Raw genomic sequence first — 288,358 nt, forward strand, 5'->3', positions numbered from 1 at the left:
AATAATATCACATATAAAGTTCATTCTAAAGTAGGCTACATGCTAAATTGTCAATATGACAGTTAACTAGTAAAGCGCATGATATGCTATGTAGCCTACTGTTTCCATAACTTATTATTTCCAAACTAATAAATTCGTCAAGGTGAATTACGCGCAACCACAAGATAACGTGGAGCGGGTGACTTTTTGAAAAGCCGTTTCACTATCTACAATTACATTCAAACCTAATAATCCAATCTTTCCTGACCCCTTATATATTTAAAGATGCTCCTCCTGTCTTCAATTTGCCTTTGGTGTCATAATTAAACGACACTCGAGCATTAACTCTGATTTATTTCGCCTCGTCAGGGAACGCACTTGATGGAGCTGTCCGTGGTTATTTCTTCATATCCATCCTAGGAATCTGTTCTGACCCAGTCACAGTACCGCACACCTCAAATGATTTCCGTATTTTTAAATGAACTTCATTTGTCCATTTTTAGATAAAAAGGACATATGAATCAGTTGGAGTTGGACACATATCGTTCGTTTTCGTTTCAAAGTGGATCCAAAATCACAGAGATGGAAAGGGATACAATAGTGGCTGGAGCCATTTGAAATGAATGCCTTGTCGCAGACTGCCCATGCGCAGAGTCCCCAGCGGCGCAGTGGCTAATGAAGAATAATAAATCATGAAAGGTTTTTCAGGTACAGCCGAGTGTGAGAGGAGAGGGAGTGAGTAAGAGAACGCGAGAGGGGGGAGAGAACGAAAGAGCGAGTAAAAGAGAGAGAGGGAGAACAAGAGGCGGAGTGAGAGAGAGAGAGACACACTGCCTGCCCTTCGCCACAGAGCAGAGGCAGAACGAGTCCCCGCAGCATTGAACGTAGTCGAGGTATTGAGACTGTCACCGTTATCTCTTAATTACCAACAATTTTATGACGGAAACTTTGCAGAAAGATAATCGAGCGCGACAATCTTTTGCAGGGTTACATTTGGGAAATCCTTACAAAAGGAGAGAAAAAAAACTTTTTTACTAATAGTTTTTTTGTGGCATCAACAAAGAGGAGCTTTCCAAAACATCCACGGCGAAAACATTAATACTCTCAACTGGCGAAATTTAGAGTTAAAAAAAAAAGGCTATTTTTGAGATCATTTTTGAGTCATCGCGCCACAGCCCTAACGGAAGAGGTAACCGGGGGCGGAGGCGACGCTCAATTGCATGGCTTATTGGCGTGAACGACATCTCTTGCAAAACGACGCCAAGTAATATTAGAGGTACTAGAAAAACTGGAGGATCGTTGTTACTTAAGTAGCACCAAGTTAATCGACAGTGACTTCAGATTCCAGCAAAGAAATTGGGCTTGTTCTCAAAATCGAGGAGGCGGAGTCTTAACTTATTAAAAGGAACTTGCCGAGGCTTGGACACCCGCAAATATGATGATGATGTCTCTCAACAGCAAGCAGGCATTCGCCATGGCCCACTCCAGCTTGCCCGAACACAAATATTCTTTGCATTCCTCCTCATCCTCCACCATGACTTCGAATGCGCCCTCGTCCTGCTCGTCCTCCAGACACAGTAACACCATCATCAGCAGCAGCGGCTCCAACTCGGAGGCGATGCGCCGAGCATGTCTCCCAACCCCACCGGTACGTATTCTGCATAATTACCGCTTAAAGGCACATTTTGACAGCCCACTTTTTTTGCTTGATGTTTTTTTCATGTCTGCACAGCAAATCACCCAACACCTCCATTTTCCCCCTCTCTCCAACTTATGTATTCAGTAGGGTTTGCTTTTCTATTAATTTTTATGACCTGGGATGTTGCATGTGTCTTGTATTGTGTGTTCCTTTTTTCGGATTTCTTTTTTTCACGTTCTGGAAATGTTTTAAACCGAGGAGTGGATAGATAATTCCCAGCTGACAGTTATGTGTGCATTCTATTTGCAATTGCAGAGCAATATATTCGGAGGCTTGGATGAGAGTTTGTTGGCCCGTGCTGAAGCTCTGGCGGCGGTGGATATAGCCTCGCAGAACAAGAGCCACCACCACCCTCCACATCACAGTCCCTTCAAGCCGGACGCGACCTACCACACCATGAACACTCACCCCTGCACCTCCTCTTCGTCCTCCGCGTCTTCGGTGCCTATTTCTCACCCATCCGCCCTGTCTGGCCACCACCACCACCACCACCATCACCACCACCACCAGCCACACCAGGGGCTAGAGGGGGACCTACTGGACCACATCACCCCAGGACTGGCACTCGGGGCCATGGCAGGACCGGATGGTTCGGTCGGTACACCTGCGCATCCTGCACACATGGCGGGCATGAACCACATGCACCAGGCAGCCATCAACATGGCTCATGCCCATGGGCTACAATCACACATGGGCTGCATGAGCGACGTGGACGCCGATCCAAGGGACTTGGAAGCCTTCGCGGAGAGGTTTAAGCAGAGACGGATCAAACTTGGTGTAACCCAGGCGGATGTAGGGTCAGCCTTGGCGAACCTGAAGATTCCCGGCGTGGGTTCTCTTAGCCAAAGCACCATCTGCCGATTCGAGTCCCTCACTCTCTCTCACAACAACATGATAGCTTTGAAGCCCATTCTACAAGCGTGGCTGGAAGAAGCCGAGAAATCACACAGGGAGAAACTGAACAAACCAGAGCTCTTCAATGGCGCAGAGAAAAAGAGAAAGCGTACGTCGATAGCTGCACCGGAAAAGAGATCCCTGGAAGCCTACTTCGCCATTCAGCCGCGTCCCTCCTCAGAGAAAATTGCTGCTATAGCAGAAAAGCTGGACCTCAAAAAGAACGTGGTGCGGGTCTGGTTTTGCAACCAACGACAGAAACAAAAACGAATGAAATACTCTGCATGCGTCTAGCTCGACCATTCGCTCTAAAAACACCGTCAACAAATGTTGAGAGACTGAAAACTGTACAGAGACGATTTGTAACATATTTCTTATCACACAATTTTTCAATCATCAATGACTTGTGCTTTGAACTCGAATAATTCATAACATTCAAAATGACTGAATACTCTAACCACTGTCAAGTCTGGCGGAAGGGGATGTGGAATCAAGCAAAGGAGCGTTTGACAGAGCAAGTAAGACCACTGGTTTTCCACACTTACTACTTCACCTTTTTATGTCAATGAAGTAGGCTACGACTCATAGGCTTTAATCACACGTATTTATGTTCAATTTCGGTTAATTTAAAGACTATTAGCCTATTTAAGAGTGAAAAATATTGAAAACATTTAATAATTATTGACCATGGAAACATTTTTCAACTGGAAGCACTTGGTTGGTGTTCATATATTTTTCATACATTTTCCCTCTGATTTGACAATGCAGTTTGGCATTTGTTCAGGGTCCACGAGGGGGTAATATGGCAACACAGTAGTCACTGCTTGGTATTGAAAGCTATTATTAGATTACTGCCAAACTACCCCGTGTAAATTATTAATTTAGCTGTCACTTTGTTGTTTGTCCCGTGTAATTAATTAAACCTATTGGATTTTAGGTGTGTTGAAGAAACAGGCAAGGGTGGGCCTAGGATAGCCTAGGCTACTTGTTACTAATAGGCTGAATTAAGGTTGAAACCACTGGTCATGAAATGTAGCCGGTTTCTGGGCGTTTTGTACTGTAGGCCTATTTCAGAAACATCTCTGTAGATAAAGAAAAAATTAATCAAATGTATGGATTTGATGGGATTTACGATTGCCAAATATTATTTATACCGGTTGCAATACAACTTTGCAATCCAACGTGGGTCGCTGTCTTATGAACTATTTATTAAGTGAGGTCATGTTTACTTCATTACATATTTATCGGGATTCCCCCCTCCTCGTTTTGCTGGAGAAAATCAAATTCTGACATCAAGTAAAACATGATGTTGCCAGAAAGCAGAATTGTCAAGAAATTTCTTTCAAATTCCTTTAAATTTTTGAGATGGTACAATCGAGAGATATATGAGATAGTATGCTCTTTTACAATTATTTTTATGTATGTTTTCTGGTATTTATTTGTATAAATATACGCGCATCATTATGAAGTCGTTGCTTGTTAAAATCACCTTGTTTAGTAATGTTTTCTTAAAGAGAAAGTAATCGTTTCATGGAAGTATGTGTACAATGTAAATATTTCATTGGAACCAGTCGATGCACATAAATATATCCGTACAGGTTTTGCTGTATTGCTGTTTTAGCGGAGTTTTTTCTTTATGTAATGTCTGTTGCTTTTGGTTCCTGGTTGAATGATACTATTAATTTATGACATTCATGTATATTTAAGTTATTTGATTATTGAATTGCAATGTGTTTCATTAAAGAACAAATTTTAACATTTTATTGGACGTTTTCGATTAGTGCATCAGTGCAGGCCTAATTCTTGAAAAGTTGGAAATATTCAATTTAATCAACTTACACAACCTCCTGGAGAGTCATCAAATGCAATTTGACAACAATTGTTATATTAGGCTACTCAATTTTAGTCTAGACCCTTTCAGTAAAGAATTATAGCCAGTTTGTCTTTAAACTGTTACTAGGTAGTCTACTTTTCGCATCCCTATATTATTATTATGCAGTCTTCACTTTCTTGAAAATTGTACTGTTCCACCAATTTAAAAGAGAGCACGTGCTTTTCTGACTGACTTGCTGCCAGTTCGTGCAGCTCGCGCTAGCCTACCTGAGAGCAAATGCTAATATTCTATTAGAGTCTAATCAGGGAGTCTATAGAGAGCTGGATGGGTCCCTGGAGCGCCGCTCTGCCAGATGTCAGCCCGCCAGAAAAACAGCCCGCCTGCCAATGTGCCCGTCTCTATTTAAATACACAGGCAGCAACACTACTTGTTCTTTTCTCCACCCGTCGCAGGCGAAAGGGCCTTTGAAGCACACAGCTTGGTTTGTGGGTCTCGTATAGGCTAGATAAAAAATAAACATTTTGAGTGGAGTGTCAGTTCCAAAGCGCCTGTTCATGTCAGGGCGATCTAGCGGGTGACTGGGTTGGTGGAACGCCAGCGTATTCAGATGCGTTTCAGAACCATGGATAGCTACCTGAGGGAAAGGGGAGAGAGGCGCCTGCAATTAGCACTTCTGAAATCTGTCCTCCACATTTTAAACAGATTATTTATAGCATCGGAATGTATTTGCATGCAATTATGTGGATACAGTTTTGATACATCCAGTTTGATTAAAGGCTGTAATAGGCTGTAGTCTATCTGGGAGTGAGTGTAATAAATGCAAACCTTTTCAACTAACTCTATGGTAAACTACAATTATTTTGGTGAATTGTGCAATTGCTCTTCAATACAGCAATTAAGTAGGCGAGCACAAGCACACAATTTATTCAATCAATAGCTAAAGTGCGATAAAGTAATATCTGGGCTGCATAATCAGCCCTGAACAGGTGGGCTTGATCAAAACATTGCACAATATACAACCATTTAGGGGCCCATTGAAAACTCAAAAAGTGGGCTTGTCTGTTTTGAATCAAACACTGATACATGGGTTATGACGTCAGAGCTAGCAGCTTTGGCTGGAGTGGTTATCTATTGATCATCAGACCCCATGTTCATACATATAACGTCCATTTGCACATTTGGAACAACATCTAGTTATTTTAATAATCATTCAGTTCAGTAAATTGGCTCTAAATTCAACAATGTGTAGACCTAATAATAGTCAGATAATTCCTGACCTACCTTTAACAACATGAAATTAGAAAACCTAATGTACTGTAAGTTGGCGATTTCATTGTCATGTAATTTTAGCCTAACAATACGATTTTCAGAAGTTCTAAGATAACTAGACAGCCGCGATGTTTCATCAATTAAAAGATGCTCCTGGTGAACGGTTATAATTTCCCCTAAACGAGTCAATCACTTAATACGTTAATATGAGCGAATTATTAAATTACACATCGAATTATGAAAAGCAGATAATTATGAGGAGCGAGTAAGTAGTCATTAGCCAGCCCTGTTAATTACCGTTGGTCAGAGAGGGCGGCGGAGTCTCATCGGGATTTGAAATTTACTTTATTTAGTCTCACTGCTTGACACTCGTACAGATATGGAGGTCTCCCTAGACAGTTGCCCATTTCACTTTCAGAAAGGTGCGAGAAAATCTATTGGGATCCTTTGATAGCGAATCAATCTATCTCACGTTGAAATACACGATCACACATATACCGCACGCACACCTATGCGCACGCGCACACACAGCATGTGGACCTTCATACCATCGCCAAAGAAAATCGAATATTTTCTTGCTTGAAATATCCCAACCAAAGCATTTTACCTGGGAGTAACACACATCATTGATGTACATCTTGCTGCATTTGTTCCTAACATTGAGACGTAGAGCTAGCCTACACATCATGGTGGCTCTGCTGCTCAAAAAGAAAAGGGCATGGCTGTTTCCCTTTGTTATAATTAGGCCCTCTGTTTTATTTTTCTCTTTCCCCTGAACATTTCCCCCCTTTCACAGGGATACTGATGCAATTTTAATGAAGCTAGGGACCGTCGGAGCTCCGCCTGGGGACTTGCGAATAGAATATTTTAACTGTACATTTACACCAAGTGTCTGCCTTCAAAGACGAGACTGCACTCGAATTAGAGGAACTACAAGCCAGAAATTGAATGCTTTACATTATAACCCTTTATTTAGGCCTCGGTGCTCCGCCAAAATATGTCACGTTGCATCGCCAGCAGTCTCTGGTTTTGCTAAAAGAACGCCAGACATTGTCGCCAGTCACAGTGAGATTCTAGATTTGTTGTTGCTGAAATATTAATCACCATTAGGCTATAGTCTTTGTTTTGTTTTTAACAAGAAACGAATCAATAGATTTTCATTTTGAGGTTAAAAATAGGAAATTCATTTCACACGTAAATTCTGTCATTGGCTTTGCTGTTGCGATTCATATATCCATGCGTAGGGTAATCATCGTATTGAAGAACAAGTGTGCAGTCTCTCTCCCTAAAACCCCCACCTTCTCTCTCTCTCTCTCTCTCTCTCTCTCTCTCTCTAGTTTTCACACACACAAACACTCATACTGTAGACACGCGCACACGCGATGGCACTTGCTCTTTGCGCATGAACCATATAAATGAACACATAGGAACGTACACTTGCACACGTGGACATAACCATACGCTGTATATGATAACAAACGATTGACAATGTAGTCAACACTTTTAAGGGAGTACAGTTACTGTAGCTATACGTGACTATCAGTACCTTTCCCTATGCAATTGGTGCCAAATGAAACAATTGCAGAGAGTGCAGTGAAAACGCAATTATGATTCGCGTTAATCGCATTAGATCGGCTATCTTGAACACTGATTCTGAGCAACCTTTAACTGTAATGTCACATCTGTCAGTTGCATTAATAACCAGAAGAGACTGTGCTCCCTTTTGTTGAATCAAAAAGTAATCTAATTTGTATGTAAAACCTCCATATAGTTACAGTTCTGTTATGGTCCTGTATAGAACCTTAAAAGGTGTGCACAGTTTAACACACATTTTTTTAAGGAAGACAATTTAAAAGACTAATTTGAGTGCTTGAATACATTTATATTAGGCTACTTCCATAGAAGGCCTATGGACGTTTCAGACTTTGCATCGCCATTTTGTCATGAAATATTTATCCTATTGATTCAGTTCAACTGCATAGGGTATCTTTGCAAGCTTTGACTATGATGATTTTAACGCGTTTAACGTCAACTAAAAATGAGAACATAGCATCAATGACATGAGCAGGCCATAAAATTAAACGCAGTGCTTTTGGTGTAATCGTCAATAGACACTTATGTTCCATAGCCTTAAACTAGTTGAACTCTGTGTGATGGCAATCTGTAATTAAGGCCTGCGTTTGTTCTTAATGATGCACTTAATGGGCGTAATGCTTTATTAATAGAACCAGAATGGCTCAAATTACCAGGCCTTAAACTGTAGGAATATGCATACGCATGTTCGTTGATAAAGCAAACAATTACTTATGAACATCGAGGTTAACAACGACGTAATAAATGTTGGCTCAATTTTAGTTGAAAGCAATTCATACACATTCGTACAAATAAATATTGTTGGATAGGCCTATTGGATATTGTTTAAGCTTTTGAATACTGTGTAGCCTATAAATGACAGGTCTACAACGCATTCATGTTCTTCTAATGAGCTACATAGTTAGAGATTTGAGTATATTCCTACACAAACATTCAAACTGACATGTTATTTTCCATATCTTGAATATCTTGATGTTCTGATCAAAAGTCTTTGACTTTTCCCCAACTCATTGTCGCACCATTCTCCTTAAGATAATGACCTATTGTTTAAATATATCTAGGTACTGGCCCACTGTCATTAAATATTAAACAAGGCAGGATGGTCCTGGACATTTATGTGCCTAAAAGTCTCCTTTGAACATCCTGTTCATTTCCCCAATAGTAGCCTATCTGCAAAAGTCATTTAACGCAGTGAGCGTTAGATTCATTCTTAGAGGCCGCATGGGCCGCATCGAGTGAGTAAGTTGTAGTAGCCTAAAGATTGGGCATTCGGTAATGAAAGGTATAGCTGTTTCGTGGATGTGTGTTCATTGGGCTTTGACAGCCGTGCTCTGTTGCAGATCTATTAATCATATCCACAAAGAGTGCCAGTCTCTCTCTCCATCTCTCCCCCTCTCTTTCTCCAGCTTTCAGTTTATACAGAACAGAATCATTTACATAAAGTCCTTAAGGCAAATAACTGTTGGGGGCTCTAATTTATATCTGATCGAAAATTAGCCGTCATTATGCGCGCCATTAGCCGCGTCTTTAATGTGCTTCTAAGCACCATTTGTCAAGCAGCTTGTTAATATCCTTCAAGTCTTTAAAGTTGAGAGCTCATTAAAGACTGTGCCCTGCTATTGATGCTATTTTATAAAATTCTGCATAGGGGACAGAGCAGTTAAAGCATTTTTTTTTTCTCTGACAAAAATGCATTTGTTTTATAAAGATGGGCCAACAATGCTGCTGGTTGCACTGTAAGCGAATTTGCATAAACGGAATTTGGCCTTTAAAACAAAATGCTGTCCAGTCTATAATCTGAGTAAAAAATTGAACACAATATAAGAAATCAAATCATTAGATAAACATGATGATAATATAAAAAAATAAAATAAAAAATAAATAAATATATTAGTCATACAAAGCCTACAAGGACTTGTTACTATAGGCAATTGATAAAGAAACCATACTGGAGTGAGATACATATTCCTCCTCTGATATCACACGTGAAGCAAGTGAGGGGTCCTGTAGTGGTCACGCTCTCCAGCCCCCAGCCCATAATTAGGCAGCCACGCTTTTCCCATCGCCTGTGGGTGAGAGCTATGGTAGTTTATTATTGGTTAAAAACTCCGGTGTCCTTATAGTTCTCTTTTTCACGAGCACGGGTTCCTCCAGGCGAAAGCAATAAAGAGAGTAATTAGAATGCTAAAGACAGATGTAAATAAAGGGAATGAGACAGTGGTGAGAGATGAGGGGTCTAGGTCACACTCTCATCAAAAAACCCAGTTGGTAGCAAATGACACCACGCACGGTGCCAGGGGCTACGGCTGCTCACCAGAGGCTCAATGGACTGAATTACCGTCTCAATGGCGATGCATAGCAAGCACCGATGAGGATAACACATATATGTGGATTACCCCAAACATAATATAGTATATTATGCATGTACATAATATAGTGCGTTAAAAAGCATGTGCCTTCATTAAACAATACGCTGTAGAAATAACGAGTGCATTCAGTGATATAGGATTCCCACGTTATATCTCCCATCATAATTTACCCATGTGTGAGTGAGTGAGTGGTATGGGTGAGGCTCCTGCCAAGTTATATTTTGCCTTTGCCTCATTCCCACAGCCAACTGAGGCTCTGATTAAACAAGAGGTTCTTCAAACAGATGTTGATTGAAAAAAAATGGGTACCAATAATTTAATATTTTATGAAATTTCATTGCATCAACACAGGCAACAAAGGACAGGTAAGGCAGAGAAGTCGAGGAATACAGTGGCTGATATGAGCATAATACACAATTCACTTGAGATTACAGGCGTGGATGGGGGTGCGCTAATTAAAATATTAGCATTATTAAAAATACATTAACTACAGGCACGCTATCATATTTAACGAGCACATGAACCATTACATAATTGTTTGTGAACTTTTTTTGTGCTGTGATGAATCATGTAAAAGGCTAGGCCAGGAACTGAAAGGGTACTAAAACGTTTAGGAGGCAGGGATCATTGAAATATGGCCTTTAGCCTAATAAAATGCATGTCTGTCTGCGAATCAATTTTCTAAATAAAAGACCTTGGTTTGAATGATGGGTTTCAATGGTGTCCTTTTCACAAGGTTAAGGTCAACTTCATTTTGTTTCCGTCAATTTCGCAGATAAATTAAAATTCTATTCATACATTCAGAAAATAATACATTATGGCTTCAAAGATTCCCCCATTACCTTTCATGAAGTCCTTTGTGATACAATAGATAAATGCTAGATCATGTTCAAATTAGGTATCCAAAATGAACAGCCAGATCTTACAAAACGACTATGCATCACTGAGATGTGGCTTGTACAGTTACTGTCGGTGTACACACAGACATTCACACCTCTACATTTTATATTTAAAACTCCTATATGTTTACGATATGCACCTTCCTGCCATAGTAAATTCCTTGTTTGTGCAAACTTAGTTGGCAAATAAATCCGATTCAGACACGCTTCAGAGTGGTAGCAAGGTTATAATTGCCCTGAAGAAGTCAGCTTAACCTATTTCAGATATCGCGGCCTACCCTCAGAGTTCAGTATCGCCAAGGTCTACATTTCAAACAAAAGTAAAGACCAAAAAAAAAAAAAAAACAGCATCATATATGTTGAAACCTGACTCCTCAGAGGGTGCTGCAATGATGCAAACCTCAATTGGAAGGTACAGAACACAAGAGGCAGGTGCAGTAGCCCATTAGAGCTGCTTTGCAGGATTCTCTCTGATCTTCCTCTGTTAATGAGGTGCTCTGTAGAGGTTTGCTTGGCTTCCTGCTCTCCGTGCTTTCTTCCTACCTCTCCTTCTACCCTTCATCTCTTCTCCTGAACCTGGAAGGAACTCCAATAGCTGCTTCTGCTGCTGTGACTGCTGACTACAGAGGCTGGTGAGGAAGCCATTGTTCACTTGCCACTTCGTTTAGCCAGGAGGTACAGATCAGTGTGCATGAGCCCTATGATGTACAAGATAAAACAAAGACAAAAGGCTATGGTGACCTGTCATGAAATCTGCATGTTTTTATTACCTGTAACCAAACTGTCTTAGTGATCCTATTTACATACGAATGCTCTACTGAAAGTTTCAGCTCGGAAGAAAAAAAAGTGCTGGTGTTGTTGTTTTTTTCCTTTCTCCCCCCCCCCCCCCCCTCCCATTTTTTTTTTATTGGATTACACTTCACTGTTGAAACCTGTACTTCCGAGGTGTCTTTGCAAAAGGTTGATTGCTATTGGATATATTCCTGCCCTGGCTGCTCCAGGCCATTATTGCTGTGGATGCAGACTACTGTCGGAGCCCTGATGGAGTGACTGGGAATGGGTGAGGTTTCTGGCAAACCATAGAATGTGATTCATGCGGACATAAAGAAATGTTAACGGTCACAACAGACCTTTGTGTTGGGTTGGATGGCCTTCCCTGACGTTGGACGGCCCTCTCTAAGATGATGCTCGGCTGCTGTCCTCGTCCATCCTCTCCTTCAGAACCAGCAGGAGAGCAGCAATGAATACAACACTGCACTACTGTTTGAAAGAAACACTGTCGCGAGAGAAATACAAAAACAGGCTCCTGAATCGGAGACAGAATTGCTCACGTCGCTTATCCAGAGTACATGTACGAACACAAACTGTAGGTGCAGGCATACCGTCTGCAAACATGGAATGTCTTCAGCATCGGTGCTATTTCCCTCTATGACTTTCATTACGTACAAAAATGTCACGATGGCTGAACAGCTGTCATCATTATACAGTATCCCAGTGTCTCAACTAAGAGGTAGACGTGTGTGTCCTTTGGTAATTGTACAGACACATGTAGCACACACAATTATCATAATGACACATTTACATAGAAACTCGATTCCACAGGGTCCGCAGCTGCCCGTTCCCTGGTGTGTACGTTGCCTGTGCTGTAGGATGCTGAGTCTTGGGCTGTAGTGAAATGCCACAGACATAGTTTCTGACCTCTATATAGCGGCGCTGAAGGACCCAGACAGCTGTAAACAACACTGCGATCAGTCCCATCTGCTCCCATGTCCCACTTGTGTGGATACATTTTGCCATTTCTTTCACCCACTGCCAAGTGGCTGCCTCAGGGCATCTAACTCAGAGAAAAGAGCTCATTTACCAAGGAGGAAAGAAGCAAACTAGTTCTCGCTCTCTCTCCACCCCTCGCTCGCTCTCTCTCTCTCTTTCTCTCTCTCTGTGTGTGTGTGTATGTGCGTGTTGGCTTGGAAACTTGGTCATGGCACTCGGTTAAGTTAGAAAGATGGGTCACACACATGATAATTTTGGACTGCATTGTGACACTAAATCATGACACTGAATAATAATACACCACCATCTAAATGTCAGGGACAGTGGATTAAATGCTGATATTTTACGTTCAAGAATGTAGCTGTAATGCAGCATGCTGTGTTGACATAGCCTCTCACCCCTCTCCAGGTTAATGCCAGCAAAACACATTGAAGGATTAGCTGAAGAGGCCTCTTGAGCTGGATCTCAATCAACTCTCAATTGAGAGCGAGTGGGGAGGGGGGGGCAGGGGGTTCTCAAGGGCTCCTCCACTGGAATGACAAATACATCGACAACTAACAGCCAACTGAGTGTTGTAACATTCAGGCAGAGACAGAGGCCTTGGGACGGTTTAAACGTGCATTTAATAAAGGAAACAAAGGCGTTCAAACTAAAGATAAGAAGGGGGGGCGTCTTCTCTTCTGGGAGACCGGTGACTTTTCCTAAGCCTGGACGGGTTGCAAGAGAGACGACGGTTAGTTGAATCACCAATTTAAGTTGCCGGAGACCGGCGCTCGTCCACTGCTCCCTCTCGTTCCCTCGTCCTCCCTCCTCAGTGCTCCGACCGCTCCAGGTTTGCGGCCCGGCGCACTGAGGGCTGACAGGACACAGACGTGCAGCCTGTCAGTGGCAGTGAGACGAGTGCACGCTCTGCCCGTGGGCTGTCCGTGTGGAGCCTCGCGTTGCGGGCATGGGAAAGACCTGTACTCTCCACAGATAGTAGTGTCTACACTCTTTACCAACAGCTATGCGTGTTTCCCCTGTAATTACTCTACAGTGGTCCAGGTCCAATGCCATGCCACAGCGAACCGCCTGGTCTCCCTGTAACAATAGGAATGATCGTCCTCCTTGTTAAACCCAAGTAAACACATCCTTGCATATCAAGGTTTAAGAAGGTGGGTTGGGAAGGGGAGGGGGGGGGGGGCATCTAAGTGAACTCTCCAGTCTGTATGCATAATCCGTGTTTAAATATGCCTACCCGAGCCCTGTGTGTTGGGTGACTTGAGCAGGGGTCAAAACCGCTTGTATTCCTACGGGTGGGATTTTGGGATTGCAGGAGATTTGAGCGGGGCATTATCTCTACACGAGGGCCCTCCCAGACTGCAGTCTGTTGTTCCCCCCTCTCATTTACTTTATCAGTGCACCGCTGTAATATGCATAATTCAGACGACCAGGGAATGTCTTTGGGCTCTGAACCACCTGCTGGCTTTTATTAGCTAATTAATGGTGATTTATCGGAGTTGCTAATTTGAGTGGGGCCGCTCGCCTTCAGGAGTCTCGGTACGCCGTATGAATTCTGATAGTAATTATACTTGTGTGATGGGCAGTCTGCTAAAACAAAAAGTTCTGTCTTTTGTAGCCCACAGCTATGAAATGTAGTCTCTTACGGAACACGACCTTGTGTGATTTGTTTTATTTTTCATGTCTCATTAAGGCTTCCCACACGGTTTCATATCCATAACTACATTTGAGGCAGAAATCTCATTGGCTAAATAAGTATCTCTTCTTCTTGAGTCCTTGGGTAAAGGATTCCAATATCTTCATATTGCAAGCACATTTAAATCAAGTCCTTGGGATTCAAATTTCGTAGTCGAAAACCGTGAACTCTAATCAAGATTTTCGGACCATGCGCTCCATCCGTGATACCAGGTCATGGTCTTTTCTATAAGATGGTCGGTGTTTGAAATATTAAAGAACATGTTACAAACGCCATTCATATGTTTTCTGACCATTACAGGAAAGCCACTTTACCTGAACGCAATAACTATAATTTTTATGCTTCCTTCCTACATTTCAGATTCTTGAGCAGCAAATGAGCAAATGTATATGCCTGGTTGTAAATACACCCTATATTTGTAGGAGAAAAGATGTACGACTCCAAAGCGCCATTCCATGGAATCAGATCTGATTCTGAAAACGATCTCCTGCATTTCGTGACTCACATCTGGCTTTGTTTCTCTGAAAGATCAAACGGTAATAAAGCAATAACAACAGCAGACCCAGACACTTCATCTCGACTTTTGCTCCTCAGAAAGCAATGCTCCCAGACACATTGCTCAAGCAAAGAACTACTGGAGGACTGTGCATATTCTGTTCAAACAAGATAGTAATATCCCCGGGCTAGCTCGACAAGTCCCTTTGTTGTCTCTGAGAGGCTGACATGTAATCTGTAGAGATATCTTTCCAAAGATCTCTCCCTACACAAGTTTACAAGCTGCAGTCTTCATGTTCCAGGAGAGCCAGGTCTAGCGATGAGGCATGTATAGAAGGCCTGAAGGCCAGCAAGCGCTGTCCTTCTCCCGTGAAGCACAATTAGACAACGGCAAAACACCAAATGTTTCTGCAAAGATGCGACAGCGATGCAAGTAAACATCTGAGACATCAGCATAAACAATACATTACCAAGTACTGTAGTTGATGTCATTGTTTGTAGTGGGGGGGGAAAAACATTGATTAGTTACATTTACATTTAGTCATATAGCAGATGCTCTTATCCAGAGCGACTTACAGTAAGTACAGGGACATTCCCCCTGAGGCAAGTAGGGTGAAGTGCCTTGCCCAAGGACACAACGTCAATTGACACAGCCAGGAATCGAACTGGCAACCTTCAGATTACTAGCCCGATTCCCTAACCGCTCAGCAACCTGACATCAATAAAAAAATAGGCTACTTGAAAGGAGTATTGACAACTGAAACACGTTTAGTTTGAGGTAGACAAACTTAAACAAACTTGTGTGGATTCGATCAGGATCACATGACAGTCCTTTACAGATGTACAAAGAGCTAACGATGTGAGGCATGGCAAGGTTGTTCCTCATATCCTTGGGGAAATTGCTTTTCTTCCCCTGCTCCCAGCTCAGGTTGAATCCCACAAGGCTTCGATGGAACTCCAGAACACTACGTCAAGTCACCTGACACCTTTTAAATTAGAGTATTGCAACAAACAAAAAAACACAGGGGTTAACCTGCTATATGTCTGGCAGTAAACGCTAAACCTTCAAAACATCTAGAAGAGCGTCAGTATCACACGGGCGCGCCACTGCGCCTCCAGCGATACGCTGTGTTAAAAGAAGCTTTTCCTTACAAGGTGCTTCAGCTGTTTCCACACAACCTGAGCTCTGTTTGCACACAGGGAATTGAATTTGCTCTAATGTTAAACACTTGAAAACATCCTCTCCATTTCAGTGTTTTTGCGCTACTGTTAAAATGTAAGAGCAAGCACATTATGTTTCTGTCAAGGTGAAAGACAATCAGTTACACCTTCACGTGATGGATTTCATCAAAGCATGGAGGATAACAAACCGCCTGCCTCCATCAAATAGAAACTGGGAAGATCTTTGGTGAAGGGCCACTGACTGACTTATGGTGATGTTGTTCATTTAACAAGACTTTGAAAGTCAATTAAGATACCAGTGCAATTCTCAACATCAAAGGTATGTCTATATTATTTCAACCCTGGGAGGTCACTGCACGTGTGTGTATTTGTGTGGGTGTGTATTTGTGTGGGTGTGTATTTGTGTATGTGTGTGTGTGGTGTGCATGTCGGTGCACAATAAAGGCTCCATCAGAGAAGTGCTGCCCAGCCCCCTCTGGGGAGAAAACCCAGAGTAAACACCATACTATTCATTGGGCTAACATCAGCAATTGTACCACATGGAAAAGGTGCAAGCACCAACACGCACACTATCTCACACACACACACACACACACACACACACACACACACAGAATAACTGTACACAAACATACACACACACTGAGCTCCCTCCCCCGACTGTAAGAGGGGAACCTTGGTGTCAGAGTGAGCAGTTATCACTTCCTTATCCCCCGTTCTGAATGCTCCAGGGATCCCACAGAACCAATAGGAGCCCTACGTTCACTTTGCTGAATTAATGCAGTAATTCTTTATCGGGGAGAGAGGGCCTGGGCAGTACCTTGGACAGGGCTGGTTTTATGCAGAACGGTTTGAAGCCTAGTTTTTTTTAATGATGGCCCTAATTTGTTAGCTCACTCTAAATTATTAATCTCTTTTATATTCAAGTGGTTATTACATGTCATAACTGTGTATCTATGGGGTGAAATTTAATAGCATCTGCTGGACCTTAGGAGAGGAGCCAGAGTGGAAAACGCCATTAAATATTGATAATTAGCTAAATATTTGCCTTGGCACCTGCACTGGGCTAACTTGCTAATTGGCATGAGAGCAGCTGCTGTGGTCATTGAAGACTTAAAATAAGGTATTTGCTAAGAAATATGGTCAAAAAGGACTTACAATCTAAGTAAGAGACAGGTTTTGATACTTTAAACATGAGGACTGAACATTCTGAGTGGCAAAAAAAAAATAAAAAATCTTATTAGCCTCCATAAAATAATGACACAACTATCAACTAAACTACACTAAATGCTGTGCATAGGTGCAAGTATGATTGGTAAGAGTTCTCTAAAACAGGATGTGCACAGTTCCCACCACCTTGCTGAAAGGAGAAGACAGCAGATAGGAGAGAAGAGAGAGAGATGGCACTGCGACTAAATGTCAAACGAGGTGACGTGTTAACTCACTGGAGAGGCGGTGACCCTTGATGTGCCACATAGTGTGTGTGTGTGTGCATGTGGGTGTGTGTGGGTGGGTGTGCGTGTTGTTAGGAGAACAGTGAGAGAGAGTGTGTGTGTGTGTGTGTGTGCAGTGAGTCAGCCCCAACAGTCAGTCAGTCAGACACATCACTGAACCATCTGCCAAGCCATGCAGCCTGCCTCCAGCCCCTCCTCTCCACTGCCTCCAGCCTCCAGCCACCAGCCAGGAGGAGACCTCCCCACCCCCCAGGGCCTAATGTGCTAATGTGGTCCACTGTGCTGAGGTAAGTGGATGACTAGGTGACTAGACGAGGGCTAGGGCAGTTTAGTGGCACACCGTCACAACATCAACTACTGCCTGACTTGGATAGCTAGAAAGTGAGATGTCTTTTCCTATCTTCCTAACACTGCATATGCATTTTTAAACACTTTAAATCATTAAACGTATGCCATACCTGTAACAATTTGGGGTTGAGAGTTTTTGATTTGTTTGCAAGACTATTCACATAATTTTAATTAAAAAAATATATATTTAATTATTTCAATCGTTTAAAATCTGTGTGGCCTCTTGTAACCAAAATTCAATTAGCAGTGGTGTTGCACTGCAATCTATTCATTTGAGCACCCAGTGAGGCAGCCAGTCGGACTGTATTGATTGGTGTGTGTCATGTGTGGAAGCGAGAGAGGGGTGGCCATTGTTTTCTGCTTAATGGACTGAAATAAAAGAGGTGGGAATGGCCTTTAATTAGGGAGCAGAGGCAACTGTTACCCTCACACTACCGAGCCCCCCCCTACAAGGGGGGGGAAACAAGGGCTGAAAAAAGTGTGCGTGTGAGACAGAAAGAGAGGGAAGCGAGAGGGAGAGAGATGGAGGAAAGGGAGGTGAGAGAGAGAGCGAGCGAGAGAGCGAGCGAGCGAGAGAGAGAGCGAGAGAGCGAGAGAGAGAGAGAGAGAGAGAGCTGCCGGCCTCCCAGTGTCTGGGCTGCTGACTTGCCTGCCTTCTCCTTCGCTACGCGTCGCAACTGTCAGTTTATATTATCTCCGGCTTTTCATCATCTCACACAGAACCGGTGGGTCGGAGTAAGCCACCTGAGAGTCCTAGGAATTTGTTGGCTACGAGTCATTAGCAAAGACTGCTGAGACACTGTGGGGCACAGCCAGTGATGTGTGTGGAGTGGGAGGAGGGGGGGGAGCAGACAAAGTGCATCTCCTTAACCCTTGGTAGTATGATTGGCACAGCAGTGTGGTCGGATGGTTGGGACAATCAGATGCAAAGTAGATGAGGGGCTGGGTAGAGTGTCAGGGCTACAGGAGCGGGTCAAGGAAAGATCTGAGACTACTCGGAAGGTAGAGAGAGAAGAGATCCAGAGAAGGAATATCTAAAACCAGGCTGCTGTTTCCTAGAAAGGCTAGACTCCTCTGTTGATCTGTCATTTTCCGACAGGTTTCGCCCAGTTGCACAATCCGTCACGGTTAAAGAAGAGGTGGCTCAATACCGTATTGCTGGTCAATCACTGAGCGTCACAGAAGAGGGAGGGGGAATGGTCTGATTCCACTTGACATGGCCCATGTTGATGATGGACATGACAGTCAACATATGGGAGATAGAGAGGAAGTTATCAGAGGAAGAGAGGAGGACGCACAACTCAAAGAGTGCTGCAGTGGAATCAAATATGACAGCCACAGGAAAACAAAAACATCTGAGTATTGATATCCTGAGTTGGATATCAATATAGTTTGTGTAATTGTTTTATGAACATAGGAATAAAGTAGCATGGTAGGTTTCATGCCAACACTCTTAATAATTGTCCGGAAAACTCCAAACTGGTCTCTCAGTGTTGGCATGAAACCCGACTTCCCTGCAAAAGTACTGACATTCATCGCGAGGGAAGAGTTAAGAATGACTGCTATAGCTTCCGCCATACTACAAAAACAGTAGTTTTTTCCGTTTGGCCAAAACACTGTATCTACCAGAACAAGCTCTTCATTAGTTTAGACAGCCTCAGTGTGCTGGTGGGTAAGACAGGCGACTCAGGCCCGGCCATTAAGTCGTGAGCGCACTAATGTGTTCCCTGACCGCTGACTTCCTGCCGAGCTTGGATCGCTGAACATGTCATTTCCACTCTGCGTCCGTGCCGCCGGGCGGCCGCGTATCGACATGTCCGGCCCCGTCCGTGTGACCGCTCCGTGTCCGCTATCGACTGGACTCATCTCGTCTTATCCATGCAGCCTCGGTCACAGGCCAGAGGCCCCAGCTAGGCCGCTATGTGAGGCAGCGTCTCGTCTCCCGTGATCCAAAACCATCGAGTGACGCTTTACCAGATAAGCTCGCTGCCCACGAGTATTCTTTTGCTTCTCTCGTCGCGTTGACCCCCGGTTAAACACGAATTGAAGTGGAAAGATAGCATTAGGTATGGATTCTCTTTTTTGAGGGTGGGGTGGTGGTGGGTGGGGGGGGGGGGGTTGCACTTCAATGCACCGTCCCCTCTCTTTCAACTCACACCCCTCTTCCGACCATCCAAGTCTGACCCCTTGTCAATGACAAGAGCCATGGAGTGTTTGCATTGCGCAACAGGAGCAAGTCAAAGCAACTGGATTAAATTTTTTTATTTTATGTGAAAGCCCTTGAGTAGAGCACAGGGTTACCGTGGAGATCCTGTTCGATTAGCCCGCTAACCAATCCAGAGGGTGTGACCCCACGCATGCTAGGTGAGGAGAGAGGGACTTGGGGTGGGGGTGGGGGTCTTTGAAATGAAAGGGAAAAGAGAGAGAGAATAGGGGTGATGTGAAATTCCAGGTTGTGTCTCTTTGTGTGCCTGATGCCATGTCAACACAAGGACGTGAGTTTGATAGAGTTATTACACCTTTCAGGACCAGCTTCGGTCCTCCATTTGTGTGTGGCTGAATCTATTACTGGGGGATAGACGAGGCTAAGCTGATGTTCTCTGAACATCTCATCACCAATGTGTCGCAGGGGTCAAGCCATTTCAGGGGTTGCTGTTTGCTTTTCATTACTAAAATACAAACTTTAAGGTTCTTTTTTGTTTTTCTTATTAGCTGAACATTGTTTACTCTGGGGGTGATTACAGCGTCATGATTTCTGCTGTGCCTCCGAGAACCATAGAAGCTGGGACGGAGAGGTGTGAGTGTGTGTTTGTGTGTGTGTTTGTGTGTGTTCTGGCCTTACACGACAACTACTTGCTCCAACAATAGCTTTGCCAGACTTATGAGGATTCTGTGTGATAAATGGTCATGTTTAGTGTATTTCTTTAACATTCCACGTGATAAAGATAGAATTCTCTTTTGAAAAGCAAATTTTGGTGTTATATTTGAATAAGCTCAGCTTATAGGTCAGAATGCTATCACATTTCAATTTCCTGTTTTAGCATTTGAGATATGCTTAAGTAAGGACCAGTTCAATGCAATGTATATATTGGTTTTGGGGGGTGAGTGGGGGGAGAGACCATGTTTAATCATGTTGACTATCAGCTATCCGATTTATGCATCTTCTACCCACTAGGACAGGGCTAGGTGATTTGTGTTTCCAGGTGTCTCCTATTTCCAATTGGTGGTGAGGGGGACCGGATGGTTAACACCCGTCTCCCCCGACAACTGTCCAATTATGTATATCACACTCGCCCTAGTGTTTGCACTGGAAGTAATCAATAGAGGCCGTGGTTGAGTGCACATACATTTTGGTTGAACCAATGCATGAAAACTTAATCATTTGCTCAGGGTGGAGGGGAATCAAATGGGAAATGCGTAGGCTGGGTTTTCTCGGCGGTGGTTGGGGAGCAGGGGTGTGTTAGTGATTGTGACTCGAAGTTTGAGGGGGTGGGGTTGGGGGTGTTTCTCTCCTGACGCGGCAAATGGAATGGGTGACAGGTGGAAGTGGGGATGGAAACGCGGCCCTGCGTTTCATGAATTAATGTAAACACAACCCCGAGCAATTACTCCCGACTGGTCATCTTTTTTTGGTTGGGGGTGGAAGCGTGTGTTGGGGGGGACTGGTACCCCCGCAGGTCCAATCTAATGAAAATGCGCAGGTTACTGGGGCGTTTAATTGTATATATTCTGTAAAGCTTCGTGTTAGGGAGTAGGGACTGCCAAGGCGGTTGTAGAAGGTGGGTCGGGGGGTCGGGGTGGGTAGTAGCTGTTTTGGATGAAACCAAGAGGAACCTACAAGTGGAAAATTGTATTCAGTTTAAACATTGAGCTTTCGTTTATTGATCCGATGCAGAGGAGGAAGCCCGAACAGAACAAGCTGAGCAGATGGGTTCATCTGTCCCAGGAACACATGGGTCTGGGTGCTACAGATGACACCCACTCATAAAGCACAAGGAGGGAAAGGGAGAGGGGGGGGGGGGTGTACAAGCACAAAATAAATTCTACGGAGGATAAGATACTGTTGAATAGGGAGGTTTAGCGTTTAGCTGATATTCCATGTCCTTTTCTTTTGTGAATTGATAAGGTCAACGGCCCTCTCCGGTGATTTGATTCCTCAAATCATGAAGACAGAAATGTAAATTATATTAAACTCGGGCAGCGGAGGACAGCACATTTGCTTTCCAGCAGACATACAGTAATCGTCCTCAGGCTCGGGCAGACAGACATATGCATATCTATTTGGTATTTACAGATGGTTTTTGCCTGTATGATGGCAAGAGGCTGGGGAGCGTGTGGCATGCCATAGTTATACATTTTATATCATCAAACTCAATCAATAATTCATATGTCACAACAGCACAGTCTGAGCTGTTGAGGATCCCCTCCCATGCCCCCCCGAACAGGAACAGGAAATAGAAATCAGACACACAATGCCACTGAGCAGGGAAACAGCACACACAGACAAACAGACAGACAAACAGATAGACAAACACACAAACACAACACACAGTACTTTAGCCAAACACGGAGGCCTTCGGCCCTATTCGTTCTCATCACACTCCTGACATTCAGACGCTGCTGAAACATTCCTCCGTGAGGCGATAACCTTCTATCTCCCGGTCCTCCCCTGCCGCAGGTCCCTGAGTGCTATTCACACAATCACTTAGAGCATTAATCTAAGATTGTCTCCTAATGGCTCCTGACAGGCAGCCGCGTAATGGGGCTGCGTCCAAACCCCCCCCTCCTCCTCCCCGCACGCATCTGGTAATGCTAACGCTAGCAGGCCGGCGCGGGGCTAGCGGATGGGCTCGCTGCAGCACTAATGGAGGCGAGCGTGACGCGGGCTCCCATAAAGCACTTAGGGCCCCCAGACGTTGCCGTATGATGCACGAAGAAAGCTTTTTGATAGTATGCTAATCCGGGGCATTATCCCCGTATGATTTACAGCGGCCTAAACAACAGACTCTGATCGTTCCCGGTGAAGATATGACCCGGCTGGATGAACCAATAAGACACTGCCTCACATTGGTGTAGAAAGGTGTGCGTGAACTGCATGCGAGAGTCATTTGGCTTAATTAGGAAGGCATGCGCTTTACTTGAAAGGCAAATACGGAGAAAAGGAAGGATTGGAGTTTTGATCCTTCATTGACCATCATCATCATAACAGGCTGATTAAAACTGACAAGACACAACAGACAGTAGTAGTAGTTTCTATGGAGCGGCATATACTGTATAACAAAGTCTAGTTAACAGTGAGATATTCCAACTACCGGGTAATTGTCGACATGGCTCAAGGTCAAACACATTGAGTAATTCATCCTACATGGCTAAGTAAACAGTCCACCTACCTGTTCAACAAACCTACACTTTCAACACCTTCTTGTTTGTATCTTCAGGAACATATCTTGTTTCTAGTTTATGCTTTCATTAAATATCCACCAAGGACAGTGCCATTAACAAGTAAAATATTTCAAGTATTAAAATAACATATATTAAGAGAGTAACACTGTGATATCTAAAATTTTTATATATAATAAGTTGAGAAGAAAACATACTCAATGCAAGATTTAACATGACATCATTGATTGATAGGGTTACATTTTTCATTTGTAGTAGACATACTGTAGCATCACAACTTATTGGCCTACAAAGGTTACTTGGCAGTTTGTTAGGACCATCAAATTGTTTCAACTTTAGTTTAGACAACCTGTGGAAAACGGGAGATATTAGAACTTCTTTGCAGATCACATGGTTCCTCTGCAGGCCCACGTTACCATCAAAATCAACATGTGTCACAGCTACAAACATGTTTGCAGACAGTTTTTTTTGTACCAACCCAGTGACAAGACAAGCCGTCCCTCCTTGCCGGCAAACAACCTGGTTTTCAACCTCACTTTTGCCACGTGTAGCTGCGAAATTGCATCAATATTTCATTCCGGGCGGCATCTTCTTGCGAGCGGATTCCATGGGCGAGGAGATAAACAGTGGGGGTATTAATAATGCAGCTCGGTGACACTGACCTTATTTTGCGCCTTTCAACCTGCGCTGGTATTTTGATGCTAGGTGCCCCGCTGTTCTGAAGCACATGGGAGGTTTCATCCTCATTGTTCAAAGCCTAGCGAGAAAAAAAGACAGTTCCTGTTTGACAGAGGTTACATCACTGCCTAAACCCATCCAAAGACATTAATGAAAATGCATTTTTTTCGGAGGCGCCGTAGAAATAGCGCATCTTCATTTCTCTCGGTGAAACGCGGTGATCCGGTGCTCAGTGTCGGTTTCTCAACTGCCGTTGACAGCGGAGCAGGTGCCTTGAAGGTGAACGGTGAGAGGCTTTGACAAGAGAACACTCACATGGCAGCTAACAGCCTCCGTGCACCTGCGCGAGAACATCTATGATACACACATTTTGAGTTTGTCTGGGAAACAGATTTTAAGCAATTATTTGAAAATACTATTGACGTATCATTGTCTTTCCCATCACAACAAAAATGATTAGGCCAACGTTAAAGGGTGGTGGTGATGGTGTGATGGTTCAAGGGTCGCTTCAAGGGTCACTTCATGAGTCCACCACATTAACGTATTCACAAGGCCGTCAGTGTTCCGTATCAGGAACAACAGTTGATGAGACTCTTTCAGCGTCGATCACTAAAAAGTATTAAATGTTTGTGTCTAAAATGCAAACAAACTAATCAGGCGGTAGAGTCCTTGTGTTCAAACTGGATCACAACAACTGGGATTAACATAGTAGAGACTCCCCCTCCAAGTCAAAAGGAACTTAGCTGTTAACTCTTAAAATTAACATTGCGTGCATTTGCTATCTGTGTACACAGGGCTGTCCTGTTTGTGAGAAATTTGTGACATTTGAGAAATTGTGAAATTTGAGTACAAAGCTGCCTGAAGACCCCTCTAATGGATTTATCCCACAGTCCCAAAGCTTGACATGTAGTTTAGCAGATGAGGGGGAAACAGCTTCAGGGGGTGACAAGGCAAGGCAATGACAAGGCAAATTAGCCTCTCATTCACCTAGCAGAATCATCCTTTTATCCAATAAAAAGTACAGTCAAATGTTACTGAGAGTGAAAACACAGGAGGTTCCAGATTTCATATGACACTGTGTTGAATTTTAGAAATGACTGTGTAGAGTGTCATTACAGTAAATTTACATCTTGTTTCTCACAGGAGCACCAAAACGATTTGTCGAGGGGGATTGAAGGAGGGGTTTCCTCAAACACCCTAAAAATGTTTGAGTGTAATGAAATTGAAAACAAAATGACTCCACTCAATCACATGATAATTATCATGTCCCTGGTTGAGTCAGGCAGTCACTGGTGCATTCCTCCGAGTGGGCGACTACAAACAGCCAGGAAATTATGATAATCAGATTTTTGTGTGTGTGTTTCTTATTATCTAAAAATGGAGTGATGTAGGAGGCTTACATGCTGATTAATTCTGTTAAATAATGCAAAAACGCACCAGGGGATAATACACTGTGTCTGTATTGAGCTATGTTTAGTGCTGAACAGTGTTGCATAGATTACCCTATTACACTCTAATTACTGAGGCGCTTTGAGTTGAGGAGACAAGCTCCAAAAGGCCAAAATACAGTGAAAAATAACTGATTACCATGTTCAGGGTAATAGACATCATGGAGTGCGGTAATGTCTACTGTAATTATAATGACACGTTTAAAGAGACTGGGGCCAACTGAAAATTACCAGACCTACCACAAAGATTTAAAACGACCACCAAAACTATTTGAATTTCCTGAATGAAGATCCCTTTTAGGCCAAATTATTATATTTTACCCCAAAATTTGACCTAAATCAGGTAAATCACATACTTTCATTTCTTTAAACTCTAATTGGATCCACCTTAAGGTCATACTGTATGTATATATCTCACCATCACTGATCAGGGAACAAGACTGCATCCCCCCATTTTTCCATGCTGGCCGATTCCTTAATTTGATGCCAGTGCTACATATTCAGCCAAGAGAAGAAAAAAAAAAAAGAAGGAACTTATTTTTACATCTATAATTCTATTTTTCAACATTTGATTTGGCATGTTTAGAAATAAATAACCTTAAAGTGTTTTTTAATATATATATATATATCTCACTGCCCCCTGTGAGTGTGTGTGTGGGTCTGTGTGTGTACAGTATGTGTGTGTGTATTCTGGATCATTAGTGGCCAGCTTAGTGGTGGTCCTTTCTCTGTGTAGTGTGGTGAATCATTTCCCTGAAGTCACTTTTGGGAATCAAAATTCTGACATTTCCATGTGTTCCCTTTAGCAGGTATGATAAGAAAGTATGTGTGGGTGTCTGTGCCCCCTCTCCAGTTGATACATTTTCCAACGTGACAAACAACGACTAAACGCCCTGCCTGCCAGGAGCCTTCGCCACGTGTGTTATAACAACCAGTAATAAGTGTAAATAATACATGGCCGACATCTTTCGGAGAGGACGGGAAGGGGGTGGGACTCGGCGGTACTGCTAAACAATTTAAGGTGCGCTTGCTGCTGGGGAGTTTTTGCTGGGGGGTTGTAGGAATTCCCTCCTGGCTTCCCAGTAGAGTTTTGGCCTGACAATAAACAACAGTTTAATACTTTATCTAATCCCTGCCAGGAGGTGAGTCCAACAGCAAGCTCTTGCAGATGTTCACATCCAATAATCTATCCATAATTGATGAAACAGGGAGGTCAGATGTAATGGCTGCCGCCATTCCAGCAACAAATAAATGGTTATTGACAAAACAAGCCAGTGTGGCACGGAGCGGGGCTGGGAAATGACAGGCACAGAGCAGAGTGGAGGGAGAGAAAGAGAGAGAGAGAGGGGTGGGAGTGGAGTGGTGGAGAGGAGCCGAGAGAGGAGAGGAGTGGAGAAGAAGGGAACCCAACGAGGGAGGTTCACTACCCCGGACCGTGTCTCGTCGGATGGGGGGGCGAGGAGCTGGAAGGAGGAGCCAGAGGACAGGGCAACCCCCTAGTCGGAGGGGCCAGAGAGAGACCCCCCCCGGGATGAAGAAGGGGAAGAGGGGGGGGGAGTCGAAGGAGGAGAGTGAGGAGGGGGGAGGAAGAGGAGGGATGAGCGGCAGGCGAGGTGAGTGCAACCGCATGGAGTGCAGTGGGCCAGCTGTCCGCTCTGCTTTCATCTCTGGTCTTTATGTCAGATACAATCTTCCTGGCTGTCAAGCCACGGCAGTCTCCTCAGAGCCCTCTTGCGCTCTCTCTCTCTCTCTCTCTCTCTACCCTTCTACCTCTCTCCCTCTTTGCTCTTTACCTTTCTACCTGCCTCTCTCTTTACCTAGCTGTCTTGCTTTACTTTGGTAACTCTCTCTCTTTATACTCTCTCTCTCTCTCTCTCTCTCTCTCCCACTCTCTGTCTCTCTCTTGGGACTAGTATGCCTCTATGTCCTCTGGCTCTTTTTGGCTAAATCTCTATGAATGGATCTGCTGCACCTTTTTTCCCCATTACTTCAAAGCAACAGTTTTTTCCTATTGCGATGCGGAAACCCTTGTAATATCCGCATATGACCTCAAACTTGCAAAGCCATGGCAAGCTTAAGAGAGAATCTTAGAGATAGTACCTCAGGACTAAACACGCTAAAACAACATGTTTTGAAAGTCTACTACAAACAGGAAACAGGTCTAAAGTACTAAGGTAATTCACTAAGACAAATTGTGTGATTTGATTAACTGCTGTAAGCTCATACAGTATCTGGTCTTGATACCGTACATCGTTTCTGAGCTATTTCCATACAATGTGGATATGAAACATTCAACACGTATGCTGTAGTATGTAGTGGTGGTGATTGACGTGTGAGGAGGAGAAAGTCCTGTCTGAATTGTTTCACAGTACCGAGTGTCTGCATAGCATGGCTGCAAAAATATTGCTTTGCTAGCTAAATAAAATTGCACTCTATAGGTTGGTTAGTCAGTCAGAGGAAAATCTGTTGCTTAAATTGGGAACAAAAGTCAAAAGTCAAGTAGTTACAGTGTAGGTTTATTGATTAATGAGTTTAAAATATGTTTTTCATTTTAGAAGGCAATATGTGCATAATTTGTGCAATGAGCTTCACCAAGGAAGCGAGGAAATATTATTCAAAATGCCAGTATGCACTGGCAGTTTGTGTCATTTAACTTGGCTGCACATCAAAAAAACATTCTGTAGCACTGCACTATTCTAGAGGAAACAGTGTACAAGTGCAATTAACTTCCTCTCAAGCCACTCCTACTGAACAGTCTACTGTACCACAGTCTGCCACCCCAGTAACTACTTTTTGTTGCAAAACCACAAATACAAGGCTTCTAAGAATTCCTCGAGAAACAGGCAACGTTTTTATATATAAAAAATACAATTAGGATAGGGGGAAAAAAGAATGCCCATTATTTTACCCCTACAGAGGGATAAGGATGGAGACTCTCCCTAACAGTCACTTGCTCTACCGCTTAGGCCTAATTACCGCACAGGATCATGAATATTTCAGACATATGCTTTCTCACTTTGTCATTGGAGTTCAGAACTAAGAGAAACAAGTTCATATGCATATTAATAGCGAGTTTGGAGGGGGGTGAAGGGAGAATGGGGGTAAGGGGGGGCTGGGTTGCCAGTGTGGTGGTGACAGCAGGAGGAAATGGCACTCGTTCACCAGCAGCTGCTCTTTTTAGATCCCCCTCGGAGGGGACTGCCCGAGGAGGGCCTCAGCCACAAAGGGGATAAAGGAGATGAGGACTCTTGATGGAAAACAGGCAAACAACCGCTGGGACCTCTTCCTAACCACCTCCCCCTGAACCCCCCACTCCTCCATCGCTCCCTTTCAAACCCCTAATCAGAATCTCTCTCTCTCTCACACACACACACACACACACACACACACAAACATACACACACACACACACACACACACACACACGAGACCCCTGGGAGTCCCCTGTCGCGTGTGGGGGCCTCTTTAGCATACTTTGCTGCGTCCGCTAAACTGAGCGTTAGCACCCGCGCTAACGGGAGCCTCTAATGACACAGACTGGAGCGAGGAGGGCTTCCCAGCTATGTGTAATGGCAAACGAGGGAGCGTCCTGGGGGAGGGAGGGAGGAATGGGGGAGTGTGGGGATGGTGACTGGAGTCCTGTGAGCATCTGAGGCTTCAAATCGGTCAAGTAGGAGGAGGTGGGGCATTAAAATAATAAAATGTTAATCCTCAGTGATAATTCTTAAAAATTCCTTATGTGCAGAACCCCTTCCCCCACCACCTTGTGCACCAATGTGCATGTCGCTGAATAACGCTGTCCAGGGGCAGGATTAAACATTGTCTAATTGAATTTATGGACCTTTAAACTAACCACTTACAAACCCGCCAGAGCGTAATGATATGCTTTGTTTAACATATCTAAACAAAAGACCATTAGGACATGTAATGGCGCGCAAAGTGTGGGCTCTTCACTTGATAAAGAGGCCTGTTTGGACATGGTAATGTGTCACAGAGCTTCCCATTTAAAGGCAGGTGGTTGGAATTACCTCAGGTTCAGTGACCAGCTAATAGAGCATCGCCTCATAATGAGCATTTGAGTGGTGTGTAGGCTACAACATCTCATTATCCTGAAATGTGTTAACTTTCTGAAAATTGGGCAAAGGCCCACATCTTTAATTGTGTATGAAACATCACTGTGTGTGAGATATCTGGGGCTGGTGATGGATTTGAACTCTGTCTGCCCTGAGAGTGTGACTCGGAAACGAGCAGAAAGGGTTCAAAGGGAGAGCTAATTAGTTTGACCTTTCCTGTCAAGATTAGCATGCACGTGCCCACTCAACCTCCGCAACAATTTACCACAGACAGAAACAGAGAGAAAAGGAGGTCATATTCAAGCCGAGTTACCGAATAGGAAGCACTCTCAATTGTTTCTTTAACACAGTGCACAGCAAACGGAAAATGGCTAGTTTTGAAATACCCCTACTTGATTTACACTTCGCCTCTAAACAAGCGGTTCTCAGAAAAACGGAGAACACTGCCTAGAGTGTAAACGCCTAGAAAATGTGAGCCAGGACAACTAATAGGTACCCAGGACAAGGCAATTAGAATATCACCCACTATATTAGTTCTCCCAACATGCCAGAGGTACTAAATGTGATTTATTGTGCGAGGCCATGCTGTGCACTCACTCTGTTAAAGGGGAAGCTAGCGCTGAGAGACACTCAAGAGAGGGCACGAGGGGGGGGGGGGGGGGGGGGGGGGGGGGGTCACAACTGCCTGGCTAATCTTTCCATTTTGAGGGGGTGGGGGGGGGGGGGGCGGTACTAACGCCTTGTCTTATTGTCAAAGTATGGTTATACACAACACAACGCTGATAATTATTTTATAGTCCATCGGCTTAACATGATTCCTAGAATAAGCCTACTCTATGTGTAAGCATCCTTATCCATTTACCCACCGCCACCCAATGAGATAGCCGGTGGATAGGATTAGGACAACGACCCTAATGCTCCTATCAACGCATCAGAACGACAAGCACACGGCTATACTAAATCCTGACGATCTGTCAGATCTCCTTCCATTCCCCTCCCTCCTCATCACAGAGCCCCAAATTCCCTCTCTTATCTTTTTTTTCCTTCTTCTTCTTGTCCGATTAAAGACAAAGAGACAGGACTGAGACTGGTGGCTCTTGTTTTTGACACCAGAATGGCAGCAGTGGCGTCTTAACCCCCCCCCCTCTCTCTCCCTCTCTGTCTCCCACTCTCCCTCTCTGTCTCCCACTCCCTCTCTCCCCCTCTGTCTCCCACTCTCTCTTCTTCTTTCTGTGGGCTCTGGTGTGATTATTACACTTTCAGTGGAGGATTTAACCACGGGGCAGTTGGGCCATCGCCTCAGGGAGGCCCCTGTTCAATGTGCGCGTGCTACTTCTTTCCCCCGGTTTATTGCCTTGCCTTTTATTCTGCCAGGCAGTCCCTCTGACATCAGGGGGCTCTTAGAATAACTTGCCCGAGGCGATCAGATCCCCAAAACCCTTAAATCAGCCACACTATATGGTGGGGTATTCTGGAGGTCTGAAATGAGTTAGTTGTTAGATATAACTCACAATGTAGAAATGAAAGCTAATGTCAAGCGCATTGTTGGTGCAGGGAAGCTGGGGTGAAAGCTGGCGAGGTTGTTTGGTTTTGATGACGTTTCTGTGGTTTAATGATTTGTCTTTATGAGGGATAATTAGCTCATGGGGGGAGGAGGGGTTCAACAGACACCAGCTGGGATGTGCATTCATATTATCCCTCCCTCCTTCAGCCAATTGAAACTTCGTAGATCAATGTGATTGGTCAAGAACTGGCCAAGCTATTGCGCAATTTTCATATTAACCATAAAGGACACATTAGAATCAGCATACCGAAACGGCACAAGCAAATGCTGAGTGACCTCAGACTGACCTAGAAAATATTCTTTAATATCTAAAAAAGGACAGCTGCACAAACAAAAATATTTACTGCACAAACCAGCACAAACAATTGAGACTATTTTGCAGATTTTTTGTGTTGGGTGGGGGGTGCCAACTTCTTGCAGGTCTTTAAAAACATTACTTTAACCAGACTTTCAGTTACTTTTGAGCCAAATCTCAAAAACAGGTAATACATTTGTCTGAAACCCATTCCAAACACTAGTTCTCAACATTTGGTACTGAAGATCAGAAAAGCCCATCCAGTCCCACTGCCTAAACCCGTATCTGGGCTGTGTTACGAGCATGAGGCCCACTGGCCGTTTCCCTCAGAGGAACACAAAAGGGTTTCTCATTTAAAGTGTGAAATCCTCGATCTGAGGTACCCACCATTTTATGGCTCCAGCAGCAACGAATGGGACTTTTATTGAAGCTGGCGAGAGCCGTTGGTCCTGGTCCTTTTTTATTTGAAAGCGGCGCTGTGTCTGGGTGTAATGTCTTAATCCTCGGGGGGGGGCCCCCTGCTCGTCTCCAACGACCCTGCCAGGCCCATAATAGAATGACTCATAACGTCCTCGGGCAGTTTCTTCCACCTGCAACATACACACATATGCACACATGTTCAGTGGACACACACACAAATGCACATTTGATACTCCATTCCAAATACTTTCCTTAGTAGAGTTATACAAACACATTTTCATTCCGCTATAAAGATATAAGCAAATATGATGTGCTGCTTAGAACATGCACACAAGACCTGGTAGTGTTACAACTAAGATCTAAGGATAAAGGTCACTGAAGGAAAACATACTTTAAGGGAAATATTTATGTGAAACATTCCTAAACATCTTACACCACTTAATAACCATCCAATCTTTTATTCATTGAATTCTGTTTGGAAGTTTAAAAGGACCACATTTGTACATCGGCATCATTCAATATGATTGGTTGAATGCGACTTCCACACATTTCCAGTCTCACTCTCTCTCTCCCTTTCTCTATGTTAGTGAGTGACAGATAGAAGGCCCATGTAGTGGGTAAATATTGTAGAAGGCCAAAATCTCTGGAGTGAGCAGTGTGGATTTGTGATCTCTCTGAGAGAGCACAGCAGGACACTTAACACTGATTCCAGCCCCAGACACTACACAATCTCAAATTTGCTTCACTACAAGTGCCTGCTACTACTAGGGCTTTGTCTGTCAGAAAGCAACACAAGTGCTTCCCCACATAGCACCACATCATGCGTCAGAGCCTTAATAATAGGCTGTTTTGCCCTCCAGGTAAAGTGGACCAATAGAATCCAAGGCAGAATCGCGCAGAATTATGGGAGTTGAAGTTTCTCTACATTTCTCTACAGGCGTAGCCATTTCTTTGTCTTATAAACTTGACAGGGATTACATATACATTTGTTTTCCAGGTCTCGTCTTGCAGGGTAGGCAAGACAAACGACAATCTCCGAGCAAAACCAAAAAGTTTGACACACTACAAAGTACTTTGTGAGGTACAGCCCAATCAATTTTCTGTTAATCTGCTAACCATAGGCTATAAGGCAAAGGGCCCTTTGCCGAGTTGGCTGTGCTTTGAGAAAATGGAAAAGAGCAAATACTGAATCCTTGTATAAAGGATGTTAAGCTAAACTCATTAATATTGAATTGTAAGCTTCATTGAGACGGTTTCAAGTCAGATTGTATCAACCGGTGCTCTTTAAGATTTCATATGCAGTTTATGCAAGCAAAATGCGCCATTGCCACATTGAGGGCCTGCTTCTCTCTTCACTGCAAAAGCGATAAAAGCCAAGGGCATCTTTAAGAATTGACACTCTTTAAAACATACATTTCATGAAAAATACTTTTAAGGGGGCCAGCTGCAATTTTAATATAACTTGGGGGATTGGGGGGGGGGGGGGGGGGGGTGTAGTGAAATACCATCAGTTGGCAAACGGAGGCTGTTCAGAGAGTAACTGCCATGTGTGACTGAGAGAATAGCATGCTCTCTTATCTAGCTGACAAAAACACAGTTAGGAAGAGGCGAGGCTGGGGAGAGACAGGCCAGCCTGATGAAGAGTGAGGTGGAGTGGCAGGCTCAATTGAGCTGCGCAGCTATACCCCTATTTCACCTTTTTGCATCACTTGCTTTTGTGTGCCCATTTAAGCGGAGGCCTTTATAGCATGAAAGCAAGAAACTGAGGCGTCCGTCTAAGTAAATAAGCCAAAGAATGGGCTGAAAGAGATTTGCCCGCCTACATCTTTGCCACAAAAACATAAAAAAGCAAAAAAAATTGAGAAACCTTGACAACACAAGTACAGATTTTTATCTCTTCTTAACGGCGAGATGGAACACGAGGAGGAGAGCTTGACAGACGAGAAAACATAAATGTAATTCTCTCCGCTGCTATTTTGATGCACGTTTTTTGATCCCATGAATATTTGATGAAATGGGCCCAAGCCCGAGCCATATAACACGGCTGCATAACTGATTCTCGCACCCGTGAGCCATCAACATTAGAGACGTGATTGAGCGCATTCAAATGAACTCATTCAAACAGCACATTGATTACTTGATGGAAGAAAAGGACCGCTGCCCCCCCCCCCACACACACACACACAGAGGCCCCCTCACCTACTCCCTCTCCATAAAGTACACATGCAATACATGCTGTACTATACCAAGAATATCAGTATTCTTTCAAATACTGGCGAAGAAAGGGGAGGGAAGGGGGGGATAAGGGAGGGCCCTTGTGCCTGCTCTTGTCTTTCCCGTATCTATCTTTTTAAATGATGTGTACATTTGGACTCAGAGGGAAGTTAATTAGGTGCAAAGATTGCTTCAGGTATTGTTCAGGTAATTCTGGATGTCAGTATTGGCAAGATGCTTCGGCTGACCTTGCCCCCCTGCGCCATACACCCATGCCATATTGGGATTAGCTAATTATTTTACGGTGTCTGCTCTGTGGAATTTTGCCTGGTAGATGGAGGGCAAAAAAGAATAATAATTGGACAAATTAATGAGATGAGGCATGTTAGACACAAAGGGCTGTTACTTCAGCTACGTAGGAAAAAAAGAGAACACAATTGACAAGAATGGTTGCAATAACAACATCAATGCTTTACCATCATGACTGCGACGACGCCACTTTCTTCCCCTTCACCTCGTTAACCAACAACACCTCGTAATTCCGTCTCGTAATTAATGGGACGGATGTTTAGTTTTTTCTATCTATCTACTATTAATTTCTATGGTTTCTAGGTCTGTGATCATTAACATCACTTCAGCCCATACTTGCCTATCTGGAAAGCAAAGGAGTCACTGGGACTGCCATTAGCGAAGTGCACATGAGCACGCCCATCTCCCTAGTGCCAACGCCACCAGTAACAGAGCACTAGCTCCAGGACGAGCCTTAGGCACATCCCCAACTGTCAAAGTTGGGGCCTGTGGAGAATACACGAGCAGGCCTCTCGTTTTCAGACAGAACATCTTGTTTAACTGCGAGAAAGTATGGAGACTGAAGGGTTTTTCCACAAACTGGCAGTCTGGATTCCGGGCAAGGCAAAGGCAGGCGCTTGTATCAGGGCCTTCGGTTGGCATTAATTCTGCTGTCAACATTTCACTTCGGCCAATTTTCTCCATCAGTGTGATCCCTCCATCAATTTGCTCCCTTCTATCTCAGTGGATTAGTCACCTTTAAGGGGAGAAAAATCCAACACTGACATATTGATAAATAAATGAATAACTCCTCCAATAACTCGGCTACTCCTACCTCTGTTAAATCATATTTAATTCAAGCCAAGATTCAGGTGCTTCAACCTTGCTTAAAAGCATATTTTATTTAAAACAAAAGGCATCAATTTCTGAATGAGAAATGAGTGGGCCGTGTCTCTCCAATCGTTTTGAGATGTTAAGCTATAACTAATGCCTGATAATGATGCTGATCCGGGGAGAGCAAGGTCAAAAGTAAAAATCATTTTGGAGTTTTCAATGTACAACATGGCTCTCAGACAGTGGCGTAATTAACTCCAATACATCAATTCTTTAACGTGCTCCTTATTGAATTATACATCCTCGATTTGCCTTTGACTGTATATTGAGTGATGATACTGGACGTGTGGCCCTAAAGATACGACCTGTGGCATATATTGAGCCCTGAAGAATGAATTATTAGGCTCAATTGAGTCAAAACTATGTTTTCGATCGGTTAAGGGCAATAAGGATACCCAGTTGAATATTTTCCAGAAAATGCGGTAATAGCTATTTCTTAGAAGATTTGTTTGTAAAACATGACGTGTCATTGTCAAAACTGAGAACACTTCATATTTCACAGACCAAGGCAAATTTCAACAATTTTGGATATTTCGTAGCTTATCCCTGAGATAAACAAAATAAAAAAATTGCCACATACAGTAATTTGATTTAAGCAGATTTTTTGCTCTGCATGTTTACCTATAGGCCACTCTGCTTCATCTTGCCTTGATGTTTTCTATGGTGTTACAGGCAATAGTAGCCTATGAATCAGTATGACAGACAAAGACAACAGTGTAGCCTATAGTGGTTCACTTTCCCATTGTCTTGTCACTCACACCAGAAGAGTAACACAGACACGTAACGCTCCCACACTAACTTTTGATCCAGGGGAGAAAAAAAAGGCAAAGATTCTTTTATATTCAAATGAGAACATTAACATTAGACATCCGGCATCAGGAAGTCCCTCTCCGTTAACACATCATTTGAATATCTCATATCTTCAAGACACAGCTCAGTTAGAATCATTTGGGCTTTTGTCCCCAGCACGGGACAACTCAGTCGAGTCAGAGAGGTGTCACACATCCAGCCTCGTAATATGCCATGAAAGAGACCCTGTCCCTAGATGAAGGCAACTAGCTGTCATAGCGATAATGGTTGGCATAAACATAGCACATTAATTAGACACCAGGTTAGATAAGGTGAGTCCCCATCCTCTGGCGAATTCATAATTAGCGAATATGTTAGGTATATTTCTCGTCATACGTTGTAAACCAGAGAGATGTACTTGTAGACAAAAGGTCTGCTAAGATAAGAAGCCTGGAAGTGGCATCTCCAATCGTCTCTGAGAGAACATGTATTATGAATACAAAAGACAAGACATTGTCGATTAGAGATGAAGACCAAATGGTGCTCAGACAATAATATGTCAGCATCTCTTAATATGTGCATCAAATCTCTCAGTCATCTCCGAAATGCCAAGCAAAACCGAAATGACAAGCTGCATGCTTGGGAAACTTAGAAGGAGTAAAATATTTGAAAACTTGAGTCTCAACACAACCGCTGTTCTCCTGGGACCAGTATCTTTCTTCTCTGTCTTTTACAGTGAATAACAATTAACCTTCCTGTCTGTCTCAACCCCCTTCACTTGAAAAGCTAACCTCTTAATTTACTGAAGCCTAATTTCTTCATGATTTTAATATAGAATCTACAATTACTGTACATAAATGGACTCTATCCCCCACTGCAGTTCATGCTGTATTTATGTGGCAAATAAAACGAAAGGAGAGGTTCGTAGTTGGCTGGACAATGTACAAACTTGTTAGATAGTTCACCTACTCTGTTGGTTGGTAGGTTGATTTCACTAGTTTCAGCCAGTTTAGGCCTACTGTTTTACCAATTACCTTGCCTATAGGCCTACTTAAAGTGGTGGTGTAATTAGATAACCATGATAGTCTTACCTTTATGAATGTGATTTTAACGTTGTTAGACTCGATTGGAATTTGTTTTCTCTTGCGCTGCTGTTCCGGTCAGGCTAGCTAGTAAGCGCGCGCGTTTGTTTGTTTGTTTCAATGAATAGACCACCACCGCTCCACGCTGATATTTCGTGTCATAAGCGATCATCTAACATCCCATTCGCTATTCAGTTTGCTATTTTTTTTTATTTTGATTGCAGTCTTTCTGGAGTGATATACGGAGTTGGTTAACGTCCAAGGAGATGAGTTGTCACCCTTGACAGTGAATGCGAGAATTGAGTTTGGTCTTTCTGTTGAAAACAAGAACTTACTTATTATCATTGGTTGTTATTGGGGAAGTTATATATACATAGGCTAAGGTCAAACCGAGTTTGAACTTTTGGAAGAATTAATTAAAACTCGAGTAAGTCACTGAAATTTGTTGATGACAAGAAAGCTCCTAAGTTGCTCTAAGTTAATATGCCTCATTAGCTTACAAAATATGTTAATGGGGGACTTTTCTTTCTTTACTGAACAAAAAATCTGTTAAGGATGCATTTTGTTACCATCGAAGTCGTGATTGCGAGTTACTATGCTTCTGCTGTTGCGTTCAGCCGTGACAAGTTGACAACCTGAAGTAATAAAGTTGATGGTCTTTGAATGCATTTACTTCATCCTGTCCATTTCTTCTTCCCTGTGTGAGGTTCTTCAAAGATGCTCCTGGCTACACATCCCTATGGTGTCTTTTACATTCACTGCTTAGTGGAAAATCATTCAACCCAGGTTCAAGTGTGAGTAACACATAGAGGAAGGCCTCCCAGACAATGATGTTTGAGAGACAGCGGATTTCAAGAGGGACCTAGACACAATAGCACTCTCATTCAGACAAGGTGCAACAAGGCCGTAATCATAATACACCCCCCCCCCCCCCCCCGACCAATATTCAAATCTAGTTAAAATGTCCCCCCCCCAATATATTGATATACAAATATAAATGTGCTACGCTACTACAGGCAACCACGCACGTTGTCCGAAATTATCATTCAAAATGTAATTCGTCCCCCCCAAAGTTGACTCCCTGGCTACGGCCCTGTGGTGCAACTTTCATTATTAACCACAAACGTAGTTCCCTCATTGACATCTTTTGAAGTATTTAGCGGTTTACTTTGATTTATAATTGTAACTGAATGACCGCAAAATCCATATCCTTGAACAGAATTTGACACGATGGAGGCTACAGGTAGGCTGTGGTACATTAACCCACAGTGGCATGTCTAATCGACTGGAAAATTAAATGATACTTTTAAGTTGTCAGCCACCTGTGAGCCAGTATTGTGCATATCTCATTTGACCTATCTAAGAGCTGTCCTGTTCCTCTACCTAGTTCTGAAATCAAGACTGTCTGGCTCAGGAAATGGTGCAGTCCCTTTTGGACCCCTGGATCAGAGAATGGTACAGCCCGTTTGGTCAGTGGAGAATAGTGTACCTGCAGGTAGCATGTAGCAGACAAATGGGCTGTCTATTTCTATGTAATGGAGGCACATTCTGGAGATCCTGAGGGCCTCAGGTTTTGTTGCACTGGACACCTAAACCAATGGCCTGATGAAAGTCTCCTGTAAAAACTATTCAGGTTTCACCAATGGGTTGTCAAAAGTTTTGCGACTGCAAATGAATGGGTTGAAACTGATTTATCAAACCATCAACTTCAAATGATACACTATGCATTGTAAACCTACAGTAGGATCAAACAAAAAGGGGAATTTAATTCACACAACCGTGACATTAAAACGTGTTTTAAAGAAAACAAATATTTTTTTAAACTAAACTGTAATCCCCTTTAAGAAAAACTCAAATGTTGTTGTCTTTCGTCTATCACTTCGTAACAATGAAGATATCACCAACAATACCTCCCATGTGACAATCTTAATACTGTGACTTGAGTCTGTGAAGTATACATGTACACTTGACTACGTTCTATATTTGCTTAGAAGGTGTGTAGAGTTCAGGCAACTGCAGCCATCTTTCCTATGTAATGTAAACATTAACCACAGGCTAGATAGCTCATAAATATGAGACACAAAGGAGTGGATCCCCTTAGGGATCACCTCAGATGTGACCTCAGTGCACCTCCATTTACTGTTTGTTAATGGAAAACGAATAGAGGGTGCCTGAGAGTAAACCTGGCACACAGTTACTCTTGTATAAAATAAATAAATAATTAAATCAAATGAGGGTAAAGATTCAATAAGTACACTTTGTTTAATGTTCTATCACAGAGACTCAGAAGATTTACTGTAAATTGTCAAAGGGCCTCAACTGTATGATTTCCCTTAGTGTTGCTGATACCATGGATGAAACCATTTCCATTCTTGCCCTCAGGGTCCTGTCGCTGCTGCCGCTGCTCCAGTTCCCGCTGCACAGAATGCCCACCATCACCCTCGCCCCCCATGTTTACCTGCTCAATGGTGCAGCCCGAGCCTTGGTCAGGAAGTACTGAAGCTGATCCAGCTTATCAGGGCTGCCCTCTCCAGGGGTTTCTGTCGCCATATGGCTGACCCAGGCCCCGAGGCCTCCCTAGGGGCGACCCGTGCCTGGATCAGAGAGAGGGAGCTTCGAAGAAAAAGAATGTCCTCGTGGCTCCCTCCATTTTTCCTCAGCATGACTACACAGATGTTGTGTTTCAGCAAATTCCTGAAAGTGGGGGATATATTTGAAGGAAGGACAAGATGGGGGAGACATACCGGAACCATGCAAGGAGGTTTATTTGGAAGCACTGACCCTTTAACATACCTCATGTCTGATGATTAAGTCAGTTTTTCTGTGCCTGCGCAGAAGATCAACATAACAATCGCATAGCTTGTTTAGTGAAAGGATGACAGATACTCTACCTGTGGCAATATGCATCACAACGCTCTGCCCCTTGTGGGAGATGCACTGTCCAGCTGTTTAGGTTTCTGGGAAAAACATTGGTGGTAAATAATCGCCTTGACATTTTGAATATGCTTTTTTTTAACCCTTGCTTTGAATGCTGGTTTGCTAATATTTGCATGCCCTTGTCTCCAAAGGAAACAAAAGAGGGCAAGGGAGAGGAGGGGGAAAAAGAAAAGAGTTTTCCACCAGCGAAAGAAGTATCTAAATGTGCCTCACATCTCTGCACCCTGCCAGGTCCTTTCTCCTCTCATCCCTCGTTTCCCTCACCTCCTGGAGGGCAGAGGGATTGAGAGACTCTACCCCTGCCTTTTATCCTGGGAGAGAAGGTCTGCCTCTCTCCTTTCCACAGTCACAGCCACCAGCACCAGTGGTAGACTGAGGAGGGGAGGTAAGAGGAGGGGGAGGGACATGAGGTGTCATAGATCCCCCCCTAAGCACTGAGGCTTAAGCAGGTTGGATGTAAGGATATGGAGTCATTATTTGTAGGCCTAAGGGAAGGGTCCTAACATGGGCCAGATGGTACACCGACAAGAGACGAAAAAAGGTCCAAATAATTTGAATACTCTGTGGTATAACGGTTCGCTATCAAAGACCTGCAAAGGGCGTCCTTCTGACTACCTTGTTAACTAATTTGTGTATGTTTATTTTATGTTGCTTGTGCATTCCTTGCCTGTGGGATTCTGACTGGTTCTTTTGCATATTTGAGTGCACGAGGGGAGCCTATAGAATGCAAGGAGATTTTACATGTGTACAAACATGTGCATCACCAAGGGCAAAGAAATTATAATTCACAACCCAAAACTTAACAATTACTTAGCTTCTATTGCACGCTAAAGGTTTTTTGGGATCTGATCCTCAATTATCAAGGTATTGAGACTTATCTAATCAATATCCATTTGATTTATAAATCATCATTGAATGAGTACTGTATCAACACAGATAAAGCATTGTGTACATCCAGAATATTACATACATTCCGCATTTAGATTAATAAATATTGGTAAATAAATATTGCACAGCAAAAAAAATAGGAATAAGACAAAAGTTATTAACTAACAGGGTCAGTTACGGACTGTTATTTAAGGTCATAGTGAACACTAAGTTGAGGTGATGGTTGTAAGTGGTAAGTAAGAGTAGATGTGGGCTCATTTTTTACAAGATTTTAGTCCCGGCAGCATTGGTGAACTAGATTTACATGGTTTGTAGGGACACCTATTGGTCATATTTGTAAACTGCACATTCTGCATTTACTTACTTGTACATACAGTATGTATATGATGTCCCAGATATGAAGTGCATGTGTTTTCATTAACTGTGTTCATTAGTATTGCACAACAAACAAGTTAGCTGTACATGATAAATCATAAGGCATGTTCTATCTCATCCTCTCAACAAAGAAAGGAGTTCTTTTTTACTTTTAATGTAGAAAATGTCCACATACTGTAGTGTAGTGAGCAATCAAGTCAGCTTGTACAGAGTGCTACCTTAGGACATGCTAATGAATCATGTATAAAAGATAATTATTATTGGTTTATAAACAGCAGTGTTTCAGAAGCCACAAGCATACTATTCATTCCCAGGATATGCAACTTTGGGTAATATTGCAATTAAAAGTCGAAATCTAAAATGTACAGAACTACAGGGATTTTCTTTTCTATTAAAATCTAATTAGACACACACATTATTAAAACTCTTGTTGATCTCACTTTTTGGCCCATTCAAAGACAGATAAAATGAAGTTCTACAATAATCCTAGTTTCACTGTATTTCTGACTAGACTTCAAACGTATGTGAAAATAAACCGTGGTTGTGGATGACATGAGGCATATGCTCTGACCTAATAAAGTGTACCATGTTACCGAACCAAGTGTTTATGTAGTATTCAATTTTTTGGGGTTGTATTATCAGACTACGCACAGTGTGTGGTATCACTAAAATAGTGTTTAAATGTTACAAAGTCTTACTGTAAATCTGTAGTTCTGTAGAGTCCACATGCAGTCAGTGCATTATTATTGAGTTTATAGTGTCCCTGTTTACAAGTGAGAGTGGGACAAGCAGTGCTTGCCTTTTGTTTTTCTTGTAATATCTTGTCTTTTTCCATGAGAACCACAAGTGTGGGAGTGTGAGAGAAAGGAATCGAAAAACAAGAGTAGAAAGAAGGAATAAGTATCATGCACCAATACAAAGCAGCCCTTTAAAGTTCCACTCAACGCTTTATCCTCCCTTCATTTTTATGGTGCTCAACAGGTGTCGTTTGCCACAGTAAGTCCTACTTAATGGCAAAAAAAGAGTCTCTTCAAGATTCAGCTTCACCTTTCATGGTCCAGCTACCTTTGAAAGAGCGGGTGTATACAAGAAATGGAATAATTCATGGTTTGTCATTAAAAATGAAAAGTTTCTTTTCCACAGACTTGGGATGTGTTTTGAAATTATACATAATGGACCGGAGATGTTCAGAAGTTTTCCAAACCTCCTCTAGCTACGTTGGGAGATGGTAATCCCTCTTGCCTTTCGCAGAAGAGGGAAAGAGAAAGCGGAGAAGGAGGGTATCACGGGGCTTTAATTATACGTGCGGAACCCCACATCATTAGCATGGATGTGGGCGCGTCCTCCTCGTCCCCCGTCCCCAAGCCAACACACACACTTTGCCCCATGTCAAGCCCCGCACCCCGAGCCCCCGCCCCCCTCTTTCAGTCCCCTTCCTCCCTCTCTCCCATGTCACAAACGAGCCCCTGCTTTGTTTCAACTGCACAGGTTAACTAGGGCAGACAAATGCCACTTCATGACAGCAAAGTGATTACGTGAAGCACAATTAATGTGAATTTAATGACCAACATGAATAGGCATAAACATGTTCATTGCACTAATGAGTAGGTATACATTAGACAACAGTTTCTAAGATTTGAGATGAATCTGTCACAGTAAATCTTTTTTTCTTCAACCAGGACCTCAGTGAATCTATTTGTCGGCCCAAGTTAGATTTCGAACGAAATCTGAACCTGTAAGAGCATTGTATATGTTTTTTTTCCGAAGAAATGTCATAGCTTGACCATTAGATCAATCCATTCTGATATAGAGAACAAGCTAATTGAAATCCCGGGTCCTAAGGGTTCTGGCCATGAGTGATGTTAGAAACAGTGAGGTTTAGCACGACAGTTAGAACTCTCCCACAGTCAGCCCCTCTTTCACTTCTCAACTTTCTCAATTATTCATTAATATGAAATTGTGTTTGTCTCAAGTGGAACTGTGTGATTTCCTTCTAAGACACACATGCACGTGGACACACACTCACACACGCACACACACACACACACACACACACACACACAAATTGTTCAGCCCTCTCTGGGGTCTCTGTCCCTTTTGTGCCAATTTCTCTGCAGACCAATATTTTTCAGGAATCCATGCTCCTCATGGTGGTTTGGAAAACCGTGATTTGTCCTCATTCTAAGACCATTTGTATTACAGAGTATTGGGATAAATAATAAATTGTGTATGGCAGAGCTAAAGGAAAAAAAGACACAAAAAAACAGGCACACTGTTCAAACCAATAGTTTTTTTGTGTATGAGACAAAACTATTTTTTATATAAGAATAGATTTGTGAATAATAATGAGAAAAATATGGACAAAATATGGAAATCAAGAACAAATGGCACAATGTCTTAGTAGGCTTAGTTTAGGCCCCAAAAATTGGTTGACTCCACTGTGGTTTTGAACTGAAAAGATACATTAATTTTACAATTTATTATTAAAGACATACTATTATAAAGACACGTTGTCAACCTGATACCAGTCACATACAGAATACTGTACATGATGGTAGCATGTACTGTTGTAAATTCCCTTAAAGACATGAAAATGGGTTAAGTATGTACGTCCCTAGATGATGTCTGAGCATTGATAATTTGTTGCAAATCAGTTGAAAAAAATCAAAGACTGTAGTTAATTATTGGTGCTGAATCTAACATGCTCTGAATTTGAAACCTTGAGCTAGGAAGAAGAAATTATGATGTAAAATATAATTCATGCAAGGTTCAATTAATTAAATAAAAGGGGTGTAAGGTCTGCAAATGATCTGCAGTAGACACGATTTTTCCTTATGTTCTAACCTTTCAATTAAGCAGGAAGCCTTGATGTACTTATTTGGTGTTTGACACGAAAGATGACTTTACCTCAGTACATTTTGAATGAGGAAATCATGTCTAAATTAGTAAAAAGAAATTCAAAGATGAGGGGAAGTTTTCAGTGACAAGTACACATTTTCTGATTTCTTAGATGCAAAGGATAACAGACGGTACATTTGCATGAACTCTTCGTAAATGTAATTTACATAAAAATAAGAGTACATTTTAGTTCAAGGGAGATGTTTAATTTGGTTTCGATAGTATCCTTTAAGACTGGGATAACAATCTACCAGTCAATAAATCTAGAGAAGATTACTATTATTTGACGTTAAAACATGGGTTTTGGTGGCAATGTCAATGCCACCAAAACATCCATAGAGCAAGCAACATTTCTATTCCCTTTTCACAATATTTCATTAAAAGGTTTTTAGTTTTGTTTCAATAGGTCTGAAATTAAAGATTCCATGGATGGCTTGGCACAGAGTCAGTTGAGTTTTACATGGTCAAGTAATAGAAGACTAAATATGTGAGTGACCTCTCAATGGTTTCTGCTTGCTTTTTTTGTTCTGTGAATGCTTGCACAGTGTGATATCATACATAATTTGGGCAAGCGTCTGTCGTGTGATCTTCAGTAAATGCTGTTCCTTTGTAAAGCTGCAAAGGCTAGTAGATAAATCGAATAACAAATCTACAGTACCTCACTGTATGACTCGTGAAATAACAGTCATCCATTTTAATGCAAGAACATTTCCATTTTCTTTTTCCTTTGTAATTGAGATTCATTTTACAAAAGCTAAATTAGTTTGAATAGTATAATTTGTAAATATATGTTAATTAACCCCATTTCTACAGCTCGTGTGTTATGAAAGAGAGCAGAGCCAAATGAAATTCAAACTTACCTGTAAGGCAGATAGACTTAGGACCTTGAGTCTGAACTAAACCAAATAAAAACACTCCCACAGAGTTGACTTTTTTGCCAACTCAGTTGTTCTGAGTAAGGCTAAGTTCTTAATTGCATTGTCGTTAGTGGTTCTAATAACTGCCTAGGGAGATATGAGCTTAGCAACCTACCATGGGCAAACACTAACCATGTGAGTGTATAAAACCTGCAGTAAGAAAACCACAGGAAAAGGATGCCCACCACTGCTAGCTAATTTAAGAGGAGATTAATAAAGTAGTTGCTAGACTTGCAGTTTGTCCTCCCTAAGGGTTGTATTTTAATAATCTTCGAGACACAGAGTTCATCTGTGGAAATTCGCCCTAGTGGAAGACCCACAAAACTTAAAAGACTTGTCTTAAAAGATCCCGGAATCGGTGCAGTTACTTGTCTTCTATAATTTACTCTTAATTTTATGTAGATTAAATGTTAAAAGAAAAACCATATCTTTGCTGTGTGAAACACTGTGGTGATCCACTAAATTCAAATGGTCACAAATTAGTGGGAATCAAATATACCCCCACATCAAGATGTACATAGGTACAGGAAACATATGGCAATTACAGGACTGATACCTTAATGAGATCCATTATATCAAGTATTTGACAGTATTTGGAGTGTAACCTGTCTTCCCTCCTTTCTTTAAGGTAGCTAGATGTGAGTCCTGGGAAATCTTATAATTGCTTTAACAACATTCAGAAAACCAGAAGACAACTTGGTTCATTTAGCTGAACTACAACCTAGCATGATTAAAAATGCTACGGTCAACTTCTCATATGATTCAATGACCCGTGGATGTTACAGGCCTGCATATTATTTAAGCTAAATCAAGAGATAAAAAGGGGGGAAAAGACAGGTTTTCTTTTAACTGCTCAAAGTTATTTTTTTGTCTTGCATCAGCAGCTTCTGTAGGGAAGTGGGGGAAGACTTTTAGAGAACTAGGATAAGTTTTCTCTTGGTCCGATAGTTGATTAAATGTAGATGAAAGGGGCCATAATCCTATTCCAGTGTATTTAAAAAAATACCCTCAACAACCAGCAGCTGGCAATGCTGGTCCCAGATGTTAATCAATTATTACTCATCTATGAGAATTCCAATCCCATTCATCAGATCAGATTCAGTTTCATGCATCCCAATTTTCAAACCCACGTACTGCCCAATGGGGCCGCCTTCCCCGAGGCAATGTCTTGGAAAGAATTGTTTCTCTGCCCCCCCTCCCCAAATCCTCCCATTGGACAACAGAGTTTATATTGAGCCGATCAAACCCCTCCTCCAAAGAGAGAGGTGATGGCTGTCCACCAGGAAATGCAATCCAGGTAAATCAAGATCAACATGACAGAACCATCATGCCAATATGTTTCCTGAATACCCTCTATAATATTATGCCTTCTTTGAGACATCTGGATGTTAAAAATGAATTTTCTAATAGCATCCAATGGTTACCATGACTCTGTTTAGATAATAGTGGTAACAGAATGTATTGCCAATGCAAACCACATAATCAGATGTATAGTTCCAAAAGAAATGTGAAAGCCTCAGTTTGCTGTCCCGTCTCTAAAATGTAATGTGAGAAATGTAGGTGCATTTGTTCAGAGAAATCAGGAATTCAAACAATATTCTTATTGAAATAAATCCAAAAGCACGCCTCCCCTCTACGCACACGTAAAGATCTGAAACCCAAGTCATTTATCAGTGATTAAATCTCCCTCTTTAAAATTAACCTAATTGTCATATAATTACACCCGCACGAACACATTAATTTTGTAATTTTTTGTTGGATACAGATCTCCTTTCTTTTTCAATTAGTGGAAAACGAAACGTGTATTTACATAAGTCTAACCCTCATGAATTAGTCATTGTAATTAAACCATAGCCTTGCATTGCACTCTTGACCACCTGTTGGTCCCTCATGCTAAATATTTAACGTCTTTTCTCTCTTTTTTCCCCCTTCTTCTTTTTCCTCTTTGATGTTTTTGTTCCACATTCTTCCCTTTTTTGCCCTCTGTGGAATAGCTACAGAATAATCCTTCGGTTTTTGCCTTTCATGCTCGAAACTTTGCATTTTAACAGTTGTCTGGAGATCCCCCTTTCCTTCTGTGTGAAATATCATCTTTAATAAAAGTGGAAGGCTGAGAAATGCTGTAAATCTGTACTAACCACACAGTGCTGAGGTCTCTTGGAGACTGATTAGCATCCTGAGCTAGCGCGTGGCTGTTCAATAATGAGGGGATGTGCTGGTTGGCTGCCATGTGACTGACTAGGCCTTGAAGCCATTTCCCAGGGCAGACGGCAATTATTACAGCCCACAGTTCTTCTTTAGCGTTCTTCTGGGCCTCCAGCCACTCAAAGATCTTTTCACTTGAAAGGTCGATTAATTTCTTGCAATCTTGTCACCAGAGTGGACTGGCTAAGATGTGGCGGTAGGGTGCCCCTGAAGGTTTACAGTGGCATTCTGGGCTCCACTCTGTGTCGCCATGTCTCATCACCATTGTTGGTTTGTAAGAAGGAGTTCTTAACTCAGGAAGTTTAATTCAATTACGAATTCAAGTTTGACACATCCGGTTGACATTAATTGATGGTGTTTGAGATTCTAACGTGGCTCAAGACTCAAGGTTTCCATGTGGCCATCTCATCAAATGATTATCAAGTTCCATGTGCAAAAAATCTACTGGGAGAACAACATACAGCACAGCCAAGGGTTCATGTCGACCTTGGACAGTGAGAGCAGGAGGGACTGCACCTGCATATATAAATTGCACATACTGTGGATTAAATGACAAAAGAATATGGACACCTATAGGCATACAACATGTGTAGTAAAATAGTTTGAGAGTTGGTCATCTCAATTGCTGTGGAACCAGGAAAAACCTCACAAAAGTAATGTATTCATTGAAAGTAGTGCTTTGTTTTTCATTTAACCCTGTAACATCTTTATTTTTGACTGCTCTTGATGAAACAAAAATGTATATTGCATTCAAAATAACAACATCATATTTAATCAACATTATGGCAATTAAAGCAGCAATAATTCCTATTACATTTCTAACCTAAAGGCAGTTGCGTGGAGTTTTTCATTCGTTTTTTAACTCATTACTCGTGCACCTCAGGCCTTAATTTAATCATGATTACAGTGCTCATGTTAAAATGATATTGTTGCTAAGCAATTTACTGTATAACGGCCATTCAAAACCACTTCCTTTCAATGCTGATAATCATTAGATCCTCATGAGCATGAAATTGATCATTCCTATCAAGGTTATCTTTTGTGTGTGTCCGTGTGTCTGTGTATAAATAGAAACCATTGATCCCTCTGGATGATAGCTTTGATTCTTATTACTGAGTTTTCCTTCACCTTCGGCTTGGGAATCAGCTGTGAAATGTCACAGTGACAGCTTCAATTTGCATCAGAAGCCCACTGCGGCCCTGCCAGGGTTGCAAAGTCAGCTGGTCTGTGCCATCGCCATGCCGACCAGGTCCTTTGTGACGTGGCTAATGGACCTTCCCAGGTAAAAGGGGTGGCCGTGTCATTGTCTGACAGATCTCCCTGAATTGCTGCCTGTCTTTTTTTTCAGGTCAACTCCAATGGAAAAACAGCTCAGTCAACCTAATGGAGAGCACTGTCATGTGAACTGAGCATTAGTTGTGTAAACATACAAAAGTAAGGATTTCATACAACAACATTTAGCTTAGCTACATCTAGTTCGGACCAATATAACAATGGTTAAGGGAAAGAATGTATTATGAGATCATGAATATGACCTTAGATAATCTTCACAAGGAATCATGTACCTCCAACAGTAATTAGCCCCCTACCAGTCCTTGTCAATGTCTCCCAACCAAACTACATCATACTGGGGACCATTATTAATCATTATAATCATCAATTATGGAGTTTCTATTCACTTAATCCTCGCTGAGACCCCACAGAGGTGTCATTGATTAACAGGATGACCAAGGAACAGGGCCCCCTGTTGTATCCTTCCAATTAGAGAGATATAAAAGGGAGAGAGGTGGAGAGAAGGGGAAGATGTAGAAAAAGTGGGAGATAAAAAGAGAGAGAGGAAGATACTGTCAGATAGAGAGAGAGAAAACCGTCCCTCCACGAGAAGCCGAGCCCAAGGCCGAAACGCGATTCAATTGAGAAGCGTAAGGCATTAGGGTTCTGTCAGGAATAATTATCTATCAAACATTGCACAGTCAGTCGGTGAACAAGTTTAAGAAAGCTTTATTGCTTGCGGCCGGCCCACAAGGAGACAAAAACATCACACGCCATTGTGCTACAAAGTTTGTCTGCTAGCATGTTGTGCTAGCTAGCTATTTAAACAGAACCGCTCTTGACAGTCATTGGTTAAAACAAAGGCATGCAAATGTCTCATGGCTCTTCTTCATTGGCTCCCTTGCATAGACCTGGCGCGCGTGTGCCTGCGTTTTTACGTGTGTGCGTGTTTACGACATCAACCCTGATTCACATAAGTGCCAACAAATGGTCACCAGACCTTGCGTCTCCACCTATAGACCTTGTCAGACAGTATCTCCTTAAAACAACCAAACCAACCCCCTTCTTCCTAGTCCTCAGCCCCAAGATTAGGGTCTTGTATGCTTACCCAGAGTTCAGATTTGGGGGTAGGCCTCTTTGCACCCAAGGAATGCTGAACACAGAATCATTCTGATACAGGATAAATGTGTTACATCTTCAATTTTTCCAACAGGTTCAGAGTTTGTCCCTGCTGTATGCAGTAGCTGATCAATCACAGGTCCAAGGTGAAGGAGGTTTGACTATCCCTCCTGTGTTGAACAGGATCATGTTGCGCTTCAGCGCAGAAGACAAGGTTCCTTGTGCTCAACAAAACCATAGATGTCTGCCTCTACTGCTGACAAGTCGGGTCTAGGAGACCAGAAACATAATACTACAGTGGGCCATGAAATGGTATGGGACGAGCTGATGGTGAAGCGTATTACTTATAAGGTCTGTCTGTGTTTGGCTCAACACCTAGTTAGACCTTGTGTTGGAACTTTGAAATAATTAGCAAATAGAGTTTAACTTATGTGATTAGGTTTTCATCAGAGTGGAAAAGTATTACTTGAGGCGCATCTTCAAAATTGCCTTCCTCTTCCCTCACGATCACCCTGTGTACGGTAATGGAAGTATTATCACACTGTCTCTGAATGTTAATTGCCTGAACAACTAATTAACACAACAATGGCGGTTTGAGAGCCTTGTGTCTAGGCTGTCAAATCCTTGACTTATCTGCCCCGGTGTCAGGTTTGACTCTGTAATATGGCATATCCACCATTTTATCTCTTTTCTATTCCCTGAGCAAAAAAAGAAAAGATCTAAAACCTTTTCTTTTCGACTGAATTTACATCTTTCCCCCTCATTTCTCCAGCTTTCTTACCAAGAGAATTCTAATGAAGGGCAGAGCTGGGGATCTGCAGGGATAGTGAGAACCTGGAGACAGGAGAGAATGCAACCATTGATGGTGAGAAATTTCCATAAAAGTACAATCAGGTTGAAATTTTAAAAGTGAATGTTTAAGTAGCCTAAGAGATAGTCTTTGATTCATACCATGATCAAGCCCAAGACATCTCATTCAGAGAATAATGATTTTTTCTCTGGTAATTTTCACCATGTTTCTCCCCTTCTCATCTCTGAGCTTACAGGTAGTGCAAAGCCCCATGGTATTGTTTTCCCCCAGTACATGAGCACAGTACTCCTTCTTCTGTTATTTTAGAAATGGGTAAAAAAGAATGGTAAATGCAGATACGCCGAGTCATTAGAGGTTGGGCCGGGACCGTACGATAGCATTTCATGTCCTCCTCACGGCTGCATTGGATGTAAATAAATATGCATATTTTATCATTTCTGTTAGAAATTTCCAGTTGAAAGAAAACAATATTCTTTTGAGCATATTCACCATTGCATATGTAACTGAATTTTTTGTTGACTCTCCTGTCGGAGGGATGGACAACAATACGTGAACAGAAGTTTGTGGAAAAGATATACAACAATGGAGAACATGCCATTCCACTGAAGTGAGTTCCTTTTATTTATATAATGTTGACATAGTCAACAGTATTCTGTAAAAAAAAGAAGCAATTTTTATCTTCTGTTGGCAAACTTATTACATGCAACATATTTATCTTTAATTTCATATCTCTCAATGATCTACCAGCCATGCAAGCACAAAAACAACCCAACTGTTGACTTAGCTATGGGAAACTTTTGAAAAGTTGCCATATTTTCTACTACAACACACGCTATACATTTTCTGTTTCAAATGTGGTCTGTCAGACCTGTGCGTTTTTGCTGCTAGCTATTACTCTTTCATGGCCCCTTTTTGGGGAGAAGGTGCCTGACCAATTATTTTCAGACAGATGCAGGGATGCAGAATGACTCCAAGCATCAGTTTTTTTTCCAGATGATGCCTAAGGTAAGGGGAGAATGGCCAGAGGCTACGGCAGCCCTCCTGGGACAAACAGGGCTCATAAACTGTGAAACTGACATCTCTCATCTATTACCTTTGCTAACTAGACCTTTAAAAACCTTGACAGTCCTCTGCGTGTTTCTCCCATCTCTGTATGTTTCTACTGCATTTTTATGAATTTGAAGCAATATTTTAAAGTATTGACCCGCATATAATTGTGTGCATAATCACTTATCAAGGATAAATAAAAGTGTTTTTTCTTTCCAACATCTCCTTCTGCACTTGTGCTCATATTTCTTTTAACACTTGCAACCAATGTTACTTTTACACAACTTTCCACAATCGATACAAAACATCCTTTTCCTGCGGTAAAATGTTTTATCATATCAGAATGCTTTTCTTTCAACAGCAGGGCCAGTCTCTCTTCATCCATCACCACCAGACCTCAGTTCTAGTGTGTGGGGGAGTGTTGTTGTTGAAGGACTCTGAGAAGTCTGCCGTTGGCATTGCGCGAAAGCCCGTCATCCCAGTCACCATGGTGCCCGTTCCCCTGACAACAGATCCTGGGGGCTCGACAAGCCTTGCAGGGTGCCTCCAGGAATGTTCCTTCAATCACAGGGTGGCTCGTCATGCGTCCCGGCAACAAGGTCACCTGTTAGAACCCTGTCACCTCCACTTAGATGAAAACATGGCAACTGGCATCGTCTTTGTTAATCTTATAACTTCCAATGACGCCCCGACAGACAAGGCAATTCTCTAAACTCCTTCATATTTATGTATGTATGAAGAACAGACATGAAACAAGCCCCTTGTACGCAGCCTGTTCAAGGGGGGAATGCTGAGCCTTTATGCTGTCTCACAGTTATACGTAAAAGGTACATGAAATGAAGGGTCATTGTTTTACCAGCGTAAAGCCAGCAGCCGAGGTAGTCACAGAGCCGAATTGTCATCTGTGTAAAGGATAGCTGGTGTCTCATCATGTTTTACTAACCATCAGAATGCACACAGCAAGGTCAAGGTTAGGATTAAGGTTAGGATTAAGGTTAGGATTAAGGTTAGGGTTAGGCCCATATTTTTGCAAGTAGCAAAAGCTGGTATGGCGGGACAACGGGAACGCAAGGTCAAACCTTGCGTTCTGGAATCAACATGCTATTTAAAATCACACACACAGCGGCATTCAGCCGCCACTGTTTGATTCAGTGTAAACAAACACAGCCACCACGAAGACGGGAACACCTCTGTGTCAGACTCAAGTATTCCCTTTGCCTTTTAGGAAACCTAAAATTTACATCACTTCCAACAAGTCCCAACAGGGTCACTATATATGTAGAAGAAGTATGCATAAAGAACACCTTTTAAATGTTAGAAAATAGCAACCAATTTGTGATACCTGGTTTTGTTATTTGTATTAACAGAAATAATTGTGTTTTGTGGCAGGTTTTTAAGAGCAACACTTTCAGGACTAAGAACATGGATGCTTGTGAAATCTTAGAAAAAAAACAGGCCTGGCTAGGAACAGTTACGATGAACTTGATCATAGTTAGGCTACTGAAGCGCTTCTGATGCGTTGTCTGCACCAGTTCTGTAACTCAAACTGTGGCAAGAAATCAATTGGCTCGAGCTCAAGTGAAAAACACAAAATAATAATAATTGGCTTTTGATCGATAGCGGTTTGAATATAAGGCTTCCTTTAGCCGTGTCAAGAGCGTCCAAATGAGAGTTTATTGGTTGTCAACGGAAATCAATGTTTACAAGGTCACAATCGTATCTGGGACTATTGCTGTCATTAGGACAGTCTAAATTATTCATAGTCCCCCGAGGTAAATGCAACATATTTCAAGAAAGAACTCATACTCAAAAACGGGACAATGCCCATTCCCCCAAAGACATATAAAAGGACTAAAACCCACTTGCCAACACTCCTATTTTGGAAAACGATCAAGGACTGAAACGGATGGACATTTGCTTGCCCTTGTCAATCAAACGGTTGCAGTTTGTTTTTTGTTTGTTTGTGTATGTGTCTTGTGTTGCCGGTAAACCACAGAAGTGAGAGTAGTTATTATAAACCAAGCAGAGGTAAATAGACTGCAGCCTCCAGTACACAGGAGACGACCTCTCCTCTTTATGATCAATATAGCCACAGCCAGTGCCTTTGGAACGCCCTGAGGGTCAAATAGGCATCATCATTATCTAGGAGGATTAGAAGCACACTGGGACAAAACACGTTAGAAATGTAAAAGATATCGTGCTGCATTTATTTGAAGTTTCAAAGGTATCTCAAAGACTTCAAAACAATTTGGGCGAAATTTATTCAGATTTACCTGATTCATTAGAAAAATTGATGGCATCTTTTTGGTTAGAGCAAAAAAAAATGTCAATGAACTACTTATTTCCATGGGCCAATAATTGAAGTGCAGTTGATGCACCGGAGCAGTAAAATACAGAAAGGTTTTGAAAGGATCACTGGATTATAGCAGAACCTTAATGATGGGTTATAAATAAAGAAATAGGTTGTGATTGAACGTAAGAACTTAATTATACAGTAACAGTGAGGTTTATTGATAAAAGACTGAATTATTTAGCAAGAGAAGGAACTTCACCAAGACAGTACAGTGACAAAAGACAAAATGGGAAAAGAGAATAGATCTCCTTCATTTTCCTATTACTTTGTATTCTCCCTCATTGCAAAGTTAACATTGGCTGCCTGGGAACACATTGCTGTAATATCTAGGATCATACAACACAGTAGTCAAGGCTAAGCTGGACACAATTCTCAAAACTCCTCGTAGTTCCAACAGTATAGTACGCCAGTCTGCTTCAATATTGTCCTACAATACGTTTCTCTCATACACACACACACACACACACACACTGAAATATTAATTGTTGAGCAATTGCAAATTGTACGATTTTTGTGTCTGTAATGGGTGTTCGGCACTAGCTGTGGAAATAACAACTTGACATTTTAGTTCCATTCCATAGCAAGTGACATTAAGTCATATATTGGGACAGTCAACGTAATTTTTCAATTGGCTCTCTAGTCAGTAGGTCCTATTAGCGCGGTAATTGGTATGTAATTAGACTCTTTTGGGGGAGAGAGAGAGGGATAGAAAGAGAGGTTGGGAGTGGAGATAAAGCTGGAGCTGTGGAAGAACACACCAGAGACCAGACTACAGTTCCCTGGTGACATGTATACTCTGCAGAAATGTCTTAATTTATTATACAGGCTCAAAAATCTACAACTCTAATTAGGTATTATGTAAACAGATTGTAATCCTACTGGGTTATATTGTCTTGATTGTAATGGAATTATAGAGTGGATTGTCGTGAAGGCCCTTTTTCTTTGAGAAATGGATGCATCTGGTAGAGTAACAAATCACATTAGCATTAAACACTTGTGATAAGAGGAACCAAATCTATACCAAATCTTACCTAGGCTTACTCATTTATCTAAAAGGTTTCGAGAGTTCTTAAAGTTTTGGTAGCATTGTTAGCAATGCTTGTGAAAGTGATGGTCCTCTGAACCATGTTCATGTTTGAATTTAGATTCAACATTTTATTTCAATCCAGAGTGATATTTTTTCATTATGTTACCAATCGTATACATTTGGTATCCCACACAGAAAATTACAAACAGATCTTCAGTCTATCAACCCCAGAATATTCTGCATTGTAACGCCACTGACCTCTCTTGCTCTGAAGGTAGGCTACACAAGAGAACGAGAAAAGAAAGATCGCTATCCAACTGACGCTACAAAGCTGGACTTTGTGTTTTGAGTTTCACAGAACGTGAGCAAAGCTATCAATATTTAGGACTCCACCTTTTTCCGTGGCAGATAAAAGAACGTTGACTGGAGTACAAGAAGACGCCACCTCTCCCACTGTTGGTAATTATCCATGTTTGCTTTGTGGGCAGCTCCCAGCCTTTCTTCTGATTGGGTTTTCTTGACAAAATAAATAAATGATTCGTCATAAAAGCATAATGGCCACCTCCCCGACCTTCTCCCGTGCTTGGGCCGACGTGTTGGTAAAGTTGTGGGGGAGCAACGTAGTATCCTTTTGTTCTCCCTTTTATGTGTATTCTAACTCCTAGGTCGGCTCTGGTACCAGGGTGCAAGGGGATGCTTGTACGTTTTCTACATACAGGTCTCTCTCAACAAGTTCCTGACCGAGTGCATGATTGAAGAAACTTGTGTATAGACTCTTACTTTCTTGTTATGATGGTTGGCAGCTATCTAGCTCTGGGATAACTGGATGGGTCCTTCAGAAAGATATCAATGCCTCCTAGAGCCGTACATTTGGTTTTGAAATTAGACTTTTTGTTTATCTATTCTGAGCCTTACTATCTCTATACTGATGACTAATCAGAGCTACCACTCAGAGTTAGCCCTGTATGTCCTGTACTAGCAATGAGGACACAGTTTCTCCCTTTTGGCTTGGAAAATAAGAAACTGTGTGTACAGTTGGGGCTGTAAGGCTACATGGCTGCCTAGCCCTCAAACAGCCCCCACAAACCGCCTGCCTGCCTGCCTGCCTGCTTGCCTGCTTGCCTGTTTGCCTGCTTGCCTGCCTGCCTGCCTGCCTGCCTGCCTGCCTGCCTGTCTGTCTGTCTGTCTGTCTGTCTGTCTGTCTGTCTGTCTGCCTGTCACTCATGGCCTCTTGCTCAGAGACCTGCTTTATTGTCCCTATCAGTTGTGAGCCGGCGGTTAGCCCCCGCTCACAGTCACCCCTCTGTCAGGCCTGACCGCTAATGCTAGCGTCAACGCCAATCTCTCCCCTCCTTCGACTCTGCACTCGCCCCCGCCCCCACCTCCACCCCCTCCCATCCTGGACTCCTGGATCCCGTTCCACCGCTAATTAGCTCTTTGGAGACTTCTCCTCGTGGAAGTGGTGGTGGAGGAGATGGGAAAGGAGGGGTGAGGGGGGGTGAGGAGAGAGAGTAGATGGTGTTGTCGAGGGTCACAGTAGCAGTGCTAGTGCTGGAGATGGTGTCAGTCGTGCTGGACCAGTGAATAACTTTTTTTTCTCTCTCTCACTGTTTTATTCTACACAGAGTGGTCCTCCCCCTCGTTCACCTGGCTCCATCTCTAACAAACCAAAGGGTTTAATATTTGATTAACAGGGTAAGATAGTTGAAGATGAGACAGCCAAAGTATGGACGCCGTCGGCTTCCTCTCCTAAGTTTTCCACTCCGACTCTCTTCTTTCCCTCGCCAGAGAGCAAGGGACCAGCGTCCACCTGACCCTCACCAACGCGACCAGGTGATAAGGAGTCTTCAGGTGATTAACATGACGGCAACAGGCCCCCCAACATGAAAGCCCCCCCCCTTTTTTTCTTTGTCTTCTGGTGTGTAAATATTGTGCTAGTGGAATATGAAAGTAGTGCAACTATAAGGTACAAAAACATAGGGAAAAAAGATCAAGAGTGGGTCTCACATCAAGGAGGACCCCGAGGATGTCTTTGTTGTCAACTTCAGAAGGGGGAAGAGAGGAGCTGTGGAGGAAACTGGCAGAAGAGGAAAGATGCCAGAGAGAGCTCAAAGGATTCGGTCTGGCCAAGGTGATCGGTATTCCTCGGCAGTCTGCCTTCTGGCTCAGATCATCGGGAGTAAGCTGGCAGCCAAGCCAGAGGGCATAACAGCACAAACACACCTTCAGCAGCGCACTGCTAGAGGCTCGGCCCCACAATCTGGAGGGGCGGGGGTGGAGGGGAAGAGAGTGAGAGAGGGAGGGAGATGGAGAGGAAATTAAATATGCGGTAATTAACGTTGCACAATCACCACTGACATCCCTTTGTGTTGACAGGGGTCTGTGTTTGTGTATGCGTGTGTTTGTTTGTGGACGTGTGAGTGAGTTGGCATATAAAAGTGTGAGAGCTATGGCGAATGCATCCCCCCGATCCATATCCTGGCACACATTTAATGGGTTTGTTTGTGGGACTTTGCCTCAGGCTGGGTTTGTGGAGGTGAGGGGGTTAAAGGTTACCTCTCAGACTACCTCTTCCTTCGGAAGCCGGTTCCCGGCAGATCCATCACTTCACAACCCCAGGTATGAACTTTGAGTACTCTCCCTCACACTGACGACTAGATAGCCTTGGCCATTCATGTGATGATTAGAATTCCTACCTTGACCGTCAAACACCAGTTTGACACCATCTTGTTTTAAAATCCCATTTGGGCCAATGTGTTCAGTACCGACACATTGCAAGCAGGTGCTCAGTGGGCCAGGGCAGGCAGTGTTCTTGATAAAGACCTCACGGGCAGCCGTGGCATGTCGTGACATGCAGCAGATGTCCTGGCATAGGGTTTCTGTCCCCGCGGTAACGACTCGTCCTTACATCTGGCCAGTCAGCGTGTGCGACACAAACAGCCACCGTCTGACACACCTGTGGTCGGATTCTCTGGCACTGCGTTAGGCCTTCTTAAGTTTCCTAATTAAGCCTTATATGTTGAGCTAATTACATCACAGAGGAAACGTCTGCCAGTTATCCAATAGTTATCCAGTAATGTCCATTAACAGGGGTAACATTGCTCCTAATTGAAATAGATATGGACTATTAATTTATTAGATATTCAATTAGGCAATGGATCAATAACTAAAGTAGACCTACCACCCGTTACTTTGTTTTTACCAAGAAAGAGACTATATTTCAAGTTTAAATGTATCACTGAAGAGACGCTTTTGATTGGAACCATTTAACATATAGACAACTTGTTTTTATACAGTAAGCTATCAATACACAGAACGATGTGTTTCTTTTGGAGCAATCGTTCCAAATCATATGTTTATTCTTCCTGACTTTGACTTGATGTGGGGCCCAATAGAATCAATAAAACAAATGAAAGTGAAATCTGAATGCATATTTGATGCATTAAATCCGATGCCTGCTTTAATGCTGAATACGTTTCATTAGTATTCCATATCTCAGATAATGTTGTTTTGTAACTGATCGATGTGCAAACGTACTACAGTTTCAATTAGCTCCACTGAGGACAACCCCACCAATGTTCAAGACTGAAGTTCAACCGCAAGTACAGAATCATTCGATTATATCTGGTTTGGCCCAAATCGGCATTCTGGGCTCGCAGAACATCACATGACCATGATCGGTCCATAAAGTGAAAAAAACGTCACGTCAAGTGAAGATTTTAAGTGGAATTATAATTGATGTTTTCCCCCTTGTGGGTGTCCTTCCTCCTTCAACGAACCAAGGTTAACATATTCACATTTGGTTGGAAAATGGATGAAATAAATAAGCTTGAGAAACAATTAGTGATGCATCGATGAACGGATCGATAGTGTTGTTGGTAATGATCACTTTTGGGATAAGGGAGATGGCCTTTCCGTATCGATTCTGTCTAATTCACTGGTGATCTGTAACCACGGGGCTAGGAGAACACATCAAAACACAGCAAGGGATACAAATAAAATACAATTCAGATATATTTTTTGGGGTATTACTGCCTTCATTTTTTCATTGACAGACAGTAATTATGGAGAGGACAGGAAACATGGGAGAGAGAGAGGGAGAGAGGGAGAGAGAGAGTGATAGATGGAGAGACAGAGAGAGAGAGAGAGAGAGAGAGAGAGAGAGAGAGAGAGAGAGAGAGAGAGAGAGAGAGAGAGAGAGAGAGAGAGAGAGAGAGAGAGAGAGAGAGAGAGAGAGAGAGAGAGAGAGAGAGAGAGAGAGAGAGAGAGAGAGAGAGAGAGAGAGAGAGAGGGAACATCGTGTTAAATGGCTGGACTGAGGCCTCAGCTTCCATGTGACATTATATGCCATTTTATTTATTTGTATATGAATCTAAAGACTGCATGCACGTATAAAAAATGTGAATATCTTTGTAAAATGAGAATTGCCACACTGAAGTTGTACTCGGGATAACTATCAAATCCTTCGGCCTAACATGCTATTACCTTTATCAAGCTAATTGAAAAGTAATGGGCACCGTGCTATTCTGTACGAGCCATGTATTGAAATCCCTGAGCATTTAGCCATTCACTTACTTTGGACCCAATTGATGGTTTGCTTTCATTACACGACTGGAAGGTACATAAGAAAATAACTGTAATGTTTAATCACTTTTCCCATGCTAGAAATTCCCAATTGAAATTCAAATTGATAAGGCTATGCTAATGATTCAGAAATCATATTTATTAGAATTTTGGAATTAAGCCTTTTTCAATAAATCAACGGTTTGAGCTTTGCTGGTTAATAGCTCCTCTGAGAAAATCACTTCCTTCCTCTCCTAGCTCCTCTTCTATGAAATTCTATCTCTTTTGTTTCCTGACAGTTGTTCATCGTCCCTTGTACCTGCAGAGAACCATTGAAAGAGAGGGTTTGGTGGCTGTCAAACCAAAGGAGCTGTGAAGCAGCCCTCAATTATTAAAGTGTCAATATGTACTGGCCCCTCTTTCTGTCTCCCTCTCCTCCTCCCTCCCTCCTTCCCTCCCCCTCTCTTCTGCTCTCTGTCTCACTCAGCTTCTTGGAGATCTTGGGCAGGTGTGCTGTGGGCCAGCTGCTCTGTATTCTCCTGGGAGACGCTGGTGCATTCGTTGTCAATTCAGGACAGCCTTGCCGCCTTCGCCAGCGCTCTGCTCTGTGTTCTTCATCCTAACCCTCCTGGAGGCTTCATTCAGGGCCTTTATCGTCTTTGCAAACCCAGTACCTCTTCTTTCTTACACTACCAGGCACACAGAACATTCGAAGCCTGTTCACCATCTGAGCCTGGGCCCCCAGGCTTGATCAATAATGCAGTAATGAACACACTGATGGGAGAAGGCAACCGGTATTTAGAAGGCGCTAACCCAAAAGACAGCCTTTTTCGTTTCTTTTGCACCGGTTAGCCTTGTTTCCCTGTCAGGGAAGGCTGATAAAGATGTACTAGAATAATGCGATGATTGCTCGACCCAGCACAAAAGCCTTGCGTAGTCACCACGGCACATGCGTACACACACACATACACAAACTGCAAAATTAGTACGCACACAGCATCAACGTTGGTCTTTGCAGGTGCATCCATTGATTTTTGCAAGCCCCTACTTTTTTTGGGCCTTTGATTATTAATTCACAGAGGCAAAAGACAACTGGCTGGAGCCTAACTGCTCATATGGTTTGTGTGTGTGTGTGGCAGTGGGGGCACCTGGACACATACTAAATTGATGCAATTTGATCATTTTACAATATGTTCACACTTCCGTTTTCTTACTCTTGATGCTAGCTATAGTGTAATAACTAATACAGACACTGAGTGAAAATCGCACTTTAAAAATTAAAAGCAGATTTTTGATTAAATACAACTGCAAGAAGGCAGATCAATGCTTGGTGATGGTCCTATGGACTGTGATCCAGTAAGATTGTCCTCTTATCTGTCTTCAATATCTACAAAATGGTTGTTTACCCTCTTTTGTACAAAAGCATGTGTATTCATGTATTCTTGATGGCTAAAGACTCAATTCTGGGGGGTTTGTCTGAAATAATAGTAAGGATTTTTATGTACCTTTGAAAGTACAAGTAATTCTTAGATTGTACTGTTTAAAGTGGTTCCTTTCCCACCAAAAATGTACATTCACCAATCAGTCACTAGAGGGCGCAAACATGAAGAAAAACAGGCCTGGACTTTTCTGTACAATAGTTTGAAAGCTCTTTAGTCCCTAAGTGCATCAATCTAATCATGTTTTGGAGAGTCAAACACAGTATATTACTTGTCAATAGTAATACTAGAAAAGAATGAGTCACACCAAGTCATCAGTCGCACCGAGGAGGATCTAGAGTCTTAGAGTGTTAAACTGAACAACTAACAGACCTATACATTATTTTTACTCTTCAAATTGTTGTTCATGTCTCGACTGAATATCTTTGAAAAACTTTTCATTTTCGATGAAGAACATTCGCAAATTGCAGGGGGTAACAAGATCCGTGAGAATCAACTAGTAGGCCGTGCCTCCCAAAGACAGGTTCATTTGGGGAATCTGTGGAAAATTGTCAAGGACAGCGTGTCGGGGCCTCGTTTTGATCAGTTGACTTTTTTGGTGTTTGTTTGTCCCATGCTGTGATGGTGATTAGTCCATGTGGATAAATGAATCATAAAAACATTTTAAAAGTGGCCTCTCCATGGGAGCCCTGCATTCATCTTCACACACTCACACTAATCCATTTTTCAACCCTCTCTGCGTAATTAGATAACACCGATGAATATTAACAATTAAGCCTTTCAAAAGCGTCGTATCTTATCCAACGCCAGCTAAAGACCGCCACACTTGGCGGGGGTGAACTCTGGAGACTTGCTCTGTGCTTGGAAAGATCTGAAGAGATCACCCAGAAGGATCTCGTCGGCTTCCTCCTTGCTTGTTGCGCTCGATTCCCAAATCTCTCCCCCCCGCCCCCCACCCCTACCCCTTCTCTCTCTCTCTCTCTCTCTCTCTCCCCGCCCCCACCCCTACCCCTTCTCTCTCTCTCCCACTTGTTTGATATTTTTCTTTTTTCTCCCCCACCACCATATTCAAAGACTTATACAATATACATGCTCCATCTGGTCAAACTTGGTGAACTTAAATATACCTGTCAAGTGCAACTTTAAAGTTTTTCTCTCGCAATCTCTACTGGGTCTCTCGCCCAATACACCAAGGCTTTAATTAAAAAGAAGCCTGGGTTTCCGGGCTGGGGTTCTAAATGAGGGGGCTTAGCGCTGGCAGCAAAGGGGCTGGGGTCTTGCAGTGGGACCCGGCTTGTGGCTTTCATCACTTTCACTCCACTGTGAAGTTCCGGAGAGGCATCTGTCTTACTTGCCTGTGAAAATGGAAAGACGGAGACCACTGTGGCACACAGAAAGAAAGAAAGAGAGGGAGAACGAGACTGTGTGTGTGTGTGTGTGAGAGAGAGAGAGACCTACCTATTGTTCCAGAAGTGCAGAGGGTACCTAGAAATGGTGACCTTAATACAGGATATATATATCATATATTATATGTAAAGGGCATAATAACCCCAAAATAACCCTAATATATTTCATCCAAGGCATTGTATTATGGTGGATGTTTCTGTAACTTTTTTGTGGCACACTGCTTTTGTCTAAACTAGAGGTCTGCCATCTTTCATCCCCCATGATATTAAGATCAAATGAAATAATGAAGCAATGGTGAAATATCAGAATGTAAGAAAATATGAAACTGTTTGGCCTAGAACAAAAAATTATATATTAGAAAATGTTCACATTGCACAATGGAGGAACAGTGATGATTAAAAACTAAGCAACCATGCCATCTACTGGGTATATAACCAAAATACAACAACTGCAACCCAACTCTACACGTGATTTAAATTATTGGTGAAGAAGCATAGGCTGTCAAAAACCCAGATTTAGATTTCATTAAATAGGTACAATATTGAAGTTTTGTTATAATGCTATTATGACTTATTTCTCTGCCTTTAACAAACTCAAATCATTACACTCTCTAGACCAGTCATAAAACCAATCGGACCATTTGATCAAATCAAAGTTCTCACCATCTAATAATCATCATCCTCTATCATGGCGCTCAAAGTGTTTTCTTATCGTTTTCAGACTAATAACAGCCAAATAATTTATAGGGGCCTGTGAACACAGTAAAGTTCTTCTAGTGAATCTAGGCAAAGGGCCAAAGAAAAAAAAGACTGCGCTGAACCTTGGAAAAGGTTAAGGTTTTCACATGCAAGTCTCCAGCCACACTCTAAAGTAAAGCCAATCTCATAGTAAACTGTATTGGAATTTTAGAGGCAATGCAAATGGAAGAGAGTTTCCATTTATATAATTGATTTAAGTATTTACAGTTTTTAATTGAAGCCAGTTACATTATCCCTCACAAACACTTATTTAAATTACTTGTATAGATGACAAACAGATCCAAAATCATGTGATTTAGGGTCTGTTTGTCATCTAAAGTTTTGATGGTTTTCACAGAAAATAGTAAACGTTTTGGCCATCATCTTATGGACTGTCAAGAACACAATAACCTATAAATACTCATATTTGACATTCCCTAACATGTTTGTCTAACATTGTTGTCAACACCTAGACAACTGTGCTGCCGCCGCCCCCTTCGCACGTCTCCACTGGTCCCGTTTGTCCACTTCATCGTGTCAGCGTCACATCAGCTGTTCATCCTTGATCTAGGCTTCACAGGGGCAAGAGTTCAAACTCTAACACAACAAACAAATACTGTCAGTCTATCCTTGTCAAGGAGATTCACACTTTTCGGAAATCTGAGGTGACCCTTTGTCATTGTCAGAGATCAAGTTCAAATCACATTTATTTTGTAGGAGAAATCGGTTTACAGTGGTAACATACTCTTACGAGGTGAGCACCATTCTTTCAAAACTTCGGCCATTCGACTTTCAGCCATTCGTCGTGATAGCCTTGCACAAGTGGAAACTGAGCCCATGACCATGGCTGTGTTGTACTTCTCTTGGACAAGACCTCACGGGTCCTACTCTATGGGGGACAGAAATAAGGGCTACAACAGGCTAGAGAAGATTGATTTCAGGTGCCCTACCTTGCTCTATCCTGGCTCTCATCTCCTGGACTCTTCACTCATCACCGGTATTCTCCTCTCATCTCCTGTACTCTCCACTACTCTCCTCTCATCTGTTGTACTCTTCAATACTCTTACCTTAGTACTCTTCTTTCATCTCCCGTTCTGTCCTCTTGTAACACAAGAATGTTTACATCTCCTTCTTAAAAGTCAAATCCACATCCAAAAGTTGAGCAATGTTAACAATTCCAGTAGCCTACATATCTACAAGTAGATATCTGAAAGTAAAGACTGTGTCCAATGTACTTCAAACACAGTTTATAAAATAGTTTTCCTTGCATCCAGCCAGGTCATTGTTTGTTTTCTTGCCCTCTGATCCATGTTTGTATTTCTAAGACAGATCGCAATCCTGCCAGCTTGTCAGTCTGGGAACAGTTTTATTCTTAGTCGTCAAGCGTTTCTATTACTGATTATTAAGTATTGCCACGTGTGGTGATGGTAGTTTTTGGAAGTTGTGAGATATTCATAATAATAATCCATGAAACTGCAAGAAATGTAAAGAGATTTAAAGAACTTTTTGTTGGTTTATATGAGTTAGGAGAACAATTATTTGAAAAGTGAGGAAAAAAGTGTTTTGGGATGTTACTGTGAGACCACTAGTAGACAATAAGTGAGAGATTCTTCCAGAATTCTCTTTGAGTTTACAGTAATATTATATTATTAATGACCGTTACTTTTCAAAGAGTATGGCTATGTATTATTTTCCCACCAAATCAACACAAATTAAATTACTCCCAAATGGTGTGAACCTAATAGAAAAAGCTCCTCTTTATCATCTTAATCTCAAACCCTACCATAAAATGCATCATATTACTGAAATGAGGATTAATCCCAGGTCAAAGGTCGAGAAGTTTGTTCTAAACATGTGCACGCCAGGACGATTGAGTCCAAGATACGATAGGATTACATGACCTGTATGTCTACATAACTAAATCATACCAAAAGAGTTGGGAAGTGTGAAGAAGTAGCACACTAACTGTGCATGAGCCATCTGCTGTTTACAAACAAACTGTACAGTTCAAATGATTCATATTTGTCTCCTTGAAGTTTGTTAACATTCTGAAAAATGTTGACCCCCCCCAAACACACACACATTTGTCTGACATGAAACTTATTCTGAGGATACCTTTTGCATGATATCCTTTGTCTGCTTGTGTCATGCGGGTGTATTTGAGACTTTGGGAGACTCACAGTGTGTTTAAAAGATGAGTCACGTTATGCAATGTCTGCGTATTATACACTGACTCACATAAACAGAATGACGTATGTTCTCATTAGCTACCATTCTTGAAAAGGATGTCTAATTCACAACATCAGTTGGTTGGTTGAGGGAAATACATTTCTGTACATAAGGAAGCACATAAAACAATACGTCAGAATTATGTCACATTAACAGTACATTGGGCTCAAAGTCATTCTGTTTTGTTGGTATAAAGGACATATTAGATGGATATATTCATTATTGTCCTTTTTCAAGTACATTTGTTGCCACGGTATTAGGGACTGAAGTGATCCCTCAGATCTCAGAGGAATCCGGGGATGACAGAGCACAAGACTTACAGAGAGAGTTAGTTAACCCAGATCAAACCCTGCTCTGATCTCATCTGAGCCCTCTGTCTCCATCTCCTGTAAACACACACCAGCGACCATCCACCAGGGACGTAAACACAGACACACACGTATGTGCTCAGACATGCTCGAACACACAAACACATACACACATACTATACACACACATATACACACACACACACACCGCTTTGTCCGGTCCATATCTCCTATTTCTTTTTCTACACCAGCTGCACGCCTCCTCAGTAATTAGAAATACACATGAAAGGAACACTGGCCTGTGGCTCCAACTAGTCTTCCATACAATGGGGGCAGGTAAGCCAAGCAGGGGGCCTCAATATCAGCCCCAACACACAGACCCATAACCCCCTTGTGACTTGTGATGTTTTCTTTGTGTAATTAAATCATCCCAGCTCAGCCCCCCTAGTACCCCCCCATGGATTTGGATACCCGTTCAGACAATCCCCACAGGTCACCAGGGGACGGGTGCTGTTTTCATTGGATGGGGTTCATGGAACTGCATGTCTTCACTGGAAAAAGACTCCTTTCTAAAAACAATTCTGGGGGGTTATGATTCCCCGGATGTTGGGACAGACTATGTACACAGTCGTGACGGCCTCATGAGAGATGCCAGGAATATATATGGAACGATTTCCCCTCACCGGTCTCCTGGTTGAAGTTGGCTGGAGGTCAGGTTGGGCCAAGACCAGGCCAGGTTCCCCTGTAACAATAACCCCCTTCCTTTGTAATGTATTATTGAAGCTATTCATCCTGGGTGATCCTTCAGTTCTTCCACATCTGTCCCTGAACATGCCTCACTCTCGTCTGTGATGAGAGAACTTCTTGATGTTCTTGACTCTTCGTTTGTAGTGCAACGCGATGGGATTGTACCGGGCCTCACCGCGCTACAGAAACCTGCGTGACAAGCAGCGTCTATAGAGAAAGCCTCTCCTGGTGAATTAATTGGGTCGAAAAGGGGGTAAAGGATAAAGTGCTGAATAGAGACTTAGCCGAGCCAGTGACTTTGCTCTCTTTCATCAGGAAAACAGTGGCTAGTCTTCTTAACTCCTGCTTAAATTTGTTCTCTCCAGTCTAGAGCTACAGATATACTGGTACAGTTGTTCAAACACGTTTTGTAGCATTGGCTACCTCATTTACCTCCTGATAGAAACTGATTATTGCTAGAATGGTGGGTCATTGCACGTACACTGCAGTACATGACAGCATCTGAAAATCCAGAAGGACTCTTAACAAATAGAACTCTTCTTTATCCAAGGGCGCCATTTTCCAACTGGCTGTGCATCTTTGCTGAAAAATAGTCTGAAGAGGATCCTTTTACATGCCATTTACTTTAACCAGAAACACTATTTTACAATTATCCTAAGCCTTGGTCATGTTACAGAGCAGACTTACAACCGAGGGACTTTGGAAATGCCATCCTTCACCATGAGAAGAATATTTCCTGTTCGCCCTCCCTCCTTTATTGAATTCCCCAGGCTGATATTGAGTTCCAGCAGGTTCCCAGAGCAAGACCCAATATTTCTCTGGGTGAGAGTTGACGGGCGAAATGCCTTTGAGTGACGTACACCGGAAGTAGAAGAGGCTGATCGTTTCTCGGTGGACTTAATTCTAGATTGGACACTCCAACAGTTGCCAGACGGTCTGCTTGCACAAGAAGGAAGCATTTCTTGTTTGTAGATAATTGTTTTCATTGTTTATTAAAAATCAGCCATTACTCCAACCAACTGACCCTGACTGTGGCAATAGTTGAAGCAGTTGAGGACATAGTTTTGCCTTCCAAATAGATCTATGTTATGCAACAGAAAACACAAGGACAAGAGTTCCCTGGTATATTTTCCACTTAAGGTCATATTTCCCGATACTTCAATGCTCGATGGTTTGTTGAAATGTACACTCAGCTTGGCCAGAGATTTATGCTCCAATGGAGAGCGTCCAAGCTAAACATTGTGTCTGTATAGCCCAGTGGGCTGGAATGTATACTGATGCTAATTGGATGGAAGGCACGAAGACTGGCACATCTCACCAGTACAACCCTCCAACAAGCTAACATGGGCTCAACTGGGCATGTGTGTTTCGTAAGTGACATCTACTGTCACATGAAGAGCCGGCCCTCATGGTTTGGGGGCTCTGAACAAAGATTGTGTAGGGGGCCCATTGATTTGTTTGGGGGGGGGGTCCTCGAACCAATCGCGGGGCCTTAAACAAATGTTTCGTTGGTTTATTGGGTCAGGCCGGCCCTGGTCACATGTTACTGCTTCAATCATATACTTAAAATATTCTGTGGAATTGGATTTTACATACAGATTTTACATATATTGATGGCTACGTCTTTGACAGTGGAGACAGCTGGGTAGTCTGGGTCATTAGCAATGCCGCAAGCCGCGGCTATGCTACTGTATCAGGTGAAAGAAACCTGGTGCTGTAGGGTTCATCTGATCCTGCACTTCTAAACATCTAATCTTCTTTCTTCTGAGGGTACCTCACAGTAGGAAGCCCCACATGCTGTTCCATTGATCTCCACCTCACGGCGATGACCACTATGAACCTGAACATACCAATATGGAAATGACTGTGTATTCAGACTGTAAGTTTGGCTTGCTTTATTTCACTGTGCCAAATAGATTTGTTATGGTTAATTCAATATTCGGAGTAATACAATTATTATTGAGTTGACTATGTAACAGAAAATGCTTCCCAGTTAAGACAAGTGTATCTTTGAGATGCATGATCTTACACAATCAATGAGGAACAAATCTGAACCAATTATTATAAAGGATGCACGTAATTCAATTGGATATTACGAGATTTGGAATATAGCAAATGAACAACACACAATAAATCTAAACTCTTTACAAATGACTAAACCAGTTTTGCTGCTATTTTTCCAGCATTTCTTTAGGGCAATTTTATTTTTAAATTGTATAACATTGTATATACATGTTAATCTCACTTGAAAGCACTTTTAGGCAGGTTCCCACAGCTGTCTGTGGTTCAGCATGTGCTGTTTAGAAAGCAGACATGCCGGTTAGGCTCGTACGCATGTAGCTAAGTGTAGTGTTTAACTCTGGGCAGTCTTTAGAGAGTGTATATACAGTGCTTTCCCAAGCCTCTGTTCATCGATTCCCTAAGGGACGATTTCCTTAGTCACATAGAGTCCCTCCATCCACAGCTTCCCATAGGAACACAGCTAACACATAAATACAAATGTAGAATTGTTTTAGCTGTTAAACTTAATATTTGTCATGTCATTTGCAGCAGCCTGTTTTGTCTGTGGTTGTTAAGTGTAAACAATTACAGGGAAAGGATGAGAGGGGTTCTCACACAGTTATGTGGAAGCAGGTCTCTGTTTTGTCTGAAGCTAGTTTTATGTGAAACATAAGTTGAAACATCTCAGACATCTAGATTGCTGAGTCATCATGGCCTTTGCCAGTCAGTACATCACTTGTGACATGCTGTGGATGTCCATCGTGGCAATTCAAAACAATTAAAATACAATTTCTCAAACCCGCAGCAGCCATCTCCATAAACTTCCAGAGAAACTTTGTCTCTCTCCGGTAACTGTAAGTGGATGTCACCTACCTCCATGACACTGTGTGGAGCATGCCCAGTGTGCACAAAATGTCTTAATTTATAAGCCCAACATACAATTATGGCCACAAATGAAAATGAATGTGGTCACTCACATCAATTTAAGATATGCAGAAGGAGAATGGTTATACTCCAGTTGAGTCCAAATCTGGTTTTTGACCTCCTTATGATCTCCTTTTCTTTCTTTTTTCCCCATACTCGTAATTTCAGAGAAGAGAAGATTTATAACAGTTTGATGTCTATTTCTTGTCTTTCTACTCTTTGTTTTGTCTTGCCAAAAGGTGAATTTTCGACCCAGCTTCTGTCAAGTTCTCTCTCTCTGTCCAAGAATGGAGAAATTTATTTGTTGAGCATTCATCCTTTCTCCATTTTCTCTTCCTCCTTCCAATACAGTTTCAAATTGTCCCCGAACAACCACAAACCACTTACACATTCCTGGGTGTCATAAGTCAGGCAACAATGACAGAGACAGTTCAGGTTGAGTTCAGATCTCCTTCAGTCTTCATCAACTCTCTGGCTGGAACAGGCCTCCAAAATGGCTGCCTTAAGGGGACACGAAACATTACATTACATTTATTAATTTAGCAGACGCTTTTATCCAAAGCGACTTCCAAGAGAGAGCTTTACAAAAAGTGCATAGGTCAATGATCATAAACAACGAGATAGCCCCAAAAAACATTGCGGGAAGCCAAAACATGAGCATACATTGTGATAAGCAACCAAGTGCCAATGGGAAGAAACATAAGAGCAAGTAGTTAAACAAGTTACAAATTAAACAACATGAACCTCAGAAGTGCAAGAGTGTACCTGTAGGAAAGCAAGCAACAATTATATAATGTACAGCGAGTACAAGTTGTTAAGTCAGTTACAACTTACCAACAAGTTACAACTAACCCACCCAACATTAAGGACGCAGCGATTACAACTGCACGAGGCCTTGGCCAACAACCCGTATCTCCACGTCGGTGATTAGGAGGGCAGGGCCGCATACAAGCTCATGTCCTGCCTGCATTAACTTGGCAGTGCCCTCTGTGCCCATTTCCTTGACTTTAATCCTTCTAAACACAGGAAACACCAGTCGATATGACAGAGTTCTCTCTGTATGACTTCCTCTGCCCCTGAGACCGAGAAACAGATAAGACAAACTGCTGCCTTCTCTGAGGGGGACTTACTACTGGGATTACTCTAAAACTCTAAAACAACATTCAATAGAAAATGAACTTCAAGCAGAGTGCGTTGACAGAATCATCAATCTTACATGACCATCAACCCTTGCAGCTGTGAACATGCACTCCTGCTTGATGTCGTGGAGAGTTCACAGCTGAGTTTCCTGGTCCTAATTGTTCACACAGGTGGGCCCCTAAGCATGCTGAGGAAGTCTACTGAGCACCATAATTATGGAGGTCAAAGGACATTTCGATGCTTGAGGTTAATCGACCATAGTGTCTCTTAGTTATGCACATCCCACAATGAAGAGCAATCAGTGCTTATTTGGCAGATTAAGCAGCTGAGTAACAGTAGCACCATCAGTAAATCTCATGGTTTTGAGATTAAATTATTGCATTTATTGGTCCTCCTACCAAAATGATTTTCTAATTAATCTTTTAACCTGGCTCTCAGTCAGAATAAACATTGTTTGTCTGCAACTCATTTCTATATTAATCGAACACACACCCTTGCATGCATGCACACAAACAAGCCTCCACAAGCACACACACACACACAAGCCATCTCCCATCAGTGTCATAATCACTGCCAGACGGTGTTTGTCCTCTGCCCTGTGACCCTTGTATCTCTGACCCCTGCCGGCCTCCATCCCTCTCTCACACAAACACAGGCTGGACGATCCTGGGGAGGATAAGGTCCTGGGAGTTACCCGCACTGGCCAACAGAGCATCCTACCCCAGGAGAAGGTCATATTTTTGGGCAGCAGGGCCCAAGTAGTCCCTGTGGTCCATTAATCACCACGGAAGATAAACAAAGCCATTCCAGGAACGGTGATGCATCATGTACAAAGCTCTCTGCAAATAAGAACATTCCACAAAAGGATATCTCTTAGGGAACGGTCAATTAATGGAGATTAATTATATTCTTAATGAAACTGAATAAAATACAGTCATAAAAGTAATTGACTGGGATTAATTTTTTTGTTACAGTTCAAGCTCTGATGCTGTGTGAACCGTCCTTTTAGTGGAAACTAGTTTCATGATTTGATATTTGACTGTGAAAATGTAATATAAGGTAACATTTGCAGTCAATTCCAGGTCAATTGTACTCTGTGTGAGATTTAGGTCAGGCCTTCTCTTTGTCCTTATAAGTCCTCTATGAAGTTCTTTACAGCGATCCTTCTGAGGCTATAAAGTGTCTGTCTAGTAATCTTTTATAGATGGTCTGAGGAGAAAAAGACTTACCCTGCTTCACAAGGTAGATGAGTCATGGAAATAACATGGCACTAGAACTTTTTCTCCATGCTTGGGTAAGATGTCGAGCAGAATAAAATCAAATAACCTCCCCCAGAACTAACACCAGGTGTCTTACTGTAAAGTGGAAACATAAAGAGAGGCTGGGATGTTAACCGTTTCAGAGAACTAGTGGTCCCATCTGCACTTGTGGCTCATTAACAGTGTCTGAGGTTTCAACCAGCATACCTCCCATTCTGTGATTGTTTATTAATAGAATAATTCACAACCACACTGAATTTTAAGAATTCTCTACATCCAATTAGACTGTGCTGCATGTTCTTTTGTGACTATACTTATGTGTAAAAATAGTATAAAAAGGTATTTACATTAGCATGCCTTTATTTATTGTGTATGAACAGGTGCATCCAACACCACATGTGTATGTTTTTACAACAGTGAGAACAATGCACTTGGTGTTCAACCATTCAGATCAGACAGGATGATAGGAAGGCTTTTGTGATTACAGTAAGTGTTGTGACTGTACTCACCACTGTTCTCCCCAAGGTCTGTCCTGCCCCCAAGACATAAATATTTCCTCCGCCTTCAGTCACTGCCTGACTCCAGTCTAAAGCATTCACAACAGACTCCGGCCTTTCAAACAAGCAGGTTAACATTGATTTTACCCAGGAGTTACATAAACTGATATATAATTGTATTTTACTTGGAGCCTCAGTATTTAATCCTCATAACAATATGCTGAGTTTAAAAGCCTAACCTTCAAACAAGTGAGGCTTTCCTTCGAAGATATTTGGCTCTTATTTTCAGACATCGCTTCACCCCAGTATGCTTGACTAGGTTTTGCTACGAAGCCAAAGGACCAAAACCACAGTCTTCTACTCAAACATCTACATTCAGACTGAACGTTGACTAACTCTTTTATAAATGTTAAAGCTCAGAAATAAAAGCATAACGACAAAGATAAAGTCATCTTCCAGGGGTTTAACAACAACACAAGAGCTAACGGCGCGTTAACGTGCCCATGTGGTGGACATCAAAGTCGAGCGCAAAACTGTTTGCAATCAAGTGGAATAAGTAGAGGGTGGGGGTCGAGAATAAAACGTTCTAGAAAAACAAAGGTTGGTTTGTATGGAAAAGCAGCTGGCTATGAGATGCAGTAGGAAATTGTAATGAAAACGTCCGCCTCAGCAGTATGAGAGGTTGAGAGAGGCCACTTTGACAAATTAACATAATTAACTATTAGGCTAGCTTCTCTATGCGGTAGCTAGCAGAGATCAATGGTACGATTCGCTGCTTCGGCTTCTGGGCACTTGACGTTCGTCGGATAAGACCTGGCTCGCCATTTGCTTCCATATGCTTGGAGTTTATCTCCCTTTAACTTTGTCGTTTTATGTACAAGTATATCATTCACAGAGTTTTTCATCTCTGCATTGTTCTTCTGTCCAGTCAACTCCCTTCAAAGGCTGCATTTACCCTAGCAGATGGAGACAATTGGAGGGTAAAATGCATTCAAAGACCGCTCTTCATGATTGATATCTGTCTGACTGACCTCCATACGTGGAACGTGGGAGTTCTACCTGGTGAATCCACCATCTCTGCCTCCTGTCTTTCGGCTTCGCTGAATTTGTGATTTTTGGCGTTGGCCAGTCTGGCTTCGCAGCTGTGTTTATGACGAGCACTCCACGTTTAAATTGACTACATATGGTGACCAGACACCGATGTGAATGCTTCTGACCATAGGATCTCTCCCTAGTCCATGACTCAAAATCCTGTTTGTTTTCCACCAGAGATTCCATGAGGACATTATGAATGGTTTTCACTGTGGGTATAGGTAATGGGAGTCAGGTGGCTGAGCGGTTAGGGAATCGGGCTAGTAATCAGAAGGTTGCTGGTTCAATCCCCGGCTCTGTCAAATGACGTTGTGTCCTTGGGCAAGGCACTTCACCATACTTGCCTCGGGGGAATGTCCCTGTACTTACTGTAAGTCGCTCTGGATAATAGAGTCTGCTAAATGTAAATCTTACGATTATAATAGTATTGGTTCAACTTAACAGATGGTATTTGCCACCAATCGCAATAGGCAAGTGAGTGGGACTTTCCTGCCACCAGATAGGCATGTCATGACAGGCATCAATATATTTGAAGGTGAACAAAGTTTTTCAGTGATGAACTTAGGATGAGAAATGGAATTTAGTTTCAATCACTCCTTTAGCATTTACAAAAAAAAATCATAACCTTCATGGCCTTCTTGCTCTGCCTCCAATTCCCCATAATCCTTCTAGACACTTCATCAGTTATCTATATCCCCCTCTCCATAGTCAAGTCAGGGGCCACTGTTGAAGGCTAATATCTGTAGTGAAGCCTTCAGACGGCCTTCACCCTACGGCTTATCTGTCTGGAGAGGCCCTCTCATTTCCTGAACGCCACAGTCAAATGCTGTTTGGCGGACTGGGCTGCAAGTATGATAGATAGATAGATAGACTGTAAAAAAACGAAAGCAACGGTACATTTCAAGACAGCCAATTAAGGCCACATGTGATATCAACCATCCTAGTGATTGACTGTAAACTATTTTTTTTTTTCATGTTGTTCATTTCTAGAACCAGTGCTTTGGCAGATCCACTTATGTAGCCATGTCAAGACGTGTGTCTTGAATGTGTATCCAAACCTTTTTCTAGAGGAGATACCCGAACTACAATAGGTTCAGACTCTCTTTCTTATCAGCTATATATAGAGCATGTTTGACATGTGACAGATTAAGACATCAGGAACTTCAGGACTGGGAATGCATCTGTATCTGTAATTGCCTTGTCTAAGACACTGCTATCATACACTCTGCTGCTCCCAGACCACGCTATCATTAGAAAGAGGACCATACTTATATGGCAGTTCACTTCACTGTCTGTTTGGGCAGAGATGCACCTACCTGCAAAAGAACTGTCATTATTGCACTGGTACATGGGTAAAAGGGAGACTAAGAATTATCAGACTACTATTATTGTTATTTAGTAATATTAGTAATAATAATAATAGTAATAATAATAGTTGATCATGCATCTATATACCGGTACTTATGAGGTCAATGACAACTCCAACTATGAGATAACAAAAGAACCTTGTAATAAAACCTTTCTAATATTCCAAGTACCATGGAAACTCATGGGAGACATATTGGAGAATCAACAGCTGTCATTAAAGCTGACATAGTTTTTACATGTTGGAAGGGGGAGGCTGTTCAGGAGGAGAACCATCCCTCGTGCAGGAAACCAAATGTATTCCCAGTCTTATTAGGGAGACAGATAGGAGCCACACTTCTCATGCCCTTCGACCTTGGACTGTCCGTAACACACAGAAATAACAGACAACTTCCTGTCAAACCTAATTTAACATCACTTGTTTGGAATGGAAAGTCCAAAGGCCAAAATGTTTGAAATGACATTCTGATTGAATATTCTATTTTAAAGCACTCCCAGAGTAAATGAATATCCATGTATTTTACAACAGTCACTATTCACAGAATGCTACATAATTTCTCATCATGAATGGCTTGGGTCTCAAATACTAGAATTCAAATATTGACTACCCTGTTATCAAGATGCTTCCAAAACAGACATATTCTTGGAATCTGTTTTTCTTTCTTGCTTGAACTTTTCTTTACTTAATCTATATGCCCCAAATTTAACCACAACACTGTATGAATGTCATTATGCTGTTCTACACAATGTCACTCCTTGTCACAATAAAATTGGCCTCAAACTTTTTTTTTTTTTTCCTTTTAGAGCAAGTGCCCCAGTTAAGAAATTGCTTACATCCCACTCAGTCTTGGGCTGGGTTGAAATTTCCCACAGGGTATGTACCAATAGGCTGAGAGCACACTTCGACAGATGCCATCAGAGAACAAGCATATGAATTACTAGGCAGCCTGCCATCTTTGAGTTCAGACAGAATGGCATTAATACCTGATTAAGACCCAAACAACAACACAACAACAACATGAAAGCCAAAGCAACTGGGACCAGGTAAAGGTTTCATCATTTATATATTAATGGATTTATTAACAAAGACTCAGCCACACTCTCAAAAGTTAAAATGCCATAGAAGCTGCCAGCAACCAGGGGACTATAGAAAAAATAAAAACAATTCAGATCCTGTCAGCAAATCACATTCCAATGAATAAAATATTTGCCACTGTTGACCATAACTAATTCAGGAGCCATGATATATTTATGGATACAATTAAAGAAAACACAATCCCTTTAAATTTAAATGACAGTAAATATTAGCATTACCCAATTAAGTCACACTTTATATTAAGGAGGTAAAGTACCTCAGCAAGTGAACAGTGATTCAATGGGTAGAGGCATCCAACTTATTAAATCTGTATAATTAGAATCTTAAAAGTCAAATTTTAAACTAATGAGGGCATGCTTTGTTTGCTGTTTCAACATTGTTATATGATTAATAAATAGTCAAGAAATGGCATCAAATATCTATTATGACAAATACGAAGTGTTGTATCATTAAAAGTTTATATTTTCCTTTTGATTTTATTATTTTGACGTGGACACGCATCAGAAATGAAAACAACGTTTACTGTTCCACATAAATATTTTCATTTTACAAGGTAATATTTTCCACAGGAGTACTGATAACGGCACACACTGTTTCCATTAGAGCGAAGGTGAAATCGTCAACCTTGTATAATGAAATGATTAGTGCAACATGACCTTTGTGGAGACTGAGAAAAGCATAGGCCTGGAGCATACTGCTGTAACAGGCTACAGAGGAGGCAATGGAAACCCAGAGACGGTGTAGGAAATGAGGATTATCTCTGAGAAGGTCAAAAAGATGTCTGGATATCAGGTTTTGGCAAATAGTTTGGACGCATGCAAAGCCTGAGGGCCGCAGCTTTACTTGTGCACGCGTGAGAGTTGGTGTGCAAATTCGTTGGGGCCATGGGTGTGTTTCTTACTTGTACATGTGTGTACATGTGCGAGAACAACGTAAAGGTTGTGAAGTGGCCCCTACGTACGTGATGTATTTGAATGTTTCACATGAGATGGGGGCCATTTCGTAGCACACTACTTGACTACTTGAACACATGCACTACCAAAACACTATGTCCGGTGTGAGCAGCCAGCCTCGAGCAGCATCTGTCTAAACTCTGGAAGAGAGGGGGGAGGGTGGTCTGTATCAGCTCTCCTCCTGCTTTCAGACAACATATTGATAAAGGGCCCATTTGCTAAGTGTTCGGTTATGGAGCAGATAATGGACACTGACGTAGAGTAAAAAGTCGCAGCGCTTTGTTATTTAGCAATGCACACCTTGCCAAGTGCACCGTGTACGCCCAGGACTACAACCACAATGATTTTATTTCGTTTACGGGTGCTCTGTAAATGTAGATTCTACAGAGTCAATAGCATACCCATTGTATAGCATTATAAAATGGAAAACCAAAGACTCTCGATCTCATAGACCTTATGAGACCTTGCTCGCAGTGCTAACGGTAAATAAAAAGGAAGAGTTTACTTTTCTTCGGCCACCCACAGAGTTTTCCTTTTAGGAAGTTAATAGACGTTTATGGGGTTTTCTCCCACTCCCTTTCCTCTGCTTCCATCTCTCATTTGAAGTTTATCAGACTTCTGTCAAGAGCGCACGGACACCCAGATCCCGCCTTCCTCCCTTTCGATTAAATCTTTGTTTCCTTCAGTGTGAGGACACAGTCTTGCGTGTGTATACAAAGCACGGGATGAGAAAGGAGAGAGATGGAGAGATTTGAAAAGAGAGAGAGAAAAAGAAAGAGAGTGGAGAGGGAGAAGGGGGCATATTAGGGAGATGATGAGTTCCCAGATGCCCCTGTGCCTGAGTGCAGCGCAATGTAGGTCTTTTTTCTCTCTCCCGAGCAGTGAGTGTGTGTGTGGGGGGTGGATGAAGTTTCCTTTGGGGGGCTGGGGCTGTTACCGAGGGGAGGGGGGAAATTTACTATCCCACCCAGTCAAAGTACTGCGCTGCTGCACTGACTCACACCCACCCACATACACACACATGTAAACACACACACACACTCTGAACTCTCCGCAGGAAGAAACCCTGAGCCATAACGCAGAGGCACCTCGGAGCAGACTGACGCGTTGTGCAAACCAAGTGGGATACTCCCTGACTTTGATAGGCCGTTAATTACTCATGTGATGTGATACAGATGTCTGGGGGCTTCAGCCGAAAGTTCGCCTGACGGTTTCCAAAGGGGGGAAGGCAGGCATTTTAGAAGCGGTAGGTGAAAAACCAAAAAGGTATTTATAATTCATAAATGTATCAGCTTGTGTGCCGTCACCCGTTCCCAGTAGTGCCGTGCTGATGCTAAACTGTGATGCTACTTGAGGGCTGGCTGCTAAATAGTTCTTTGTGTACTTGGTGACAGTTGGGACTTTGAAGGGGAAGCACTCTTGGCTATAAGAGATGGTAGAGTTGTGATGGAGAAAGTGTTCAAAGTTGTAAAATGAAGACCAGAAGGGTAAACCTTTCTCACTTTTTAAAGTTTATTTTTATAGTCCTTTAAACACACTTTCAAATGTGTGGATTGAATCGTCCCACAGTAATTCTTTGAGATATTCATCACATTTTGACATTTCAAACCTGTACTACAAAACAACTTTTGTGAAAAACTGACAAGACTACAGATTTCCAATTATTTTATGCTAAAATAACTTGCTTATGTAACCACCGATTGGATAAATGAGAAACAGAAGGGGAATGCATGCTGAGGAAACCACGCTGATAAAAGCCAAGCAAGGGATGCATTGTCAAAACACCATAAAAAAACACCAAACCCTCTCTAGCCTGTAGCCACAGTCCTAACCACTCAAAGCCAGTTGCTGATTGTTACTTCCAGGAATGAGTGGAGGGAATGGCGATGACGAGTCCCTATTGTCTGACTGTAACTGATCCTGGCATATCCCATCTGTGCCTCCTTGGCCAATGTCTTCCTAAAATCTGAAGGAAGCTGTATGACTTCCTCTGAGCGGTTGGGGAACAGACAAATTATTGTTTGACAGACATATTTTGATCTGGAGTGCTTTCTGAGGCAATGCTTATGCAAAAACATATCTATGTAAAATTTATCATTTTGGAAGGAATCACATTTTGGTTCTTTGGTTTCTTGTGAAGTTTGAAATGACACTTCCCTTCTCTATTTCTCTTTTTCAGCTGTGTATATCGGGAACCCTTTCTCCTTATCTGTGAATCAAAGTGTGGAATGTGTTCTATAATGGGCTCCCCAGTCCAACATGTGTTGGCGCTAATACTCTGCATGGCAGCCAGAGCGATGTGTGAGACCAACACTACCGTGGACTCTCTCTCCGGCCTCCTCCACCACACCAGCCTCCATCCCCTGGGCTTCCACAGCACCAGTAGCCCCTTTCTGGAGCCCTTTCCCACCAGCCTCCATCAGGAGCTACTGGGGGACAAATCCGGAGCCCCAGCCTATGGACCGCATGTGAACTCCACAAAGATGAGACCGCCTAGATGCCATAAAGAAACCTCCATCAAGGACTACTTCAAGTACATCAACACTGTCATTTCCATCATTGTGTTTGTGGTGGGCATCGTGGGCAATGCCACCCTGCTAAGGATTATATACCAGAATAAGTGCATGAGAAATGGACCCAATGCCCTCATCGCCAGCCTGGCACTGGGTGACCTAATCTACATCACCATCGACATACCCATCAATGTGTACAAGGTGAGGCAGCCATTACATCCTTATATGTTGTGACAATGATGATGACACTGTGCCATTTCAATACACACTGTCTATAAGGAGACCACACCATTTGGAATGGCATTTAGGAAAGGGAGAACAAAAGATAAGGAGAGAGAACGAGAGAGAGACTTGCCCTAAAAATACACAGGAATCAGTGTGCTTGAACACACACCCCTGGGGTGACCTGCTTATCAATCAGTTGTCAAGCCTCAAGCCCTTATCTCCAATCAGGATTGACCTCTTCACTCACGCACTCAACAAAGTACATGCGTCAGTGATGATTCACATGGGTCACATGAGTCCTTTCACTCATTAAAAGACAGAGTGGTCCATTTCTCCTCATGTAATGGAGGCATGATGATATACAACGTTGTTGTAAAAACCCATGCCCACTACAGTAAATGTGTATATGCGATGGTTCTACTTAGTGTCAATGACTGGAGCAGGCATTTAAATCACACTGAATAGAGAATTAAAATAGAGGGAAATAAAAAGCTTTTTCAGCAAAAAGTCGGAAAAACCACCTGTTCGGTATTACTGCTGTGTTGTTCAGATCCCACTGTGTCAGCACATATGGTAGTACTGTGGTCCAAGGACAGAGCTTGAAGTACATGTGTGAAAAAAACCTTTCCTATTTGGTGTTTAGTTACACAGGAAAGGGTTGGGGTCACAATGTCTTTTTGTTTGGCCCTGAAAAAAGTGGCACTGAAGCATATATGTGGCTTAATTCTCTGGTGGGGTCGCACATGCACACGCACACACACACAAAACAGGTACACATCCAGTGCAGCCATTCCTTTTGTGAGGCCCCAGCTTCTTTCTGTAGAAGCTTGACGCTATTTCCAAAATTAAACTTCCCTCACACACTGACTGAAAACATTGGCGTGAGTCCGTTCCTCTTTTCCTCTGTCCCTCCACCCTCCTGCTCTTTGGACACTTTGATTAAAAGGAGTGCCCCAAGTAAACAATAGGGGTACCAGGATGCACCCGTGAAGTGCTTCCTCTGGCCTCAACTCTGAGAACATACGGTTAAACCCCCTCCCATCTATAGTTTTTTGGTTAAACCCTGTGAAATCCTGTTCAGGGAGAGTTGCCAAGACCACTTCAGACACAAAGCATTAAAGAGCAGTTTCCACACAACTGTCGTGAGTAGTTTAATTGGGTAAAGTATTATTTAAAGAGGCTATGGAAGATGTGCCTGGCAAGAAGTGCTTTGACAAAGTAAAAGAGAAAGAGTTCAGGGGATTAAACAATAAAACGGACAGGAAACAGTTATAAAACTGTTCCCAATCCCAAAACTACCATGACAGTTAATAATAAAAAAATAATTATTCATTAATGATGCTTGAAAATTATTTGTTTAGACATTATTGTACTGTGACATAAGACATAAGATAGATCCTTTGATGTCTCCTGGTATTTACCGACAGATGGAACCATCTAAGATGAATTAAAGAAGTAACCTTTGGGGCTGACTATGGTCTTTGTAGGTTCAAAGTTTGTCCGGTACCATCTGATGATGGCCACATGGGCCTACGGCTGGAGTGTTAGTCACTGACGACCATGCAACCCATCTGATGTGGTTTCCCCCTAGGTTGTTGTGAAATAGTAATTTATAGTAGCTGAAGACATTCACAAGTTGCAAAGGCATCATTTGTAAAAAGATTGCAAGGATTTGAACTTTCTTACTGATGTTTAGTAATCGTCTCTCTGTGGCTCAACTCTTCTTAGATTTTCTTGAGTGAGACCATTACTATGGTTAAATTATTTCAAAAATTCTAACTATACATGTGTACTGTACTTGAATGTAGGCCTAGAGGGAAGCACACACATTCTTACCAATCGTGCCGAATTTGAAGTAACCAACATGCTATTCCTAAGATTTTGAAGATGCTTTCAAAGAGATTGTAGAAGATTCAACTGACCGTATGTTCATGTTTTTATGGTCTCTCCCCAGCTACTGGTTTCACGATTTCCATTTGATGAAAGTGACTTTGGGGTGTGCCTATGCAAGCTGGTGCCGTTTCTGCAGAAGGCCTCTGTGGGCATTACGGTCCTTAACCTCTGTGCCCTCAGCGTGGACAGGTGAGTCTTTTTCAGGTTTGGTGAACGGTATTATCAGTGTTTTTGTTTTGTAGAAGGACTACAATATTTAGTCAATTACACTGTTCTGATGTGCATGTTCATCGGGCAAGGTCAACAGGTTAATAGTAAACATGGTTAACTCTCAGACAGTATAAGTGATTCTTCATTCCTCTGTATTCCTCAGAGACACATGAACAGCGGCAGTTCCCTGCAAAATAGTTATATGATCTTGTAAAGGCACGGGTTCTAATCTGTTCCAGACTGTACACTTGTCTGAAATGGGAAGGGGTCTCATAGCCAACTCACAGTCAAAACCTTTCATTTTGAGTGAGGTGCTTTTGCAGACGTAAAGGTTAATTCAAGTAGTTTAAAACTAATTCAAAAGAATATTCTATGGTATGGCCTCTTGTCAAAAGAAACAACTTCATTTATTCTTCATATTCATAAAGAGACCTAGAAATATTAATTCAACGATGAACAAGATGAATGACGTGCAGTGTTTTTTAAATACATTCTAACCAAATGTTTTAAATCTATTCAAAAACCAATATGTTAAGTGAGGCCGTGTATGACAAATTATAAAAGAAACGTGGCCACATTTTCTGATTTGATTCAATGGGAGCCATAGGATGGTAGTTACTAGTAAGCCCTTTATTTGAAATGGAAGCCAGTTTCACAGGGCGTTTATAAGGTCAATAGTAAAGAAACACTCCTATTGGGTAATTCTCTTCCTGTTCACTTCTTACTAGCTGAGTATGAGACACCATGCCACCTAGTAGCACACATGATTGTCTACCACATGATTATAAAGAGACCTTGGCTTCCTGAGAGATGTTTTGTTCTCAAAATAAAGATTAGTCATCCAAAGACAGGAATCTGTATGTGTCTGTCGCTCTATTATCTCGAGAACCGGGCACTGTTTAAAGTTGAAATCCCCCAGGAGTTTGAAGAAATAAATAATGTAAACGTGTTCGCTTCCAACTGCCACTGCGCTAGCGTTCACCGCCAATGGACACTGCACTAGCATGCGCCACCACTAGTTGCAAACGAATCAGAAAATATATTTTACCACCTGTGCTCTGAGAGGCACCAGTCTGTGCTTTCAGCTAGACTTGACTTGTCTATGCAGTTTGTACTCTTATCAACTAAGGGAACTTGTGTGGCTACAGTCCAGCTGTACTTTGCTCTGCGAGCCAGGAGACACAACTGAGATAAGAGATTAGGAGGCCTGTGCCGGGCCTCATGGGACAGGTGCCAAAGCTTGACGCAGGATACATATTTAACACTTCCCATCATCAGAAGAAAATTGGGCTTGTGAAAGAAAAAAACCCTGAACATTATAACTGAGTTACGTTCAAGAGCAGATGTTCTCCATTTGTTGTCAGGAAATGTGCAGCATATCTCATCTGGTCTACTTGCCTGTAACACCGTCACAGTTGTGTCTGTCTTTCTTCAGCATTTGAGGAAGAGAAAAAGGTGGATACATTACCACTTGGTGAAATATAAATGCCACCGTGTTGTTCTACAGGGATATTCAAATGTGTTATGAAAAATATATTGTTTTCGCCATAAAATCTTGATGGAGGGCTTTACTAAAACATTTCGACAAGCGGTTTCCCTTTATGAAACAAACAAGCAAACAAATATGTGGAGCTTGCAAACATAAGCCAACAGACAGCCCATGTCCCTGCCAACAAGGCTAGTTTGTTTAGAGCCATCACAAATTATAAATATTAGATTTTCAAGATAAACAATTGATCATCTCTTTTCATTAAATCTTAACATTTCAATCATTTTTTCCTGACTGCGCAGCTTATTGCGTTTGCTCTTCTGCCATGTACCAACATTAGAATATAATTGCATAATACACTTTAAAGCCCTTTGGCATTAATTAAATAAGCAAGGGAAATGCAGGATCTTATTTGTGTCCAATAACTGTGCTTCTAAAGAGAAAAAAATAAAGCTCTGCTGTTGATCTTGAACTACAGACACACAACTGTGTGTCTGTCTTACACTTTTGGTTGTGTGTGTCCCTCTGTGGCACCCGTAGGTACCGGGCGGTGGCATCGTGGAGCAGGGTTCAGGGCGTAGGCATTCCTCTACTGACCGCCATTGAGATCATCTCCATCTGGGTGCTGTCACTCATCCTGGCCGTGCCTGAGGCCATTGGCTTCAACATGATCACCTTCGAATTCAACAATATGACCATACGCACCTGCATGCTCAAACCCGAGTCGGCGTTCATTAGGGTAAGGGCACACTCTCGCCTTCCCTGCCCCTTTTCCCCTCCCATTCCCTTATTAATAATTGTTACCTGTTTCTTCCATGATTTTAAAAGGACTCATAACTGCTTATGCTGGCATGTATTACGAAATTAAATTCCATCTCCTGAACTTTTCATTGTCTAAAGAAATGCGACATGATTGTCAGGAGTAATGTTCAATGAATCCTTATTTTTCACAAAGAAATCTACCACTCTAACCCTCTCAACAACAACTGATGGAAAACACAATTCTCTATTGTCCTTTTTGTGGAAATCTGGAGATGACTTTCTTTGTTCACAAAGCCTAGGGTACATAATTGATTGCAGGACACAAGTACAATTATTCTGGACTGATACGTACTCCCCTTAAGCCGAGCCATATGTGTCTCCTCCACATATGGAGCACAGAGGGCCCTATTCAGTATGTTATCCCATATTGTGAGCTAACCATGCTAGATAGCCTTACTCTTTTCAACTTTCTGTTCAGTTTAATTAGATTGAACACAATACCATGGAACTAATTCTAGTCTTGTCTTAACTAAATAAAGTAAAAAATTCAGTGGTTCAAATTGCACGTGTTGTGGAAGGTTCAAAAGTGTTCATGTTAGTGTATTGGAGTCAGGTGACTGAGCAGTTAGGGAATCGGGCTAGTAATCAGAAGGTTGCTGGTTCAATTCCCCTGTCTTTCCCCAAAATGACGTTGTATCCTTGGGCAAGGCACTTCACCCTACTTGCCTCGGGGGAATGTCCCTGTACTTACTGTAAGTCGCTCTGGATAAGAGTGTCTGCTAAATGTAAATGTGTTGACTGTATATCATCTGTGTTTAAATCTATTGATGTGTGGTTGGGGTTCTGTTGCAGTTCTATATGAAAATAAAGGACTGGTGGCTGTTTGGGTTTTACTTCTGCGTTCCACTGACCTGCACCGCCTTGTTCTACACACTCATGACGTGCGAGATGCTGCACCGTAGGAAAGGCAGTCTGCGTATCGCCCTCAGCGAGCACCTCAAACAGGTCGGAAGAACACAATTACACTGGGGGTTCGAGTGTGTGTGCATGAGTGTGCATGACTCAGAGAGTGTGTATCGTTTGCAATTTCTGGACTTTTTCATTGCCTCAGAAGTTGACGTTACATAACCCAGACTATTTTTCTTAATCTCCCGGAGGACAGTGTGTAATGTCAGCTATTTGTGTCTGCAGAGACGGGAAGTGGCCAAGGCAGTCTTCTGTCTAGTCCTGATCTTCGCTCTATGCTGGTTCCCACTACATCTTAGCAGGATTCTCAAAAAAATGGTCTACCAACAGAATGACAAGGACCGGTGTGAACTGCTCAAGTGAGTGCAAGCTCCGACAGTATTTTCCCGATTATCTTACAGTTATACCACATTCCTTCACTGAAGTATAACCACCGCTGAAGAATGCTGTGGAAAGTTTTCTGTGAAACATCTAAGTGTCTAAGACACTTAATCGTATCAATTTTGGATTGCAAGGTGACCATGCAAAGTAACCGTGGTCGCAGAGCCTGTCTGTCATGAACAATCCTAACTGAATATGCTTGTACAAAAATACATTGGTCTAAATATAGTAACATTAATTCAGCCTAGTCCTAAAGTAAGAGAAAAGTCAATGAAGATCTCTATTACAAACGTTTTTAGTCTAGGACTAATCAGCAGATCACAATCCCTCTTGTTTCTTTCAGTTTCTTACTGGTCTTGGATTACCTCAGCATCAACCTTGCCACAGTCAACTCCTGTATAAACCCCATCATCCTCTACTTTGTCAGCAAAAAGTTCAAGAACTGCTTCAAGGTACATTACATCTCTATTCACACATTAACAGACACACACACACATACCTAAAATACACCCATACTGTATACTGAATCCTATTCCCAATGAAACCTTGTTGCCAGTAAAGCAAACATGGCCAGACCAATCTAACCACGACTGAGGGGGTGAGGTGATGGCAATGACATTCCATTAGGACAATGTAAAGACACATGGTGATTTATGAACCCATTTGTGGGTTGGGGTCGCATACTGCATATGTCTTTCAGGAGACCTGGGCTGGACAAATGCCATGACTCTGCTCTGGCTGTGCTCAAGGAGAGGGGGCCGGGGGGCATTCATGTACACTCCCGAACCCTTAACTGTGCCTCTTCCTGCTCCTCGACATAGCCAGAGGAATACTCTAGCATGCTGTAAAAGGCTAAAGCATAGTTTCCACAGTTTTAAAACCATCAAAACCATATAAAAACCTTAAATATATATGTTTTAATATATTATGTATTAGCCAACGCATTTTCACTTGTCCCCTTCCAGTCCTGCTTGTGTTGCTGGTGTCACTCGGAGAACCAGGTCACCAGCACAGGACACATGAATGGAACCAGCATCCAGTGTAAGAGCCCAGAGCCCAACAACCTCCACACTGACCGTAGCCTTCGAAAAGACAGCGACTAACTGACTAACATAGTGACTATGGCATCAGATCTCCACATGGACAGTGGTCCTACAACTGACCCCTGAAGCACTCCATATCTAAAAGGGTCAGAAGAGTCACCCCGGAGGCACTCCACATCTACAGGGGTCCAAGATGCCACCCAAGGGACATTCCATGCCGATCAACAGTCAGTTGAAAGACAGTCTGTGCCACAAACTCTGCAAGACTAAATGTAAATGACTAAATGTAAATGTAAGACCCAATTCTAATATCCATATGTTTCGTGCTCTTTCAAACATCAAGAGTAAGTGTATGAGTATATAGTCTGAGTGAAGCTATAATGTATTCTACAGCATTACCGTTTGTAAGTGTCCTACACTTTCCATACTTGCTGTTCCTGTTCCCATGGACAAGGGGAGCAAAGCTTGACTTTAAGAAAAAAGGAAAGGCAGGGGGATATGAAGAGGGGAGGGAGGGTAAAGAGGGAGTTCTAAAAGGATGCAGCTGAGCGTAGGCTATAAATTACCCCCAATCAGTAGCCAGGCGTGTTGTTCGCATAAAGGGCAGCACTGCTGGGACAGGCACAGGAAGGAAGGGCACAGTGGTCGCTGTCAGAGGGGATGATGGGAGAAGTGTGTCTCTGTGTGCGTGTGTATCCATGCGATCATACATGTGTGCAAGTTTGTGTACCTGCGTGTGTGTGTGTGTGTGAACATGTACAGAACCAGTCAAAACTTTTGACTGGTACTGTATGTGTGCGTGTGTTGTTCCCAAGAGTCAAGCTGTGGCGCTCAGAGATGTTAGAGAGAAAGAAGAGCTCACGTTATATTGTACTTTAATATTGTAGTTGCTTGCTGTGGTTTATAACCTTCTCATTGAGCTAGTCTCAAGATATCGATCTCTGTGGTATAGCTTTAAACAGTACATAACCAAAGATCATTTTCATAAATTGTAAATCTTGCTGTGTTGTAATATTCAATAATTTTTTGTTTAAATGTTTGTATTATTGGTTTGTTGTCCAGTTTTAGATTGGATAAAAGGAACAATACTTTTTGAAGAACGAAAAGGTGCAACAAATGTCACCTTGAATATCCCTGAACAGCCTTAAGCAGACCAACTTTCACAGTGTTTTCACTGTTGAGCCAGTAAAGTTAACCACTGTTCTCTTGGCCTTCCACCCAAAGGGTAATGATGACAAGCTAGCTCTCAGAACATGTCCAGATGCAAGAAACATAAAACCGCAAAGTCAAAAGTTATAATTAACTTTGAGTGCACCATAAGGGCTAGTTGTAAAAGGTCTCTTATACTTACCCCCCCAAAAAAGTTATACAACTTTTATTCCTGCTAGACTGTGAAGTTTGCAAGAAAGTGTCAGCTTTTAGAGCCAAGTGGTTTGAAACATTAATCTAATCCTCTATATCCTATATGTAAAATATAATTTTGTTTACTTTTTTTTACTTTTAGTTTATTGAACTCTGAATGTAGTTATTATTTGTCTGATACCTGAGGCAGTTAGTCTTTCAGCGATATACTGAGAGCATACCAGTTAAACATCATATCATAGTTCAAAACATATCAGCTTACTAAAGATATGCTGCAATGACAAGTAAATTAACCTGTGTATGTTAAATATGAATGTACAGTTTGTTTCTCTGTGCGAGTGTGCGAGTGCGTGGCAGGGTTTGTATGTTTATTTCCAAGTGCACATGTGCATGTGCTTGTCAGTGATTGTGTTTAATTTGATTTCTTGCACTTTTTCAGTTGGAGTGTTGAGCACTATATGGAGCAGAACAGACATCAGCTTTGAATTGTTTACAATAACAGTCATTTCAATAACATGGTATTATTTAGAAAAATAATTATGAGGATTTAAATTCTTCTATAGGAAATTGTATTGTTGAATTTTTTTATTGACAAAAATGTGTATCACTTAAAATGTTGCTCCTTACTCTAATAAAAACATATTTGTGTATGTACAAATGCCAATTATTCAGAACAAGCGTATAGTGAAGAACACTGAGATTAACATGCAATCCTCGTCTCAAAGAAAGTAGATTCCTTCAGCTGACATCTCAAGAACTACCAATATTTTTCTTAAGAGGCAGTTGATGGTTTTCTCAGTGTCTGGGAGAAAAGGAAGTATCGGTCTGGGAGTGATTTGAATGAGTGACCTCTGACCTGCTTGGCATACGGAGCCTTCAGGGTTAACCCATGTCAACAGAGAGGATGTGAAAGGCTGGGAGAGACCAGAGGGAATGTGATCCCTAAGAGAGGCTTTTTGTCAGTTGCCAAAAGAGGATCTCTTGAAGTACACAACTGGTCTCGATTTTAATCAAGTTTTGCTTCAAAACAGGTTTGATATTTGGGCTTAGTTTACAGCTCAATAATAATAGTAATAATAATTCCATAATATGGAAATAATTTACATTTCATAAGCAAAGTACTAGATAAGGTGGATTGTTCTGATATGTTTTGTATTGCATATGTTTTTCTTTCACATTTGTGTTTTTGATTGCGAGCCAAAGGAATCTATTTGCTTAATTATGGATTTCAGCTCCAAAAACAACAACAGAAATGAGGGTGTCATAGATTTCCTGGAAGCTGTTATTTGTCTGGGAGGGCTGGTGATAAGGCTGAATGGGTCATATTCTTTAAGGACCTGGTCCATGTATGAGAAACAAGTCACACTTTGTCAGTTTCCATCAAACCTGAACAAACACAGGGTTCCTCTCATCGCTATGGTTTAAGGGATACAAATGTCTGGGTTTTGTGAAATGTAGGACAAGAGAGAGAGTGAGAGGAAGAGAGACAAAGAGAGAGACAGAAAGAAAGAAAGAAAGAAAGAAAGAAAAAGAGGGAGTGCAGGGTTTTAGATTGGTGGAGTTTTGTGGGAATATTGCTTCTTGCCAGTAGTGAATTGAATAAAACTCAAAAGCAAATAACAGAGGACCTCAAAGGGCCAAACAGCCTCTCTCTATATAGAACAGTGTGCTCAGAGCCAAGTTAGGGCCATGGCCTTTGCGTTGAAACAAAATATGTTCAAGGCCGATAGACAATTCAGCAGCACAGCGCTATTGTACACGTTCCCTGTTAATGTCCTTCTTGATCCATCACATCACATCTATCCACTTAGCTGCCACTCATGCTTAAGTAAAATGCTTACAGGTCAATTAAAGAGCAGCACTGTCCATTACTTGGGTCGATGCTCTGTGAGTTTACAAAGAGAGAGCTTGCGAGACGTTTGTTGTGATATGTTGGATAGTAACAGTAAGCTACTGCTGCCTAAATGCAAAGACCAATCTGTCGTAGAGAACAGGAAATGTTGTTTACATGTGTTTCCATCCTGGTAACTGGTCATTGGTAACTCCAACTAACAATGAATTCACACATGTGAAGACAGTAAAAGAAAAATTTTGCAAAGTCACAATTCTGAAATAACATTGCTTAAGCAATGTAGGCAACAGGGGAATAGCTATTTTGAATCAAAGCCATGAATGTGGCATGCACCCCATATCTCCCTTGTCGCCCACTTGTCTCTCAACATTGCACAGATGAACTGACGCATTGCAGCAGTGTTGAGTCCAACAAGTACACCTCAGGGTGAACTCATACCATGCAGGTTAGCTAAAACCAAGACTTAGCACGATAGTTCAAGTACAAAAACTTAACCAAAAGAGAAAAACATGTTTCAAATACGTTGTGAAAGTCTTCAACTGAAGAAACTTTGATAAAACATGATTTATGAATTAATATGCTCTGGTTGATATTAAAGCTTTTGGTTCAATCTACCCAATAAGATTCTTGGGGCTATTTCAGGCAGTTTAATAATGACCTCATCTTTCATGCAACTGAGCTAAAAACCATAGAGTCAGCCTTCAAAAATATTAGTCTACACAGACTGGGTCCAAAATTTGATATAAAACAGGATGAAATATCACAAACATGTTATATCAAATATTAGTTCATGAACCATAAAGAATTCAAACAGTCTGTCTATGATTATAAATACAACACAATTGTTTTATTTCCAAGTGAAGTGTTCAGAATGGAGCTATATCTCCTAAGAATATGGTAGATACCCTACTTTGTCAGTTGTGGAAGCTGTACAACTACAATGAGCTCCCTGTGTGAATTTGAACACTTCCTAAGACACAAGCCTTGGGCAGATGTATTAAGATAAATAAATAATTGGTGAATAATTGCAGACTTGTGTATTCCCCTGACAAAGGAGGTGCACTTTGGCTGATACCGTTCCTCTTGATGCAAGTCAAGGAACAGACAAAGTGTCTCCACCTCTGCACTGAAACAGTACGGCTTCTCGCACAGAATTCCCCTCTATGCTCGTGTACGTTTTCAGGGAAGGTTTCCTGGGACCTTTGTTCCATCAGTGGGTTACTGAACCTAAAGGAGCTTATATGTTGTATCTTAAGCTGTGGTACTGCAACTTAGTGGTGTGCAATGGATGTCGAATTGTTTGTGCTGAAATATGTTGTTTTCAGATTGATCAAACAGAGCAGATGTTTATCTACCCTGTTCTTAAATAGTTGTGCTCCTTATGCCATTGTGCATGGCAGTCCTTCCAAGCTATCCGCCAAGGCACTCACTTCGACGACTGTGGCAAAGACTATCTCTAATTCATAAAAGCCAAAGGATGGATCCAAAATTCATGAACAATCTGTCCTGCAACAACCAGTAATTTCTGTGACTGTGGGGCAGTAGAAGGATGGTGCGACTCAGAGGAAAGTTCCCGCTCCCCTCATTTCATAAAGAGAGAAAGAGATAGACAAAGAAAGAGAGAAAAATGTATGTCTCTTTCACACACACACACTCAAACACTCACATGTTCACTCTCTCTCTTTTTCTCTTTCTTACTCTCTCAGTCCATCCCTTGCTCTACAAACAACAGGAGAGAAAGCTTCAAACTCATCCACAGGTTGATTTTCATGACTTTCTACATAGTACATAATGTTCAAGTATAAAATCTTGAAGCAAAATGGCAAAACAAGTGGGGAACAAATTGCTGGCAGAAGCCTGCGTTCCTTGATATCCATTCCCAGAGAAAACAATGAGAGAACATTGCCAGGCAATGATTATTTTGTTATAGGTCTCAGCATCTGACCTCATCATGGAAAAGTTCAGGCAAGGAACCTTTCGTGTGTAAAACACTGTTTGACTCCCCGTCCTCATTGTGAGAGTAATTGAGTCGGACCGTGTTGGGGGCTAAAACCTGTGGGTTGCATGTTAGCTGGGATTCTTGGTTCGTGACTGCCAGAAGTTGTATTTAAACAAAGCAGGTTTCTAATGATACAAACCAAGGCCAAGACATTGGTACAGTTCCCAGCACTGACTTCAAGTCATGCAGCACTGAAAACCATCATTTATGCAGGTTATTCTGACTAGATCTAGTGGAGGATAGACAAAACCTTTCACCCCAACTAATCGGAGAAAGACAGTATGCTGGAGAAATTAAGATGAGGAAACACTTGAAACAAGTATCACAAAAAAAGTTAAAGTTATCAACCATATATTTGGTAAAACTTTAGATCAAGGTGCTTGTAATAAGTATTAGTTATAAGTTAATAAGACTGTTTTAAGATGTTTAATATGTGTTAATAAGACTATATAAGTGTTCATAAAATTAGTGAAGGTTAGTGGATTGTAAGATGAGATAAGCATTAATTAATAGAGAAAAGGCTTATTAACATTAATATGTATTAAAGAAACGTATTACCAACACATGGATCCAAAGAGTTATCAGTTATTTTTTAAATATAATTTTCAATTGAATATGGTTACCATTTGATTCCAAATAAAATCCTATAAATGTAGTATGCTTTTATGCCTATGAATGGACTTTGTGCGAGAAGGGCAAAAAAAACACAGGCATTCTGTAAACAATCTGTGTTTGTGGTTCTTATAAACACAGTTGAATTCCGCATTCCTTGACTCTTCTGCTCCGAGGTCACAATGCTTCTGTTGTGGTTTAGCTTCTCCGGTAGGGAGCTTAAACCTTCTGATAAATGTCACAAGTGGAAATAAAGACAATCATTGGTCATTATAAGGATAGTGTGTTTTGCCATTTGGTTTTCCACAATGGACTAATGACTTCACATGTTTTACATTTTGTGTTGAGTTGCACCTTTCGAAAAGCTTTTGCAGGAATAAGATTAATAAAAAAAGAAAGAAAATAAGGCCGCTCACCATTTCTCACTTCTTAGGAATCTTAATTTGAACATTTTATTTGCAGGCATCTAATGTTTTACAGATATGCTAAGTTGAGACAGAAAGTAAGAGGGAGAGAGAGAGAAAGGAAGAGAGTGACAGAAAGAGATTTATACTCACAACTTCTATTTTATCGGAAACACAATGAGGATTGCAGTGGCCATTGTAACAAAAAAAAATGATTTACTGTTTCTAGTTATAGTAATAGTATACTCATTTTTCGATTATCTTCACAGTGCACATTTTCCTTAATTTGATGTACATTGCCATCTAGTGGAAAGAGCATGCACAAGCATATCAACCAAACTATAAAAAAGTATGTGCATGTGGAATTAGAACTTGCTGCCGTCCCTTTTAGATTGATCGTAGATCAGGACAATCAAAATTGTCTTGATTCATTGCGTGATTTTACTATCCAATCGGTTAGAAAATATGGGCGGGGCTTGGTCAGAACATCAACAGGAAGTCCAATGAACATTTATGAACTTTTAGAAATTGACCTTATCTGTTAGAATAATGATTTAATTCAAAGCCGTCATTGGGCTGAATATCAATTTCAATAATTTACGTCCTTGTTATTTTGGGGTTTAGGTTAGTGTTCAGGATTTTTCGAGACGAAAACAAACAGCGTGAGCGTGGTGTCACGGTTTGTGTACAATGAATCAGCTGACTGGCTAGCTACCAGCCAACTCAGGTAGCTAGCTACTGAAACACAAATTAAATATTAACAACTCACGACAGCTTCTTGCTTACAAGCATGTTATCAACATGTTTTCAGGCATTTGAAAGAGTTGGTTAAATTGATACATGCTGACAATCAGGACCAAGAAATAGACAGTGACGATTCGATTTGCTAGCTGGATTGCTAGCAAGCTAGCGTTGTAGGCTACTTTACTACTTTGTGAATGTAGCTATACAGCCAGCTTAGTGACTGGATAGCTTAGCATTGACAGAAATATGCCTTGCACTTGTGGGAACTGGAGGAGATGGATCCGTCCTTTGGTCGTATTATTGTATATCCTGCTACTTCTGGTCGTGCTACCCCTATGCATTTGGGAGCTACAGAAATCCGAGGTCAGTTGACGTACTGCAATTGCATAGTTTTATGTATGCCACATAAGCAATTCTTATTCCTGGCAGTCTATCAATATAACATGTTTATCTTGTTTACCAGGTCGGCACTCACAACAAAGCATGGTTCATCGCAGGGATCTTTGTGTTTATGACCATACCCATATCATTATGGGGTATCCTGCAACATTTAGTAAACTACACTCAACCTGAGCTACAGAAGCCCATTATAAGGCATGTATGCTTTCTGTTACAATTCAGACTTTACCAAATGTCTTTTACCAAGTATACTTTACAGTTGTAACAAACATTGGCTGGGTTTCCCAGATTCGTTAAGAAGCTCTTGAGATTCTTAACGAATTCTTAACGAATCTGGGAAACCCGGCCATTGTCATTGCTATACTGCTGTGGGATCATCTTTAACCCTTTTATTAACTCCAGTCCCCATGTAGGTACATAGACATAATTGGTATTTGTATATGATGGGGGAAATACTATAAGAGTAAAAACCAATGGTCACAATGTGCTTGATTGTGAATTGCTCCTTTTTTGCTTTACAGAATCTTATGGATGGTCCCAATTTACAGCTTGGACAGTGTAAGTAATTACCTACGTACTTGGACATACATGGTCCGACACAAACAAACACTGTTAGTTATCATTAATGTTACACATGAAAGCAGGCCAGATTGTCTAAATAAAGTTACTAGCTGAAGCAGCATAATGCATGACTCAGAAGCATGGTACTTCATCTTAAATTGACCTCCAACTAATTCCCATGGCACATTTCCATGTCACGAGTCAAAGTCTCCCTGTCACAAGATGCTCATTAGTCCTCTCCAGAAAACAGAATGCCTGTTCAAAACAGCCCTAATAATACCCCGACTGACCATGACAAAGTTCCCTTTAGCTTTCAATGCACAGATCCTTCGAAATACATGCACGACAACATGTTAAACATTTGAATCGAATGCTCCCCAAAATACAACGATCACAGCCACAACCGTCTTCGTTCACGCTCCTCTTCCTCCCCATTCTCTCCCATGCAGTGGATTGCATTGAAGTACCCCGGCATAGCCATCTACGTGGACACCTGCAGAGAGTGCTATGAGGCTTATGTCATCTACAACTTCATGATCTTCCTGCTCAACTACCTGGGGAATCAGTACCCCAGTCTGGCGTTAATGCTGGAGGTCCAAGAGCAGCAGAAACACCTTCCCCCACTCTGTTGCTGCCCACCATGGCCCATGGGAGAGTGAGTCCTCCCTCTATATCTCTATCTGTAGTCATGATGGTCTTGGTAGAGCAAGAGTTTTAGGGGTTAGTTGGGGTTTGTAGTTTTCTGGGCAGTAGAGAACAAAGTACTGGGTATGTATGTCTATACCCCATATATATTACACCATGTGTGTTTGATTTTGTAGACACTGATTGTCTATGTAATGTTTCACAATGGTTAAAGAAAAAAACATCAAATCCCTGACTGATTTCTGGAAGGATATAGGTTCTGGGCTGTTGTAGGCCTTCATTTGCCAGCTGTAAATGAGCTCTGGTCAGGCAACCCTAGTATTCACAACATGCCTTTCTGTAGCTAATTAAAACAAGACCTTAATTTTTTTTGTGAAAGTGGAGCAGCATTCTCACAAGAGAAAATAACAGAATAACATAATTAACCATTTACTCTATGTACTGTTATGTGTTATGTTCAGAAGCTTACTGAGGAACAAACACTTCACAGTCCTTAAGCATAGGGCCTACATGTTGGAATGCAATGCATGTGATTAGAAGATTGGGAATCAACTTTTGAGGGAGGATTTTTCATTGGTTAGCCTATGACCACTAATTTATATGATTACCTAAATAAGAAATATGTTCTTACTTTGCGGTCTTTTTGTCTTTTGGCAGGGTGCTGCTATTGAGATGCAAGCTGGGAGTGTTGCAGTACACAGTTGTGAGGCCTGTCACAACAGTTATAGCTCTGTAGGTGCATCTTGTTTCACTGGATAAGTGCTACTTTAATACAGTACCATAGCTAGGCTGCTAACAGGTTGTAATAATATTATTATTATTATGACCCATTTCACCTCACAACATCGTCTTCCAGAATCTGTCAGCTATGTGGCGTCTATGACGAAGGCAACTTCAGCTCAACCAATGCCTGGACCTACCTGGTCATTTTCAACAATCTCTCCCAGCTGGTATGACTGATTTTCCGCGTTAAGTCAGCTCATCTTGAATCAGCCTTTTCCATTGTGAATGTGTTTCTTTGCACTGGTCCCCTATGGAGTATTGGTTTTATTTTTCACTACTTATGTGCCTCTTCTGACTTCCCCTCCCTCTTTCTTTATCCTTGCTACTTGTACATCTACCTGACAATGTTTTCTTTCTCTCCCTCTTTGTCAGTTTGCCATGTACTGTCTGGTGCTTTTCTACAGAGCCCTGAGAGAAGAGTTGAGCCCTATTAAGCCAGTTGGCAAGTTCCTGTGTGTCAAACTGGTGGTGTTTGTCTCCTTCTGGTAAGTTTCAAAACTTCAGAGGACCTAGTTTTCATTTCCTGACTCTACGTCAGTGGTTTATATCCGCTGTGTTTACCATTTTAATAAATATCCTCCCATATCTGGATGTGTATTAAACAGGCCTGGGTTTGGCATCCCATCTATTCCAACCATATGTAACGATTTCCTGAGTTGCATGTGTAGAAGTTGTTTGCAAAGCAAAGTCGGTATAAGAAATACACAGTAATTAGCAAAAAGGTTTCTGTGTTGGCGGTTTGTGTTTAGAATTGATTTCCACCAGCTGGTTTTCTCTCTTTTTCTTCTTGATAGGCAAGCTGTGTTCATTGCTTTCCTGGTCAAGGTGGGGGTGATCTCAGAGAGACACACGTGGGATTGGGACAGTGTGGAAGCTGTGGCCACAGGCTTGCAGGTAAACTTGGTTCACTTGTTGTCAGTCTTGTTCGTGCTTCGCCTTCATCCAAGATGGATGGAATGCCCCTCTGGTAGATGTGGTGTGATTAGTTCGGGGAGTGACGTATTTTTTGTTATGGTGCCATTTTAAAGTATGAATGCTTGATCTACATACTACAACTCACATTTAATGGTATGTGGTTTTACAAGGGGTACGGTAGAAAAGCTCGATAAGCACACAAGTGTTGTATCCTCCATGTTCAACCGAGCTGTGCTGTCATCCGTTTTGTCAGGACTTTATCATCTGTGTGGAGATGTTCCTGGCTGCCATCGCCCACCACTACAGTTTCACCTACAAGCCCTACATCCAGGAGGCTGAGGAGGGCTCCTGCTTTGACTCCTTCATGGCTATGTGGGACATCTCCGACGTCAGGGCTGACATCTCCGAACAAGTGCGCAATGTCGGTAAGTGCCCCCCCACCTGACTATGTGGTTCAGAGATGTTTTGATATTCCTGATTTGGGGGCTCTTGGTATTGCATACTTGTATGACAGTCTCTTCCACTTCCTCCCCTGAACAGGGAGAACGGTTATGGGCCGCCCCAGGAAGACCTATTTCGGGGAGGCTGAGGAAGACGGTGAGCGCTCGGGCCTGCTGTCCGCAGGCTCCCAGGACCCCATCGCCACCGAGACCATGTCCAATCCGGCGTCCCCCAAGGGCCGCTATCAAGGCCTGGGAAGAACTCTCACTCCCCACTCACTCTCTGCCCCTGCTGGGCTCAGCTCTGCTGCCTGGGAAGAGGAGGAGGGGGTTGGGGACGAGGCTGTGACCGATCCGGAGACCGCCGACGCCAAAGAGCCAGCAGATGCAGATCTCATAGTGATCACTTAGCGTCGTATAATTGCTAAGCAAGACTCTCAACATAATCAAACCCAGATACGATTGGTGAAAAGAAACCATGTATGGCCTGTTACATCCAGACATTCTTTAACTAACCTTGTACGACCAAATTAACTGAACGATGGAAGATTGAAAAAAAAAAAGCACATCTTATCAACATATGAAGATTTCAGACGCAGATGTCGTTGGGCGATGGACCTTTCAGTCAAGGACAGCTCGAAGAATGTTCACACTCAAGGTTACTCAAGGGGCTCATGACACTACAACCATGACCTTTTAGATACTTTTGTTTAATTCTACTGTATTGAACTAAAGAGTGATTACAGTAATATATCGTAATAACATAGCTGATAAATTCCTATTGTTTTGTCTTTAATGTAACTTCCGTTTGTATGGTTGAAGACTTCATCAGTATACTCAAGTTTTATAGAACCATTTGGGTAATTCTATCACAGACTACATGTCACAGGGTTAAAAATACATACGCAAAAAAGTATTTACTCTGGCGTAAAACATATTCCCATTTGTCTGTAGAGAAAACACAGAAGATACACGGCACCCGTTTGAACATGATCTGTGTTTTTCTAGGTAGGACTTGGCATGCTACACTTACTCTGGCCACAGCTGTCAATGTGTCGTTTTTTTCCCTGTTGCCTTGTTCCACTGCACGAGCCTGACGGCTCGTGCAGTGACCCTGGCGAGTCTGGTGTCATACAGAACAACTGAAACTGTTGAAAGGATTAAAGTAGAGTTGGTTGTTGCTGTGTTTATCTGTAAAGGAGTTGGATGAGTATCTACAGAAGTGTGCAACATCTTGCGCCCATCACCAATGAATTATAGCTTTGATTGTGTACAGAATTTTGTTACAGTACGCATTACATTGGTTTGTCTAGTTGTGTGTCATATCTCTATCACTAAAGACTTCTCAAATCAGGACTGTGGATCTACAGTTGGAGCAGCTGCATTGCATTGCCATAACTGATTGTTTTCTATCACAAAACATTAAACTTCAAATAGGACCTTTGAACACCTTTCATTTCTCAGTTTTAAACTCAAGATGCCAAATATTGTCCTTCAACAAATAGTATTCCTTACATCCCCTGTGCTTATGAGTAGCAGTCTGTTCAAAGGAATCTTTAGGAGGATTTGCAAAAATGCTGACAACAATAAATTGGTTGACCTGCAAATGTTATATTTGAAACTAGTCTTGACTGGATATGTCACACCTCTGATGACTTCCCTCCCTTGAGAAAATGATACACTCCACAAGAATCCTTATTCAGTATTTGTTTACCATCTTTGACATCAATTATCATGTTTTAACAAATGTTAAATACTGCAGCCATAACCAAAGGATTCTATGACAAAATCATCATACAGAAATTCTTGACCAAAAAAACAATCACACCACAAAAACACAAACTGCAATACCTGAACATGATTCTGGAAGTGCTCTAGAAATAGCTATGGGGCCTTTAAGACTTGACATATGTAGAACCCATAGCCCAAACCCTGTCTTAACATACATCATCAATACAGGGTGGACACTCGACTAAATACTGACATTTCTCCTGAGAACACTTGACAGGAGTTGACATACTGATGCACGGTCCTCAATGTTTGACTCTGCCATCTTTCTCCTTATGGAGTCGACTCCCTGGTAGAGTCCATAGCCACAGATCTGCCCTCTCGCTCCTCTATCTGGGCAGATATAGAGATGCTGCTCTTGTGGAGCTGCACGGCCAGGCGTATCCAGTCCCCAGCCCTCACCTCCAGGGGCTGGTGGAGCACCACGGCAGCTTGTTTCCAGTGGGAGTCCCGGCTGAAGGTGCTGATGCAGATGTCCCGGTCCAGATGAATCTGGTACCAGAAGGGGACGGCCGTCACCCTTCCTGACGAGGTAGCCTGGACCTGGGAAATAAGAGGCAAACAGGCGGCCTGGGTAAATCAGTGCAACTGCAAATGGTCAGGACATGTTAGTCTAGCCGAGTGAGGAATAGGTATGTTAACGTGCTTTGAATAGGTGATTCATTGTAAGTAGATAACATACATTTGCTTAGTAATATCCAGAAGAATAAGAAGCATGTGTTTGTATTCAAGTGTCTGTATTTACACGACCTGCTTCTGACCTTGACATCTCGGTTTGTGTAGTTGGCGGTTGTGTTCATGAGATCCAGTACAAAGAGCTCCACAGACTCGCTTAGATGCCGGCACTCCAGAGTAGAAAAGTCCAGAAACACATGAACAGGGACCTAAAGAGCGTGGGAATTACATTCGGGATTCGTTACATGTTCATCCCAAGAGTCATTTTAGACATATTTAGTTGATGTCCCTTTAATGATTGAAACGAAAGGGGCTTGTTCATTCTATTTCAGTGGTTCTTTCCTACAGCAGGCAAAGTCAATCGACTCCGAGTCGACATATAAGGGATTCGATTCATTTAGGAGAGATGCAAAATTGGCACTAATATAATCCGAAAAACAAAACAACGCATGGGCATCCTGCTGCAGTTGGAAGCACAGAGGAGCAGAGTGCGAAGCATGCTTGTCACTGTCACAGCGGAGATCAAAAGCGTAGACGGCAGGAGGATCTCCAAAGCCCGCCCTTTGAAGTCACTGATGTAATCACTACTGATGGATTCAGGTAGACATGTCCTAAGACGCGGCAACTCGTTTCCCGCGTGGCAGTCGTACTATCAAGTGCCCTCGATGGAGCACTTCAAAGACAACATCTGTTAAAACAAATTGCCGTCCTCTGGGACAGCCCTGTGCCGAAATTAGAGCACAAACATGAAGCTTAAGTAAAAAAAAAGTGAAATGTCAGCAAAGACGAGATAGAAAAATAACTAAAGTTAAATAACTCAAACGTGTTTCCCCACACCTGTAACGTGCATGGAACCCCATGAACAGACATTTCCGTGAGATTTTACAGGTGAAACACGTCTGCAAACAAAAGCAAACCTTTTTATAACAATAAACAAAGTAATTGTCTCGTCACTGTATCGTGTAAGCTCTAGTGAAAATGGATTGTTCCAACTGGGTCTTCCTCTATTAAGTGGTCAAGAGACACACTTCAAGAAAGTCGTGTCCTGTGATGCAAGAGTTAAGAATTGGCTGATATTGCAGGTGTGTCCTCATCTAAAAAACTACGCAGTTTGGTCTCAGGTGTACTCCTTTGAGTTTGAATGATGTAAGGCTACAAACTGCATCTGAGTGAACTGTCAATATTGACTATTGCATCAGTCACATGAGAGGGAATGGCAGATATGAGGAAGTCTAAGGCCAGGTGAGAAGACGGTTTTGTAAGTTGAATTGCAGAGGAAACTCAAACTCCGAACTTGCACAGCATGTCAAGTGTGGGATTTGAATGACATTCATGGTGTGTGTATGAGAGAGGTTTTAGGACGTAGTCACTTACAGTGAACTGATTGATGAAGGGAGCAATGTTGAAGCCTAGTGTGGGCTCCTTGCCTTGTACAGCACTCTCCAGCAGCAGAGTGTCAGACTCCACCAACATGCCGTACACCAAGATCCGCTCTGGGAAGATCTGGCCCCCATCCTCCAATAGGCACCTATGTTTAAATAGAGCACACACAATTACACTCATTACTAACAACTGAAACACAATGATACCAAAGGCCGCGAGTATGTGAAGATAATGCTAAGATAGATCATTTTACTTATGAACACTACACTGTGAGTGACATTCATTTTCAATATTTGCATTTTTCCCAGGCACATTCGTATGGGTACTGAACTACGTTCCCAGCATCAGTTGTTGTTCTCTCCCTACCTGGCCAGGGAAGCTTTTTCCATCAGCTTCTGCCTGATGAGTCCACAGGTCTCCACACAGTCTAATATGATGGCACTCCACAGCTTCTCCCTGGAGGGCCTCTGGAGCATGGGCTGGTCTTCCTCCACATGGTTGAGCCAGAACTCGAGGGCCTTTTCAGGGACGCCGTTGGCCTGTGCAAGCCTCCCCAGAACCTTCTGGTGCTGGCTCTTCTCCACTGAGCTGAAGGCCTTCACCTGGCCCTGGCTGGCCGCCATCAGTGAGAGCAGGGAGAAGCCTTCGGACACATCGAGGACGTAGAAGGGGTCGGAGGGGTCGTTGGGTTTGACCTCTGCGCCCTGGTTCTGGGCAGCCTTCAGGCTGGATACGAGTTTGGCTAGCGCTTGGCGGAAACTGTCGTGGTAGGGCTTGTTGTTGAGGAGAGCCATCTCTGAGCTCTCAAGCATACAGGACTCTGCGGGCTGGCAGTGGTCTGTCTGGAGGCTGGCTAGGGCACTGCAGAGTTCCGCCTCAGGGTTGAAGGTTGGGCTCAAGCCCTGATCGGGATTAGGACCAGAGTGAGGCGAGTTCAGACGCTCTTCCAGGCTAAGCTCAATTCCGTCTCTCAGTACGGCGACACTGCAGAGCCTCAGGTAAGCATCGCTGCAGGAGACGTCCACGATCAGCTCATCTCCAGGCTCTAGTGTGACATCTGTTAAGAAACAAGACCATCTTTTTGGGGAAAGTCAGCAAAGTCAGCGCCACATAGATATTTGTCATTTAGGTGACACTTTATCGTCTTAATTTGTGTAATTCACATCGGATGCTAAAAAAAAAAAAAAACGTATTTCAAACATGCAAGAATTTATCCCGGTTTTAACCGATGAAGCTAACTTGCTAACTTTGCACTCATGAGGCAGTAAACAAGAACTGGCATGGTACAAGACACTTTGCCACACGTCAGAGGAAAGAGGCAGACGGGGAGGAAAGCGGAAGAGAGGGGTAGGGAGAGCTCAAGAGGGAAATGAGATTCGAAGAAGGGGGGGGGGGGGGGGGGGGGGCAGAGTGAAACGGATTCCTACAGGAATAACATCTGTTTGGGTCCTTACATCAGTGAGTGGCTGGCTTGTCAGGAGGGGGCGTTTGTGGAAAATGCATATTTATTGGGCTATAAGAATTTCATGAGCACTAAAGACTGTCACAGAGTATCCCGGTGCATATGTCAGCGGCGGCGGCCCAGGAAACGGATGCCGCTGATCACGGGGCGCAGAGGTGTCTCCCCTGACGCTGCCCCCGCCAATTAGTGTCGGCGTGTCATAGAACTTCAACTGAAAGACAAGGTGCCTTGATAGCGACTTCATTTGACTGGAAAGGGCTATAAAATATGACCCAATGAAGGAACGCAATCTCGTGAGTTGAACAACTGTTTGACAAACAGGATTTAAGTTATTTTAGACGTATTCAAATCGAGATTTTAAATCGAACAAAATTTGTTGGTGGCATCGATGCCTGTTTTCTTTCCTTACATGTCATAGCAAAGACATGACATTCTCCAATATGTACTGCCCCCATTTGACGGAATATGGAATTGCATTTGTTACATTAACATTTGACATTTTATCAATTTAGCAGATGCTTTTATCCAAAGAAACAAATAAGGCTATGTGAAGGATTAAAAAAAATATAACCAAGAAAACTTACTTTGTTCTAATGTACAAATGCCTTTTTTCCGGATGGATTTGTTAAAAAGCTTTTTCTTCTGACGATTACAAGCTCTATTTTTACAAACACTGACCAAGTATTATGATTGTATCTTACTGTGTGGGGTCTGCACTGGGTAGATGGCTTGCTCCCAACAGGTGTCTTCCTGAGGCCCTGTGGACAAGCTGCTCTCCTGGTCCAGATGGAGCTGGAACCACACAGCCAGCGCGTCCAGCAGACCCCCCTGGGTCACAGGAAGACGAACCCTCCGCACCTCTCTGGAGCTCAGACCCTCCAGCTCCTGGAGGTAGTGACAAGCGTAGCAGTTAGCATCACGGCTAAAATGCACACTGCACAGATGGTGTGAAGCAGAGTTTGCAATGGTGACTAAAATGGTGTGCTTTTATTGTCACCTGCCAGCCACCTTTTCTCACCCACTACATCACAATGGCTCAGAATCACATCATCTGAAAATGTGAGAACCGTCAAGTAGACATTACTTCTACACCTAGTGACTTACAGCCCCCATGTACAGTCAAGGTTTACAAAATAAAAAAAAGCAGCTATGCTGCTGACCTGCACATTGTTGAAGTCTATGTCCAGAGCAGTGAAAGGTTTGGTGAGGGGGGTGTACCCGCCAGGCAGCCTGCTCAGCCTCTCTGTCGTGTAGGGCTCCGTGGAGTCGTCCAAGTCGGCAGCTCCACAGCTAACTGGGCTGTGGAGCTCCCCTGCAGCTGCTATGGACAAGCCCCCCACCTCCGACACACACAGCCTACAAGGGGAGGCAGAGGGGGGCTCACATGAATCTATGTCAAATGCTGCTTAATCAATAAATGTAAATGAATACATGTATTTGAAAGACAGCCGAGCAGCCTTTACAGTATGTTGGGCCTGCGTCATACTTTGTACTGACGTTTCACCTGCCCTTTATTGTGGTTGGTTTGATAGATAAGAGTAGATAAGACTACAGGAATGCAAGAGTCATGGGTCTACCTTGGGAGGGCCTCCTTCTGTGACAAATGTTTGAATTAGGGTTTTCTGCCTTCTGCTGTTTCTAGGGCATGTTCACTTGTTATGGGATAGGGTTTCTAGACTTGAGGCCCAAACTGTCCAGCCACCCTGCTTTTGGAGTAGATTTGATACTTGTCCACCACTGCCTTGAGCCCTCCAGTTATTAAGAGTAAATTAATGTACTTCAAATACGTATTACGCAATATAATATTACTAGGAGTCCTGGTGTACTGTTCTCTTAGGTGCCTAGTATCTAATAACATATGAGTTGTTTGTTTGGACCGGTTGTTTTTTACCGGTGGTGCCGGCGGATCTCCTGAGACTGGATAGCCATGCCGAACACTGTAGCCCCAGCAGGGATTACCCGGCCTGTCAGAGAGGGGCCACTGGATTGTTCCTCAGAACTCTGGAAGAGGGTAAAAATGACAGTATTGTTTTAAATGTGTCTATACATGCAAGAACATGCATGTATACATACAAAAACATTCCTATTAATTCACATTTTTGCAAGTCAAACCTTGCCATTTAAAACACTTGCAACATGCAGTACCATGGCTGTACCCTAGATGGCTACAAATGTCTACTAGATTCAGTGTAGAACTGAATACAGGGGTTTGGTGCTGTAACCTTCAAATTATCTGGATTGATCTTTTCGACCAATACTGAACAGATAAAGACAGGATTAGAATCCTTTTATATAAGAGGATTGTAGCTCATAAATCAGGCTTTATTGTCACAGTGTCATGTTTTTTGTTGTTGTTGAAGCCTCTTTGGTGAAGATTACTTTTATATCAATTGCATTGACTGAGGAAACGGTGATATGAAACAGTGACACATGAGCACAAATGGCACTTTCCATAAAAACAACATGATTTATTCTGCAGTTGGGGCAGTCGTTCATAAAAAAAATAATCCCTCCAGTTACCTGTGGAGGCAGAAGCAGGTGGTTCCAGGCATGGATAAGGCTTTCGATGATCCCTTCTCCAAACAGCCCCGCATCAACCGTCTCGGTCACCACCAACGACACCCTGAAGTGGGTCAAACATCACGTCAAGTTTGTGTTCCTTCATCATTTCAATCACCGGGTAACCTAGACATTGACAGATGGAGAGCGTACCGCCTAGGGATGTCCTTGGGCACCTCCATCTCTAGCGACTTTATGTGGAGTATCTTGATGTGTCCGTTCATGCCATTAGCAGCGACCACCTCACAGGCCAGATCGTACATGGTCTTAGACAGCTCACAAGCATACACTTCAGAAGCCCCCGCCTTCTTAGCACACATACTGATCAGAGAAAAGGGAGTTTGGGGCAAAGATCACAATCGTGAAATAATAATTTCGATTATATTCACATATAGGCACCACTGATGTCCACCACATGAATGAACACCTTTATGTAATTGAACCAACTAGCTGCTGTAGCTGGAGGACACAGTTGTAGCTCCTAACCTTATTTAGAACGGTTTTCCAGTTTTGCTGGAACTACTTACTAGGTGTACATTATCACCTGATAATGGACACCCCTGCAGCCAGTCAGAATCAAGTATTCACCCAGACCATGGTATAAAAGATAATAAACACATATTTTCCGGCAGTGAGCAGAGCGTTACCCTAGTATTCCGGTGCCAGTGCCTATGTCCAGAATCGTGTTGCAGCCTCCCTCCACCGCCTTCTGGATGGCCTGCTGGTACTTCTGATTCCTCCTACGGTCATTCAGCATCAGGAAGTGCCAACGCTCCACCAGCCAGTTAGCCACGCGATAGAAGTTCTCCCTGGCCTCTGGGAAGTCTGGTTTGAGCTTCAAGGCTTTATGAAAATGACTGGCTGCTTCGTCCCTGAATCCCATTCTGGAAAAACAGGCAAGTTCTTCTACTTTGAATATTTTGCAGGTTATTCAAATTATGCTTTCATTATTCTTTTATATGACTTAATATACTTTTGCATAGTGTGTGACAGAAAGGTTCATCACAACAACCATGAGATAAAGCGGTAGCATACCTATACAAATAATCAATGTAATTTGATTCAAACCCCACTTGACCTCAGTCACTGCAAAAAGACTGGTGTTGCCTGGGGTCTAAATGGTACCTGAACAAGTGCTCCCCCATACTGTTGATGATGACCTCATCGACAGGAAAGAGCTCCAGGGCTTGCTCATAGCAGTCAAAGAGGTCCTGTATACGGCCCAAAGAATCCAGTTCATCAGCCCATTTGAAGAGGGTGAACCGGAAGGATTCCTGCCACCACAAGAAAAAGGCTGTTTGTTTTCTGAATGGCCAGGACGAGCTGGACAGAGTAAAAATATAGCCATAGTGTTAAGTCATATGTAGGGAGTTCAGGGCAACCCAGTGAAAATACACTTCTGAGGAGGTTAGGAAACTAAAATACACAATTCAAACTGAAACAATAAAACTGCAAAATAGTACACTGTTACCCACTCTAGCAAAGTCCTTCAGCACCGGAGCAAGATTGAGGACCAGTAGATAGTGTACAAAGGCAGTTCCGTAGTCCTGGTTGAACAGACATTGCTGTGCACTCTCTAATGACCTGGACACCAGCTCATTCCTGGCTGGGTCTTCTCTTGGCGCCCGACGGTGCCGTCTCCCCCGCTTCTGTCTTGTATTGGCATTAGGCATTTCTAACAAAAATAGAGTGAGCAATATATAGTAAACTATACATAGTAGCTTGTCGAGATAAGAATATACAAGTCATCAATTAAATCATCAGGGCATGCATTTTGGATTTTTATTTTCTAACCGCTAATTATTTTATTAAAAAAAAAGTAAATATCTGGTTTAACAATAGCACAGCTGAAACTAGCGCTGTAGAGGCAGAGTTGTTAAATGTGTGCCTGTTTCAACCTCGCTAGATTTTTTAGATTGCTATAATTATCCACTGCCTGTTTAACAAGCAGGAAGTTGCAATATTGCAAACAAGCGGTTATTTGGTTGTAATAAGCTGAACACGTCAACAGCTTATCCAGTTAGCAGGCTAGCTAAGCAACATTACTTACTGTATACTTCTTATGCTAGCTACTAGCACAGTAGCTAACGATTAGTCATAATAAATGCAGCTTATTTGGTCAAAACATCATATCCAGATAATTGTAGGTCAGGACATTGAAGTATGTGCATAAATGATACAACAAGGATAAAATTACAGCTGAAAAACTAAAAACATCTGCAACACAACTGTTTCAGACGGAGGAGGCTAGAGTGTGTGACACGTCCGTGTGTTAATTCAGCCGACACAAACAAATACAGATGGGCTTTAGTTCCGCTTATGAAATTAATATCAAGGTGGTTGATTTAATAAATAAATAAATCTAATATCGTATTGGCCAGACGACGATATATTAATTTGCATCTCATTCACAAGTCTTTTCACGTGTGAAAAAAAGCACGAAGGTGGATTTGTCTTACAACGTCTAACATCCTTGTTCTCTACTCAAAGAGAGCTAACGGGATAAACGCCTACTCAGCCTCGTGGGAGGAGTATAACTTTTTTTGCCACCACACACACCCACTGTCATCACGTCAGCGGAGTCACCGAGTTTCTCAATCTCGGCTGTCACTTTCTCGAATGTCTAGAGGACGTGGACTAAAATTAAGAATTTATTTGCTTGCTGCGTTTGTTAGTTTACAAGTTTCACTCTGAATTAGCCTGACAAATAAGCATACTGTGTCAACAACCACACAGGTTGTCACTTATGTTATGCTTTAGTTAGCTTTTAAGCTGTAGCCTAGCAAGAAAGCTAGTTAACGCGCGCTAAGATCTTGTGTGAAAACTAAAATGTTTGCCAATGATTTCTGAGCTTGAGGGAACACACTGAAACAGGCTTTGAACTAAAAGGCAAAGCCTCCTTTTCATTACAAGTTTCTTGTTATTTTGCTTTCCAGCAACTGCTTTAGACAAGTTCCTATGCTAGCTATCCCAGATAGCTAGTTCGCTCTGAAGAAATGGGATTACACCCTTTGGAATTCAGTGAGTGCTACCTGGACAGTCACATCTTCAGAGAGAAAATTAAGTCGCACGAGGCAGAGTTGGATAAAACCAACAAATTTATAAAAGACCTCTACAAAGATGGAAAAAATCTTATCAACGCAACAAAGCGTAAGTTTTTACCTTTAACTTTTTTTAAATAACGTTTTTGTTCCTTAGGATGTTTGGAAAACGTGTTTTCTGGGGTGTTGGTTTGGCGTACATCCCAGTTGACTATAATTTTAACAACTTTTAAAAACAGTTTGCATAATGACAAATTATAAAATATATAATATAAATATATAATATTATAAAACATTTATGTATTTGTTTCACCACCTTGAGGAAAGTTGACAGGTGAGGTTGGAGGCCCTAGCGTTATTTGTGCACAACGATAACCGAGTTGGTCATTAAGTGAATGTCGTTGAGCTAAAAGTCACAGTTGTGGCCAGTGAATATTGGTATTAGTTAGTTAATTCTCTATGAACTCGAGCACAGTGGGTTGGGCCCATCAGGTGCCCGGGGGATGAAAGCATTATAGTAGACAACTCCCTGTACTGTACACTGACCTCCCATGTTTGCATCGATTGTCGGGTGTGCTTGTCAGTTTCTCACCATGCTATCTGGGCCATGACAAGCCACACAGGTTTAAACAATAGGCTTGGATTAGAACGTCAACCAGAGTACTTTTTCATCTGCCACACAACAGAAAGTGTTTCTTCTCAGCGAAGCCAATGAGAGAATCTGTCTAAAAATAAAGATGTACATGTGACTTTCACAGGCCTCTGTTTTGCTGGCCATTTTGGGAGTTAACAGGAGAACCACCAGCATGCGCTCTGGGGCTCTGTTTGGAATAGACCATCCTCTGGTATTCCCATGTCCTGGGCTGGATACCAATGAGGGCCTGTGCAATACAGAGGAGTATACACAAAAGCCCACTTAACGAGAAAATGCTTTTACTGTTACTACTTGGCCTAGTCCTTCACTACCGATGCAGCTATTCACAGTGAAAGTGATGAGGTTGTTGTTTTCATTAGATTCACGCTACAGACTGTGGTATTGCCAATCACAGCACTGGTCAACCTGTTGACCTTCTGTGCAGCGGTCTTGATAGAGTAAATGGAGCCCTGGTGTTTCTTTGAGTTAAACATCATGGCCACATACACAATACATGGGAATAAGAAAAAACATCTGTTTATTTAGGGGGGGAGATGACATATGGCTGTCTGTGATTATCCCTGCAGTATTGATTTTACTAGTGTGACTACAGTCAGTGTTAGGCTAATAATTCAAGCACACCAGAGTGGTGATGTAGGTAGGCACATGGTTCATTACTCTGCCTGATTGTGTTGTGTTGAAGGATGTCTACCATGATAGCTGCTCTTTAAGACAGTATACGATCTTAGGAAGGGGGAATTCAATGTTTCTTGTAATGGCAACCCTTGGCGAATGCATGTGTCGTTCACCTTCAGCAAATCTGCCTGGAAATGTCTTAATGGATTCTGACACAACCAACTGATAGTGTCGTTGAACTAAACAAATCTTGGCTTGACATTAACCCTCACTTGTTTTTGTAGTCCATCGTTCTTAAAGATTCTATGGTGAACAATGGCTGCTCTAGATCAGGACTTGGCCTGTAAAGATTCCATTTAGACAGAAGATTCAAGACCATAAAAAAAATATTATAATTGCAAACAGAGTTGAACAAAGGGCCATCCATTATGTCTGCCAGCAGTTAGCCTGCACTGTTTATTTTAGGAGACGGGATATACTCTGTTTACCTAGTTTCCCTGGCTAGCTCAGTTAAGATAGCTATGTTCTTAACGCACTTAAAAAGCAATAGAAAGTCATAGAGATTGTAAGTTTCACCTGTGGACTGGCATTTGGTGCCTGTATTTCCGTAACTCAGTCAATGTCCTAAGATGATCACACAGTCTGATAAAATCTATAGAAGTCCTTGTTAACAACCTACTGGGTCACACTGGGTTGAGTGAAGTCAGTAGTCAAGCTCTCATTAGCCTACTTGGAGCTTTAGGCTAGCAGCTGAAATACACTCATGAGGCAGCAGTCAACAGTCCCTCCCCACTGTCTTACTGGGTGCGATCAGAGATAACATTTCAGCAAATTGACAGTATTTTCTGTTAATATCTCCCCTTCTGAAATCAAAAGGGCTTTGACTCGCATGGATGATCTTATCTCATCATTGAGCCATGTTGTTGATACGGGGGAATTGATTTGGGCAGGCTTAGCCATCTAATCCTCACTGCATGTGATCGTCACCATCCGATTTATGGCAACATCAAATGGCGTGTTTGTAAGTGGCTGATTTAGCATGATGCTAATCTTCACTTAATGTCTACAGTTGCAGTGTCACTGTCTAAACTCTTCACTTTAGGAATTCAGCCCTGTCTTTATCAACAAACTGGCTTGTCTTTATCTCTTCCGTGACCCTTCACCGGGGTTTCCATCCCAACCAGAATTCCCAGCTCATGCCTTTTCCCAGATCTCCGGCCAGCCCTCCGTCCGTCCGTCCGTCCTGATCCACCCGGCCACTCCTTCACTCCTACGCCTGGAAGGATGTCCCGCGACGGAAAGTCCTTGGTTCTGGGAGGAAGCATGTAGGCAGGGCCCCTGGCCAAAGAGCTGTGACATGGAAGTGGTCTCTCCATGAGGAACAGACCAGAGGATACGCTCCTGTTTTAGTGGGGGCTTCCTCTACACAAACTCTTGTCCTGTCTGTCTGTGCTCTGTGTCACACAAGACACATTGACTGACTGCAACATTATGAAAAATTTCAGCAAAAAGCATGATGTGCAGGGTTAAGGCCGCCTTATACTCTGCTGACGTAGTATAAGACAGTTTTTATCTGGCCGGTTCCTATCAGAGACCTATTCAAAAGTAAACATCTGAGGTCAGTTGTGTGATAACAGACAGGGTTGCTGACTGGGTTGGTCGCGGTCAGCTGTCGGAACAGCTGGACTTCCTCCGTTTTTTGGGGGGTGACACTCACAAATCAAAATGTTTAATCTTTTCCTTTCCTACATCAGTTTTCATAGTAAAAACAAACAGGGAGAAGGGCTTTGGCTCGGATGGCAGGCAGAGCGGTGCACGGCCACGATGATTTGCTCTGGGGAAGTCACCGCTGCCTCTAATCGCATTACTGATTCTGCCAAAGAGCCACATCACAATCTTTCATTAAAATCGCATTAACACAGACGTGAGGTCATGCGGGAGGAGCGTTTTTCCATCTTGAGATCTGCATGAAAACACAAGAGGTCCAGTATGAAACCGATACTGCATACCTACCAAGATGATGCTTGTGTTGTCTCCTTTTATGGTCCAGGTGCTCCTGCAGTATATGATGGCCAATTGGCAATCTTTTTATGGAAGCGGGTCTAAATCCTTGGACCTTATCTAATGTGAATAACTGATGGAAAAATATATGTAAAATAAGCCCATTTCAATCAAACTAGTGCTACCTGCTTTGAGAAATCCACTCTCCAAGCTCTACATATGCCAGAAGTTTTGATGAACACAAGGCCATCGGACTGAGCCTGTCAGACCAGTTCAACCATCCTCCAGAGGCAGGACTATTTAGTCAAACATATCATTTTAAATGGGCTGAAGTCAGAAGTTCAGGTGCTTGAAAGATTGTCCAAGTGGTTCTTGAAAAAGCCCGCACGTTGATGAGGATTTTAATGCCCGCCGTTTCCTGTGGTCTCAAAGGACCAGCTTGTTTTGATGTTAAAGCACCCGGAGAGTAAGAATGAGGTAATACCCCGGCTGTCATGAAGACTCACACCAGAGAGGATGAAGGGGGTCGAACAACGGGGCACGGAACAAACTGGTGAGCAAGAGAGAGCAAGGGAGGCCTCCGGAGAGGAAAAAGGTGGGCCTGGGATCGAAGCTTGGACTGCTCCGACTGGAAAGATGGGCGAGTGGAACAGGAAGGATTGGGGAAAGGCATGGTCATGTAAACATGGTGAACTGTGCGAAGGCCTGGGCCAGGCCAGTGCTGACCCAAAGTGGCATATCAGATAAGCCTGGAGGAATCATAATAAACATGCTGCCTAAACAGGCGCCAACACACACACCGTGGACTTGTTGATAATACAATTGAATGATTCTTCTTTGACTACGGCGCTCACAGGCCTTTTTATGGATCGTTTGTAATGTGGATGTAGGCTGTTGGCTGTTGTATTACTACTGTTGACAATACTGCTGAAAAGGATGAAGGAGACTGGTTTGACTGGTGTGTGTTTGTGTGTGTGTGTGTGTGTGTAGGGATACGTGTGCGCGTGTGTGTGCACGTTTGTGTGTGTGAGTGCGTGTGTGTGCTTGCGTAAGTATGCGTGCACGCGTGTGTGTGTGTGTGGTGCTGTGGGATTAACAAGCTCCACTGTGTCTTAACATTGGAGCTGGGAATAGATAACTCCATCGAAAAGATATGACTCCTACCAAACAAAAATGGTCCAAATTAGTTACAAACAGAAACAGAAAAAAAAGTCCAACGGACAACATTACGTCAAGACGGAAATTACCCATGATTCATTCTTGACGCTTGAGATGACGTCACTGCAATTTAGGACTCAACATTATGTTCTGCACTGTGCAATTATGCATGCTCTGTACAGCAGGATGATTCAGCCTGGACGCCACCCACAGTCCGGCTGGTTTGTCCATGACAGTCTTCTCCCTCAGAACAGCTGCACCAGGCAAAGTCACCATGAACCGCTTTTGAAAAAACACGTCCAACTGGTGTGAGCCTTGCTTCACACACCTCCATTCATGTAATGGGATCACTTGGTTACTTCGGAACAAACGGGTGTGACTTTTTCCTGTGGGGAAACGTGCCACAGTTTCAAGTCAGCACGCTGTGGTACGCAATTAAATTCTCAACACAAACATTCTCGGACCAAGATCCCCCCCCCCCCCGGATGAATAAGCAGTTGGTAAATTGCTGATGAATGGAACAGGGTGAAGCGCAAACACAGAGTCATCACAGTATTTGACCGCTCTCATGCTGGCTGCGAGGTATAATCTGGTAGCTAACACATTCCACTTCAAAGTCACGCGCAGGTGTTTTAAGTGCATCTCTGAGCTCTCTCAGAGGAGACTTGAACGGCACCTGAGATTGTCACCCCATTTCAAATCTCCTCTAGTTGGTGTCCTTGTCTTTAGCTAGCCTAAGGAAATGTCTACAATCCACCCTGCTTGGATATGGCCTCACTACTACCCAGCAGTTACCACAGAGCTGTGTGTCACAATGCCCTCCCAGGCTGTTCTCATTGTTTGCCTTCCCCCTTCTGCTTCGTAGGGGCGCCAGTATTTATGTCACACCGCTAGGCTCCTCCTTTTTTTATTTTTCCCCACCGCATGTTTTTCCTGTTAAAGGAAACTTGGCCGGCAATATCAGATTAATGGAAGGTCGTGCCTCCATGACTCACACTTACACAAGTGGCCAGGGGGTCTCTGGTTCTCTACATGCCGAGAGTCTTTAGACAGTTCCCAGGTTTTTCGCAGAAATGCCTTGCTTTAAAAGGCGAGGACTGGCTGATGCCTTCGCCTCGTTCTAGGGTAGTCCGTGTCTCGCTGTGTTTGTTCTGTGTCGGAGGATAAAGGCTATCGCTCAGATCTGTAAATGCAGACCCCTTGCCTGCCACTCTTTGTTATTGCTTCACTGATCATATCTCAATGATGGCTGCCCTTGGAATTGAATTGACATTATACAGTGACTGAAGTGTATGCCAAGGCTTACACAGTTAAATATTTTTGTGTGTGTTTTCCTGCCTTCTCTCTGAACATGGTTCAAGGTATTGCGTAATGGGATGAGCTAGCTTTAGACACTTTGCAGCGACTGATATCTTGCTTTATCAGTTGCCCTAACCCCAAGGGAGCGGAGGGAAGTGGAGAGAGAGAGAGAGAGAAAGACGGAGGGAAGTGGAGAGAGAGAGAGAGAAAGAAAGAAGGAGAGAGAGGGAAATGTAAGAAAAGATGCAGTTTCAGGGCTGAAACCAGAGTGGAGATGCAAGCCTCATCCTCATACACACATGGGGCTAATCAACTGGCTGGCAAACCTATCCTCTGACATCACTGTCTCTAGTGTGCAGTCTCACTGTAAACCATGACCTGAGCCATGACAGCATACTCCTCTACCCACTCCCCCGACACAGACCCTCATCTCTCAACCATCCCTTCATCCCTGAGGGAGAATGAGTACCCCCCCCCCCCCCCCCCCCATGCAACTCTTGCTGTCAGTGTGCACAATGGATGGAAAATTGTGGGATATAGCATAACACCAACAAAGTTATCTCTAAGTGTAATTTTGCCTTTTAATAATTGGGCTGTTATCCATATCTGGCATACATACTAAGTTTATCTGTTTGTTTTTGCTTTGCATTGGTTGCCGTGCAGTATTGCACTGACTGCCCAATTGGCAGCCTCCACATGCTTTAGCTGTCTTCCACAGAGCCCTTCAAGACATGATCCTTTAGTTAAGGAATGCGTGTTGTTTTACTAGCAGCCTTTGGACCCATTTGAAAGGAATGCCTTCATGGGAATGTTTCATACCGTACAGGGTTGGCCCCTTGGCTCCTTCATCACAACTCAGTCTTCCTTCTGTTGTGATGGTCTCTCTAATCTGACACTGTCAACAATGAAATGGTCCCCTGACTTACTCCAAGTACAGTATACAGTGTATGAGGGCTTCCTCAGTGGAATGTTGTCAAAACATGTTTTGTTGCCATGGGGAGGGGTGCATTGTGGAATTTTCCACTCCATTTGCTCACACCAGACTACGGCTATTAATGTTGTCACGAATTCCTTTATGTTTAATATTCAGATTGCAAAGTCATCAGAAGGACATTTTCTAAGGAGCCACTATTTATGAAAAAGAGAGGCGTGTGATGGACTGTGTTTGGAGCTCTCAGTTGCATCATCGATGACGTTTATCTTTCCAGAGACATCATAGGTTTGCTAACCGGAGCTGCAGCTCAAGGGCTCAAACTCAAGTAAACAGTATTCGTCACTGTTCAGCAGCGTTTTTGCAGTTTTGTTCAATGAGAAGAATGTGTCTGAACACAGGCACTGCTCAACGCCCCTCCCAAGAATATCCCCATGTCAGGCACCTGTGTGTGGGTAGGCACCTGTGTGTGTGTGTTGATCACGGATCAACCTTTACCCACAATGCCACAGGGCGGGACTGATGACCACATATTTAGCTTTGGCACCGTCCCTGGGAACAGAATCCAGCAGGCTCAGCCCTGGTGATGTGCCCTCTGAAAGAACAATGAGGATGAAGCCTGGCAGGCAGGGTGGAGGCAGGATTACCAGAGGTAATGCCTCCCAATGACTGTCTGAGAGGTTCGTCACGATAATGCAAAGTAGTATCGTCAGGTGGCTGAGCGGTTAAGGAATCGGACTAGTAATCAGAAGGTTGCCGGTTCGATTCCGGCCGTGAAAAATTACGTTGTGTCCTTGGGCAAGGCACTTCACCCTACTTTCCTCGGGGTAATGTCCCTGTACTTACTGTAAGTCGCTCTGGATAAGAGTGTCTGCTAAATGTAAATGTAATATCCTCTGTGTTCTCCAATTGGTGGTGTGGTGGAAATCACAGTGGCAAGTAAGAACATAAGGCTGTGAGCTACCTAGTACTTATCTCTCATTCAGATCTTTGCTAACAATTCGCCTGCATTCCTCGTTTTGGATGAGTTGAAGGAAATAAGAGAAGGGCATCTCCTAGGCCAGTGGTCTTCAAGCCTGGTCCTCAGGGTCCACTGTCCTGCATGTTTTAGATGTTTCCCTGCTCCAACACACCTGACTCAAATGAATGGGTTGTTATCAAGCTCTGCAGAAGCCGAATAACACCCATTCATTTGAATTATGTGTGTTGGGGCAGGGAAACATCTGAACCCTGAGGAACAGGGTTGAAGACCACTCTCCTAGACTGTTGAGATGGACCCCAAAGTGGTCAGAGTATCATGTCCTGGACTGAGTGTGCAGAGTGCCACAATCGATTCTAAGTAAATTGCCACGTTCAGCAGTTTGTGTTTGCTACCAAAATAATGACCTGGCTTGTGGTGGCCATACGGCTGTTTTGACAATACTGCAGCAAACCCATACTTAACTACTCCCACACAGTGCTGGTTTACATCATGGTGACTAGCACTTCTGAGATGCTTTTGGAGAACATGTTAAAGTCTGGAATCAGGTTACTGTTGAATGGCTGATTTTAATGGGCTTTTATATCAAGTGTAGTTTGTTATATACCAAAAACATTCATTAACTGTGGTTGTCAAGCAAGGATCAGCATGTTAGCCACCAGAATGAATTCACATTTTTCTCATCGGGGCTTCTTATGGAGTTCACTAGTCTTAACATATTGCAGCAAGTTTGTGATCTTCAGATGACAGGAAACACACCGGCTGCCATCAGTGTTGTGGTTGTCAAATGAAAAAGTAATGCTGTGCGATGCTTTGCAGCATGGGTCTTGTTATAAAGACAAACTAATGTGGTTTCACATTTGGTATTTTGTCTGAACCGTGTCTTGTCTGCAATGTGAGTGTGTGTGCACGCACGTGCGTACATGTGAGGACACGTCTCCGACAATATCTCCTCATGTATAATTTAGTCACTCACTACACCCAAGTCTGATTACACCCTGACAACCTTGAGGCATCCCATAATACCCTCCTCTGTCACATTCCAACCCGCTTTGCTTAAAGATCCAATCCATAATTTTGACAGTCAGACCTGCCGCTTAGTTGACTTTGGCTGTGGTACTGGGTTAGGGTAAGTGCAGGTTTAACTACATCATAGAGTCGAAGACTAAATCATACAGTCAAAGCATTCAGATGAAAAGAGTCAAATTCAAGGACATTCTGCAGTCTAGTCTCCTTATGAGCCTACAATCATTATCTGCATTGTTTCAAGGCATAGCGTTGCTCAGATAGTATTTAGCTGGCACTTCATGATGAGCGATTGTCAGAGTAGCCCATCTCTGGTATCGCATAACGTGACACGCTGAGATCAGGGCCTATATTTGGAGGCTGTTGTTTACCTTTCTTGTCACATTGATTCAGAGCTGCTTCTCATGCTTTAGTTTATCCTGATGGTAGCAGACTTGCTTGTGGCGCATTGTAGTCTACTTTATTTATACAGCATGGTTTTGAAGAGCACTCTTAGGATTTTTGTCATTTCTTATACATCTTCGTTTCTAAGAAAGTAGATTTCTAAAGAACAGCGATGACTTCACCAAAGCCCCCTGCTGAAACTATTTTTATAGTGCGTCTGATTCAAGGAACCGACCCTTGGTAAACGATACTCTCAGCGACATCTACAGCTTGCATCCCTGTGCTTCCTGTAGTAACGATGACTACACCATAGTTACGACACTACTACAGTCAGACCCCAGGGGCCTCATGTATAAACGTTGCGTACGCACGAAAAGCTTGCAGCACGGTGTGATGTATAAAAATTAACTTGACGTGAGAATGTGCGGGCCGTCACGGAAGCTTTTGAGCAGACGTGAGAATGTGCGGACAGTCTTTTCTGGCTCTGTAACATGGCAAATTCTAACTGAAAAGTGCAGAAACTCAAACATTACAAAATAAAGTTTTCAGTACAGTTACTGTCATACTATGAACTTGAGGGTGTCAAACGAACAACAAAATCACTCAGGAAATGCATGTCATGCTAACCCTATAGCTGCCATGCTGTTACGATGCGCCACCAATCTTTTCTTAATTTCGAGTTTTACATCGGACCATTTCTTCTTAATTTCTGCCATGGTCCGGTTCTCCCCCATCATCTACGGCCCTATAATAATAATAATAATAATACTTTTATTTGTAATGCACTTTATATTTAGCTAAATCTCAAAGTGCTACAGGTTAAAAACAAGAAAGGGTGCAAATAGTGACAGTTTTCAACTCCACCGACTTTCTTTTGTTGCTAATACCTGATGACAGGCCGTCAAACAGGACACATTTTCTCGCCTCCACCTCTGTTGTTAGAACCTCGATCTCACAGTCTGTGAAATTGTTCTTTTTTGCGTGTTTAGACATTTAAATTCAGACAAAGAAATTACCTCAGGAGCGCATTTATAGGCCATCTGCATATTCATTTATGGGAGGAGGCAAGGCGGGGTCAGTGGCTCGTTCACGTGCGGTCAATCTCACGTTGATTGTGATTTATAAAGGAAAGGTGCGCAGGACTTGGCGTACGACCGGTTTTTATACATGTGAATATTTCTGTGCGTATGGACAAGTTTTGTCCATACGCCATCTTTTGGTATGAAAGCTGCGCAATCTTTTATACATGAGGCCCCAGATGACTGCTCCTTTGACTACACAGCTGGACTGTATGTCTCAAGCCTGCTGCAGACTGGGCAGGCCAGTGCATCTCCAAACTCTCTTGGAGCTCAAGCGAGCTTGATCTGGAATGTCTGATTTTCAAAAGTCTTTCCTAGATGATTGTTGTTTTTAGATGTGTACAGCAGAACAGGGAATAACCTGTCTTTTTAAAAGGCAGTAGTAGATATTGTGTGAATAGCAGTGAGTATGGCACCCTTCTTGGACTTTTATCCCAGGTTATGTTACCATCACACGTGTCATGATGAAGGCCAGGCTCTGGGTCAGTGAGTCAGGCAGAAGCAGGCTGATGCATTGTGCCAGGGGGACATTGTCCATATGAGCTCACATGATAGAGCTTTGGCCCCCAGTATAATCCAACACACACACACACGCACACACACGCACACACACGCACACACACACACACACACACGCTGGACCCAGTTCCTAGAGGTTGAACAGACTTTTTAGGTGAGATGTGGGTGTAAGCTGCTTAACTGCCAGGGGTACGGCAGCTGCACAGGAAATTCAACATGGCCCACATTTTCTCCGATATCCAAGCCAAGGAAGCAACTGTTTAGATGCGAGGGTGTCAAACCATTCAGACAGCGAGTCTCTCCTATTGGTCAAACATTACTCACTGGAGGCAGAGCCCCGGAGTGTCAGACCTGAATTCAGACTTTGTTGACTATGTTCAAAGAAAGGTGGCAAAGAAAGTACCCTCTATGCCAGCAGAATGTACTTGGCCATGGATGGTCTTAATAACTCACTCCATCCCTCTATGCCAGCCCCGGTGTTGCCAGGTCTGTTGTGAATCTCCCTTATGCAAGAAACCCAGCTGAACTTCCCCTATAGGGACACAGCCAGCTGCCCTAGCTAACGACACTTCAGCTCAGGATACTGCTCATAGCTCCCGTCTTAAAATACCCCCTGCTACATTCTCTCACACTTCCCTATGGGAGCTCCATTGGCCCTGAGATCCTTGCTCTCTGTACTGAAATAAGAGAGGGCTGTTCCTCAGGGCTCTCTCTCCTTCAGCCATTATGTTAACATCCAGTGGTGCAGATTCAGAAGAAGTAAACGGACCATGTTGTGCTCCTGTTGTTCTCCTCCTTGTTACTTACGTGCTTGTCTTTGACATTTTCTGTTTGTCTTATTTCGCTCTGTCTTTTTTTTCTTCTTCCTTTGCCCCCACCCCCCTCTCCTCTCTCTTTTGCTCACTCTCCATCTGAGCTACCCCAACCCCCAACTGTACAGGATGTGGTTGATTTTGCCTACGTTAAATAGGTTATGCTGTAAAATACTGTGTCAGATATGAGCACCTGTTGACCAGTCTGCCTTTACTCTGAACAGACTTGTGCTCCGGGTCATGAACAAAGCTAACAGGATGTTTGCAGAGTGTGTATGTGTGTGTGTATAATAAACTATATGACTCATGGATTTAGTTTCAATGCCAAGAGTACCAGACATGAGGCACTGAAAAAACAGTGTTTTAATCTGCAAAATAATCCGCTTTTTTGCGCTCCAACAAACGAGGAGTAATGTATGAGTAGTAACTCTCTCCTCACTTGTCCGCACTAAAAGAACATCCTATTTAGTTTTTTTCAAAATATATCTGTATAATAATAACGAATATAGCCAGTAGTGTGTACATAGTCATGTATATTATATCCATATTATTAATCAAACAATTGTTATTTTATTTGTATTTGACCAGAGCTTGGGATGGCTCAGAGGAAGTTTGCCAACTGCCTGGGAGAATTTCAGTTTGAGTACATCGGAGACGCCAAGACTGACGATGAGAAGTGCATCGGTGAGTCGCTCAGCTTTGCTCTTTGCTCAGCTTTGAACACACTCCATTACAGTTGGTTACTGCTAATTCTGCCTCAGACTGACTGATGTTTGATGTTCCATTTTCTATTCTTTTAATCTACCACTAAATAAGGTATAATTTTCCCTATCTCTCTTTGTGGACACCTGCGTTAATGTATGTTTGTGTTGTGTGTGTGTGTGTGTGTGTGTGTGTGTGTGTGTGTGTGTGTATGTGTTATTGTCATTTCAGATGAATCCTTGTTGGAGTTTTCCTCCTTTCTTAAGAACCTGGAGGACCAAAGAGAGCTGATGGTGAGCACAGCTAGTCCAGGCCAGCCTCCAGACTGGGGAAGTGTGTCATGTGTGTTTTATAGTAGCCCCCCCCCCCATCTATCCAAAGGTTACTGACACTCTGCTCCAGATAACACTGGGGTTAGGAGTCTGCACAGGAAACGAACAAAACAATGTGCTAATCAACTTAATTGGTCACCACCTTAAAGGAAAAGCTTCATTTAGGGATAAAGGTGTAGTGTTGTCAGTTTAGGCGATGGCTGAGTTATAGGGCTACCTTTGCCTTTACCGCTTGTGCAAGATTTCGTGTTGAGTCATGTCGCTGTAGAAGCATGGTTGTCAGCAGACTGACTGTTTTTCTAGGAAACTCCCTCCAGGCAGCTCACTTTAAACATACTTCTTGTTTAATAGCTCCGGTCGGGTCTCTCTTCTTCTGGTTGGTAAACCTTCTCCAAGCTTCCTCTGGGAGCTTGTGACTGCGGTGTCATCATGTCTGGTCTCTGAAAGCCTTGCTTTGTGTTTTGGTGTGCGAGTCCAAGGCGAAGCTGTGAACTACTGAGGAGGATAGGTATAGCTGGACCCCCCCCCCGGACGTCACTTTGGATACATTATAAAATGCTCATTTGTCATTTTGAATATTCTCTCCCAACTGTCTGCATTCACGCAGTCCTTGTCCCCAGCCTCTCTGTCTGGCCTCGTCATGTGTCTTTGTCTGTGTCTATAGCAACTGCTGAGGTGTGTGTGACGCTGAAGGAGTTGCTTAACACAGTGGCCTGAGGTTAACTAAGGGGGCCGCAGGGCTTCTGAGCCCTAACTCAGCAGAACTCAACAATGCGTGACATCGCCCTGTGACATCACAACCTGCACCGCCTCGATGTCTGGCAGGCCCAGACATGTCCTTGAACAAGGACCTGCTCTGGGCAGAGAGAGGGGAATGGAGGGAGGGAGGGATAGATATATAGGTGGTTCAGAGATGGAGTGATAGCGACAGCCAGGAGCTGCGCTGAAGGTAGTGAAGGACAGGATAGATGGATGGTTCAGAGATGGAGTGATAGGGAGATAAATGAAGAAAGGGCTCGTAGTCCAACCTCGAGACCCCAAGAGGTGGAAAGAAACCAAAGTGTGACCTGTGGGGCCAGAGGTTCATCGTTTGTTGATGAAGAATTCAGTGAGTCACACGCAATGTTGCAACGTTAATATAATGTGATGTTAGTGAGGTTACTTTATAACCTCACTGGACCCGCTCAGTCAGCACTTCAAGTTGTCTTTTACAAACGGTTTGCCCTTTGACTCCTCCGATTCATGGAAGTGGATATTTCTTATCCTACCTATTAAAGTTCAATGTGTCAGTAAAAAAAGTTTAAGAGAACTGACCTAAGAGATATATATGTATATATATATGTATATATATATATACATATATACATACATACAGCCAGGTCAAAATGGGAGAGAGAGATAAAAATGTTTTTTTGAGAATCTGGGATTTATCGCTCTCCCCCTCTGGCTTTTGCATTCCCTCTCTCTCCCTCTTGTCCATTCTCCTCCTCTTGTCCATTCTCCTCCTCTTGTCCATTCTCCTCTTGTCCATTCTCCTCTTGTCCATTCTCCTCCTCTTGTCCATTCTCCTCCTTCTCCTCTTGTCCATTCTCCTTCTCCTCTTGTCCATTCTCCTCCTCTTGTCCATTCTCCTCCTTCTCCTCTTGTCCATTCTCCTTCTCCTCTTGTCCATTCTCCTCCTCCTCCTCTTGTCCATTCTCCTCCTCTTGTCCCAGATGAAGAACATCACGGAAACGCTGATGAAACCTCTTGAGAAGTTCAGGAAGGAGCAGCTGGGCGCAGCCAAGGTACCGTTACCACGGAAGCACTGGCAGTGCGCTGTCCATGTGCACAACCATATTGAGCCCCTAAATCCCGTTGCTTCTGAGCCCAGCAGTGGAGTTGGACAGTGTCTGCAATAAAACTTTCCAGAATGACCTTACATGTCCTGTAATGAATTTTGGACTACATGCATTATACAGTAGATCTGCGTAGGATTTTAAGATAAATTTATTTTTATTCTAAATATAGTTATAATGGTTATATACAGAGTGCGAATTATACAATGACTATCGGGGGGGTCAACTTCTTCTCCAGGGCGTGTATCGACCCCCCCTAACTGTTGTTTTTACCTCTTTTGGGGGGGTCCAAGTCTTAATTAGGGGGGCCAGACCCCCCCAAACCCCCCGCAATTCGCACCCTAAAGAGAGATGTTGTGATTTCGACGTTTGCTTCAATCCCTTTTCAGATGGAGAGAAAGAGATATGAGAAGGAAACAGAGAAGTATTACAGCTCACTGGAGAAGCTTCTGAACATGTCAGCCAAGAAGAAGGAACCGCAATTACAGGAGGTACTTTTCCTTGTGTTTCTGCTTGCTCGGAAAATGGACGGCATGCCAGAAACTGCTCCTCATCTGGAACTGAAAGGAGGATTATTTGGTTGGTGTTAGAAGTTCTCCTGGTCTTGGTTGGCTCAGATGTGCTTCTGGGTGGACGAGTGTGTGTGTGTGTGTGTGTGTGTGTGTGGAGAGGGAGAGGGCACATGTGCACGCGCATGTCTATGTGAGAGCTTGTGGTTTTGTGTGTGCTTCCATTGGCTGCTTCAACTTAATTTCACTCTGCCCCACCAAGGACCATCACAGAGCCTTTAGCCTCTCTACAAACTCTAGAAACTCCCAGCATGCAGTGTGGAACTACATTGTCCAAGGTCATCTCATTTTGAGATTAATGCAGTGACAAAATCAAATGAGGGAGACTCAAGTATGAACAACAATCCCAAAGTGTCCTCTTAAGTAAATACTATTTTAAACAAATACAATTTTCACACCGATGCACATCTCAGACTCGCATTCCCATCCCATCACCAAACAATACCAGCCATGTTGTGTAAATTGCCCCTGTGAAAACATCAGCCATTTACGGCCTTGACAGACCCACACAGACCCTGGTCCTGTATGTTGTGTATACACCAAGCAGAGGAAGCACTTTTAAAAACTGATGTTTTGTTTCTTGTGCTGCGAGGCCGTCCGGTTCCTACTCCACCCTCGTGAAGCGAGGGTCTGTGTCTCTGACACTAGATCACTATCTGAGCGCAGGATATACAGGAGAACGAGATGTTCACAGTCACGGAGGCTCTGAACCGGCTCAACTCTTGTGATAACGTTCACACTTGTAATAAACAAAGGCACGGACCGGTACATGTATATGCTGCGCTCGTGGAAAATCTTCAGCTTCAACGAGTCAAGCAACTGCTACCGTTAATGTGATTAACGGTCTATTAAGCAAGCAACTCAGTTGATCCAAATGTACAATACGGTTCAAATTCAGCTTTCATATGGTTCGTTTATATCCAGGATAAAAAGTCAGAAGTAATCTTGCTGTTTCTCTAGATTCCTCTCTCTCCTCTCTCTACTGCTGCTGTTTCTACTGTATCAAAACCGAAATGCTAAGCATGTGTCCTCTTCCTTCTCTTCTTCCTCCTCCTCTTCCTCCTCCTTTTCCTCCTCCTTTTCCTCTTCTTCTTCCTCCTCCTGTTCTTCCTCCTCTTCCTCTTCCTCCTCCTATTCCTCCGCTTCCTCCTCCTCTTCCTCCACCTCTTCCTCCTTTGCAGGCAGACAACCAGGTGGAGACGATGAGACGGCACTTCCAGGATGAGTCTCTGGAATACGTGTGTAAACTGCAGGAGATCCAGGAGAGGAAAAAGTTTGAGTGTGTTGAACCTGTGAGTACCTGAGAAAGCTGCCCCCCCCTCCCTTATGACCCCCCAACCTCTCCTTCAGCTTCTGTCCACCCTCTCACGCTCCCTGCATCTGCCCAGCATCAGGACTACTGCATGCAGGGGTCCAGTGTTGGGCTTTCAGTCAATGTCTTCATGGCTCTTTTGTTGCAATATGTGGTTGTATTTGTAAACCAATTTCACCACTGCCTGTGTTCCGTGGGTGTGCAAGTGGTGTAACAGACCCACAAAAGAAGACTGCATTTTACTGTACATGGATTCCTAACGATAAGACTTTTTAGGTGGCAATATTTTATTTTGACTGAAATGTTGTTCATGTCTCTTTAGATGGTGGCCTTCTTCCAGACTGTGTTCACCTTCTACCACCAAGGCTTTGAGCTGGCCAAGGACTTTGACCACTACAAGAAAGCCCTGCAGATAAACATCCAGAATGTGAGACCTTAAAAATGTTTTTGTGTGTGTAGGAGGAGGGGGTGTAACATCCTTCCAACGGGACTTTCCATCTCTCAGTTTAGGCTTCTCTTGTCACCGAGGCACAGTCTGGAAATTTGACTGTAGTTTTGGTTTTGACTTTAACCCCAGGAGAACTTCCACTTTTTTTAAAAGAGCCCCATGGGTCACGGGAGTTTCTCATAGGGGGGAAGTTTTCATTTCCTGTAGCTCCGCATTGTGTTTGACCTCAGGCGTTACCTTGAGCGCCAGAAGAAGGTGATTTCCTCGGGGGCGTGTCTGACCGTAACCCCCTGACCTCCTCCTTGGACACCCCTCCCTCGCCCCCTAACCCCCCCTATCCCCTTCCCCCACCCTGCAGACGCGGAGTCGTTTCGAGGGCACCCGGTCGGAGGTGTTTGAGCTGATGAAGCGGATCAGAGAAGCGCCCCAGGAGTACCGTCAGACCAGCCCAATCAGCAGCGAAGGCTACCTCTACGTCCAGGAGAAACGTAAGACGGCCGCTCCCAGAAGACCCACGAGTGCGTGGCCACTCGGGGGAGGGGGTGGGGGGGGGTCGGTAGAGAGCCTGTGTGAGCGTGTGCTGCTCCTGGGAGGGTTGAAGGGTTTGTCTTCTCCCCCGTCGCACTGAAATGTGTCCTCCTCCGTCAGGTCCACCTCCTTTTGGTTCCAGCTGGGTGAAGCGGTACTGCACGTTCGTCAAGGAGCAGAAGATCCTCCACATGGTGACCTACGACCACCGCTCCGGAGGAAAGATTGTGAGTGAGCCACCACACGCACACACGCACCTCAGCTTCGATGTGTTTTTTTTTTCAAACCGTCTTTTTGCCTTCGCAGGGCGAGACGGAATCGGTCACCCTCAAGTCTTGCGTCCGCAAAACCACAGACACGCTGGACCGTCGGTTCTGTCTAGACATAGAGATAACAGACCGGTAAACCCCCCCCCCCCTGCCCCCCCCCCCCCCCGCGCCTCACCCAACTGTCCCTCACTGCTGCTCATACACTGCACTCAGTACAGCTTTATCACACACACTGTCGTGCTTTCATCTTGTAAAGGAAGGGGGATTTTTACAGGGTGGCAACTTTTTTCACATGATTCCATCGACTCACCTCACTGCCTTTAACTCACTTCACTGTCTGCAACTACTGTTGCAGACCTGAAGTTACACTCTCCAATCATTCTTTCCATTAGCTGTAGTGTGAGGACATAGACACACAGACACACTCACACTGTGTTAAAAGTGTCTCGTCTAGAGGCCCAGTGGCTTGATAATGAAAGAGTGCTCCGCCGCGTAGCATCGGTAATGAATCCCTCAATATGTCACTCAACTCAGTTTCCACTGCAGGTCTGTCATGTTAATAGCTCCAGTTACACCCCCCACCCCCACAAGCGTAACAGTTTCAGAAATGCGAGTCGGGTCACACACACACACACACACACACACACACACACACACACACACACACACACACACACACACACCTAGTGATGTAATGTGTAACTGTCTATGCAAGCTTAAGCATTGTCTATTGTTAGGAGAGGGATGCCTAAGGAATTAAAAAAACTAGTCATGGAATCTAGTCCCATTTCAAACACCTAATCTTGATCACACAACCAAGCTCAAGCACACCAAACAACACAGGCCAAGCAGCAAGCCCTCACTCTCAGTCTTTCCCACAAACCAGCTTTTGTTTCCTTAAAACATGGATTCAAACAGTACTACCACTCTACCACTCAAACAGTTGTTTCATCGGGTTAATCGTCCTGTTGCATATACTGTATATCTGTAGCCTTGCCTTGACCCTGCATTATGGTGTGTGTGTTCCTTCCTCCCAGACCGGGGATGGTCCTCACGGTCCAGGCGCTGTCCGAGGACGACCACAAGTTCTGGATGCAGGCCATGGGCGGGAAGGAGCCAGTGAGTCACCATGACACACATCGTTTGTCTGAGTTTGCAGATTTCAAATGTGTATATTCTGATCCCTGTCCCTGCCATCCTATTACAACCCCCAGTTACGTTGAAATTCAAATCCTTTTTGAATTTTTTAAGAAAGGCTTGGGACAGATTTTACTGCTACAATTAGGAGACTCTTTATTTTGTCAGCTTTGAAACGGTTTAATCGAAGTGCAAAAGAAAAAGGAGGATTAGGATCTTGAGACGACCATAACGTCTGATGTTTTCCCCCTGACAGATTGGTCATTACCTAGGGAGGACGTACTCCAAAGAAAGAGGAAGTGAGTATCCAGGGAGCATTCTTATATTTAAATCCGGATTGGAGTCTCTTTTTGTTTGCATGGGATGCATCAGAGAACGAGTCGAAAAAAAATCACTGCCCCCCCCACCCAAAATGAATAGTGGGTTTGTATATATGTGCATATATACACAAAATCACTATGAAATTAAACAAATAAATGTTATTTATCTCCCCGCAGTCGATGCCCAGCTAGATGACATTGGCCTATCGTTCGTGAAGAACTCCATCAAAGCTATTGAGACGAGAGGTGAGTGGGAGTCAGCAAAAATAGTTTAGTCCTTGGAAACTGTGTCTCTGCTGTATTTTGTTCTCTGCGCTAGAGGGCAGGCTTGCATCAACAATGGCCAACACTTGATTTCTCTATCCCATATTAAGAGCAGCTATAAACTTGAGTCACGCATTTCTCTCCGTTCAACATAAAAGCTTTTATTTGATCAAAGCTCATGCATTTGTCCCGTTTACAGTATACTATCCAGCAAGCATTTGTCTGCCTCTTTTATTGCTTTTTTTTGCTTGTCACTTCAGCGTGCCAGAACATTTGAAGGCATTTTAAGTATGTACATGAAAAGAGTGTCATGGTCTTGCTTCTGAACAAATCCTCAACACACACTACCCCTGTTCTTCCAGACTCATGTGATGACCGTGTTGGATGTTTCTGTCACCAGGTATCAACGACCAGGGTCTGTACAGGGTTGTAGGGGTGAGCTCCAAGGTCCAGAAGCTTCTCAGCCTCATGATTGGTGAGAACTACCACCCCCCCCACACACACACACTCACCTTTCTCCCCCTCTGCGTCTGAACAAGGATGTGCTTGGTTTTGGAAAGTGTGTTATGAAAGTGACCCACCGAATCCAATTCAAATTCAGACACAGGCTCATTTTGGTTCTGTTTTCAATGTCACTGAGTCTTCTTGGGATTTCTACTTTGTTCCTACACCTACTGGTTCGCAGTTCATAAATAGCTTGTATTAATATGCCCAACATACTGTGACTTTCAGACACTGTAGCGGGCAGGCTTCCTGAGTTAGCTTAGCATAATCAGCTTCATATTCCAGAGTTCTTGATGCAACAGGTGCCTGCCTCCACCTCCTTTTCTCATTGGCATGCAGACGTGTGTGTGTGTGTGTGTCAGGCAGCAGTGACGCTACGGAGTGAGTGTGTGTGCCTGCACCGTCCCGCACACCTCGTCCGCCCTTGCAGGGAAACTGTTTGGCTCAGGGAGGAGGGGGATGGAAAATTAAATTGCCCATCCACTCCACCCCCCCTCTCTCTCTCGCTCTGTCTTTCCCTTCCTTTTTCCTCTCTTGGTTTCTCTTCAATCCTCTACCTCTCACCCACACACGTGGCCCCCTCTCCTGTATTCAGAACTCTCAATTTCTCCCTTTCCATCACTCATCCCTCTCTCTCTCTCTCTTTCTCTCTCTCTCTCTTTCTCCCTCCTCTGTTTCTCCCTCACTAGACAGCATTCACCTCTCCGGGTCTCTGTGTTCGGAATGACAACAAACTCCGGGCGGCCGCCAGACTGTCTCGGCTTCCTGTCCAAAACTCCCAACACTCCTCCTCCGCTCTTCCTCCCCCCCCCTCCACCTCACAACCTGCTGACTCACGCTTTCAAGCCCATTAACACTCCGCTACCGTTCTCCAGTCTGGCAGGCCTCTCTACCAGAGTGTGGAACTTCAGAAGGAGCTTGCAGTCTTTGGAGGGAGAGCAGGGCCGAGCCTGGTTTACTCTACCTAGTAAACTCTTGGAAGTAAATCATCTACACCCTAAATCCATGTCATACTGCTACGTGTTCTATTCAATTACTGGTATTTAAACTCCTATATTATGGGTCTGAAATCACAATTTCAGTGTTCCCCTCAGTGTTTTTATTAACACACGCACCCCACCTAGCAGAGGCATTCCAATGCGTGTTGCGTGGGTGAACACAGACCCGAGGAAAGACTTTAAAGTATCTCCCTCTCTCCCTCTTTCCTCCCTTTTCATCCTCTCGTCTTGTCACCCACCAGCATGACTTGGCTCCAGCCATAGAGGACACCAGTGATAGAGGAGTGTGTCTCGGTCCAAAAGAGTGTGACCCATGGACAGTGCATACAGAACCTATGGAGAGTGTGGGGGGGGGGGGGAGGAGGAGGGGGAGGAGGGGGAGAGACTTCAGCTCACTGGCAGAAAAGAGCAAGAAAACAAAATAACTTGATTCAAATAATAATAATAATTAAAACCTTCCGACATTCAGTGATTAACTCCCCAGCCTCACTTATGAACCCTTGCTGAGAACAAGATGTCATGGTAACACATCGACAAAGTTGTAAAACCTCACAGGTCACCGTAGTCACGAGCGAGGTGTTAAGCTTGTCTCTGATACGTATATTCTGAGGGATGGATGACTCCCCAGGTGTCTTTTCACAGTACATCGGGGAAGTCATAAATATGACTTGCTGCAAAGAAAAAATCCACACCATGTTGCATGTGTTAACAGCTTTTATCAGCTACTAACAAAGTGAAAAAGGTCATTTGTTATGCAACGCTAAATGTTTGATTTTTAAGTTCTCTACATAAACTATTAGTGGAGTCATACACACAGCCTCTCACTTACCACACACACACAAGTATGGTGACACACACACTGACCAACCACCAGACACTGTATTCCTCCCTACAATCTGTAACCACACACACACACATTTGGCTGTTAGCCTCCCGGGAAAACGTTAGCCCTGGGTTGGTTGATGTTGGACTCGCTGGTTTGTGGGCAGAGAGAGGCCAGAGAAACACACCGGCCTACTGGCAGCAGCAGCGGGATCAGATGAGATGGAATAAATACATTGCCAAACAGTAAGGAGAAGCAGGGGGAGGAAGAGAAAGAATGAGGGAAGGAGAGAGAGAGAGAGAGAGAGAGACAGAGAGCAGAAACCCTCCCAAGAAGCCGCAGTTCTCCCGGTGACCCAAAGCTTGGCCCAGAGCTCCGGTGTCTGACTCAAATGTTTAGTTCATATCCCTCCTTGCACACAAACTCTACAGTACACACACACACACACACATGCATACACTGCAGTCGGTATCTTTATGAGAAACAGGTCAGTAAAGGTGTGAATGACACCACCTCACCCTTCTCATCCACATCCACCCACGGTGTACAGTCCAGCCCCCCCAGCCCTCCTCTCCTCTGGGATGGAGCCTCGCTCTCATGTTGGCTCACTGGGCCTTGGCATCATCAAGTTCATACGTTGTTTATGTCTGAGTTTATTCTGGCCCCTTAAAACAGTTTAATTTAGGACTAGGAGTTCATATTTTTTTTATTCATTAATATTAAGGAAATGTTTGTTTTCCCCTCCCCCATGATTTGTATAAAAATAAAAGTATGTTTTTGAATTTTTATTCCAGACGAGAAAAGCAATGAGATTGATCTGTCGACGAGCGAGGATTGGGACGTCAAAACAATCACTAGTTCGTTGAAGCTGTATCTGAGGTAAGCTTCTTCATACGTCTCTAAGAGTGTTCAACTTCCATGTTGAGTCAGATGGCTAAGCGGTTAGGGAGTCGGGCTATTAATCAGAAGGTTGTTGGTTCGATTCCCGGCCGTGCAAAAATGACGTTGTGTTGGGCAAGGCACTTCACCCTACTTGCCTCGGGGAGAATGTCCCTGTACTTACTGGAAGTCACTCTGGATAAGAGCGTCTGCTAAATGACTAAATGTAAATGATAAAGCAGAGGTACTGTTCCTCAAAACCACATTTGGCATTCGCTGTATAGTGCCTTATAATCCCATCTTTATATTTATGTGGATTCTTACTATAGACACACATGTCTTGCTACACCAACTGGTACTGGACCAAGACTATGACTCCAGGCTTCTACCCTCCGAAACATAATAAATCCAGTTTATCAGCCAACCGACTTCATTATTCAGTGGTGTTATGTTTTCTTGGAAATTCATCGATGACCTGAAATGTCCCCAGTGTATGTGGGGCCCTCTTCCTTCTCCTTCTCTCCATCTCGCTTCCTCCAGGAACGAGCACACAATAGCTACTGTACATCCACAGATTGACAGCTTGGATGCGTAACTTCTCGCCTGCCGGTCGTCCCTCTGGGTTGAAACGATGAAGCATAAACACTGAAAACGAACAATAGGAAGTTCTGCAGCTGTTCTAGCCTAGGTACTAGAGAGGGGGCGAATTCCTGGAATTAGATTCAAGACTTTAGTGCGATGGCGTGTTGTGCTAATTTGTGTTAACCGATCGGATGCGTTGTGTTCTAAAGGAATCCAATAAGGAAAGACTTGGATTTAACTACCATAGTCGACAAAAAGTGCTTCGCATTTGAGGAGATTTTTTGGGGATGTTTTTAGATTTGTATTCCTTACCAGATATAGGCTATTTCCAAACATATCGACCAATCCTTGAGGCAACCTTCTGTTTATCAAATCCTAAACTTTGACTCCCTGCATTTTCCATTATTCCATTATTCAAATGGCACTAACTTACATACTGTATCTCATTACACAGTAAAAGATGGTCTGCCTCGTTATACTAAATTGGTCAATGGGGAGGGGTGGGAGTGTAAATCTTTGACCCTGTGGTTTTTCATTCTGAACTGTCCGATCAGCTCATTAGTGTGCTTCTGGTACTCTGTGTTCTGTATACTGTATGTAATGAAATTACAAAACTTGGAGATTACAAAAGGAAACATGGGGTGTTGGGTACAAACTCCTAGCCAAGTCTATTTTCCCCCCAGTGTTTTTCCACTCGCTAATTGAACAACAATAAATTGACATAAAAAAAGGAACAACAAAAGCTCTGTGGTCAAAGAGGACTCGGAAGCCTGGGAACTGGCCTGGTATCAGTCAGGGCGAGCTGTGATTGGTCTGTCGGGGCACAAGGAGGAGTCAGAGGTGTGTTGTGACTGGCCCGACGTAGATGTGACCTCTCGCGATACACTGTTTGATGTGGTCAGAGGACGGGTTCAGAGGATCCGTTTCCTGTGTGCCGTTATTTTCCGTTTTGTGGCCCTGCAGTGAGATGACTGTCCTAGCCCAGTCCAATTCCTTTGCTTCTGCTCTTTCAGATCTTGGGGCATTTTTTGTAAATGTTGAACCATATTTAGAAAAATACTTGATTAAGATTATCTGATACATATACAACATCTGTTTAGTTTAGGAGGGGAAACTCATAGAAAGCATTTTCTCACATTTCATAGTTTAATGTGGCTTGTGGGAATACAGTGTAGCCTGTGTGAACGCATTGACGCTGTCAGAAACCATTTACTGCCACTTGACTACAAGCTGTTAACACTGAGACTGTGCGGTGACTAGGCATGAAGACTCCTTGCAGCTCCTTCCTCCACACCTGTCTCTACCCCTATTGCTTCTCTCTCTCCCTCCTTCACTTCTGTCTCTATCTCCCTCCCTATCCACCCCCCCACCTCCCTCCCTTTGTCTTTCCCTCTTCGACCACTCTCACACCCTTTCGTTCCCTCTATATCAACCTCGATCTTTCCCCCTATGCCTCTTCCACTTTATTTTTTTGTTTACCCCCCCACTCCTTCCCTCCTTCCCTCTCCGGCCCGCTGCAGTCGCAGGGTCAGTCTCTTCTCCAGGTACCTCTGAAGCTAAGCACCCTTGGCCCGTGTCCAGCTGCAGTGTGAAAGTACCTTCATATGAACTTGGTTATCTCACCCGCCCGCCATCTAATTCCATCCCCCGGCCCAGCCACATTAATCATTGTTGTGTGCAGACCCTATAAAACAGTGCAGCATCTATTTCTGTCCCCTCCCTCCACCTCCACACACACACACACCTAAACATACTCTCTCTTTCTCACCCCTCCCCCTCTCTCTCTGCCTCTCTTTCTCTTCCTCCAGGAGCCTTTCCGAGCCTTTGATGACCTATGGACTGTACAAAGAGTTTATAAACCCTGCAAGTAAGTTTCCCCATCCTAAAACATGGTACACCTTCCCTGTCTCAGCTGTGTTTCAAACAGAACCTTGTGGACACAGTGATGTCAAATGATGATGTCACAGTTCTGGTTCTTGGGTATCGAGCCGTTTCCATCTGCAAGGAAGTCTAATTTTGGCATCTAAGTACGTGTTAATACTCTACAGTAAATTGGCTATGAGTTATCCTTTCCATCTTGTCTTTTTATGGGAACAGATGCCATTTGACAGGAATATAAAGTGAAGCATCTGGCACGGTCCAAACAAGATGGGCTGGATCTCAATGTAAATGTTCAATGTAAACGATTGCCGAGTGGATATGCAAGTTGTTATTTAACATCCATTCACTAAAGGAGGTACTGGAGCTATTCTTTCACAAACATCTGATTTAATTCTACATCCTGGATCATGCAGCGCAAAGTTGTCTGAACATTTCCTGGATGTGTGTTTGTGTGTGTGTGTTCATGTATGTACTAGTCCTCCAGTCATCGCCTGCTCCTTTAGGAGCTCTGTAAATACATCTGCACTGAACTAATGGGTTCTCCACCTTTAACCCTTGTGCTGCTTTCGGGTCACATGACTCAAAGGTTCATAACGAACCATCGTTTACCCAATTTTACCCAATACAAAAACAAATAAAAAGAATTTTCTTTAACCTTTGCAATGTGGGGGGTCTGAGACAGCCCAACGGTTAAAAGAAAATGCTTCACTTTGTTTTTGTAGGCGGTAAAGTTGTCGCAATACGACTGTGGGTCACAATGACTGATGGGTCAGAATGACCCGAAGATAACACAAGGGTTAAGTAGGACCCACTAAACCTTTTACTTGACTTGGGCTGCGATTTCTGTTCTCTCTCTATCGCTCTCTCTCACTCTCTTATTTATATATATATATATATATAAATTTGTGCTCTCTCACACACACACACACACACAAACATGTCTGCCATCCACGTCCATCAAAGCTACCCCTGCTATTACAAGGCATCCGTATCACCAGGTACACAAAATGGCAACTGAGACTGTCTGTTACACTTCTGTCCTCCAAGGGCCAACGCCGAGTGCAGTTTTTCGGTCCGCCGAACGTCTTTCCAATGTGACACGTCTTGAATGGCGCTCTTCATGTGAATCTCCATGTAACAAGTGTCATAATTGGATCAGGGATGAACATTTTATCAGCTTGTTGCAATGCCCTTCTAACACACAGGGGGAAAAAAAATGGATTAGCAATAGGCCTAAAAATTCTCTGACGGATGACAGCATCCTTAAGAGGCTTTTTCTGTTTTTCCGATCCTTGTAACAGACATATCCATACTGGGTTGTGTGAACACTGCATGTGTGTACATGATGCGATAACATTACTTTGGGTGCGTGGGCGGGTGGCAGTCAGATGCCCATATTTGTGAGGGCATGTTTGAGGGATGATCTCGATGGGGGGGAGGCGGAGGAGGGGAGGAACACAACTCCTATTCTCATGGCTGCTTAGCCCCCCTCTACCATGTGACAAGTCGCTTATATCAGCGTGCGTCTCATTCATCGGCATCACATGTTGCAGCCCAAATGCGTTGTTGAACTCCATGACGAAACAGCTGTGTTGTTGTAGCCTAAACACAGTACCGTGGCGGGGGCCGACAACGATTCATTCATGGATCTTTATGAATCCATCTCCCCCCCACCCGCCTCTATTGTGATCATCTGCTTATCGCCATCCCTTTAAAGCAAAGATTATAGACCACCACTGAAACCATGTACAGCAAATTGTGTAAATTACTGTTCACTTCAATTAACACAAAATAAAAAATCATTTTTGGGTTCATCCATTGATGCCATTGAGAAGATAAAACCAGGGCTGACCATGTTTTTTCTTTTGTTTGGCAACTAGAGGGCGGAAGTCCAGAGTGCCGTGTCCAAGCCATCCACTATCTGGTCCACAAGCTGCCGGAGAGGAACCGGCTGGTCCTAGGCCTGCTCATGAAGCATCTGGCTACGTAAGTCACGATGAACATCTCTCTCTCTCTGGCTCTCGATGTCTGTCTCTCTCACTGTCTGCCTTTGTCTCTCTCTCACTGTCTGTCGCTGTCTCTCTCTCACTCTCTGTCTTTGTCTCTCTCTCTCCCTGTCTGTCGCTGTCTCTTACACTCTCTGTCTCTCTCTCACACTCTTTCTTTGTTTCTCTCACACACTCTGTCTCTCTCTCACTCTCTGTATATGTCTCTGTCTCTCTCTGCCTTTTCTCTCTCACTCTCTGTCTTTGTCTCTCTCTCACACTCTCTCACTCTGTCTTTGTCTCTCTCTCTCTCACTCTGTCTTTGTCTCTCTCTCTCACTCTGTCTTTGTCTGTCTCTCTCTCACTCTATGCCTTTGTCTCTCTCTCACTCTCTGTCTCACTCTCTGTCTCTCTTTCCCTCTGTCTCTCGGTAGTTGTCTCTTGTCTCTTTGTATCTTTGTTTCTTTCTCTGGAAGCCAGACTACTCCGTCCCATTATTTAGGGTGCTTCAGCTCTGTGCTCTGGGTCAAGGGAAAAGGAAGGCTATGTGACATTTGTCAAAGTGTGTTATCAGGGGGCACTGTAGGTGGTTAAGACCGCTAGGTTGTCAGAGGATTTAGGGTTGGTGATGGTTAATTTGCTTGATTTGTGATTTTCTTTTGATGATTTTGTGATGTTTATTTGGTCTGAAATTAATTAATTGTGTCGGTGTAACGGGTGGGTAGGCTACCTCAGTTTAGACTGCCCAATAAATACTTTTTATCTCTGTACTTTTTTTCACTTTCAAACTCTCTCTTCCATCTCTCTCCTCCTCCCCCATCCTGTCTGTCTCCTCGTTCTCACTCCTCTCACGCCTTTTCTTTCTCTCCCTTTCACTCCCACTCTCGGCACTCCTCTTCCCCTGCTGTCTCTCTTTCCCTCCATCCATCTCTCTGGCTCTCCAGTGCTCAGAGCCAACACAGACTTCCACCATCGCTTTATATTATCAACCCCCCTTCTCTTAATACACACACCAATAGAATAATCAGTCGTAGGATTAGATTGTACTCCATTTGAGGAGACCCACGAGAAGGGTCAGTTTAAACAGCTGGGCATGCTAGCGCCCCCCCCCCCCCCCCCCCCCCCCCAAATGGGCCACTGTTTTGCAGCTCCATTATTCTGTGATTAAAATAAGAGATTAAAAATAAAATAAAAATGTTAGCTAACATTACAGGGTTTTACCTTGGCGAGCGTTTGGGTAAGCTAAACGGGAGCAAATTGAAGGTAAGTACATAATCCCCTCACCCCCCTTATGCACCCTCCACTCCCTCCTTCCCTCAGGCTGGCAGAGTCTGGGGGATCTTATTTCATAGAGACCTGCGGCAGGAGTGGGCTGAGGCAAAACGGCAGAGCCATTGAAATTGAATTTGGATTATCCGGCGTGAAATTCTCCAGATTGGAGAGACCTGTGTGTGTGTGTGTGTGTGTGTGTGTGTGTGTGTGTATGTGTATATGTGTGTGAGTGCATGCGTCCCTGTCTTGCAGGGAGAGAGGAAAAGCAAAATTGACACAGTTATCTGAAATGGTTGCGAAGATGTGATAAATGTGAGTTGTCATTGGCTTTTGTCTTCAAAGGCATCGTTTGAAGCTTTCAAGTATTTTCTGCTTAAGGAGCTTGCTCACTGAGTATCTGCACAATCTTGGGTTGGAAATTCGCCCATCTGTCTGAAATGACTTATTTCAAATAAAGTCTTCATTTCAGAGTTGTATGCATTAGCATTAATATGTAAATCTAAAATAAGTCAATCATTGGATTGTCGAATACTAGTTGTTATGCACAACTTTTGGTAGGCACCTGAGCACATTTCTAGCATGGTTTCCGTCTTGTCCAAGGAATTACATTTCTATTTACCCACGAAGTATTACTGGATACCGTCCATATGGCTCCTTTCATCAACCATAAATCCAGGGATTTCATCATAAATTGGAAGATTTGAACTCTGCGGTGGTGGGGACCTTAACTCAAATCTCTCTCGTCCTCCCACTGTTAAGCAAAATTTCTCCTCCCCGTGAAAGAAAGATTTAGACTCCAGTGACTGTGATTCCTTTGATAGTTTTGCTCCCGATAGTTTTGACTCCGGAGTGGTGATTAGAGGTGCTGCTACTACTGGACTCTGGTTTGTGTTCGAGGCCAGACTGCAGACTTCCAGGCATTTGGAAAGATCGGCACTGAATAGGGTCATGAAACTGTGCTCCAGCTTGTTGGAAAGGTGGACGTCAGCATAAAGACAAGCTGTCAGGCAGGTCACTTTCACCCAGCGGACAATTATGAGTGCCAAGGTCCTGATCTGATGATGTTGCTACCTTTTAGACGACGTGTGTGTGTGTGTGTGTGTGTGTGACCCGAGTGCGTGACCAGTGGTTTACTATGCGTATGTGTCTTCCACAGCGTGGCGAGTCACAGCAAACAGAACCTCATGACGGTGGCTAACCTGGGTGTGGTGTTTGGCCCCACCCTCATGAGGCCCCAGGAGGAGACGGTGGCGGCCATCATGGACCTCAAGTTCCAGAACATCGTCGTGGAGATCCTGATGGAGCAGAACGAGAAGGTGAACTGAGACTACGTGCCCCCCAAAAATGCAGAATCTCCCAAAAATTTTAGCTGCAGAATTTGGGTACACTGAGAATTGGTACTGGGCCACTTTTTGGTTTTTGCATTTTCACAGATAATTATTTATTTATTTATTATCGCTACCCCTCCAGTTTTTGCCTGGGGAGGCATCCTAGCGTCGGATCCCATGACCTGTAGGGGGAGCTCTTTGTGTGTTTCAAAACAGCACTAAGGGGAATTTTTTGATATACAGCGTTCACCTTTGTGTCGTGCTATTCTTGGAGTATATCTGCAAGGCTACAGCCCCTGTGCCTCGTAGTTTACATCAAAGCCAAGCTTCCTGTTTTAACCCTGTGGGAGCAGAGACTCCACAGTCTGCCATTAATCTTTGTCAATCCTCAAGAGGAGCTGATTCTCTTGAGTTCCAGGAGAAGAAGTCCAGATTACATTCTAATCTGGAGGCTAACTACTGTGGAGAGTTTTACGTCTCGGCTTCTGGCCATCAGCCAATGAGAAAGTACAGAACGGACAGGTCGACTCCATCCAGACTGTGTCAGAATTCTAAAAAGGTCCAGTTCAGTGTTAACCATACCATAAGCAGCACTTGGCGCAATACAGGGACGATTTTAGAATGGAGAACTTTTGAGACAAATTGAAGAGATGGGCGACTCACTCACTCACTCACTCTCTCTCTCTCTCTCTCTCTCACACACACACACACACACACACACACACACACACACACACCTGTTGACTGTCGATGCCCCCAGATGCTACCAGCAGTCTTTTGTATTTTCATACCTCCGTCTAGGTAGGAAGTCAGAGGGAAGAACAAAGCGAGAAAGATAGAAAACAGCAAGCTCTTTGCTAGATTCTCTGATGTAATAGATATCACCCTTCAATCCCTACAAGCCACAGTATATTCCCCTTTACTCTACACTTTTTATTTATTTTTATTATTATTTATTTTTTACTCTTTCTCAATATAGTTTACAACTTGGATATTCCCTTCATTTACTCACAAAATATTTCTCTCTGATTCTCTCTCTCTCTCTCTCTCTCTCTCTCTCTCTCTCTCTCAAGTCTTCCCTTTTTCTCACTCTTCTTCTCTCACTATCTCCCCACCTGCCCGCCCCCCTCCTCTACCTCCTGTGATCCTCCTCTCGTCTGCTGAGACTTTCTCCCTCGCTCTCCTAGGCAGACTCCCATTCTCTTTCAACTCCACATCTGAAGTTTCAATGTAAACACCGGGCTCCGTGTAAACAAGCCCTCCTCCCTGGCAGCCCTCCACCAAACCCTGTTTATCTTACCCCCGCGGTCCACCAAGAGTGGGTCAACCGCCCAGAGACACGTCTGGCTGCTCCCACAGCCTTGTAGCTCCAGACCGGACCAACATCCCTAATTTCTTTTAGAGGGTCGGGGGGGGGGGGGGGGGGGGGGGGGGGGGGGGGGGGTTGAGTGTATCTGGGGATAAAAGATCCTTTGATGAGGCGTTTTGCGGAAGCCCTGATGGGAGCGTGGCTCTGCGGGTTCTGTGGGCTGGCCCTGGCTGCCCTTTGCTCTCCCGCCGCGACCACAAGCCTGTGAACTGGAAAACTCCCGCTCTCTCCATGAGGTCGAGTGGGGACGCGGCAGATCGCCACTCCTCCTGTGTTTGGGGTGTGTTAGTCTCTGGAACACTGCACGCATACATACACTAGGCACCTGGATCAAATCCCCTTTTGATGTCTTTAAAATGACCTGTGGTACTTTATAAATGCCTGCAGTGTGTTGAGAATCATCCGATGTGTCATGTTGTAAGACTTAAAAATTGAGCTGACTTTCTCTTTCTGACGGACACATGGCGGTTGCAGATCTTCGGGGATGTACCGGATGTGTCCCAGTCCCCATGCACCTCAGCCTTCTCCGCCCCCACCAGGCAGTCCAAGAAGCTGGGTCGCCAGAACAGACCCCTGGCTGTCTACAACCCTCAGTCCCTGGACATCCAGACCGGTAAGAAACCAGCATTAAGGACCAAGACTTAGGTTTAGGTCTAGCAGGTTTGATGGTCTTGTGAACTCTGCCTTCATGACTCCAGTGATGTTATACTGTATGTAGTGAGTAGATTTTGTTCAAAGGTTTGAATATTATGATAATTTGTTCACATTTCTGAGGATGGCTTGAGACGTGGTACTGTAGTTCAACTTTCCACTCTAGTTGCCCTTATCCAACTTTTACATCTTAAAGAAAAAGTAAACAGCTTTGGTTGTAGGACAGGACAGTATAGTACAGCTCAACTTCAGACCTGGTCCCCTCAACAGCACCAGAGGAGAGTGAATCTGCTTCCCAGACTGCAGCACTCTCCCTCCTCCTCCCTCTGTCGCTCCAGATCTGAGCATGGTGTGTTTTAATGTCTGGGATGAAATGAGTAATCCCTTTAATTTTTTTTTACCTTTTTGACTTCTGTCTGGGCTCCGGATAATGGATTGAAAGTGAGTTGCTTCTGTGTGTGGAGGGCTAAAACGAGATTCTGTGTTTGGTGTTAGTGTGTACATTTATTTTTGAAATATATTTGAATGTGTGTGTTGTGTCCATGTGCATCTTTGTGTGAGCCAATATCCCCCAAGATATGGACACATACTATGAGTGGGCCATTTGAAAGGGTAGTGTATTAATACATGTGCATAAGGAAGCTTTCCAATATGTGTTCTGTTTCTAAGGACACTGTCTTTGGCGTGCCAGAAACATCCTACTTTCCTGGTGCAGATTCTTGCATATCGAGTTGCATGTTTTACGTTGATTCTTCAATCTTTGCCAACCCCAACAGAACCTGACCAAATGGATTGGGCACACTATAAATGTAATGTTGCCTTTTTCTGCAGGACAATGGAAACTATCCTTTTGATACAGTTTTGATTTGTTTCAGTGCAATCAAAAATGAAGTTTCTAGTGTTTCATTTACTAGCGCCGGTCTGGTCTAGTTTATGAACCAGATGTCGTTCCGTTAAATGGCCATTTTAAAGTTTAAGTTTTTTTGTTTTATTTTCGCTATGCGTTTGGTAGTAGAAGTACTGAGGTAACAATGCTCAATACCTTTAATAAGAGGGAGGGTTCTCTCTTTCAGATGATACATCCAGCTGACAAATGCTGCTCTGTCCATTTGGCTTTATATGCTGATGTACCTGTGTGAGTGAGGAGGTGGACGTCCTAAACTCTGTGATCTGACCCCACTGGACCCCCTGTGGATCCCCACCCTCCTGGGTGGAGTTTGACCCCCTGTGGGGGCCGACAGCGACAGCATTCACTTTTAAGTCGAGTTTTAAGTAGAGTCCGATGCTCGTTTACTGCCAAGCCTGCCTTTGATGTGTGTGGTGGGAGTGTTGGAGAAGTGGACTGCCTCGTCCTAACGAGACTTCGGTGTGTGTGTGTTCTCCTCCGACCCACATGAGTTTGCCGAAAACAAGAATCTTGATTTTCACCCGACATGACAATCTTGACAGCGACCAAATCGCCTTTAAACTGGGGGGTGTCTCTTATGTTCGCAATTGCGTCCACAACTGCTATTTGGGGCTTCAGAGTTGTGTAATTGTGTACTTTCTGAAAATGCTCCAATTTTGAGAGCATGTTATGCCTAGTGTTCTGTGGAAAAGCATTCTTTCATTAGATGACTTTACTAGCTGTCACCATCCCTCTGTCTCTCTCCCTTCCCCCTCTTCAGTGTCGCAGAGCGGTGGCTGTCCCAACTCGGCTCCAGACGAGGTGTCCATGGGCAGCAACGAGTCGGTGTCTTCCCAGTCGTCCGCGGCGTCGGCCTCGGAGACGCCGCCGGAGAAGGCCGACCACACCCCCCTGAGCACCACCCTCAGCTCCAGCAGCAGCCAAGGGTGAGCTCCCTCCACCCGCGTTCCAAACCCGCACCTCGCCTCGAGCCTTTCTCATCAATGTGGGACACCGTCCATGGCTCCAAACGGCCGTAGAGGCTAGGGGGGAGTGTCTGCCATGTGGTTGGGTGTGGTGCATACTTGAAATCCCCACACTTTGTACACTGTATTGTCCCCCCAGAAAGTCCTTAGGGAACACAAGGCTCCTGTTCTGAATATGGCCTCCTTCTCAGAAGCATTGCAGCCTCACAAGATGTGATAAATCAATCGTACACAAGGCCTCTAACTCAACCCTGGAGTTGACTCCAGCTCACTCAAACGTCAAGTTTTTCGTTTCTTCTTTTTCTTTTTCTTTTTCACAGTTCCACAAGTTTCTCCAAATCCCTTACATCCCACGTGTTGTCTGACTTGAAACTTCCTCAGACAGTCTAAAAGTAAAGGTAGCAGGATCTGCAGTGTGTTTATTTTTTAAATCATTTTTTTCCCATAAGATTTAGTCACCTAAGGTATTTGTCTGCTGTAGGCTCTATTAGAGCCTCTCGGTATCTCTCTAATTGAAACTCTGTCTCTGTCAACTCCGTCTAGCACAGATCCTCCTCCATCTCTTATTTTATTATGAGGGAGATTTGCACGCTGCCCTCACTCTCCCTCCCACTGTCTGGCTCTGTCTTCCTCGCTCGCTCATTCATGCATGCACTCACTCACTCACTCTTCACCTACTCACTTGCTCACTTGCTCATTCATGCATACACTCACTTCCTCACTCACTCACTATTTCTCTCCCCACCCACTCTCACTCTGGCTCTCAAATATTTTCTCTCTCTCTCCTACCCACGTACTATAAGCCTCCAAGCTGCCTGTGCAGTCCTTGGGCTTTTTTTTGTTGTTGTTGTCTCCAGTCCACAGCTCTCCCTGAATGCTGATGCCTGTGGTAATAATATTGGGTTATGCTGCAGATGTCGGGCTCTCTGCAGTGTCATGTCTGCTGAATCACCTTGAAGGAAACTTTTTTCTCTGGCTCTCGCTTTCGCTCTCTCTTTCACTCCCTGTATCCTAGCTGCAGCACAGTGGCCAAAGAGAAGGCTGCAAAATAGAATGTAATTAGCCAAGTCGGCGCTCAGGGAAACGTGAATCGTCCTCGTGCCTGCGCTCGTGTGCGGTGGCGTACGAGTGCAACAGAGTGCGTGAGCGTGTCTGTGAGCGTGTCTGTGAGCGTGTCTGTGAGCGTGTCTGTGAGCGTGTCTGTGAGCGTGTCTGTGAGCGTGTGGAAGAGAGTTACATGTCGAGCCTTGGCTCTAAATCACAGTGGCAGACAGACGGAGCTCTGGGTTACATAACGGCATCCCTCTTTCTCTCTCTCTCTCTCTCTCTCTCTCTCTCTCTCTCTCTCTCTCTCTCTCTCTCTCTCTCTCTCTCTCTCTCTCTCTCTCCATCTCTCTCTCTCTCCATCTCTCTCTCTCTCTCATTCCATCTATCTGTTTTTCCCACTTTTGTGGCATGGCTTTGGAGGACGGAAGGAGCAACCAGGAGGTGGTCGTAAATCTCGCCCTTATTTGTTTGGGAGACAGGTGGCTGCGCGTCGGCCGTGTAAATCGTATTGACATTGGGAGATATTCATCTTGTTTACCCTTATAGTCTGTGGCCCCGTCCTTTATGAAGACTTGTGCCATATGTCACTGGGTGTCGCCCTGGCTTTGTACATCAATAAATCTTGGCAGGGGCGACAAGGCAGGGACCTGTTCGCTCAGCACCTATCTGGCAAAGGATTGTGGGAAAACTTGAGTCGGAGAGGTGCCTGAATTCCTTTACATATGCAAAAAAATGCGAAAAGATTTGTCCTGAAGAAAGTTTGGCTCATCTGGGAACTTGAATATTACTCCACAGCCTGTCAGCATACTCAAAACACGGCCTGCGCACAGTACTTCAATCTCCCCCCCCCTCCTCAGAGGGATATACCGTTCATGCCACCTTCAGTGTCTCCCCTCATTTCTTCTACTCTCTCCCAATCGGGTGTGCGGGTCTCGCTGTAGCGCTGGTGAGTGAGGCTCTGTTATGGTCTCCTTCCCTCTTCCTCCTCCTCTCTTGGCAGACAGCTGTGGATCAGTATGGATGGATGGATGGATGGACTCATTTCCTGACCACCCAGATGGAGTGTAGGCTCGCGGTTTAGCTTGGCAGTCTCTCGCGCTTACTCCATAGGTAGAGATGGGAAAAGGCAACGTCTCTCCGTCCCCGTTTCCAAAAGAGCAGTAAACCTCCATGGCAAGACCCGGCTGCATGACCCTGTTCTGGATATGGGCTGAAATTCCTGGCCTAATGGGAAACAGACGTTTATATCAACTTGTATGCTATTTTCTATCACCCTATATGCTAACACTGCAGCCAATAAATTGGTGGGGACATTTCAGTGGTCTTGGTAGGGACCTGGCCCTAATCGTCCGGCCCTAAACCGAAGCGTATACATGCTGGCTTACCTTGATGTGTGGTAAGAGTTAGCCCTCTCAAAAAACACCCAAACGTGGGATTTACGAAGTGTTCCCCATATACACTCAATGTAGCGTTTGCACACAGCGACGCGTATACTCGCATCGCACCCCTGCATAGAGCGGGAAACAACGGCAGCGCCGCAAACGGCGTAAACATAGCTTCGCATGTACAGTGCATCTACACAAACGATGCTTGTACAGTACTGTAATCATGTTTACATATGGGGCTAATATGTGCTGGATGGAAAACAACTGTTGTGCACTTCAAAGCTTAATGCTATTTTGGTTGGTGAGAAAAGCGGCAAGCCATTTCCTCGGGTTTGGCTAAGCCTGTGTCGTGAATGCAATTTTTTGATAAACCCATTTTTTCCTGTGCTTCATTTGGCAGGTTTCTAGGGCAACCGTGGTATATTCAATGAATATTTTCCCAACGGTTTATCCTGTAGTCATTTATGTGTGCATTTCAACTTGACAGTTGTGTGCATGCATCTATGTAATCGCGTTTCCGCCTAGAGCGTTAGATCTTGTTAAAAGACTGGATTTGAAGATGACAAATTGGAGATTTTCCTGTCTGTGAGTGAGTTTGAGTGTGTGTATCTACTTGTTTGTTTTCCCAGTCCTGGCTTTGCGTTCGTGCTGTGTCTTTGAGATTACCTGTCTGAGTGGCCAGAGTGCTCCCGTAATCTCCCCCATCCCTGGCGGCGGGCCAGGTAGACAATACAGGCTTTTTTGGCAGTGTCCCAGTCAGACAGCGGTTGTGCCGGCGCTCAGGTTAATGAGTGGATTTGCTGCACTGCAGCGTAGCAGGCCCCCTCCCAATCTGATGTGGAGCAGCTAAGAGCCACAGTGGCCGACGTTGCAGCCGCGGACCCATAAATCACAGACACGCACCCGCTGACCGAACGGACCTGGCCAGTCCTTCAACATGGAGAACGGCGGAGGGAAAGGAACGCCATACAGTTTTCACCTTCAACTATAACGCCCCTCCCCCACTCTGCTTTTGATCCCCGGCCAGTGCGCCTTCCCGGCGAGGTCGGCATCTTTCACTGGCCTGTTCGTCCCCAAACGTCCAGCCCCATCTTTCTCCCCCTTTGTTCCCCAGGCCCCTCCCCAGCTGCTTCCTCTAATTGCCTTTATTAGCGTCTCTATGGGAGCGGTGGCTAGGAGCAATTTGGTCATTATGTTCTGTACGGAGGGCCGCGGGGCGTGCACGGAGCACAGAGGGATGCTCAGGCTCTATGCTACTGTCCACTCTCCCCAAAAAACCCCAGACACACACGCACATCAGCAGCAGGGCCCGTTACAGCTCTAGAGGTGATCCTGGACGTGTTGTGTCCCACACTGTCTCATACACACACACACACACACACACACCCATCAGCAGCAGGGCCCGTTACAGCTCTAGAGGTGATCCTGGATGTGTTGTGTCCCACACTGTCTCATACACACACACCACACACACACACACACACAGCTGTGAAGCTGCAGAGGTCAATGGGTCTGTCTCGTGATGACGCACTAGGATGCTACTAACGGTCGACACAGAGGCGAGAACAAAATGAATGGATAGCCCCGTCCATTTACAATGAACGCAAAAATCCTATGACCATAATCATATACTGTCATAGTAGGTAATGTGTATCACGGTATAATTCAGAAATACCCAAAAAAAATTAGGTTTAAAGTTTTGAAAAAGACGTTTTGAAAGGTTTAAAAAAAAATCTAAAAAAGTTTGGGAAAAAGTTTTGAAAGGTTGAAACAATATTTTCTAATAAAGGTTTCAAAAATATGTTTTGAAAGGTTGAAAAATTATTAAGATTTTTGGGGGAAGTTGTGAAAGGTTAGAACATAAATTACATGGGGGGTGCATTTCAGGGCAGGGCTGTAGAAATGAAGCAACAGAACCCTGGTTTCTTGACTTTTTCTAGATTTGTTTGTTTGGTCACCCAGTATTTAAAACATTTATTTACGTTTCTGTAAAATTGCTATGTTTGCGTAGAATGATGACGATATTTGCGTTAAAGTTCCGTACGGTAATTTTATGCCGTGCCTGGTGTGAATGGGACTGTGACAAATCAAATTTCTGAAAGGCTCTACTGCAGTTAGCACGGTATAGTCAAAATCCCTATCGTAGGCCAAATTCATACTGGTATTTTTTTTACGTTCATACTGTTACCATGGATACCATGGATCCAGTGGTAAGGAGTTTTGGTTTTCCATCAGTTGATGGCACAAGAAGAAAGTAGTGTTCATACGTTTTATCTTGGAAGCACAAAGAGCATTTTACCAGTGTACAATTATAGTGGGGTTTTAGCTGTAGTGAATTCAATTCAGTTGTCTTCAAATGTCTGTCAAGTTATGTTTGTAGTGCACACTGTTGCCTTCCCCGAAATGTGAAACAAAACACTTAGTAAAATCTGGACTGCTCTGCACTTTCACAGCTATGGATGATCCTGCTTCTGCTTACCCTGGTCAATGTTTAATTCATGTGACTTGAGTTTTCTCCTCTCTCTGTTTGACTGTCTTTCTGTAATTACTGTCTCTCCGTCTGTCTCCAATCTCTTTTTCTCAATGTATTCATTTCTGCCTCCTTCATCTCTCTCTTTCTTTCTCTCTCCCATCGCTGTGGACCAGATTTCTCTCTCCGTTTTATTCCATGTGATTCATGCTGACGTGAAAGGTAGCGGTCAAAACTTTGGCCTTGCAGCTGTGCAGGAGTGGGACAGGTGTCGATCCAAAGCCTCTCAAACACGCCCTGTACTCTGTGTTGTTGGGCTTTAGGGGATCAGAAACGCTCCTAAGGTTCCTCAAACACTATTGTGCTTAATGCCGAATATAACTGTTTAGGCTTTCTTTTCAGATCTCAGGCCCATCATCTGAAATATGTCAGAACCTTTTACCGTTCATAGTTTAGTTGCAGCCGACGAAAGTTATAAGCATTGCCACATTTACACTTGCTCCATGTTCACAAAACCTTCGGGATTCCTACAGTACAGCTTTGAAAGCCTGTCACCTCGAGCATTTTGTCGTCTGGTTCGGACATCATTTCAAACAATAATAGGGTCATTCTACTACAATACAGAAGTCAGGTACTGTGACAACGTAGGGTCGGCATGGACTTGAACTGTGAAACTACTGTGTAAACTGGGAGCAGAACCTGTGTGTCCCTGGCTGCCTTGCCTGTGTGAGACTCGGGTGGAGGAGGAATATTAATTGGCGGCGTGTGAAAGTGCTAGCTGCAGGCTTGTGGCTTCTTTCCCAGCTCTATTCCAACTTAAACCGGGGCAGACTGCTTGTTTTCTCTCTCTCTTTCCTCTCTCTTTTCTCTCTCATTCTCTTTCCCTCTGTCCCCTCTTTTTTTTTGCACGTCTCTCTCTTTGCTTGTCTTCCTCTCCCTTCCTCTTACCTTTTTTTTTCTAGCATATGACAAAGTTTGTCCACTTTACACCAGTCCCACTTTTCAGATGGGTATGGCCCACAACCACCACTTTATCCCGCTAGCTCCAAATGTATCTGGGTTTGAGACTCAAAATGGATTGACCTTGATATTGGCCGTCTTTAAGTGCTAGCAGTTGTAGAAACATGAATATTGATGTGTGCTAGCTAGAGCAAAGCATAAAGTAACACTTTAGGGGGGGGGGGGGGGCATGTAGAGAGAGAAATTACATGCCGTCGTGTAAATAAGATAAATAACATAAGGCCATTTAGTTTGTTTAGTAAGAGAGCAAGCTATTGACCTGTTTTATAGGAAAGATAAAACCTTAAATGACTTATTTTGTGATCGTGTGCTATATTAAAAAATTAAATAATAATTTACTTGACCTTCCAGGGGGGGCAGGGGGTGCCGTTGGAGGGGCAGGGTGCCCCCTTAATATAATGGTAGGGGACGCTTTATTCTACATGAGTACAAAACCATGGTTTAACGTACTTGACAGTCCTCCAGTCAACTGTCCTCTGTTATCATGCACGGTCTTATTGTGCCAAATACTAACAGCTATATCCCTGCATTACTCGGTCTTTGGGGTCATTCCGTTGTTGTCACTGGACAGCAGTCCCACACACGTCTGATCTTGTGCTGTGTGTCTTCCGTGTCCGCAGGGCGGCCGCCTCCTGGATGAACTCGGGTCTCCCCTGCGACGGCAACGCCTCCCCCACAGCAGCTGACAGGGACAAACCGGAGGACAGGTGAGCCACCTGCTTCCCTTAGACTGGCTACTGTAGCTACCTCGGAGAAGAGGTGCACACACTCACTCACACACACAAGGATTCGGCTGCCTACACCAGTAGCCGTGATTTTTTTTCAAACCTCCAGAAAAGACATTCTTTCTCTCACCAAGCCAGTCACTGTGTCTAGTCTCTGTCTCTTTGTATTTCTCTATCTTCTCCAACTCACTCAATTATTAACTTTAAATGTGGCTTCTCCCATTTTCTGCTGTTCTCAAACTTCCACTAAACAAACTGGCGCACATACACACTAACACACACTGACACACACGGATAGGTATTTGAGTAGACTCTGTGGAACTGTAGACTGCTCATTACAGTGATCTATTACTCAGCTACCCCCCAGACTAAATTATGAATTCATTTTCCATGCTTTCAAATGACAGAGGATATTGCTGACAGCCTAGCCATTTGACAAGCATTCCCTTAATGTTATTTTCACATAAATACATTTAAAAAGTTATTCTTTCTTCAAATGCAGACCTGTAAATAAATTAAATGTAAAAAAATAAAAACTTTCCATTCACAATCGTAACCAGCTGCATAGTCATAGATTATTGCATTGGCAACTCTGACCGTGAAACATTTTCATGTGAAGTATTTCATACTTTCTTCTCCGACTACCTCTACATCTTACATTGTTGTTGCTCTGCCGAAACGCGTATGAAATATTAATCAGGCCATCCTGTATTGAAGTCTGAGACGACATGGTAATACTGTCGGTTGAGATAGCTATGCAAGCAGGAGGAAAAACAACTTGGCTCAAGAAACACAGAGTTGATTTGTTTAGTCTTGTTCCTCAAAAATGGCTTTCTTTCACTTTTTCAGGCCCATACACATTGTATTTTATGAAACAATGGGGGAGAACCCTATTCACTTCCAAACTCCCTCTCAGTACGTATCTTCAAAGGGTCTCCAAACACTTTGTATTGAATGCCTCTCACTTTATTTGGAATGCCGGGAGATCCAACAGGTTTTCAATTCTGCATCCATTTTGTGCACAAAACCAGCTTTCACATTTGTAATTATCCCACTGTTGTCTGACGAGGGCCTTGACACGTGTGGTGGAACAGTCCCTGCATCTCTCAAGGAAAAGGAGGGTGTTTGTGGGTGGGGGGGGGTGAGGGGGTGTAGATTGACACTAGATAAAATCCTCTCAACAACCGCCCTTGTAACTCGCAGTCTTATTTATTTATTTATTGCTGATTTACCCTCCCCAGTGCCCCGCCACTTGGCTGTTCTGTTGTGGGCAGCGAGCTAGCGAGAGTCTAGGCCAGGACAAGGGGCCCCAGATTGAACTCTGCAGTAATCCTCTCTCCAGAGCTCCACCAGCTCACTGATTGCCTTCATTTTTCAGTGTCACCAACAGCAGGAAAGCCAAGGCGGTGTACCCGTGCGAGGCCGAGCATGACTCGGAGCTCTCCTTCCAGGTTGGCGCAATATTCAACTCCGGTAAGTGTTATCACGCCGACACCAGTCGCTCACTCAGAAGAGAAGCGGGGCTCCGGCATATTGGATTCCAAGAGGAGATGAGGAGAGAGAGAAAAAATGGATGGCCAATCTGATCTGTAATCGGGGGGGCTGGGGGGGTGAATTGTAGGGATACAGATTTGCACTCCAGTGTGTCTGAAAAGCAACTTGACTGAGCTGTAATCACTCACAAGGGAAATGAGGCTTTGAGTTGGAGTCTTTAGTTTTCTTGCGGCCTTCCTCGCTGTCATTGCGAGACAAACAAGAATCACCAGGTATGGTCTCCACAAGAGGACATTTAATCATGTCTTTGTTAAGACAGCACATTTACCCATCACCAGTTAAGAGTCACATTTTTATATATAAATGTGATTTATAAATTATTATTCTGTGACTTCATTTTACCTCTTGTCAGACTAATATTGGAACCGCCTAAGGTCCAGATTATCTATTGAGGACATTGCATCCACATCATCAAAACCCAAACTGACAGTTGGCAGTGTAGGTTGGCAGGTTCAGATGAGGAAAACCACACTAAACAACAAGGGTTAGAACAAGGGTTCATTTCCCACAGAAGACCGTCAAGAAGTGCCACCATATCTCAAAATGTACTTTTTGTAAATGATTTAGCAGTTATTAGCAGTGCTACGATTACACAATTCTACTCCTGATAGCTGACATCTAACATTCCCTCTCTGAAATCCACCTTGAAAGCACAAAGGAAGCCAATCAATCAAGTTTGCCTTAACCACACTTGTGTATCCACAAAAAAACATTCGTTTTTCCTTTTCAAGTGGCATGCCCAGTTTCGCCCAGTCAACTGACGAGCAGGTCTTTACTCTTTGTTCTTGCGTTTTGATGCCTCTCCCCTCTGTCCTCCCCCATCTCCCAACATGTGTACCCCTCTCCGCAGTCACGCTTTCCAGGGAGCCTGGGTGGCTAGAGGGGGAGCTGGAGGGCAAGAAGGGCCTGATCCCCGAAAACTATGTGGAATGGCTGTAGCGTCAACCGGGGGACCACACCGCTTTGCCCACCCCCACAAAAAAAGAACGCATAAAAACAACGGACCACATATTCATGGTATCCATGAACTTGGTTTTGACACACTCCCGTTATAAAACCAATATTCTCTCCAGCCTTTGACTCCATATGCAACTGCCAGAGACTTTGTTTTTTCAGTATTGCTGCAGAAAACCTGGCGTAAGAGTTATACTTGGATTAATAAAAAAAAGTTTATTTGTATGGACATACAAATATATATATATTTAGGTGCCTTAAACACCAAGACTGAATTGCAATGTGTATACTCTACGGGTAAGTTTCAAAATGATAAGCTGTGTCATTGTATTCTGTTCTCAAGGGGGCTGCATGTACTGTAATTTTAAGAATGTTCGTCTACTCCTCACAAACAGTGATTTATCCATATTATTTTGTTGGCACATTGATTGCATGTGATTTAGTATAACGGAAACAGTCTTTTATTTGTCTTTAGTTGTTTTTAAGAAAAGGTTTTTAACATTATCCCGTTAAAATCAAAAAGAATGTTGAAACATTATTTTAATCCAACTCTCCTACAAACAGTTGCAACTCAACCAAGCTGTAAACAAGGCACATATATTTCAATGGCTGTACTCCAGGTATTTGGCAGATTGGAATGTGTATGTGAATGTTTAAACCTGAAATCAGAAACGGGTGTTATCAAGACCCGTGTTTGACGACGTTCAAGGATTTCTGAACAGAAAACAATTGTGGATTGTTTAAAGTGAACAAACCAATTTCGCGATGAGAAATAATCATATTAACATCACAACCAAAAATGCAGTATTTCAATGCTTATGTCTGCGCTGTGTATATAGTTATTATTTTTCACTGGGACATAAATGTTGAGTCTATTTTAAAAGTTATCTATTAGTGGTCAATGGTTTTCAAATTTTTTCTTGTTTTTTTTTTGGGGGGGGGGGATTTTCAGATTTAAAGTACACACATACCAACACATGCGCATTTATTTGACTTCTGTTCACCAAGAGATGGTTTCATTTTTCTAAGAGCTTTTGTTCTGTGGTTTGTTGTTTTGTTTTGGATGGCAATTGCAGTAATTTAAGACATTGATTTATGACATTTGAAAAAGACCCTGGCATACTTTCCTTTTTGTAACATTGAATATCCTCTTGATCAACGTTAAATAAATAAAGATGTTTTTATTCATGCCCCATTATGGATTCTTACCTTCCTGCACAAACTTAATATAAAAATAAAAATATATATTTAATCATGAACTTGAATCTAAAATGACAGGGCAGTGAAAACCACGTTATTTTTCAATTAAATTGTACAAATTGTAGCTGAACCCTTGATGATCCAATCTCCATTATTGTTTTGTATGGTAATTATATTTTCCCCCCAATATATATATATTTTGGGCACAAGATGAATCTGTGTGTGTGTGTCTCACCGACATTTTAATCACCGACTGCATCATGGGCACTGTGCACTTGCGATGATGATGTACTGTCAGGGAAAGTGAAGTTTTGGACATGGGGTTGGATAACCTACAGGACTGTACAGCAGCACTCCAGGAACCAGATTGAGCAGACTGGTCCTATCTGAAGTGCTGCAACTCATTATCATGTTTTTTAATTTTAATCGACAGACCTTATTCAACACTTAGTGTAGCTCTGTGTATTCTATGTAATTCCTTTTGACTAAATAGCATGTCACCCCGCGCACCCATTTTCACACATACAGGTACATATCACAAACTGTTTAACCCCAGGGGTCACAAGCATAATAATCAACAGAAATTTCAGCCTAGATCCCTGTAGCTTACATAACAATTTGCCCAAGACATTCAGTAAGAAATGTATCTACTGTTTGCAAAAGCCATGTGTCATCCACTTACTATACGTTAGTAATGCTGGCAGTTTTGTCAGGATATGGGAGCCATGGTACAGTGCTCCGCTGCGCTCTCTTGTGATGGTGGCAGTAGTTAAATAATGCGACGAGAAAGAGCTAATGAGAGAAGTAAATTATTCTCCACTATCAGCCTTCCCAGGCCTTATATAGTCCCTGTGCCAAAACACTACTGAATCATATAGGCTTTACCACTGTCTGCATGTGTCTCTTTTTCTATTTCATTCTCCTGCTTTCTCCTTAGCTACTTTTTTTTGCTACCTCTATCAGTGTTACCTCTATCTTTATTGTTTGTCTTTATATATCTCTCTTTCTATCTGCCATCTTCTCCATGAAGTAGATCTATGCTGTGATCTTTCTCCTATATATCAGCTACTCTCGCTATCTCCCTTTGCCTTCTCTCTCTCGCTTTCCCTCTCGCTCCATCCCTCCTGCTCTGTCACTCTCCCTCTGTGTCACTCTCACTCATCATCTGTCTGCTCCACTTCTCTCCTCCCCGAGGATCTCTGGGTAATTTGTTTGGGAAATCACTGGCAATCCCATAGTCATTCAGCTGTGGTGTCTTGCCGCAAGTATGTAGACTTTATGTAGGGGAAGAAGCCCTGCATTCTAGCATTCCCAGTGTACAGAGGTTCTAATTAATCTAAAAATACATTGGGGATTGCGTCCATCCCTGTCGAGTGCTTCTTCTTACAGTGTCTGTTAGCCGCTTGCTTACGCACAACAGATGGGATCTCTCCCATTGCATGAAGGGAAACAGAGCGGATGCAGGTTGGCCTGTTTTGTCCTTCTTGTCTGTCTGAATGTTGGTGTACTCTCCTGGATCCTCTCTCTTCTCAAATCCGGTTGGATGTTTTCATTTCCTATTCCCCCAGCGCCCCTGGCTTCGTTCCAGCTGTCCTCATCATCCCACTACGCCTTGTCCCTCGGCCCTAGTTAATAGCCCCTAGTCCTCTAGACTGCTTACATCACCGCCCTGGTCGGCATTAGCAATGTAGTCTGGGAATCAGCCCATCAGCCCATGACATAACATTACACAGTCTGTGCTCACTAGAAGAAGGAAAAAACTTGTCTGGGTATTATGCTTTGATAACAATCTTGGCAAAAACTGTCCGGAGTGAGTCCGGATGTTCAAATGAAATTAAAATAACACGACTTGTCTACATTTTGAGAAAACGGTTTGATAATTAAAAAGAAAAAAGAGAAAAACATGGAGACTGACAAATCTGATGCAGAGAGAAGCACAGCAGAAAGAAAAGAAAAAGAAAAAAAGCAAAGTGGGCCATAGAAGCTGCCATGTGCTCGAGCACAGCCGTAAAATCGTCCTGATCCAATAGATTCTGTTTAACTGGCACAAATACACAGTGAACGCTATTGGAAATCTGGGGGAGATTTGGAGTGGGCTGTGGATATTTCAGAGAGATGGGGAGGAGAGGAAACCTAATGCTGTCTGGGTTGCAGTCTGGCAGATCCAGGGCGTATTTTCATATCAGGCTTAAACAAAGTTAATGTTAATTTTTCTCAAAAGAGATGTAGGAGGCACTGTGCTCCCCATCCTTTCTTTTTTTTGTGTGTGTGTTTTTTTACACAAATTTTAGCTCAATTTAACCTCTCTGATTCTGTTATGTCGGCCTACCTCTAAACTATACCTTTATAGGTCATTAGTTAAATTACATCTTCATACTGATTAACATCTTTCCATTATGACAAATTACGAAGGCATGAACAAATCTGTCTTATTGTAGCATTATCTGAACACAGAATAGCAAAATGCCCTCGCCTTCTCTCATCCAGCCTTCTCCTGGCACAGCTTTATTCCAGTTGTCTGGCCCACTCCAACTCCTTCCTGCCTCCCTCTCCAACACTCCTTGTTCTAGATCCAACCAGATAAGATTGCCCATTAGCCAACATCTTTCCATCTCTCTCCTGTATTTTAACTCATTTTGGGGTTGAGAGAGAAATTGAGATTATTTACATAAAATCCCCCATTCTTGGTAATGCACAAACCAAAAAGAAACCAGCTTAATATTTGTTACTGTTTTATTTCAATCTTCCAATAGTTTTGCAAACACAGGTATTGCAATATCTGCTTCAATATATACAGTTTGGAGGAACTAGTTGATTTTATTTCATTTATTTATTATGAAGGATATTTATGTATGGTGGATCGCTTCTTTCAAATATCATTCAAACCACTGGATAAAAAAATCATTTTGGATGTATAAAATCATCTACAGTATAGACAGGAAATGTTCTGGTCTGGTATGGGTATCTGGCTTAATTGCTCTACAGTGGATTCATCTTCATCAACACAAAATAGTGCTGTGGCTCCACTGTAGAGTAACCTTGTGAGGGTTACTCTACAGGGTCATGTTACTGTTAGTTACGGCTAGAACAAATGTTAGTCAATCGCTTGCAAAGCACTTTAAATTGCATTTGATCATTTTGAATGTTGCTATATAAATCTAAGTTTGATTGATTGATATAATAAATGTTGGTTGGTGTGCCAATGCCGTACTGACAATTCTAGGTGTATAGCAAGATAGGTGCAGACATTTTTTTCTCAAACCCATTCCATCCATCACTTCCTTCTCAAAATGTTCTCTTTTGGAATCTTTGTTGTGAACTGAAGAAGCAAGAAGGGTTTTATGTAGACATATATCAGCTTTAATAGTTTGTGATTATTTTTTTTCCGTGGTTGTGCTGCTAATCAAACAGTAGCGTTATGAGTTAGGAAATCATGTTAACAGCAACAACTCATGGATCCATAACTTTATATACTATATCTACTTTGTAAAAAAAAAAAAAAAGCTTTTTGCTAATTCTGAATGCAAAAAGAAGATTAAAGATGCAAAATCATTTAACATTTAGAAATATTGTAAAGGAAGAAATAAAGACAAAACAAATAATTTCTTTCTCTAACATTCAGGTAGCAATGTCTTTCTCACAATGTTTTGTACATTCATACAGTTACTCACTCCCCTTGCGTTCTGGCTGTTCCATCCTCATTCTTACCATGTCCAACACAAGAACCATATAACTAGAGGGAGCCACGGACTGTTGATATTCCATCAAGACGGTGAAAGTAGAAATCTTATACTGCCCAACATAGACTTGCTGTATTATTTACAATAGATCCTGTAAAATTGTAAATCAGGTGAGATAAAAAGGCACAATTTCCCTTCTTAAATACAATGTAAACATCTCATCAGAAAGCATGCATAAACATTTTTACTTTACAAAAAAAGATCTCAGGTTTTATTTTTAGACAAAGTACTTAAATATTGTTTTTTTTTTTCAGCAAAATATAATTATTTCAAAAATACTTTCCCGTTCGTCCTATGAACCTTTTTGACATCAAATCTATTTTTTAAGGGAAGGGAGGGTGAGTAAAAGGAGACAAAACTGCTTATTTTCAGTCCTTCAAAAAGTTAACACAGTAATGTATATAAGGACACGGGTTTGCAAAGTCAGTGTTTAAGCTTTAAGGAGTCCATATCCATTTGTCATATCATAATCTTGTCATTTGTTTACCCTATCTCCTTCAAACATATTTAGGTTCAATCACCAAAGAAACCTCATAAAGAGACACAAAAACATAAAGATTCTGAAGTCATCTGAAGCATTAGGGGGGTCCACCCAGAAAGACCCATCAGCAAAGAGACCTCTTTAGCGTTTATGATGGATCTACCCACTACCTATGGAATTGTGCTGAAGTCTCCCATTCTGTAAGTCACAATTGCTTGCCAGGCCAGACAATGCTTGGCACTCTAATGCCCCATTTTCACATTATAACTCTTCTGTGCAAATCCGTGTCAGGCAATAGGATATGCTTAATCCCATAGCATAAATGAACAATGCCCACACACACAAAAAGCAGATCGCTCGTGCTTGCTAGGGAAAGAAAAAAATCAAATACAACCAAAGACACACCCACTCTTACTCAAAATCACTCACAATAACAAATCAAACCCCGCCTCTTTCTTTTTTCACTCCTGAATGGTTCTATCACTCACGATTTTCAGTAGCGTCATCATAGTGTTCCACAACCGCTAAGCTCTTAGCCAAATGTGAGACAAGTACAGAATGGTCCAGATGACTAGGCATGGGCAATACCATACGTCTAGTAGTTACCATACGTTCAGTACCCAGTGACAAGATGGGAAACACACAAAAGCAGAACAGGTGGCCAAGCCGAATGCGTTAGTCCTTTATCAGTATTTATCAACATGTATTCCAAACATTTCTCTGTACAACAGTTGGGTAAAATGTGACCGTAAGCAAGTGCCATTTATACACAAGTTTGCCAGTTAAGTTAATACATTTGCTGAAAGCACTGCACCATAGAGTAATGACATTTTTAAAACTCCTCTGCCCTGACCAACCTCATACAGTTTGTGTTTGTAGGATTGCTATTGGTGTCAGTATGATGTCTAATGCTACTGTAATTGTACATGTGTAGCTACCAGAAATAATTAGCATTGAATGCATAAAAACAAGGACAAAAAACAAGCACCTTGATGTAAAATGTCAGGTTTTTTCAAAATTAAACCTTTTTGCAACACAATAATACAAAAATGCTTTATTATTATAGCTGGGAACAGTAGGTAAGAGTTGGTTGACTTCTCCACAAAGGGCTGGTTTTCAGTTTACTTTTTGTATAAATAGACAAAATAATGGGTGTTATGTCTTTCACACACACTTCATGGCAATTATGACTTGGTAGTCAGCAGTCAAACGCATTACAACAGGAAAACACTGTGGCTGAGAAGTGAAATCGTAAACGTGTGGTGTTCCGTACTCCCACACTCTTTTGGGATGGAAATAATCTTTCAGCAATGGTAGATTATAATTCTACAGCAGAAAGCCTTAAATTGCAACTCTATTTAAAGACATGACAGATTCACGTTCTCAGTACTCAAACTTCCTTTACGTCACTTCACAGAATCCTTGTCAGCTCTGAAGTTTTGCATATAAAGAGTAGGTTTTGATTGTTATACACAATTCTTAGAAAACCGAGTTAATCGATGTTGCAGTGTTGCTAATATGTTGTAGTGCACATAATTAAAAGTGGAATTAAGTTTGTTTTTAATGCAACTATCAGCTTATTAATAAGCTTGTATAGCCCTTTGAGTATGTTCAAATAGTCCTTTCCCCTCACAAATAATCTAGATTTAGTTTTTGTCAAGAAAATACTTTGCCTGTTAGTGTTTTTTTGCAATGCTTCAATAAAATGGCTGCAAAGCAACATCTACTGTAAGCATTGTTGTCTTTTTTCATATTGTCAGGGTAGTGCTGTTTGCTCTATAAAAAAAAATGCAAAAGCCAAGTTTATCATAACTTTTTTTAGGAGGGGCAAGAGAGGCTTGTGTGTCAGTGTTTGTGCGCATTAGAAGTGTTTGCTGAGAGTGTGATTGAGCCTGTGTGGTATCAGCGGACGTGTTTGTGTAGCGCAACCGAAGAAATGTATGGCTTCGAATCCATATAAAATTGTCATCGTCTTTTGGGTGGGGGGGGGGAGGGTTTGGGGTTGGTGGCTGGGTTCAAGGGGATGTTTTGTCACATTGTCTCCTTAACGTATTGTCCTTGGCTCTGAGATGCTTTCCTCACATCTCTGGCCATCAATTGGTGACATTAGCGTTTCTGTGTGTGTCTGTGTGTGTGTGTGGGTGGGGGGGGTCAACCTTCTCCCTCTCCTTCCTGCGCTTTGCTCTGTGTCACTCCCTATTGGAGGATGAGGGGTGCAGGGCGGGGGTGAGGGCCTGGGGCCGTCTAACTGACTGGCAGCCAGACGGTACAGTAGGCCACTGGTAAGGCTAGGGTCCTTCCTCGTGGGGCTGTCCTTCTTCAATTCCGTCCTCACCTCTCCCATTGCCTTCACTCGGCCGTGCGTTTCACTTCAGTCTCTCTCTTCACTGCACCCGTGAACTCAAGTCACTTCTTGTGGAAGTACAGGGTGTGCGTGAGGCCCGACTCCACCTTTGGTATCTGGTCGCTGATGATCTCCACCAGCATCTCGGGGAACTCCACCTTCAGGGCCTGTGACTCGCGGAAAGTGTAAAAACAGAAGTCCAACAGGTTCCCCACCAGCTGTACAAGAGGAAGAGAGGAATCATATTTATTATTAGAAAAGATGCAATAGTACTTCATGGCATGCAAGAGAGTTTGCGTTAAGTTTATATAAAGTGTACATTTGCCTGACAGAATGATGCAGGTGATGGTAATGTAGACTATCTGGCTGTAGCCACCGTATTCATACATAAGATGGCTACTGTATCTGACTTCTTGGTCCTAGTTACATGATTATGAACCAGTTACTGGTAAAATGACATTGTGGAGATCACTTTGAGTAACACCACTGTGGGGGTGGAGAGAGGTTGTAGTTTATGTCTCTCAGGTTTACCACTGGGGGGCGCCACCAGTTCTCCCTAGATTCTGCCTCCAACATAGTGCCTTTTAAGGACTTTGAGGTAATCAACTCTTACTCAGCGACCCTCACACCACACACGGTTTCTCCATAGAGAAGAGACGGTGAGTTGGAGCTTCTGTGTTCGCCAGCTGTATTGACCCACTGCACTGTTGGTTTGAACATTGATCCCACTGTGTTCCATTCACCGATAAAGGCTGGTCTCTGCCTGTTCCAAAATTAACCAATCCCCTCTGGCAGATCATTGGAACGCAATAATCTTTCCCCAAAGGCCATCGCATCATTGACCTCTTAAGTAAACACATTAGTCTGGCCCACTGTGTTGTGCTATTGCCTAATACATCTTCAGTGATATGAATGACATGAGTTGGTCCTGACTGACTGCTAAGGGGACTCTAGTGTGCTTGTATGTGTGTGTGTTTTGCACTGACATCATGCATGGCATCCAGTAGCTTGGTGAGCTGGAAGAAACGCTGCCAGGTCTGGCCGGAGTTGTTGGTGGCCTTGCCCACTGACCGCCGCAGCTCCTTAATGTAGTTCACCCTCATTTCCTCAAACACCGTCTGGTTCTTCAGACCCTCTTTGGGAACTTGAAGGAAAGGAGAAAACGCAGGGAAAGGAACTTAAGCTCGATCTTTCTCATCATTGGCTGCTCATGCTCGTTATCGTGACATATTCACAGTCTCACGCACTCGTTTGTGCCAGTATGTGCATATTTTGACCAAGAAGGAAAAAAAAGTATATTTAAGTGTTGACTGTTGGCAAACTAACATTGGTATAAGCGTGGGCAATGAAAGACCCATGTGGGTCTAACAGTACTGGATACGACTCATAGTAATGTCATCGCTTGTCAGGCGTCAAAGTTGCATATTGGCCACTGTCCAGACCATTAAATATAATCTTTATCAATGTCAGTTTCAGGATTCTCATCTTTGTTTCGAGGCCAAAGTCAGAGATATGGGTGCTTGCCAAATGCTCTTTATAGACATTAAGGTACCGGCTAACTGATTAAGAAACACCTCCCCTCTTAAGGAATGTCCCGGCCTACAGAAAGAGCTTTTAAGTTCGGAAATATCTAATGCATAGTAGCAACTGTTGGGAACAGTTCTAAGAGTGTCCTGTGTTGTAGAGATGTAGTAATCAAAAGTTCTACAGATAATAAGCACCCAGGTCTCTTTAGGGTCAACTTTGTTTTTGAATGCACAAAGCAATTTTGACTGGCTCAGTGCTTCTACCAAAGCGATATCCTTGAGATCAAAGTTAACAAACCCTCTGACAGCTACTGCTGAACATGAAATGTGATCCGAATGACAGTGACTGAAGCCAATTGGTGGAGCTGGATGCCATACCCTTTCAATCTTGAATGGATGGTGTACCCCCTAAGGCTTGAAAGAGCCTCTGGAGGTTGTATTCTAGCTGCAGCATGTCTCAGCATGTCAAATGTTCCCTTTTTCATACTCCACCTTAACATTCTCACCTGGTTCAACATGACATTCAAGAATCTAGATTCATCATTTATTAAATGTTCAATATGTAGGCTAAGAGTTAAAGTATACATTTATAACTTGACTGGCCTTCTGGAATCAGATGTAACTTGATGTTGCCTTGCCAACCTGTTGTTCAGCAGTACATATGACCACAGGCAAGGGGCAAGGTCCTGTCAGTTGGAATTGCATCCTTTTGAAAATAGATTGACTTTGGGTCAATGTTTGTGCACCTACACATTCTCCTTCTTTTGCTGTCTACTAGAGGAAAAGGCAGGAGAAGCAGAAAAAAACAGAGAGGATGCTGGGAAGGCTAGGGGCAGGCCTGTCTCTCTGCCTGTCTCTGTGCTTGTTTTGCAGCCGACTTGACGAGAAAGCGCTAACACCTGGGCCAGGGTTCGGACCTTTTGTTATCGTTCTAGTGACCCACATAGCCCTTTTTTAGAGCCTGGCATTTAGGGCTGCAGCCAGCCAAAAAGTGGAGCAATTATACCATGGTAATTGGTGTCGTGTCAAAAGAATGGATTTTAGCTGCAGGTACCAAGGCTTGTCAACTGAACCGTAATTCTTATTCTGTTGGAGGGGGGAGGGGTTGGTGTTTTGTGTATGTTAGCTAACCCATTTTAGAAGTCAATTTATTTGCACACAGCTCATAAGTGTGGATGTAAATCATGTATCGCAATATATATATATATATGTTTGTGTGTGTGTGTCTGGGTCTATATAGGTGTGAGGTGTTGTGACAAGGTGAGGGCCAGTAACATTTTGAGGCATGCACTTTCCTCTTGAAGCCCCATGACAGAGCATGCCTAACTGATGGGGTTCCTTCCTTGGTTCAGTGAGTGATAGATTAGAAGGAGGAAGATGGAGCGTCCGGTCAAGGAAGGAAATCTTTGGAGAAGGTCAAGATCTATTAAATAATACTCTTTACGTAAAAACAGAGTAAAATGGTCAAGGATAAATTATATCCACAACTGTGACGATACAGAAAGCACAAGAACCGGATAGTTACCCACATTCTATAACACTTAATACTGTGATAACTCCATCTGGGTTATACATGGCGGCCATCTTGTGCCAAGGTCTAAATACTCAAAACTGTTTGCAAATGGTGAATAGGGTTCTATTCAGTTCTGTGCCACTGCTGTGGAGGATGAAGAGGTACATCTGTCTTTACCAGGTCACAGCCCTGCTCCCATCCCAAACAGAGTCACATGACATGCCACAGGGCTGGTGAAACCGTAGCCAAGGTCAAAGACTAATATCAGCCACACGCACACAGTTACACAAGTTATACTCTATACGGCCTCAAAGATCTGTTGGCTCTGTTGATTAGCATGTTCAGACAGATCTGTCTGATCGACACCACAAGCACAAATAATGTCAAAATAAATTGTTTAATGCAGTCATATTTCTTTGAATTATTCTGCAAGCAAGGCAAACTATTATACTTAGTCATGGTAGGAGCCGAGAACCAAATCCAGTAGCGTTTTTCTGTGTATGTACTGTATTGTCAAAAACTCACGCAGACTTGCACATTAAGGTACATAGACACAAAATAGAGAATTTAAAATATATTCCAATTGAATGCTTTACCATAGTACAAGATTATCCAATAAACTGACAATTTCTACAATGTACAATAAATGTATAAACGGGAAGATATTGTTCTCTACTTTTCCTAGAGAGGTATACTTGGGACACAATCGACTTGATTAGTACAATTTATTTGACAATTGCCACCATGGCATCCTATAAAATACTTGCTGTATATGCCTGCTTGCTATTTTCCCTTGAAAATGCGGCCCATGTTTGAAGGAAAGGGAGAAAAACAGCAGGTCTTGGAGCATTGCCCGGCGCTTGACTGGCCTTTATTAAGTACAGCAGGGCTCTCTGGAAACCCTCCAGAGGATCAGGCAGGAGAGGAGAGCAACAACAGACGGCCGAGCTCTTCCTCTCTCTCTCTACCTCTAGCATTTCACACGTTGTTACTCCATCTCTCTTGTTCTCTTCAGCCTGTACTCTCTTTCTCCTTCAGTATTCTCACCCTTTCACACTGCCTATTTCTCTACCTTTTCTTCCTTCCTTCTCCTTTATTCCGGCCTTCCCAATCACAATTTGTATACCCCCCTATCCCCGACTCTCCCAGCCCTACTGCAAACTCAACACAGCTCCCTTGCTTTCAGATAAACACACTGACAGTGAGGCAAAACCAGGACAAAATCAACGACAACCTTCCGCTGTTAAAACACCGCTCCTTCACACATAGAAAACAAGACCTGTCTTCCCGTCTTTGAGATAGACATTACCGATATTGTTCATGTCAACTAATTGCTCCTTTTTACTGATGTCCACCGCATAAAGATCAAGCTGTCCACAAAACACAGCAATTTCATATTTTAATACAATTTGGCATGGTCCATTTGAGGTGAGAACATAAGATGTTCAATAAATATTCCCAGAGTTCTGAGTGGGGGGTCAAAGAAGGCTGAAGCCCTGGCCATCTGTAGGCTCCTCAAATAGCTGCCCCATCATGCAGGGGCAGTGCCCTCCTCTCTCTCTCTCTCTCCCTTCCTTTCCCTTTCTCTCTTATTCTCTGTCTACCCCTCACCCCAATACAGGAAGCCACGCAGATACTTTTCTTTGGTTGCCACTTGAATAACATACTGTAATTGGTCTCTCCCTAATCTCTTTTGTGTATGAGAATGTACTCCCAACCCACCACTTTGCTTTGGCATTCTTAGCTCTTGTTAGTGCTCTCTCCTTCTGAAAATATCTCTTGTTCTTGTCTCACTTATGGTTACCACATAAGTGTCATGATAAAGTTGTCATCTTACAGTTTGCCATATCAAAAGCATAGTGTCACTCAATACCACTTGATTGCTCTGACGCTACTTCAACAGTTGTAACTACACTGTTGTAGCTGTAGCATCAGAACAACTGTGATTTGAATTTAGTTCAACAGTAGCTCTGATGCTAGAAGCTCAATATCATTGTTATACAGCTGTGATTATATGTTCTTTCAGCTGTTCCTCTGTGTAAATGAACTCGGGTGACAAGTGATGTACGTGTTTACTGTGTAGAACAGTGTACAGACCCAGGTGAGTGCCAAAAAGCCCATATGGCTCACACACTCCATATTGCTGTAGAATAGCTGACTGCGGCAATGAGGAGAGCATCGCACATAACCAGAGCAGTCGGTACACACATTCCCTCAAACTAGGTTGTTTCTTCTGCAGCAGGCGAGAAACCTTCCACACACACATTCCCCATCACTTCAGCTGTTGTCGCATAGACACATGCCTACCCGCTTTCACATCCCCACACACACTCCCAACACACACACACTCCCAGGTACAATTTCTCACCCCCCCTCCCCTTCCCCCTTTTAAAGTTAAATTGCCAACACACACTTGCCAACAGCACTCACCTGTGCTGAGCAGCAGCAGCACTTTCATGGAGAGAAACTCATCATAGGTGAGCTGCAGACGCACAAACTCCTGGCTCACTTGCCTCATGCCCAGGCACAGGTCGTACATGGCCGACTGCTGCATACGGTCCCTGGGGAAAATGGAGGGGAGGTAGAGAGAGAGAGAGGGGGGGGGGGGACACAGCAGGGTCAGAACCCAAGTAATTTTTAGAGGGGCCTCTGAGAGTCTCTATAATGCCTCTGTGTATAGTCGTAATAGCCCTGCTTGTATTTTGCTATCATATGTCCTTCTAGCCTCTACTACATCCACCCACTTTCGAAAAACTGGAATTTACCCCAAAGTGGTTTAACCTTCTATGCAATGCTTACAACTTGTATGACATATTATGAAATTGTTCTGTGCCATACGCACACATACAAGTGTGGATGTATATGTGTGAATTGCCAAACCCCCTCTTTATTACAAAATAAATGCACCCAGCAATAAAACCCTGTACAAGAGTGATTTTGGGGATAGTCGTAAAAGACATACACACAACTGAATAAGACATCCTCATACGCTTGACGTCATGCGTAGAGAGGAAGAACAACAACCTGAGTAGGCGAAGCGGAGAGCCAATAAACAATGTGCTACGCAGATGTCGCGAAGATTTAGGGGCTTTGGAAGTCCCTTTGGCTGCTTTAAATCACCGTCATGTCATCTAGGATCAAAAAATCAACTGCTGTGACGTGGCTGAACTTGAAAGGGACCAGGGATCACTACAAATGGCTCTGAACCTGTTCCCCTTTCGCCTCTGTGATTAACACTTTGGAGAGTTCAATGCATATGTTCCCAGTGAAAGTACAAGGTGGTTAGGTTCTAGTAATTGATCCAAATCTTTCTATGGTGCCCATCCGTTCTCAAATGGGCTAGTTGTGTGTGTGATAGAGAGTTACAACTTATTGAGTTATTGGCATTTCAGAAACGTATATTCTAGCTGAGTAGCATTTTATACAGTTTTGCAGAAGTATGCCAGTTCGAGATGGAGTTTCAGAACTCTGCACACTTACTTTCTGCCCAGATCAATTTTTCTGACTCATTGCCCAAAATGAGAGGCTATTCGTGGAGAAACTAAGAAAACCTTCCAGCTCTGGCTTCTCTGTCTAACTCGCACCATTGCTATGGTGAGAGATTCAGGAAGCAACAGCAAGGACTTAAGAAGAAAGGAAGGAGAAAGAGGGAGAAAGACAAAAAGTGAGGAAGTCAAGACTCAGCTTTTGGGAATAGTTTGGACTTTTAGCAGCTATACTCTTCCTTATACAAACTGAGCAACGCAGGCTTCGCTTTGTCACTGAACATTTTATTTCTCACATTGACATGAAACAAGGGCAAAATGGGGGGCAAAGAGTCAAGAATAACCCTATTAACCCTATAATAACCCTAACCAGCTAACTGTAGAAGTGGCTAATTTACAAGGTTATTCAGCCAATTGCTATATCATTAGAAATAGGGTAATGTACAAGATAAAGCACAAGCATCTGTTTTAACCAGAAGACCTAGCAAACAGTCACAGTTGGAAATATACACCATGGGCATTGCACTAGTCCTATCCCAATTGACGATGGAGCCATTTTATATTTCTTGATGTACAGTATTACTATTCTGCTGTATGTGGGGACCTTGGCCTAACATTGTGGCCTCTAGTACAGAAGGGACACCGGTTACATGCTTGCTTCCGTGACAGAGCACTGACTGACACTAAATCCAGAAGGCCAATGTCTCATCGGCATTGTCAACTGGAATACCACGGCTATCCATCATTTTGACAACTCACTGGTACACAAAAACACACAAAGCCACAGCCATACACACTCTGGGACAAGAGGTGATAGAGGGAGTGAGGTCAAAAAAAAATATTGTACTTGCTAGGGGTGTGACGCAGTGTTGACAAAAAAAGTCTCACCAGAAGTCGCTATAAGGCTGAGATTACATGATAACGTCAAACTACATATTCTACTACTGTTAATACGCAGTGCTGCCATCTTGGATTTTGAACTCTTGGATTTTGAACTCGGGGTTCACAAGTTCACAAGACTTCACAAGTCGGATTTCCAACCTTAGGAGGCGTTCCATTTGACACTTCCAACTGCAGGAGTGTCAAATGGAATGCAGTATAAGTACAGATAAGTAGCTTACTTTTATAAACGTTGGGAAAGCTAGAACACTAAGAAAGGCAAATGTGACATAATTCACAAATCAATTTGTGGAATAGGGTTCGAAGGGTTAGAAGGTCACACAAAGCTTCAGTTAGAAGCTGTTGCATAGTTCATGGACAGTTCTGAAGAGACTCATGATAAATCAGGAAATAAACCAGTCAGTTGAGTTTGTGTCAAAACCTTTTACAGGGTTTGCATATTGTTCTGTCCTTTACTGCATGTGATAATTCATACTCAGAAATTAGAACTGTAGTAGTAGTATTTCGTCATCTTAAAAATAGTGTCAAAATATCGTCTTGTTCTCGTGAACCCAATATCGTGTCTTGTCACGTGTCTGAGTGTATCTTCACACCCCTAGCCCCCTAGTACTGGCACATACTAAGACATCAGCATCGTAGCCCTACCGTGTCAAATTAATCTTAAACTGTGATACTAAATGTATTTCTTATTATGGATTAATTATGCATCAATTCTAGCCTATGATAAGAAGCAAGGTAGTGTCAACTGAAGAAGTGGTCTTCTGTCAAGATCGTTGCAACAGAGATCCATTGCAACGCTCCAACTCGGAGCACTCTCTAGAGCGGCCTGCAGGGACCGCTATTCCTACCACCCTCCCTCCCCACACCCGCCTCTTCCATAGCATTATGTCAGTCTGTGTGAAAGACATCAATCATGCCCCACAGCTCCAATCAGCTCAGACCTGGTACGCACACTCCCCCCGTGCCTGCTCTCCTGTTCAAATACATTAGAGTCGATCACGCGCCCCATTGACTCTCCGTTCGCGCCCGGGCTTTGATTGACGCCAACAAGGATAAGTGTATTCGTGGTGCACATTTCTTTTCCTCTTGGAGCACGTGCCTTTAAGCCACCAGACGATGACACTGTTGTAAGTGTGTTGTTGCTTGGAGGAAAGGGGGTTCCATACTTTGGTTTTGTGGCACGCTCCATCTACAGTGGTTTCTATGCATCTGGGCTGGCTTCTCTATAAGGTGTTCACCACGGATCTGTTCTTTTCTGTGTACTGCATGTGCTACTATTCCATACTGCACTCGTTCTTCAGCAAAACTATTTTTGTAAGAACTCCTAAACCGATCTACCCCATCTTAATCACTTTAATTGTTCAAATACCTGGCCTGCTATGCCATATTCTGCTTCTCCTTGGGACCCATGTAATGGATCCTATACCCTCACCAGCCCACGCAGACACACACATACGTACGCATAACATGGCTGAAGACTTACTCGTTAAAGACAAGGTCAGGGGCAAAGTAGAGCATCTGGCCGTTGGTGTGTTTATAGGACCTCCAGCTGAGGCAAAAGGAGGAGAGGCACATCCATGAGTACTGGATCAGGGTGATTTGGTCCTCAATGGGCAGGCCCCGGAATCCTGGGAGACACACACACACACACACATATCAAGGAGAGAATGAACCAATGAGATGGGAAGGATGGCAATACTATTTCGTAGATAAGCAGAACAGACTGTCAGGGGTAATCATGGGTTTGGGTATACACTCAGTGTGGCATCAGCTGTTTAGACAGTCACCTTGAAGTGTCTGGTGTGTGTGTCCCAGGGAGCGTGTGTGTATCATCGCTCGCATGTTCAGACTTGGGTTTGTTAGAGTCCACGTCACATGGGGAAGATTGCCTATTACTAAAAACTGTTTAGACAAGACAAACCTTCATGGAGTAATTACCTGTACTTGTTGTACAAGAATCCCCTCAAGGCCTCCAGTTTTATTGGTCTGTTGTCTATGCTGCACCATAAATAGACGCTCGCAGGACACTTGCCAAACTCTCAATCAAACTTGTGGTACTTACTCATCCTCATGCTGCAGGCCTAGCTACAGTATTGTAAGCCAACTGAGGACATGTCAAGTGACTTGATAAATAGCTTAGGGACTATTTCAGTCGATACGTGTCAATCGTCATCCATGTGCCGCTGCCAAGCACAGAGTGTCACAGTATCAATTTATTGTTGGGTTTTGGTATGTGGCTTGTTGCTACTGTACGCCTTTCTCTCTCTTTAAATCCTCTTCATACTTGAGGACCTTGGTTTGGTTCAAACTAGCTTAGCTTGGCTGTGCATAAGCGGCTGTGAGAACGAACAATCAATATTCCTTAGGCCGGCGAATAATCTAAATATTAACTTACTTGGACCCCTTAAGTACTTTTATATAGATAATATAGGAAATGTGCCTCTAGAAATCAAGTAGGATGATGATTGAAAACAAGCTTGTAACGACCTTGTTGGGTGGTCATTGCATGTCAGTGATTATGCCAAGTAGCTACCTTCTACCACATACTATATTTTCATGTACCAAAGGACAAGCAGTCTAATGAAAGGGAGTCAATGTGGGCGAGCCTGCCGTGATGGCTAGCGCATGGTATTAGCATAGCTTAGTCAAAATGTAAACCAGTGGCAGCGCCTCTGCTTTGAAAGTCAGAGGCTCTCTTTTTGACCCTACTGTCTGTCTGGGCTTTCTATTTATACACCCGGATATGGCAAGGAGACACCCGGGAGGTATCAAATATTTGCAATACAGCAAATTAAATGGCTTCAAAGGGCTACCTGTGAGGCATCTTTTGAATATGTCACCGAGACAGCTGGGGAGAACCGGTTCACCTCAATTTGAAAGTTTTCTTGTCCACCATATGTTTTTTTTTGTTTAGTTGTTTTTTTTTTGCATTTGAATTTCCCTTTTTTGTTTTGTTTACGCAAGACAGGGCTGTCTGCATTTATATAAACGAGTTTCTATTTATGCATCCTAATCTTGATTAGATTTCTGCATTGAATAAGATTTCCATTTCTAATCTTGTTAAAACCTTGCAGAATAATTTACCAACATTATAAGTTAAATTGGATCATGCTATGTGTGTTAAACAGACGTAAACAGTGGTGCCCATACATTGTATATACTATTTGGCTTCTGCAAAGTACTTTTGTAGAACTCTATCATTCTATCTACAGTAGAATGAGAGAAAGCCTCTCCAGTGATGGCGTTTTGGGTGCAACAGTTTTCAATTTTAATAAGTTATTTCCTGTTTAGGTAAATCAATCACTACTTGTTGAAGGGATCCACAAAATGAATACACAGTAAAAACTAATCTACAGTAGCATCAGCTTCCCCTCTAGCTACATTATGTAGGGCTTGGGCCAACACATTTCGATTCACCTCCTTCTAACTGATACCATTTTACAGTTAGCAAGTGTGTGTAAACTCTCACATCCAGCAATTAACCCTTTCCCTGCAAGCTCTTCCAATCCCACTAACCTGGAAGTACTTTGGCCCACTTGACCATGCGTATCATCTGCTTGCCAGCCAAATGGTTGAGGCTGGACAGGAGATGGTCAGTGGTGTCGGGCTGGGTGTTGTCGTAGCCAGAGTACACTTCCTCAGGTTCGATCAGCTCCAGGACGCTGCAGATGGACGGCGGCAGGAAGGGGGTGACCACCCCGGGGCCGTGGGGGACCAGGGCGCCGGCCACACTGGTGTTCAGCTCTTTCTCTGAGGACAAAAAGCTGCCGCTGCCGCCGCCGCCCGGGGTCTGGCCATCCTTGGCACCCTGGTGGGAGGGGTCATCGCTCACGCCCTTCAGTTTGCCCAGCTTCTTGGACTTGCGCGCTGTGAGGGAGGCAGTGTTTGTTGTATGAGCATCGCAATATCTGGCTGTAGCTAATAAAGTTAGAACTGGGGGATAACTGATTGTCAATCAGACACGTGGAGTGAAAGGTGGAAGGGGGGGGGGGGGGGGGGGGGGTCAGCAGCAGCCCTCTCAACAGAGTCCTTTATCTTTAGTTATAACAAATTCTATAACACTTTTCTCTTCACCGGTAGGGAACAGCCAGGTATAGGATTCTGCAGTGTCAACCTTTTCAGAGGAAATCCTAGTGTCACTGTTGCTTTTATCTCCTGAGGAAGTAGCCATTCTGGGGAAGTTGTAACTTTTAAGGGGAACGTGTGTTCGGATGTTAGTCAGGACTTTAGAGACTGCCCATTGTTGACAAAGAACAGTAGTTAAGCGGGAAAGGGATACCGAAACAATAGGTCTGTACAGTAAATTGCGTAATGGTAAGGGGGGGAAATACAGTACAAGATATTATCTGTTGGGGTTGGCTGTTACCCTCCAAGCAGGGCAAGAGGAGTTATATATTATCCAGTATATAACTTGTATGTGTACATTTACCAAAAACAAGTTGACACTATTTTGACATTGGCGGTCTAAATTAACCATTACATGTAAGCTTGACAAAACGACAATCTCAAGCAAACTTGTGCACGTGTCCACAGCATTGCTTTTTACATTTAGCTAAGTTGCCTACACGTTATGCTTTCTACTTTAACATTCCAAAGCGCCCCAAAATTCAATCCTCACCCAGCAAAACCCAGACGTGTTATGAGCAAATTTCACACAAACGTTATGACAGCACAAGTATTATTATTTATTTTTTTCTATCACTTTTCATCAGCAGAGCGGGATAGACAAGAATGCTGACTCAAATGATGAGTCACAAGACGCTGATGTGGAGCAAGTAGTGGAGTTGGGGGGGATGTGAACATGAAGTGTGCCATACCTCCCAGGTTCATCCCAGCCTGGAGACACTTCCGTACACGGCACGCAGGGCAGTTTTTCCTCCGGATTTTATCGATGATGCAGTCGTTCCTCCCGGCACACAAGTAGTTGTGTTGCCCTGGGGAAACAGAGACAGGAAGTGCACTTAGCATATAGACAAATCCAAGGCAACTATAATGGGGAAAAAAGGTTATTATAGTAATGTGAGACATTGTGAGAGAAGCCAAAGGACGCCATCATTAGTAACACCTGATACAAAAAGACTATTAATTATGTCAGTGAGCTACATGAACCCCTTTAGTGTAGGACCACATACACTCAAATAAATCTTAAATGTAGTATCTCAAAGAGAAGATGCAGAGCAGTTCTTTCTCTTAAGCTACCAATGTCGTACATGACACATGAGCAAAGGGACTATTCCACTGTGGTATTTCCTTAAGAAAACACCCCTTGATGATTTCACTGAAGGATCTGGGGCATGTGCGTGAGCGAAAGCTATGGAGAGAAGAAGAAAAAAAAGAAAAAGAAGACTATATCTAATTCATGGATCAGAGTTGTTGTTTTTTTTTCCTAGAATGCGTTGAAGCGGAGGTACTGGCCATGGTTAGGCTAGTGTTGACAGTGATGCTAACGTGGTGCGAGTCCCTCCTGCCTCCCTGTCTAGCCTTCAGCCAAACCCAATGATCTCCCATTTCAGAGGGCTTCCTTCCGCTCCACTTGCTCCTCACTGTACGCCTCCTCTCCACTTCTCCTCCCTCCTCCTCTATCCCTCCATCTCCATCCCTCTCTTCTTCCCCTCTCCACACGTCCGCCAGCCTCAGAGCGCCGCCCACGCAGAGACACACACACACACACATACACACGTAGCTGCACGCACACACCGAGTATGCAAGTCCAGGGACAACCAAAGCGCTTGCATGGCATGGTGGCGTCAAACACACTGCTTCTCTCACACTTACACACACACACCAGAGCTGAAGACAATGTAAACGGGCACACGCACATCAGGTCTGATTGAGTGCTTTTGCATCTCCATGCACACGTTTGAAAGTATTTGTGCAGCCAGGCATGGATAGGGCACGTGTATTGAGTGTGTATGCACTAGAATTTGTCTTTCAGTGTGTGGGAGTGTGCACATGCATGCATATTGCATGTCTGGATTAGTGTGAGACAGTTCTTGTGTTAGGTGTGTGTGTGTGTGTGCACGTATGCATGGAAGTCTGTGTGTGCATAAATAATTGTGCATCCCTGTGCATGTTTCTGCGTCACTGCGTGCATGGGTATGATTCATTGCATGTTTTTACTGTGTGTTTGTGTGTGCTGAAAGAATGCTGAAAGAGTCTAAGTTGTTGTAGGGACCAGGAGAAGCTGTGCAGTGTGTGTGTGTGTGTGTCTGAGTGTTGCCAAACTCCAAGAAACTGAACTGCAGGGGGAGAGGCAGCAGCTGTAGCCCAGCCTCACCACTATTTCTGGCAAAGTCACATGACCGTTACATAAGCCCATTTTTCTTGCTCTGAAAAACAGTAAACTGCGACACAGGAAACACAACGTCGAACCACCCCCCTCTGGCCCCCGCCCCTCTCTTGCTCGGACAGACCCAGCCAATTGTCAGTTGGGAAAACACTGCAACCCTTCTGTCGAGCGTCCCGACTCGTTCCCACGAGTCGTGTTAATAATTGTCAAATACCGCAGAAATGCGCAAATTCTGAGAAAGCCTCATTTTTTTACGTTAGGATGTGTTGTGTGAAGCGGTGTGTTAGTATGCATCCACAAAGGCATGTGTCAGTGTGTTTCTAGCTATATCTGTCTTTCCAAGTATGTGTGTGATCCCTCTGAATGAGGACTTTTGTGTTTCTCAACATTTACCAGAGGTGCTTTTGCTGATAAGCAATGCATTTCCATGTATTGCTTCTGTGGACAGTTTGTCTCTTTGAATGTGTGTTTGTTCAAAAACTCATGCAACTTTGTGCGTTTGTGTTCCATGCAGCCTTTCCTGAAGTAGGACACATTTTAGTGGGACATCATTATTACTTTATAATGCTTTTCATACACAAAGGAAGCAATGAAATCTTATCATAGAATCTTAAGAAAATGATGTACTGTACATTTGTTTGATGCATTCCTCCCCCAAAAATGTATTGTGTAATAATATAATTATTATCTTGTAATATTACTGGAATTAGGTATTTATCAGAACAATAATACCAGTACCCACTGGTAAGTACCTCGAGGAACTATTGACCATTTCAGAACATGGCAACCCTGGGACTTCATTAATGGAGTATACACATCTCTGCTTTTAGCCAATGACGTCACAAACCTGGCAACCGCCTGCTGTGCAGAAAAAGTCTGCTTGTCAACTCCTAGAGCAGTGGAGTTGTGAGGAGGTCCCGCTAAGGGAGAGATAACGTCTTGTATGCAGGCCCCTGACTAAGGAGCGGTGGGTTTCTGATGTTGTAGGCTAAACTGAATGTTGTAGGCTACACTCAATGTTGTAGGCTACGCTCAATGTTGTTGGCTATGCTCAATGTTGTTCGCTATACACTCAATGCCTGACAGTAGGCAAGCCATCAGAAGAAAGCATAAATATTGCTTTCAGAATCCTCAGGGCGTAGTCTGTCAGAAAAGCATACAGTATGACATCCAGGATGTACAGTCATTGTGTTGAACTTTGAACAGTAGGCTTTTATTAGCTGGGGTTATAGTGTGTAACTAGGATAACAGGCGTGAGAACTGCAGAGATTTCATACATGGTACTGTCATTTGATTCTATTTTATGTATTTGTTCATTTACTGAGAAGGCTGCACTGATTTAACATAGAGGTCAAGTCGCTTCCCAGTTTTATCTTTCCTCTTATTCTCTTATCTTTCCTTCTCTTATCTTTCTGTCTCTCCCTTTTTTCATCTCTCCCTCTCCAGCCTACTCTGACTAGCCAAAATTAGCCAATATTCAGTTTGGACGTCCATGAAAGAGCTTATTTAATAGATTTTCGATTTGAGGAAGAGCCACTCTCCTGCCGCAGCTGTGGTTTTTTAAAAACATGAGAAAGTTAGTCAAGTTCAAGACAAATCAGAGTAAATGGCTCTATATGCCACCACCTAAATTGGTGCACAAATGTCCTTTCCCATCTCTTGTTTCCCATTGCCCCCTGATGCAAACACTGTACTCATCACTTCCTGTTTTGGTGGTTTTGGACTTTCCCGTTCCTCACCTCATCAGGTGCCGACTCACCTGAGTCACAGGTGCTCATCATGAATGTCATTTCAGAAATATTCTCTTGTTTTGCAAGTAGTCCTGTGCAATTTTATACTGTAACTCTTGCAGATGCATGTCTTGATGTAATTGCACAGGTGGCACATAATACATGGTTTGTCTAACTTGATATATGAGGTGCAGACTAAACAATGAAAGACAACAAGCCTTTGAACAAGTCTAAGATATCAACTTGCCACACGGTACACGCACACATACATATAACATACATACAATAATCAACAATCAACCGACACGCAAACACACCAAACCGTATCAACAGCAAACCGATCGCTTGTGAAAACACTGATAAAAAAAAACAATCAGATTTGGTGTCCTATTTGGTTAAACACAAAAGGTGTATCCTGCCAAGCACCGCCAACCCATTTTGCATTGATGTCAAAGAACAAAGGTATGGCATCGTTAGAGGAAGAGATGGCTTGATATTATACCCCCCCCCCCCCCCCTTGTGGCTTGGTTTACCCCAGGCCAAGGTCAATTAAGGACACCTGAGGTTTGTGTGTTAAATAATTAAATAGCTCAACCTATGAACTATAGCCCTCATGATGTATTGTCATTTGCGTCCATTTCACTTTGAGGCGAAGGCAAACCTTAAGAGTGTCTACTGTGGCTTCAGCTTTTATGTGCTGTCAGCTTTGGGGACAATCGTCAGACACACTCTGAAGTCTAGCCAGCACCCTCCGCCCCCCACCCTGACCCAGAATATCCTATACATGCTTATTTAGGTCAGGTGTATCAAAGTCCTTTGCAGTCAAGACCCTGTACTGTTGTTCTAACTGGCCTTCTGGATTGAGGTACAGGTGGCCCACCACAAGCTGCTTTTCCTTAGGGTTATTAGTGAGTGATGTGGGTGACACACTTAAATGTAGGTTGTGGTATTAATTCCAGTCTAATGCAGATTGTATGGATTGCTCTAAAGTCCGCCCTGGCAATGTTGGTTATCCGCAACACCAACCACACGTTCATGTTTTAGACTTCTTGTTAGTGGTGGCCGTTATTGTGGTAGCATTAAACATTCAGAACTATTATACAGGTTTGGAATGTGCTGTTTGCAATTCCTTCAAATGTTCGAGCCTGTTCAGGCTTATGGCATCTGTTTCCAGTGTTGCGGAAAGTTCCAATTTGTCATTCATCTGTTTCTGTTTAACGTGTGTGCGTGTGTACAATATAACAGTGATCCCAGTAGTGTGCTGACTATGTTAATCACCTTATCAAAGGACATTATAAACATAATTGAAGGGTTTTAGAGGCCATGGCTAACTTCCAAGCTGCAGTTATTTGAGCCTCACACACCCCCAGGCAACCCTAACCCTCTGTGATGTAGAATTGAGGGAGGGGGGTGGGGCTTCTCCTGGAACTAGATCTCATTGGTACATCGGCACATCACTCAGTGTTTAAACTGTACCAGGCTTGTCCTCAGATGCCCCATGCAGGAGAGGCGGGACAGATAGCACATCAGCGTCATGGTAACCAGTCTCCAGCCAGCCTTTAACAAGGCTGGTTGTTGTCCCTGTAAACTTTGCCATTCAGTGTTCAGTTGCTTCCAGCCAAATAGAAAAAGATTTCTCTGAGATGAGTATATCTAAAACCAAGCCACGTGATATTTGGGGGAAAACAGTTGGCACAGAATAGTTAGACTGTCAAAGTTTTCCAACTAGCCACATAGATACAGGATACAGCTGGCTTGTATCTACACGTGCCTGCACACACATACACACACACACACACACACAGATCCACAGTGGTGGGTTGAGTGGTGGGTAGTCCCCTAGAAGGTGAGAATGTAAATTATTGACAGAAGATAAAAATCTATTGTTAAGCATTGTATCTGTGAAAAAAACTTTAGGAATCTGAGTATTTGTTTGTTAAGATAATTAATATATGTTTATACAGTACAAAGAGATTTGGGCTTGGTAAAATATGGTCTTCAGTACATAAACCAAAACCTCTTGAGTCATGAGCATCTGTGGCTGGACTTTCCATAAAAAATGCATTGTTTGCTCATTTGCATTGAGAAGACAATACATCATATCGCCTTGAATAAAAGATACACGCTAGATTACACTGATGCAAATTTCAAATGTAGTATCCCTGCACTGTGGATCTCAGTAGCACAACTTGAGATGAGCTCTGAACGAGAGAGCCACGGTTAAGAAAAATGGTCTCAGTGTGCTAAACCTGCCATGACAGATTGTTACGGGTGGCGAAGAAAGCTGGTCTGGTAGAAAGCCCAGTTAAAATGTAGTGTTATTGACGAAAAGATTTGTTTCAAGTCCAAAATATTTTGGTATAGTGTGGAACTATTGGTTAGCATTGTGCCAGGAAAGGTTAATTGAGCACCACTTTAGTTAAGTTAGTTACAGTAGTTAGTTAGCTAGCTAGTTCGTGGAATTTGAAATGGTATTTGACTAAAGGAATAGCTCTCTGGAAAATCTCCTCTACCTTTGGTCGGCCACAAGAAATGTGAAGTCATCTCCTCTGCATGGTTTAATCAGAGGCGCTGACTAGCCAACACATGCTGGTCAGCACATGCTAGTCAACTAGCTTCAGAATCAAGTCTGAGTTAGTAGAACTGGACTAATGAGCCTGAACAATCTAGAAGGTAGAACGTTTGTTTTGCAGTTTTGCAGAAATGAAGTGTGATTATTCCCCCAGCTGCACTGATGCCCGAGCTGTGAAGTCACCTCTCATATCTCACCCACAAACGCCTGAGATTTTTGTGAGCGGAGGAGGAAGGAGGGAGAGGAAGGAGTGGAACGTCTACTCACATCCCCAATTACACTCCTTCAGAGCTCACTGCTGACACATCGCTTCAGCTCATTCTCTTTATCCCCCCTCCCCTTCCTCTTTCTTTCACCCTCTCCTCCGCTCCCTCCCACTCACTCCATCTCTCTGCCCCTCTATTCTGCATCAATCTCCCTCCACTTTCCTTCTGTCTCCTTCCCTACTTCCCATCCTCCCTTCTGTCCTCTGTCTCTTTGTACTTTAAATATGCCCCCCCCCCTCTCTCTGTGTTACCTCTCTCTTTCCCTCCAACCTTTTCCCTCTATTTCGTGTCTGCAGCTGACTCCAGGTCAGGTGAGGTAACTGAAGCACCAGGAAACTGGCACACCTCTTTGTTGGCATGTGACGTACAAAACCTTGATGGTGGTGTGCAAGCTCACCCTTGTCAAGTCCTTAGCCCCAAAGGGATGTTTAGTAGCTTGGATTCCTGGGAATAAACTGGTCTCTAGTGTACCAACAAAGTACTTCATTAGCTTGCACCTTGTGCTAAATGAAGCATAGAATACCTGTTAATCACCCCTAAATGGTTTCTTCAAGCTTGTATTTTTGCTATTGTGTGGTCACAGAAGAAGTGTACCATACATGGAAAATGATATGGAGCGTAAGGACATAATGTTGGGTGTAGGTTGATTGAACAAAATAACGAGACAGTAGTTGGTTCATTTGGAGCCGTGGGAGTGAGATACCACATAGTTCTACCTCTTCTTGGTTGGCAGTTAGCTCTTGTGAAGCATATCCAGTGTTTTTGAGCATAGATCTGTGGACAATAATAACTCAAATATTTTAATACTATAATAACAATAACAACTAAGCTGAAGAGACTGGGGAATTCATCCATGAAGTAGATTCTCACAGACATCTATGACAGAACACAAATCCACAGAGATTAATTTGTCATTTGTGACTCCTTCCCTTTAGGCAACTTGGAGCAGAACGATGGCATTTCTGATTCGATAAGCATTGGGGGGCATAATTCAGTTTGGAGGGCAACATATTGACTGTAAATGTCATCGAATTAGGACATGATTTGATAAGACTCGACTGTTGTTCCTCTCAAGATTTGGGGAAGCACCCTCTAAGACTGTGGCTGGTTTGCTGTCTGTCCGGCTGACTGGCTGACGGCCTGCCACATGCTGAAATGTGTGAGTGTGTTTTACATTCAAACGCTGCCCTAAAATGAGTTAAGACCTATGCCTCAGGAAAGAGGCAGAAATAAAATGCAGATTTTGAACCTGGTGATTTCCTGTAGGCAAAGATGAAGTATAGAGCAGGCTTCCACCACTAACAGCATATTGTGCATGGGGATATTTATGGGTGTGCATTCAACCTGGGCTATAAACATTGTAAAATACAAGAAGTCAAGATGTCCAACTCACATATTTAGATTAATGTTTCTCTTGATGAGAGATATCATTCTAGAGCCAACCCACCTGTTTGGGGGCAAAAATACTAAATTCACCAACATCAGTTTATGACTTTCTTCAGAACTTGGACGGATAGCCTGAGTAAACTGACTGGGGAATCTAACCCATTTCTGTGCAAGTCTTCTGCACTTTTTTGCCAACTGTCACATGGATATGCAGCAGCGTTTTCACCTGCTGCTTCAAATAAAGAGGTTGAAGTACAGACACAACCCAAATGACTATCAAAATGGTTGCTAATTATTGTAATGCTATATACAAAGCCACCAACAGAATGTAGGCATTTAAAATGAATGTAATGTTTTTTTATGGCATAATCGTTATACAGTTTGAGTTTCACACAGAGGCCTGTCATTTTGAAAAGGGCAGTACCAGGTGTTTAGACTTAAACCAACAGTAGACAATCGTTACTCTTCTGACAATAAAACGTCAAATTATAAACCATACCTTCTACTGCTCTCTTGAAGAAGACTTTGCAGCTGCCGCATGTGACCACTCCGTAGTGACATCCCGAGGCTTCGTCCCCGCACACCAGACACACCTTGGCAGTTGATGACGGTTGCCTCAACGATGAGCTGTGGAAGCAGAAACACAAAAAGACACGTCCTTTAGCTTCATCGCAAAACCTAACGACGAAACTAAACAAGGTCAAATGTTCCACGACGTTCCTTCCACCCTAGATGATGCGCAGGAACGTCTCTAGTCCTTAAGGGACATGCCAACCCAAAACAGAAGGGGTTAACGCTGCTAGAGTTCTAGTATAACCCTGGTGTGGAGAGTTGACACCAACCGTCATAATTAATGAAGTGACCAACAGGCTGACGAAAACAAAGGACAGACACAAGGAGAAAGAGGTGGGGAAATTGACCTTCAATAACAAATTTTGATTTAGACAGATTCAACTAGATAATTGAGATAGATAATGAGAAAGCAGGGACATGAAATTGCATTTAACTGCATGAAGCAGTCAGGTGGTTAGAGAATCAGGCTAGTAATCAGAAGGTCGCTGGTTCGATTCCCGGTCGTGCCAAATGACGTTGTGTCCTTGGGCAAGGCACTTCACCCTCCTTGCCTTGGGGAGAATGTCCCTGTACTTAATGTAAGTCGCTCTGGATAAAAGCGTCTGCTAAATGACTAAATGTAACTGTAAGCAGGCTGTCATATTGCTGTCATATTACTATAGCTGGTATCAAGTAGGTCAAAGATGAGGAACAACAACACAACACCTGCTTGTTTTTTGGTTTTCACTCCCAACTGTTTATCTGTCTGTCTTGACTGTGGTCATGGGTCAGAGAGATAGGGTTAGGGTCAAATTAAACAATGGATCTTTGTACCGAGAGCAAAGTAAACACAGACACCTGAAATAATCAGCACATTTTAAGCACAAAAGCTTTCAAGGTCAAAGGTAAGTAACAACAATGGAGGATGTCAAGACAAATTTGAGCAATTTTAAACGTACAAAATGTAGTTTCGTCTAGTTAGGGGTTTAGGCTTTAATTACAGGCTATGCCACGACACAAATGCTACAGACATTCGAAAGGGACATTAGCTAGGGAGTTTCAACAACTTTGTTTAATACTCTTTTAAGTACCACAATACTTAACCCTAAGTCTGGACATCTTTGGGGGATGAACACGTTTCTTTATGAACTGTTTTCCTTTTGAATCCCAGTGAGGAAAGCCAGATCAATCAGCTGAGCTATAGTCAGGAGAATGCTCCTTCATGCTCAGGGCCAGGCTCATTGTTTACATCCTGTTCTGTTTCTTAGCACACCATCTAGTTAATCATCCTCAGGGGCCCAGAAGTGAAACCCGTTATCGAAGACCAAGATAATGACTTAGTCATAGACCGTCCTGGTCTCCATTTACTGATGACACTCATGTAAACCTCTTGACCCCTCTGTAACAAGTTCAAGTGTTTTATTGTCAGATGCACAGAACAACACAAGTTCAGACAGGGCACTGAAATTCTTAGGACAAGACAACGCAAAGCAACATGGCATAACATATAAGTACTCAGAACATAGATTACACCTATGATAAACTAAAATATAATATAATAAAACTCCTAATATACAAAATAATATACAATACGTTATACTAAACCTCTAATACACATATGAACCTATGCCAACCTAATGACCTATACTAACCTAAGACAAGTGGGGTACAGTTATAGCAATATTGCTGATGCAACCAGTAGCTGAAAGTGCAACCAGTGGCTGAAAGTGACAGTGGCTAGTGAGAAGTGTCAACAGTGTATCAATGCCATATCAATGTTCAATCAAAAGCCTGATGGCCCTTGGAAAGAAACTGTAGTCCAGTCTTTGTGTGCGAGACAGAATGTTTCGGTATCGCCTGCCAGAAGGTAACAGAGTAAAAAGACTGAAGGATGGATGGTAACAGTCTCTTAGAATCCTGCCAGCTTTCCTGAGGCATTGTGTGTGGTAGGTGTCCTGTAGGGCAGGGAGCTTCCTGCCAATGATGAACTCAGCAGACCGGACCACCCTACGTAGGGCCTTGCGGTCCCTGTCTGTGCAGCTCCAATACCACACTGTGATGCAACCAGTCAGTATGCTCTCTATAGTGCATCTCTAGAAGTTAGTGAGGATGACTGAGTCCATGCCAAACTTCTTCAGTCTCCTCAAGAAGAAGAGGCGTTTCCGTGCCGCTTTGACCACCTTGTCCGTGTAAGCAGACCAGGTGAGATCATCGCTGATGTTCACCCCAAGGAACCTGAAGCAGCTGACCTTTTGTACTTCGGATACTATGATGTATAGGGGTGCATGCTACAGTCCACAGTCAAGTCAAGCATGGCCTAAGAATACTTCCTGTTTCATTTGCCATTACTAATTACATTTACATTTACATTACATTTAGTCATTTAGCAGACACTCTTATCCAGAGCGACTTACAGTAATTACAGGGACATTCCCCCAAAGGCAAGTAGAGTGAAGTGCCTTGCCCAAGGACACAGTCATTTTGATTGGCCAGGAATCGAACCGGCAACGTTCTGATTAATGACCCGATTCCCTAACCGCTCAGCTATCTGACCCCTTAATTGCAACGTAACTCCACCTATTTGTGAGGCAATTTATGTAAAGTGTATTATGCACACACAAAAAAAAAAGTCAATTCAGGACACGTGTGTTCATTAGTCGTCAGCCAATTGTATTCAGTCATTGGAGAAAAGTGCGTGAGTCCATGAGTGCTTATGTAATTAACCAAATCAGGTTCAAATCTATAATTTAAGTGACATCCCTCCATTAAATCAATCTCCCAGATCCCAGAGTAGGAGAAAGGGATGGATCTGATCGAGGAGAGGAGACAGGGAAGGAAATAAGTATATTTGGTAGGTACTGTACCCAGACGAACTTCCCAAAATATTTTTGGGCTGACTCAGTTTTGCAGTATTTGATTGTTGTCTGCTGAAACCTGACATAGTTTCTTTCTCCAGCTTTCACAAGAATGAGTTTGTGTATCGCTCGGAAAGTGATCCTTTGAGTTGGTGGCACATGGCTTACAGTGGAGAGTGTAAACATACAGCAGTACAGTAGGCAGAATCTTGAACAGCACATAATAACAATCTGTATCAGTAATTCAGATGGCAGAGACATAACATCTGGTGCTGGTACTTGGAACGGCGTCTCATAACACCAAAGTCTCAACAAAAGGGTTTTGTTGGTTATTTATACGATGAATGGAAGCTACAGTACATTGACCCTGTAGAAATGAACTATCCACAGACTGACAGAGATACACACACAAACACACACAAACACACGCACACAAATAAGCCAAAACAAGAACAACTGAATAGGTACAAAAACAGGACATGTCGTATTAAGACAGCAGCAGCAGCTCTCCTACCGTCTTTCTTGCTTAATTACCCCTCATCTCAATCAATAACACGCAAGGTGATTGTCTGGTTAGCATTCTCCCAACATCCCTCATCAAATGAGCTGTCTTCTCTTCCAGACACACACACACACACTTTTTTTCAGGATTGGCTGGGGGGGGGGGGGGGGGGGAGGTGATCTAAACCAACAGCACACTGAGATACAATCATGAGCACTGATCTAATTCCCCCCCGTCCATCTACACACACATTCAATTTGTTAGGGCATTTAGAGGAGTCTCTGGTGAGGTGTTTGTCTGAGTAGATCTACAGTATCTGGCAACGGGCCGTGTGTCTGCGTTACTGTTTCATTTTTGGTACGTGGGAGTTAGTCTGTTCGGGTGCAAGTTCACCTGTGCATTCTGGGTGAATGTGTTTGCTCCAGTCGACATACAAACTATGCTTCACACATAAGCTTCAAACTGGAACAAACAACACAGAGTTTCCGGCCCAGTCCGGTCGGCCAGTTGCTACCTCTGATGCGTCACAATTAAAACCCAATACCCCTTGTCTTTCTCCCTCACGCACGCCAGCCAGCCAGCTCACTCGCCAAGCCCGCCAGCCCCCAGACAAGGTGACTTCCCCTCCCTCTGCCTTGTATGTAGGTCATTCTCCCTCTCTGCTTATGAAACAGCCAGAAGCTAGCACACAGACAGCTGGGCTGGCCTGCAGTGACTGTGCAGACTGAGGTGCATGCAGTTCTCAATAGACAGCAAGGAACAGGGAGAAAAATGGAGGACATTCAAATACTTGACTACTCTAGGCATAATAATCTTTCTTTCTCTTTTCCTCTTTTTTTTCTTTCTTTCACTTGTTCTTTCTTTGTGCCACCCTCCCTCTCTCCATTTCTCTCTGGGGAATAGGTGATATTTGAGGGTGCAAAGATTCTCAATGTGAGGAAGTAACTAAAGCAGAGTGTCTGTGTTCAGGGAGCAGTGGGGACCAGATGGGTGTGCTCAAATTTGAAAGCAGCTCTCTCTCAGTCTGTCTCTCTCTCTGTCTCTGTCTCTCTCTCTGTATCTCTCTCTGTCTCTCTCTCTGTATCTCTCTCTGCCTCTCTCTCTCTCTGTCTCTCTCTCTCTGTATCTCTCTCTGCCTCTCTCTCTCTGTCTCTCTCTCTGTATCTCTCTCTGCCTCTCTCTCTCTGTCTCTCTCTGTATCTCTCTCTGCCTCTCTCTCTCTGTCTCTCTCTCTGTATCTCTCTCTCTGCCTCTCTCTCTGTCTCTCTCTCTTTAACTAATCTGGATGTCACAGTAGAAGCATACTCCGAATCGTTTACACATACACATATACACACATACACACATATACATACACACACACATGCCTCATTTCTCAGCCGCCCACAGAATGCTTAGTCAGCGCGGACTATCTCCAAGCAGAGGTCGGTTAGCCAGGCAAAGATTACTCAAATATGAGATGTTGGATATGTAGTCTAAGTTATTGTTTTACGAGCCAAGGGGACGGGGGGATTAGCGCAAGAGTTATTCACATTTGGGTTTCAGCCCAAGGGATTAATACCTAGTCGCAATTTATTTTATTTTGCCCCCCCCCCCCCCCTCCCCCCATGAGAGAGTCACTATGGATCACAGTCCAATAGGGACTCTCGAGGCAGCAAAGGGTCAAAGGTTCTCTGAACTTCGTGTCTAGGATACATTATCCCCGTTGCCATGGCAACTGAACAGGAAGTCATAAAACAGACGGGACAAGGAGAAACACATTAAGGGGAGGCGTCATCCACAGGTTGCGAGCATAAATGCATTAGGGGTGAATTACAGGCCCTTAGATGATTTCACGGACGATGAGGGTGGACAGGACAAGTACCAAGTGAGGGAATCGAACTTGCTGACCCACATAAGTATATTAGCATCACAGTGACAGTCAACAGCCACGGTGTCCACAAAAGGAGCCTGTTGTACAGAAAACAATGCTGTTGTCATGCATGTGAGGCTGTCCCCACTCTCTCTGACACGCACACCCAGACACACGTACACCCTGTGGAGGGCCTACAGAGCATCCACTGTAGTACAGAGGGTGTACAGTGCAGGGGTCAGGGGGTTATGCTGATGTGTGTGTGTGTTTGGGGGGGGTGTCATCCATGAGCTACATGTCAGATACATTGACCCATTGCAGAGGGTTTTCACCCGGTTTCAGACAAGTGGATCAGCCTTTCTGAAATGAAGCACCCTCAGCTCTACACACAATATCTCCTGCGGTGCCCTATGTCTCTCTCTCGCTCTCTCTCTCTCAGTCTGGGTCAGCTAGAGTACTTATGTAAACCACACAGCCAAATGTAGACAAAGCTAAAGGTAGATTGGTTTAAAACCAACAAAAGGAGATAGACAAAGAGAGAGTGAGGGGAAGAGAGGGCAAAACGAGTTATGTAACCACGGTGAAACAGTATAAACATCAGGGCGACGCCCACTCACCACCTCCCAAAGAGAGACGGAGGGTGGGGGCTTCTGGGTAATATACAGCAAGTAAGCTCCACCAGAGAGTAGCTTTTCTATCGAAGGTGACCCTGGCAGGCGAGTGCTCCCTAGTACCCGAGCACACAGATATATGATAGGCCTCTTAGTCCAGGTTAAATTACAGTTGTGTCACAGTCAATGTTGAATCCCATTCCAATCTCATTTCATTTTGATTTAAGGAAGGGCTGAAGAGTTAGCTATAGACAAATACATGTTCATGGTCGTCATATCATGGTATTATAAGGTCAATTGAATTTTCTTTTTTTAAATGGCAGACTAACAAGGCATTTGTTTGTGGTGTGATGCCATCTCTTGCCATAATTGCATTCCTTCTTGGACCTTTTTTGGTTTGTTTGTGTTGTTTCATTAACACAGCTGACTATACCTATAAACTTTCTCTGACCTTTTCCAATACATTTTTCTACAATATTTTTCCTTTCTTGTTGTAATAATCCCGTTTGGCAGTCAGTCACATTTGTAAGTAGCACACAACTGAGAAGATAATCAACAGCATATATTCAGATTATATTAATCTATCCCTGGGGGAGAGAGAGGGAGGGGGTAAATATAATTTGTGGTAATTGCAGTGTCTCAAACTAAGCCTGAGGGACCAAGTCAACTGTCACAAGTAGTGAACCGACCTTAGACCTAATCACCTGAATGAGATAATACAACCAATCCAGGTTGCTAGTCTGCCAGCATGAATCTACCAGCAATGTGACAGCCTGTTATTAGGCACATATAAATATCTTTGGCTGTTGGGAGAGAAAGAGAAGCAGAGGAAGGGGTAGTAATCAAATCCATACGGTATGATCTTAGTCATGTAGTATGACTCAGTGTTTGTTTATCAAGATCTGCAGTAGAAGGAACTCTGATGTCTTAGCCATGGTCTGGTCATGCGTCGTAAATGTCTGCTTTTATTACAAGATCAAGGTTAAAAAGATCGGCTTTACGGCACAAATCTGACAGATTATCTTGGTTTCCTCAGAAAACCTTTAGCTCCCCATGTTAACATGTACATAAGAGGACAGGAGCTATGAAAACCTAGAATGATGGCCATGAATGCTAATTCTGACTAATTATTGCATCCACTTATTTCTGTGATTGGACAAAGACCCTGTCTTGATCAACGGCCATGACATAGAACAGTTATGTCGTGGCACTAAAACAGTGTCTTATTTTGGATTTGGAAGACAAAATCTCACAAGCCTGGTGCTGTATTCTATTAGTGAACTTGTTTTTTGTTGCTCAATTTCCAGGAACTTTTGCCAACTCTCCATACTTGGTATTTAATATGGGCAAAGCCAAGAATAAGTAGCTGGCAAACCTATCCTGGGTCAATTCTTAAGAAATAAACTATCAGGCATGAGCTGGGATTTTCCCGACATGGGAAATGGAGCAATACCCCAAACATGAGTTTTTGGTCCAAAACACAAAAAGGTTAAACACATAATGGACCGTTAAACAAAGACTGTCTTGTTGAGTCAAACACATATTTTCCTCCCTCTTGGGATGAAAACAACTGTACGCTATAAACGTACAGTAAACTCACCAACCCAAGTTGGTTGTACAGTAAATCTAACCAAACAGTTATGAGGCAGTGTTTTCTCCTCCTTTTGGTGTTACGGTGGCCTGTTTAGCCTAATCTGGCTTAGAAACCTGCACACAAACAGACCTACTTCAAAGCCACAGGACTGGATTTCATTTACAAGGGCCTCCAGTCTTCCAGATTCAGCAACTTGTGAACTTGTGACATGGGCCTCCCCTTGCGTTGAACCTTCAAAATCCTTCCCCTCCCCTTTTTCCTCCTCCCTCTTCCTCCCCCTCCCTTAGACTGCTCCACAATCCACGGGCCTGCAGTTGGAAGCAACTGAAAGCCTGTCTGCTTGCCCACACCTGTCTCGCACACCTTCAACCTCTAGACACCAGCTTACACCAGTGAGGACAAACAGGAAAGGCAAATCCCTAATGTGTTGAGATTATCCATTGTGGAGAGGGCAGGGGGGTTTCACAAGCTCATGTCGTCGTCCCTACCTTCCATCGGGACATCCGGGCACCTGTTTGCCCTCACCTTACTAAGCTGTGTAGGGGTTGGCTTAAGGAGGAGGGAGGAATGTGGTCATCCAAGATGAGCCTTGTGGTCAGCAGTGTTTGAATACAACACTTACACCTAAGCCCACACTCTCTGATTTCCAGCGTCGCTGCCACCTTTATCAGTGACGGGGAAGCAGCATCCACCCTTTCCTTGACTATGCTGCAACCTGACCCCAAGCCTCCTTGCTCCGTTACTGAGCTTTGAAGATTGCATCTGGGCTTTTGAGTTTGCTTTACAGGACAGTAAACAATGGCTTTTGCCCTGACAAGAGTGCAATCCCCTCGACTTGTCTGACAGCCAACTCTGCCAGTTGCAATTTATGAGTTAAATATGAAATAGTATCTCTGTCTTTCTTTTTCACGTTTTGGCAAGGATGCAGATAGACCTCACTGAAACAAACATTGAATGTCATCGATGTGTACAAACTGACGCCGCAATGTTTAAAACTTGATAAACAATACACCAGTAATGTGGTATAAGAATGTTCCTCAAAACACAAATGAAATAGGAAGCTTGCTTACTAAGCCCCCGTAAATTATTAAGCTTCTTATTTGTCTAAATTCAGTAATACAGTCTGCCCTGATACACTTCACATTCTTCATTGAAATACACCTCTTTTTGAAAAGAACCCTGGATTATTTTATTATTTTGCCACAAAACTAATGTACGGAAGTAAAAAGCATGCACCATGATTTTTTTTTCCCCCATAAGCAACCTTTTCTTCTCTTTTATCAGCATATATTCTGAGATGTCCTCACTCTGAATCTAGGATAAAGCACGCTTGCACTGACACATGTTGCCAGCAACCCAACGCATTAGCCGTCACAAGCAATCACTGTCACCTCCAACCAGTCATTTGGCATTCTGCAGAGGCCGGAAAAGATGTGTAGTACGGTGGTGGGTGGGTGAATTGGGTGAGGGTGGGGATGGTAGTTGTTTACATAGAAGAAGCCAACATGTTGCCAACGTGTTTGTTTTTTCACCAATTGCCAAGCAAATCTGCCAGTGGTGTTTATTGTATGTGTAGTTTAATGGTTGAGCGGTGGAGGGAAGTCACAGAGTATGAAACCAAAAACACAAGAGAGAGAGAGCGGCCTGTGTGTCTCTGGCCAAGCCCGGGCTTCCTCCAGCTGGACAGCTGCCAGGTGGTTAGCAGAACAGGGCCCGGCACATTCTGCACGTTAACTCCAGACCTGCTCAGGCCAGCCTCGCAGGCTTCCTATCACACAGCTGTGGAGCACAATGCAGAGTACCCCAGTCTCTTTCACCCTCCATCCACCCTCAGTCTGTTGCTAAGGTCAACTTGTCACAGCAAAATGTTGCCCTTCACTTCAAAGCAGTAAATGATCAGAATTGGAAGTGCAGCTATTAAACAAATGGGATACAATTTTCTCCAAAGTACTAGCTACTATTTTTTTAAGATATTCTGGTTCATGAAAGCATAGCAGTCCAATTTGCTTACCGAAGAAGGGACAAAGAGTTCGTATTATAGTAGGATTCACATTTTTATCAGGGATTATACTGTATATAGTATGTACAGAATTTTGTCCTATGAATTCCCCACCTTCAAATCCTAAAGCAGCCTAAAAAAAGGACTAACCTTTTCACGCTTTAGTCAATGAAGTGAATAGGCAGACATGGCTAAAACAACAGTGGACTGGTTTACTCACCACTACAAGGCATCAGACACTGCTCATTATAATTTACAGGGTTTATTTCTGAAAAGGTCAACTTTAAGATTCAGACCCAGAAGCACAAAAGGTCTCAAAATGTTAAGGAACAAAGACGTAGCAGGTTGTGGGGGATGGGGGGGCACACACACACATTTGTGCCTGTTTGTCCTGAATGTAACCTTGCCTCTTGACCTTTTTGCAAATGAAGGATTACTTGGCCCAGATGGCCATTGGTCAAACAACTGCACACCTGCTGTCTTGCGTGTAGCAATCAGGTGTGTGCAAAAACACCCACTAACTAATCTAACTAAATTACATGAAGTTAAAATGTGAAAATCTTCTAGTCAAATGTCCTAAAGGTCAATTTTTCACAGTTAAAGTCCACAATGACTAATTAATAATGATAGGATTATGAAATATCAGCTGGGTCATTTTAAGAACATTCATGATTCTTGTTTCAACCAGTCCCACACAATTTGGAATGTATTACTCTGCATAGAAATATCAAACAGAAAAGGTCAAAGTTGCACAAGAGTTAGAATGCCTTTTGGCACAAGCAGGCCCGTTTGAGAGAATGTCACAGTGAAACACACACACACACACATTGTCTGTTCAGAATGCGAAGTGGTTTCCATGATCTGCCTCGCCCGTTTGGCAGCACCCTGAGCCTGGGCAGTGCCATTCTGCAAATCCTAGCTCTACCCAGGCACACAGCGGGCGTATCTCGATGGTCGGAGTACACGTTCATGCACCGCCTCACACATAATGTAGGGGCACATGTGTGGGCCATGCGCAGAGATAGAGACAGAGACAGAGAGAGAGAATAGTGATGGGTGGAGGGTAATGGGGGAGATGCATTTCAAGAACGCACTCCATGCATTCTCCTAAAGGGGCAATGCTGCATATCCCGGTTTTCCGAATCTTTCTAAGGAGGGAGCCAAGAGATTTGGAACCACTGTCAAATCGGATGTAAAATAAGTCAGCATTACTGTATGTGTTTGATTCAGGGGACACATCATTTTGACTATTCAGTGTGATTGAAAGCCTCACAGTACATATGTACTTTATTACAACTACAAAAGTACTCATCCTCCTCCGCCCCCCACAGAGAACGTCTATGCCCCTTCACAGAAGAACCTTGAATACCAACGATAGGGTAAAAATAGCAATGATCAAGTTAACCTTGAGCCCAGGGGGGGGGGGGGGGGGGGGGGGGGGGGGGGGGGGGTAATAGCATGACCACGGTTACAAACCCTGGCTATAGATATATATTCATGATTCAAGAAGCCACCTCTGTCGGAGGCGGGAAAACGTGTCACCTTGGTGGGAGGGGCCAGGGCGCCAGTACTTAGTGATGTCAGCAACGTTAGCACGGTAGCGTGGAGAGTGGTCAGGAAAAGCACGCTTGTTTGGCAATATACTGGTTCTGGAGGACCAAAGTGGGGTGGGGGCGTGGATTTCAATATAAATCTAAGAATATGGTAAGTTGCTGTGAGGTTTGGTCTTTGCATGCACCGTGTAACCCTGCAGTTCAGAGTGTACTGGAGGCATAGAGAGCCAACATTCCCAGTTGGACTCCTTATCTAGCCATGTCTTTATGGGAAGTAGAGGTACTCTTGCACAGTAGGTATGCTTTGTGAGTTTACATAGTTGTGCATGTATGCATTCAATCTCTGTGTCTTTCTCTGTGCTACAACCACTGATTAATAGAAATAGCTAGTAGAAGAACATCATGTTATGTAACGACCTAAAACACAATGATCTGGTAAAGCTGTCCCTGTACTCACACACACACTTTCTGTTTCTCACTTTCTCACATACACATCCAGTCCAAGTCTCCCCAGCTGATCCCCACTGCATCACAATTCCTATCACGTCGCACTTTTAATGAATCATAACACCAGGCTTTGCAGCTCCTGACGCCCTGTTCAAATAAAAAGCTCGCCCAACCAAACACTCCCGGGGCCCAGAATATCTCCCCACATTTTCCATCCAAGGCGAAATACTGTCAATTCAGAGTTTTTATTTTTTTTGCTCCCAACTCTCCTCCTTCTTTCTTCGCTGTCTTCTGCACACACTACATCTCATTGTTCGAACCATATAATATGTGTGAGGATGAACGTAAATACAAGACATCTTCTGCTTTCCTCATAAATATTTAGAAACAGTAGACAGGTTTTGGGTGTGAAGGCAGAATGGATGAATTTAGGAGGTGTGTGGGTTCCTTTTTTTAAATGGGTAAGAACAAAACATGTATTTTCAAGAGCCATCCCCTGTCCAGAACGCAGGACAACATGTGTACACTTTCAGAAGAAGGGAGTATGGTAGAGAAGGTGGTGCACTTTTGGGAGTAGTCAGATTTTGTACTTTTTCTACCTTTTCAATCTTGTGATGGCCCACTTCCTACAAGTGATGCTCTGCTGAGCTTTTGGTCAGTGTGGATTTCTGGTCATATTAATTACTATATGTGAGTAGCAGTTTAGTCTCAATAGAGCTTGGGAGTGTTTTAACGTCAGTCCGACTGGATTTGTCTGCTGAACAAAGGATTTCCTTTTGAAAAGAGGGAGCTTTTGTGCGGAAGAAAATACGTTGCGAAGCGCAATGTTGTTAATGACTGGCTTTACTGCGGTGAATAAAGCCCTAATTGGATCATGGGAGACCTTGCTACAAAGAGAGGACAATGGGAGGGATGGAGGGCTATTCTGCATGAATGTGTCAAACTATCAGCTAACCCTACCTGGTCCTTAGACCAAGTGCTTCTTTTGGAACCATGTTATAATACATTGACAGCTACAGAGACAGCACTTCTTCAGCTCTGTGGACTTCGTGCCCCTAGGGCCCTATCCGTCCATAGTGGTTTGCCAATGAAACCCTGTCAAAACACTGTGTTAGAGTGTAAGTTAGGCTCCTGCGCTGGGATCGTCAGCCAAAGCACACACACAACACAAACGCACTCCGGTTACTCCAGCCAACCCAGAGGGAGGTGGCAGTGAGCTTTTGAACAGGTCCAACTGCATAAAAAGCATCTCCAGGGAACTTGAAGGTCATATTTTCCATTTAGCAGCTCCCAGTCCCTCAACAAGCATTAGCTTGCACAGTGCACACTGTACTTCCATGCACGTATTGTATGGTTCGTTACAATGATGGAACCTGTTGTCTTTGGTGAACTGCACTAGCTACCTATACCATTTTTTCTCTTAAGCATATGCAAATGCAGAAAATGTGTGAACCTACATAAGTTCTTGGCTTTTATCAGCAGTTTGAGAGTAATGCTAGCAGGAGAATTGCATACAGTATGAGTATACCAAGGCAACATACAGTGTTGTCAATTAATTTTGAACTGCTGCTTCGCTAGCTACATTAGGATATTTTGCAGTCAAAATACATAAATGCTCAAGAGCATAGTAAAATTAGCTATTTTTACTGGAAGATTTAAAACAACTTTTTCCTATTTTGCGTAAGGGCAAATAAATAGTTATGAGATTGTATTAAATTATCAAAATATCCAAAATAACCCACTATTAGAGAAAAGCAGCAGAATCTGAATCAGTACATTTGTCATTTGTCTGCATATGTATTGATCAAGATCAACAGAGACAACAGTGAAAGTATAGGCTACCTACAGTATTGCTAACCCCTCCTACCTCTTCCTTGAATGTGTACTCCCTAAATCTCATCTGTCGGTTGGGAATGTCCGTTCTTACCTGCACGCACACACACGCTCTGCCACCATTCTCTCAACACTTCTGCAGTCTGAGTCCCTTGGTCTGTCAAACATGACATTAGGGAAAAAATCCTGACTCTGATTACCTGACTACTCAATCCATTCTTGGATTGAGTAGTCCAAGGTAATTTCCTCATCTTCATCTTAACGACATGCTACTGCTGTACATTATACAGAATAGGTTTGGTGTCAGCAGTTGTTTACCACTGGTTACAGTTGAGTCAAAGCAATATGCCTCCCATGAATAGAAACCCAACATATCAATTTTAGCGCGTAGCTAAAGCAAAAGAAGCCCCCTTAATGTATGTTAGCAACGTTGACAGATCAACAGATACGACTGTCCTACTTGTACCCTGATTAGACTCCACTGCATAGAGCTCTATTTAAAGACTGTTTGCTTTATTATGATAGCATCAGCTGTTATTAACGAGGAGGAAATGCGGAATAAATGAATTTGTCTGGTTCCCTCGCCATCGGCAACCCATCATGGAGCACACTCACTGCAGATTTAATTGGTTTAGAAATCCTACGACGGCACTCAATGGAGTTTCATTTTTTTTTTTCCTCAAGGGAGGTAATTCTTTGTTTTATTATGGAAAGAAAAGTGACATACCCTACAATATCAGTTTGGAGAGTGAAGGCTACTCTATCTCTAATATTATAAGTGACAAAATATTCCTTTTATTGTTAAAAAAATAAATAATTGTTGGTTATTTTGGCTTCATTTAGATTGATATAAACAGTAGGAGAGAGACAGGGAAATGAGAGAGAGAGAGAGAGAGAGAGAGAGAGAGAGAGAGAGAAAGAGAGAAAGAGAAGGTAAGAAATTCTGGAATGGGCCGGAATCCAAACCAGGCCCCTGCGTTTAGGTATTAGCTTTAGTGGTACACACTCTTCCTGGGAGGCCAGCTGGGCACCCTGACTGTAAATATTTCTGTCCCTTTCTCAATTTTTATTCAACTACATGCCAGCATTTAGCCAAACTCTGTTTTGGAACTCATGGGTAGTACCAAAGTCTACAACAATTTTCTTTTGATGCCAGCAGCCAACAATGCACTTCCCCCACACAGGGATGCTCAAATCAATTGGCTTTCTTAGTGGCACAGAAATGGGTGACTGACAGAGGTTAAGTCTTCTTGAGTGGGAAAACTAATGTAATGTGCACAAGGTCAGTGCATTCGTGGAGGTAACTTTGGCTTCTCTCTCCCTCTCTCTCCACTCCTAACCTCCCCCGTGTTTTAACTCTCGTTCTCTAACTGCTGTTGTTTTGTTTCCCAAATCCCTCTCAATCTCACTCTCACCTTCAGTCTTCAACTTTCTATCGCCATCTCTCACTTGCTCTCCTTGTCTCATTTTCTCCTCCTCCTTCGCTCTCTCTTTGTCTTCCACTCCTTGCATATTGAATGAATTGCTCTTCGCTCAACACTTCAAGGGCTGGCTAAAGAAAGCCTTGCAGCGATAATTGGATTATTGAATAATCTGCAAACAAATTGAGTAACACACAAGATGGTGGAAAAAAATTGTCCATTGTTAGTCCCAAGGTAATTATAAGGGTGTATCAAATCAGTAGTTTTCAGTATCAAAAATGATTGTCACATGTTTCTGAATAGGATTAGAAAGCAGTATACTTTTTATGTTATTTTTATTAAGTTGTGGTGATCAAACTAAAATCACACATAACTTTATTTAGCATGTAGCTCATGGTTAATCCTCTGGATCATGCTCTGCTAAACAAGCTCTGGTAAAAAGAATTCTGCACATTGCAAAATGTATATTGACTTGGAGCGAGTCAGCTTTCGTTACCTACCTTTCAATAAGCTGCACAGGGAGTGAGCAGATCACACTGTATATGACTTGTGTGAACCCGGACTATGTATGCAGCTTTGCTAGGACTGCAGCCCAGCTCAGTTTCTAGGTCAAGTGAATAAATATTGGCAGTACTTAGCATACTTTCTCAAGTTCGAGCAGCAGCAGTGAAGCAGCAGCAGTGAAGAAAAAAACGTCCCGAAGTTGCAGAGGAACCTGTTTCAGCACCTTGTATTTTCTCAGGCATAGCGGGAGAATTGAGCGTGAGCCCAAAGCACCTCTGATGCACCGGGCCAGCGAGATGTTGATGAAAATGACACATTGTAATTGACACGTTAACGGGTCTTCAAACACAAAACCCCCTCCAGTATAATGTTAATATCTGGGTCTTTTTTTCTTTCTTCCTCAAGACTTTATTTCTCTCTCTTTCTCTCTCTCTCTCTCTCTCTCTAGCCTTTTTTCATTCTCTCTGTCTCTCTCGCTCTGTCCCTCCTTCCGTGTCTCCAAAGCCCGCATAACAGGCCTGCGGATTTAAGAGCTTAAATGTCAGTCTCATCAGATCAGTGTCATTCGCATTAAGAGCCCTAAGTACAATATAAATACGTATGTAGGCCAATGTAGGCCCCCATTCAATCCAATTATGGAAAACGCAGGCAGTCTCAAGGAATCTATGAGAAAAATGTTTAAGAAACATTTTCGCTTAACCCATTTACACCGACTGGCAGAACCTGTGATTGATGCTAAGTTAGCTCTGTGGGCTGAGAAACAGCTGGAACAGAGCCCTGTAGGGTCTTTACTTTGAACCAGACCCCCCTACCCCCGCCCCGCCCCCCATCCTCGTTCTGTCAAGACATGTAAGTGACTGCAGGTGGACCTGCAGTCACTTACATGGACCTGCAGCCTCCTACCACCTGGTTTTTATTACCAACATTGTGTGGCATGAGCATTGTGGACTGTGTGTGGCCGAACATGAATGGCGGTTGCCTGTGGCCCAATGCCAGGGCTTGGTGGGCTACTGGATGGGTGTAGTCTACATGTAGGATGTACTTTGCCAGATTAGTACTTGGACGATGATTTAACAATATTCATAGGCTTCTACTTGCTTCTACTTACTTTTTTTAAAATTTATATACAAAGGTAAAAAGCGAAGTACCTGTACCTGTACTTGTTTAAGTGTCCAAAACAGGGGACAGGCCAGAAATGATGACGGTCATGGCAGGTTCTTGTTCTTGTCTTGTCTGAGGACAAGGGGGGGGGGGACAACAAGAATGTCTGTCTGTCTGCAACAAGTGTCTGTCTGTCAATTTGCAAAAAGAGTGTCTGTCTGTCTGCCAGTCTGTGGCTATGAAAGCTGTTGTTAGGGTTAATGTTCGGGTTAGGGCTAACCCAATGTTCTCTTTGGCTTACACTTTGAACATACAATTCTTCTGATGTACAGCAATACTTTAACAATGACGCTATCCATGTGCTGAACACTGTAATAACAACAATATTTTTGTGTGTCTTCAATGTGGGACCCGGTGCACCAACACAGCCTTATCGAAAGAAAATGACACTCTACATATATCCACAGTGCTTCTACACCACTGTGTCTATGTAGATGTAATGTTAAATTAGCTCCAGAGTCTGCTGCGTGACTGGGAACTGGCCACGGTGAGGACGGAAGGACTGCAGACACAGCTGCCCACATGACACTCCACTGTCCTCCAGCCTAAGGGTGTCTGGTAAGCACTTCCCCCTCCTGTTTATCTAAAGCATATACACTGTACCATATACCACTGTTTCTCCCTCTCCCCCCTCCAACACACACACACCAATAAACACACTTCCATTTGTATTGCCGTAACTCTGAGTTGCATCCATTAATACTCATTAAGGTCACTTATAACGGTTATGTGAATCCTCAATTGGCGCCCCCTACTCCTCTGGAGCCCCCTCCTACAGCCGGCCCAGATGACCCGTCACACAGCTGCTTTGTTTGTCCCTCGACAGAGATAATCTCACAGTAGCTGGCCTTTGCACAAGGTCCTAGTTCTATTATGTAGGATGTCCCTTATGGTTCAAAAGGTGAAACATTTTCCGTTACTTTAATCTCATTACATTTAGCGGAACCAGTGTGGGTTGACAGATGGCAAGGAGAATTGAATGTGTTTACACATGGAGATGTCGACGCACAGAAGGCGTGGATACTGTAGCGAGACAACTATTAATTTCCGTGCTTAAACCTCTTATAGTGCCTAAATATAGGCAAAGGGAGAAGAGGTCAACAAGAGGTCGGTCTCTCTCTCCCTAAGGGTAGATTCCAGGGGATGTACAGGAGGACTCACTGTACAATGCAGAGCTGTATGGTGCTTTGTACTAATGCAGGAGTTATGAGATGTGTCGCGCCAATACTTTCTGTTTAGGGAATCACCATTACTGTGTGTCTACATGGATAGTCCTTGACCTCACCATGGCCTGCTCAGTGCTCGGCTCTAAATCCCCTTTCTTTGTCTACAGTCACTCCTAGACACGCTAGACACACTTACAGTACATAGATGATTACTGGGCCACTATTTTCATTCTTGCCTAGAATTCCACTCGGTTGACAAAGATTGTTTCTTCTTTTGGAATATCAATTTCCTCACTTTAGTGAGCTGTTTAGCTTAATGATTCTTAATCTAAAACATTATTGTCTCTATCTAAAGATTTTCTTTCCAACAGTGATATAAATCAAACAATTCCTTTTTATATGCGACTTCCCTGTGCAGTTATAATTTTCCCTCAAATCATCTTAAACGACTGTTCAGACTTAAATGGCCGCAATCAAACAGTTTCTTGCCACGCAAAAAACTATATTATAGCGTTGGTCACAAAATATATATTTTCTATAACAAAATAGCTCAGTCTGCGCTCGCATAAACTTTCTGTGAAAAAGAAAAGCAATCGTTTTAAATCTACTATCGAAATAAAAATATAAAATGTGTTTGGCATTCTATAAAATGGTATTTTACAAATAATTGAGGTATACTGCTGAATATTCAGTAATAGACTTCACTCAATTCTGTAGTTTGAACTGTTTCACTGTATGAAAACAACAAGTGTAATCTGAATAAACATTATAAAGGACTCAAATGTATCAAACACCATGCCAGGAGTTTTTTTCTGTCTTACCTTCTTCTGTAGGTCGAGAACATCTAAAGCACAGCTAAAACTCCCTGCTGGGACCACACAAACTGGAAACATATAATCACTGTGCTTTCTCTTCAGGAAAAGTGTCCAGCCAGAATAACTGTATTCATCCTTCCAATGTCCTGTACATTAAGACACTGTGTAGGCAAATGCAGCGCCACATTGCCATTCATACACCGCACTGATAGGTCAATCAAGGCCAAGTCACAGGAACGACAGAACACATTCATCATCGAACATCGTCAAAGTCACCGAAGACAATGTAACACCATCTTTACGAGGCGAAAAGATGGTGCATTATCTGTTATTGTGCTCTGTATTTAACCCTCTCCAATATACCCAGGCAGCACAGACTGCAGTGAAACATTTGCCTAGACTCTTCCGCAAACCAATTCCCCATGACCATAGAATGATAGTACTAACAGGATAATTGTAGATTTGAAAAATCCCTGGATTTATTAATTTTTTCCAACATTAGTGGGCCATCGCAAGGTTGTTGCTCCGGGGTTGCTAGGCCATGGTTGCTAACAGATACACTATTTGATACCACCCCACAGAAGCTGTCTAGTCTCAGGAAAAAATCCTAAATATACGGCATCAACAGCCATAGTCAGGGTACCTGTTGCCAAAATAAACTGTGAGATGCTTCATCCTGGTAAAGTCCTTTTCCAGATGTCAGCACCAACACAACATGTGATGATAGACAGTAGGTTCATGAACTCTGCCCAGTATCATCATAGCTGTGTGTGTGTCCATCTTTAACTGCAGAGGGACCTTAACTAAGTAAGCCTATTGTACTTTTTTTTTTTTTTTGGGGGGGGGGGCTTAGGTGGGCTGTCTCCTGGCCCTATTTCTGTTGAGTTTGCATGTTCATCCCATGCCTTCCTCCCGGTTTCCTCCGCAAAGAACTACATAAAACATGCAGAGCAGATCGCTCTCCTGCTCATGTACCTGGCATGAGGTGAACACTCGACCCCCTGTGGCCTTAATACGGCTGATCACTGCTCAAATCAAAAATTTAAAGACTGGACACTCAAGCGAATATGAATGAGTATCTGTTTCTTCTTTTCTGACAGACTGTCATTCCATGCAGTACGGCAGTTTGCTCTTGATGATTTTGGCTCAGTTCCAGGGTAATCACTGCGTATGTATGTGTGTGTGTGTGTGTGGGGGGGGGGGGGGTGCTGTTAAGCATGGCTGTTTTGCGACTTTATTATACTTTTTGGTGCTTTTTTGAAATGTTCTCCTCTCCTATTTGATTTAAACACAATACAAATGTATACCCTGTGAAAACGACAGGTCATTGAAGAGTGTGTCTTAATCTGAGCGCAGAAGGGTATCTAAACCAACGTTAGTGCACACCCTGGAGAGAACAGGACTTAAACCGGTCGGCTGTTATTTTTATAAGGCTCTAGAGACAACTTACATTTTCCAGGCAGGTTTCTGCTTACAATCTGGAATCTGGTTTCCTTAATGAATAACACAACAACACAATTAAAAAAGGGAGAAATGTAATAGTATTTTAGAAGATACTTTGTTTTGAAATATCTCACAAAATAATTGAGTACTGTTGCGCTGGAATGGAGTACATAAGAAGTGTGTGTGTCTGTGTTTGTGACGCACTCTAAGTTCGCAATGGGTTAGTGAAATCACGGGGTTGGTTTTCAGAACATCTGGGTATAGAATGTCTGTGACCCCATTCCTGGCCAGGGGTGAAAACGGAACCTGGACTGTGCATGTCCTCCCCATGGCAGCTGCTCACACACACACACACACACACACACACACACACACACACGCAGGGTAACGATGTTTGTTGAACATTGGGTCACTGGAATGGGATTAACGAGTTAGTGGCAAATGTAACGTCCAATTTCTGCTAGAAGCGTGTGTGTGTATGTATGTGGTGGTGGTGCAGACCCGGCGCTTTGGGCGGGCCTTTGGGTGCCGGGCCGGACGGACGAACGAGCCAGTCAGTCACTTATCACATGTAAAAAAAACAAATCCAAAGTCCAAAACACAGGAGGAAAGGTGCCGGCTGTGGATTAAAAAGTGTGGGAGACCCAACTCAATATATCGAAAAACACACATATGTCTGCACCGAAGTAAATGAAGCTGCTTGCAGCTAGCTAGCTATCTGTCGAAATACGCTATCGCTAGGTATGATAACTAACTATCTAACCGGTCACATAATTCTTTCCTGAAATAACTCACGTTACTGCTACAAACAAATTCTTCGTGGGAAAAAAAGTTTAGACTTTTATTGACAACATTGACAACACAAGAAACATGTCTTTACTCATAATATCGTCTGAGATTTCAATTCGAAGCGGAAAACACTGTAGGCACCATAATCTGAATAAACGCTTTACAAATTTATTTTGAAACAGATGAGTTTGTACATGTTGGGACCTTCAATATGGATATACAAAACAATAAATTATATTCTAACTATATTGTAATACGGCACTGAATACAAAAAAAATACTTTTCAACATAGGGCCTACAGCTATAGCTGTTGGTAGGCCCTTTTCGTGGTTGCTGGATGCTGCGCTGCTGTGCTGCGCTCCGTTTCGGTAATCATCTTTTGTTTGAAAATGAAGACGATTAAATAAATTAAATTATTAAATTATTGTCGCTGTATTATTCGTTGGGTAGGCAACCTGCTCAGCTGGCCTATTTATTAGCTTGTGAGATTCTAAATAATACGGTTTGTCACCTTTTTGTGCCGGAGTTGGATTATAGGTGAAAAGTTGACCTACTATGCTACCATAGGTTGTAAAAAAATAAATAAAAATAAAAACGTGCCCCCCCCCCCAAAGCAACGTATGGCCCCCCCGCAAATCGGTGCCTGGCGCAGGGCCTGTGGTGGTGGTTAAGACACTGCAGGATATCCAGTCTCCTCAAAGGTGTCCTATCACCCCCACCATGACTGTACCGTGTTTGGACGCAGGCACGATGAGAGCCAGCTCACATGACAGACAACCTCATGGGAGAGGACAGGGTGGCAGAGAGCAGGTGTCAGGTTAAGTTCCGCACAGGGTGGCACGGCCCCCTGTCATTGGGCGATGGGGGTTTAAGGTGTTGGTCGTAATGTAGAACACCTTTTCCCCCCTCCCACTCTTGTCCCTTGCCTACTTTCTTTGTTTAACTCGGGAAACGCCTCTCAATGCAACAAGTCCCATGGAGCAGAGCGTCAGTGCACCCATTGACACCGACCTGCCAAACAGGTTACCTGGCCCCCGTCCCCGTGATGAGGGGTGGGGGTGAGAGGTGGAGGGAGGGGGACGGGGAGGGGGGGCAGGTAGAAGGATGCATCTAAACGCCTCTCCTCCTTTACTGACTGACACAGATGCATGGTGACAAGGAACGTTGAGAGGAAGAGAAAAAAAAATGTATGCGGCGATGGCCGCGCATGTCACCGGGGCCCGGGGGGGCTGGTCATAAACACGCTGGAATGGAGTGAGGAACTCCAGGCATGTCGGACGCTCCACGGCATGAAGGAAAACATCCTCCTCTCTCCCCACCTCTTCCTTCTCTTCCTCTTTTTTGCCCTCATAACAAACCAGGGCTATAGAGGGCAGCCATGTAAGAAAGTGGATGTATGACTGAAAGAATGTGTAGATTATCCAAAATTAGACTGGGAATGTTCTTGCGCTAAATAAATGACATGGAATAGGATGTGCTATACTGCTAATATGCTATACTGTCCTGTATGTGTGCATCAGATAGAAAGAGAAACTACAGATTTTAAACAAGCAATGAGGCATAATATCCTTATTTGCTATTGAAACTAACACAAAGGAGTCCTCTCACTCAACCATGTTTCCTTGTGAACCCTAATGAACATCAGGCCTGTGCTTGGTCTAAGATTATTGCTGCAGACACCCTGGGTGCAGTGATAATTTAGCATATATACACCATACCAGCCCATGTGCCGTGGAGGAAAGGCAGACTGGACTGACAGCAGAGGCCTGAGAGCCCGGCACAGGGAAAATAGAGTGTGCAAATAGTAATCTAATTATATACAAATGATCTGCCCTAAATGCCAATGAAGTGATCCTTTACATTAGTAAGATTTATTCTGGAAGAGTTATCACTTGAATTTATGTTCGGATCAAATGGCACAATCAAAGGTTCTGCAAAAAAAGACTTCATGGAAATCCAGATGAAGCATGTTAGAGAAGGAGCTCCATGGTTTTACCCAAGTTAAATGTCACACAGTTTTGTCAATGATCACTGTGAACTGCAAATGTGTATTTAACACCAAAAACAGTACTGACAGCTGAGAAGAAAAAAATATTTGCTAAGAAAATGTAAGAAATATATACAATATAAAGTGTATGTATATTTTTGTATTTACTGTTCTGATGACTATTTGTGCATTGTTTGAGGTAACTCTTCTGGCCTGAAATGTGTGTAAACAATTGCCACTACATTCCAAACACAAAATGAATGTGTGACAGGCTAAATCCAAAGCTAAACTACTCAAATGAGAGATTCCAGCTGGCTGTGGCCTAGTCGATGCAAGCAGTCCAAACAAAAGCAGACAGTAAACAAGGAATGTCTCGCCTGTGCCAGGTACAGTACAGTGCAGTAAAACCAGAAGGGAGGTTGCCAGGTTTCACAATCATCACCGGTTGCCAGATCTGAGTATCTCCTCGAGCTATGGGTCAGGCTGGATGAGAGTGCGAAGTTGAGACTGTAAACAGAAAACACAAATATCCCAGTGTGGAAGCTGGCTTGCCATTGGCTAGCTTCTTGTTTCTTTGTTCAGTTGTTTGTACTAGTTACTCGGATAGTCCAGGAAGCACGGGAACAAATATAAACCACTATTCCATGCATGATGTAACAACTACCAAAATGACAACTTTCTGGAAACCAATAGCTATGTTTTGAGTATAAATATATAACTATATAATTGCGAGTCTGAATGCTACAGCCTCAATGTTGCCTGAATACTCTTACCTCACACTTGCCTAAATGCTGATGATGCACCAGTGGGCAAATATTTCAATCAACAGCTCAGGAATTTAAGTGGCACCGAAATCTGCGTTCTGATTCGGTCCAGTATCGGTCATATAGGTACCCTACAACCTCCTAACCTGCATCTATAACCCTGGGCCACTGTTAGACAAGGTGTGGCCTTAAGTTTAGAACAAAATCCACCGCAGTAAAGATGCTATTTCATCGCCTCTTCAGTTGTTAGGGGCAATGACTTCCTGCCAAACAAGTTTACTTACTAGCTTAAATGTGCGGCTGAATGTGACACGCTGTCTTTCGATCCTGTCTGTCATTGTATAATAAGAAAGGGGTATTTTTTTCAATTTTGGGTGAGTCATGATTAACAGGGATTTCACCGAAGGCCCCCACCTCCACCAACACCCTAGTCATCTTTGTTATGTGTATGGGTGCGACACAAGACCGACACAAGGACAAAGTTCTCTTCTGTTGTTTCTGTTCTGTAGTGGCCCATAAACAGGACTGTGCACTGCGTCTTTCTAGGTCACATTCGATGCCATCACGCATGCCATTTTAAAAGATTTATTAGGCATATTCAAGGGTACTGTGTGTGTGTGTGTGTGTGTGTGTGTGTGTGTGTGTGTGTGTGTGTGTGTGTGTGTGTGTGTGTGTGTGTGTGTGTGTGTGTGTGTGTGTGTGTGTGTGTGTGTGTGTGTGTGTGTGTGTGTGTGTGTGTGTGTGTGTGTGTGTGGAGCTCTACTGCATGTGTGCAGATGTGTGTGGGTTGTGTGAACGCTGCGCGTGCATGTGTGCGTTACATAAAGCCCCCCTTCACCCCCCTTAACTTTAATTGAGCCAGCCAGGCATGACCCACTTTTCTAACCTCTGAAGTGGAACAATTAACATTTTTGAAGTGTTTTCCTTAATGGCATCCATTTCCGCCTAGATGTCAATTGGTCCTGTTCCATGGACGGAACAAGCCAGCCAAATGGAGAAATAAGTCGTTGGACGTGAATACTTGCACAAACTCCAATTAAACATGAACTATCAAGTCATGCCTTGTTTGTTCACTGAAGCGCATTGGCATGCATTACAGCGAGGAAGACAATGATGCACTGACAGAGAACGAGAGAGTAAGGGAAAGAATCCTTCCCAGCTAAACAAAATATACTTTTCATAGCTTATCCTGTATGATTGTTAACCATAAATGGTAATAACATTTCTACGTTCTAAAATCAAGCACATACAGTGGGTATGCAAACGCTAACCCAGAACTTCACTCTTGAGACACATTTGCTGTCTTACATTTCACTACAGTAAACAAAGTAAATTCCTGTTGGTAACCATTGTGGGATGCCCTTAGCTCAAAAGTAGCCTGCCACCACACCTTGCTGTGAAAAACCAAACAATCTGGCATTCAAACTTCACAAAAATCCACTACTCTTTGTTGTGGTGCCCGTATTTAGTTTCGGGTCTTTCATAAGAGAGTTTAATGACCTAGAGGATGAGCCTTCGTATGTCAGCAAAAGGTAATAGAAGTTAGACCTGCGCCTGAGAAGAGATCCAGCGGAAATTTGGCTCTCTGTCACCTGACGCCGTTTCAGGAGAGGGGTTCAGGTGAGGACAGGCTCTTGTATCCCAGCAGCCATTGCGAACAGTGAGCACACTTTTATTAGGATGCCAAGCAGAGTCTGTGTAGTTGCATGTCTCTGCTCTGCGTGTGTGTGTGCGCATCCAAGTGTGTGCGGGTGAGAAAAATACATCAAAAGTTTCAATTGTCTGTGAGAAAATACATCCAAATCCAAATTATATAATTAGTTATTTGACTCACCATTATTCAGAAAATAATTATGTAACATTCTACACTACAGTACTTTTGTAAAAAAAAATATTTGTTAACTACTATAAATAAATAAATATCTCGACCTCATAGTTTCCAAAAATCAGACATTACTGTATTGATATTGTATCTTACCGTGACCTAGAGATAGTCGAGTTATCAGATCAAGATATACTGTATGTAAGTGACTATTGACTATTGAGTGGTAGTTACACATTGACAGAATGGGCCGTAAATCACCCAGGGTGAGAATGTCTCCACCAGGACGTAAGATGATGTGGCCAAAGCAAATAACCTGGGGCCAGGGGCCGTGACCAAAGACACCAGCCTAAAGTGGCTCATTAGGGCAGCATCACCTCCCCGCCCCCACCTCTGCATGAACACACACACTAAAAACAAGATACACACCTGCCGGCACAGAATAGGTGAAACCACCTAAACTTTGGGCACCCTCAACCCACACACCTCCACAGTCATATCTAAAACGAGCAACCACCACCCACCTCCCACACACTCACTCACATGCACACACACACACACACCCACTCCCCCACAGCTGCCGGCCCACAATGCACTGGGAGCCCCCAGTGAGCCATGGACAGGGTTTAATTGGATATTAGTATCCAGCAGCGTCTGAATTAATCAAATCATTGCCATCCATTAATTTAGTGGAAGAACATACAATTAAGGGCTTATTAGTGTTCTCTCAAGAGTATGCCCTTTCATCCCCCAGTAGAACATTAGGAGTTGGACGAGGTCCAGTGCAAAGCGTTCTTTTCTGGTGAAAAAAGAAAACAACCTTCGATAGTATTTTCAATGTTGAGCTTTTTCAAAGACCTTGTCGCTAATACAATGAACATTCTACTGTATAGCCTAAAGACAACAGGGAGAGGAAGGACTCAAAATAAGATATATATGCTTGCACGATCCAGTCCAAAACTCAACTAGTACTTTCTCCTCCTCTATCGAAACTGGTTAAATGCAGCCTGGGAAGTTATTTAATGTCTTGTGACATCGTGTTTGTCATGTCGGTGGCTTATCAACTGCCTGACTCAAACATGTTTAAAGGGCCATTCCAATTTATTTCATGGCAAATGCAGTTAGTAATATTCCAAAATATTATTGGACAGTGTCCTGAGCTCACAGCTAAACTTCCCTTACATTGGACATTAAGTGGGATTGTCAACAAGCAAGGATTCTTTATCTAGTTTCATAAAGAAAAGACAGGCATTGGTCTCTGAGAGCTACCTCTGGTAACTAGTGCAGTGGTTTCCAACCCTGGTCCTCAGGGTCCAGAATGTTTGAGATGTTTGAGACGTTTCCCCTCTTGCAACACACCTGATTCAAATGAATGGTCGTTATCAGGCTTCTGCTGAATTATATCCATTCATTTGAACCAGGTGTGTTGGAAAAGGGGAAACATCTCAAACATACTGGACAGGAGGTCCAGAGAGGCTAGAGGTTAGAGAACCACAGACCTAGTGTAAAGGACCTTGCTAACAGGATGAAAGAGATTTTTATAAAATGTTTTAAATAATCCATAAATTCTGCACATGCAAGTCCTTTTTTAACTATATTGCTTAAATCCCAAAATACACAAAACGAATTATCCATACCCATTTTAGATTTTCTCAATTGAAAATTTCAGGCACTGCTTAACCACTAGGTAGCCACAGCATTATAGAAACTACAGCAAAGTAAATACAGGCTAGCACCCTTTCTTTGTTTCCGTCAGTGAAAAAAAGCAGACTTTCCCATCTGGTTTGCCTCTATAAAATGGGTCTTTGGGTCAACCTATAGTCCAGGACCCAGCTGTATGTCTCTTGACTGAGACATTCTACCCATGTGATAGTTGACCATTTTAAAAATCCCCAATTTGAAACATGATACTTTTCTTAAAATGCTAAAGAAAAATTATTGATGGAAGTTAAATCAACATTTAATTTCAGTTCCAACATGCAGGTCTAGCATAGTTACTATTACTTCATAAAAACTATAGCTAGTGTCAAAATAACTGTAGTGTTTTGGATTAACCATGAGCATTGCATTTTAGCAATATGAAATAATCTCCACATAGAAAGTCCATAGCAGACCAACAATGGTGTGTGCTAAGTTCTCTGGTAATGTCTCTCACAGTTGTGTGTGTGTGTGTGTGTGTGCAGCTTTCTGGCTGGTTGGCTTCCATACAGCCCACCTCTGACTGCCATCCTGTCTGACATCAGGGCTAAACTGGATCTCATTAGAACCAGTGTGGCAGTGATCCCGTCAACATCACTTTGGCTCTCACCATATGGATTGCCTCCCAGGTAACGGCCACATCCCACCCCCACCCTTCCTCCTTCTTATCGCCCTTCCTCCCCCATTGCAGCTCCACATCTCATTATTACACACATGCTTAAGTGTGCATACAGACGCGCACACTTGCACCGGACACACACACACTACTAAATAGTAATACACACATTGATCATGCTGATCATAATGCAGCAAATTTATCTAAAATTAGCTCAAACTAGCTTAATAAAAGTACTGGTGAGAGGAGAGATTTCATGAGGATGTCCCAAAGTATTTATGGTTAGAAAAATGAATATGGACTCTTTGTTAAGAGGTTGAATGAAAAATAAATGCATAATTTTTATATAATACTTTACAAAGCTCAGGATATTTAGACAGCATCAACAACTGATACAGTAAAAGTGGATAATTAATACCAACTGATGCATTGGTCAAAGCCCATAATATAAATTCAACATGCTTCCACGTGTTGGTAAGTTACCTTTTGTGCCCATTGAGGTGGTTGACATGGGGCACATACTTGAACACTCCATTTCAAACACCTCAATGTAACCTATTTCAAATTAGTTTGTGGATGTTTATGGATGTTTTGAATCTTGTCGTGAAGTGGGGGGTCATTAGTAGCTGAACCACGTTGGCCAAAATAGCGAACACCAAGTAAAACAGAGCCAGAAAGGCTCTAAGAGATCACATGTATTCCTCTTAAAACTCTCTCAAACATCTGAAACTTTTTAAGTCAGGAGAGGGATGCCGTTTATGGCCTTGTTTAATACTTCCTGCAAAATGATGCTATAGGGAGTGAATTTACAGTGTGTCGTGAACAACTTTATACCCTTTTTGATAAGCTACTATCATCTATATATCACCACCATTAGACATTCATTGTAATCTTTTAGAGAACCCCCCCTTCAGACACTGTAGCCATATCTTTTTGATTTACTGTAAATAAATAGCAGGCTCTCCCTGCAAGGGATATGTTACGTAACTGGTTCACATGCTTCAGCTGCAACAAAAGTCATTCTGTGTTTCTCTTGGTCTATTTCCTGGTAGTTCGATTTTCTTTGGTTCATCCTTAATAGTGATGAACGGCCATTTAGCTTTGTATGCAACTAGGACATGATATTAACTGAAAAACCAACAACTGTGTCAAAGTTAGACTCTGCAAGATCAGTCTCTGTAATAGAAGCCTGTATTGTTGTCTGGTACTTCTTTTCTTTCTGCGTGTTTGTTTTTGTTGGGGGTTTCGCCCTTTTGAAGGAACTGATTATTTCATTGGTTCAGTAACATAAGCATGGGATCAATCATTCATTATTTACGATGCTGCTCCCATAAAGGGCCCATTAAAATAGATATTAGCGTTGCACAACAATTTTGTTTTTCCAGCTAAAAGATACAATTCAAACTTTGCCTCCCTGTTACAGTAGAACACTGTGTTTTGCTGTTGTGGACTCTTTTTAATGTATTGTAACAATGACCTGGACTCCATCCCTCAGTTCCTGTTCCCCTGGCCAACATCCCGCTGCCTTTCCCAAGCCTTGTTGTTATTATTATTAGGCAACAGTCACCCCGTAGTCAACGCCCTAAAGAACCCCCAGTGCTTCACAGCCAGACACCATGTCAACCCCTATTTATCGAGTCGCGGTGAAGAAAACACTCACTTCTAGTAAACTTATGTCAGAAGTTTCAGGACCATCTCAAAGCTATACCGTATAACCCCTTCGAGGCAGGTGCCAATGAAGTAAAATTCATCCTCATGACAAGCCGTCCGCAGGCCTAAGGAACTACAGTTCCCAGAGTGCTTGTCTCTCTCCTTCATCTCCTTACCTTGACATGTTGTCTGCCAGGCAGCTCTGGCTTGGGTAAGGCTCCCCCCTGGCCGACAGCGGACCCTGCACCATGCCGGGTCGAGATTTCCACGACTCCATTAACGCCGCAACCGGTGAAATGAGATTTAACAAAGGGTTGGCCTGGTCCCTCACATCGTGCCGCGAGAAAGACATTGTTCCTTGGGCTCCGATCTGGTAATGAAATGAGTGTCCACCTGAATTAACGCCAACAATGGCCGACGTTGACACGTTATTATTCTCTTGGTAATAGCTGCCATCGTTGGTCTCCTGTTTAATCCCTTTGGACAGGGTATTGTTGGGAAATACCCCAGCCTCATAGTTGCCATTCATGGAGGACACGGGAGGTCCCAAAATCCCAGAAAGGCTGTACTCATCAATGTTGTCCCTTAGTGACAAATAGGTTGTCTCTGATGCAGGGAAGAGACCCATAGAGGACGGTTGCTCACCAAAGTGATGCTGATTCATGCAGCCACCATCTTTGTTTGGCTCACTCTTGATCTGTGTGATGAAGGGCGAACCGGCACCAGCGTGGCATTTGGAGGTGCCCAGACACATGCTCCTGTAGTCTGTCCCAGGCTCATTCTTGATGTACTTCACCATCCCCATCTGATCCAGGCCTACGTTAAACAGCTCCCCATCCACGCTCTCCACCTTGGGAAACTCAAAGGACTTAAAGTCTTGGTCTCCACTGGAGGCCTCTGGGCTACAGGAGTCATTCTGGACCAAGCCCAGTCCACTGGCTGGACTGGAAACACCAAACCCAGTAGAGGAAGAGTTCCTCGGACTTGACACGGCCATAGCCCCCCCTATAGTGGGACTAGAGATGGACGGTCTTACATTGCTGTTGCAGTTGATGTTATTACCACTGCTCCCAGTGGGGCTGGACACGGACGACATGTTGCAGGTAGACATGGTGCAGGTGGCACTGCATGATGGCGGGGAGCGCACACTGCTCATGCTCTGGGGGCTGGAGATGGGCGACCTCATTACATTGAGGGGGCTGGTGAGAGGTGGAGAGCCCACCGTGCTGGACTCTGCCGGGCTACAGGTTGCTGAACTCCTGCGCTGGACGTGGGCAAGCGGCAGTCCAATGGCAGCAGGATTCTGGCTGATGGGGCTACTGATGGACGAACAGGCCGGGCCGAAGCAGGTCGTGGGGCTAGTGGTGGACGACACCATGTTGTTGCTGCCTCCAGGGCTGGAGATGGAGCTGGAGGTGTGGGGGCTGCAGGACAGTGAGGAAACTTGGGCCGACGCTGACACGATCGGAGGGCCCGAGGAGAGCTCCCCTTGGCTAACACTTGACTGCTGCAGGACCGTCTGGAGGCCCAACGCTGGCGCCTTCAACTTGACACGCCCTGAGGACATGCACTGGTTGTCCTCAAGGGCGCGCCCGCAAACCGGGTACATCTTTCCCGGGCTGCATTGCCCACCATGCTGGCTGAAGCCAAAATCGGCCTCCCGGGCTGCGTTCATGTACAAGCCCATAGATTCCGCCACAGTCTTGGAAAGCTCCTTGGAGTCCATTTCCAGCTTGCGGCCATGGAGGGAGTTGTTAAAGAGGGGGAGGACAATTGACGTATTCTGACCAAGTCGGAGAGTCTGCTGCTCCGGCTTCTTAACGTTGTTCTTCTTGCAATCAACCCCAGCGTTGCCTGCTGGGCAGCCGACATTGACGATGTCCATCAGGATGTCGCTGTTAGCTAGGCTGGACTCTTCGGCGCTGCTGCAGTAGTCCATAGCACTGGTGACCTGGGACCATCTGTTCTCTGTGTCAGCTCCTTCAAAGAAACTTTGGTATCTTTTGGTCTCCATGCCTGGGTCATTGATTCACCTGTTAGATGTGGAAGTAAAGGAGAGTGTAAGAAAACAAGGGCCAAACAATTTGCAATTGAGGAATTTATATATTTTTCCTCTTTATATTTACATAATAACATGATACCCAGTGTTTGTGTATGTGTGTATATATACAATACAGTTTCAATGCAGTACAGTGAATATTAAACCTGTCAATTATTAATTGTTATTCAATCATAGGTGTGTTACTGGTATTCTGATTAATTAATTTCGACATTCTCCACACTGCTGTTTATTTGCATTGGTTCTTAAGGTTACCCTAAGGTTACCACTCATCTCTGTGTAAGTTGTTTTTGGAGATCTAACACCCTTTGCAAAGGTGTGTTTGTGTTCGTTTGTTTGCAGGCTTGGACAAGCCAATGTTGGCCTGGGCAGAACTTAACTGAACTGGACAAGAGGCTGCAGTAGAACTTTGTTAATAATGCCATGTAACATTCCATGTACCAAAATGATGCTGTGAGTGATGATATATAACTTCAGGTTTGGCTAATGCAAGCTATTGTTCACACTGTAGTATGCATTCAAAGGCTAAGCAGCAGTTGGACTCTCTTTGGCACACACTTTGAAGGTGTGTACATTGTCAGTGTTATTGTTGACTTGGCTGCCCTTTGGGTCCACTGACATCTCAACATATAAACACTGTTGTGTGATACCAAAGTGTTTCGGCAATCATGCTCACGTGTGCTGTGATGTCCCAAATACACCTGACCCATATGGGCCCATATGACTTATTCATTAACCATTTCTGCAGTGTCATTGTCATAGTACTAACAATTGTATCTGCAGTATTGGCTTTTGTGATCTCTAAGGCACAGACGCAGGTTTCTTTTGCTTATATGACAGGCTGGGACATGTTTTCTGAACCTGCCCCAGAACAGTCAAGACACCTGGCAAATATTGCTCTTTTTCAAATACAGTTTGGTATAGAGACAATGTTTTTATTCTATTTTGAATTACATTTATTCAATTTGTACATTCAAATATTGCTTTACAAATTAGTATTTACGTGCATGTCTGTGTGTGTCAGTAGTGACTAGGGAGGATGGGCATTTCTTTCATATTGACAATCATTGCACACTTGTGGATTTACAACTTTTTTTGAATTCGTACTAACTTGGCGGTAACTTCAGGAAGACTGGAAATGCTTAATCGCATCTGCTTTTCACTTCGCAAATGAAACAAGAGTGGGCTACTACGTCTTTAAAATACATGACGCTGTTCCTTTAAATCCACACCTCTTTTCTCCATTGGATGAAAAGAGACAATGTCACAAGAACTTTATCTTGCCACTCACGGATTGGTCCGTCTGTTCTGTCACTCTAGAAGGTCTCAAAGACACAACATATCTGCGACATAACTTTAAAATAATATATCTTTAAGCGCCGTAAATGCCGTTGAACTTTGAACAAGTCCCCAAACCCACCATTTGCGCCCAGTTGACCCTGAATGCCCATAGCATAACATTAGTTTATCACGTTATCTGGGACGATAATATCTGACATCGTAGGTTGACGCCTCACAATTGATCAGAAAAGTTTCTTATAGAAGTAGCGTAGCCTTCTGTAATAATGTTTCAGTGCGTTGATGCTTAAAAAGACTGCAAATAAGGCAGAAAACGTAGTGAGTATTAAACGAAAGCTTGATCAATTGTTTTGATTAACAGGACTGTAGCCTATATAGGTTGGTGACATACGTGTATAACGGGCACAGTCAAGCAACTGAATTTCATAAACTATGACTAGGTCCGCGCCAAATCGGCCACAGGTAATGTTTTATAGGCTACCCTCACGGTGACAAAATGACAGTTTAGCAGGCGATGGTGAAGAACCTCTACTGTTACTTGGTTGACAGCTAGAACACAGTGAGAAGTGTCACGCCAGAGAAGAAAGTAATGATAAAAAAAACATCCTCAGTAACGAATACATTACAAATGGTTAATATGCGATTTAGGATTTAAGTGCCTTGTAATTATGCATGCATAGCCTATACTAACATGCTTTACAAAGTCAAATTGGGCCTAATCAATATTGTACATGTATTCCTATTATTGTCATTCATATTAGGCTATTACTAGCCTACGAGGTTCAAATATTTTTTTACAGAGAAAAACCCGTTTTCATTTTACTTATACGTCACCTATTCGGAACGGTTCCCCGGGGTTGTTTAAAAGTTAAATATTTAGTTGTACAGACAGATCTGGAGAAATTTTGCAATCACGTTGTGAAGAAAATGGAATGAAGTTGTACGCTAATGGTTGTTGCGGATTAAAAATATATATGTTGACAGTTTTTTCTATGTAGGCTCTGGCAAAACCTTTCAATATGTCCTCACCTTAATTACGACATTCAGACTTGTCAGGTGGCTGAGTTGCTGGGCAGCAATAATCCAGAGGGGCAAGCACACAGAGACACGGCAATAGTTGTATCTTCTTCCAAATACCCTCCCTCCAAACATATAGTATTTACTCTTGCAAATAAATCCACTTCAGTTTCAGTTTGACAGCTCAAAGCAGAGAAGTCAGCTGCGTATCACTCGTAATCCACGACAGCAAGGCGCTGTTTTGACAGACCGAACGACAGCGTCGAAGAGGACGGCAGTGTCAGATATTGACACAATACGAACATAATTTCGCAGATTTGCGATTTTCTAGCCCTCCGATAGAAGAGAGATAAAAAACAACGAAGGAGTCAGACGGACTTGCTGAGCGACGTCATTCTGTGCACATGGACCCTCCTACTGCAACGAGTGCAATACAAACTCCGAATTAGGTGGCGAGGAGACAAGGTGGGAGGGGGGAGTGCGCTCGGTCTCAGGCAGGCTTCAGAGCGCAGGTATTGCGCTGGGTACAGGGCATGTTATTTCAAGTAGGATAGTAGGGTTCGGTTTCTGGGGAGGGGAGGGGAGGAGGCTCTTTGAATAGGATTTTTGAGAACAGTCGGTAAACATTCGATTAATCGATGCTATAGGGCAACTTTACTTAATTACATTGAATTTGTGTTTAATTAAATTACACTCAATTGTAGTTTATTTATGAGGTCAGACATTGTGTTTCTAATAGAATATGCATGCATATTTCTTGGGTGTGCTGTTAACCTCTCTTTCTTTAACTATAGCAAGTCTACTTAATAAATTTAGGTGGGCAATAAATCTGGATTTACAAGGCAGTAAAACCTGCAGGGCAAAAGGCAACATATTCCAGGTAACATAGAGGTCTCAATAGATTACGCCAATTATTCAGACCAAAAAGCATTTTCACTATTCGGTCGGTGGAAAAGGATATTTATTGACTGTCAACTGTGTCCACAAGAGGGCACCACTATTTCTCTCAATGTTCTGACCGCATGATAGTCTTCAGAGAGAGGGAATGACACAGTCGCATCCTTTTTCTTTCGATTGAACAATGGATTTTTGCGTACTGAATACACTATAAAGTACAGACAGGCTTCTTTTCGTGTTCACATTTTGATTGACGGGGACTGTACTTACAGGGGAATCATTGTTGTTGATAGAAGCTTCATGTTGGCATGGTGACCAGATTCAAGTTCATGGTTTTCCATGAGTGTGCACGCTCACAATGTCTGTTGACTAATGGACAGAAAAGAACCTTAATACCTTCTTTGTCAACATTCTCACAACCCTGTCACAAATAATGTCTCCAATAAAGTCACAGACTGGCTGAATCTATGCACAAATTCAATATATGTAGACTAATTAAATACATATATGTGTGTGTATATTAGTTAGTTAGTTAGTTAGTTAGTTAGTTAGTTAGTTAGTTAGTTAGTTAGTCTATTCACAGATTATATTGGGACCTGTTAGTTCTGGGCAAACACCTTCTACAGCTGAGCCCAGTGGGCTGAAGCCTACTTCTCCCAGACTGAACCATAACCGAAATCAGACAGCTTCCGAGTTGGCAGACAGAGCCAAACTTGCAGCCATGCCAGCCTCTCTCGCTCTCTCTCTCTCTCTGTGTCTCTTTCTCTCTGTCTCTCTCTCTCTTTATCTCTCTACCCTTTAATCCTGCATGGTTGGAAACATGCTTAAAAGAGCAAGAAATGTGCTCCTAAGGAGGAGATAACTGAATATTTCTTCGGCTCATAACCCCCACTAATCTATCACACAAAATGTCATTCCCCGAAAACTCCCCATCACCCCTTTTTAGATATCTTCACTACACTATTATATACTGGTAGCTGGAACAGGTGAATCATTGGCATGCTTCTCCTATTTGTAAATTCATCTCAAGGAATACAGGCATTCAACATGTCTTTTGCCATATTATATACCTGACTACTTTAGAGACAAGCTAGAAGACCAGATAGAAAACTAACCACACCAACCTCTAAAAATAGCGCACTTAGAGTTTGGAGGAGGTAGACTGAATCCCTGCTGACGACTGATCACTGTGATTATACTTGTTCCCTCCAAAGTGTGTGAGTATGTGCTTGCGTGCATGCACGCGTATTCACCACAGACCAGCACGCTCCTGGAGCAGAGCAGCAAGAAGCTGAAGACATGACATGGGACAGACACACATTGTGCCTCATGGGGACAGGTGAATTAGAGCAGAAAACATGGAAACTAAACACTCCTCGATGGCAGGGCACAAGACTGTCACCACTACGTGGTAATTACAGTGTTAGTTTTAATCAGTGAACAGCTAGACCCCCTCTCCCCCTGCTCCACACCCACTCCCGTTTACCCCCTTGAAGTTCCACTTAGTGTCAGCTTTACATCCCTGCTCAGCTAAGTGGCTAATCTTTTTGTAAATTTTTTGTTATCCGTAGACGTCTCAGAGGAGAGAGACTGGCTTTTTAAGGACAGTGTCAGTTGGTAGCGTTGAAAAAGATTCTCAACTTCCGTTGTGTCTGGGCTTTCAAACTGGGTAATGACACAGTGGTTGTTGTTGTTGTGTGTGTTTAGCATTAGCTCTTCCCGTGTCAGATGCAGCATGCACTCTATCATGGGGAAAATGTTAGTCGTAAAGCACTTGGACCCTGATCAACCCACACACCCTTCATGTGTTCCATTGCCACTTTGGACAGTTAAGCTGTTCTTGGACGACCCTGGCCGCACGTGGCACGTATAGGCCTCACAATCCCCTCCTCTGCTCGTATATGGCACAGTGGAGACCCCTTGGGAATGGCCTTTATTAGCGTGTTTGTTTGGACATCTCTGTGCCACCATTAACAGTTATTATTAATATTTTGGTTGAATCATAAAAGTGGGATCCACTGTGCCAAGGGGGGTAAAGGACATTACAACTTGGTGTGATTGTGTCTGAGCTGGGGATGTACATAAACAATCCCAGGCTGCTTGTTTTGAGATCGAATACCAGCAATGTTCTCATTGCACTGTTGGCATAATGTCTAATGAGCGTGTCCTCTTTAACTTAGGTAAAAAAGTGTCTGTGTTCACTTGGTTAGTGTACCGTGTTAGTCATAATAAATTATAGTCTATTACCTATCCTGTCCATCTTGTATACATCGCTCCTTCCATCTTCCACTGTAATTTTGTGGATCACTTTATGAATTACCATACAGAACTCTTCTTTCCCGAGTAGAAGGATAAGAATGGCAAACACACCACACAGACAAACATGACAACACAGATGCTCTATTCAGGAGAAATGAAGCCATACTGAATTCATTTGAGCTGGATAAAAAGTCAATTAATTGTTTATGGATATTGTATAAACAAATAATATATATATATATATATACGTATATATCCCCAAACTTCAGCAATACCAAAATGACCTGTCTAAGTGAGTTATACTTATTAATCCAAGTATAAATAATGACCTTCTTGTCTTAATAAACGTACAATATGCACAGTACTTCTCAAAAATTTGAATTCAATCAAAAACAGCAGTTTCTTGCTGGTTTTCAGGTGGCCTGACTGTGTGTTATTTCCAGATGAGTCTATTTTCCGGTCTGGATTATTATGGGCTGTAGCTTTCTGTGAGCAGCGATCTACCAAGGGCAGACTGGGGAAGGTGAGCGTGTGTTTCTGCAGGTGCACTGCAGACTGCAGAAGCTCACGTGCAGTGAAAAAGGGGCGGAGAAAGAAAGGTGTCGAGAGAGTGTTTTGGGGGAGGGATGGAGAGGGAAGGGGTGGAGGGAAAGAAGAGCAGATGGAACAAAAATGAGCAAGACAGTTAGAAAGACAAAAGGTTCACTTTGTGAGAGAGACAGAGGAGTAAGGAGAAAGTAAGAAAATCTAAATTAAACGTCAAACTTGCTCCCCACTTCACCTTGCAGACAACCCCCTAAATGATCTTGCCCATCCATATCTTCTTCTGAGGTCAAAACCATAGAGACGACCATGTCGAAACAATAAGATTTACAAATAGCCCATATATTTTCATTTAAATTGAACAGTCATCGTCACAATTGCCAAAATCTCTGTATCCCTTCATTGAAATACTTCACATGATCCAAGTATCTGTATGAGTGCGTCTTGGGTATTCTTGAACCTTAACAGAACCTAGCTGAATTGAAACGTGTCAGATGATTAAAGAACACATTTACCCTTCTCGCACGGTAACGGGAAATGCATATTCAATAGGTACATAGGGTATCGGCGCGCCACCCGATTCCTAATCAACATATTAACTCGCTTCACCTTTAGCACTGAATTATTTGGGACTGCAGCAAAATTGTGTCAAGTAGATTACAAACAGATACAACCTGCCTCTTTCTAGCACAGATTTATTTTTGGTCCACAGCCCAGGCCTCAGACGCCCGGGCAGGGCGGCATGGATGGACTTCTTTACCAAAGACGGCCCGTGCCATCTGATATCTACAAGACGACAACATTAACTGTGCATTTGGTTATTCATGACCATATGTCGATGGCCCTGAACAGGATTTGGGAGGGTTGTTACATGTCCTAGATGTTTCTTTCAATCATCATGGAGTGTGGGTATGATGAGGGACATTCTGTTGGTAGGGGATTGAAGAAACTTCAGATGAAGAAAAAAACGAAAGAGAGAGGAGGCGGACATCTTGGGAAGCTCCATTAGCAGGCTGAGTTGGTTCAATCCAACTAAATGTAAAAACGTCCTCCTTTGTACTTATTGATAAACATCTAGAACCTCCTTGGTAACTGTCGAGTTTTGCAAACAGCAGTCTTTCTTCTTCTGAGCTCAAACAGGCAACTTAGTTCATTTTTATCCTTTTGCAAAGCAATTCCGGTTTTTAAACTAATATACTGAACTGAAGCACGATTAGAATCAATATATGTTGTCCTGTCTTTCAAGGCCATTTCAATCGTACTCAAGGACATTCAGAGCAGTACACCTGTCTAAATGCAAACGTGCTGCGAGGACTCACAAGGCATTGTAGTTATGACATATCCTTAAAAAACACCCACCCACATGCTGTTTACTTTCGCTCCTTGTCTCTCCCTCCCCAAGTCTCTTGCTCTCCCTGTCTCCCTCTCTCTCTCTCTCTCTCTCTCTCTCTCTCTCTTTCGCCAAGTCTCTCTTCTCACACAGACAGCCCCCTACCCCTCCCCACAATCCATGTACAAAACACAACAACCTACTGTAGCACTGCTTTAGAATCTGCTGATTTGAGCTGAGCCCTCAGGAAGCCAGCTCTGGTGCACAGTGGGCAGCTGGAGTGGGCAGCCTAAATGGGTCAGCCCCACAGTGATGTAACAGAGCTACAGCAGAGAGCAGACCCAAAGAGTAGACCAGACATACAGGGGGGATTAGAAGAACTAACCCTGGCCTGTTTGTCTACTCACTGTGTTTGTGTGTGTCTGTGTGTGTGATAGAGGGACAGAGATAGTATGTGTGTTTTGTTTCTGGAAGTGTTCATGCTAGTGCATGTGTGTGTGTGTTTGAGAGGGAGGGAGGGTGAAATAGTGAGTGTGTGTGTGAGAGAGAGGGAGGGGGGGAGAGTGAAATAGTGAGTGTGTGTGCTTGTCCCCCTGTAATGACAAGTATGGGTGACAGAGGGGAGTCCCTTTACAAACTTAAACATACTTTAGTCAAGGTATGAGGGAGTGGGTGGCATGTTTCATAGATCACCTGTTCCACTGCAGTGAGGGGAATACAGGCATGCCTCATTCTGATCAATTTATTTCAAAAGAGCATTGCTTGTCTGTCTATTCACTTTTTCAGAGTTGTAAAAATATACAAATAGTTTGCTCTGTGTTCTCAGAAGCATCTCGCTGGGGAGGAAACATATTTTTTTCTTTGTGTTGTTTCCTTTTTTTCTAAGAACAATTCCAGCAAATTACTCTTTGAAGCCCTGGCAGAAGATCAAAGCTAATCTCAAACCCTCTAAAAAGAACACCATTTTATGGCATGTAAACACTATCTCAACCTAATTTTAACACTCGTTAAACAAAAGTGAAATGTCAAAGCAATTAGCCCAGAGCTTGTCCCAAATTACCAGGCTTTCTTTCCAAATTTTCACACCGGGCGTGTTCCAAAATCTTCCTCAACATCAGTGTCTAGCCTTTCCAAAAGTTGGTGTAGATGAAAATGCATGTCACATCGATTATGTCTGACTGCTTTAATAGGGAGGAGGCCTGTGTTCCCAAAATCTCGCTTCATGTATTTATAATAATAGGAAAACACTGTGGTCTGGTCTATGAAAAATGTCTGTGCATTCATGGTTGAACTTATATGAACACCCCAGTGTCGGCCTAATATTAGCAGGCCAGTGACATTTTCTGGAAAACCACCCTACATCTTAAAATGCACAGGGTCTTCTATCCATGGTGCAGAACATGTTTGATGCTTTATACTTTAGGAAATTATCCCCAAAATAGAACCATGTGAAAAAGAATTGAAAAAGAATTTCAAAAAAGATTTACAGATCGAACCCTGTCCAGACTAGGTTCCAAACCTGGGTAACATAAGAAGAGTCATTGTGTTTGGTATCATAGGACCTGAAAAGATTCTACCTGGATCCATGTTTTCAGCTGGGTGTTATATTTATTTATTATAGTGTTTCTACACTGTATAGCAACATTCTCTCTTTGTGGAGTTTACATAAAATACCACAGTTCAATTGACAGGAAGCAGTGCGTTAAGCTGGGAACACAAGTCTCTGACTCTCGGTCCATCAGCACCGGATCACCTCAGGGCTGCGTCCTTTCTCCTCTGCTCTCGAGTGTTTGTATAGATTTGAGATCTGACCACAGAATAATAATAATAACAATAAAACACTCTCATAAATGTTTTGATGTGCTACAGTGGTTCCAACTCACTTTCTTACCCCACCATTGTTTCCCTGTCGTTTAACAGGTAACAGGCGATAATTTAGACATCGTCTGATTCCAGTCAGTATTTGTGTGTCGTGTCTCTTATTAATTAAGGCGCCTCTTGCAAATGACATGGAGCTAGGTGCAAAATATCAAGAGCTGACACTTGTGTCATGATTCATTTCGCGGTCAACAATCTCCCTCGATGTCACTGATAATTGGGCGCCAAGCATTGCGTAACATGCCATACTATGTGTCGGGGTGGGTGGCTCCCAACTCTGAGCTGCTGTGATTCACTTTGACTCAGAGTAGTCTTCCCATCGTGCCATCATGTGCAGATCACTGTTGGGGTGGTTTGATGCCTGAGGGTTTGAACACTGGGTTTATGTCAGCTGTTGGCCTACACAGTAGTTATAGTTTATATCATGGTAAGCAATGTCTAAACTGTTCACTGACTGTTCAACATAGCTTGAATTTTTTCTCTCCTGATTTAATCAAAACCTCAATGACTGGTGTAGTAAATTGGTTCCAGAAAAACTTTGACCATCCGACATTTGCTTGAAGCATGTAATGTTATGTATCACAGACAGTATTTTCCAGATTAGAATTCTTTCAACGTGAATAATAAGTGCATTTGTGACCCTAAACCTAACCCTAACCCTAACCCTAACCCTTTTTTGATCCTAAGATTATTTGAATATCCCTCCAAGCCTCTGGATGCTCACGGAATAAGTGAAAAATCAGGACAATTATCTTAATGAATCACAACAAATCCGACGGACCGATTTTAAATAATGTTATATAAAGTTGATTTGCATATGCACCGCCAACATTCCTGTCCAGGTTCAGTCTTGCTAGCGCAAAAAATAAATTGTTTTCCAGGAATGAGGGCAGATGGTAAAAATAAACAATGGGCCATAACACTCAAATTAACACAGATTGGGATTTGATGTGCCGCGCGGCGAGACTATTGCCTCACTGGCTGCTAGTGCAGCTGAGGCCGTTGCAGCTTCCAGAGTGTATTTGTAGAGGGGGTGGGAGGGAATGTAGGCCAATGAGGGCAGCTCTCACAGTCTCGCCGCCGGGGCTGGCATGTCCTGGTGCCTATTTTCATTTGTTTTTGGAGGAAAAGGGAGTTGGAGGTTGTTGGAGGCTCCGAAGGGAGTGTGTTTGGGGCGAGAGTGTCTGTGTAGGTGTGTAGTCGGTGGGTGCATGGGTGGAAAAAGTGTGGAAAAGATTAAACATGTGGGCTTTTGCACACACTAGAGTATGTTCGTACAGGAAGGGAATGCCTGCTACTATAACTCCAGATGAGAGGTTTGTCTCTGTGTGTAATCCAGAGTGTAATCCTCACAGTATTGCACAAGGGCTTTCGAACAGCAATAATTTACAGTCTGTTGCAGTCTACCCTTTATGTTAAGTTTCAAAAATTTCTCAAATCTCTGTCACAATATTCTTTGACATAATCCACTGGGTCAGTGGATTCTAACAAGTAGCCTACATCCTTACAGAATGGACACACAGTGAAGCCTCCCCTGTAATACAGAATATAAATATAGCCATGCAAATGTCCACTGGAGTTCACATCGTAGTGCAAAAGAAATAGCCATGCAAATGTGCTCTGTATTTCACGTAGTAGTGCAAAACTTTGGGAGTTATTATTCACAAGCAGCCCCCTCCATCTGCAAAGAGGCAGACTGAGGCTGTTTTCCTGGCAATAATGCAGAGCACAGAAAAGAGGTCTGTGAGAAATAGCCAAAATTGTGATATTTAGCCAAAGTGTAAATTTGTCTAGCTTCAATGATCATTTTTGCCACACCTCGAGCTTTCGCCAAAGAGGAAAAGTGGAGAAGGAAAAATAATTTGTTAAATGTGTGTAGTCCAGTAGGAAATTGTTTGGCTTGCATGTTTGTATACAGTCAACTAGGTGACTTTGGTCAAGGTAGTCATGATTGTAGTCGTGCACTTCCTGTAGAAAGCATTGCATGTACCTTCCCTCTCACAGACAATGAAAGAATATGAAACCAAACTCCTTCACATACTATACTGAAAACCACATACACACGTGAAATCATTTCACATACACAACCGAAACACTTTCATACAACTGAATAATTATACACAACTGAAAAGCTTTCATGAAAACTCAGGAAAGATTTCACAATTGACACATACTAGTGAAGTGTGCTCATATACACATTTAAAAGGCTCTCAAATAGTCTGGAGAAAACCTTTTATATAAACTATTGAAAAGCGTGTTTCTATTAATTCAGAACACTAATCTCTTGAAATAAAAAAAAATTCCAAAAGATTCGCATATTGTGTTGAGTTAAATTAACAGCTTGCAGTAGGTTTGACCCTGCAACCTCAGTGTAGTGATGGTACTTGGTGGGGAGCAAATTAGTGGCTGGCCTAATCACATCAACAGATAGTTGTCTTGTATTTAAGGAACTGTAAAATATGTCTGTGCTTCATTTGGGTAAATTACATTTGACTGTTAATTAAGGTCAGCTGGGGAGAGAGCGAGTTTTTCTTCCAACCCAAATGTCAATGACATACCTCTCTATGTCTATAGAAAATGGAATACCATCTTGTGAGGACTGCAGTCCACATTCATAGCTGTGTCAAAGTGTTAACAGTTGCAGGGATTTAAGGTTATGTTATAGAAAGTGAGTGCATCAGTGCATGACCTTGTCCATCATTGTAAAGGTATCCTTGTTTGCTGCATTGACATACTTACAAAACTCCCGACAGAGAACTCACTCTTTAGAAAAGCCCACATTTCTATGTCGTTACCGCAGGTTCATTGCACCTCATAGCTCAACAGACGAATAAGATTAATTACAAAGCGAGAAAGCTGTTAATATTTCACCACTCTGCTGAAAGTCTGTTAGAATATCCCAGTGTGCCAGACTACACCTTCTGTTCAGTGCGTACAGCTTTTACACACTCTGAGCCCCTCCGCAACAGAAACATAGCCCCGATGGCCATGAGGGAAAACATACATTTCTCCTCTTCTAAGCAGAAAATACTTTTATTTCTTTGAGCATATTTAGTTTCGCAGCAAGTTATACGTCGTTATCTCTTTGTTTTTGTATCTGCAGATGTTCTCCTGTGATCTCAGTGGAATTAGGTTTAATTTTAAGATTAACATTGAGAAAGGGGGAAAAAATCTAAACAATAGATCTGGTTGTTTTTTTGTTAGTTTTTTCAACAAATTGAACATGGGGTGCAGACCTAAATTAAGAACATACTGGTTTTGTAACAATGGGAATATCAAAGAGCATTGAATTATCAGTAATGAGTAAACTGCTAAACAGCAATACATGTCGTCACTGGTATGTCTTTGTCAAATGTGGCCTTTTCTTTCCCCTAATGGAGAAGGTTCCTAAACCTGAAACACCCAAGTTGAGAGAATGGTTTTGATTCCAGAAATGCAGTAAAAATGTAAGTTTGTGTAGATTATTAGAAACATGTAAAAGACACAGTATAGGGGTTCTGAATATGGATTAGGATGTTGTAAATGGGCAGTTGAGGGTTGTGTTACCAAAGCAAGACAACTGTGAACATCCTCTTACCTATGGAAACCTACCCACCTCTATACCAAGCCTCACTTATGAAATGACATAAAACCCGCTAAAGCGTAATGAAGTATAACTGCATAGAATTTCCTATGTAACTACAATGTTCTTACAATGGGTATTTGTAGTTACAGTACATGATATATTACATAACCTTAATCTGAAGTTTTGCCCAGTTTGCTATTGACTGAAACTTGTTTTGGATCTCTTTCGTATGTATGGAGAACAGTGTCCAAAAAGAAGCATTTACCAAACCATTTATAAAAAAACAAAGAAATCTAAGAAATATATGTCCTTTTCATTTGGTATTGAGAGACTGGTTTTCTCCCCTTTTATGTTGATAGATTTCCCCAACCATGTCAAGACTGATTGAGAATCACAAATGCAAATCCTCTTTTGAAAAACAAGGATTTTTATCATTTTAGTGGTCCCATCTTGAAAATAATTACCTATTCGCCAATCTTGCAACTATCTAAGGATTAAAATACCATAACCGTGAGACATTTTTCTATTTAATTCCTTCCAAAGGCCTCAGATGAGCAACATGGTTTAACGTGCATGGCATGATACAAAGGACTGTGGATCTGTTTAAAACAGGCCCTTTCATCCATACAATTCTCACATCTCTGCCAGTCAACTTTTATGTGGGTTGTTTGATGGTTTCTATGGGGTAAGAAGGCACCTATTGGTAATAATATTGAACCAATAGCTTTACAAGCCCGAATGTTAACTGTGTTTGGTTTCACTTTTGGGTTGTACTGAAATGAAGCTTTGAATGACTCTTACATGAAGCTAATCTTGTATTTTAATATAGGTAGGCTATTTTAGTCTGGTAAGGCTGGGTAGGCTAGGCTAAACAATGTATTTTAATACAAAATTACCGTGTTTTGGTTGTACAGGAAGCAACAATACAAACCATATTGGACTTACAACTAACAAAGCAGTGGTTCACTGGGTGAGAGTGCACACATAAAAGGCCTTAATGCAGGGGCCCAGGTTTGATTCTGGCCTGGGTCATTTCCTGCATGCCTTTCCCTCTCTCTATCCCTGCTTTCCTGTCTATCTTCCACTGTCTAAAAAATGCCATAAAATATTTAACAGATTACATTTTTTACCCATAGCTTCATAGCAATGTTTCATTCAAGTGATTTTCACCTCCAGATCACAGCCACCTGATTTTCCTTGAGATTTCTCATCCTCTCTCCCATCATCATCCAGGTGATTGTCTCGTTATGTCTTGTCTGACTCCCTGTGTGGGTGTAATTAGTCACATGGGGATATAAGTTACTCCATATGTCTTCTCAAATATATTACAGCAACTGAATATGATGATGGAAGCTAGCTAGCCATAGATTTGTCATGATCACTGTAACAGGGAAGAAAAAAAAACTGCACGGTGCCTACTGACCCGAGCGTCCGGTTACATTGCATTTCAGACCCATCACTCGCTCTTTATTAGACTTAACTCATCATCACTCTCAATTAGCTCGAATGGAGAATATGGCAATGTATGTAACAGATTTGGTTTGCGAAATTGACAAAAAAGACCAACACATTACATTACATGCTAACTTCATTCTAAATGTTTATGTCATCTCCACGTCCATGCTAATAACAATTGCTTGATCCAGTGCGTTGGAACACATTGTCAACCTCCATCTTTTCAGATTGCCTCTGTCTTTATCTGCGCTGTCAGCAGTGGCGTGTCCAGACTGGGGTGGCCCAAGTGGGTCACTGACTTTTGCAAGGGTGGCAGTACGAACACACACACCACAACTGAATAGCATACATTTATTATTTGTCTCCACAAAAATATTTTCGTCAAATATTTAACAAATATATTTTTGAAAGGTTGAAAAAAATGGAACGAAAGTTTGAAAAGAAATTGAAAGAAAGGTTGAAAATAGTTTTTTAAGAAAGTTTAGAAAAACAGTTTCAAAAGGTTTCGAACAGTTAAATTTTTTTTTCTTCCTAACTGTTTCTTCTCAACTTTTTTTCACATCTGGACCGATTGTTAAATTTACCGCTCATTAATCTCAGTCTCACTCGGCCAACCAGCAGCTCCTTCTGCAGTCCCCTGCTAACCTAAACTGTTCTGCATTAGCCGCATACTAACAGTTCCACAACTTCGATAAGCTACAATGTAAAATAGCCAACACTTAGGTCTAGTACATGTTAACCAACAAACTGTTCAGACACCAACACCGTAGCAATCCTTATAAACTTGTCATACTCTTCCTAGGCCTTTTGATAAGCCCTTGGGACAGTGTAAATTGGCATTAAATCATGACTTGGTGGCTGCAGACGTGCTTACTGAGACGTCCCCTTCTCAGTCCAGTGGTTAGACCGAGGTGGTGGTTTGCGACAGGCCATCCCCGAAGCAATGATCAATGACTTTTATTAAGGGGCCTGGGTCTCACAGTAAAATGGAAATGAACACCAATACCAACTTAGCCGATATTTATTTTACAGCCAAACGGAAAGGTTTTGTTTACATTTGTGTAGGCAAGTTTGTGTGCATGAGTGTCCGGATATGAGAAGGAAAGAGGGACGCTGTGGGCCTTAGTTTCTGGACGGCGCAAGGCCGTTGGTAGGCTACGGCTATTGATCCTATACCCACAACATTCTTTAAGCGAGTGTTTGATAGTGTCTCAGGTCCGGTGCTAGAGATTATAAACACATCCCTTAGAACTGGCGTCTTCCCAGATGCCTTCAAAACAGCTGTTGTAAAGCCCCTATTAAAGAAACCCAAATTGGATAACAGTCAACTTGCAAATTACAGACCAATATCAAACCTTCCATTTATTAGTAAAGTACTGGAAAAGATAGTTTTAGTCCACTTAAATTATTTTCTTGAAGAAAATAACATCCTGGAAGTCTCGCAGTCAGGTTTCAGGAAATATCACAGTACTGAAACTGCTCTCACCAAAATAATTAGCGACCTCAGACTAAACTCTGATGCAAAACAGCTTTCTTTCACCTGAGGAATATAGCAAAGGTACGACCATTCATAAACCAAAATGATGCAGAGAAGTTAATTCATGCTTTTATATCCAGCCGGCTGGACTACTGTAACGCACTTTTCACTGGTCTTCCCAAGAAAACCACTGAAAGACTACAGCTCATTCAAAATTCTGCAGCTAGATTATTAACCAAAACTAAAAGGAGAGAACACATTAGTCCTGTCCTAGCTACTTTACACTGGCTCCCTGTTACCTTCAGAATTGACTTTAAGGTCCTTTTCCTCACATACAAAGCTCTACACGGACAAGGACCTAGCTACATTGCTAACTCCTTTATAAACTACACACCAGCTAGAACACTGCGATCATCAAATGCAGGCCTATTAGAGGTCACCAGAAGCAGTCATAAGAAGATTGGTGATTCGGCCTCTGTCAATTACGCCCCAAAACTATGGAACAAATTACTCATAAATATTATGGAAGCAAACACTCTAGACATTTTTAAAAGACAGCTTAAAACCTACCTTTTTACCGAAGCATTTAAGTAATTTTATCTCAAAAGGGTTTTCCTACTTTTAAAGTTGTTTTCTCTCTTGAACAGAGATCTTATTGGGATTTTTATTTTTGTTTGAATTGTTTATCACTTGTATTATTGTTTTTATTGATTTTATGTAAAGCACCTTGAGCTACAATTCTTGTATGAAATGTGCTATATAAATAAAGTCTTACTTACTCACTTACTGCTAACACAGATGTAGTTGTGACAGTTTTCTTTAGGTGAATTTTTTTTTTCTCTCGCCTTGACACATTTACTAATTTCCTGGCTCACTGATTGCTTGTACTGAAATGGGTGTGTGGGCACAGTTGAGGCTCCAGTCAAAGTTAGGTGGCACAGTGCTAATTTTGTGTAAATTAAAACCCAATATTGCGCTAGCGTCTCTGCCGGGTCAGACCACTTCATTCCCCAGATGCAGCTGGCGTTGTGTATTAGTTTCCGATCGAGTGTCTTTTATGCGAACGTGCACAGACTTATCCAAAATGACACACGCCACTTTTATGCATGTTGTATCGGCTTCTGCACCCTGGCTCCTGCACCTCTCGAACAAGGACATCGGTTTCCTCCTGAGAGAAGCTTTTCTATCGTACCTGGTCTGGACTTACTCAGTCCAGTACAAATTTGGCAGTTTACCATGACAGAGTGTGCCATGCTTTAAAGGGGAATGAGAAGAGCTGCTTTGATTGACCTTATTTGAAGGCAGCCACCGGCACTCCTAATGATTGTTTATTCTCATCCAACCTACCTCCATTGCCACATCCCGAAATTTGCAAAAAATGACACAATTTAGCCCAGATCGACTTCTGCTGTAAATGTGCGCCATGCACCTTTGTTTTGACCTGGGAAGTAGGGCCCTGTAGTGTGGGCTTGATAGCTAACTATTCTTGAGGTGACTCCTTAAACAACAAAAAATTATATTTGTACATGTGGGAAAATTTTTCAAATGTTCAAGTGCCTATTTGTAGAGGACTTTTGGGACTATAGGGTAACAATTACTTAAAGGGTTGGGGTTAGGCACTAGGGATATTTTTTGGATCAGGGTACAGTTTAGGATTCAAGATAGGTTTTTTGGTTAAAGTTAGGGCTAGAGGTTAAGGTTAGAGTTAAGATAAGGTATAGAGTAAAATATCACCAATTGAATCAAATTTTCAGGTTTGTGTGTGTGTTAAAATATTTTTTGAACAACCTACAGCCCAGGTGTGGGCACGACTACAAATGATTGTCTCGTTAACTATAATTCGTCTCTGCAGTATCAGCATCAACTAGCCTACCCCGAAACCTGACATACAGTAAACCTTTTTAGACAGCAGTTCAACAGCACACCGGCTCTTTGTCGTTCTAATTCGATAGCACATGGAGACATCCACTGACTGCATTGAAGCCAATTAGCTGAGCGGGGCTGCTTTAAACCAATTGATGAAGAGGCTGTGCTTCCAGGACCTCTGGACCCATTCTCTCCCAGCGGTTGAGTCTCTGTGTGTGCCTTTCTTAATATCCCATGAGCCTGTGGGGCATGCTCTTGGCCAGCGGCCAGATTCCCAGTTATCTGTTTAAACAATTTAGCCGTTCTATTTCAGGAAACGAGGAACCTGAGTCGCCCACGCCTGCCACCGCTGCCATGGCAACGACCCAGTTCGTCTTAAACAATAACATGGACCTGATCTAGAGAGGAGATGTGTTATTCCTCTGTCACAGCTCTACATGGCTTTGTACAATGGTGGAGGAGTATGCAGATTGTGTCGTTGATATTCAGCAGTTTTTTCCTTTTTAGCTGTGGGTGATGGCTAATTGTAGCCAGAGGGATGCTGTCAGTAGACAATGGAGCACAGTTGCCACTGATAAATCATATCTTAGAGTTACGTAGATGGACTAGTATGACTTAGTCTTCCTCAAACTAAGATTACTAGTTTGGTGTCATTATTTGATTGTGCATCCTAAACATGGCAACAAAAAACAAAATGACAGAAAACCCAGTCATTATGGAGAAAGGCCCATGTTATTTGTGCTGGGTGAGAAATGCTGTGAGCCCAACATAGTTGGACAACATAGGGGTGTTATTAATACATAGTTGCTTTATGTTAAGAAGCTAATAAGATTTTCCTACACTGCGCCTCTCACTATAATCTAAGAGCTGGAGTCAGTAGACATTATCATTTGTTTAGCTCAAACTAATTAAGTTATTTAATTATGGGAGGGGGTGTTGTACAATGAAGGGAAATGCTTTTATAGCGTACAAGTTTTGAAATTGAAAATAATAAATGACATAAGTGGTTAAGACTTTAGAGATAATTTGCAGATACAGTACTTGATGGATAGACTCAATACAATCATAATGTTTAACCAGTACACTAAATAAAATCCTCACATTTAACTAAGACACTAAATACAATCCTCTAATTTAAACAAAGCAAACAATAAATCCTCCACATTTAACCAGTACACTCATTTAAGTCAAGTTCAATTATTTTGTTGTACACAACAACATGGTATGGTTGGGATTAAGCAAGAGGTTGAGATGTCAGTTTGAAATGACTGATTAACTGTTGTAGGAATCTGTAGGGTGATACATCTGGGAAACACTTTACTCTGAATAGGCTGCATGGTGCTGATGCTGGGTTAGTAGAATATATGGGGGAGAATGAACATGTTAATCTTTCGAAAGTGGTTTCTAAAACAGAAATTTATCACAGTTGGAATTTACAGTATATAGATTCCTGCTAGAAGAAAATTGCATTGCTTTTTAAACTCATTAACACATTGTAGTGTTAAAGTAGTCATTATCTTGAATCAAAAGACAATTGTGTTATTAGCTTATTTTTAATTATTTATTTGTACACAAAAATAACATGTAACATTATCAAAGCCAGAAATAACCAATTATGTGTATGCTGGTGTGCCCTTATGAGAACTGACATTAATGCAAATGTAATGCAATCTGCATATTTTAATCTGTTTTTTAAAACCACTCGAGGTCTGCTTTGCCATGAAACACAGCCCGACAACCCAGCAATAACAAACTCTTACAAAACAACACAACTCATGCTAACCCAGAATCTACCGGCCAAGAGTTCACACAGAGCAACCAAAGGTCCCATTTGTCATAGTCGAGTAACACACAAACATACTACTTTGGGAACCTCTTGCTTTGGATAGGACCAAACAAAGCTTGTGTGACAACACAGTCTGTCACAATAGGCTCTAACCAGCTACCCAGGGATCTGTTTACAACCAGTTACTCCATAGTGAACACCCAATGGTATATTTATTTGAATGGTATCTGAATAAAATGTTTAAAAAATGCTAACATGCTTATTTTTTTACACTAACAAGTCTCCAAATAGAATAGATATTGTGAAGTTGTTGATGAGTTGTGAGTTAACACATTGTCAACCATGTAAATCTAGGTCAGATTTTGCACTATTCCTCCAATACCCTAGGGTACAAGTACAAAACTATCAGTTGACACTGAATTAAAATGCAGGTCATTTTAGGATAAAGGCGATATCTGACTGTCCTCGGAGAGCCAGGAAAAATGTTCCACTAGCTTTACTCACATGAAGAGGGGGGTCAGATGGCTGAGCGGTTAGGGAATCAGGCTAGTTATCAGACGGTTGCTGGTTTGATTCCCGGCAGTGAAAAATGATGTTGTGTCCTTGGGCAAGGCACTTCACCCTACTTGCCTCGGGGGAATGTCCCTGTACTTACTGTAAGTCTCTCTGGATAAGAGTGTCTGCTAAATGACTAAATGTAAATGTAGGAAGAGGGCATTATAACAGTTGTTTTATAGACGAGAAATAGAGGAGATATTTGAGCATGCGCACACGTGCATACGCGGTCAGCTCATAGCCATCTGTTGAGGTGGAAGCTAGTAAGAGCCCACATGGGACTACTGAAAAGATCCCCTGATAGGAAATACGCACACAGACACTTCACAGTTTGGATAAATGGCACTTTCCAAACTTTCGTAGGTTCCGTACTATTAGTAACAATATTGACCTCAAGCACTGTTACCATCATGGGTTAATATACATGACTAATGGAAGTATTTTCTAATGCTGTCTATACTCAGGCGTTACTTCAGTAGGGAAGGCATTCTTGTTTTTATCAGTAGGACCCTGATCATGGCTGTTTGTTTTCTCAAAACACGTGATTGCATCTATAGTATTACAATGCTACAAACTGTTTTTCATCAATTGTTGAACAATTGTGTTTTTTCTTGCTAAGAACTTTTCATCATTTATTTTTCCACTGTGTAGTTTAGAAAAACATTATGCACACAGAAGAAGGTAAATACGTTTGATTTATGATTTTATAATTCAGCAGCCGACCACAGTATGGGCATTCAGAGATTAGCTTCAGCCAAAGACAACCAGGTAAAAGGTCTAAACTCCGTCTTGTTCACTGTTGTTTTGTTCCAAAACCAGCCGACCTTTGTCATAGTTTGATTGTCCTCTGATGGGAAATACTACTTCCCCACTTCCATCCGTCCTTCCTTCCTTCCCTTCCTCCTTCCCACCTATCCTGGAGTTGATTCATGACTAAGAACAGATTGTTGTGGAGGAAGTCAGTCCACCAGGGAAGCCACAATAGCAGGGTGTAGATGTCCGGGTTAGGCCCCTTCCTCCAGTGTGTTAGCACTATTCTCTAGAGTAGCAAACGGACACTAGATCTGACCTGACCTGTTTTAGCCGGGAGGGAAGAACTTCTGTACTGTCCACAGTACCTACTGGTGCCAGTTAAGTTCAGTCTAATGCTATTGGCCTTAAGAAATGCTCTTTACAGTCATTCCCATTTATAATCAAGCCTGAGTTTGACCTAGCCTATATTTTACCTTTTAAAACATATATGACTGTTAAGGTTTCGTAATTAACCTTGTCTAACATTTCCTATATGCTGTTTGTTTTGACAGGAAGTTACTTTGGGGGAGTTCAATGTGACATGCAGTAAATGGAAGATTCTGAATTAAACTTATCTTTGTGTGATATATGAATTCCTTCTATTCGTATTAGCGACTGACAGGCTTGACTCCCCTCTCACATGTATTATTAGCCGTTGTTTGGTCCACTTCCAAGGCGTGTCGGGGACCCTGCAGGGTTTCAACTGCACGTCTTACTCCTTCGTCACTTGGACGCTCCATTGGAGAGTTCAGTGTTACTGAGCTTCTGTGAACTGCCCGTGTGATAAATTGTTTGTTTGTTTGGAAATTGTTTTATATTGTAAAATATTCTCGGTGATGACTGCTTCCTTGTATGCATTTGCTTGGTATGGCAACCTAAATGCCTTTATGTGTGGGTGCATGCTCACATTTGTGGATTTTCATACAGTCCTTGAAGTCATTGGGTTCAGTAAGGCACAACATGCACATTTCTTCTTTCAACTCTAAATATACTGTGTCCATGCAGCCACTATCTGACTACACAGTTTGAATATTCTGCTTTTGTTTTTGCTCGTCCTGCTTTCCCACATACAGGTGTGTTATATAGCAGTAGAAAAATATTGGTCTTACATTTACATTTATTCATTTAGCAGACGCTTTTATCCAAAGCGACTTCCAAGAGAGAGCTTTACAAAAGAGCATAGGTCTGATCATAACAACGAGATTAGGAGCCCCAAACGAGCCCCAAAACATAAGCCAAACATGAAGCATACATTTTGAAAAGCAAATGAGTGCCAATGGTGAGAACCATAAGAGCATGTAGTTAAACAAGTTACAAATTAAACAACATGAACCTCAAAAGGTCTTCAGCCACTGTGTCTTGGAGGGACTTGACATTTGACACTAACAATCTATTAGTACACCAATGTTTATCCTTGGTCATGGCTTTCCCTGCATGCAATATATATATATATATATATATATACATTCACTGTGTCTTATTTATCATAATTTGCAGAAATATATTTATTTGTTATTATATATTTATAATATTTGATATATATCATATCTCCCGAGGCTACTTCCTTCTTATACTTCATAGTAAAATATTCAGAGTAGTTCTAACTTTGCTATGATGGGATTTTGTCATCTGTATTAAACCCACGCTCCATGTCTAAATTTGTTCTCTCATTTTCATACATAATGAAGTATCCCAGTGCTGACACATTTCTGCCACTTTCATGTATTTTTTGCATGTGTTGGAGCAGAATCAATATTGTCATGAGGAGTTTTCCTTTAGACAACAAAGCGGAACATTCAGCCTCTGACAGGTATGCAATAGAGTAACTTGCAACATGTTAAACTAATTATGGCATTTTGCAGCAACATGTCTACAGGATTCTCAATACCTTGTTGTTACGCTGTTACTATGCTCACTGCACTGTACAGGTATTATACTGTACTGTATGTGGCATAGTTGACAGACCAGAAATTTGACTCATTCTTCCTCATGGGAGAGAAACCCAGGGGCATGTATGTGTGCACTCTAGCTCTCTCACACACACGCACAGACCACACATTTTTCCAGACCAATATCCAATATGTGTAACTGAGGGTGACTGGAGGAAGGAGATTTACAGCCAGGCATCAGATTGGCATGACTCCACTGGCTCTGGGGAGTTACAAATGTAATATACAGTGGGCACAGTAAATCACACACCTCCTCCAGTATCGGAATCAATCTGCAGCCTTGTGTTTACCAAAACTGTCAACCCCGCATTACCTGTCTCCATGCAAAATGCGCCAGTCCAGAGTAGAGCTGTTAGCTTTGTGCACTGTTAGCATTGTGTGTAGTTAGCTCTGTATTCAGTTAACAACGAATATCGTTAGCGCTGTGTATAATTTGCACTCTGTGATGTTAGCATTAATTAGCACAGCCTACTTAATTACGATACTAACTTTATTACTGTACCAGGTGTACTGTGTTACTGTACAAACATCTACTTATGGTTTGCATAGCTACCTTATGTGCCCCAGAATGTGGAACTCAGGAATGCACCAACAGAAATATGTGAAGTGACTTTGATTTGTGTGTGTGTGAGAGAGAGAGAGAGAGAGAGAGAGAGAGAGAGAGAGAGAGAGAGAGAGAGAGAGAGAGAGAGAGAGAGAGAGAGAGAGAGAGAGAGAGAGAGAGAGAGAGCTGCTTTCGAATTTGAGCACACAGATCTGGTCAGAGAGAGAGACTCGAGGCATCTCATCAGGTCATATTCAATTCAAAGTGAACATCCAGTAAGGATGGCACAGAAATTATCGCTTCCATCGCCTCCAAATTTCTGTCTCACTGTGCCCTAGAGAGAGGGAGAGAGGGGAAGATGTAATTCTGGAAATGATCTTCTTTTAGTGGGCAAGTGTCTGCCAGTCTACCAGTGACAAGAGTCTTTTGGCAGAATGGGGAGTTTCTTCAAGGGGTTCGTCTCCGTCTGTCCTATATGCCCTGAGGACAGACATAGAACAGTACACTAATGTATCCTTCAGCAAGGAACGCCATCTTTTCCCATCACGTCTCATTTTGAAATATTCAAGAAATGCCATGAATATTTACTTGTGCCATGAATATTTACTTGTGACAACGCCATTACACACACACTACCTTGGGTGCGGTAAAATCAGTGTTTAAAAGCACAGCCAACTTGAAGTTGTATGCCCAACTGTCTTTTGACTCCTACGCTCAGTCAAATGGAGTGAGGGATGCAAAACAAGAGGAATAAGAATTCAAGCTTAAAAAAATAAATAAATCCAGCCTTGTCCACCTGGCAGTGTTTTTGGGCATCCTCTCTCTCCCCCATTATGCTGACATGTGTGACAGATGCCAGATCGCCTGCCAAAGACCGCATCACTCCTCGCGCCCGCCCGTCCGTCCGACACTCTGGTCGCCCTGTCATCCACGACGGCCCATTACTCCAGCAGGAAACTTGGGGGGCATGAATCACCCAGCAGCTGTCACATCTCCCTGGACTCAACCTAATTAAACAATTAGGGCATTTGGGTAACGACCAGTCACTGTCAGAGGACAAACGTAGGCTATAAGGAGCCAGTCACCAGGGGGGCGCTCAGCTGAAAGGAGAAGAGGAATTAGGTCTGTTTTTCCCCCTTCATGACTGTGCATTTATAGGAGGACAGAGGTCGAAGCAACATCAGTCCGGACACAAACTCAAGGTTTGACAGTGTGTAATGTGTAATGACGGCTTGACCTACTTTTACTGTGGGAATGGAAAAAGTGGCAATTGCACAGTTCTCTACAAACTAGGTTATGTAATTTGACATCATTTGAGAGATCTTGCCATGGTGAGTCATCAGGCTGTGGGCAGATCCATCTCAGCAATTAACTATTTGTCAGATGAATTCATAAAAAGGCCTTATGTACATGGATTCATATGTAACTGTTACTATTCCCTGTAGTAACTGAGCTGAAGCATAATGAACAGCTATGCAAGAAATTATAACACAGTTAATCAAAATGCCTTTGGTTTTAAAACCTTTACTGCCATTATGTTTAGAAAAAAAGAGTAACGTGTTACAAAGCAATTTTGTGTCTGCAAAAAATTTACTTTTGCCGGGAGATGGTAATTGTGCAAAGCAAGTTTTCTTTGTATTATAATTTTTTTGGACACCTGAGTAGAATTCCGGTTAGGTTAGTAATGAGGGATTTAGGCCTTGCCCTCGACAGGATAAATGGGCATTAACTCAATGATCTCTCTATCTGTGTCTGGGCCATAGAGAAAAAAAGTAAAATGACAGAAGCTGAGAGGAGACATGGGGGAGCATGGGAGACAATTAGGAACGTGACACCAGAAGAGAAGAGCAAGAGCTCAACGCATTTACTGCACACCGGCCGTGGGATTTAATCCTAGTAAAACACTGCGCCCAGCTCCACAGACTTATTGGGGATATCAAAACATTTAACGAGAGCAGCTGTGCCACCGGAGCCAGACTCTGGCACTGCATTGCCCTGAATCAGCATGCTGAGGTTCTCTCCATCCCCGTCTGGCTCTCGTGCACTCCTGTTACGAACCAACCTGGAGAAGAACGGCATGAGATGTGGAGTCTCAGGAATATACCACACTGTACAACTTCATACCGAGAAAAGAGAAGAAAAGTCCTGTCTAAAACGACTATGTATTTGGGCCAGGATGGGGAGGGACAGATTTGAATGAGTAACAGATGGATGGGATGGGAAGAGACATGGCACCATTTATAGGAATCTGGGTAGCATAGACCACTCTTAGTCTGACCATCTCCATCATAAAAAGATTTTGTCTCTCTAATCTGATGAGAACCTAAAAAACACATCTACAGTCCTGTATGCTTCCACAGAATTACCATAGTGGCATTTTTTGCTGTGCAATTGAAAATACGCGATTATTTAGTGTGTTGAGTAAGTAAAGCTATTTAAGCTATTCATGTTTGTATGTTTTCCCAAAATTCTTTTCACTGGACTTCTGAAGCCCAGAAAAGAGCATGTCTGGTCTTGTAATTTTTCCAAGTAAAGTTTTCAATTCTTCGCTTCTCTCCCACTGGATTGAGGAAAATAGTCTACTGTAGAGTTCTTGTGTAAAAAAAAAAGCCCTTATCTGGATAACACTGCCATCTATTGAGTACAACATCCCATTTGGCAGACATCCCAACCTGCAGAGACCTTGCACAGTCTCGCGCTCGCTCTAAATACAAAATCCCTGAATTCCGGGAGATTGTATAGCATTGTATAGCCGGCGTCCGGGAGCCGCTATTGAAATGCGGGAGACTCCTGGAACTTCCGGGAGACTTGGGATGTCTGCATTTGGCTGTCTCCATGATAAGTAATATTAAGCTAGATAGTATGTTCACTACTACTTGTACAAACTTAAGTCAGATTATGGGATGAGCTAGATCAATGGCCAGTGCCTGTTTGGGGGCAAAACTCCACCTTTAAAGTTCTTTGAAGCTTATGTAAGATATTGACAAGTGAGCCGCAGGGATTTCTATGCCTTTGTAGCTTGTTACATGTAGATACTGTGACCTGGGTGGGTTGGTTTAGGAATAGGGAATAGCTCACAGATTATCATTGACTGCATTTATCAGACACTGTATTTCATGAACGAAGGTTTTAGCTTAGCAAGTTAAAATGGTCTTTTGGCAACAAGGTACAGACTGGGTTTAAATCGAGACACTGTGGCAGCCACTCCAAGTAAACATTCACCCCTCTACCTGGAAATCCTCTGTGGGAACAGCTTACTTGACCAAATCCTTCTACCCCTGACCCCCAAATCCTGAGCGGAACATGTGAGTGATCTGAAGTGCAGTCTGATGTGACCTCATTAGTCTCAACAAATGACCACTGAAGCATATCTTTAGGGACAAATGTCTGGGTAATTCGCCACATGGTTCCAGCGTCCTCATTGAACCTGCATACGACGAGAAGGGATAGCTGCACACTGCTCTCGTCAGGAACCCTCTCCTAACTGTGATCGTACACAGCTCTCCATTTGTTTACGATGAACTCACACTGTCACAATTGTGTGGAGAGATGACACAATCATGACTTTTGAACCGAATTAATCAATAACGAGTCACAGCCTTATTTGGTCAGTCAATCCAAGGATCCTGTGGACATGTCTTCACGCGCTCTACTGTAAAATCCATGTAGGCAGATCTACGATGAAATACAAATTGACCAATGAGCTATCTACCACATTGGCTGTGAGATAAGAGGGGGAGAGGGTGTCGGATATTACACATGGGCTATGGCATTTGAGAAAGCCGTGGGAATCGGTGTGCTGATGACCGGATAGCGTGGACTTGGTAACCCACACGGTGGTTGATATTCACTGCGAATCGCAGCCGTCAATGGGCCCAACTGCTCACAATGCTAATGTTGTGACACATCAGATGTGAGAGGAGCCTGTTGGTAAGAGCCTGCTGCACTGTCCTGTCCACATCTTCATTAGGCCCCTCCTCTGTTAAAGATGTACTCTACTATCCCCAATATGGAGAGTTCTATGATGATCTCTGTTGCTGTAGGGGAAGGAGCCCTCTGTAAAAAAAATAAAAATAAACAGTTAGAATATTTGTGGGTTCCATCCTGTAAATCCATGGAGTCCAAAATATTTATTTCTGACCTAAAATTTGTTTTAGGCCATTGTTTTTTCTTTTCAGAGGGTCTGCTTACTATATTACAAGGGGTAACATATTTCCTTAGGATTTGGCTAAAGGTCAGATTTTAAGGGCAGTTTATTGTGTTAATAGCAATGCAGGTGCACTGAGACAAATCCTTCTGTGGTGCTTGTGAGGAAGCCAGGAATACTGCTAAGCAACTATTTGACAAAGTCAAAACATTTGCCTTTGTTAACCCTTAATGTACTTAGACAAAGCAATACAGTGAGCCATGACATTTAGCAGAGGATCAATGCTAGCAAATAGCCGCATAGCTCATTGATAGCTACGTGCATTTGCTGATTTCTCTAGGGACACTCGGAGCGGTTGCTTTTGAGATGGGACCGCACAGATCCAGGCTGAGCCTTCGATTGACTGTCGTGTGTCAACCTCGATTAGTTCAGTGCAGTGAATGAACCCACCTACACCTTCCCTAATGAATAACTGGCTTGACAGATTCATAACAGCGTTCATGGATGGGTAATGATTCCTTTCATCTAGAAGCCTGTGTGTGTGTGTGTGTTATTGATTGAATAAGACCATTTATGACGCAGGAGGTCCTCTGGTTTGAGAAGTGTTGTATGATCCATTGGATGCCAAGGCCATCCTTGACACTTGTAATCCACTGACACACACGCTATCTGTGGGTGTGTGCGTTGGCGGGGTGGGGGGTTAAAGAGGAAGTGGGAGGGCTACACAAATAGCAATCAAGGACTGTATAGCTTTCTCACCATCAGCAGATTATCAACAGTCTCCTTACGTTTCCACTGGGTCTGGTAACAGTTGTTGAATATTTGACAGATGAATCTCTTTGAAATGCTATTTAAAATGAATTCCTTTCTTTCATACCAGAATTAATATTATTAATATTAGTTAATAGTTGTGGTCCTTCAGTAGCATGTGACCAGTCCTTAATTTCAGTTATCATATCAGTACATGTCATATCAAATTGCAGGAAATGTGCCTTTAAGCAGAGACTGCAGTAATGCTCCAAGAATTATATCTGGGCAGTGCAATTTTGGTGCTGTTGCGCTGGACATGCATTAGCAGAATAGCTCCCTCTTGTGGTTACAATATATATGCCTTAGTGTCAACCATCACTACAACATCAAAATATGAATCCTATTAAGGCCTATTTTGAATCTATTCCCTGCCACAGCCTGGTGCACAAGAGACGGCAGGTCTTTGGAGTCCCCTTCACACTGCTTAGCATCGTGTCAGCTCACCTCGCGATGACACCGCAGCCTACTGCTGTTAATGGAATGTGAGAGAACTGGGCCATCATGGGAAATGCGGTCCTCTTCCACAGATGTCACGGTAGTAGAAAACCTGAGACAAACCGCTATAGTTTAATTAGCTTTGATAGTGATCAGGGGTGGGGGGGTTATTTCATTTGAGCCAACGTCCTACCCAGCTGGTCGACTACTGGCCTACATTGTGCTAGAACAATCTACACAAGTACTGGATCTTGTGAGGCTTGTGTTGGCAGTGATTGTAAAAAGTGGGGGGATTAGGTATGTGAGACTATAAACTAATAAAATTGATGGGGGACCATGGACGAAACAAAGTTGCATAACTCGGTAACTCAACTTCAAATCATGGAAGAATCAACTCAAGCATGGCCATATGCTATCTTTAACATGGAGGACAAGGGATATTATTTTTTGACAACATGGATATATTATTCTTAATTTTCTCATTCCGTCATGAATATGATTTTGTCTGTAGATTCATCAAATTTGTATTAAAATATTATTTTCTAAATCTCACATTATAAACAGTCTTCGAGGACCTCAGCTTCTCGATGACAGGAGCACAGTACCTGTGATTGTTTTTCACTAGATGGCGCCACTGAACACACATATTTTAAAGAAAAATTGGCATCTGATGCATTCATGAAGTGTTTTCATACAAACACACATGGCTACATGTGCCTGGACCTCTGATCCCCAAGACATTAAGAGGCACATTACTCAAAAGCATGTTTGTATGTGTTCCATGAACTCACTATGCATAAAATCATAGAACAATTTAAAACAAGTGCTGCATCTTCATTTATTCTTAGAATTCTTTTTTTCTTCTATTTTTTCCGGATTTCACCTTAATAAACCATTTCTAAATGCTTTTATCCAGGAATTCAATATCAGTCATTTTTAAACAGCATAGCAGATATGAGGGAAGGCCTACTGCTTATCTTCCTAGTGATTGTTATCCAATTTTACCCTCTTTTACCCTCTTTTTCATTTTTAAGACTTGGATTCTTATCTTTTGGGGATTTTCTGCTTTGTCATTGTCAACAGGATTTCCTCTCCTCGTAGAACACACTACTTCCTATTTGCTTCCGGCCAGATTACAGATTTTTCATTTAAAAACAAGTGTCTACTTTTTTTTGATTCCCAAATTAGTTTTTCCCTTTAAAATATAATATTTACAATACCATTTTCCATTGAATTAATTGAAATTGATTGTGAATGAAAGATATAAGTGATGTAATATTGAACATAATAAGACCTGTCTGTATAGTCCTATTGTTGTGTCAGTGTCATGGATATGCAGAGCCTGACCTCTGAGGAGAGAAATGTCAGTCAAGGTCAACATGTGTTTCTCTCTCCCCACCCACTCACATCCAGGCATTGTCAGTTAAGAGGGAGACAGTATAGAACAAGATCCTGAGTGTTCTGTTTACATTACACCCAACAGCCCTGATGGGAGTCTTTGGTGATATTGACATTGATGTTGCATTCAATTCTGTCCTCTTTTTAAATATTATAATTAAGCTTTAGATTAAAAGTAACAATATAATTGCCTTTTTCTTCAAAGGTTAAAGAAACAATGGTAGCAAGTAAACATCTAGGGGATCGAGGATGCAGCTTGGTTTGCAGTTTCTGTAGCAGCAAACTGAAACACAGCATCGGTGCTGTGCCAGGTGGTGACGCACATAGGTGCCTGTTTGGGACTGAGTGGCACAAGGAAAGTGGCATCGCACAGCATGTAATCCACTGCCACTGTAAATCGTGACCTTGGTGGATACCAGCTGAATAGTTAAACACGCACACTCTCACACAGGTTTAAATGTTCTATCCATCCATCATTTTTTTCCATCTAGTCTCTATTTGACTGTCTCATCAAACATTATTGCTCTTTAACTGTACTCATATCTCACTTTACACAATGAGCAATATATCTCATCCTTAAAGCCTGCATCAGCATATTTCAAATGAACTATTGATTACTTAAAATGTTTATATATTGAAGTCATCCCGGAATAATGTGGTTCCGATGCGCAGTTGCAAAACAATAGAGAGGGTCACCGGAGTGCGTTAGGACCCTGAGGCAGATCAATCCTCCACCCTCCCCGTTGATTTGGGTGACAGGACAGCCTCTCGTGTTACTGCTACAGTAAAACTAGTGCAGACTGTCACAAGGAGGATGTGAAAACAAGAGGAGGCTTGCGGTGTCAAGCATGCGGATTTGTTAAATTCTGTGGAATTAGACGCAGGTTCTGATGCTATGTTTATTTGCTTAATGACATTCAGTGCGTTTCATCCGCATTTACAATCGGATACATTGATATCTTTGGGATCTTTCTCTTTACGGAAAAGCTGGTATTGATACATATTACCTAGGCTACTGTATCAATACAGACCGGACTACTTACACCTGGTATTGGTTCAAGGTTTTCAGAAAACTGCTGTAGCCGTCAGGTTATGAAGCTGTAATTGTTCCTCTTAGTCCTTTCCGTTTAGTAAGTTTTCCAGGGTATGGTAAGATTTCTAGCCTGTAACTGTGGCTACAATCAATATTGCACTTTGTATTTGAATCATTGCGGTGGGAGATAACGTGCACGGTGTTCTGGGTAGACCAGGTTACTGCATCACCCAACGTATTCGACACAATTCATTGGGAAAACAAAAGCTAAACGGACGCGTGTGTTTTGATTAGGATTATATTGTAAGAAACACAAACATGTCACTCAGCAGAAGTATTGAATTTGAACACTTCGAGGAACGAGACAAGACGCACCGGTCATCACGGGCCAACAGCTCGGGCTCACATTCAGGTTCCAGAGGTAACGGTCTCGTGCCGAGCCCGGCTCACAGCGCGCACTGTAGCTTCTATCGTACGCGCACACTACAGTCTTTGACATCGGAGAAGAAAGCAAAGAAAGTACGTTTCTACAGAAATGGAGACAAATACTTTAAAGGTTTGGTGTACGCCGTGTCCCACGACCGTTTTAGGTCATTGGACGCCTTGCTCATGGAACTCACACGGTCCCTTTCGGACAACGTTAACCTTCCCCAAGGTGTTCGGACTCTGTATTCGGTGGACGGCGGCAAAAGGATCACAAGCCTAGATGATCTAGTGGAAGGTAAATTGACTAAATCTAGCCTCCTGCCATATGAAGACATAAATCATGTGGGGAGATCAATACTTCAACTCTAAATGCGCATATTGATGATTGAGTAGAATTGTCAAGTGTATTATCAGCTTTCCTCTGAGTGCTAGATGAATGGACTACTAGACTATGTATAACTCCTGGTATAAAATACTTTGTATGGTTGCAGGGGCCTCCTCCCATGTGACTTGCAAAGAGTGAAAGTTTTGTTTTGGTCATGTGACGATCAATCAGATGAAAATAATAAATTCTTATACCTTAGATGCTTGGCATGAACATAAGAACACTGAACTCAGTGTCTCTAGCAGTGAACCAGTAGGGCTCCCAGTTTGACAAAGCAATGTTGACACGTGTGACCCAGTGCTTTGCAGCAGTCAGAGAATGATGAATGCACAGCCAGACACACCCATGGAATGCTGGGCTGGGCTGTAGTACAACCCAATGTTAATATGCATTGATCTTTATTGACTTCACTTGGGTTAGAGAGAGAAAGCGTGTGCATGTGTTTCATGTGGTCGTTGCAGGCTTCATAACCTATTAAACGTTGAAGAAATCAATCTTCTGCCCGACTCCCACCATGAATGGGGTGGTTTGTTAATAATAGCATCACAACTGCAAAACAGACTTGAGATGAGTGTAATAATAAAAAAGGGACTTAAAGTCATCCATTTAGTGTTAATGTTCATTTTCTGCATCAGTTTGATCTAATCTGTGATCAAATCATCCGTATACAATCTGTATGTCTCTCTCTTGTTTCCTTGGTCTCTCTCCATGTGAGCTGCATAGCATACAGTGAGAGTAGCATCTCTGTGGTAGTAAATTAATCTACATGTTTGGCGCTGCCATCCAGTCTGCACTGTGACCTCTAGAGCCAATCTTCTTTTAGGAGCCAAAGGTGAGCACTCTAGGTAGCAACCTCTCTCTGCGCCTCCACACTGCAGACTCACCCTTCCCTCTCCCTCATCTCACCTCACCAGTCTATTTCCAACTGACATCCTCCCAAATCGGATGCTCTGCACCACTTGTTCCTCTCTCTCCCCCAGAGAGATTCCATTAGGGTAGATGTAGGTCACTGTTCGCCCCAGAGAGACTCATACCATCTCTTCTGAGTTGGAATGAGTGAAGAGATTGTGGTCAAGTTGCAGTCAAGAAATACCTCTAGCTCACTTAATGAGATACAGTACAGGAATGGTAAATAAATACTTTCACACCTAAACCATGTTCACAAACCAGTATAGTGGAGCCACATAACACATACATATAGAACATATTGGCATATGTTCAAAGCTATGCAACTTCTTATATCTACTCTCTCTCCCTACTCATTGTAAAACAAAGCCCAGCCTGGACATGATCAGTCTGCAGTCACCCCACTGTGACCCAAAGGTCTCACACAAGTAGCCCCTTAAGGCCCCCCTGCTGTGGCTGAGGGAAACAGGGCACAGTCCGAGTCAGGGTCCGTCTCCTCGGAGGAATAGGAATGTAGTCACAGACTGTGTCTCGGCCCAGCAGAAGCTTTCCTGGCTGTAGACGCTGTAGGCCAAACACCAGAGTCTTGTCTTTGTTTACTCAGCTATCAAATTGGTCTGGGGGGGGGGGGGACTGCAGAAACTGCCCAGCTCAGCCTGCCCCAATTGATTGAAGGCTGCGGGAGGGTGGAGGGGCTTTTGTGTGTAAACCCAATCAAGGCCCATTCACATGCAATCCCTCATGGCAGAGTGGGATGAGTGTGTGTCAGCAGCAGAGATCCTTGCCTCCAGCTGTGCTGGGAGACCCCTAGACTGTGCATCTACATCTGCACTTTGTGCTGCCTTGCTCATACGACAGCATATGGAAAGGTGAACTTCCAGTACATTTGCAATGGGAGTCTTAACATTCAACATTTTAGAGTTTATTTTACTTTGATTTATAAGAACGACAAAAATTACAGCCCATTATTAGGCCCTTAAACCCTCCTTGTGTCTCTCTTCCCCTGTGAGTGATGGTGTGTGTGTTACCTTAGTGACAGATGAGTGGCCACAGTGATGGGTTCCTCCACAGTCACCAGCTGGCTTTGCACGAAGGCCCCTTGTTAAACGTTGGTCTCAGCTGGGCCTCATCTGAGCTCAGGCCACCAAAGAGTGTCCTGGGGACCCCTAACCTATCCAGTGATGTCACACCTGAGCCCTCTTACATCCCCTGAGGGTACTCCTACCTCCAGTCACTGGTCACATATCATAGAAGGACCTCTCTGCTATGTCAGACACTGAATTAATAGCAGCTCCTCTTTTTTACCCTCCATTTTACTATTCTGAGTAGGGAGGTCCCTCCAGCTGTGGCCTAGCTGGTTAATTAGCCCTTGGTTAATTGCTGGCTTCATAACGGTAAGTATCAGGGGAAGGGTTGTCTCACACCTCTAACTCCCTTTATCGCTCCCGGTTTCTCTCAGTCCTTCTCTGTTTCGCAGCGCCTCTGGCTTGTGACGCAGACGGGAGAAAGGGAACTGAATGCTAGATGACCTTGTAGCCCAGGAATGAGAGCGGTAGTGAAACTTCAGAACACTTTGTTATAATGTCAACCTGAGGCCAGTAATGTCGTGTCAAGCTCAGTACCATGGACAGCAGCCCACACACCATCCCCAAAAAGTCAGCCTTGTGACCATCCAAAGTCGTTCACCTTGGTTTAGGACAGAAATGTGCTGAACCTAAATCTGTCCTCTCCATAGATTTAAATTTTGTCTCTACTGTTCCATAATTCCCAAACACACTAAATCCCTATCAAATGTACACCAGTTTTGGTTAAGTTTCTACCGTCTCCCTTTCCTGGTACCTTGTGACACCTCCCCCATGCCAGATGATTGTCTTCTCAGCTCCGTGAGGGGTGACGCCAGTTTTCTTTTGAAGCTAGCAGGTATTTTTCACAGCCACATTTCATGTGTTGCATTTTTAAAGTGGTGTTGTTGCCAGGTTATTAGGCATATTAACTTTAGCATTAACTAGCTGATTATTTCACCTTCGTGTTTGTATTTTCACTTTTCGGGTAATTGGGTAATGGATGCTGTGCTAATTGGTTCACAGCACCATATCACTGACATTGTAAAACAATGTAATCATCTTAGATTTTTGGCATATTATCTCCACACTACTCCAGATTCCTATCCTTCACTGAAAATGTGTATTTCAACCTCAGGACATTCCCTGCAACCCATAGCTGTGCCCACAGTCCTTGTGTAGAATGGCATGTTGTGGTGGGATGTTTACTGTTATACAGCAGAAGAAGAACACCATTATCGATGGGGTCAGCCAGGAGAGGCTGTCAACTGGAGAGGAAAGGCCATCCATATCATGTTCAGCTTCTGTGTGCCGCCTGGGGAATCCCTCCAGCACAAGAGATATAGACAATGTTTTTGGCAATCGTCTCTTTCTCTTTATGTCATGGTCTCTCTCTTTTTCTCTCTCTTGCCGTTTCTCCCTCTCCTTACTTGCCTCATTGACAACCAAATGGGAACCACATTTGTTATCCTACAAACAAGCACTGTAAACATTCGGCAGACATGGCTTCCTCCCTCCCTCCTCGCGATTTAATGTACCAGTGAAGTCCTTCGAGTTCTCACATCAGTCTTGCATGGAGAGGAAGCACCCACTTGCTAACTGCTACAATGGCACGTCTGCGAATAAAGCCAACATACTTTGCTTTGGAGCGAGGCCAATGCCACGGCTTGAGGAAAATAAAAGAAGGGGGGAGGGTGGATAGAGAGAGAAGGGACAGTGTATGTGTGAGAGAGCAAGAGAAGAGAAGGAGGGAGAACGAGAAAAGATAAAGTGTGTTTGTGAGAGAGAGAGATAGAGAGAGAGAGAAAAAGAGAGGGAGAAAGAGAGAGGGAGAGAGAGAGATGGTTACACTGGCTTGACCTCTCAATGTGCCTTTTTGTTCCGCAGAGGAATGTTAACTCTTTGTTGCCCAGGGTAAAGTTATATATCAAGACCTGTTTGGACAGTAGACGGTTAATTTCGACTTGATAGTGAGAGGTTTGACTTGATTTGTGTAGAATACATGATTTGCAAAACATCTTTTGCTGGAAGCAAGCATAGGTTGGACTACATTTGAGGCTGTTATGTTGCCTGTTGTGTTCCTTGACCAAACTCATGTTTTGTATCACCTTTACCCTCCCTCCCATCTCTTCTCCCCAGGTGAGAGCTATGTGTGTGCCTCCAACGAGCCTTACCGCCACGTGGACTACACCAAGAACGTCAACCCCAACTGGTCGGTGGGCATCAAGGCGGGCGCGTCACGCTCCCTCTCGTCCCTCAGCACGCTGGTGAAGAGTGAGCTGCAGCGCGAGTCCAAGGACTTCATCAAGCCCAAGCTGGTCACCGTCATCCGCAGCGGCGTGAAGCCGCGCAAGGCCGTCCGCATCCTGCTCAACAAGAAGACGGCACACTCCTTCGAACAGGTGCTCACCGACATCACTGATGCAATCAAGCTGGACTCCGGGGCGGTGAAGAGGCTTTACACGCTGGAGGGGAAACAGGTGAGACAGTCTTACAGGTTCTGTAGTGTGGGGGGAAATGGGATGATCTGGCTTGACGTGGTCTGCAGATATACACTCAGTCATCCACCAAAAAAAAACATGTATTTTCAAATTCAATGTTGAAGTGACAGGGATCTATTATATGTTCATTAGGGCGTGGCCATTGAACTCATGACCCGACAAGTGGCGAAAATACCACTGCAATCCAATGAGTTATCCAACTTTTCATATCCTTTATCCTTCCCTGTAATCCAGTCTTAATCTTATTGAAAATATTATTTTTTGAGAGAGAGAGAGATGATTCAGCAAAACTCATGTCCAGTGTGGCAAGGATATAGTCTCTTTCCAGTATGTTCAAACACGCCCTACTGCAGCACATCAAGTTGAACGGGATATTTTAACGTGCAATATCAGACCCCGATGGGAAGGCCAATGAGAACTCTCCAGATTCCAAATCCTCATCTCTAAAATGGCTGTCTGATTTATTTGGTTCAGCTGTGTCAGCAGTCTAGGTAATTATGCCTCCCTTAATCAACGAAACACTATTATGCGACAATTCTTTGGTTAGACTCGGGTAATGTGTTGCACAGCAGCCTCAAACTATTTTTTATGACCGTATCCTCCTCTACCTCACCGACCTCCATTTAGTCATGCAAGGCTAGGCCATAAAAAAAGACTCCACATGGGACACTTATGTCATGATCAATGTCCCCATTTTAAAATCCCATCTAGACCCCTGCCGATGTTACACAACAAGGAAATTATGAGAAGCACATGGTCCCTGTTTTAATATCCCATCATGCCTTTGGTCGATACAAAATGCTGCCTCATCTGCAGCAAAAAGCCCATCATGAATATTTAGGTCCAGTAGATTAGGTCCAGGGATTTCCTAGAGATTGTCTGCAGTTGGAGAGAAAGGGATTTTGTGATCAGAAGGACTGAAACACACCCTGTTGGTATTCCACCGAAAAGGACATGGACATATCCCTTCTACCTCTTTCATGAATTAAACTTTGTTACAAAATACATGGTTCCCCTGTATTTTGTCTAAACCAGATTTATGTGAAGGTCATATCAGGTAGCCAGGTACCTCCCATTATTAGCCACAATGGCCAATTCTTTAAAGTAAGTAAAGGCAGACAACTACATAGAGCTAATAGGTGTGTAAGGGTTTTAGTGACGGACCACAGGATGTACAGTGAGAGTGCATCGTTCCTCAAATTCCAAACAGCTGAGTCTGGAGACCGTCCGCCAGCAGAAAACAAACCCAGCTGACCCTTCCTTCCTGTCATCCGGTGGAGAATCTACACAAACAGGCCATGGTGGTGACTCACTAGAGCCGCAATTCTTATCTGCTCGGACACTGACAGCCCGACAAGGCCTCTCTTCACAGACTAACCCATCCGTGTCCTGGACAGGAAAACATCGTTGACATCCCCTGACAAGTCATACAGCTCCTGTCACCACGACACAAAGTGCAGGAGAGGCAGACACCTATTCAGCAAAGCCCTTCTCTGCGTTGTGTATTTACAAACTGATGAATCCTCCTGCATGTCCTTTTGAATTGTTGTGGTTGCAGAGAGCAAAGATTATGACATCTAAGAGGATGAAAGTGCTTGTGGTCATCTGTGATTGTGCATTAGCTGTCCACATTCACTTTCACCTCTGTGAAAGCAAGACCGAAATATGTTTATACCCATCAAGAGCCTTCAACAGAGATGTTTGATACTCCTCTTCCATCAGGAGATTGGGAGGGAAAGACAGTTATGGACATCGCTGCTGGGAAAGATCACCTGTCACTTAAACTGAATTTCCACCCAGACAACCATACTATTTGATGGAATCCCCTCATCCATTGATGCAGACTACACAGAAACTAGATGAACCGTGGATACTTGGGAGATAAGAGGCACAGCGAGAAGGGAGGAAAAAAGAGGGTACGTTCCCTCTGTAGTCCCCAAGGACGGATTCAGCCACGCAGATCCTGTGAAACCGGTGTCTGCTAGAATATGTGTGGTTGGCGTCTCACACTGATGATGTCACTGGGGATTTGCCTCCATGCCAGTGGTGAATCCAGATGGGAGCCCCAGGCTCGTCTGGAATGCTGTCTATCCCTGGAATTTCCCAAGGAAACCCCAAACCCCCACCTTCCTCAAGCATGGGTTCCTGTTTTATCCGAGCTATGCAAAAACGCCCGCTAGCTCCTATTCATATGCAAATATGCAAATATTATGGAAATGTATTCAACACTTCCCACCACTACTTGTTAAAGATTCTCTCAGAATTTTTTATGAACTGTACTTTGTTGCCATATGTGTGCACCACACTGAGCATTGTTATGGAATTGATATCCTTCTGAAAAAACTGTTTTTTTTTCCCGCTCAGCCTTAATGGTAGTATTAGACCAGTGGTGCTTCACAGGAAGGCTAATGTACCTAAAGCACTTAAAAAATGCTTGATGGCCACTGCTACTGCAGCCACACCAATATTTATTGCATAATGAATGCAGTGACATTCCTTTCGCTGTGGCCGAGAGAACGGCATATTTGCATCTGCAGGAGCCTTTGACCAATTTCATTCTTTCATCTTTGTTACTTTTAAGCACCCCACTCATTCGCTTAATTTTGAATTGATGAAATCTACATTCTTCCCGCTGATGTCTGTTGTGATATAAAATCACAGAGCTCCTTGTTGACATGTTGTTTGTGCGGGCCTTCCTTACATGACAGATGGCATTAGAACCATGGGTTGTTAATGATACACACAGAACCCATTAGCTCCAACCTTTCATTTCCTGTGATGGATCACTCTGCTTCCTGTCAGGGTGTGTCACGTGCATTCTATTCCCCCCGTAATGATCAACTCCATTAGTTTACATCTTTTTGACTACTCTCATACCCTGATGGTGCAGGCAACCCCCGTTGCATGTTACAGCTACATGTTCCACAGAGGGTCATTTAACCCTAACTTCTCACACACGACAGAGAAAAATTCCACACTGTTGTTTGTTCTGAAAAGCAGATTCCTCAAAAGGTTTTTGTTGATGCCGTTGTGATAGCTTGTTAACAGCATGTCCTCGGCCCAAACAATTACTACTGCTCACCATGGGTGTAACGGTGCACAGAAGTCACGGTTTCCATAAAGTAGAAATGCCTGTTACTGACTGAAGATTTATTCTTTGACTGCATGCACCGAGCCGTGACGTCAGTATCATGTAATGAATTTGCGGTACGAATAGGCCTACATGTAGGCCTACCATTAAACCCCTACTGCTCACACATCAACATTGAGCATGATGTTATTTCAGGAACCATAGTCACGATACTCCGGCAAGAATTTCTCCCCCAACAGTTGTTGCCATCCGAACGGAGGAGGTCTAAATCAGCCTCTCCCACCTGCCCCTGTGACCACCATCCCAGCACCACACAGCCAATCTTGCCTGCCTGGCATGACTGGGCTGAAGAGAACGTGACAGATGTCCTTCTCACCCATCAGACATGAACGAATTTCAGCCAACAAGCAGCCCTTTCTCTCTATGTATTTCTGTCCCTTTCTCTTTCTATATTTTCTTAATCTCTCCTTGTTTCCTCTGTCCCTTTGTCTCTCTCTCTCTCTCTCTCTCTGTCTCTCTCTCTCTATCTCTCTCTCTCTCTCCCCCTTTCCCCCTCAAGCATACTGAGGCCTTCTGTCCAACATGACACTGTCCACCTGGAACGTTTGTTTTTGTTTTGCTTGGCTTGTTTGACCAGAACCCGTTGAAACTAGAAACTAGTTTCTGGAATTATAATTGTATAACTGTCTAAATACCTCTTTCAAAGTTTTCCTGTCTTCTAATGTATTTGGCCATAAATGCATTGTGTACGTACACACACACAAAAAAGAACATTAGTACTATTTGGCTTCCTTTCCCTTTGCCTCATCTTTTCCCCATCCGCCTAGCAACAAAAGAATAAAGTGACACTTCACAAGACAGGCCTGTACTGTACTGTGAATGCTCTCCCCAAGGCATAGGGGGATGTCGTACCATAACATCATGTTCTATGAAGACTGACACGTCCTTTGGAAGGTGTGAGACAGGGCCTCGGAGAAGAGTTATTTCAGCTAGTCCTTCTTGTCAAGACTCCTTAACTGGGTGCTGTTGTTCTCATGGCTAAGCAAGACTTTCTGGCATGTACTTTCAAATCTCAAAGTCCCACTCAAGTAATTTAATTCCCTCCAAAAGACATTCGATTGGTTGTGTTTAGGGCCTTCGCAAGGCTTTCTCAGTGTAAGTACTTCCTTAAGTCCTTCAAATAAGAGCTTTCAATTTAGCATAGCCACTAGCATCTCGGCTAACACCATCCAGCACCAAAAAGACAACAGAGGCCTTTGAATAAATGAGAGTGGATCAAAACCCCTTCACCCCTTTAGCGGAGCGCACCAGACGAAAGACGCCACCCCAGCACTGCCTGCCATCTGCTCCTCCACAATGAAATCACAGGTCCCAGTCAGCAACTACACCCTTCCCCCCTCACCAAACCCTCCGCCATCCCCTCCCTAAACCCAACCCCCACTAGCCCCCCCACCGGGATCTTGACCAGCACCGGATAATTAGACGTATAAGCTGGGAGGAGGCGGGGGTTAAAGTGCAGCTGTCAGGTGTGTGTGTGTGTGTGTGTGTGTGCATATTCTACACAATGCAGCCCTCAGTCCACTCTCTCCAGTCGATTTCTAAGCTGCTTCTCTGAACGAATGTTAATTGATATCTCTGTGCCAATGGCAACCAACAAAATCAGCTGCTGCTTTTGTGAGTAAACTCTGGGCTGTTTAGCATCTCAAAGCTGCATGGGCTGCAAGAGAATACAAGCAATTTGGGTCGGGAAAGGAATCAGAATGAGAAACTGTTAAAAACCTCCAGCCTATCCTGCTGGACCAGCAGCAACTCTCCATAGACGTTTATAGTAACGTATTTTTGCTCATGCTATACAGTACTAAGTTTATCTGTTGTCAAAACAAAATAATTAAGAAGCATTTGCTCAATGCGTTACCATGGCGACTGTATAGGTAGCCTTTTTCAGAATCACCCCTCTGTGTGGACTGAGATGCAAGTGATTCCACTGTGTTATAGGCCCCCAGTGTCCCCCTTGGTGACTTGACTCTTCTGGTAGCATTATGATGACATTATGATTATCACATACAACTGACTATAGGACCATCATGAGCCTGACTGCACCCAGATGATTGTATGAGCTCAGATAAGGACCCTGTGAAGGCCAAGCACTACTCTCACAGGAGAAAGAGGGAGGAGAGGGATGGAGAGAGGGAGTGAGGTGGAGGGATGGAGAGACTCTCCCCACCCCCATCTCTGGATCCGCATACAACTGCCCCCCCAGCTTCTGCTCCTCCCCCTCTTCTTTTCTCTCCCCCTCCTCCTCGACGTCTCTGTTTTCCCTCTCCTCCCCCTCTCTTGGTTTCCTACTGTGCTACACAGCTGACTAGCTGATCGTCTCAATTTTGGAGCTACAGTTCTCGTTAGGAAAGAAAATGAATCAAAACCTTTGACCTCCGTAAATCTGCAATGTGCCAGGCCTTGGGATATGATGCATTAGGGAGCATGTAGATAGAGATTAGACATGAGGCTATTTCAGGGGATACAGAGTTGGCAATATCCACAGTACAGCTTATTTGGTCTTTTTCAGGGCTGACAATTTAATTCCCAGACAGTCCGGCTACAACCAGAATAGAATCCTTTTGCAGAGCAGCACAAGCACTTGGGGTGCCATCTTGGGGGTTTTGGAAACAGGTAACTAGAGTGCTTAGTTCACCAGCATCTCAAGTTACAGGATCCAATTGCAGTCTGTACACCGGGGCATTCTGGGTAATGTTGTTCCCCTCGGGAGACGCCGTGGTTTATCTCCATGGGAACTAAGTGGTTTCTAGTCTGACAAGTAGGTCCACATTAATTTCATATTCCATGTGTTTTCCATCATTTATTATTACAATGAATAACAGTATAAACATAAATCCACTTAGAGGCCAGATTTAGCTAATCAAGCCGTCAACCATAACGCATTAAGTTAGCTAAAGCAGGGCCCATGTCGTCAGCGTCCATGAGCGATTTACTTCCACAAAATACACAAAGGCATGGGTAATCGACAAACGTGTGTCATCCTGTACATTGATCGTAGGCGGGCTCTGCCCTTTCGCTAACCAGACGGGTCACACTTCCTCAGCCAATGAGGAGAGAGCGACGGCCTCAGCCAGTTCAGGTTCCTCAGGTGGTCAGCCTCTTCCTGACTGGAGCAGCCTGAACCTGACAGCACGCTTGGACATCCGGGTTTGTTCAGTTTCAAACTGATGTATTCTCTTTCCAACCACCTTGCCCATTCTAAGCAAATAGAACAGCTTCGTAATAGCCTGCTCTTCCATGACCCTGGTAGAATGAATGGATGTCCCCTTGTGATGTAATCAGGATGACATTCAGCTCGTTATCCAGAGGGGGGACTGTATTGTAGAGGCCTGGGATGATTGAGGCCACTGCAGTCTTCTCTCCCTCTGAAGTGCCTCCCTAGCACTGTTATAAACAGTATGAATACGTAGGGGAGCCAGGCTAATGGGACAATTTGTTTCTGGATTGATAATTGGATGAAAACGTATTAAAAAATAAAGGTTTTTGGAGATTCAGACAAGGCCCTTGTCTGTTATTACAACGTGGCTCCTTTTGTAGATGTCTTTCATGTTTTGTTGTGTGTGTCTGACTGTCTTTTGGTTGAATTGCGCGCGCGCGTGTTTCTTTGTCCAATATCCATGTGTCTGCGTGCTAAAGTGTGCATGTTTCGAGTTAGGGGAGCTGACTGAGCCATCCACAGGGGTGGATTATCTGCAATGAAAGGAGATGAATGGCTCAGCCTGTTTGGTTGTGGGAGGCCCTCACACTGTTACAATGCCCCCCCCCCCCCCACACACACACACACACTGCTACACAAACACAAACACACACACACACTTAGCTGATCCTGGTTCCGAATATAGAATATAACACTCTATTTGTTTTGATTTGAAACTCAGCCCTCCTCCCCTTCCCCACCAGTGAAGATGTATGGAATAGGTCAAGGATTATCCTTCTCTCCCTCCTCTCCCTCCTTCTCTCCCTCCCTGTAGCTGGAGGGTACAACAGGCACCGGGCCCTTGTTTGATTGTCAGGCATGAGTAGTTTTCAGGGCCAAGGCTGGATTAAACGGCACCAATTAGGTCAACAGCCAGCAAATGTGCATATAGCCTCTATTGTTTACCAGCGTAATGAATGGACCACACCACCCACAAATCATAGCATGTTGATACTATCCACCTGTCACAGGCTTGAGAAAAGGAGTTCACAATGTGTACACGCTGTGTAGTGAGGCCACAATGGGCCATATGATGCTCACTATGTGTTGTGCTCTCTACAGCCCCTTGTTCATTTACAGTATACAGTTCAGGAATCAATAATGTGCAGCATGTGGTGTTTATTTAAAAAAAGATGAAACGTAGAGTCTGGATGTGATTACAGAGCACAAAGTCTTTCAGAGGAAATACGAGTCAGAACACTGCCAGAAGCTCTGTTTCAATGGTAGACTGGGCAGGACGTTGTTGGCAGTGCCCAGGACGAGGTACACATCTCTCTGAAGGACCCAGAGCCCCTCCTGCCTCCTCGCAGCTGGTACATGGGGCCAGCCTCGACCCAGGGGGACAGTGGGCACAGAACAGAGACCACACTTCAGAACGCACAATAACAAACTTCTGTTTGTCTAAAAAAAACTAAAAAACATTTGCACTGAGAGAGAGAGTCTAGGCATCCGGACGTGTATGTGTGGAGGGAGGGTGTCTTTGTGTTGTGTTGTGTGTGTGTGTGTGTGTGTATGTGTGTCTGTGTTAGGGGGTGTTGGCATGAGGCTGGAAGACATCCAAAACGTGGCAGCGTCCGGCGGGCGGGTGAGCAAGTCATTGTCGTCTGATCTCAAACCAGTGTTTAGTTGAGTTTGTCCAGCCCTGGCTGGATGCCCCAGTGTTATCGACCGAGCCCCTGTTTCTGTTCCCTCTCTCTCTAGGAAGGTTGACATTGTAACATTAGGCTCTGATCTAGTTCCTGCCCCACCATCCACAACAGGGTTAGGTTGTTCAGCATCAAACTGAAACTCCCCAGTTGCTATCCAATGAGCCGTCCTGTTAGAGCAATACAGTCCAACAGGGCCAGATACTACAGTGTGTACCTGCACACACACGGGCTAAACACAATGACCCTTCTTTCTTTCGAACGACACAGGGTGTGTCAATTATTAACAGTTTAACAATTTACTAAACCATGTGTAGCCAGCCAGCCAAACAGCTCCTCCCTCCTCTCCTCTCTTTTCTTCTACTACCCTCTCTCCTCTCCTCAACCCTCCTCTCCTCTCTTTTCCTTTACTATCCTCTCTCCTCTTCCCTCCTCTCCTCTCAGACAGCCAGAGGAGGTGTGGTACAGTATACCCTACAGGCTCCACACCTCCCTCTGCAGAGATGCTGAATGACTCAGAGAGACCAGGGAGACCCAGCTGCAGAGTGTGACTCTAGACCTCAGGGCTGTAGCTAGCTAGTGTTAGCCAGGATTCCCACTCTGACCCAGGGGAGGTATATGATAATGTTCCAAACCTCCTCTGATAGTGGTGTGGCTGGGTTGGATGGATCATTGTTTTTTCCTCTTCTGTTTCCTTCAAAACAGTGCTTGTATATTGTGGGTCCAACAATCTGATGAATGGCCTCATCTTAAAGGACTTGTCGTGACGCCTTTAAAGGTTCTCATGATAAATGTTCCCTCAAGTAGAAGACAAATGAGAGACGAGTAATTTCTGCTTGATTGCTGCTGTTGAGTAAGTCTTACCAGGAACATCCTTGGAATACCAAAGCTAAGCCCAGCAGTTGCTAATCAATGAGCCATCCTGTTATGGGAGCCTTATTAGATCTGAGCTTGAGAAAAAAAAAAAGAAAAAAAAACTTCATCCAGTATTTAGCAGTTAATCGCTAATGCAGGGAGCAAGCTAATGACAAGCTTAGCCTTCCTCAACACTCCCATGGTTTTTTTCTTCTCTCTCCTGCCGTCTCATGCAGCTGCGTAGGCCTGAGTTTAAGGACTCATCTTTAAGAATGAATTCTTAGGCTGATAAAATATGTCTGTGAACAGCATTTTCAACTCTGCAAATCCACCCAGTATAAGTAGCAAAGTATCTAGCTATGGTATATCATGAGAAATGCAATTATGGATCATTTGCTATGTGCATGAATTAGCATGTTTTCATGGGTGAAGCCTCCAGCTCTGAAAATGTGGTTTCCCCGCATGCGACACCCTCATCCCACAATGCACCTTGTCTTCTTCCAGGTTGCTGTGCAATTTGCTGCGACCTTGCTGAAGGCCACTGGAACCAGGCTTTCCTCCCCCTGTCTCTCTCCTGTCTCTCTCTTTTTCTATCTCTCTCTCTCTATCTCTCTCTTCCTTTGTTTCACTCTTTCTCTCTGTCTCTCCATCTGTGTCTCTCTCTCACTCTCTCTCACACACATACACACAGGGACCTCTTTTACCTTTCGTCACCCTCACCCAAATGTGAACCAGCATCACGATGTGTGTGTGTGTACGTGTGTGTTTGCAGTGGGGGTGGGAGGTACCCAATGATTACAGCGATCAGGCTGTCAGCCTTGAGGCGACGTGATCTGTACTTTCATGTGTCTCTCCTCCGCCCCCCCGCTCCCTCTCAGACTCCCAACACAACCTCTAATCATGACCTGCCAGAATCACCGTTTGGGGGAACAGGCACCATTACACAGAGGGAGGGTTGGTCATTGTCTAGCAGTAACTCACCCAATTCACTCAAGCCTTGTGAAACAAATATATTTAATTTGATAAATAAAATGTCATTGTTTTTTTTTTTAAGTACTCTATCTAAAGTAAACTATCTTTTTTGTCCTTGGGTGTATTCATGGGCAAGGTTTGGGTGTTTCTTAATTATCAGTGAACATATCTCTCAGTGTTTTTTTGCCCTTGTCCTTCAGTCACAGTTAGCTCAATGGCCTCCAGCATTGACAGTTCAGAGGGACTCCACTTGCCTTTTGGGGATGGTATAGCCCAGGTTTTGATTGGGTGTTTTAAACATTAGTTGTTAACGTTTTTTTCATTTGTGATGATTTTTTTTTCTGGCGTGAGATGTCACCATTTAATTGGAACCCTACTAAATAGACATTTATCTGATATTGAGTCCACAGGGAACTGAAGGCTGTTTGTTTATTTTTTACTGGACACATACACTCTTAATCTCTCTCTTGTTATTCTCTATCGCACTGTCTAGCACACATACACACACACACACACGCTCAAGTCTTCGTCCCATATTCACTCTGTTGTTGGGCAGGGCAGAATCCGACAGTGAGAGGAAGAAAAGAGAGAGAGATCACAAAAAGGTCAGACAGACTAATACTCCTCTCAGCCACAGCAACAACAGAACCCCCCCTCCACGCACGCGCACACACACACACATACAGACACACACACGCACCCACCCACACACACACAACCCACCCCCAGCCATTCAACCCTCCCAAATGTCCCAGACTTTACAGTACACAAAAAGTGACAGTTCAGCCATTGGCTGTTTATCCAGGCAGTGGTTGATAAGGGGGACAGACATGCCCTGGCCTTCGCCGTCCCGCCTCCAGCCACTTCAGCTGCTGCCCACTAAGATTTCCCAGGTGGCAGTTGGGCCGCTCTGTCAACAAAGTTTGTCATTCCCCGCAGAGAAGAGGAATTTACGCTACTTGCACACCGGTGTGTAGATCTGGAATCTGTTGAGCCTTACCACTCAGGTAATATCCCCCGTGGGCACTCTGTTGTGATGTCATCTCTGTTGTGATGTCATCTCTGTTGTGATGTCATCTCTGTTGTGATGTCATCCACGTTAACATCATTGTTCACTGCCATCCCCAAGGTCCCCTGCCTGCTGATGTCATCACGGTCAATGTGCAATCTGGTGGGGACAGTGGTTGCCTTAGCAATCTGAGCTGGCCCTGTCTCACCAACCACCAACCCCCCCCCCCCGCCCCCCTCCCTCCCGAACTCTGGTAGGGTGAATGGAAAAATACTGCAGCATGTTCTTGGACTGCATGCCCGTCCACACTGCAGAGGCCTGAAGTTAAGCCTTCGGGTACTGCTGCTTCTTACTGTGACACCCCCGATTCCTCTCACCGAGAGAGCGTCATTGAGAAGGAGTCAGTAAAGTAGCTTTACATTGTGATCGCTGACATTGACATATGATTAGGAATGAGTACAGCCGTACCTGTTTGTGTGTGTGTGTGGATATAACCCCTTTACGTAACACATAATATAACACATACTTGTTTACGTGTAGACCTATGCTAATCCGTAAGGTCAAGGACAAGGCAGTACCAAATAACGGCGTTCTGCCTCTCACCTCGTCCATCACCTCGCCCACGTGGGACCGGTGCCATGTCGACACCGGCAACTCTGCACATATGGTGGTGCTGGCCTCTGCCAGGCTCCACCAATGGGGCCTGACTGAGGAATGGCTACCATTCCATCTATTCATAATGCCACCCAAGGGCTTGTCTGATGAGCTGCCATAACCTGCTGGACACACACAAACACACACACACACACACACACACACACAAGCCTTTTATGGCTATTGATTTTGTCGTTCCTTTCAACATGCTGTCAAGTCAATATGCGAGAGCTTTGACCGAGTCTTAACAGCCCAAACGAGATGGAACTAGAGCTACAACCAGAGCTCGGACGATGCTAGTGCTACATGCAGATGCAGAACAAGGAGAGTTCTGGCCATTGTTGTTTTTACTTGCACTCCGTTAACTCAGTGAAGCACACTTACATTGTTGTGTTGTAGATATTCCCTCCAGCATATGACACAGTGGTACAGCTATGGCTCTGCCCACACTTCCCAACATCCCTCCCCCCTTTTCTTTCCCCTCTTCTGTTCTTTTCTCACTTTATTGGCTTCTCTCTTCCCAGTGACGCGGTTCAGGGATATGGAACGTGGTTAGGTGCCTTCAACAGTCTGGTCTCCAGCTGCCTCCAAGCTGAGGCACACCTGCATACACATTACACACCAGCACACACACACTACACACCAGCACACACCACACATCACACACATACCGCCCCCAAGCTTTTCTGTGGGTCCCATCTGCCTACTCTGGACCATGTGTGTTGGTGAGATGAGGATTATGAAGATGATAAAGAGATCTTAATCCTCCATGTCCACCCACTAACTAGCGCACGCCTGGGAAGAACACTGGAGGAGAGCTAATGAGTGTGTCTGCCTGCGTACAGTAATTAAAGTCTATCTTTTGTAGTAGAAAAAGAAGGAGTAGAAAAGAGTGCAAGAAAGAGAATGGAGAAAGTCAGAGGTATGGAAACGGTGATGAAAGAAAGAAAAGAGAGACAGACAAATGGCCAACATCTTCGCTGTGACACTGCAGTACTGTAACATGACAACATGAGACCCTCAGTGTTTTGATGCGTGAACACTTCCTTGTCCCTCCTCCTCATCCCCCAATCCCACTGTATGCTAGGCTACCTAGCCTGTAGCCCAGTAAATAGGGAGGCGTAGCGATGACACTGGAGCTGCACTTGTGTTTGAAACAACCTTACCCCATCTAAAATGTCTAGTTTAACATACTCATTCTCTCTTGTTCTCTTTCTCTCTCCCTTTCTCCCTCCATCCCTCCCTCCAGATTATTTGTCTGCAGGACTTCTTCGGCAACGACGACGTGTTCATTGCGTGCGGCCCGGAGAAGCACCGCTATGCCCAGGATGACTTTCTGTTGGACCACAGCGGTAAGGCCTCTGCAGCCTTCGTGACCGGTAGGCCTGACTTAAACTAACCCCTCCCCCTAAGGGCACGTTCCGACAGCCACACCCAGCTCGCCCCATCTTTACTCCAGGACATGTTGGATGTGGCTCTGTGGTACGCTAGCATGCTAGCGTGGGTGTCGGGACGTGGCCGAGCTGTGTGACTGTGGAAATAGAAAAAAGATGTGTCTCTCTTCTTCCGCCTCCTTCTCTCATCTCTCCTCTCTCCATCGTGGCCTATTGGGTCCTTGAGGACAAGCCAAGTTGCTTTCATCGTTTACGAGCGCAAATAACAGGATGGTGTGTGTGTGTGTGTGTCAGAATAAGAGGCGACTACGGTCACGGCTCATCATCAACCAACTCTTTTAAAACTAGAATTTGCCCCGGTATTTTGCTCAAAACATCAAGATTCCATCCTTCTCTTGAAAAGAGTGGTTGCATCTGTGTTGTGTTCGTGCGCCTTTTATTTGAGTGTGTGTGTACGCGGCTGCAGCAGTCTATGCAAGTGTAAGGATGCATACATGTACGTATTGCGTACACACCCACTGTTCAAAAGAACCTCACAGCACTCGTTCTTGATAATCGTTTAGAAGATGGCCGAGGAGATATCTCGACGCAGGATGCGACCTAGCGCCTCGATCCATTGTTATCTAAAGCAGGGCGCTGCCACCACCCTCTGCGGTCCCCTCTCCCTCCCCGCTGTGCTAGATAAGGTGGGACCGTGTACAGGCTGTACTGTATCCAAAACCCAAGTCTGTTCTGGGGGAACAGAGAAGCTAATTTTAGAGTTCAGGTCTCAAACTATTCCCAAGCAGCAGCATCCTGTTATGTTAAGTCAGTTTAGCGCCCTTAACTTTTAACAGACACACACACACGCATACACACCTCTGTGTTAATAGAAACACAGTTTATAGAACGTAGGGCTCAGATACTGTTGTATATCAGTTTGGAGCCTGCGTTCTACTTCTTCCTGCTTTGCTCTACTTTGAGGAATTAGGTCTGTGACACAAAAAAAAAGAAGAAGGAAGTTCCTTCTAACTTCTTCGCTACTCTACCGGAGCTGTTGAAAGTCATTGTATTTAACAGTAATTCTACAGTCAGTTTACAAAGAAAAGGCCTTCTTTATTCTCTTGCCAAGACAAACACATCAACAGAGAACTGCACAATGCCATAGACTGGTGTGGTTACATGATCAAGAAAAACCTTGGACCTTCCAGGTTTAGTTGTCCTTGTGCAGAAAAAACTCCAAGGCTCAGGAAATTGTTAAAGTTTCATGTTAAGCTGGGTCAGTATCCTCCTTTCCGGATGTGACAAACTGCTAGTTCTACCTTGTGTGTGTCTGTTTGTGCCTGTGTGTTCGTTGTGTCAGTGTAACCATCACAGCCTAATTAACACCCATTTGACATTCTTTTTTTCCACCGGCCTCATTACCCTGTTATGCACAGCACAGTTAAGCAGCGTTCAACGCAGGAAACTTAAGTCACCGGACCCTAATTACAGACGTGAATATTTTACGGGTTTACAACAGCCTCGCTCGACACGTGTGCTGCTTTTTTTGGAAAATGTCTTGCACCAAACTGTCATGTTACACTTGTTTTGAAGGCTTAACACTTATGAAGAGCCGAATCCTACCATGTGAATCATCAATGAGAATTGCAACATTTACATTTAGTCATTTAGCAGACGCTCTTACAGCGACTTACAGTAAGTACAGGAACATTCCCCCCGAGGCAAGTAGGGTGAAGTGCCTTGCCCAAGGACACAACGTCAATTGGCACGGCCGGGAATCGAACTGGCAACCTTCTGATTACTAGCCCGACTCCCTCACCGCTCAGCCACCTGACTCCCAACATAAACAGAGTTATAAATAAATATATTTACTCTTGCCTCTGTGCTCGCAGAGTTTTGACAGTTCTCTGTCGTGGATGTGTCTGCTGTGCTAGCGAGTGTGCTCCATGGGGATGGTGATCCATTTCCATCCTGAGTCCCTCACTTTAACTTTGACTGCTCCTTTTCATATCTTTATATGTGCCAGTAAAGTATGCTTATTTGTCTGCATGCGTCTTTGCGTTCGTGTGTGTGTGTGTGGTATTAATCATATTTTGTTCTCTGCAGAATGCAGGGTGCTGAAGTCTTCCTACTCTGCTCGCTCCCCGACTCCTGTACGGGCTTCTGGGTCCAAGAGCCCTGGGCTCTCCCGCCGTAGCAAGTCCCCGGGCACTAGTACGTTCACACACACACATACATTATACCCAACACACACAGAGCATGGCACGGAAAAGTATACAAATACTTTAATTGATGTTGTGCACTCAGTCAAACTCTCTGTCAAAACCTCTTTCTTCCAAATTCCTAAGTGAGACATAAAAAATGTGGGACTTTGAGCATTTCCATTAGACAAGCCGAGCTGCTTGGACAAGACAAGCAATTTGTGTTTTACAAAGTCAGTGTGGTCATAGGGTTTTTAAAAGTTGGCAGGTTTTCATGAAGTAATTTTAAACTTTTCGAATGGTTGTTGAAAATCTTTTAGGTTTTTGACGTTAGATTTGACATTGAACATTCAGTTTTGCAGAGTAAGAGTCTGGCTTAGTTTAGTCTTTGTGGACAAGGCAATCTGCATGATGATCTGCACCTGGTGAGGGTAGGCCAGCCGCTAAGCAAGCCTTGCACCTGGTCAGGGCTACTGTACAGTACAGTAAAGACTGGCGTGAGTTTGGACATGTGGCCTGGGAACCTTCCAGACTGTCAAGACCTACCATGCAAAAGGCCCCAGAGGACCTAAGAGTTTAGAAGATAATACAACACTAGTATTATTTCTGTTCACAGCCAGAAGAACAGTACACTACTCCACCAGCCAGTCTCCAATCAAATCCCCAGGTGAGCCTCACAGCCCCACCGACTGAGCTTGGCATTACTTTGACCTAATACACGCCCACCCTCTCAACCGACCAATCGTACCCCAGGATACCACTGGAGATCCCAGTGCAAGTGATGTATCTCCAGCTCAGTTACACCCGTGACCATAGGCTGACCTTGTGGCTGATGGAGCGTCACCTCTGGACCACTGTCTGCTGCTCCCTGGTGGCTGGTCTGAGACTAGCCGGGGGCGCTGCAGCACTTACTGTGAGAGTGGAAGGACTGGACCACCGAACACCCAGCCTTCTGTCTCCTTTCACTCGTTTATTCAAGTCTTTTTCTCTCTTTCTCCCTTTGGTTTATTTTTCCCTCTGTCCAGCACACACTCCCTCTCTGCTTACCCAGGTCCATCTCTCTCTCTCTCACTCTCCCTTGCCTCTCTTTACCCCCTGCCACCTTCTTCTCTCTCTCCATCCCTCTCCACCCCTCCCGTCTCTTTTTTCCTCTCTCCCTCCCTCTCTCTCTCCTCCCCCCTCTCTCTCTTTCCCCATCTCTCTCCCCTCCCCTCTTTCTCTTTCCCCATCTCTCTCCCCTCCCCTCTCTCTCTTTCCCCATCTCTCTCCCCTCCCCTCTCCTTCATCCTCTTTCTGGCCCTGGCCCAGCCACCAGTGCTCGCCTGTACTGAAGTCATCTAATCTCTGGCTGGCTCTGGACCCGCCTCTTCCAAGCCCATATACCAAATTAGCATCCTTCATCTGACTTTACTTAGCTCTTCTAATTGAATTCTGGTCCCCAAGACACACAAGATAGTAAAGTGTGTGTGTGTGTGTGTTTTTGGGGGGTTGTTAACTACTTTCTCTACAGTATAGTGTCACTCTGTCACCCACCAAAGACATGTACACCTGTCCACAGCACCCCGCCCCTCTACAGACACACTGACACACACACAGGCAACGCACACCATGCAAACACATGCATACGCTTTAACTTCCTGCTGTGAAGCGATGACGATCCATACCTTGGTAGAGGTCACATGACCAACAACTGCTGAATGGAATCAAGTAATTTTCAGAGGTTCTTATTATGTCTGACACATTTAAATGATGGGTACCCCTCTTCCTCCGCCTCTCCTCTTCCTCTTCTCCCTCTCCTGTCCTTTTTTCTCCAGTCAATGGCATGTCCAGCAGTCAGATCACCACCCCAAAGTCCACAAAGTCCTCCACCCCCTCCCCCACTGGCAGCTCCAGAAGCTTCAAGGTGAATCACACTCCGTAACACACTTTTCACTATCATCATTATGGATCATCATATTTATTCATATGCATCGTCAACTAGAAAATCAGTCACGTGCTTCATACAGAAAATACAAGTTTGCCATCATATTAGCTTCTCTGTGCTAACCACATTAATTGACCTTATTAATCAAATGTCTATCAGAGACTAAGCGGCTTGCCGGATTCTAGAAATAGTACTCCAACCGTTCCGCCAGCTGGCAGGAAAAAAGCTATTTCTGGCTAAGTCCTCAGTCTTATCCATCCGCATAGATTTGGGCATGATTGTAGAACAATTATCCCACCAACTGGTATTGTTTTCACAACTTCAGAACCTTGGTCATTTGTACAGTGCAGGAGTCTTGGGAAAGAGGTAAATAGTAAATAGTGGACTATGACATGAATCCATAAAGAATTGCTGCAGCTTGCAATTTTTGCATAAGATTTGTCAGAAAGATGCATTAATTCACCCAGTGCGCCTGATATATTTATCTCTACTCAGTACTGTATGTTGAATTATAGATCCCATCCCGTCGTCCAAGCTATAGGATACACCTCTAATGGTTCTTGTACCCCTGGAGGTGTTGAAGAACCTGTCCCTGCATTATAGAAAAGATGACTCGGCTAGTATGTCGCTAGGCCCCAACCCTAGAAGTCTAAAAATCTCCTTGTCATGAAAAGGCCAACCTATTTAAAGAGCCAAGACAGGGTGTTTCAAGAAAAATCCCACTCCCACAAATTATTCATCTCTAGCCATTAGTCTGTTCTTTGCTCTGCCGATAAGTGTCTTTGTAGGAGATCCATTACTAAGATTCTTGAACACCTTTTTTGTTTTTGTTTTACTGCCTCGGGCCATCCTTTCCAAAGGCCGAATGCACCCATCTTAGTTCTATAGATAGCAGGCTCAAAGTTTTTGGTGTGATTTGAGTCAACAGAAGATGGACCTGCCTTAGCTGTTCGGCAATTCATAACTTGCTATCAAACTACAATGGTGTTACAAAAAATATTTGATTTCCTTTTTGGTATTTAACATCTATTTGTCTTAATTACCAGTAATTGGTCAAGGGAATTTGCTTGTAATTGATACACTATATTGCATACTGAGTGATGTATGCTGTTACTGTATCATGTAAGGGTTACTCAGGGGTGATAGCCTGTCAGGCTAGACTTTACAGCGGGTAATGGAATTAGACTGCGAGCTACTTAAATACAATGGCATTAGTAATTGTCTCTCTAAGAGTCAGGTGGCTGAGCGGTGAGGGAGTCGGGCTAGTAATCAGAAGGTTGCCAGTTCGATTCCCGGCCGTGCCAAAAATTACACTGTGTCCTTGGGCAAGGCAGTTCACCCTACTTGCCTCAGGGGGAATGTCCCTGTACTTACTGTAAGTCACTCTGGATAAGAGCGTCTGCTAAATGACTAAATGTAAATGTCTAAATCCCACAGCTTGATTCCCCATAGATGTAGGCTGACAAACCATTGTCCCCTGCCATTAATTGGCTTATGTTGATTGCCGTATGTGTGTCGACGGTGGGGAGTGCATGTCGCCAGGTTGGCCAATCTTGACATCTGATCCGCTGAGTCTGATTAACCTCCGGTTGCCACAGTGACGCCCATCCAGGTCTATTGTTTCTCATCCCTTCGCTCCCCTCCTCCGCCAGATCCCTCCTTCGCATCACGCGTCTGCGCCCAACATCAACAGGTCGTCCAGTAACCACCAGGAGCACATCAACCACCTGAGCCCTGAGGGTGGGTATCTCTCCCTTCATCCCTCTATTCTCCTCTGAAACACCTCTGTCTGCCAGACACACATCTCCTTGCACTCACTCACCCCCAGCACAGAGCACGGACACTGTCCCAGCGCCAACTCATCATACCCCCAATGCTTCGTCAACATGTTCCCAAATCTTCCTGGCACATGAAAGGGTCTGAGTCACATTTGCTTTCTCAGCAACACAGGCTGAGAAAGTGTGTGTGTGATGTGTGTGCGTGTCCACACACACACACATCCGAGTCAAACAATGTCAACGGCCTGCCATAGTGGTGGGTGAAACAGGATGTCCTTGGGCTGTGTGCCTGCATAATACCTCTGGCCCTGCTCTGAACACAGCCCACTCTATTATATTGCAGTGAAACACACAGCAGCTTTGCTGACAGACTCCAGCAGACGAACATGCTGGTCACTCTGAGCTTGGCAACAAAGCAGTCTGGGATTTGCAGTTCTTTGACGTTTAAGCTTGACATTTAACGTCCAGTGGCAACTTGCCCCGTTGTAATGCAGGTCTCTCTCCAGCAGTAAACGGGAACAGATGTCTGGCGTCCTCCAGCGTGCTGGAGAAGTACCGGGTGGGCAAGATCATTGGAGACGGAAACTTCGCCGTGGTCAAGGAATGCGTGGAGAGGTACGGATCATGACCTTGTCTACTGACCGTGCTAACCGCAAAGTCAACCGCTAAGCCTTTGAAAGGGGGAAAACATTCTCCTTTCAATTAAGCACTTGTCTGACATAAGCTTGTCATATAACAATGTATTGGCCAGAGGTTGAATGCTTCACATGGTCATCAGGAGCTTTCAGAGCAGTTTAGCAAGCTCCACGTCACATGTCATAACTACTTGGTGGAGCTTCCTAGAGGCGGACGTCAAGCGCTCAGTGTCAAGCAGACAGAACACTCATCTAGCCCGTGAAATCTGCTTCATTAGGCTTTTCCTTCTATCTCTCTCTCTCTCCCTTTCTTCTCTCTCTGACTCAGCAGGCTCAGTTGTCAGAATACAGATGAGTCCTCTAATCGGAGGGAGAGACTGTGTGTCTCTGTGCGTCTGCATGTGCGTGCATGTGCACATTTGTCTGTCTGTGTTTGTGTGAGAATGTGTACGTGTGTGTGATGGAAAGAGGAAAAAAAGGAAAAAAAAGCTGGTTAGCATTTCAAAGTTGTCCATAGTCGTTTAATGCTTTGAGCTGCAGCCTTTCAGCTCGTTAATAGTCCAGCGTTCAGAGGATTGTTTCGTGACCATGTGCTTCTGCCATACTCAGGGCCTCTGGGAAAGAGTTCGCTCTGAAGATTATTGACAAGGCCAAGTGCAGTGGAAAGGTATGGTACACACACACACACACGCACACACACGCACACAGACACGCACGCGCGCACACACACACACACACACACACACACTAGGTGATATTCCACCCTGCATTATTAAGACCACAGCAGGACTTCTAGGTCTCTATCTTTGATTCTCTAATCCTATAGAATTACATTATAGGCTCAATGTGATTTATTCATGGAGTCTCTCATCTAATCTGTCCTGGTCACACACACACACACACACACACGAGCGCACATGAACACACGTGAGGTCCATTTTGTCAAGTTGCAAGTACCATGTTATGGAAACTGCTTAAATTTGCACTACACATTTTGTACTTTGTAACCATAGCTGTTCTATCTAAATTGTTTTTTTGTTTTATAATGGGGGCAAAAATCTAGTTTTTTTATTATTTAAATGCAAATGCAAACATATCGAGATATATATCAGATATCGTAACATTGTTGACAATATAAAAAAATAAAATAAAAAATATATATATATCGCCCAGCCATACTAATATTGGGGATATGATGTATGTTGTGTGTGTGCTTGTGTGTGTGTGTGTTTCCAGGAGCACCTGATAGAGAACGAGGTGGCAGTGCTGCGAAGGGTCAAACACCCCAACATCATCATGCTGATCGAAGAGGTGGACACCACCAGCGAGCTCTTCCTGGTTATGGAGCTGGTCAAGGTGCGCTCGACCCCTGAACCTCAGTCCAACCACGCTATCTTTATAAACAAACCTCTTTATTTGCTGTCAAATCCTCTAACCACTAAGCTATACCTACCCCACAGGGAGGAGACCTGTTTGACGCCATCACGTCCTCCACCAAGTACACAGAGAGAGACGCAAGCGCCATGGTGTTCAACCTGGCCGGGGCCCTCAAGTATCTACACAGCATGAACATCGTCCACAGGGACATCAAGCCTGAGAACCTTCTGGTAAGTCTACACAATCTTTTATATTCCAATGTCAAGAAACTAAAATCAAGAGCTATCTCTTACTCATTAATGTGAATTGTTAACAAGCAATTTACTTGTTTTTTCTCCTGATGTGTAGAAAGTTCTATCAATGAAACTATCATTGCCATTCTGGAAAATGCAGGAAATGCTATTGGTGTTTCCAACCTAATCAACTTTGCCTGTCATTTGTGTGCGTGCGACAGGTCTGTCAGCACCCAGACGGCACCAAGTCTCTGAAGCTGGGGGACTTTGGCCTGGCCACGGTGGTGGAGGGGCCCCTGCACACCGTCTGTGGGACCCCCACCTACGTGGCCCCTGAGATCATATCCGAGTCTGGGTGAGTACCACTCTCTTCTGGGCCCTTAGACAGGCTGCAGCTGGAAACAATGGTTCAATTGTTCGCTCACATTTATTTATTTTTTGCTTCACAAGAGTGTTGAGAAACAGACAGAGAGATATATTGAGGGTTCTGAAGGAGAGAAAGATGAATGGACTCCTAAAGACAAATGGATAGAGAAGGAGGGATTGAAAATGGAATTGTGTCTTCCATGCTTTTCAGTGGCTTTACCGAAAGGCAGCGAATATTTCCCAGAATTGTGTGCAGACGTTAGGCCACAGTTGCCAAGGAAGCAGCATGACCGCCTGTATCCATAGCAACAGAGATGGTATCCATATTTATTGACTAGCGTTGATAAAACAATGAAAACAGTGTCAGGATACTATATGTCACAAACAATGCTCATACTAAACTAAATACAGGCAATTTCCATGTTAAAAGGTCTTCGTTGTGTGAAGAAATTCAATCAACATCAACACGTTGAACATTTGACACCACTTCTGTGGTTGAGTAGATATCAGGTTATAAGCTCTGGTTGTTCAAAAAATAACTTGAGTGTGTAGGTGCTAAACCCATGCAGCACATCTCATTATCTATCCTTCTCTCTTCGCCTGTTTCTCCTGTTTGCCATTCTCTTCCTCCCTCTCCCTCTTTCCCTCCCTCTTTCCCTCCTTCTTTCCCTCCTTCTTTCCCTCCCTCTCCCTCTTTCCCTCCCTCCCTCCCTCCCTCTCCTCAGGTATGGTCTGAAGGTGGACATCTGGGCAGCAGGAGTCATCACCTACATCTTACTGTGTGGCTTCCCTCCCTTCAGAAGGTATACAACACGCACACAAAAGAAAGAAAAGTACAATGGGTTCTGAAACTTTCAGTATTAAAGAACCACTTATGAATGCTAGACAATGTCCAACATTCAGAACAGAAGAAAATGTTACAGGTCAGGATCATTTCCTGGAGTGGTAATGTTCCAGCGGTCGATTAACTGTTTGTGTGTGTGCGTGCAGTGAGAATAACCTCCAGGAGGACCTTTTTGACCAGATCCTGGTGGGCCGGCTAGACTTCCCCTCCCCCTACTGGGACAACATCACCGACTCAGCCAAGGTTATGAGTCTCTCTATCACACACGCACACTCTCTCCCTCTCACACACACACTCTCTCTCTCCCTCTCACACACACGCACGCACACTCTCTCTTTCCCTCTCACACACACTCTCTCTTTTTCTCTCTCTGTCTCTCTTTCTCTAATTACTTCAAACAAAGACAAATGATGCTTTTGGTAACATCAACAGCTTGAAATCACAGTGAATATCTGTGTGCATGTCTATTAGAGAGAGGCAGTGTGTGTATGTGTGTGTGTGTGCGTGTCTGTGTGTGAGCTCACGGTGGTGTAGTGTCCGAGCGGTCCTTGTGTCACACAATAGCCTGTCTGTGGCACATCACGGAGAGTTCACAATGACAAAAAAAAAAGGGCCTTGTAGAGTGCAGAGGCCACTGATGATGATGTCACCCTGACCTAGCTTGTCCCCGTTGTCCTGCCAGGAGCTGATTGGCCAGATGCTGCAGGTGAACGTGGAGGCTCGCTACACAGCTCAGGATGTGCTCATACACCCCTGGGTCACGGTAACTCCCATCACACACATCTATCACCAATATGTGTGTCTGGTGGCAGTGTGGGTGTGCTTTGCCATTGTATAACCTAGTGTGTGTGTGTGTGTGTGTATAACTTTTGTATGTGTGTGTTACTCTATGAGCCCCGTCTCCAACAATCGTGTGTGTTGACAGGATGATGCGGCATTGGAGAACGACATGCAGTCAGACGTCACAGGTAAACTGAGGAGCCACTTCAGCGCAGCACCAAAGCACAACAACATCCCTGCAGCCGTGTCTGTTATCATGGTGAGTCCAGCTGCTGCTCCCCTCCCTACCCACCCAGGAATCACACAACTGGTTCCTAGTACGGTCTCATGGTTTTTGGTCCACAAACGTCTCATCACATGTTGCCATCCTCACACCCACATTTTCTATCTCTCACACATGCATACACAGGCACACACACACACACACACAGACATCCTGAATAGGACAAACTAGAACCAGCATTTAAAACCTGACTCATTCATCACAGTCTTACATCTGTTACATAAGAACTTTGTTCAAAAAGACCATAAAAGATTATCCAGCTTGATGGGAAAGTAATGTTAAACTTCTGCCCTTGTAATCTCTGCCCCCGGTGTTAAGCAGAAGTCAACCGTTTAAGATTAAATCAAAGCTGATTTCATCATCTCCTATTTTCCTGTCCATTGAACTTTAGTGTCCTAACTGTCAGTGTTGTCTGGTCCACACAGTGCACACAGTGTCTTAGGCTTCTCACTGCTTCCTGTATGTTTTGTTGTTTTAATTGTCTTGATTCCTGAGCTCACGCCCCTTCAGATAGGTCACTTCCTGTTGTGAACAGACACTTCCTGTGTTCTCGCTCTGTGCAGTCAGTCATTACTTTTCTTGACAAAATGTGCAAGCACATGCACGCAAGGAGAGGGTTCCACCACAGGGTTCAACAACATCTGCAAAACAAACACAAACAAAGCACATTTCTCCATCAAACCTCAGGCCCAGCTCACCTGTTATAAATCTCATTTGACAGTTTGAGGTGTAAGCCACAGGCCAGACCCCTTGGCTCAGCTTGGTCTGCACACCTTGTCCTCCTCCTTCTTCTCCCTCCCTCCATCAATCCATCCTCCTCCCTCCCTCCTCCCATCCCACACCAGGACCACGGGGGAGAAGCCTGGAGCAGACCAATGGGTACAACTCCCTCTCCCCACCCCGCCTCCTTGGACTGCCCTATAGCTCTTTCTCTCTCTCTCTCTCTCTCTCTCTCTCTCTCTCTCTCTCTCTCTCCCTCCCTGGCGGTCAGCTTAGTAACGTCTTGCCCGCCCTGAATGACATGGGCCTAACTCTCTCCTGCAGCGTCCTCTCTGCATCGCTGCTCTTCACCAACAGGCTCTCCCCTTTTATTTCATTTTCTCATCTTCATCATCTCTTTCTCGTCCTCCACTCGTGCCTCACTCCATCCCCTCAATTACACTGTGTGGCCAGACTGTGTTCAGAGTGTTGTCTGATTTAAAATGTGCACATTGCTTTGTGTGTATTGTTTCCTTTTTAACTTGGGCTGGATATTTGGCACTACATTGGAAAGAACTCACCGCTTAAGGCTGCTCTAAACCTACTTTGCCAACCTCTCATCGCAATCACTGTCGCATTAACAGTAGCACTTTTCTGAACTTGAACTTTGATTTTAGAACTGCCCAAATAATCTGGAGACATTTTTCTGTTTTGTTTCATTAAATCCATTCAAGTAAATTAAACGTGGTGATCCACTGCCACCTGGTGGACAAAATGAAAACTGCGCTATTACAGGAAAAGCCACATTTTATACTGCACATCAATGTCCATTTTCTTGCAGGGCTCGAAAGGGACTTTTTTACTTGGTAGTACCCACCGAATATTTAGAAGCACCACAACTACAATTGTTATGTTATATATTAACTTTGCACGCTAGTTAGCTCCGAACTAGCATTATCCTTGTGCCGTTGCCTAGCGCAGGCATGCCGCTCCAAAGCCCCTTTCCCCCTACTACTCACGTCTATATCAATGCGACAGAGCTTACAGAAAGCATGATATTGATCTCTGCTGCTGGTTGAGTTCTGAACTCCACGTAGGTTTGAAGGAGGTCTTTCTTTTTGGGATTTGAAAGCCCACGCGAGTGGTAAATTGCGACGGCGGGCAGGCAGGGTCAAAAAGGAGGACAAAAGGGGGAAAAGGAGGACACGCAACAGCGGTCCGGACAAAGGGCTGGAAAATCGGACTGTCCGGAACGAAATCCGGACGTCTGGTCACCCTAGGTCTAGTGCTCTTTGATGCTTGTCATAGCTGACGTCCATGGTCACCCACCCTGGTCTTGGGGCTGAATCTTTTCTCTGGTTCAGTCAATCAAGTCTTGACTGTCCCCAAGACCACGGTTGTTGTCTGTGCCTTTTTTGTGCGTGTTTGTTGACTTTATTTTGTTGAGCTGTGAGTAAGACTAGTTTCTGTCCCTTTGCCCCCCCCCCCCCCCCCCCCCTCTACTCCTGCCGCACCCATCCCATGCACCTGCATTTACCACCCTTCTGAATTAGCTCCAAGGCAATGGTACGTACTAATACTCTCCCCTGCAACGCCTCTTCTCTACTGCCAGTAAGACTCATCAAAGGGGAAATGAGAATTAAACACCAACAGTTCAACTTAGTCAGGCTTTCGTCTGTCTGCAATTATAGCACAACAGCAATTTCGATTTACTCTTTTTTTTTTTGTTGCAAAAATCAATTTGGAGACACTTCTCATTTTCCCTTATTAGCATGCTGAGCAGCACAGATGACATGCTAGGATTGGCTTTCTGCTTGGGTCACTCTGCTGTGAAGCACGTGTTAGCACGTCGTTAGCGACACGCTACATGTATGAATGTCCACATCTCATTAGCTACTTCATTTTTCTCTGTTCTTCACTCATTGACGTGTGTTTCATGTTCTTTTTATTGGTGTAGTTCTTTTGGTAAATGTTAATTGTTGGCTATTAAGATTTTAAAAGTGATCTGTTAGGCAATGTGATTACTCTTCACTAGAGATTTACCCACTCACTATTTCTCTTGTTTGCCTTTTTAATTACTATTGAGTGGTGTGGACTCGTGGTTTGTGTTTTTTCCGTTGTGCACGTGTGTGTGCTTGGGTGTGTGTGGGTGTATGTGCGTGAGTGTCCTGACTCTCTTTGCCCTCTCTCCAGAACACAGCTCTCGATAAGGAGAACATCCAGCTGAATTGCCGGCGCCAGGGTCTGAGAGTACCAGCTCTGTCTGGTGAGAAAGCTCCGCCTCCCCCGCCACTCAAACCAGCCTCACCAACCCAGCTGGCCTCTCCCATGCTGCCAGTGTCGCCCACCAATCCTGGGTCGCCCTTGAAGCCAACCTCGCTCACCAAACTGGCTTCTCCTCCCAAGACTGTCCCTCTAATGGCACCCCCCAGCCCAGGGATGGCCATGTTCACTCTAACCCCTGTGCCCACATTCATGCCACTTTCCTGTCAGTCCTCGCCCATCAGGTGCCCCTCCCCCACCAGGCTTAATTTCTGCCTTCCTCCCTTCACCCAGTCTTTTCCTACCATAAGCTCCTCCCCCTCCTCTCCCTCCAAGCTAAAAACATCTCCCTCTTCTCCGTTTGCCCCTCTGATTCCAGTGACAACCCTCTCCCCTTTCAGCCAATCCCTGTGTCTTACATACACCCATCCTTTTGACTCCCCCTCGCCCTCTGCCCCTCCCCTGCTGTTCAGTTGCCCCTCTCCTTCCGCCCCTAACTCACCTGTTTCCTGCCTTTCCCCTTTGGCCGCACCCTGTCCCGCCACTTGCCCCTCCCCCACATCCCCTACCCAAACAATCTCCTGCCCCCCCTCCTCCCCTGGCACCAAACCCACCAGGTCTTCCCCTTCCTCCCCTACCACGCCCAAGAGCCCTGTCTCCCCCCTTACTCCTCCCCTGCCAAACACCTCCCAGTCCTGTACCAGGGGCCAGGCCACCCCTCCCTTGTCCCCCCCAGTTGGCATCGAGCTTGAAGCTGCTGCTTCTGCCGGGGAGCCCTGAGCTGGGGGGAATGGCAACAGTGCGCCTCCCTCCCTCACCCTGTCAACCCTTAATCCAGTCCTCAATCCCTAGGACTGTGTGTTGCATGTAGGGGATTAGAAGGACCTCCACCCCCGCCTCCTCTTCCTCTATCCCAGTAGCAGAACCCTTACTGCTGTTCCCAACCCCAGAGTGTTTATAGCTAATTCCCAGGCAATTAGAAGGATGTTGAGGTTTTTTGTATGTTTGGCTGGTTGTATATACAGTATGTGTGTATTTATACCTGAGGGGTGTCTTGACTGCTCACTGCTGTGAGAGTTCTGTGTGGTTGATGTGATGAAGAATGAAAACTGTTTGTTATTTTACTTATTTATTGTCCGCCCTATATTGACGATGAGTTTGTTGGTACATGTACACGCATGCTTTACATACACAAACACAATGTTAAAAGTGTATTTTTTGGCGTGAGTGTAGTCTGTTGTTATTATACATGTTTGTAGCTGTATATCTTAAGAAATCTTTAGTTGAACAAATGTTACTCTTTTTCTTTGCCAGTAAGGCAACTTGTGATTGACCCGCAATGGCTCCTGTACCATGAAACAAACAACATGACAAATGTGTGTTGACAAGAAGAGGTGCCTGTGAACTTTATGGGAGTTTAGCAGTTTGGAGAGGCCTTTATCCTAAAACCAGCTTGACTTAAAAAACATCCTGGGAAATTGATCCTTACCCTCATGATTTTTTTTGTTTTTTGTACACATGACTAGACATGATGTGAATATGTTCTTTTTGACTTTCTTTAGATGTACTTGTTTTAAAGTTCATACTCTAGCATACTCATGCTGTCTTGTAGCTGCAGTTCCTCACAATAGGAGTCTGATGTTGACAATGGCTCCAGTGCCCACCCTCATGGGCTTGTAGGCATGTTGTGGGCTCTTCTCTGGCTCATCACACACACACACACACAAGTCAAGCTGATACTCTTAAGAATGTTAGCTCCTCTGCTCATGTTCATTCAATCCTAAATCTGGTTTGTGATCTGGTCATGAAAATTTGTAAGACAAAGACAAACCTGGAAAAGCACCACAATGTCATGATTCAGCAACAATTATAGTTTAGGCAGCTGCCATTAGCAACTTTAGCTGCTTCTAACGCTTTATAATGTTCTAATAGGAATACTTCAGATAACTTAAGTATGCAATAAATGTCTATCAAGGAGATGTGTCATTGTCATTATTAATATGTGAGTGCATGTTGCATATTTAAAAAATAACCTAGGCTTGACCAGGGCCTTCCCTCTGTATCCCTTTCCCCTAAAAAAAGATATCCTTATATTGTGATTTTGTCACTCAGATATGGTACAGATTCATCCATCAAAACTTTTAAGTTATTTAAGTTACATAAAAAGTATTGTTTGTTTACCACTAGGTGGCACTGTAGGCCTCCAAGATCATGAAGCCTTGTTTAAACTTGTCTTGGTTTCTGTTTTCGTCAGTTTAACCCTTGTGTTATCTTCGGGTCATTCTGACCCATCAGTCATTGTGACCCACCGTCGTATTGCGACAAATTTACCTAATACAAAAACAAAGTGAAGCATTTTCTTTTAACTGTCGGGCTGTCTCAGACCCCCCACATTGGAATGGTTAAAATAAAATTATTTTTATTTGTTTTTGTATTGGGTAAAATTGGGTAAACACAACGATGGTTTGTTATGAACCTTTGGGTCATGTGACCCGAAGGCAGCACGAGGGTTAAATAATATTTGTTATGGTCAGATAGGTTGGTAGCAGGGGTGGGAATCTTTTGGTACCTCACAAATCTTTTGGTACCTCACAATTTTTTTTTTTTTATCACATTTCGATTAAATATATGCTTACATAAAAAAATATATATATACTTTTTATGTACTAATAAAAAAAAATGCTCTGTGTACTTCCACTGGAATTACAAAGAAGAAAGTTTGGAAGTTTTTCAAGGATATTGAAAATGGCCTACGGTCGTAAATGCAGTGTTCCAGGCTGTACAGGGAATGCTGACACTTTTCAGAGACTTCCCAAGGAACCAAACACTTGATGGGCATGGCTGATGTTTGTCTATGAGAAGGTCCCTGTGAAGTTCGACACTCAATTATTCATTTGCTTGAACCATTTCACCAAAGACAAGTTGTTGTATGAAAGACAAACCTTTCATACAACAACTTGTAGGAAACTAGACACACTTGTTGTGTGGTTATTTCCCTCAGTTTATTGAGTTGTGGATTGTGTTTGACATGCTGTATTGGACAGTGAAATGAAGTGTGACAGGAAAATAATGTAGAGGGATGAAGTCATACAGAAAAGGGTGAAGGCTGGATTTGAACCCAGGCTGTTGCAGTACTGCCCCAGCTTTCAGAGCATGCACACTGACTTTTTTCGACCCCCCCCCCACCTTTAGTTGGTAGTGTTTCTAAAGGTCTTCCCATTTTTTTCTTGCTATTTCTCTTCCTTTGTCTGGAAGTGAAAGTTAAAAGACCTGTAATGTAATGCTGCACCAGGCGAGGCAGATGTTCCACATCTGTTTTTTTCTATAGAAGCATTTGCTAAATGTAGATAAGTAGACAGACATACATAATATGTAGGTTTGGGAAACAAAATAATCAAATGAGGTTTATCTAAATTACAAAATTCAGTTTTATTGTCAGAACTCAACACACAAAAAGCACTCGTTCCAAATGGATGGTCAAAATATTGAGCGATACATAAAATACGGTAGTTGACATGTGGTCATATCCACCCATGCTCATATAAAATCTAATGGAATGTTCAAGAATCAGGAAAGTGTAGTTTACCAAGTTGTTTACTCTAGTAATTAACTGCAACATGTGATTGGTTGATGTGTTTACTGCAATTGCTGGGGGTGATTGCTCCGTAGTCGACGAAGACATTGAAGATCCAAAATGGTGGGGGCACTGGTGCGTTGATATGTCCTCTGTAAACGTGTTAAGCGACAGGTACAGCTAGGGGATAAAGAAGATCTATGGACACGTTTCATTTGGAATTTCCCTTGTTCCCCTCTGAAACAATGTGTTCCGCTGTCTAACTCATTGTTATTAATCCCTTGGAGAGGAGGCCAATCAGAGAGTGTAGTACACAGCCCATGATTAGAAGGTCCTAACGACTGTGGTTAAACTGGTATCTACACCAAACCAGATGATGGCTTAAACTGAATCTAAGTAGTATGTGTAACACAGTCATCTATTTATAGGACATCTATTATTGAGACTAACATAGATAAACTTACAACAGACAGTTTCTTCTGAAACATCTTTGTTAGACTAGCTTCATGACGTCGGACTCAAACCACATAAGAAAGCGATATCTCAGTTGACCAAAAACCTGACGAAATGCATTTTCTGTCCATTTAAATAGAAAATGTAGGCTACTTATTTGTATCCATGTTTAGGACTAACTGTCAGTTTGCACTAACTCATATTCCTTTCAATTTCCACGGACATGAAAGATTATGAAAAAAGTACTTGATAAACAAAACAGCAAAAACACAAAGCCCCACAATTCACTCCCTATTGAAAAAAATAATAAAATCACTCACCCTAAAGTACACACATATATGGATTCTTAAGACAGTAGATGCAAATATATTGTTTTCTAGCTACCTCCACTCATTTCCCTCACAAAGAGATGAAAATAGACTCTTACAAGCTAAAAATATACTTTTCCCCGTTCAACCATAGGTAATTCACCCCCCACCCTAAGATTTTATATGAAATTCTTATCATCTACAAAATATAGCAATGCCCTTCTTTAAAAATAATTCAGACTTTAGACATAGTCAGACAGTATTTCCTCCTTCATCTCTTTAGATCAGCTCTTTTTGATACATTCAGGATATCAGTACTGTATAAGTAGTGCCTTTAGTCAAGTGGCAGGATTGTGATAGCGTCCTGGACAACAGTGGATGTGTCAGGGCTGGGTGTCGGAGACAGTGTTGATAGAGGATAGACGCTGATGGCTCAGTATCTGGTCTGGTACTCATGGTGCCATCTGTTGAAGTCGTTGTAGAACAGCACGATGCTTCCGGAAGCCATGCCTGTGATGATACACCTGCAGCAGAAGGCGTCAGGAAGGTCAGGTCACACACCAGCTTGGTTTAAAGCTCTGTTAAAGCACTGTTAAAGACAGTCTACCATATTAGCATCACACACGTACAGGCGGTACGGGGTTCTCTTTGTAACTAACAGCATAAAGTTAGCCCAGGTGAAGCTGTTCATGGTATGGTACAATACAGTTGTCTTGTGTGTGTGTGTGTGTGTGTGAGCACGCAAATGTTTACCTTTGGTCGTTGGACATGGCCATGGAGCGGATGCCTGCGTCACAGCCCGGGTAGGTGAACAGCTGTTTGAGGTCGTGCACCCGCCACACGGAGACCACACCCCCATCGCCCCCCGTCAGCAGGTACTGACCGTCACGACTCAGCAGCATGGCCTGATGGGAGAGGAAAGAGGACAGATTCCCACTCGTAAGAATCCCCGGGCCATTAGGAACACACACACACACAACTCACAGTCATTCCACACACAGACTCCCCTACTTTGATTTTTACCTCCACCTCCATGTGTCCCAGTGATTAACATGAAAAATGTGTACTCTGACACACTCAACAGTGCTTTAAAGGTTTTTGCACTGAAATCTTACAGAATAGCAGGAATGGTAAGTCAGTAGCCATAGTGACTGCTCTCTAGTGGACAGTTATGTGGTCGTCTTGACATGCAAAGTGATGCAAGTATAACCAAACTAACCCTAACCAAACTACATGCAAGTCCTTTCTCTGTGGATGGATCTACAACTGTCGCACAGAGAGTGAGACAAGGACATAGAGAGTGAGACAAGGACATAGAGAGTGAGACAAGGACATAGAGAGTGAGACAAGGACATAGAGAGTGAGACAAGGACATATATAGTGAGACAAGGACATAGAGAGTGAGACAAGGACATAGAGAGTGAGACAAGGACATAGAGAGTGAGACAAGGACATATATAGTGAGACAAGGACATAGAGAGTGAGACAAGGACATAGAGTGTGAGAGAAGGACAGAGAGAGTTAGACAAGGACAGAGAGAGTGAGACAAGGCCAAAGAGAGTGAGACAGGGACAGAGAGTGAGCCAGGGACAGAGAGAGTGAGACAAGGCCAGAGAGAGTGAGACAAGACCAGAGAGAGTGAGACATGGACATAAAGAGTGAGACGAGAACAGAGAGAGTGAGACATGGACATAAAGAGTGAGACGAGAACAGAGAGAGTGAGACATGGACATAAAGAGTGAGACAAGGACATAGAGTGAGACATGGTCAGATATAGAGTGAGACCGTGATAGCGAGAGTGAGACAAGGACAGAGAGAGTGAGACAAGGAGATAGAGTGAGACAAGGCCAGAGGGAGGTACAGTATCAATCAGCTGACCACGCTCCCACACAGCAGCGCACCTGAACAGCAACAAAGATTGCTCCCCACTGCGAGGCAGGATGGAGCGTAAAGAGATTTACACAGCTCATCTCCCTTTTCCTGTTCTCTTATGGGCTGTGTTACGGCCTAAAGGGTCCCCAGGGAAACGAGGATACACGACACTCAACATGTGTTGGGGTATATTTACACTAACAGTGTATAAAGGAAACCAGTCAGTCCCAGACATCCATCATGACACAGGCAGAGGCTGCTAGACAACATTATGAACTAATGTTGTCTATAAAGCTATAAGTGCTTTAACATCTTTCAATCGCTGTCTATTCTACACCGCTGATGTTGAAAGCGACATTTGAGTATCGCTCCCAATGCAAGTTTTAACATGCCACCATTCTTAAAGTTGATGATTTTAAACTGACAACCTTGGATTCAATTACATAAATGTTCTAAGTAAGTCCTTGTACTCCGATGCACCAACTGTACAGCTTTGGCAGTCTGAACCCCCCCCCCCCACACACACACACACACACACACACACACAAGCTTTCAACAGCGCGCACACACACTGGTGATGAAGCTGTGGTATCAATCTCTCCTGAGTGCTGTGGTAGATCTCTCTCCAAGAGAATTTGGGTAAGGAAGGGCGAGGGAGGGGGGAGGGGGGTATTCTGCTTTCATCTGTTTGGTGTGGGTCTAATCTTTGTAATTGTGTCGGTTTCACTTGTCAGTTTAAGTTGACGCTAACAGGTACAGAAGTAATCGTAATCAATGAACAGTGCTAAGTAACAACGACAGCTCTTAGTTCAATGCTAAAACCAAGAGGATTTGAATCTCTGCAGAATACTGAATTTGAGCCTTTGTAGCCTCAACTACAAAGTGTTGACTTGTTGTAACTTTCCCCCTCAGCCCCTGTGTGAGAAGCTGTTGTATTCAGACACTTTCAGCATCTGTTGACTCACTAACCTTCCACAGTCATGGGGGGTAGAAGGAGACCCATCTAGGTGACTGCAGACAGACAGTATAAATCTGCACCCCCGCCTCCCCCTGAGGGTGGGAGGCCAAACAAGATGGCCGCCAGCTCTGTGGGATCCAAGATGGCTGCCTAAGCTCAGGTGACTGAGGGATGACTACAGCAACAGAGAGCACCACATTACTGCACCACATGAAGTTTTTATGCCCATATTTCCTCCTTTTTGGGGGGGCGAGAGAATGTCTGGCAAAAGGTAAAAAACTAGAATTTATGGGGCTGTTAATTCCTGCCATTACATGTGCACAGACACTGAAAAGAAATGTGCTGGAGTGGTTACACTAGCTGAGTTATATTAGGGACTAAAAGAATGTAATCCATTCAGCATGGCCTCAACTGCTCTGGATTAATCTGCTGTCAGACTGGAGCTAGGCCTGTTCACCCTCTGCCTTAACCTCTGATGCAGGGCCATTACACACACTTATGCAAAAACGGGTACATACACAACGCAAACAAAAACACACACATAAGTGTGTCCACAAGAACATACTGAGTGGCAGAGATACACACACACACACACACACAGTAAGGGGATACCAGCCCGGGCCAGGACAAACACTTATTTATCGAGGAGTCGTACTGTGCAGAGGGTTGCAGCAGAGAGCTGGAGATTGATACTCCTGTCTAGAGTAGGGCATTAAATACCACCACCTCCAGGGTTAAGATGGGGGGGGGGGGGGGGGGCTCACAGGCCCTCTCAGAGATGTTAAGACTTCCCTAATTCTGTCCGACGGGGAAGGAATTTACGACTGCCGTGTGGAGAGACGGGGCCATTGGCTCGGAGCTCTCGGCTGGGGCTCTGGCTAAAGTAGAAAGCACAGAATGTCTGGAGGGACCCGGCCCCCAGGGAGGAAGCCATGGATGTGTGCTCGTGTTTGGGAACAAACCCTGGACTGACTCTCCTCAACAGAACAATCACAGAGATTCAGATCTGCATTTATTCTAGCTCCACGTGAATTTTCATTGAGCTGCTATGACCACAAGAAAACAGAGGGGTAGATATTTGTGTTCCGTCCAGTCCTGGTGGGATAGGGTTGTGACTGCACTTGGTGACAGGGTAGACAGGGGCAGACTCAGCCTGATCAAATAGGAAGCAGGTGTAACTGACCTGTCAGGTCCCAGCCTACAGTTCCCAGACCTTGGCGGAAGCAGGGGAGGGGGGGGGGGGGGGGGGGGGGGGGGGGAGAGTCGGCCATTTTGTGACACCCCGGCTGACGGGAGAGGAAATGTGGAAAGTGTTGTCTGGTTGGCCGGAGGGGGTTGTTAATGGATCTGGGGCCTGTGGCGGCGCCCCGCCATTTTTCTAGTTTTCACCTCGACCTGACGAAGGGGGGAGGGGATCAAAGGGGGCTTGTCGGGGGGCGAGGGGTGGGGGACCAGACCCTGACCCGGAGTTTCCTCTGCCTGTGATGGAGTGGAGTGTGTGCCCTGAGGCAGGCGGGCCCCTACCCTTCTCAGATGGCGAGCTATCCCTTTAATCAGTGGGCAGACTACACTGTGATGGAGAACAGAAAGTCACTCCCTCACTCTCCACACACAGACCCAGCATGCACACATGGTGGTTCCAAACGGCCCGCACACTCCCTCACCCTGATGTTCTCCTCCACCTCCAGGTGTCCCAGCATCTTGCCGTTCACGCTGAACAGGCAGAAGTGGCCCTTGTCGTAGTAGACCATGCAGTGGCCCTCGGTGGACGAGTGGATGAGGCGGGGCCGCACGCAGGGCTCCGGGGCGTCCAAGGTCCGCAGCAGGTCACCGTTCATGGAGTGGATCAGACACGGCCCCTCTGGGAGAACACACAGCCATACACATGTTAAAGGTGTGCGTTTGTGTTACCTGACTGCATTTGCCTTCATGAGAGAGTAAAAGACAGGTGTGGTTAACATACCTGCTTCTCTGGCTCAGCTAGTTGCCACTTTTTTGTGTTTTGTTCAACTTGCTGATTTGAAGTGTTAAGATGCAGCTATGACGACACACTTCAAGTGCACGTAGTTGTATTAAATGAACGTGGGCTTTACTTTCAATAAAACGTTCATTTAATACAACTACATGCACTTGAAGTGTGTCATCATAGCTGCATCTTAAATACACTTCAATGCTGTACTGGTGCGCCTCACACACACACACACACACACACACTCACCTCTGCAGCCGCTGATGACTAGGCCCAGCTCGGCACACACACTGGCGCACGTCACCTCACAGTCATGGCCCGTCAGGATGGCTCGTGGCGTCACAAACTCTGCTGGATATACAAACAGGGTGTCAGGTGGCTGAGCGGTGAGGGAGTCGGGATAGTATCAGGAGGTTGCCAGTTCGATTCCCGGCCTGCAAAATGACGTTGTGTCCTTGGGCAAGGCACTTCACCCTACTTGCCTCGGGGGGAATGTCCCTGTACTTACTGTAAGTCGCTCTGGATAAGATCGTCTGCTAAATGACTAAATGTCAATGTAAACACACACACACACAAGCTGTGAGCATCTTTAGCATTAAAAACAGAAGTGCACTTTCAGTCTCCAGTCACTAGAGGGTAGTCATGCCACACGATAACATCACAGCATTAGTCAACACAGCGGCTCAGTACATTTAGAGTCAAAGCGGCATGAATGAACAATAACTAGATTTTTATGGCATGAAAATCAAAAATAAAAACCGCAAAGAGGTCTCGACTATTACCTGACTGATTACACATTGTGAAAATAACCGCACTTCCCCAATACTGATTTGAGGAACAGAGACTGGAGTTTTTACCTCAGAGACCAAATGGAAGAAATAACGACCAACCTCTGGCTGACACAGTGTGGGCGCTAGACTACAGGAGATAGGAGGGAGGGCAGCGGAGTGACTGGGATATGCTCTCATGGCTGTCAGTGGTTTCAGCCACTGTGTGTGGGGGTGTGAGAGAGAGAAACTGCATCAAGCCGCATAAGAGATTGAACTGATATCCCCTTACTCCCTCCCATGTTCATCCTCTGATGGCAATTCAGCTCTCTCCATTTCTGTGCCCTGCTCGTCACTGACAGCCTCTGCCTTGCTTCCCCCCCCCCCCCCCCCCCCATCCTGGCTAACCAGACCCAGCTGCCTGCAGGCCAGGCTCTGAGGGGATCCTAGTAGGAGATGAGGCGGAGGAGAGACAGAGAGAGGGAGGGATTAAGGGAAGGTGAGACAGGAAGAGGGAGAGCTGTGAATAACACAGAGAGCCATGCTCAGTGACCATGGTTACAAACACTAACAACACTAAAAACACCTACCGTGCCCAGTCAACTACATCCTTTCTCTACTCTTACGACTACTCCATCTTGGTTTTCAGATCTAGGTCTGAAGAAGAAAACCCCTCTCTCCCTCACGTAACTCTTTTCTCTTTTTCTTTTCTTGTCTGTCATCCAACTTTCTCCTCATCTTGTACTTCCGAGTCCTGAGGTAGCTAGTAACCCTGGCTGACACTGTTCTGTGTGTGACAGGGGCATGGCTGTGTATGTGTGTCTGTCTCATGGGAAGGTCATTAGAAATTCATTATCAGAGGGCAGGGGGGGGGCTTCTCTTAGGTTGGTCTGGGTCTACTTCAACAAGGGAAGTGTGTGTGTGTGTGTGTGTGTGTTACTGAGGGTCCTGTTCATCCTAGAATAAGAGACAGGCCAGGGACTTGGGAGTCTAAAGTCTCTCCCTTCATCTTATAAAATCCAAACTATGTGTATAGAAGAACTAGTGTGGATATACAACACACAGCCTTTTCAAGAGATCCACCTCCTCAACAACCATTATGACCATGCTCCAGTGAACTTCATTAGCAGGAGCGACTTTGAACGCAGAAACCCGACACGGGTCCCTTCGACTGATTGACGCGTGAACTCTGAGGTACACCCCCACCTCAAAACAACGCTGCTTCTGTAAAAGACTTTCACTAGCCCAGCCAGAGGCCTGGGGTAACTTCCACACACAGCAAAGATACAACACTAACCACTGGACCGACTCTGACCCCCTCATCGTAAACCAGACCAGGACTTGGAAGTTGCTACGTTCATTTGCGACCAAAAAAAACCCACAATAAAAACCCTAAACATTGGAACGGTTGGGTCCCGGGCATTGTGACATAGTGACCGTGCATCAGGTCAGTGTCCCCGGGTGTCATTAAGCCGAGAGTCCTCAAGGCTGCACGGAAAACTGACTTATGTTCGACAACGGTGAGGATTAAAACTTGTTGTCGGGTTTTGTCCAGTGGAGGATCAATAAAACTGATATATTGGTGTATGGTTTAACCTCTCTGTGAGGAGGGCGGGGGGGGGGGGGGGGGGGGTCATCAGGTTTGCATTAGAGCCACATCTGATTACCATCTAATACCTATATATAACCAGGCTGGGAAACTGAGGAGGGTATCGCTTACCTGGGAGAGGAGGGGAGGGAATGAGTGTGTGTGTGTGTGTGAGAGAGAGAGTTCAAACAATCTCATACTTTATCTACCAGGTTTCAAACTCTACACTCACACATGTTATCTGAGGGTTCAAATAATTGGAGATCTGACATAAATACACTAGATTACTCTTAAACACATTTCTGCACTCTCGGAACAGAAAAAACGGTTTGGCCAGTAGATGGCAGTGTAATCTGAGAGATCTATAAAATATATACAATCTATACACCGTGTTTGCAATGTGCCTTTCGGTATTGCTGAACCAGATAACTGTTTGTGTCTGTGTGTGTGGCTCAGGGCCCTGGAATCAACAAAGCGTAGGAAGTTTGTGGGATGTTCAGAGAGCATTACTTAGAAGTGTATGTGTGTGTGTATGTGTGAGAGGCATAAAAAAGCTTACAGTTTGAAAAAAGAATAAAGGAAACTGTGTGCGTGTGTAACGTGTGTGTGTTTGTACGTCTCATGTGGTATGGGGCAATGGAACATCATATTGTGTTGTTGAGGGACCGCAGCTAACTGGGCTCAATCCACCCCAACACACACACACACACACACACACACAAACACACACACACACACACACAAACACACACACAAACACTAACTCAGACACTATGAAAGAAAAACAATAAGACTCCCTTTCCCACTGTGCCAGATATGGTAAAAGGTATTCCCCCATCCTGCTTGTTTCCCATCTCAGTAATGTCTCAGTCTGTTCCATTGTGAACAGCACATGTATATAGCACCTAATAAATCAGATGAGCTCATTCTCAGAACAGAGAAATAAATAGGCATATGACGGCCAATGGAAGTGATCATTTACAGAGCACAGCAACAACCTCTTGGGTGTCAAACCGCCAAAACAAGCCAGAAATACACGTTGAGTTAATAAATTCAGATTTCAAAATGCTGTATTTCACACGGATTGTCTACCAGAATGTCCTTATTTTATTATATTATTATTGTTTCACTGCAACCCCTCTGGTAAACCTTACCCATGGGGAGTGGGGTTGGCGAGGCTGCAGTGTCTGCAATGTGTGTGCTGTGAAGTGCCAAATCTGTCCTTTCAGCTCGGTCCTCCTAACCAACAACCGATGGGGTCTTATTTACTAAATCACAATTTGTCATAAATTGTCGTTCCATTTGTTGGAGAGCACTTACCAGCATGTCGGGGTATCTGAGCTGGTCAAATTAGCACCATGGAGGCTTAGTGTGTGTGTGTGTGTTACGTGCTTTGATCAGGGCCAGAACCACATGTTATGGTAAAGGAAGGGCGTCCTGTGACATCTTTCACTTTTATCGAGTGCCGTGACCCCAGAATCAAACTTTTTCATGTGTCGGCGACCCCGTGTCACATGACTGTCTCTAAGTGGCCCTGGTACTTTCACTCTCTCTCTCCCTTTCTCCCTCTCTTACACACACTCTCAAACACATTAGAAGGATCCTGTATCTTGCACAACAGTCCTTAGAAATCCAATCTGTGTAAAGAGGTCTGGTCTGGTCAGACGAAACTAGTTGTTACTCCGTACATAGGGGCCGTAAATCACAGAGTCAGGCCTGTCAGCCATGGAGTGTGTGTGTGTGTGTGTTCCCTATGGTCCCTCATCTCTTACAACAGGGTTAGCCTTTAGTATTTCTTCACTAAAATGCCAAACTGGGCTTGCATATATCAGGTGTGTATCTGTATGGTGAGATCAGTAATGGACATCTGAATGGCACATCTCTGCAGGAGGATGGACTTCTTAGAGTTCACAATTGATCACATCGCATCACAATTGAAATGACTTTTGTTGTATTGCAGGGGGTGTACTTCCTGTGTCTGTGCGTGTACTTCCTGTGTCTGTGCGTGTACTTCCTGCTCTCTGATGATGCTGTGTGTGTGTGTGTGGCTCCAGGCATGCTTATGAGCATGCTTATGCAGTGGGATGTTCAGAGAGCTCTGAAGGGAGCGCGCGCGTGTGTGTGTGTACTCACTGCTCGGGCTCTCTCCGATGCTGCTGTGCTTGCCGTTCCAGTACCAGAGCAGCAGCGTGGCGTCTCTGGAGCCGGACAGCACATAGCAGTCCCCCCCGATGTAGGACTCGGACCGGGCCAGGCACGTCACCACGTCACGGTGACCAAACACGATCTGGGTCAGCTTACCTGGACACACACACACACACACACAAACACAAAAAGACACCACACACAAAAAGACACACATTGCATTAACAATCTAAGTCAATGTTGTAGCGCCTTCATTTGGTTCAATAGAAAATCCAAACCCCACCATGTCTTGCAGAAACTCTGTGTTGTCAGGATACGATTGTGTTGTTTGAATGTCTTGGTGTACTGCAGGTCCGTTAGCCGAGCTGCTCTGGTTCAACACTAGCACACACTCGATTTTCACAAAGGTGTCAATATTGGTGTCTCAGCACACATGCCTGAGTCTGTGTGTCATAGTTTGAGCGTGTGTAATTGCAGGATCAGAAGCCTGTCAGAAGCGTGCTCCTCATGTCAGTGACTGACCCCCACATGTCTGTGTGTCTGTGTGTGTGTGTGTGTGCTGCTACATGACTGTTTAAGCCAGGGTGTCAACATCCCTGTCGGTGTGATAACGTCTTTTTGTTGTAAAAAAAGGGGACAATTATGAAGCGGCCTGGTTCAAATCCTCCCTGACAGCTCGGCTCAGACGGAGCTAAGTGTGCAAGTGTTTGACAGTCAGCATAAACACTCGAAAAATAATTAACAGACTCATAAGTTACACTGCGGTGACTATGGGTGTTTTAATCTCAAACACAGGCATATGTGACATGACTGGGACACACACACACACGCAAATGTAATCAATCTGACTTTCCAATCCTGATGTGTGTGTGTGTGTGTGTGTGTACCAATCCCGTCTTGTAATTGATCAAGTGGCTCTGTTCTTTAACCTGCGTCGCCTCGGGGACTGTGGTGATCACAGCAGCTGTGGAGCGCGCCTGATTAAAATGTGTTCGCGTTGCGGTTGCACAACTCCCCGGTGGCAGACACACAAAGGGCTCTCTCTCTCTCCCCTCCGTCCCTCGCTTCCTCCCTCTATTGAGAGCCAGATCTCGCCCTTTGAGAAATTGAATTGGGGGACCCTATGCATGTGTGAGGGTTGGAACGGGCTGGGAGATGGGATGGGGGGGCTTAGAGAGCTGGAGTAGAGAGCTGGTCTCATTTAGGACCCCGTGACCTACCTGATAGAGCTGTCAGGGCTTGTGTGTGTGTGTGTGTGTGTTCACACTCCTATGTTTGTATGTGTGTCTGCGTGCTCTTCTTTGTGTGTGTGCGTGTGTCTCTGTGATCAGGCTTCTGTGTTAGTGTGAGTGTGTGAGCAAGGTTCTGCATGTGTGTGTGTGTGTGTACCCGTGTCGGTGGAGTAGACCCGGAAGCTCTTGTCCCAGAAGCCGCAGAGCAGGATGTAGCGGTTGTCGGCAGTTATGACGAAGCACTGGGCGTGAACCTGGATGCTCTGGTCCAGCAGGTCGGAGATCTGGCGCCGGTGGGAGGCCACGTTACTGGCTGGAGACAGAGGACGAGAGGGGGGAAGGAGGGGGAGAGAGGGAGAGAGGCAGGGAAGAGGGGACAAGAAAGAGTAATCAGTTTTGTAGTTTCAAAGAACATGACTTGTTCCAAAGTCTCCAGTAGAACTGGCTACACTAATGTGAGTATCCAGACAAAAACAATGGCAAACTCTGATATGGACATTGGTTAATAATCAATTATGGATACTGGCCAATTGCTACAAATTACTAGACAAAATGTGACATATAGCATTCTAAAAGGACATGTGTGTTCACCTTCAAGCACAATATTACACAGCACAGCAGTAATATTATACATTTGATGTGCTTGAGTAGCAGAAGTAATACATTGGTTTGTAATTAAAGTCATGATTACCTTTTCTAAATAAATAACTACTTTCTCTCTGAGTGTGTGTGTGTGTGTGTGTGTGTAACAGAACAGGTAAGGAGCCTGGCGGGTCCTAGGGCCCTGACAGAGACCAGCCCGCTGGTCTCTGCCAATATTTCAAGTGATTATCAACATTTCCCGTAGCCGTCACGAACGCCAGTCACACGCAAATTTACTGTGTTTAGATCGAGCTCACGCTGGAATGTGAGCAGTCTAAATACATAACTGACGCACACACACTACATTGGTTTCACTAGACAAAAAAAAAACAGAGGAAATTACATATGTTAGATGACAGCAGTCATTGCTTTTTAGTGAAACATATAAACCTGTTAAAAAGGTGTGTTTTTATTAGTATAGTACCTTAGACACCCACACCTTAAATCCAAAACATGCACACACACACATCATGTGTTCTGTGTGTAGAGGATCACCATAAAAGGGGAGAAATAGATAGTGGTGAAGATGAACACGCAGGAGTGAACCTGGATAACTTCACCAGTCAACAGTTTGAGGAGAACTACACATCTGGGTGTGTACATGGGTCAGGGAGGGAAGGGTGGAGGAGGGGGAGAAAAGAAAGATGGAGGGAGAGCCAAAGAGACAGGGGTAGAGACCAAGAAAGACCTATAAACAAAGTACCGTACCAGTCTAATGAAACAAAAGGGGGCAGAGAAGAATGAGGGAAAATAAAGGAGGGATGAATGGATGAAGTTGGGCCTGCTCGTGCCAGTGCATCATCCCTCCATTCGTCAGAACCCGGCGACGTTTGTGGCTTTCTCCTCATCCTACACGCTCCCCTACACTCCTCTCCTCACTTCCTCTCCTGCTCATCAACAAGTCCTGAGTGATGAGAGGCGGCCATATTGCCCTGACAGCCGGCCGGTGTGTATTCTCCATCTCACATTATTACCCTATTCATATTCATTTCCACTGACACGCACACTGGTCCTCCACCCCCGATTCAATGAAACCACAGAAGAGGAGAGGAAGAGAGAGAGAGACAGGAAGAGAGAGAGAGAGACAGGAAGAGAGAGAGAGAGAGAGAGGAAGACAGCGAGGGTGATGAGAAAGGGAGGGAGAGAGGGGGGAGGGAGAGAGAGAGAGAGAGAGAGAGAGAGAGAGAGAGAGAGAGAGAGAGAGAGAGAGAGAGAGAGAGAGAGAGAGAGAGAGAGAGAGAGAGAGGGAATTGATGATGAAATGCTGGCCCAGGCCACAGCTCATTGCATTCCAATTTGCATGCAAATGCGTTAGTGAAAGGACCGGCTCAATTTCCTCAGGAGACGAAAGTACAGAAC

At 43.5% G+C, this 288,358-nt stretch overlaps 8 protein-coding genes across 18 annotated transcripts in view; 5 read left to right on the forward strand and 3 right to left on the reverse strand.

The window, feature by feature from the left end:
• The first annotated feature begins 1,414 nt into the window (after positions 1–1,414).
• On the forward strand, positions 1,415–2,866 carry pou4f2 (POU class 4 homeobox 2). 3 transcript variants are annotated; one of them, XM_067250857.1, is made up of 3 exons: positions 1,421–1,500; positions 1,588–1,631; positions 1,905–2,866. In XM_067250857.1, exons 1-3 carry the CDS (start codon positions 1,421–1,423, stop codon positions 2,864–2,866), a joined length of 1,086 nt encoding a protein of 361 aa, XP_067106958.1. The 3 variants fall into 3 exon arrangements, with proteins under 3 accessions (XP_067106956.1, XP_067106958.1, XP_067106957.1); XM_067250856.1 differs by having other exon boundaries at positions 1,421–1,491; positions 1,576–1,631; XM_067250855.1 differs by having other exon boundaries at positions 1,415–1,627; positions 1,934–2,866.
• Positions 2,867–77,311: 74,445 nt separating this feature from the next.
• Positions 77,312–87,757, forward strand: ednraa (endothelin receptor type Aa). Of its 2 annotated transcripts, none has more exons than XM_067250649.1 (8): positions 77,312–77,498; positions 78,412–78,946; positions 80,925–81,052; positions 83,103–83,301; positions 84,177–84,329; positions 84,516–84,649; positions 85,015–85,123; positions 85,637–87,757. In XM_067250649.1, exons 2-8 carry the CDS (start codon positions 78,461–78,463, stop codon positions 85,772–85,774), a joined length of 1,347 nt encoding a protein of 448 aa, XP_067106750.1. In that variant the 5' UTR covers positions 77,312–77,498; positions 78,412–78,460; the 3' UTR covers positions 85,775–87,757. The 2 variants fall into 2 exon arrangements, with proteins under 2 accessions (XP_067106750.1, XP_067106749.1); XM_067250648.1 differs by having other exon boundaries at positions 77,312–77,478.
• A 4,707-nt stretch (positions 87,758–92,464) lies between these two features.
• Positions 92,465–97,877, forward strand: tmem184c (transmembrane protein 184C). Its single transcript, XM_067250410.1, has 10 exons — positions 92,465–93,050; positions 93,151–93,281; positions 93,608–93,644; positions 94,097–94,302; positions 94,950–95,024; positions 95,149–95,242; positions 95,448–95,560; positions 95,870–95,969; positions 96,244–96,415; positions 96,531–97,877. The coding sequence occupies exons 1-10, from the start codon at positions 92,934–92,936 to the stop codon at positions 96,839–96,841; spliced, it is 1,356 nt and encodes a 451-aa protein (XP_067106511.1). The 5' UTR covers positions 92,465–92,933; the 3' UTR covers positions 96,842–97,877.
• Positions 97,878–98,122: 245 nt separating this feature from the next.
• Positions 98,123–106,532, reverse strand: prmt9 (protein arginine methyltransferase 9). Of its 2 annotated transcripts, none has more exons than XM_067250408.1 (13): positions 106,348–106,532; positions 105,773–105,972; positions 105,423–105,571; positions 104,945–105,181; positions 104,451–104,618; positions 104,259–104,361; positions 103,630–103,739; positions 102,899–103,094; positions 102,440–102,623; positions 100,643–101,333; positions 100,268–100,421; positions 98,980–99,102; positions 98,123–98,761 (listed from the first exon to the last, which is right to left on the reverse strand). In XM_067250408.1, exons 2-13 carry the CDS (start codon positions 105,968–105,970, stop codon positions 98,492–98,494), a joined length of 2,583 nt encoding a protein of 860 aa, XP_067106509.1. In that variant the 5' UTR covers positions 105,971–105,972; positions 106,348–106,532; the 3' UTR covers positions 98,123–98,491. The 2 variants fall into 2 exon arrangements, with proteins under 2 accessions (XP_067106509.1, XP_067106510.1); XM_067250409.1 differs by having other exon boundaries at positions 98,611–98,761; positions 98,969–99,102.
• Positions 106,533–106,903: 371 nt separating this feature from the next.
• arhgap10 (Rho GTPase activating protein 10) lies at positions 106,904–151,007 on the forward strand. Of its 2 annotated transcripts, none has more exons than XM_067250330.1 (23): positions 106,904–107,447; positions 119,385–119,480; positions 119,730–119,791; positions 121,546–121,617; positions 122,058–122,159; positions 123,419–123,529; positions 123,872–123,976; positions 124,356–124,485; positions 124,646–124,752; positions 124,832–124,926; positions 125,832–125,913; positions 126,188–126,230; positions 126,429–126,497; positions 126,916–126,990; positions 129,635–129,719; positions 132,110–132,168; positions 134,063–134,168; positions 136,596–136,755; positions 138,611–138,749; positions 140,455–140,620; positions 147,202–147,288; positions 148,685–148,779; positions 149,711–151,007. In XM_067250330.1, exons 1-23 carry the CDS (start codon positions 107,294–107,296, stop codon positions 149,797–149,799), a joined length of 2,289 nt encoding a protein of 762 aa, XP_067106431.1. In that variant the 5' UTR covers positions 106,904–107,293; the 3' UTR covers positions 149,800–151,007. The 2 variants fall into 2 exon arrangements, with proteins under 2 accessions (XP_067106431.1, XP_067106432.1); XM_067250331.1 differs by lacking the exon at positions 106,904–107,447 and adding an exon at positions 114,669–114,844.
• Positions 151,008–155,895: 4,888 nt separating this feature from the next.
• Positions 155,896–211,646, reverse strand: nr3c2 (nuclear receptor subfamily 3, group C, member 2). 6 transcript variants are annotated; one of them, XM_067250981.1, is made up of 9 exons: positions 211,268–211,646; positions 207,057–208,913; positions 177,746–177,873; positions 169,821–169,937; positions 168,520–168,870; positions 166,487–166,631; positions 163,049–163,179; positions 158,566–158,723; positions 155,896–157,797 (listed from the first exon to the last, which is right to left on the reverse strand). In XM_067250981.1, the coding sequence occupies exons 2-9, from the start codon at positions 208,892–208,894 to the stop codon at positions 157,642–157,644; spliced, it is 3,024 nt and encodes a 1,007-aa protein (XP_067107082.1). In that variant the 5' UTR covers positions 208,895–208,913; positions 211,268–211,646; the 3' UTR covers positions 155,896–157,641. The 6 variants fall into 6 exon arrangements, 5 of the variants coding, with proteins under 5 accessions (XP_067107082.1, XP_067107084.1, XP_067107083.1 ...); XM_067250983.1 differs by lacking the exon at positions 168,520–168,870; XM_067250982.1 differs by lacking the exon at positions 158,566–158,723.
• Positions 211,647–240,292: 28,646 nt separating this feature from the next.
• Positions 240,293–272,271, forward strand: dclk2a (doublecortin-like kinase 2a). Its single transcript, XM_067250208.1, has 17 exons — positions 240,293–240,695; positions 244,892–245,232; positions 257,983–258,112; positions 260,216–260,323; positions 260,927–260,977; positions 262,125–262,213; positions 263,887–263,974; positions 264,519–264,627; positions 265,257–265,314; positions 265,884–266,003; positions 266,108–266,254; positions 266,479–266,612; positions 267,349–267,426; positions 267,614–267,710; positions 268,150–268,230; positions 268,393–268,506; positions 271,423–272,271. Exons 1-17 carry the CDS (start codon positions 240,293–240,295, stop codon positions 272,269–272,271), a joined length of 2,997 nt encoding a protein of 998 aa, XP_067106309.1.
• Positions 272,272–274,907: 2,636 nt separating this feature from the next.
• The window catches only part of lrba (LPS-responsive vesicle trafficking, beach and anchor containing), a 178,324-nt gene continuing 164,873 nt past the window's right edge, over positions 274,908–288,358 (reverse strand). Inside the window, exons 52-57 of the mRNA XM_067249692.1 lie at positions 286,515–286,670; positions 285,114–285,281; positions 280,875–280,976; positions 280,321–280,517; positions 276,580–276,731; positions 274,908–276,350 (exon numbers count right to left, since the gene is read on the reverse strand). Of these exons, the coding sequence (XP_067105793.1) occupies positions 276,260–276,350; positions 276,580–276,731; positions 280,321–280,517; positions 280,875–280,976; positions 285,114–285,281; positions 286,515–286,670 (866 nt within the window). The 3' untranslated portion in view covers positions 274,908–276,259. The remainder of the gene's footprint in view (positions 276,351–276,579; positions 276,732–280,320; positions 280,518–280,874; positions 280,977–285,113; positions 285,282–286,514; positions 286,671–288,358) is intronic.

Source organism: Osmerus mordax, chromosome 14 (assembly GCF_038355195.1).
Source record: "Osmerus mordax isolate fOsmMor3 chromosome 14, fOsmMor3.pri, whole genome shotgun sequence".
Classification (NCBI taxonomy): Eukaryota; Metazoa; Chordata; class Actinopteri; order Osmeriformes; family Osmeridae; genus Osmerus; species Osmerus mordax.

Excerpts from the sequence above, each read along its gene's own strand:
- pou4f2 (XM_067250855.1), top strand. The coding sequence starts at position 1,415 with ATGATGATGATGTCTCTCAACAGCAAGCAGGCATTCGCCATGGCCCAC. Across the intron at positions 1,628-1,933 it reads CATGTCTCCCAACCCCACCG|AGCAATATATTCGGAGGCTT; the intron begins GTACGTATTCTG and ends TTGCAATTGCAG.
- ednraa (XM_067250649.1), top strand. The coding sequence starts at position 78,461 with ATGTGTTCTATAATGGGCTCCCCAGTCCAACATGTGTTGGCGCTAATA. Across the intron at positions 83,302-84,176 it reads CCGAGTCGGCGTTCATTAGG|TTCTATATGAAAATAAAGGA; the intron begins GTAAGGGCACAC and ends GTTCTGTTGCAG. Across the intron at positions 84,650-85,014 it reads GACCGGTGTGAACTGCTCAA|TTTCTTACTGGTCTTGGATT; the intron begins GTGAGTGCAAGC and ends TGTTTCTTTCAG.
- tmem184c (XM_067250410.1), top strand. The coding sequence starts at position 92,934 with ATGCCTTGCACTTGTGGGAACTGGAGGAGATGGATCCGTCCTTTGGTC. Across the intron at positions 93,282-93,607 it reads CTACAGAAGCCCATTATAAG|AATCTTATGGATGGTCCCAA; the intron begins GCATGTATGCTT and ends TTTGCTTTACAG. Across the intron at positions 95,243-95,447 it reads TCAACAATCTCTCCCAGCTG|TTTGCCATGTACTGTCTGGT; the intron begins GTATGACTGATT and ends CCTCTTTGTCAG.
- prmt9 (XM_067250408.1), bottom strand. The coding sequence starts at position 105,970 with ATGCCTAATGCCAATACAAGACAGAAGCGGGGGAGACGGCACCGTCGG. Across the intron at positions 103,095-103,629 it reads GAGATCCGCCGGCACCACCG|GCTGTGTGTGTCGGAGGTGG; the intron begins GTAAAAAACAAC and ends CTCCCCTTGTAG. Across the intron at positions 98,762-98,979 it reads ACACAAACCGAGATGTCAAG|GTCCAGGCTACCTCGTCAGG; the intron begins GTCAGAAGCAGG and ends CTTATTTCCCAG.
- arhgap10 (XM_067250330.1), top strand. The coding sequence starts at position 107,294 with ATGGGATTACACCCTTTGGAATTCAGTGAGTGCTACCTGGACAGTCAC. Across the intron at positions 122,160-123,418 it reads AGGAACCGCAATTACAGGAG|GCAGACAACCAGGTGGAGAC; the intron begins GTACTTTTCCTT and ends CCTCCTTTGCAG. Across the intron at positions 123,530-123,871 it reads AGTTTGAGTGTGTTGAACCT|ATGGTGGCCTTCTTCCAGAC; the intron begins GTGAGTACCTGA and ends ATGTCTCTTTAG.
- nr3c2 (XM_067250981.1), bottom strand. The coding sequence starts at position 208,894 with ATGGAGACCAAAAGATACCAAAGTTTCTTTGAAGGAGCTGACACAGAG. Across the intron at positions 177,874-207,056 it reads CTGGCAGACAACATGTCAAG|CTCATCGTTGAGGCAACCGT; the intron begins GTAAGGAGATGA and ends CTGCTTCCACAG. Across the intron at positions 157,798-158,565 it reads TACTGGATGCCATGCATGAT|CTGGTGGGGAACCTGTTGGA; the intron begins GTCAGTGCAAAA and ends CCTCTTGTACAG.
- dclk2a (XM_067250208.1), top strand. The coding sequence starts at position 240,293 with ATGTCACTCAGCAGAAGTATTGAATTTGAACACTTCGAGGAACGAGAC. Across the intron at positions 262,214-263,886 it reads GCAGCTCCAGAAGCTTCAAG|ATCCCTCCTTCGCATCACGC; the intron begins GTGAATCACACT and ends CTCCTCCGCCAG. Across the intron at positions 264,628-265,256 it reads GTCAAGGAATGCGTGGAGAG|GGCCTCTGGGAAAGAGTTCG; the intron begins GTACGGATCATG and ends TGCCATACTCAG.